The sequence below is a fragment of the Camponotus floridanus genome, unplaced genomic scaffold (assembly GCF_003227725.1).
Source record: "Camponotus floridanus strain SB8 unplaced genomic scaffold, Cflo_v7.5 scaffold18, whole genome shotgun sequence".
In the NCBI taxonomy this organism is placed as follows: domain Eukaryota; kingdom Metazoa; phylum Arthropoda; class Insecta; order Hymenoptera; family Formicidae; genus Camponotus; species Camponotus floridanus.
Genome location: NW_020229303.1, coordinates 1,080,232 through 1,317,909, shown reverse-complemented (window position 1 = coordinate 1,317,909; position 237,678 = coordinate 1,080,232). Strand labels below are relative to the sequence as shown.

The following is a 237,678-nucleotide window of genomic DNA, read 5'->3' as shown; positions in this document are numbered from 1 at the left end:
TAATTTAACTTAAAACGCTATATTTTATAATTTTGACAATATTACCCAGAAAGTCCAGCTAATAAAAAATTAATTATTGGTGGAATAGGTTGTGTCCTTTTTTCTTTCGATTCTCTGTCTTTCTCTGACATTGTCAATAGCTAAATGCACGTTTAATGAAATAAATGTATTTTTATAAATATGTTTGATATAAAAATAATTTGTTTTTCTTTTCTTTAAGATAACTCTAAAATATTTTTCTCCCATTTGAATCGCATCTTATTTTAAAATACATGTATATGAAAATCTTTATAAAATGTTCAATGCTTAAGAAACTTAACCTGCTAAACACATAAAAGATAATAAATTTCATACATAGACTTAAAGAAATAGATCCCCCTATACAAAAGACTGTCTTAAATATTAGAAAGAGAGAGCGATCGAATCTCTTTCTTCCTCGCACAATTGAAGGAGAAAGGTATACGCTTTTCTGTTTATTTATTCTCATCCAGGCACGAAAGAAAAATTAAAATTAAAATTTGTATATAAATTGCAAATGTTTCATTTATCACACTATAAATACATTAGAAAGAATGTTAATCAAAGTTTTATAGAATAATGCGTTAAATTTATTTATCGTTTTATGCGTTAAATTTATTTATGTATTTATGTATTTATAGTGTGTTAAACTTATTCTTTTGTAATCAAAGAAATATAATCGACCAAACTAGCCAGAAATTTGATTTATTAGTACGTCGTTTCGACCATATGGTTGTGGTCCTTATCAAGTATACACTGGAAAGATTATAAATGATTACTAAGTTAGTTAACGGTTTAAATATATAGTACGCTCAACGAATTAAAATATAACAATTTAATTATACCGATGAAACAAAAAGAGATCACTCGGTCATTAGCAAACATAGATTGGAATCCAGACACGATTTCGACTGATTGAAACCCAATATCTTGCATAATGAAAAATATGTACGAAAGAGAGAAATTGCTGAGATGTTTTTCGTCAAGAAATTTAATAATTTAATCAACTTACAGAAAGATACGGATAGTTTAAACAATATTTACGATAAAGTAATAAAGGTCACGTAGTTCGTTTTTCGTATCGTTATTGTTTAGTCTCTTGACGAAGTCTCTCACAGACGCATTAATTTCTCTCTCGAATTCAAATTTAGTTAAAACAACGTTTTGTTTAAAGTGACTTGTGCAATTTACAAGATTATCATCCATGCCGGTCTCCTGATTTTTATTACATCGGTATAATTAAATTGTTATATTTTAATTCGTTGAGCGTACTATATATTTAAACCGTTAACTAACTTAGTAATCATTTATAATCTTTCCAGTGTATACTTGATAAGGACCACAACCATATGGTCGAAACGTCGTACTAATAAATCAAATTTCTGGCTAGTTTGGTCGATTATATTTCTTTGATTCCTTTATTCAACTAGCGACAACAAGATATTCGTAACCTTTTATTCTTTTGTGCTCTTAACAAATACGTTGCTACATATTGTCCAAAGCGATTATAAGAGAGATACAGCTATATATCTATCAAAGAAGTTTTCAATTAAAATTTAATTTTTTCAATTAAAAATATTGAGAAATGTAGACACAGTAGCTATTTTCCAGAGACATCTTTTTTCGGAGGTAGTGGGCTGCCAAGATGATATTTGGTCAGCGAGCGACCTTTCAGGGATCCTCCGTGGCATTGTATCCATCGAGTGAGATACTAACATTGTTCTTGAGTCGCATATCACTGTGTTAAAGAGCAATATCAGGTGTGAGGTGTGAATAGCTCAGTGATCTAGAGCAGTTGCTCGGAAAACGAAAGATTCGGGTTCGATTCCCGATCCAGCCATTTGCCTCACACATTTTTCTAGTCCACGAATATTGTTTTCTAGCAATGATTCGATGGGCTGAATGCTGTGAATGCTCTCTTCATAGGATATGCCGTTACTAGAGAATTTAATATAAGTATAAATTAAAAAAGAGACAATTATCACAGTTCCTCCTCTTGTATTTCATCGTAGGGTTCAATTTCAAATAATTTTCTAAGAGAAAATATATCGTCGTAATATCCTAATATATTACGATGGCGTTTTTCCTTCGAGATTCAACCTCAGTATTTGCTGTAACCAAGACAAAAATTAAATGGAATTGGGTACCCAATTTCGATAGGAAATGTTTATGAATTCTTCGATATCTCTCACGCACTGAAAAAATAAATAATTACTATAATGCACAATATATTACACAAGAATGCATATTAAAAAACCACTGATCTCTAATACATACGCCAGTACTTGAAAAAGTCGCGTGTATATATTGGTGGTAATAGTTAAGTTTATATAGTCATATCTCATAGGTAATTTTTTTGGAACTTTGATGCACTAGAAAAATTTATAACTTTATTAATTATATAATTATTATTTTTTTCAACATTTTCTTTAATTTTTCATACTTGTTAATATTTAAAAATATTAAAAATGATTCGAGATCTATAAAATTATAATCTCTTAATCATAATATACAAATAAATGTTCGACAGATTTTTGAATAGATTGTAAATGACTTCATAAATAAAAAATAATATTTAAAATATAAAGAGTTTATACTTTTATTTATAATTTACAAGTCAAAAGACTAAAATAACAATTGTTGTTTGTATTGATTTCTAAGACCGTAAAATGCTTTCAGCCATAAATAAACTATAATCTTTCATTGTTGATTATTTATCATTTTTCAAATTTTAATTTTAATTTTTCTATTCAGAGACTGTAATAATTAATGTTAACAATCATTTTATAATTTCTAAAAGGTAATTCATAATAAAAGTGACAAGATGTTAAAGTTATTAAATTTTATGTTTATAATTAGATTCTATTATGTGCGGGGCATGTGGGGTAATGATTTGATTTTGCTTCTCCATGATAATAATTAGAAGAATATGTAATGAGATAATCTTTGAGCGCGTATATAATAATTCAGAATTACGAATATAACTAACAATAAGCTCTGCATCTAATTAATTATTTCCTGATTTGTTGCATGATTTTCACGTGTTTAAATATGCAATACGTAATTTTATAAAGCTTAAAAAATGATTCACGAAATTAATATTGTCTCCGGTAATAAATACAATATTATAATTATAAACTGAAAAAATATAATATTATGCATTATAGTAATTATAAATTTTTTCAGTTTCTGAGCGATATAATTGAGCGAAGCGTGCAGCACAGTAGACAGTTGTTAGTCTACAAAGCCAAGAGCCCCGGGTTCAATTCCCGGTTCAAGAACCGAAAAGTTGTATACGTTCGCTCCTCTCTCAGAAGGCAATAGCAAAGAGAATCTCTCCAATTTAGCCGTTCGGCATCGTCATTAAACTGTAGGTTCCATATAATAATGCGTGTGATAATCTGGTGCGCAACACAGGTATATGAAAGAGAGAAATTATTATGTTCGAAATCGAACGAAAGGACTGAGAAGAAGAAGAGTGACATAAGAATAAAAGGCTTTGCTACTGAAACTGCATAACGTACCGTCTACGAAAGATGGCAATTGGAAAATTTATAAGATACGAAGGAAGCGCGATCGTAATATATTGGGATATTACGACATTTTTTTTTTCTTAGGAAATTATTTAAAATTGAGCCCTACGATAAAATACAAGAGGAGGAACCGTGGTAATTGTAAGTCTCTTTTTTAATTTATAATTATATTAAATTCTCTAGCAAAATTTGAAATATATGAAATAATTTTACTCATGTTTGTGTATATTTCTGTTTCAGTAGAAACGACTTAAATGGCATTTTTACATTACTGAACAACGCAAAGCGCACGCTTGGCAAGAATAATATTTCCATTAAAATCGATATATTTTATATAATTTATTTCTAGGAAATTATTATTTTTATTAATTAATATGAACTACATGCGCGATGTTTTGCGATGATTATGTCTTCCTCTCTTATTATCGTTATTATTATATCGCATAATGTGTAATCAAATACAATAATGTAAGTTCACGATACATATTGATAGTAAACAATATTTTCATATTATCTGATCTGTAATTAATAAAATAATCTATATAATTCTCTCTCTCTCTCCCCCCCCCCTCTCTCTCTCTCTCTCTCTCTCTCTATAAAAGAAATAAATTAATAAGATTTTGTTGCAGCATATATCTAAAACTTGTGTAATCCAATGTATATCTGATTAAGAAATTATAACTTAGAATTTCATTGTTTCGCAATAAGCTATTGAGAATTATTGTTTTTTAATATTCTATACCTTTATTTATTGCAATGCGAAATATAGGATTAAAATTTCGGGAGAATATGAAGGCGAATAATCACAATATATTTTTCTATCATATTTATCATAATATATTTTTCTGAATCAATTTAATAGTTTTTATCGGATTACAAAACAATTACAGATAAAAATAATAATGATGTGTAAGATAATTAATAATCTAAGAATGAAGAGAAAAATTTTAGTAGTAATACATACATATATAATCTTTAATAAGATTCTTTTATATTTTACTCGGAAACTGAAGTCGAATCCAGATTTTTAAACTGTTTCAAATGGAGATGTTCAAATTTTAGATTTGAATAGTTTCTACAATTCGAATAAAGTCGGTATTCAATTGAATTATTTGAACAATTATTATATTGTTGTTTTGAATGTACCAATGTATAAAATTTAAACGAAAATATAAAGAAATATGATATAAAAATATATTCTAGGCGTTAAACACACACACACATATATATATAGCATACACACATGATACGAATTGTAAGATTAAAATGTTAAAGTAATAAAAAATCGAGATAATATTAACCATGATTATTTAATTAATAATTAGTGAAAATTTAATTATATGAGAGATACTCTGTGTATAGTACATTACATATTATATAACGACATAACAGAAAATATCTTCTTCATATTAATTTTTAGATGTTGTGTTAATTGAACTTACACGTAATATAACACACATTTCCTAAAAAAACTATTTATAGTTTTATTATAAAGAAGTTGTCTAGAATTATTACGAGTTGATAAATTATTCGTGATATAGCCAACTTTGTATTTTAATCTTATGTTATCAATCTCTATGTAAACTCTAGAATAGAAAAATACAGGACTTCGAGATATTGCAACGTAATCTTTATTCCGGATAAATGACATAATGATTGGATAATATTTATAAATCTGATGACAACTAAAAAGAGATAAGATATGAAACTGATAAGATATAAATTAACGTTGTTTATTGTGAATAATTATTGCAAACAATATATTTTAATTGATCGGCATAGATTTTATGCAATAACGAAGGATTTTATATTTCCTCTTCGATCAATCTGCTCTGATTTCTTCGATTTCTTAGTGACATTTAATCCCATCTCCTTTTTACATTCCTTATAAAGCACAGAATAATTTTTAAAAATTATTTATAATTAAATTTAAAATTCTCTCCTATGTCCTTCCACATAAATGTTCAAACTTACTTCTATAGCTTTAAGAATTGGATAAAGTGGTCTCACACCCTTCGATTCTTTTAAAACTTCGTCTCCATAAGCTAAAATTTTTTTATTGGCTTTCTCGATCGCAGCTTTCATGCTTGTGGCTTCGATTTCAAGAATTTCCTCACGCTTTTTTTCAATTTGTTTCTCCTCCTATTAATGTAAGGCATTATATAATTGCTATTTTTATTAATACATTTTACAAAGAAAGTACCGTAAAAATTTATTTTAAACGAAAAATTTGAAATAAAAAATAGAGAAAATAGAAAAACATTTTAATGTTAAAATCCATGGAAAAAAGAAATAATTATTCTTAAATTTAATTCAAAAATTAGTTCAAATACACGGTATACAAAATTTAATATTTAAAATTTTTAATTTATTTACGTTAATTATATATATGTTAAAAAGTCTGTTAATTCTGATTATTATTACTATTATTATTATTATTATTATTATTATTAAATTTATTTTCTTACAGTAACTTTCTGCAATTCAATTCCATAGTCTAATTTTTGTTGCCATTGTCGCTTTCGTTCTTCTAAATTAAATTGCTCGTCATATTCGTTTTTCTTAAATCTTTGCATCATCTCCCAAATTTTTAGGTCTTTCTCCTCTTGCTTTTGCTTTGTTTTTACAGCCGTATCACGAAGTTTATATTCTTCCAAAAGAGCACGCATAGTTTCTTCTCGTTCTTTGTGAGCTTTTTTCTTTTCTATTTCAGCAGCCTCTTTTTCTTCCACAGCTTTTTTCAAAATTTCCTTTTCTTTAATCTCGCGAATTTGTTCGATTTTAATTGGCTCATATTTTTCCGCTAAAAAGAATTATTAGTTATTAGTTAATATAAATTTAATCTATTTTAATTGTGCATCATATACAAACACACACGACAAATACAAAATTAAAAAATATTATCTGACTTATAATTTGTGCTTCACGCATTTTCTTTTTTTTTTCTTTCAGCGTTATTGATTTTTGGATTTTCTGTATTTCATCTTTAGCTTTTTGATAAATCTCCAATGCTCGATCCTCAAATTCTTCATTGCGCTTCAATTCCAGTTCGAATCGTTTCTTTTCCTCTATCGCTTCTTTGAAAAATTGCTGGAGTCTTTTCTTTTTATTTAATATCTATAAACAAAATATACAATTATACATATTAGATCTTTTGGGATAAAACATGTTTAAAGCCAAAATCAATACATACGTCTTGCATTTCTTTCTCTTTTATGAGTCGCATATTTTGAATTATGTTCCTTTGATCCTGTTTTTCAGTCTCCAATTCCTTCATTAATTTTAATTTATTGTCTCGTTCGTTTTCTTCAATCCTGATTTATAATTGATCTAATAATACGTGACGCAGTATAATATTGAAGACAAACATATTTTTTTTCATTTTTCCCTCTTTAGATTCTCATATTTTAATAATATATCTTAATAATTATATATATAAATATATATATATATATATATATATATATGTATAATATTATATTATTAATAATATTACTATAATATTTCAAATAATTCCGAGACATACATATTTAGAAATAATCATATTCTTATGCACATTTTATATTAATATTTATATTATATATTTTATATATAATTATATATATAAAATAAAATATAATATTTATATATAATTTTATATTAATATTATTAATAACACATTAATTTTTACTGTTTTCTCAATTCCATTTCGTAATCCTTTATCTTTCTCGCTTGTTCCTCTTCTTCCTGCCTTTTTTGTTCCTCATATTTCGCGACGTTTGTCTTAATTGAATTAGCATATTCCATATCCTGTTCTTTATCCATCGTCTTAATAATGTTTTGAAACATTACTTGAGCGTCCAATTCTCTGAAACACTGATGAGATCAAATAGAATAGATGAGAATTTTGAATCTACTTAATGGAAAGAAATTATGTGCTTAGGGATATTATATGAATATCTGTTTCGTGGATATCAGAGTGAGTGTGAAGTAAAAAAGCACCTCGGATGCGAAAAGAGCGCGGTTAATTCGCCGACATAAAGGCTTTTTTTGCTGAAGCAATTTCCTTGCTTGCTGTACCACTTTTGCCCTCTCTGCCGCCTTTTTTTCTGCCATTTCCTTCACGAACATCTTTCTTTCTTCCTCAGCCTTTTGTCTTTTGGATAGTAACTTTTCTCTCTGCCTCGCCTTAATATTCTGTTATCAAATCATTTTCGCTTAAATGACGAATAAATATAATAAAAATTCGAAAAATATATAAAAAACTTTATCTTTATCACATTTAAATGTGCACTCCATTTGACGCTATTTTCGCTTTAAAATGTAAGATTCTTTGTTCTGATTCTCTCTTTTTGAAGCAAATGGAGCACATTTTAAGATATACATTTTATGATAAATAAATCTTGTAGTAAAATTGTATAATAAATAAATACTTTTATTTGACTGTAACGTATTTTGAAAATATAAAAACATACTTCTATCTTACTGTCCCAAGTTTTACTTTTTTCATAAGTTGCTTTTTTTAGCGCTGCTACTTTTGCAGCCTCTTTTTCTTGTTGTGTCGTTATTCTATCTTCTTCTGTAGTATAATCCACGAAACGCTGAAAAGCTCCTTTTGTCATGATTAATGCTCGAGTTCTTTCAGATGGCTGCAAAAAAGGGCGATTTTTCATAAAATAAATTACAGAAAATTCTAGTTTTTGAACTTCAGAAACACTCACTCTGATATCCTCGACTGTTTGCCCAGGTTTTAAGAGGTATGTCGTTCGCATTTCCGGATGATGTATTTTTTCCCGCACCATTTTAAAAGAAAAGAAATGATACAAATAAAACAAAGTTTCTTTCAATATGAATAGCTTGAGGTCTGCAGAGAAACTGCAGCTTGGAGCTTAACGAATACATTCGCACACCATAAATGGTTGACATAGAAACCAAATAAAAGCGATCAATGCGCTCTTTGTATGGAATAAAAGAACAAGGAGAAATTTATTTTCTCAATTGTGCAAAAAATGATAGACTTTTTAATTTTATTTTAATGAGAAAAAAATATTTTGCTAGAAGAAAATTTTTTAAAAATACTTAATATTACTAGATTATTTATATATTATTCGTAAGAAAAGGAAATATGCAATAATTATGTTATATTGTGATCAAGTTAATTTATTTAATTACTATTTTTAGAATTTTTAATTTCCTTTAAGGAGAAAAAAATATTTGTTAGAAGAAACTTTTTAAAATATTTATAAGTTACTTGTATATTATAAGTTACTTGTAAGAAAAGGAAATTTATAATAATTTATTAAATTAATAATTTATATATTGTAATCATTAATTTATTTAATTCCTACAATGCTTTATATACCATGTTACTTGATGTTTCAGAAAACTCAAGAACTCGAGGATTTATATTATATTTATTTATCGAAGATTTCTAAACATTTCAATTTTCATATTCAAGTTTGAAATTTCGAATTTGTATATTATATTATTCTCGTTATTTTAATGTATTATATAACAATGAATATAGTGACGAATAATATACGATACTAGAATCGCGTAAAGCTTGAACTTAACCGCGTCTTGTTTACAAAAACAAAGCGCGCGGTCGGCTCGCTCTGTTTTTTTGTCGCCTTCCTTACTCGTGACGTGTAAGCATTCTTCAAAATAGTTTCTCGCTTAGTACCATCTCAATTGCCGCGAGGATCGGTCTGAACTTATCTCGCTCGCGTCGCGCGCAAGAATAAATTACTTCACGTAAAGTGTTTAACGTAAAATATTAGCAAGAGTGATGAATTGTGATTCTAATAAATATTACAACGAGACTATTAATTTTCCAGTGATAAAAATCGTTATAATATTTGCGTTTTATATTTCATACAGACATATACATGAATGTTGATAGAAATTTGCGTTCAAATTTGATTCAAATGTGTCAGCCATATTTGATTTGCGTAGTAACCGGAATCGGACCAGTCTCCCCTAATGGAATCGCGAGTCGAGATCGTCAGTTGCCTCCGCGTTCGTTTACAGTGTAATTATGCGTGACAATGTAATTATATGTGACAAAATGCAGTACAAGTATAATCGCGAGCAGTGGATAAGCATAAGTGAGTTTGAATAACGTCGTTTAATCATCACGATTAATGCTATAATGGCTGTAATCATAACTCGATTTTAGGAAGAATGAAGTAAGCGTAAAGCATCGGGAGTGTCGAGAAAAGTAACGGGCGACTATCGTATTATGCACAAATCGTGAATATCGCGATCGCGTGTGACAATTCAAGTGAATTCTGAGTGTGATTGCAGCTCTAAGCAGCTCTAATTAGCGTAAGTATTATTATAATTCGTGCAAAATTTATTTTCCAAAAGTTTAATATATATATATATATATATATATATATATATATATATATAATAATTTATATATATTTAATTATAAATAATATAATTATTAATTTATTCATAATACATATGATATTAGTGTAAATAAATAATTTATTTATTAAATATTAATGTAAAATTTAAACAATTTTTATTTATTATCAAAAAAGTTTTCTATTTATGTAATATATTATTTTCTTTAATTTTATCATTAAAATTTTTATTTTATTTTTATTTTATTTATAATTATATGTTTATATTATCTTTTAAAATTTTAGATAATTTATTTAATATTATACTTTTTTTAAATATACAAATATTAAATTCTGCTCAAAATATATAAAGCACATTTGAATTTCAGAGACTCTTGAAATGATCCTTATTTACGTAATATTGTGAACACATTATTTGTATCGAGTATCATATTACCATGTACTTATTTATCTCCTCGACAGGCTCTGCAATTACCGACATTATCAACGAGGCGCGGCGCCTGCCAGGAGCTTCGCCGACGCGCCGCAAGATGACGGCGGAGCGCGGCCGTGCACCTGTGGTGACAGCACGTGCTATAGCTGAGTGGCGGTTCGGTTATCGTGAAAAGTGAGTATAATTTCGGAGTGCTGAGTGTTTCCGCTTTTTTGCGAGCGTCCGATGTGACTGACATCCCGGCGATCACCTGGTGGACGTCGAGACGCGGCCGTATCGGCGAATTACGGCGGCGGACGAGGCTCCTGTTTACGCGACGCCAGCACGTGAGTCGCCGACGATCTACCATAACAGTCCTTCGGGATCGGCGCTTAACCTTGACAGCCGCCTCTCGCGATAGTCGACGACGAATCGGTCGTCGACGGTTTCTGCGAGTCTCGCGAGACGTCTCGAGGCGAATTCTCAGCTCGTAAATTCGCGGAACAAGGGAAGGGAGCGAAAGACGTCGATTCGCGATCCCGGTGACGCTAACCTTAATCTCCGCGTCGATGAAATCGGTCGCGCGATGTGCATCGCACGCGAAGGGAGAGGGGCGATCGGGATCGTCATCTCGAGCCCTCGTGAATTTTAGCGACCTTGTCGTTTTTTTACGGGGCTTTATTCGCGCGCATGGTGGGGAATTGCAATAATTTTCGTTCCGAACGACTCGGTCGGTTCGTTTCACCTCGTGTGGCGCGGGTTTCGAGGTTACGCGCGCAAAATTTCGACGCGCGCGCAATGACGTATTTTTCTACGTCGAGGTCGATCGCTGATTGCGAGCGAAGTCGAGAGATATCAACGGCAGATTCGTATTTACGTTCGAATGGCGCACTTGAGGATAAAATTATTTACGTTAATTCGCGATAGAAGAGGTTAAGCGCGCCTAACCATTTGCATTTCTGCTCGCGAATAGCCCATTGCAATCGGACGAGAATGTAATCTGCTTGTTATAAAATATGAGATTGAATCACGAGATATTTTCAAACTTCCGTTGATACGACCAGGATTGCGATTGAGACTGCCATATCACACGGAAGTTTCAAATTTCGCGATCACGTTTCAGATTCCGATCTGAGATTCGAGTGGAGAGCCTTTTTCCATGCATATATACACACACACACATTTTTAAGGCAGATTTATTTCGCAAGGATACTTTTAGATTATGTAAAATTTAATTTGAAATTAATATAAAATTTAATATAAAATATTTAATAAAAATTTAATATAATATTTAATATAAATTTAATATAAAATATTTAATATAAATTTAATATAAAATTTAATATAAATTTAATATAAAATTTAATATAAATTTAATATAACATTTTTATGCGATTGGGATATTTCCAAGATATTTTATGGTTTGTACAACTTTACATTGACATTTCTCTCCACGTGTGTCTTAAGTCAATCGTTAAATATATTTTATTATATCATTCATATATTTCCTTTTTCAAAGTTCAACGTAAATACGATAAAAAAACACTGGACATCGTTTTCGACACGACTGCTGTCAATTTGTAGAAAAATGTAGGCTCATCACTTGTGAATTAATTGACGCCTGATTAAAGTTTCGATGTCGCGATAAAATCTGAAATTTGATTCTTTGGCGATCATAGCACTTCGAGTTTTATTTTCAAGCTCAATATATCGATATCGATACGTTGACACGTGAATTTCGTGAGTCGCGGCTAATGAAGCGTGCCGTGAAACAATGCGTGACATTCCCGCCCGATTAATCCTTTCGTAAAACGATAAAACTATTTTTACCGTGACATTTACTGTCGTTACGGAATGTGGCGCGCAAGTGCGTTGAAGCGAGATAAACGTGGAATTAAGAATTACCAGATGCAATGTATCCAAGCATATGAAAGTGGAGCGTTGTGACGGTAAAACCTTCGCATTCAGCGCATTTTCGCGATTGTAACATGCCGCAAAAAAACTGAAAGAAAGACATTATTGAGGATATAATTTCTTACTTTCATTAAAAAATTATAATTCATAATTTCATAATTTATAAAAATTTCTAATTTAAATTTACAATAAATTAATTTATAAAAATTTATAATTTAAATTTTTAATAAATTTATAAAAATTTATAATTTTATCGTGATATATTTATGTTTAAAAGATTAAAATGTATTGCGAAAATATTAGCAGGGAATATCAAAATAGATGTAAGCCACTATTCTGTTAATTTCCAATTAATATTTTCTACGAAAATGTGTGATTAATGCATGTGATGTGTGTTCAGGTACGAGCAGTCGGCAGGGAAGGAATGAGCTGTACGGATTTCCGGAAGCTGTATTAGGGTGAGTGCATTTCTGAATATTTAATATTTTCTCTCATCATTTAATCGTTTAATTAATTATCTGAAACAATCGCGCACATTTGAATTTGTCGAGAAACACAATCGAACACATAAATACCGTTGCACGCTTATTCAAAAATTTATCTCATCAAATCGTCACAAAAATTCTGATAAAATTGTCAAAACTATAGGTCCTTGAAAGTTAATAACTCTCGTATGAAATATTTAAATCTTATCTGTTTACAAATATTTTTGGAATATTTTCGCATATTTAAATAATTTATGTAAATATAAAATGTGGATTAACATAAATGATATAATTCTTTATTGAATATTAAAATAAAAATAGGCACGAGAATATATAATTTCAGAAGAAGGAAGCAATTTTCGTTTACGCAGAAGATAAAATTAATTTTAAATCGCTCTTAATTTATATCAATATTTAATTCTTAATTTATCGAATTATATCAATTTAATTCTTAATTTATATCGTTGGGTGGACAAAATGATGCAGATACGCTTATTATGCTGATACGAAACATGTTTATTAAAAATCTAGTATCTCATTCTCTCTCTACGCCTACTACAGTAAATATCACAGGTACACGTTTCTCTATCACAAGATTCTCCGCTCGGTCATTTTTTTTTTCTTTTACACGTAAGAAATTCAGGCCGCGCTATCGAATCCGGCCTTTCGGAATCGTCGAAATCATCGCCTCGAGAGATCATTTTCGTCGTTGTCCCGTGTCTCCGACTTCTTGACCGGTGGAGAGACTCCATACAACAACGTTATATTCGGCGAGAAAATAAAAAAAGAAAAACATCCTCGATAAAAGTATGAAATAAACAATAGAAAATATCTAACTGTCGAGTAAATTAAAGCTTCAGCCGCGCTCGGCCGCGAAAGAAAACTACGTATCGAGATCCCAGTGCTTCCCGACTCTCGCGGAACGTTATTGAGATGTTTGCGACGATGATGGTAGACTGACGGGGAAACATACGATGTCCGCTGACGTGAGTGTCTCTTGAGCAAATGGAACTCCTTAAACCTAAGCGCGCGTCCTCCCTCTTCCCTCCCGCGAAGTTCCTCGCGTCGTCCAAATCGCAAACGAGATTGCAAAGATTGTCCCCCGTGATCCTTCGGAAGACTCGTCCCCTCCCGTCAGTTTCGATGCCCGATCGATCGGCCAGAAATTTACCACGGCCGCCAGATGGGCTCGTTCGGTTTGGCCACCTGCAGGAGACCCTGGTGGCTCTGGGAGACGGTGTCGATGTCGGTTCGCACCGGGGATGGTTGGCTGGACGCCGGCGTCAGCGGCATCGAGTACTCGTCGGAGCTGAGCTCGCTGGAGGGCGTGGGGGAAGATTGCGGGGCGGCCACGTGGATGGTCAAGGGCCCGGTCTTGTCCATGGAGTTGAGCTTGTGGCCGAGATGCGTCATCAGCTTGGTGCCGAGAGCGACGTCGACGCCGGGGGTGGCGGCCAGGCAACGGCTGACCTCGTTCGCGCAGTGCGTGTAGCCGGCCCGAAAGCGGTCCGCGTCGATCACCGGGTTCGCCGAGAGACGCTGCTGACGTTGGAGCTTGTGCAGATGACGCACCGTCAGCTCCAGGATATCCGCCTTCTCCAGCTTCGCCACGTTCTCGCCGTCGCCGGCCAGCGCGGTCACCATCAGATCCTTGAGCTCGTCCAGGCAACGGTTGATGCGCGCTCGACGCTTGCGCTCCAGCATCGGTTTCATCACCTGCGAATCGACGGTTGCGATGAATAAGATTGTCGGAAACTAGGATTTAGGAACTGGGACGCGCGAGTGAGGAATCGACGGGAACGAATATTGATAAACAAACGGACGCGGCGCGATTGGAGCGTTAAGCTGTCACGATCAGCTGACGCTTACCTTTCGATACTGATAGGTCCTGGAGATGGGCTGCTCCTGCCCGTCGGTCACGATTATCTGCTCGTGCACCTGCATGATTAATCCGTTTTGCGACACAGTGGGAAACTTCACTCGATAACGATACCGATACCGATTTCCGCGCGGACGCGACCTCGTCGTGTTATCACCCCGGCCTGTCAAACTTTGTTCGTCGCTGCGACTGCGAGTCACTTGCTGCGGCTGGCGGAAGGAAAACGTGCGGACAACACGCAAGCCTTCGGCTCGACCTTCGAGTGAACACGAACAGAGCGTGATTGTAGTCGCGGTCGGGCGAGGCTGCGACTTATATAGGCATGGGGCCCCGTGTGGACGGGGCGAGGGGCCGATGGTGGGCCGCACGGTGGGGAGCAGGCCTTCCGTGGGAACTGTCCGTAGAGGTTGGTTCCCAAGCAAGCACACCACCTGTAAGCGGCAGCTGCCAGACACGCGCCCACACCAAGCCATCGTCACCGTTCCTGCGTCCTTGTTGCACCTAGTCGTGGCACGGAGTCGATGCTCTCTACCTCCTCGGCTAATCGTCGACGAGTGGTCGTGCCACGGTATGCATGGCTCGTAATCACTCGTCCCTCTCTGTCTCTCTCTCTCTCCCTCGCTTCCTCTCTCGTCTTCTCTACCCTCTCCGTTTCTCTCTACCGTTTCATTGGCGCTCATTTCCACGAGCGTTCATACGGAAGGACTAGATCTCGGCCGACTTCTCGGGCTCTCCTCTCCTTGTCTCGGGGCAAAATAGACGAGCCGTCCTCGTCCATCTATAAGATCAGCTTCTTCTGAACCGCGGTCGCGGCTCTCTTCCACGCTCGTGCTGGATCTTCTTATCGAGGATCTACGCCTTTTCCCTCCTCCTTTCCCTTCTCTCTTTCTCGCTCTCCTCGCTTTCCGCTTCTCCCGCTTCGCCGAACGAGAAGCGTGCTGGGCACAAGTCCGGCGCAACTTCAGATCGTGATTGCAATCTCACCGGCTACACGGTGTTGAATTGTATGCCTTGTGCCTATATATATCCCACGTTATGCACCGCGAAATAGTACGTCGCGACTACCACGATTGATTGATCATTTTACGCATGTTAAAGCGAAAAAGGAAGTCGCGGATGAACTCGATAAAGCTCGTAGCTCTTAAGGATTGTGTGACAAATTGATCGTTAAGACGGTCGCGCGATCGAGCGGTTAATTAATTTTGTTCCGCCGGCGATCTTTTGTCTTCGTTTCCGAGTAATAGGTGCGTTTCTGCGAATATCGTTGCGATAGCGAATGAATGGGAGAAGAGAATTAATTTTAATATAATGACTTGATAATTCGCCTAAAAATATTCACACTTTATTCTACTAATTAATACACAGCTCCTGGGAAACAATTACCTTCGTGTAATTATTCTAGAATGTAAATTTAATTTAAAACTGATTCGCATAGAGGAAAGAAGAGCTCATATTTTTCGTTTCATTAATATATGATAGTTTAATATTGTGTGCATGTATCTTATTCAATTATCGAAAGCCAGATTGTGCGGGAGAAAAATTTATTATTTTGATATTTCAATGTAGATCTTAATTAATATCGTTTTGAATTTAATTTGGATATTAATTAATACTAAGGCAATTACGAACAAGAATAGAATTAATAAACAAAAATCGTGACTCTAAAATTTGTGATATTTTCTTATTATTTTGATATTTCAGTTTAGATTTTAATTAATATCGTTTTGAATTTAATTTGGATATTAATTAATACTAAGTCAATTACGAACAAGAATAGAATAAATAAACAAAAATCGTGACTCTGAAATTTGATATTTTCTTATTATTTTGATATTTCAGTTTAGATTTTAATTAATATCGTTTTGAATTTAATTTGGATATTAATTAATACTAAGGCAATTACGCACAAGAATAGAATAAATAAACAAAAATCGTGACTTTGAAATTTTTGATATTTTATTTTATCACGTATGTAATTGATATCGAGAATATTACAAAGTAATTTTAATAGCAAAAGATAGTTTACGATTTACAAGAATAAACATGCGAAAAATCAAATTTCTCTCTTCATATTTCCCTCTATTATTATTACATTATTTGTGAATTTTGCTTGAACAATATTTCAGCGGTTGCTCAATCATGCACTGATAATAATTACAAGATACTAGGGAGCAAAAATTTGGCGCGGATATTTAATTTTTTTTTGGATGTATATTTAAATTTTTAATTTTTATTAAAAAAATTCTTCTTCCACAGAAAGTGCGAGATGCAATTTCATTGCTCGTTGTCCGCATAATTTATCGTCGTCAGCCGGCGAAAATCGACCGAAAGTGAGATCTTGGTTGGACGCGATTTTAATTTCGCTCGTAAAATCGTCCTGGCTTTGAATAGTTATCGCGCGAAACGAGTATCACGCTCGTGCACGTTTCTTCCATGAACTTTAAGATACTAATTTTGGCGAGGCCATCGGCTGAATTATATCCTACAAATCGATTCCTTCTCCTCTTTCCCTTCATCTTCTACCCCTGGTACATTTCGTGTGTCTGTTCCCCTCGCTAGTCGGGCTCTTTCTCTTTTTTTCCGCTTCTCTTCATCCGCTCGCTTCTTCCTCCGCGTCCTCTGTCCTCTTGTGCCACTTCTCTTATTTTGCGATCTGAGCCGGATACTTAAACGTCGTTCGCACCGAATAATTACGCACGCTCGTTTCGAGCCTCCGTCTCGTTCTCCTGCGACCCCTACGGCACCTTCCTCCCTTCTACTTGCTCGTCCACGATCCGTCATCCTGCTCTTTTTCCTCGTTGCTTGCGTCTCTTCTCGCTACCGACTCTTACCGCACTTCCTGCCCCGTCTCTCTTTCTCTTTCCCGCTCAATCTTCTACACATTCTCCTCTTTCTATTTTATTTTTTCCCGAGATACTCTCCTTCGTGTATCGGTCAATTGCATGTCGTTAATAAGTGGCGGTACTTCGATAGCATCTGACGCGATTGCGAGATAATGTTGCTCGTAACTCATTTTCCGTCTTTCTCGCTCTTGCTTGTTGATCGAATCTTTTCGTCCCCATGCGCGGCTCTCGTGGGACCTAATTAGCGCGATGTTGCAGGGACTTGGCTGTCTGAAACATTGTATGACGTAGATGTAACCACGAGAGCCAAGCATGTTCGGTGAAAGCGGACCAAATATATGATTTCTGAGGAATGGCAGATGACACGTGAAAATTTCCAATCTCAATTTTTGGATTCTTTTTTGGGAATCTTTACTTGCATCATATCGCGAAGAAATTAGATTTATTGTAAAATATTATAATTGGAGCTTAAAAAATTGTTTTTAATATTAAATTTAATATTATAATATAATATTAAATGATGTGAATTATATTATTTAATATTATATTATAATATTAAATTTAATATAATTATTAAATAATATGAATTCACATAATATACACACACATATATATATATTTGTATAACAGAATTTCTGTGACGATTTATATAATTTTATCAATTTATCAGTCATTTTCGACCTTAGATGTGTCCTACTAAATCTGCGTACATTTTATATATTTTTTATGTTATTGTTATAATTATATGATACAGAATTAAAATGATAAGATTTGAAGAATTTTAATGTAATGCTATTCAATCAATTATAGTGAGCGACGAGTGCATATGTGTGTCGAACAATAAAGAATTGATTTCGTATCACGTGCTCTTTACATTGCAGCACGTGGCATGCGAGCGTTGACAAGGCGATGTAGACAGAAAGAAAAAATATTACAATCGATTTGAAATCGGTGGAAATAGATGAAAATAAATTAGAGAATTAAATGATAAGAGAAAATAGATTAAATGACAAAAAGAATAAGAAACTTTTATATAACGCAATGAAAAAATAAAAACAGAATATTATATGTTCTCTAGTTCGAACAATATCGATCTTCATCCGTAGAAATAATTGCAATTTGTTGCAAGTGATTTTCTTAACTTTTTTAATTAGAGAGGAAGAATATTTCTAGCATCTTGTACATTGAGGGAAAAATTATTAGTTAATTCAAGAAAGCTATTTATTCGGTGGGTACTAATCACGTATTTACTTATATTCAAAACGTCTGTTTGCTTAGGTTAAGTATTTATTTACATATGTTTAAAAATATATATATGCTTAAAAAAATATAATTTTTAATTAAATATTTTTATATTTTAATTTAAAAAATATTTATTAAAATGCATTTTTTATTCCCAAAAATTTAAAATTTTTTAATTTTAAAAAATAACATATTTAATTTAATAAATTATAGTATATATATTTTTACGAAAATAGTATTTAAATATAAAAAATATATAAATAAAAAATAATACTTAATATAACATGCATATTTAATTAAAATTAAATGCTTTTGTTTAAATGAAATAAACAATTCCTTCCATTTAGAGCAAAAGTTTCAAGAAAACAAATTCATTTGATTTAAAAAAATTTTTCCCTCAGTGTATCCAGTTTTTTAATTGCACTCGACGTTAAAGCAAGCTTATGTCTTACATATGTTAATCGCGACCGATAATTGCACTTCGCGTGACATCGACGGAATCGATGATTAGCGCACGTGATGCAACAGCGTTCACCAAACGCAAAGTTCTCTTTAGTTGCAGCAATGTCGAGAGCCGACACAGATGCGGCAGCGTATGAATTTTCTCACACTCTTCGCGAGGTTTTTACTTTCCCAGGTTCTCTCTCCGGTGACGTGTAATGCACACACGCGTGCGGGGTCGTGCGATCGCGTGCCCGCCTCCGGAGACAGGGAGACGGAGAGAGAAAGAGAGAGAGAGAGACTTATTATACTAAGTGCATCAGCTGTCCGTGAACATATGTCACGAGTCGTTTGGCTCGTGCCAATGAAATCGTGATCTTCCATTACAAGCTTTACCCCCTCCCCCCCCCCCCCCCGCTGTTGTATCCCCCGTACACATGAGCAACCCCTCGTGACGTCCGTTCGCACGCGTCGACTCGCTCACGTGTAAACACTTTGGGAAAGCCGAAAGGATCGACACCGTGGGCGGGATATTCGCAATAATTAAGGTAATCGTGAGAACGTTGCTCATTTGTCCCCGATGTTCCATTCCGGTGCTCGTGACGTGAAATAATGAGGCTCGCTTCGGATGACGTAGCGAATAATCGAGTCGGTCATCTTTTTATCGGGTATAATTTTCGAATTAATGTGTGATTAGGAGATTCTACGTTTCGAAAGCGGCCAGCTTGATGGAGGCTATTTACAAATCTTTATCTTTCGGTCTCCTTAATAATATCTTTATCTTCAGGGAAATTAGATTAATTTGGGATAATTTGGGATACTTTGGGTTACTTTAATTCGGGATAATTTGGGTACTAATTAATGCAGCAGTGTACCTGTAAATTATGGCACGTCTTGGAAAAGCGCAATTCCGCCCGACCTGAATTATCGTGAGAAGAAGAACCGACTCGTATGATGAATTTTCGAGCGCGCTTCGCCTGAATGGGAGTCGTACTTCATCGTGTGCGCGCATTTAACGCTGCTCGCGACATAACATGAACGACGACGACCCTCTGACCTACTGCGCGAGTAAAGCAATCGTGAAGAGGCGTAAGAAGCAGCCGCAAGTGGCAAGAAGGAGAAGATGAGCCGAGAGGATCCGAGTCGAACATTCTCACGGAACCTCGGGGTTCACCTGGTCCTGGGGGGGACCTCGAGCTGCCGCCGTGCACTTTGCCCTATTTAAATGACCTTTCCACCCCATTTTTCTCTCCTCTCTCCTTTCTTTCAACAGCACTGCCTCGTGGCACGTGCTCACAAAGCCGGCACACGCCGTTACTTCCGTATGCGTAGCCTTTCACGGTATCCGGTAGAACCTGAATCCGGCCGGTCGGCTTCCTGTAACCTTCGACCTTTCGCAGACTCGTGGCGCAATCCGTTCTTTCTTTGCGAAATTCATTCCGATCGATTTGAAATTTAAACTCGGAGCTTATTGTTCGCATTCACTGATGGAATTTATTACGTATAAATTAGCGCGGGGTCTGTGGATCTTCCACGAGGGGCGCTCAAAGGTGAATTAGCTTGAACGGGCAGGAAGAAAAAATATTTGTCAAGAGGGCAGGCACGCATTTTGTCACGTGTCATCCAATCGAGGGATAATGAACAATCGCACACGTGCCTAACAGTCAATGTTCTTTTGTAGATTGTCACTCAACATTTCGCAAATATAATCGTAAGGTCGTGTTGAAGTTTCGTTGAAAATTAATGATTAATTATATATCGAGCAGAATAATTTTGCAAAATTAGGATATGACATTTAATACGCAAAAAGTAATCTAATTCGGGCTCTACAAATAGATATCTTTACTTGTTATAAAAAGTTGCTCTTGCCTTCATCGCAACTATAGCGGCCCGAAATCGATTGAAAAAGTTTGTCCCGGATTCTCAGCCGGCCCCGTCGTTCGTCGAAGGGGAAACGGCACCGATAGGACCCCGAAGGCGCCCTTTTGTGGGCCGTCTCGGGCCCCAAGATTGCGCACGTGCTCGGTTTTCCCACGCGTATAGCACGCAGCCGGCCTGCGCTCGAAAGGGAGAGGATACCGAGACGGGAAAAGGATGGGGCACGCCTTAGGCCCCCATTGTGTCGAGCACGGGCCCTGAGACAGTGGAAATTAAAGGTCTCCTCGTCGATCCTGGACCCGCGAGGCCACGATCGTGCAAAATGGCAACGCGCACGAAGGGTAGTTCTCCATCAAACGATCTCTAACCGTGATTCGACGGAACACCTTTTGCGATTAATGACACGGAACGGAATCGGTGTATCGGCCAACCGGACGCTCGTTTGCGATACCAGAACTCGTGGCACGTATCATGAGCATAATAATGACTTGCTGACGCATACTTATATCCGTTCTTTGTCAAAGGAATATATTTGATGACGTTGAATCCGCGACTCACGATTGTATTTGCAACTGCTATATTTATATTATTAATATTATTTTATTTATTTTTCATTTTCCTTCCTTTCTGCAACGTATAGTATATTAATCGAAATTGGATTAATTTTTTTGTAGAAATCTTTTTTTGCTGTATTGAACTCCGAAGTTCTATATCTGATATTCTTATCCAAAGAAATATTGTCTTAGAAGGATTTATATTTATCGTAGATTATGTTGCAGAAATTTATAGATGGTAAATTAGATAAAATCAAATTAATAAATTTTGAGATATAAGAATTCTTGGAAAGATAGATAAAAATTCAATTTTTGCATGATGTAGGATCATGAACAGTAAAAAGATTAAGAAAATAGATTAGCTTTCGAAATTTATTATATCCCGACGAGAAAAAAACGAAGAATAAACGTGTAAGAAATAAATTTATAAATATTTTAATTTGTGATATATATAATTTTTCTAAAAACTGATAATAAAAAGTAAAAAAAGATTGTGACATTTTGTTTGATATATTTAATATGTTTTTTTATTACTTTTTTATATAAAATTACAAATACATGTATGGGCATCGGATGACACATTTATTTGCGAATTCGCCTGTTAAAAATTAATAGAGGGAATTCTCCTTTCGAACGTCAAACTGTGACGCAGCTTTTAGCAATGCAGTCGTGAATCTACAAACTTGAATGTGTCCTCAGATACATTTGACAGGCCGCAGAAAGTTTCTTATCCCAAAATTCCAACGCGGCTGACTCATCGTCCTCGTAATTTTCTTCGGAATTAAGATAGGATTTTACGAGGAAATGAGATGACTCGTTGGATTTTTGATGCATGCTCAGCCAGCATCGAGATCCTAAACTTTGCACGTCACATAATTATCTACCTTGCTCTCTGATGAGATTCTCATTCAGATTATTTTTTTGATCTCATTTCGACTTTTTATACAATATGAATTAAACAAGCGATGGATATAAAATCAGAAAATTGCAGGATTGTTGATCGTAAATAAAAGTGAAGTATTTCGAAACATCAAATTATTAAAACGAAATACAAATGAATAAACATTTCGCAATAACTTCCGACAAGGTTTCGAATAGATTATATTAATGATGTCATGTAGGAATTTTAGCATAGAATTGATAAAAATATTCACAAAATATATTACACAACGAAAAAGAATGTTCGCAAAACTCGTTTGGCTTATTAATGACAGAAAACTTCAATATTTCGGATGAGAAAATCGGAAAAAAAGAACAAGAATGCTTATAAATAATATTTTATATTTGTATACAAAGAATAATAAAACAAAATTATTTGCATATAATATGTGTAGCATGCAATAGATTTGAAACATTATTTTAATTGACAACTCTTTAGATTAATCCTATAATTATCTCTCTCTCTCTCTATTTTCTTTATCAATTTTTTTTAGCGATACTAAAATATACATATATATAATTTCATTTTCCGTTTTAAAAATATTTTATTATAAAAATTATTATTATAAAAATATTTAAATTATATTTTAATTATTATTATTATAAATTATTATTAAATTATTATTATTATTATAAAAATATTTTATTATATACTTTTACATTTAATTGACTTGTGTTAAATTCATTCGGTGCTTTTTATCAGAAAAATTTTATTAACACGTGAAGTTTTATAAACCCAATTAATGTCATTCATTTCCCTGTTTCGCAGATTGCACGATACACATATTATATCAATCGTAAATCTACACTGAGGAAAAAATTATCTTGAAATAATAAAATTTTAGTTAACTCCAGAAAACTATTTATTCGGTGGGTACTAATCACATATTTACTTGTATTCAAAACGTCTGTTTGCTTAGTCAAGTATTTATTTACATATGTTTAAAAAAATATATATGCTTAAAAAAATATAATTTTTAATTAAATATTTTAATTTCAATTTTACAAAATATTAAAATGCATGTTTTATTCTCAAAAATTTTAAATTTTTAAATTTAAAAAAATAATATATTTAATTTAATAAATTATAGTATATATTTTACGAAAATAGTATTTAAATATAAAAAATATATAAATGAAAATAATGTACTTAATATATAAATGAAAATAATGTACTTAATGCACATTTAATTAAAATTAAATGCATTTGCTTAAATGAAACAAACAATTCCTCGCATTTAAAGCAAAAGTTACAAGGAAACAAATTTATTCGATTTAAAAAAATTTTTCCCTCAGTGTAATTTCCCGACTTTGAGCGTCGCGGTTTCTCTTCCACGCGCGCAAAAGAGCGAAACCTCGTCGGAATGGCGCGTAAAACGGTCACTTTGTCCGAGCGCGCTCGTGATTTCGCTTTTAATTGTGCCGGAAGCCCTCGTTAAGGGGCATCCGTTAATTGGTCCTGCGCCTCGGTCATCGGGCGAAAATTATGTACCTGCCTCGCGGGCCCCGCGGCGCGTTGCTCACACACGTGACCGACACACGCGCAAATAATATACCCGGCACGAATGAATGGCGCTGCCGAACGAACGGGCGGGCGGAGGAGAGAGGAGCAGGCGTATCTCTCTCGTTCCCGGGCTCCGAGATCTAACTACCACCTGCCTCATTTTCCCACGAGCCCCGAGCAAACCTCTCGAATACCGATGAGATAGACGAGGACGAATCGCCTGGCGGTGCGACGAGGAGGCGCGTAGCATCTTGACAGGTAGAGAGACGAGGATGAGACAAGCTGGTGCTCTTCTCTTCTCTGGTAACCAGGAACGAGATACTTCGGGGATATCGGACGCGTGTGTATGTGTGTGTGTGTCTGTGTACGCTCGTGCACGCAAACGCGGGCGTAGCGAGGCACGGGGGGAGGGAGATATCTCGAAACACGTCGAGCAGGTAGAACACGTGCTGGCACGAGGTGAGTCAGACGCGCGGGAATATCGGAGTATTTGCGATCTCTCTCTCTTTCTTTTTTTCTCTCATTCTCGCTACTCGTACAAATTGTTCCTCTCTTCTCTTCTGTCTGTATGTCTCCCTATTTTGACAGATATTCAAGTACAAGAGCAAATTAAAAATTTATATTGCTCACCCTGTCTGTATCTACAAAAAGATTGTTATAGTTTTTTATAATCTTTCTCTTTGTACATTTTTTCTTCTATATTGCATATATTTTATCTCTATTTTCTTATATTTTTTTTATATATTATTTTATATGTTTTAATTATTTATAAAGTATATTTTAAAAATATTTTAAATTAAATATTGAAAAAATATTTTTAAAATTTTATTGTAAATAAAAATATCACCTATATTTTATATCTGAATTTTTATCGTATTATATTTCAAAATTTTTCGCTTACACGTGGCTGTATGTGATTGCGTTTCACTGACGGGAACAAAATTGCTCGTGCAACGATGCAGGCAACGCGACAATTCCAATTGCATGTCGTGTATTTACGCGCGTTGTTACGCAAATATACCGATATGAATACGTGTAAACGTGACGAGCCATGAAATATTCTCATGCAGATCTCTCAAAGAGATAATGGGCTGTTGTGTTTTCTCCCGTAAACTCGTCAATTTCAAAATTACAAAAGCCCGCGAGGAATTGGCGGCCGATGTATTAAAAGAATTTCAATTTATCTCATTGAAAAAGTCTTCTCTGACACGATGTTATTTCGATAAACATCATATCGACAACTTTACACATTAATATCAATATACAGATTTTATATTGTAAAAAAATAGCAAAAAATTATCAATTCTCTGTCAGGATTTAATCTGTCATTAGACATTTTCAAATTTAATTATAGCACACTACTGTATCATAAGATATAAAATATGCAATATCATAGTGAGTATTAATTGTTAATACTATTTTCTTTTTTTTAAATTTTCTTTACTTGATTCGTTTTATCAGATAAATATAGTTTTTTTATTAAATCCGAATCAACCGTCTTAAAATCTTCTTATGCAATAAAAGCATTTGAAATAAAGAAGGACGTGCTAAAGGGAGAGAAGACACGAAGGACACATGTGTGTCTTTGTTAGATCTGTACCCTACGGATTAGACAAATTTTCACGGATTAGTCACGGTGCCTTCGATCAAAATCTGTGATGTTTCTTTTCTTAACTCTTTCACGGTCTATTCCGACATTATTAGAGGCCACATAATTCCGACATCAGATTAACCCGGAACATTTATTACAAGCTTTGTTCCATTGGCAGCAACATTTGCGCAATGTCACTTTTTTATATAAAAAGAGAAAGTAAATCCAATTAAAATGTTTTATATCGCTCTATACGCGATTAAGCAAATCTATTAAGTCGGTTGCATTTTTCAAGATGCTTTTGCATTTATAATCGATTCGTTTTATTGTTTCGTTTAATGGCATCGTAAAAGCAGATCGACAGTTGCTTTTAAGCCTGCAACAGTGTAATCTTCGGTGATTTAGCGTTTTCTTGCGACAAGGACGAGGTGTGTCGCGTCGAGACACACTTAATTCGGCGGCACGAAAGCGCGGAAGAAAATTCCCTCGACACGCGAGGCAAGCAAGTGTTCGTTGTTGACTCGGCCTCGGAGAAAGAGAGACCGGATCATTAAAGCGATGTCGATAATTGAATGGAACCGACGTGACTTAACAGTATATTATTGTTGCGATCGAATCGTGCCGGCAGTTTAAGGCCACGAGGGGATTATTGTAAAATCGGATCGCATACACGAGACCCGCACACCCTTCGACTCTTCCTCCGTCGTGTAATCACTTCTATCTACGGACAGGTTTTAATTTATGCAAGGAATTTCGCGAGAGGATACATGCGCGCACTGAGGGAAATATTATCTTGAAATTAAAAAATTTTAGTTAACTCAAGAAAGCTATTTATTCGTTGGATACTAATTACGTATTTACTTGTATTCAAAATGTTTGCTTAAGTTATTTATTTACATATGTTTAAAAAAATATATATGCTTAAAAACATATAATTATTAATTAAATATTTTTATATTTTAATATTACAAAATATTTATTAAAATGCATTTTTTATTCCCAAAAATTTTAAATTTTTAAATTTTAAAAAATAATATATTTAATTTAATAAATTGTAGTATATATTTTACGAAAATAGTATTTAAATATAAAAAAATATATAAATGAAAATAATGTACTTAATGTAACATGCATATTTAATTAAAATTAAATGCTTTTGCTTAAATGAAATAAGCAATTCCTTCCATTTAAAGCAAAAGTTTCAAGAAAACAAATTTATTTGATTTAAAAAAATTTTTCCCTCAGTGCGCATTCTCGGCTCCACCTGGGAAATTTTTCTCTCATGGAACGATTGTTGCCGAGCGAATATTTATTATATATCATACTTGTCCATTTGTATTTTATCTTGCAATATTTTATATCGCGCTTTGTATAAAGAAATTATTATTTTCAAGAAAAAAAGAAGCATTTTAAGAGGTAAAATTTATACTTGAGTGAAAGGAAATTATGCGTTAATAGTATACATATTTTGTACAACATTTCTTTCAAAATGTTATCGCTTTATTTACAGTATTTATTAATATATAATTTAAAGATTAATCGCTTAAATGGGACATCGGAAGTTTAAACAAGAATGAATAGTGAAACGAATAGTGAAACGAATAGTGAAATCACGGCTGTAAAGGACATTTGTTTCCGTTCGAAATTTAATTTATCTTCTCGGGATATCCGCAATTATTTATTAAGACTTATTTTTAGAACACTCACGTCACGCGTGGTTGAAAAAAAAAAAAACAAACAAAATACGGATCCTGAGTAAAAGTTGCCTACGCGAGGGATCACTGACGGAGATTAATTGTTCCGCACATGCTAATTATTTCTACTGGATCGAGAACTCGTCTCGAGAGGCCGGTTATTCTGGCTAATTCAATTTTTCGTTGTCTTGTACATCATAGTAGTAATCTAGAAAGCGAATATCTCTAAGTTGAGATAATAACTTAATCCATGCTGTCGATGACCGAGGTGTTTATAGAGCCAATGCACGTCGCGAGGCTTCCTACGGCCTCGATAATGTTGCTTTTGATGGATATAAATCGCGTTCCTTGAAGGCAGTCTCTTGTCCCCTTGAAGAAACCGGTTGATAGCTCGCTGACATTAGATATTTGAAAAATGTTACTTGCGATTATAAATAACTCGAGTATAAAAGTCAAGAATTTTGATTGAATCTCACTTTCCTCGGTAAATCTGTACGTGATTCTATTTTTTTTACAAAATTATATAAGGATAGAAACAGAGAAATGAATAAAAAAAGTTATAAATTTAATTTATTTACATTTATGAAAACGATTCCTTTTAAAATAACACATCTTACCTTGAGCTGAAGATTACATTAAATTAGAGAGATTGTTTCTCAACATTTTCAGGATTTGAAAAAATATCTTCTCGGCTTTTTTGACAGAAAAAAATTGCATTGTAACTAGAAATATATGAATGAAATACAATTTTATTCTGTAATACTTAAAAAATTGATGTAAATCTTTAATAAAATATTTGCATTCGAAAAATTATGTTATTAAGGATAATAAACGTAACAATATCTATCAATGGCAGATTTTTAAATTTATATGCGGAAATTACAATTTCTTTGAACCAAAATATATATATATATATATATATATATATATATATATATATATTGGATTCAAAGAAATGCATCAATTACAATATTAATTCAAAATTTTGCTTAAATATTTTTTTATGATTTTGTAATATAATTTTAATTCAATAGTAAGAAATATATATACACATATAAAATCAGAATATATTACAAATGTAAAGAATTGATACAAATAATTTTTCAATTTATATATATATATATATATATATATTTTTTTTTTTTTTTTGCGTTATTAATGGTCGGTTATTTTTTTCGCTTTCGACGTGCTCCATATGGCACACACCACGGGTGGCGATAGTATTCCGTAAGCGGCTCGCCACAAAGCGCCATTCACGATTCCGCATTTGTCTCTCGTGTGAACCGCGCGCCTCAAAAAGATCCGGTCGTCGTTGTCATCGTCGTCATCGTCGCGTTCCTCTTGAAAATTTGACGCACGTGTTGTTATCGGCGTCTTTTAAACACCAACTTCTCTTCCGAGAGTCACAAAGCGTCCTTTCATTGCCTAATTAGGATGCTTTCGGAGGGCTCTTACACGAATGCGTCTCTTTTACATCACCGCTTGCTTGTCTTCCGACATTACTATTTTCGGACTGATTAACAAGTCGGAAAAAAGCCGCCTTTTTCACGTCCGCGCTTCCTTCCGTCTACAATTGTACCATGATTTTACGCAGATTTTTTTTTAAATTTATTATATTTCACATTAGATATTAAAAAGTATTTAAAAATTATTTAAAAGTTATTAAAAATATTTAAAAGTTGTTAAAATTATTTAAAAATTATTTAAATTATAAAAAGTATTTAAAAATTCAAAAATAATATGTATTCATTTTTTACATTTGTAATATATTCAGATTTTATATGATATTTTTTACTATCAAAATATATTGCAAAATTATGAAAAAAATTTAAACAAAATTTTAAATTAATTATAATTATAATTGATGCATATTGATATTATATATACATATATAATCTATTTTTGGCAATCTTTACGACAGTTATCTTGATGGATAGTGAGGTGGCATCTTAGCACGAGTCTTCCCTATGTAAACGTAACAGGACCCTGTACGGATGTTTTTCGGATCCGCTTTTCGAGCGGCTTCGCGTTCCCACACTTTCGGACGCGCATTGAAACGTACACCAAAAGAATTCACCCCTATGCGTACCATGAGGAGGGTGGATGTCGGAGGAACCCATAGAAAAATTAAAATCGTTCTCCCTTTCAACAAAGACTCCTTCTCTCTTTTTCTTTATGGGAGCGTGCAATGCACGAGCTGCTTTTGAATAGTACTACCGTTTCCGCGTTTGTCAAACTTGACCCCGTTTCAACAAGGACGCCTCTTTCCTCGACTTGTCCCTTTTCCGCGTCGTGAAATATTCACCCCTTCTCGTGTCGAGAAATCTTTCACGCGCCGAAGGATGACCACGTCGAATCGTCGTCCATCCGTCGTCTGCATTTGCATTTTGTTCAAGATTGTTCGCGTGAAAAAAGTCTCCCAGCATCTCGGGAGATGCACGGCAGGTGTTTCGATTTCCTAGAAATACACGTATGAGTTATCGTGTGCCGCTCGAGCATAATAAGTTAAATAAAAAGGACAATTGGACCCCCCTTATTATCCAATTGCAAAAGAAATCTGGCCATTTTTTCTCGTTGACATAGAATTTAAATTACAATTCAAGACGATTCTCTCTACAATATTTATAAAATTCTTTTTATAAATATTGTATAGTTTTATTATATTTTTTAAATGATTCTCAATACTTTTCATAAAATGTACGCTCAAGCATCGTGTAATCAACGCACAAAGAACGAATGAATATTACTCTTCATTTGTGAAATTTGTTACGATTTATTAGACAGAAAGATATATTTTATTCTTTTTTTGAAAAATTATTGCACGTCGAAAAGAGATAAAAATATGTGTTAGATGACTTTCAAGAGGGAAAAGTCTTACCGAGATGACATGACACGTATATTTACGAATGATCAACAGGTAGTTGTCTACTCTTTCAACTTATTTTGAGGCTTTCCCTTTGCACGATACATTGAATATTCGTTAGAGCAATCGACAAGGGTGACGATGGGGGACAAAAAGAAGGAGACTCATCTTCTACATAAGTGTACATATGTGTGTAAAATCGCGTACTTCAGCCATGTTGATTTATCGACGGCAATTTCTCGAAGCTGTTAATTATGCGCACTCGGCGACCAGCGTTTAACGCTTTTTACGGGGTTTAACAGCTGTGTCGAGCACCACAAGTGAGACTTAAACAAACGCACCTGTGCAATTAGGTATTCTTCGTCGTCGATTTATTAATCGATTTGTTAATTGATGTAGATATTTCTGATGTAGCAGTCATTGATGTAGATATTTCTGATGTAGCAGTCATTCATGATCGGCGGAGATTAACTAAGTCATTACTTGCCTTCGATGAATCTAATCTTTAAAAGAATATTTATATCGCAGGAACCTCTCAATTTTTTGATAGATCAAGATAATTCAAATCCCCACCCTACCGAATTATAAAATTCAAGCTTACAGGTTCACTTGTGCTTAGGGTTGCACGAGATGCCAAGATTAGTCTTGATATTGTCTTGTCTTGTTTTGAATTTCAAGATAAGATCAAGACAAGATTTTTAATTAGTTATCAAGACAATACCAAGACTAAGACTGTCCAGATTATTAGTCTTGTCGAGATTATTGGTTCTCAAAAAAACTAAAATATTTATATTTTTAAATGAAAAAAAAAATCAATATATACGAATTTAAAAAAATTTTATTCAATAAAAACGTTTATATTAATAAATTTAAAAACATTTAATATTAATACAATATAACATTTTTATAAATTAGAAATCAAACTCGCAAATTTTAGACATTAAAGAGCATTTTCACTTAAAATGTTTCGACCCATTTTTGACAATGTGGGATAAATATGAACTTGATTTTTTTATCACTCCAAAATATTTAAATCTGCACATTCCCTTGGAGCCTGTAAATAGTTATTAATTTCTGTTTTCCATGAAACAGTAAATGTTTTTATGTAAATAGACGGCATATTGATTACATTGATTACATAGTAATAATTATAATTAAAATATAATACAATAGTAATAATTATTTCAAATTATATTACAAAAATTATGTTAAATATTATATAATTTTTTAAATAAATGTTAAATATTAAATATTATGTTATAAATATAAATGTTAAATATTATGTTAAATATTAAATAAATTTTAAATAATTTTTTAATATTAGATAAAAAATTGTTAATAAAATCGAGACAAGACAAAACGAGATTTTTGCTACCAATATTCACTCAAGACCAAGACAAGATTTAAATTTTTGAAAATTTTCAATACAATATTTTTACAAATATTGTCTTGTCTTGGGTTTTGTGCAACCCTACTTGTGCTTTTATGGGGAGGGGATTAAGTAGAATTATTCAGATTTTTCACGCCGCACACGTGGTCAGCACGAGCATCGACATCCGAGAAAGAAATCCCCTTAGAAGAAATCCTCTCGAAAAATCAACCCTCTTGGGGGGGGGGGGGGGAGATCGTAGGATCCGGCGCGAAAAATCAGCGAGATCGCCGCGGGCGATCGTAGAGCGATCGCAGTTTTACACACCTAGTCGCGAATAAGTGTGCGCGGGGCGCGCATTTAGCGCCCGGGGCCCTTTCACGATGCACGCTTATGCGAAGATATCGGCAGCTGGCCCGGAATCGTGAGAGACTCGGGCAGATGGCCTGCCCTGAAAGTCCTCCACGCTCGCGTGTACGTGCACACGACCACTAAGGATTCCTCCGCACGCCTTCCCTAAGGAAGGAACCACACCGAGGATGTTTCCCACGGACTCCTGCAGCCTTCCTCTTCTCATCTGCCGTATTACTCGGGCCTCACGAATGCGCCCCGCATTCTCCCCCCCCTCCCTCCTCCTCCTCCCCCGCTCGCTCCTATTCCGCGTCTAAGATCGGGATGGGTCGATTTAGCCGTCTCTTCGGGATGTACCGCGATTGTTGCGACGTACTCTTGCCGAGGGTTTATATAATAATTATATTTATATAAACTTTATATACAACTTTAATTTAAAAATTGATTATAATAATTATATTTATATAAACAACTTTAATTTAAAAATTTATTATAATAATTATATTTATATAAACAACTTTAATTTAAAAAAATTAATAATCGACGATTTAAAGAATTTTTTTATCTTCCATGTGATTTGAACAATTTTTTATTTGTAGAGATTTACCAATTATTTATTCATTATTATTCTAATAATATATACTTTAATAATGTATACTTTAGTTGTAATTTATGCCGCTTCGAGGAAAATAATTAATCGAAATAATTTACTGTTTTTATCGGCTTTATTTATGATTAGCTCGAGCGATTAAAATTATATAAAGACTTAGAATTTTATCGATCTGAGTATATTTATCACGATTACGTCTCGTGGTTGACAAAAAATGAATAGGAATTCTTCGAGAATCATTTATTATCGCGAATAACAATTTATAAATAGCTCGTTGAATATGCATAATACATATGATATGCGTATACACGATCGTCTAAAATATAAAAAAGACGCGAAAAAAAATGGCGCGGTTATTTGCGTCTTAAGCGACGCGTGTGGCTAGAAATATCGACGTTCCGGCAAAAAATCATCCCGAGTCATGACTCTTGTCGACCCATTCAAACCTGTTGCGCCGATCTACACACACGTATAAGTGAGAGATGCACGGGTTATGTGCACACGTACACGTTTATGACGTGTTCACACGCGTCACGCACACGCGCCGAGAGAGAGCCGGGAATGAAGTGGGTGGCTAAGATTAGTTCTCGTTTACTTTATCGTCCGTCTTCTTCTCTCTTTTCCCTTCTCTCTCTCTCTCTCAACCCGATCATCGCTAAGTTTCTCGCTCTCGGTTTCTCGTTCCTTCCCTCGAGTGGGTGGGAGTAAAAAGTGGCGAACGATTAAGAGAAATGACACGGTCAAGAAGCAAGACGTACGCTGATTGCGGAAGAGACCGGCCTCGCCGATCCCGACTCAATGATGCACACGCACCCTCGTATCTAATCGCCTTTAAACGCACACTGACGCGTTTCGCGTGCGCAGCTGTACGCACAAATGATATCATTGAATATACGTTGGATGAAAGGATATATCGAGGAACAAAATGTATATTTTATACCGATCAGAAATATTGCATCATCTCCGAGAAATACGCAAACACGTGATTGTTACTGTTTATTTTTTTCCTCTGTGTTGCTCGTGTTTATAAAATTATTCAAGCATTAAGTAGAATTTGAGAATGTTAAAACAAATATTTTAACAATTAAATAATAAACAAATTATTTAATTCCTTATTTATTCTAAGTTTTGAATTTTCTTGTTTCTATAAATATCTTTTATCAACGCTCTGCAATTTTAGAATGGATCATCAATAATAATCAGTGCAATCTTCGATGTCATTTTTGTCTATTATATTTTGTTTAATCATTTTATTTTAATATTTTATTTTAATATTTTATTTTTAAAATTTTTAATATTTTATTTAATTATTTTATTTTAATATTTTAATATTTTGTTTAATTATTTTATTTTAATATTTTATTTTAATATTTTAATATTTTGTTTAATTATTTTATTTTAATATTTTATTTTAATATTTTGTTTAATTATTTTATTTTAATATTTTACTTTAATATTTTGTTTAATTATTTTATTTTAATAGCAAGCTATTTTTACATCAATTTGTGATAATCTATAGCTGCTATTATTTGACTTATTGCATTCGAAGATTTTACTTTCGAATTTTCTCAATATTTGATACAATGAGATTATTAATCGGCCTTCGAAGTACGCTATAATTAGTGCAGACGGCAAGATAATATCTTCACGATCGAGTACGCTACTCGTCTTGATAGTTATATGATGGATGCGGAGGATAGACCATAACTACCTGATCAGATCTTAATTCAGTGCTTCCCACAACGGTGTGATGTGTATATATGTATGCTTTTTTTTACCCTTTTGATCTAAAATTATCTGAAGATTACATGTGCACACGTATATGTGCGGGATATGGCCGATCGGATCGGATAATGTTGATTGCTCTAACGACACGAATTAATTTTGCAAAAATTATTCTGTTCCTAGGTAGAACGTAATCAGAAATTTCTGAAGCGGAACGGATTGTTTATTTCTTCATTGATACAGAGAGAAATTATATAATTAAATTTTGTTTACGGTGTTTTAAAATTGTGGCGCTTTGAAATACTATCTAGAATGGTTATCGAGATATTAGAATATATAAATGGATCTCTCACGTAAGATATGAAACGTCCATCATTCCTTATAAATATTTATCTATTTTATCCTGATGTAAATTTCCACGATTTATTGCATAATGTGAGTTTGACGTCACTTAATTTTGTAAGTGTTATCAGTTTTATAACGATGTAGTCGTAAGTAACTTCCGCGATTAAGCTGTCAGTACGTGAGCAGGATAATAAGTATATTCAACGTTTGCCTCTGGCAATCATAAGGAAACGGACTTAAAGTATAATAACATTCAATTTTTTTTAATAAGGATATGCTACTCTATCAAAACTTTGACAATCACGGAGCATTTATTGATTATCATTAAAGCGTGTGATACGCGTTGCAAACATTTTTATTATTACTTTTATCACATCTCGGGGTTGCACGAGATACCAAGATTGGTCTTGATATTGTCTTGTCTTGTCTTGAATTTGAAGATAAGCTCAACACAAGATTTTTAATTAGTTATCAAGACAATACCAAGATTAAGACTGTCAAGATTATTAGTCTTGTCAAGATTAGTGGTTCTCAAAAAAATATTTATATTTGTAAATGACAAAAAATCACTATATATGAATTTAAAAAAATTTTTATTCAATAAAAACGTTTATATTAATAAATTTAAAAACATTTAATATTAATACAGTATAACATTTTTATAAATTAGAAATCAAACTCGCAAATTTTAAACATTAAAGAGCATTTTCACTTAAAATGTTTTGAGCCATTTTTGACAATGTGGGATAAATATGAACCTGATTTTTTTACTACTCCAAAATATTTATATCTGCACATTCCCTTGGAGCCTGTAGATAGTTATTAATTTCTGTTTTCCATGAAACAGTAAATGGTTTTTTATGTAACAGACAGCATTTATATCGATTACATAGTAATTATAATTAAAATATAATACAATAGTAATAATTATTTCAAATTATATTACAAAAATTACGTTAAATATTATTTAAATAATTTTTTAATATTAGATAAAAAATTGTTAATAAAATCAAGACAATACAAGACGAGATTTTTGCTACCAATATTCACTCAAGACCAAGGCAAGATTTAAATTTTTGAAAATCTTCAATACCAATACACTATTTTTATTGTCTCGTCTTGGGTCTCGTGCAACCCTAACATCTCCGAAATGAAAAAAATTGATTTTCTTATTTTCGCACGAGAGGGACCGGAGAGAAATGGTTACGGCGATTATATTACTTATTTAACCGTAATTGCTTCTTACCGTAAATGGTGATGTGACATTATCGCGCCAAAACTATTCTCCGGCAAACGAGATCGATCTAAATTCGACCCGAAATCGCTCGCGCGTGTGTCGCGAACAAAAAAGAGCACTTATCCGTCGATCCATCGCGCGGGCAGTTTTGAAAGGCGGGCCCCGAGAAAGCGCGGCAAAAGGGCGCGCACGTGAGTGCACGTGGCGGTCGTTCTCGACTTCGCACACGCGTGTACGCGTTGTATAGGTGTCCGGGGTCCCTCCCGTAAGGTGAGGGCGATACGTGCCCTCGCTCTCTCTCCATCGCGAGCGGGAAGACTGTGGGAATTCGGGACATGTGCGTGCCTACGCACGCTGCGCTTGTGGTTCGCGCGAGCAGCAAGGGGGAAATCCTTCTCATGGTGTTTGGAAAGAGAGCTCGAGAGGGAGGAGGAAGGACAGCCGGCGGCGCGAACGGAAAAGATGGGGGTAGGAGAAGGAGGAAGACCGGACCTACGCTGTCCGCGGCCGCCATAAGGCAGCGAATCCATGGGAATATCGAGCATGTGCATCGGTCGTGGGTTGCACGGCTACGGGGTGGATTCTCTCTCTCTCTCTCTCTCTCTTTCTCCCTCTCCTTCTCCTGCTGTTCTTCAACCTCCGGCTGCTCCAACTTCTTTACACGCATGACATTCCGTAATCCGGTCCGCGCACGGCCACTTTTTCTTCAACACGTGGCTGCGTTAAGGGGACGACGTTACCAGAGTCCACCCTACCCCCAACAGCTCGCGCCAGCCGCGTGTCCATCGCGTGAATGCAAGGGCCATATCGTTGCACCGGGATCTTTATTTAATTGGCTGCAATTGCGCATATGATTGCTTATAGCAGTTTCAGCCATTGAAAAAAATAATATTGAATTTTTATCGACCCTTGATATTTTCATTTTGACGGGCATTAATGGGAAATGTGACAAACATTATCAAATATTTAGCAAATATTAATAGTAATAGTAATTGTATTACTATTAATATTTATCAAATTTTAATAGTAATAATATTAATATTTATCAAATTTATCAAATATTAATAGTAATAATATTAGTTTAATTACAAATATTACAAAATATTAATAGTAATAGTAATAATCTTTATTTAATTGGCTGAAATTGCTCATATGATTGCTTATAGCAGTTTCAGCCATTGAAAAAAATAATATTGAATTTTTATCGACCCGTGATATTTTCATTTTGACGGGCATTAATGGGAAATGTGACAAACATTATCAAATATTTAGCACATATTAATAGTAATAGTAATTGTATTACTATTAATATTTATCAAATTTTAATAGTAATAATATTAATATTTATCAAATTTATCAAATATTAATAGTAATAATATTAGTTTAATTACAAATATTACCAAATATTAATAGTAATAGTAATAATCTTTATTTAATTGGCTGAAATTGCTTATATGATTGCTTATAGCAGTTTTAGCCATTGAAAAAAATAATATTGAATTTTTATCGACCCGTGATATTTTCATTTTGACGGGCATTAATGGGAAATGTGATAAACATTATCAAATATTTAGCAAATATTAATAGTAATAGTAATTGTATTACTATTAATATTTATCAAATTTTAATAGTAATAATATTAATATTTATCAAATTTATCAAATATTAATAGTAATAATATTAGTTTAATTACAAATATTACCAAATATTAATAGTAATAGTAATAATCTTTATTTAATTGGCTGAAATTGCTTATATGATTGCTTATAGCAGTTTTAGCCATTGAAAAAAATAATATTGAATTTTTATCGACCCGTGATATTTTCATTTTGACGGGCATTAATGGGAAATGTGATAAACATTATCAAATATTTAGCAAATATTAATAGTAATAGTAATTGTATTATTATTAATATTTATCAAATTTTAATAGTAATAATATTATTTTATAATATTAATATTTATCAAATTTATCAAATATTAATAGTAATAATATTAATTTATTATTACAAATATTACCAAATATTAATAGTAATAATTATAGTTTAATTAGCACACATTAATATTTTTAAATAAATTCCTTTACAAAAAGAAATGTCATTTTGAGAACTTATCGTAAACTGAAAATCGATTTTTTTTATTAATAATTGTTATACTTGTTCAATGAATTTTAGTAAAATATTAGTGTGATAATATCTATTAATAGCTTGAAAAGGGAGAATTTTAAAGTGCACAAAAGTTCTCCTGCGGAAAATATAATAAGAAACACACAGAATTATGTATAATTGTGTAATAAGATGTTGTTAGGGAGATTATATTTGGATCAGTAAAAACGACAAATGAGAAAAAGGCGGTATTCAAAGTCGCCTTAAAGAGGTTCTCGAATTGTTTTATTATCAAAAATATAACATATAACTAGTCTAGGAATATAAAAGTACATATGCTTATATTAAATAGAGCAAAATTGGAGAGAATAGAAATTTAATTATTGATAAACACTATATTTTCTTAATAATTAAGTTTCCCAAATTTTAATATTAATATCTTTTTAAAGCTCTTCATAAAAATGACTTAAAAAAATTTCATTTATTTATGAATATAAACTTGATGCATGCAATTGAGAAAACATGAGAACCTCTGGCTTAGGAAAGGGAGTGTGCAGCTCGATTCGAAATCAGTGCCAAAATAATTGGGGCGTTGAGGACGTGCTAAACAGAATTCAAGATCAAGCGCTGCATTATATAGGTATAGTCGATTATGAACATCAGCTTATTATATTAATCAAGATAGAAGCAATATATTTTTTATTATTGGACAATATATTTTTTATACTTTTTATATTATATTTTTAGTTTATATTATATTTAATATTTTTTATATTGGATAATTTATTGGATATTTTGTTCGATTATGTCAGAGATTGATTCAATCAAACGTATTCTCTTTTATTCATAATGACACGTAAATCACTGAAATCACTTGTGGATCATTTTCGTGAATGATAGAGCCGAACATCGCGAAGGAAAAAAATGCCTTCTTTATTGCTGGACGAGATCGGTTGCTTCGCAATTTTCGATAATCACGTGTTATTCAATTGTTGCAAAGGTAAGGTTAAATGGAGACACGCGAAAATGCATACAAGTGCTCGTGCGTTAACGGGAATTTCTCGTTGATTCCCACTCTCTTTTGGCATTTTGCATCGTTCTTTACAGAATATGCGGGCGAGAGGATTGCACTTCGAGAAATTACACGTTGCCAAAATGCATGATCGTTGTCAGGAAGCGCCGGATTCTTTACGAGAAGCCCCAATTTTCTCGCGGCCCATTCTCTGTTTTTCTTCCACCCAGAAACGCAGACACGATTATTGAGAAGGCGGCGAGGAGCTCGATTGAAAAAAAGAGGAAGGGGCCAAAATTCGGGTTTTATTCTTATTCGTTTCCGTACACTGAGGAAAAAATTTTTTTAAAATCAAATAAATTTGTTTTCCTGAAACTTTTGCTTTAAATGGAAGGAATTGTTTATTTCATTTAAGCAAAAGCATTTAATTTTAATTAAATATGCATGCTACATTAAGTACATTATTTTCATTTATATATTTTTGATATTTAAATATTTTCGTAAAATATATACTATAATTTATTAAATTAAATATATTATTTTTTAAAATTAAAAAATTTAAAATTTTTGAGAATAAAACATGCATTTTAATATTTTGTAAAATTGAAATTAAAATATTTAATTAAAAATTATATTTTTTTAAGCATATATATTTTTTTAAACATATGTAAATAAATACTTAACTTGAGCAAACAGACGTTTTGAATACAAGTAAATACGTGATTAGTATCCACCGAATAAATAGCTTTCTTGAGTTAACTAAAATTTTTTTATTTCAAGGTAATTTTTTCCTCAGTGTAGGATATTTTTGCATTTTATTTAAAAAAAAATACAGACTCTGGAACACGATGATAATTTATTATATGACACTAAAACTCGTAAAGTTAATTAATTTAGCCAAGATATTTTTTGATTATAATACATATTTCTTATAATTCGTTTTTTAATCTCTTAATTATATGAAACGAAAATTTCCAGATAATCCGATAATTTATTTCCAACCTTGAAAAATAAGCGCCCATTTCTTTTAAGCAAAATTATTGAAAAAAATTGACCGACGACTATGAACAAGAGAGTTTCAACTTCGGCGAAGGGAGAAGCATAAGAGAGACCTTTCTTTCGTGACTAGCGAAAATCAAAGTCGTGGAAGTGCGGTCGTTAAGAATGGCACGTTTTTTACGCTTCTGCTCGATACATGCGGTTCTCTCGTTGGCGGTCGTCCGAGGATCGGTCGAGAAAGGGTTATCCGGTGTCCATTCATCGTATCTCCGCTACGGATGCTTGGTCCAACGCGCGCGCCTTGTTCAAGATGACTTTTTTCGCCGACGGGGGAGAGGAGGAAGGATCCCTCTCGCCGCCTTCACAAAGGTGGCTACTCCCCGCGCGCAGCACCTGATTTATAGCAGGCGTAATATTAGCACGGCTTACTTTCGGGATCAAGTGGCAGCCTCGTTCGCCCCCCGGGCGATGCGTAGACGGGAGTCGCTTGGCCGGAAGTTCCGTTCTCTCGCCGGGGAGCATAAATCTTGATTACAAATTGCGGCCATTATACGTGCCGCGGAAGCGAGCGCGCGAATTCTTCAGCCTCGGGCCGAAAGCGCGATTTCTTTTGCCCACCGACTTGCACCGCGATCATGCGTTATTTTTCAACGTGGTCTCTCGCAACAAGCGCACAAGTGCCTCGGAGAACGGTAATGATCGAGACATTCGTTAGGATAAATTTCTTTTTCTTTTTTTTTGTTTCCAGAAATTTAAATAATAAATTTATCGATAAATTCAAGGATAAATTTCGGCGACAAATGTTCCATCCGACGACTTGCACCGCGATCATGCGTTATTTTTCAACGTGGCCTCTCGCAACAAGCGCACAAGTGCCTCGGAGAACGGTAATGATCGAGACATTCGTTAGGATAAATTTCTTTTTCTTTTTTTTTGTTTTCAGAAATTTAAATAATAAATTTATCGATAAATTCAAGGATAAATTTCGGCGACAAATGTTCCATCCGACGACTTGCACCGCGATCATGCGTTATTTTTCAACGTGGCCTCTCGCAACAAGCGCACAAGTGCCTCGGAGAACGGTAATGATCGAGACATTCGTTAGGATAAATTTCTTTTTCTTTTTTTTTGTTTTCAGAAATTTAAATAATAAATTTATCGATAAATTCAAGGATAAATTTCGGCGACAAATGTTCCATCCGACCTCGTCGCTCGCTGGGAACTTATGTTAACTAAGAAGCACGTGCGAGACATGCTAAACATATCGTCTATGAAATAGTGCCAAAATTACCTTGCGCGCGAAAAGGGGTCACTGGTGGCAATGGTCGTAAATTCGATCAAGAGTGCTCCTTCTCCCGGTTTCTCGATGGCATCGATGAACGATGAGATTCCGATCGATTTCCGCGAGTAATTATATTCTCGTAAGCAAAGCGCGAACATGGCTGCGGGGACCTTCGCCGGCGAGTTATTTGTTGTCGGGAGAGTATCGCTGTAAACGGCGCCTTGACATCGACAATAATTGACGTAATAAATCATCGTTTGCGCGATCGAGCAATCTTCGCGTGTCATCGTATCGTAGAATTTCATTAAAACATTCGTCGATATCCAGTACTTGATTATTTGACTCATTATTTACATCGTCTTATTTAAGAATTCAATGATCGATTAAAATTTGAAATCAATAATCGAATTTATAAATTTTTTCGTGAAGAAAATACAAATATGATTATAATCTCTATTATAATTTAATTATAATTTAATTATAAGTTGATTAGTAGAAATTATAATTTAATTTTAATTCAGTTATAATTTAATTAGTAGAAATTATTATTTAATTTAAATTATAATTTCTACTAATTAACGAATATAACAATCAGTTCCAAATATCTAGATTCAATTTATTAAATTTTATTGAGACACAAAATAAAATAGCATACCCACAGATCTATTATTATTGATATTAATTATAAAAATGGCAAATTTCTCAAAAATCTATTTTTCTATATTTTTACAAAAATCTTTAAATCTCTCTCTTTTACCTCATATAATTTAATGATTGTTGATATTAATAGAATTGAGGGTGTTGCCGTCCATTAACATGTAAATGGAAGGATTTGACTGTCTCATCGGTGGAAATACCGTTATGTTTTCCATGTATATATTTGTTTACGGCGTCATTTATACGAAACGATAAAGGACTTGTAATCTTGTAAGATGTAAGTGCCGCCGAATTTATTAACGGACGGCATCGCCTCGAGTATACACGATAAGAATCGACGATACTTTAGGTTTGGGGGATAGTCGATCTTTTTAACGAACGGCCAAGAAACCCTCCGTGATAAATTACTTGCATACGCACTCCCTAACTAGCGTTAACCATTAATTTTTAAGCGGCAGTGAAGTGCACCCAAAAGCGTGTTTTATTGCTGGAAAATATATATGTGTGTACAATATAATTGCGATTTTATTTAATATATAATGTGAATTTATTATTATTAATGTAAATATCCGGAATTATTTTTGCAATAATTCTTCATTAATTAATTCTGTCATATGTAACGTTTGCCTTATTTTTAATCCATTAAAAATCTGTTTAATCTATTAAAATTAGATACATGCAGATTTAATTATTATTAATTTATTATTTCATTTATTTATATTAATTTATTATTTTGTTAATTTATTATTTTCACTTAAATATTATTGTATTTAAGTGAAAATAATAAATTAATAAATTAAATACATTTAAATTAAATACATTAAATACATTATTTCATTTAATACATTATTTAATTTACATTGTATTTAAGTGAAAATAATAAATTAGTAAATTAAATACATTTAAATTAAATACATTAAATTAAATACATTAAATAAAAATATAAATTAAATACATTAAATAAAAATTCAACAAGTAAAAATTCTTTTTCTCGATTTAATCACATTTATCGATTAACAAGTCCCTTTCTTACGTCTAATCAATCATCTGCGACAAATGCCCCAGTTGCAATTGTACAGAATTCATGACACCACAATATGTAATTTGCCTAATACATCTCGATACCTCTCGCGACCTGCTCTCGAATCCGCGCGGGATACGCGTGAAGGAAGGGCAGCCGGAGGAAGAAGGAAACCGGAGTAGTAGACGCCACGTTCCGCACACGTTCCGTGCACACGACCATCGACGCGGCAGCACCTCTATCACAATCACGACACACTCGGAGCAGAATAGCGGATAGACAGACGGGGGGGCGGGGGGGGGGGAAGAGGCGAGACCCGGCGGCCGAATAAAGAGGGACGATATCGCGCGGGAGGAGGCGAGGCGCTCGGGTCGGGGGAGGGGGGGGAGACGTCGTAAGCGGGTTACGGTCGGGCGCATAATAAGTGCGTCGGTATGTCGTGCACACGTACACCCTACCCTATTCGAGAGCGCGGCGGTCTACGTGTACGTCTTATAAATACGAAGGCAGTGGCGCACTCGGGAGAGAAGGTGCGTAAGTCCGCATCTGCCCGAGATTCTCACGCGCGACGCATCTGTCTCGGGTTCCCACGAGAAACCCGGGGCCCCGGGAAGAAGAAGCAGAGAGAGAGAGAGAGAGAGAGAGAAGAGCCGTGTTGCCCGGGAGCCAGGCAACACCGCGCGGACCGAGAAAGTTTCGTCCGTCAGGCGCGAGCTGTCCACGTGGCTTTATCGCCACCGTCTTTCCCGGCTGCCCCGGCGCTCGTTAAAGCGTCAGATTATAGGAAGAACTCTCGTACGTACGATCTTCTGCTCCCCCCCCCCCGGCTTTCCGTTTCCCTCCCTACCTCTCGTTGACCAAGAACGGCTTGATCGATTTTTATCGAGCCCCCCCCCCCCCCCGCTCCCCCTGTCTTTCTCGTTGTTTAATGAAAGCGAGCGCGGCATTCGCGTCCTACGCATGCGACGTGTCCCCTAATTAATCCGTCTGGAATGTATCGGAATACGCTCGAGAGGATTGTGCGCGTCGAATCGTTCAATCGCTCGTTCGGATTGCCCTCAAAATGAAACGCATCGCGGATTTCAATCGATAACATCTGGGCTGGCTGGATGCGTTGTTTTCATCGAAGATTGCGATACGAGATATGATCTCTTAACGATAATTAAATATGTATGTACATGTGAAGCGTATGTAGATTTGCACGTTTTTTTTTTATCTAAGTGTTTTTCTCATTTTTTCTCACATTGATTTATCACTTCTCATATATTTTATTATGTATATATATATGTGTGTGTGTGTGTGTGTGTGTGTGTGATTTGTATATAGTGTAGTACTTCAATCGCAATCTTCTCTCGCATTTTTCGTTTGTCAGAAGTATCAAATTGTAAGATTATAAATATTGCAAAAAATGATCAACTGTTGCTAGAATATGCAAATTGCGACCTTGCGAATTGAGAAATAACAAATTAAAAATGTTTTTTTATTTTTCTCGTTTATTAATGTCAGCGTATTAATATCAAACGAGGTACTATAAGATTTCTTCTCGGGAATACGATATCTTTGCTACCTTGTTGTGCCCGATTATTATACGTTGAAAATCGGGGTATTATTATTCCTGCCAAAGGGTTGATTATTCTTATGACTTACTACTCTTTCGAATGGCGCAAGATTTTATCGTTATCGGGAAACAGTAAAGTAATATCCGATCTGTATCAAGTTTCATCTGATATAAAAATAACTGATATAAAAATAACATTTTCGTGTTTTTTTACGAGGATAAGTGTGCCTTTTATTTCTTTTAAAATAAAACAACAGCGATTTCTATGTCTCCATAATATAAAAAAAATAAATATAATAAATAAATATAAAAAAAATAAATAAAATGAAAAATAAATATGTATAAAAAATTAGAATTTCAAGAAATTAAATAATGTATATTTTATTATTTTTTTGCTCTTAGAAAGTCAAAGTACTTTTTAAAAATATTTTGTACGTTATTAATTATTCTCGAATGAAACACAGCTTTTATTCGTAAAATAAAAAAGTCAGATTCTATTTTTTATTTTATTCATGAGATATAATTCTTAATATTGAACCGTGATAAATCTTAATCTATATATATCCATGTAATATTAAGTATGTGTGTGAATTATTTTTTTATTTATATTATACGGCGTCTTAGATTAATAATAGTATTAATTTTCGGCGAAGCGGGAGACAAATTCGATAATTGATCTTTTTCACGATGGCGAACTAAGATAGATAATTTTCAGATGATTTTCATATTGATCGAAAACAATAACAGTAGAGGCAGGATCGACGTAATCGATTGTAATCGCGAATTAAAAAATATTTATGCGAGATGCGTATGGTTTCATGAGAGGTTGCAATTACTAAAACGCGTGCGATTAACCTCGATTTTTCAAAATCGCGTATTTTCGTAAACAACATCCAGGTGGTGTCCGATTCGAATGCAATCATGTTTTAAATCGACCCGCATTGGCCCGATCCATCCCGTATATTTAATGATACATTGCATCGGCCGTTGTAAATAATTATCCCTGAAAGCCGCGATTTTTCACACAGCATATTAATGAATGTCGCAGGTGTGACACATATCAGACTGCCCGATTGAAATTGCACGATCGAAATCGATGATATTTTTTCGACAAGCGAAAATGGATATGGAACTGTTCTCGCCTTAAAATTTGGATTTTCAGAGAAGCACTTGTCAAGATAAGTGCCAAGGATTTATTCATTGAATTGATACCGGGGAGAATATTTATACTTCTACATAAATATTATTTTAATTAACAGTATTACACATACGAATACATATGCATGTGGGAAAATTTTAAATCATCCATACGCGTTAATCCGACATATCAAGGCGATATTCATCACATGTCTACTACATATTTCTCTCTCCGCAATATTTTAAGTAAATTAGGAGAGATCTGAATATTAATGTTTAGATTTAGATTCTAATAAAAATCAAATTCACTCGATCGGAATATTTAATCGCATTAATGTAGAAATTTAGAAGCATGACAGGATACTACGTTTATTCGCGTATTGGAATCTTCCGGTAATTCATTTTAATGTTCGAAGAATGTAAGACGATAATCAAACCTGTCCACGAGCTTTCCTAGGCTTTCTCAATACACGAGCGTTAATTAATGTGTTTGAGACGCTGCTCAACAAGATGGTGCGAATCTAATTTGCATCTAATCGCGTACCATGATAAATGTAGGGATAAAATATTGCCTGACGCGTTACATGGAGAATTACATAATACATCATCGATTTCTTGCATGTGTGAGTTTAAAATTAAAACTTTGCCGAGAAACGTAGCTAAAGTTATGCACGCGTATTATTGCCAATTTGTCTTTTAATTAAGGGCTTCGATTAAGGGCTAATTGATATGGTATAATTTTCACTATTTAAATCATCTTTTCTATTTTATTAACATATTATATAGATTAAATGAAGATCTCCAACTGAATATGTCTTGTTTACATTTTCAATTATTAAGCCGGATGCAATTAGTATCGAATTGTAAACAAATACGATCGTCAGATGTAGAATGATTACGTCTCATGAATTCATATTTCAGATTAAAATCGTTTCAAATGTAGAATTGACGAACATATTATTGATTTTGTCTCACCTTACGTAAGCTTCTATTAATGTTCTTTTTGACATATGTTAATTCGCACTAGAGACAAGTAGTCGAGAAGTGGTATCCCCGTTTGCTATCTCCCTTTCAATCTGGGATGACCGAAAATACTGATTGCTTTTCTATCGCGAAAGAGATCTTTGACCTTTTTTTGACGAATTCTGTTCATTATCATATTTAGAAAAAAAAAACAGCAGAAAATATCAGAGAACGTCTAAACTGTACTTATATAAAAATAAGAGGGAAAATCAATAAATGAATAACTTCGGCTTCGCTTATACCTTAGAAAAAATTACATCTCAATATAAAAAAAAAAGAAATATACAATATATCTGTGACATTTATTCGTGAAATTAAAAATGTATTTTTACGAATAATTGACATAAAATATATCGATTATATATCTTTTCACTTATATAGTTTCGCGAATTGGATTACATCTATTTTTCTCAGGTTTATTGAGTTATATATGCGCTTCTACGATAATTAGTAATTCGTACTTTTACGTCATCGATCGATCGCGCTATTATTGATGTATCGTTTCGTAACGTTCTTCTATTTCAATTGCTCTCACTGTCTTTTAAAGAGGTTGCGACATAGAAGAGGTCGTGTACGCGTCGAGAAGACACGTCTCAATTCTTCTTCTTCTTTTTCCGTAAATGACGTTGCGCACGATTGGCACGATTGGCACGATAATGGCACGTTTCGCGATCATCTATGACCAATGGCATTAGTCATGAGCCAATTTTGTTCCGGCTTCCTTTCGCCTCTTTGTTCGATCGTGAAAGAAGCACTCCTTCCCTGGCTATCGTTTCTTCGCCGACAGTGATTTTCTTGGCAACCGAAATTGGCGTGACTTCTCTGTTGCTTTGCGTAATTATGGACGGATTTAGAGTTAATGACGCGCATGCATCGAACAAATTTCTTGGATGATACATTTCTAGGTTCTTTTTAATCGTGACACATAATTAAACTATATTTTTCGGACGGGAATAGAATTTAATATATATAATTGATTTCCCCAATAATTTTTTGTGATTAGAGATTTGTGATTCTTAACATGACGATGTAAACTTTATTTTGTCTTGTGTCTATCAATATCGATAATAAAATAAAATCTAATATTTAATTATTTAATTTTATATAATTTAAATATGTGATTGTGTCATGTATGAATATAAGATTTTATAATATTATATAAATTTCGCAGCATAATATTAGATTTTATAATATTATATAAATTTCGCAGCATAATATTAATGTGAGATTTTTTGACTCTTTCGATCAAAAGTTGATGTATTAAAAATTAAGAATCTTTCTCGAATAGAGATATAAAAGTTTCAAGCACTCCTATGACTATTTATAATAGAAAATTTTGCGATAAACTTTGACAAATATACGTCCGAGAAAAAAAATAGTGAAACTCTGCCGGAAAATTTCCCGTGTAGGAGAATTTGCACGACACCTAGTGAAATAATTCAATGTTTAATTATTTAAAATTTCACTTTATATAATTTAAATATGTGTCATATTAATATAAAATTGTATAAATTTCACAACATAATATTAATGTGAGATTTTCTGACTCTTTCGATCAAAAGTTGATGTATTAAAAATTAAGAATCTTTCTCGAATAGAGATATAAAAGTTTCAAGCACTCCTATGACTATTTATAATAGAAAATTTTGCGATAAACTTTGACAAATATACGTCCGAGAAAAAAAATAGTGAAACTCTGCCGGAAAATTTCCCGTGTAGGAGAATTTGCACGACACCTAGTGAAATAATTCAATGTTTAATTATTTAAAATTTCACTTTATATAATTTAAATATGTGTCATATTAATATAAAATTTATAAATTTCACGGCGTAATATTAATGTGAGATTTTCTGACTCTTTCGATCAAAAGTTGATGTATTAAAAATTAAGAATCTTTCTCGAATAGAGATATAAAAGTTTCAAGCACTCCTATGACTATTTATAATAGGAAATTTTGCGATAAACTTTGACAACATTAAATATACGTCCGAGGAAGAAAATAGTAAAACTCTGTCGGAAAAATTCGCACGTAGGAGAATTTGCACGATACCTAGTGAAATAAATTCAATGTTTAATTATTTAAAATTTAACTTTATATAATTTAAATATGTGTCATATGAATATAAAATTTTATAAATTTCACAGCATAATATTAATGTGAAATTTTCTGACATTTTCGATCATAAGTTGATGTATTAAAAATTAAGAACCTTTCTGGAATGGATATAAAAGCACTTCTGCGACTATTTATAATAGAAAATTTTGCGATAAACTTTGACAACATAAATATACGTCCGAGGAAAAAAATAGTGAAACTGCCGGAAAAATTCGCAAGTAGGAAAATTTGCATGATACACCTAGTGTTCCCCAGGCGTGCGCGCGCGTGATCGCGTGTGCGCGTGCGCGCCGGCTCGCATTAATGCGGAGATCGGGGCCGTGGGAATGGAGCGAGTAGCGCGAGCGAGGCACGAGCGAGGCCCCCGCGAGGCCCCCGCGACGAGGGGGGAGGAGGGATACGGCGCCATTCACTCCCGCGGACGACAGGAAAGGCCGACGACTATCGGTCGCATGCGGGAAGAGACGTGTGTGGTAGCCGATTCCGCGCCGCGACACGTGCTTTTCCTTCGCGCCGAGAAATGTCAAATCGAGAAAGTAGCGGCGATTGTTCGCCACCGAAACCGTTCTCGACCCGGCACATGAAACCGGATTTATGACTACTTTCGCTATTAAGAACAGCATGTTTTTTTTTGCTCTTGCGTACTATCTAGTATCTTTTGATATTTTGATATATAATGCCACGCGTCTTGGGATTGATTATCTATACATACGAGTTAAATAACGTTGAGATATAAATATAAGAAGGCGGATCATTAATGTTAATGAAATTGGATGTTTTTCAAAATTAGTTTTTTTTTTAATTTTAGAAATCAATTATTAACTCGTATATCTCGTTAATTTTTTTTTCTATCGAAAAATTAATTTTAGTAATATTCATATAATTGGAAGAAGTTACAAGAGCGAATGCAAATTTTTGCCTTTTCATAATTTCCAAGAAAAGCTAAATTTATTTATTTTAGCTTTCTTGTCAATTATTAGCGAGAAAGTGATGCGATAAAAGAAAGTACGAAGTGGGTTTTTTTTACGTGGAATTGAAAATGTAATTCTTCAAATCGCATTCGCATTAATCGAATAACTTATCTCTACTTGTAATCTCTATTAATAAATTTAAACCGCGCTATTTTTTATTAACATTTTTTATTAAACATGTGTGATAAAAATCAAGATAATTAATTTTTTTCACGCTTCTTTCTTCATATCAAGTATATCATACATAATTATATCATACATAAATCAATTTTTATATTTTATTAAAGACATAAATCAATTTTTATATTTTATTAAAGACATCTTATAGATATTTTTGACATCGTAAAAACATCTAGATTTTTTGTATTTTATTTATTTTTTGTATTTTATTTAAATTTTTATAAATAGTTACAAGTGTATTTGTATATATATTCATATGACAAAAGTAGAATAATATGTCAGTCAATCATACATTATGATTCTTGCATGAGAAAAATTATAAATATTTCGAATACCACTGATATTTCAAAGGAACACAAGTTCGAAGTGTTCTCATCATGATATTTATGTGTGATATTTATGTGTGGCGAGAGGCAATTTTGTAGGAAAAATTCCTGCAGATGTTTTAATCATCGTAATTATGAGAAGAAGCTGTCGTGCGGTTGCAACATTACTCGTTTCGATAAATTTACGTGATCCGAATAATCGTAAAGCGATTGCAAAGAGGTAAAAAATCATGGTAGAGGGGCAACATAAGAGGATAATGAATTAATTTATTTAATCGATGCGATAAATCTTCGGTGAAAATAAATCATGTAATTGATACATTTCAGATAAATTTTTTTCCCCTTCTTTTATTAATATTACCTTATTGCGTTTGATCTTAATTAAACTAGAAAATTGCATGTCGAAAAAATTTCTGATCCTATAACGCAGGTGCAGACATGCATCTAATGCAGAGTTGTTTGAAGGGTTGCCTACCCTATAGGCTGATATTTACTTACCTACCCCAAAATATCAAAGGAGACTTGCAGGCAATTTTTTTTTATTTCCTTTATTCTTATCTATTATTTGCCCGCTGTTTTGTTCGAAATTGGTTAATTTATAAAAATTTATAAAACTTAATAGCTGCAAGGAATAGAACTGCGGAACAGAATTATTTATAAAGTTAATTATTTTAATAATTGTTTGACATTTCTTTTTATAATTTTTAATTTAAATTATAAGATGAATTTCTCAGTATTTATTATTTAATTTTTATCGATATATTTTGATATAGTTATATATTTTTAATATGTATCATGATATATATTTTATAAAAGTAAGTTAGATGTGTAAAATCGTGTACACTAATTTATTTATTATTTTATTTATAACAATAGTAGCAACTTCGCATTTCAAATTCATTTACTTTTCTTAACAAAATATCGTATAGTGCCAGATGACGTTAGCACTTCACAGCTAGAGTATCTATTAAGTAAATATATTTGAATTAGCTCTATTGAACAATTCGTAAATTTATTCACCCTTTCGGTTATTCTATTATGCTTCGATATACGGTTATTGATCATCGTGATATCTCTTATTATTTTTCGGTCTGCAAGTTGGGGTTACCCTTGCGTTTGCTGTGGAAAATCATGTGAATTCTCACGCACCCCATCCACTCTGCAGTGGACATGTGTCTATCACATATGGACAACACGTGCGCATGATTGATCTATATCGGTGCAGCATTTAAACGAACTATTGTCTGTTTGTTTTTTTTTTTTACCATTTTTTAGATTTAGCAAATAACAATTGATTTCAAACTTAATAAAAAAAGTTGATATTTTTTAAATTTATAAATTAAATTAAATTTATAAATTAAAATTTATAAATTTATTAAATATAAAGAAAGTCAACTAGCTAACTATATATTTTCTGATATAAAAATGAGAAAGATCAACATTTCTATTTAATAGTAAAAAAGATAAAGATTTTAAGAAATAAAAATACGAAAAATATTTGTATGATATTCTTAAAATTATTCACTTACAACTAAGGTGAGGGGAACGATGAATGAATTGAGACGCAAGATGTATATTTATATGTCAATATAACATTTATTTTAAACAAACATATATTGGAAGACATAGGAAACCGTCAGCTCGACGACATTAAAGCCGATATCACAATCTCAAAATAACACTACAAATTTGTATATATATTTTAAGTATGTCCTACAAGTACAAATATCACAAACGCGACTAATATGTCGCGATATAAAAATAAAGAAGGGAAAAAATATATATATATAATACGTCTCTCTTCGACGTACTCTATCAATTTTCATTACATCTACAGCAAGGAATGCTCGCCTCGGTCAGCCAATGTGTGCGACCGATAAAATTAAAATTAAATCTACTTGACATAATCTAGCGATCACAGTTTCGAAATGTCCTATTTAAGCTTTCGTCCTACACCTGGGCTGGTGACAGCCCTCGGCCTCGAAGGCACCGATCGGTGCAAAAGGATGTTTAGCGCATCTCGAGTAATCAGCTCTCGGACGATTCACCTTTGAGGTAGACACGGTTGTCCACGATGACAGCATCTCACGCCACCTGCACCTCTGGGAGCTGATGCTGCGAGAACGCGCGCTCCTTGTAGCACAGGTCTCTGTCGGCCATGCTGAGGGTCGTCCAGTAGAAGTCGCCGGCGTGGGTGTGGGCGAAATGCACCGGCACGTAGCACTGACCAGGCACAACCGGCACGACGGTCATCTGGCCGTCCAGGCAAACGGTGATGGCGGCACCCTCCTCGGCGTCTCGTAACTCTTGCAGGAGTCTGCGCTCCAACGCCTCATTGGCGTTGTTCTGATTGTCGACTTCCTCGGTGAAGATTTCGATTTGCGGCACGGCCTGCTGGCGCTTGCCGCTCTTGACGTACTTGCTGGTGCGCCTCTTGAGCATCTTCAGCAGAGGCTTCAACGGCTTCAGCATGCGTCTGCTCTTGCCGGCTTTCACGGCCTTGTCCTGGGACATGTTCAGATTGTAGAGATTGTCGTTGAGCTCGTTCTGGAACACGTCGCTGACCTCCAAGTCGAACAACACGTGTTCGGTTGCGGTTGTGGCGGCCATCTTTCCCTCCCTGTTTCTCTCTCTCTCTCTCTCTCTTTCTCTCTCTGAGCTTCTTCTCCCTTAAACCACGTACACTGAACCGGTTTTGTTTTCTGCCGAACTGTCGGAACTCGGAACACGTGGCACGAACTGTCGTTCGATAGGAACTTGGCGGGAGAACGTGGAAGCGGAGAACTTGGTGAATGTGCTTTTGGGCAAGTTGCTTTGAAGCGAGACGCTAGTGAGCGAATGGTACCTTAGTACGAGCAACCCCGTCCTTATATAGCCCCGCCAAGACTGCACGGGGTTACAGAGTGGGGAAGGCAGGTGCACTCTGGCTGTGGGAACTCGGAGAATTCGGAGCTTCCCACGTCGGGGTCCACGCCGACCATCTGCCGGTCTTCTCCTCCCTCCGCCTTCACCTCTTGATCGTCCACCTATCTCGGCCCCTGTAACACCCTGCTTGCAGGGGCCTCTCCGGTCTACATATACACGTGCGCATACACCCCCATGGTCACCCCCGTTCGACCTTATGTAGCGGATCTTCTCTCGTTTCGCCGATTCTGATTTCTTAGGGACTCTTCTAGAGGGGTCTCTTTCTCTAGGGTGCAGCCGGGATTTCTAGAGGCTGAAAGGGGATGGTGTTGCTGGCTTTTTCAAGACTGGCTCGAACCTGTTGCGACACGTTCGTGCACGTCACGCGAGTTTGCGTGAGGTGGGACGGATTTTGTCGTCAGCTTTGCGCCAAATACGGAGTATTTAACTTGTTGCGCCTCGCATCGGGGGTGACAAGTTGGCTGGTTAGACACGACATTGATAATAAAAATAATATGAACGCTCACAAATACTTAATTATGCCGAGTTGATCGTTGGATTCACGAAAGGTTTGTTATATCAACTTGTGTATGTTCAATTTTAACACGCGAACTAGCGTGATACAAAGAGGTATCAGATTTTGGAAATTGTGCATTCTACGTCATACGTAGATGATTCTTTGTTGGGGGGCGAGAAACAGTTTTCTATAAATTTTTTTATACATTTATATCTTATGTCTAAAATTAAAATTATTGCAAAATTTTATATATTAAATTATTTTTATATATTTTAATTTTTTATTCTAATATTGCATTGTCTAACTTTTTGGTATCAGGTTTTAGAAATTGTGCATTCTACGTCATACGTAGATGATTCTTTGTTGGGGGCGAGAAACAGTTTTCTATAAATTTTTTTATACATTTATATCTTATGTCTAAAATTAAAATTATTGCAAAATTTTATATGTTAAATTATTTTTATATATTTTAATTTTTTATTATAACATTGCATTGTCTGGCTTTTTCCAAATATTTTTAAAAGAAAAAAGGGAGAAAGTGTATTATATAATTATATAATATTATACAAAAATTAATATTTGTATTTGAATTGCATTATAATTATTTTTCATTGATTGAACTTTTTATAACTAAAATATTTAATGAGATTTTACGTCCACTTTATATATATATATTTGTTGACCTCCAGGTTCAGGAAAAATAATCTCGAGTGCGATCGTTGAGCCTGAGATTTTTAAGCCAAAAGATTAACGTATAACCGGTAAGTTATAGTAATTAACGTGCGGTAATAATGTATCCGGGCTTCCTTCATTACCCCACTGTACTCGAGAGATTTAGAGCCGAGAACCATCTAGACGCCTCGTGATAGGTGCGGCAACCCCCGCTATTAAATACACCTCCGACCGGATTTTTTATTATCTTGGAACTCTCGGTCCCTTGTCTTCATGACACGATCACGATGCTTCCATTAGCTGTATGTATACCATCACAAAAAAGTCTGAAAGTTTTTTTGAGGGATTATATTTTTTTCCTTCTCTCACACGTACCCCACGAATTGCCGAGGTTTTTTCTTCGGGATGATATTTTTTGACAACCTGTTTCGTGACAGACAAAGAGTAATGGATACGCGGTAGCACTTATTAGCGATAATATTATAAAAATAATAATTTAATAAATTATAATAATTAGTAGCGATAATTAAATCCATTGAAAATGTGTACAACTAAATATTAAAATATATTGTTATTTTGTATTTTTGAAAGAGGGATACGAAGCACATAGAAAAGCACTGTTAGAAATAAATTTTCTTGACAAATTTTAAGCAGCGTAGAAAATAAATAAAATTGCATAATTATTAATATCAATCAATTTTTGTGTGTCCTTCGTTATTTATTTATTATTTAAAGATATCATTTCATCACGTTTTTCTCATATTAAAAAGATTAATACACATTAGTCGGAGTGATTCGCTTATTTTGAACCACTAATAAAACCACTAGTGGTTTATAGGCGTTTGATGCACCTGAATACTAGTGGAAATCTATTGAGGGTGAAAACGAGTCTCATGTAGAATCCTATCGAGATGAGGGCAGGCACAGTATGGCTATATCCCGCAGGCAAACTTTGTCTGCCCTCTCGAAAGACAGGTACACTCGGATTATTTGTTTTCACTTGCGCTTCGGAAATACAGCTTGGGGCAGGTGAAACGTGTCTGGTGCTCTGCAGATTCGACTTACCTGCTCCTCGACGGAAGGATTCATAATTCGCAAGGGTGATTTCACTTACTATCGGCTTGATATTGTTTTTAGTGCTGAGATTTCTCTTTGAAAATTATTCTTGAAAAAATTCCTCGCAAAATTAATATACAAAGACAAATATTGCGATGAGCAAGTCTTTGTTATATTATTTCTTATATTTCAAGTTTTGCATTTTAAAATATTAGTGTAAATTAATATAAATATAAAAATAGTGTTTTTCTATTTCATATTTTTATACATGTCATTTTGATCAAACTTTAAGTAAAATATATATATATATATATATAATTTACAATTTAAATTTAATTTTTTAAATTCAATATACGTTTGAAAATTTAGTTATCTCTAATCACATATCATTTGATTTAACAGTCGATTTCGTCTTCGTTTTTAACTCGCAAATTCAACAAGCCTCGTTCTACATACGGCCAAAAAAAAAAAAGAAAAATTATCGACCTTTTCAAATATAGAATATAAAAATGTCATGGATCATTAGGCATACCGATCGACTGGTTTTCCTCACGTGGTCATAAGAGTCACTAGACTGTGTCGCATATTGAGTATGACTAATTCGTGGAGGCGCACAAGTGACAGTTTAAATTCCTCTTACACGAAACCGACAATAAAAACTAATCGGGGAGAAACAGTGTTTTTATACAAGATTGTAATATTTATCGAACTAATGGATATAACGAAGTTAATCATTGCAGCAACGACGCTAACTGGAATGTCTCTAGCTTGTAGAGCGTGATCTCGCTATTGCTGCCAGCAGGCAGCTCTCTAATGAAAATTGAGGAAACGGGTAATTTCGCGCGTTTCCTGTTAGCCGCGGATTTAAACCGGTTTGCGAGCGCGAATTCGCGGACGTTCTCCTCCAGCAGGATCACTCGCCTCGCTTGGCGCTCTTTCCCTCCGTTAATAGTCCGATGGAAAGAAGCCCTCTCTCTCTCTCTCTCTGTCTCTCGGGGGACCATCACGCCAGATCGGATAGACTTTACAACCGGTTCTTAACGCGACCGTCAAATTTTAATTAATTCGAGACCGTTCGCGCGGTGTCCTGATTTAAAGCCCCCTCCCCCCCGCCTTCCCTGTCTTGTGTTCGCGCGAGCGCGCACTTCATCCCGGAGGCATCTCACGTGAAATTAATAATTCATGATCGTTTTGCTCGTCCACATCCTAGCGATTCGAGAGAACGGCCCGTCAGGCTTCGAGAGCCGTTTCTTTTAGATTCTCTCGGACGGAAATTTACACGCGCATATTTTATAGTCACGATATAATCGCGGGGATTGCCTAACGAAACGCAAAGAGTCGCGGGCGCGTGTAACATGACGAATTTTCGGGAGACGCGTTTCTGCGGTCCCTTGAGCGGAATAAATCGGGGCCCCGGTTCATTAACCAACAAACGACTCGGCATAAATTACTCGCCGTCGATTAAACGTCGTCGATCTACGATTTTACAGCGCGGAAGGTTACCGCTAATGTCGATCGGCGATAACGTTTTCGTGTGAAAAGAATGGGAGAATCGGCAAATCGATTAGCTGCTGAATTTCATTATTATTATAAATCGACGAGGGCAAATTATTGGAACGTAACTTGAAAAAAAAGAAACCTGTTTCTCTAAGCAAGGAAATTTCTTGGATGAAAAACGGATCGGAGAAAAGTGATGGCATACATTTTTCAAGCTGAGAGATTAATAATGTAAGAATTTAATTAAAATAATATAATATTAATATAATTAAATAATATTAATATTGATTAATATTATTAATATTATAAATAAATAATATAATTAAAATAAATAAATTGATATAATTAAAATTTTATATAGCTATTGAAATATGCAGCTGAGCTTGCAGAAAATTTTCACGAAAATTACCGCTTGGCTGTTAATTTAAGCTGTTATCGGCTCGCAAACGACGATGAATATCTCGCAGAAACTGCGCGTCATATTCCTGTATTTATTCCGCGTCTCGAACGAAGGTATTAGATTATGCAAATCGCGTGCCGGACGAGTGTCGCGGGTTCCATCAGATAAAACGTTATTCCGGAGGTGGAGCGCGCGATCCCCTTCACGTTCGACCGTGGCAAACATTAGAGGTGAGCGATATGACACGATCTTGATTAAAATACTACCTCTGGCATTCCGCTACGCGATAGTATCTCGCTTTATCGCGTCATTAACCGACGAGAAAAAGGATCCGAACGTCTGGATAATCAGACGCACGTTGTGTATGGAATGCACCTAAAAGTCACTCGAGTCACGTGTGTTTCTTTCCATTTATTTAGTTGGCGTCTACAGGTACGCAGATTCTTTTTCGAGCTCGCAAATTTATTATATGGTACAGTATTGTATATATATATAATTATTATATAAATACAATATTATTTTCAATTATTATTATTATTATTAATTATATTTATTTTTATAATAATAATTATTATTAATGATATATATTTATTTTTATAATATTTTATATATTTTATAATTTTAATATTTTATAAATGTATTTTATACAATGAATATTATTATTATAAATATTATATAATAAATGATTATATATAATTGTTGGACGAAAGCCTATATAAAGTCGAATAGCATTTACACGAGTAATATTTTATGCGATAGCTAATGTTATTCGCTCGAAATGAAAAATAATAGACAAAGATCTGTAGAGGACACACAAAAGTCTGTCAAGGATTTATAAACAAACTCGCGCACATGACGTATCAAACGGCAAAACTCAGTCAGTTTAGCTGCGGAAGGTCAGCAGTGAGGACGTGTCTCGCAAGAGTCTTAAATTTTACTACGAAACATGGCATGTAAGTGATTAGAAAATACTATCCATACGCGTTAATAAATCTAATATCTTTCTGTTTAAATTAAATTTAACGTATATATGTGAATATGTGAAGATATTAATATAAAAAAAAACAAATATTACTTACTTTTATCATATATTGCTTATCAAATATTACTTATTTTTATCATATTATTATCCTATTATAGTACATATATGCAAATTCACGCGATACTTTTATCTTGAGAGAAAATCTGTGAGGGAAACCTGTCGTAAAAAATACTTTTTATTCAAAGTAATAAATATCGCGTGATTACATAATTTTTCGAAAAAAGAAGCCACGTCCGTGAATTAGAAGATCGTGACTGTGAACAAGCAGGTTGGCAGAGGAAGGACGTCGGGCGTTGAAAAGATCCTGGCTGTTATTTCAGAGCGCGACTTTTTACGTGGAATTTTCATTAGCATATAATTAATACATGAGCAATGACCGCGGCATTCTTTGCCCGTGTATGAAACTTGTACACGCACGTTCGAGAGAGAAGGGGCCCCCGATGAGATTGCGAAGGGAAAGGAGAAGGCGAGGACGAGCGTGCAGGCTAAACTAAAACAGTAGTGGTGACCCCCGAGGGGCTGAGCAGGCCCAAACAAGAAGTCCCTTCTGACGTCACCGGCAGGTGCAAGCAGAAGTGCATCCTTGTCTCGCGCATCTCTCTCCCTTTCTCCTCACCTTCCGCCTTCCTCGGCTTCTTTTTCTGCTTCCTCCTCGCGTGTAATCGTGCCGATTTCGAGATCGAGATAATTCGACCTGTACTCGACGTCCACCGTGAATCCGGTTGGTTTCGTTGAAAATTTTTGACGTATGTGCATTACTCTGAGCGCACTCGCTCTCTCGGGGCTTTAATTAATGATTTCCTTTGTGGCTCATTGAGTCGGTTGCGGATAAATTGCCGGAGTGATTGCAGGGGCGATATATAAGAGATACGCAATTTCGCAGACCCGTATTTCATAATTCGAAAAGTTGCATCGGAATAATCTGATGCTATCATATTTTTCATAGAATTTATTACCTATCACCGCTAAATGTTTAAACACATTTTTAATTTATTTTCTTCATATATATATATATATATATATATATATATATATATAAAATATAATTTATATAAAATTAAATTCGAAAACGTATATTGTTTATGCAGTGATTTTATTAAAAATTTTTTTTTAATTGTTAATATATACAATTTCTAATTTTTGTATTTTTCCAAATAATTCAATATGCGAACTCGAATTAGCTCGAGTTTAGTGTTACGGGGGATAATAGAAAAAAAACAGAGGAAATGCTTTGTCATAGAGATTTAATAGAATTTATTACCTATTAGCGCTAAATGTTTAAACACATTTTTAATTTATTTTCTTCATATATATATATATATATATATATATATATATATATATATATATAAAATATAGTTTATATAAAATTAAATTCGAAAACGTATATTGTTTATGCAGTGATTTTATTAAAAAATTATTAATATATACAATTTCTAATTTTTTTTATTTTTCGAAATAATTCAATATGCGAACTCGAATTAGCGTTACGGGGGGATAATAGAAAAAAAACAGAGGAAACGCTTTGTCATAGAGATTTAAAGACTACCGAAAACTCGATCCTAATCTACCCCTAGTGCCTGTAATCGAAAGGCGATACGATTCCACCGATGGAACACTTCACCGATTGTAATAAAATATCTCACTGAGAAACATTCCGTGGATTTCATGCCCGATAGCATCGTTTGTAAGTGGAACGACGAAATCCGAACGAGCTGCCAAGGTAGCTCCGTCTCGTTTTATCTCTCGAGGCGAAGGTAAACCGCATCCGCGGTTGGTACAGATGCAACGAGTTATCTCCGTCTTAAAATCGGTGCCATTACACATGAGCGCGCGCGAAAAAAGAAAGGAGACTGTTGATTTTTTTTTATTTTACGCGCGCGCATAATCTTGAGGTCGATTTGCTCGAATTATGCGATATTATTACAGCGGTAATCATCGTGCAACATTATGCGTTTCTTGTTTTATTTAATTTTATTTATTAAACTTTATATTCCACTTTAGAAACAAGTTTTTCGAAATCTTAATTCGAGATGTGCGATTTTCTCAACAAAACAAACCATAATATTTGATGATATACGTGCGTGATTATGACCTCACGATTTGATTAAACAATCGTAAAAACTTCCCCATTTTTTTCTTTTGCGCGAATCGTTATATTTTAAGTCTTGAAAAGGATATTGTGTCAACAGATTATTTTTGCTTGTTATCTTCACGAAAAAAAATCGATAATGGAAAAAGAAGAAACGACGATCGACGAAGGTAGATCAAGAAAAAGAGGATGATATTAAAAAAAAAAAGGAAAACCTTATTTATGCCGGGAGTGAAAAATAGTCCAACGACTCCCGCATTCGTTTTTTATTTCTCACTTTTACGGGGTTGATAATCGTTTTCGGCAGGTAGATGCCTTTCTCAGACAGATTTTCTTGATTGGAATTTTATCTCTCATCTCGCGTATGGAATTAAAATGTACGAGGAGTTCGTAAAAAATTCGCGTTTTCTCTATATACTTTGAGATTAATCCAGTTAATCATCCCATGGATTATATTTTCGCATGCGAAAAATTCTAAATACATAAAAATTTTATTATTCTTGAATAATCTCTATTTAAATATATGTAATTTTATGAAGTGTGTTAAATATATTTGTGACACTAAAAATTAATTTTAATATTAATTTTAATTGTTAATATTAATTTTAATTTTAATTGTATTATTTTACATTCTACAAATATAAAAATAAAGAGAACACATTTCTTGAAAGAAAGACTATAACTAATTAGTTTTATAAAATTTACCTTTTGTACTGCGCTAATTATGTCCAATGATCGAGCTGTTGACCTAGTGAATGCTCTTTCTCTTCGTGGCAAATGGGATGAATTTGTTTTTGAATAGATTCACGCGCTACATGCTATTGTCGAGGCTTATTAAATATTTTTTAGGGGATGTAGAACCTACGAATCAATACAAATTTTGATTATTAGGGCGGTACCGTGTGTAATCGGACCGAATTATATCTTGAATTACCAGGACACTCCCAACGGTTTCTAACGAGCTTTTTTTTACAGCTCGTCAATATATAATTCGTAAAGCTCGGCGTGTCTTCGACGAAGCATTTAATGATCGCGTTGAAGTGCGCGATTATAATTTGCCGCACATTTCATTTTTCCTTTTTTTTTTTTTATTCAGCAATTGCGCCGGTCGGTCGGGACGCGTTTCATCATCGCAATAAAATGCACTGTTATTTTGTGAATTAACGTTTCGCTAATTTCTGCTGCAGGTGAAGCAGCAGCACGGATTCGACGATCAGGACGACTGAAGCGGATCGACAAGTTTGCATCGGTATTGGTGAGTCTGTATCTTTTGTATCTTTGTGCTAAGCATTTAACACGCTAGTCATAAATATCTCCCCTAAATTTTGGACATTTATTATTCTTTGTTAATACGTCGTCGAAAACGCTAAACGTGTTAAAAATATTCAGAAATAATTTTATTTAACAATATTCCGAGTTACATCTACACTGAGGGAAAAATTTTTTTGAATCAAATAAATTTGTTTTCTTGAAATTTTTGCTTTAAATGGAAGGAATTGTTTATTTCACTTAAGCAAAAGCATTTAATTTTAATTAAATATGCATGTTATATTAAGTACATTATTTTCGTTTATATATTTTTTATATTTAAATACTATTTTCGTAAAATATATACTATCATTTATTAAATTAAATATATTATTTTTTTAAATTAAAAAATTAAAAATTTTGGGGAATAAAACATGCATTTTAATAAATATTTTGTAAAATTAAAATAAAAATGTTTAATTAAAAATTATATTTTTTTAAACATATGTAAATAAATACTTAACTTGAGCAAACAGACGTTTTGAATACAAGTAAATACGTGATTAGTACCCACCGAATAAATAGCTTTCTTGAGTTAACTTAAAATTTTTTTATTTCAAGATAATTTTTTCCTCAGTGTATCTATTTTTCCCCGGTGAAAAATTGAAGTCTGCGCAATGGACGAATATTTCACTGTGCTTCTTCACGATCGAGCGATCCATCCTTCGCGGATAAATCCTTTATGCGCTTCGGCTCGCTCGCCCATCCGTCAGGAAACCACGCAGAATCCTTTGTCCCCTCGGACCGGTCCAGGGAATTTCCGTGGGTAGAATAAAAAGGGCCGGACCATAATAATGCCGCGACGCGCGAGAGGACCCTTTCGATCCCTTTGAAACGTCGAAGGAGGGGTTGAAGACGGCCACGGGGGTGAATGCAATATTATTCAAAATCACGAAAATCTCCGGTAGAATTTCGTTATTTTCGAGGCCCATTCGGGATCGTAGATGCATATCTTACATCCTTGAATGGGCCACCGTACGGGGTAAGCATGGGGCCCATGTTTGTTCGGCGTTTTCTCCCTTCTCCCTCCCGCGTCGCAAGGATCGAGGATCGAGAGTGATCCAGGTAAAAAGGGTCAAAGGCGCTCACAAAGGACACCCCTCGCCCTCACACGCTCGCGAGTACACATGCGTGCGGCACGCAATCATAAAAGCGACATTTTTCGATCTTGCGCCGAGAGCGAATCGAATCGATTGAAAGAGAATTCAAGACGATTCAAGGGTTGATTTTTGTCTTCGTCTCGCCGGAAAAACCTGCCCACGACTGCATATGGTGATATAGTTTCCGCAGCTGCCGTTATATAGCCCTTTTTCCAAATTTTCACAAAGCTTACCAGGTGCGCGGTTAAAATTAGAATAATAGGTATTATGAGTTTTTTTCATGAAAATTCGAAAAAAATTAGTCCGCGAAGTAATATTTTAATGCACTTGTCGTTAGAGCGTCCCGGACTTCAACTCGGGAATCTTTTATTCTGCGCTTCAACCCTTTCACAGGTGCATCCCATCGGGAACCCTTTCCCTCGGTTATTGTTCGCAGGTTTCCGCTAACTCTTTCGGTACATCGCTGGTTGGGATTTTGGGTTAGCGGATCGGAGGGTCGAATGAGAAATACTCTCATGATTAACGGTATACTAGAGTAATTTCTGATGAACTATTTACTTGATCCGGTGCAATGCTTTTGTACATTATTTGTCATTGATAGTTTATTTCTGCTTCTTGATATTATTCACTCTTTCGATTATTTTTGTGAAAGATTTAAAAATAGAATTGTATTTTTAAAAAAGCATAGATTGATTTTCTTAAGAATTCTATAAAATATTGTATTAAAATGATACTTAATATTTTTATCAATAAATTTAAATCATATTTTGGAATCGCTTTCGGTATATTTCTGGATATACAATTTGCATCGCGAAAACATTTTTTTAAATCTTCAAAAAATTATGAAAGGTTAACGCGATTTTAAAAAATATAAATCAAGTTTGAATAAGAACTCGAAAAAAAGACTTTCTCAAATAGAAGCTCGCAAGTTTGATACTTCTTGATATTATTCACTCTTTCGATTATTTTTGTGAAAGATTTAAAAATAGAATTGTATTTTTAAAAAAGCATAGATTGATTTTCTTAAGAATTCTATAAAATATTGTATTAAAATGATACTTAATATTTTTTATCAATAAATTTAAATCATATTTGGAATCGCTTTCGGTATATTTCTGGATACAATTTGCATCGCGAAAACATTTTTAAATCTTCAAAAAATTATGAAAGGTTAACGCGATTTTAGAAAATATAAATCAAGTTTGAATAAGAACTCGAAAAAAAGACTTTCTCAAATAGAAGCTCGCAAGTTTGATACTTCTTGATATTATTCACTCTTTCGATTATTTTTGTGAAAGATTTAAAAATAGAATTGTATTTTTAAAAAAGCATAGATTAATTTTTTTAAGAATTCTATAAAATATTGTATTAAAATGATACTTAATATTTTTATCAATAAATTTAAATCATATTTGGAATCGCTTTCGGTATATTTCTGGATACAATTTGCATCGCGAAAACATTTTTAAATCTTCAAAAAATTATGAAAGATTAACGCGATTTTAGAAAATATAAATCAAGTTTGAATAAGAACTCGAAAAAAAGACTTTCTCAAATAGAAGCTCGCAAGTTTGATACTTCTTGATATTATTCACTCTTTCGATTATTTTTGTGAAAGATTTAAAAATAGAATTGTATTTTTAAAAAAGCATAGATTAATTTTTTTAAGAATTCTATAAAATATTGTATTAAAATATTACTTAATATTTTTATCAATAAATTTAAATCATATTTGGAATCGCTTTCGGTATATTTCTGGATATATAATTTGCATCGCGAAAACATTTTTTTAAATCTTCAAAAAATTATGAAAGGTTAACGCGATTTTAAAAAATATAAATCAAGTTTGAATAAGAACTCGAAAAAAAGACTTTCTCAAATAGAAGCTCGCAAGTTTGATACTTCTTGATATTATTCACTCTTTCGATTATTTTTGTGAAAGATTTAAAAATAGAATTGTATTTTTAAAAAAGCATAGATTGATTTTCTTAAGAATTCTATAAAATATTGTATTAAAATGATACTTAATATTTTTATCAATAAATTTAAATCATATTTTGGAATCGCTTTCGGTATATTTCTGGATATACAATTTGCATCGCGAAAACATTTTTTTAAATCTTCAAAAAATTATGAAAGGTTAACGCGATTTTAAAAAATATAAATCAAGTTTGAATAAGAACTCGAAAAAAAGACTTTCTCAAATAGAAGCTCGCAAGTTTGATACTTCTTGATATTATTCACTCTTTCGATTATTTTTGTGAAAGATTTAAAAATAGAATTGTATTTTTAAAAAAGCATAGATTGATTTTCTTAAGAATTCTATAAAATATTGTATTAAAATGATACTTAATATTTTTATCAATAAATTTAAATCATATTTGGAATCGCTTTCGGTATATTTCTGGATATACAATTTGCATCGCGAAAACATTTTTTTAAATCTTCAAAAAATTATGAAAGGTTAACGCGATTTTAGAAAATATAAATCAAGTTTGAATAAGAACTCGAAAAAAAGACTTTCTCAAATAGAAGCTCGCAGGTTTGATACTTCTTGATATTATTGACTTTTTCGATTATTTTTGTGAAAGATTTAAAAATAGAATTGTATTTTTAAAAAAGCATAGATTGATTTTCTTAAGAATTCTATAAAATATTGTATTAAAATGATACTTAATATTTTTATCAATAAATTTAAATCATATTTTGGAATCGCTTTCGGTATATTTCTGGATATACAATTTGCATTGCGAAAACATTTTTAAATCTTCAAAAAATTATGAAAGATTAACGCGATTTTAAAAAATATAAATCAAGTTTGAATAAGAACTCGAAAAAAAGACTTTCTCAAATAGAAGCTCGCAAGTTTGATACTTCTTGATATTATTCACTCTTTCGATTATTTTTGTGAAAGATTTAAAAATAGAATTGTATTTTTAAAAAAGCATAGATTGATTTTCTTAAGAATTCTATAAAATATTGTATTAAAATGATACTTAATATTTTTATCAATAAATTTAAATCATATTTGGAATCGCTTTCGGTATATTTCTGGATATACAATTTGCATTGCGAAAACATTTTTAAATCTTCAAAAAATTATGAAAGATTAACGCGATTTTAGAAAATATAATATCAAGTTTGATTGAATAAGAACTCAAAAAATAGACTTTCTCAAACAGAAGCTCGCAGGTTTGGACAGTCTAGACACGTTTCGCCATTTCGCTCAAGAAGAAAAGATTTCTTCCTGTGTAACATGTTACATAAACTCGAAACGTTTGCAACAGACAGAATCCGCCCTGCAGGTTCGAACCTGCACAAAGTATTCAACTGCTTTGACCAAGTTTCTTCACGTGTTGGCAGCAAACGAGACATGTTGAAACTTGCACAGATCTTCCGCACAGATCAGTATTTGGGTCTCGTCCCAAAGTCTCGCGCGAAGAAGGATCCTGCCGGATGCCAGGACCTGCCGCGTCGCTTGAAAAGCGAATCCAACACGGGGGTGGATGCATTCTCGGGGTTGTGTGAAGAATCCCTTTTAAAGGGACGCGACCTAACTCTCTCGTGCGATGCTTCGACACGCACTTTTCAATGGCGAATTTCGTCATCCTAGATGCGCATAGAAAGGGGAAGGATTCGTATGGTTGCGGACAACTGTATCCGTGACGCATAAATTTTGCTCGGGGCATCCTCGAAATTTTCACTCGTTGCCTCCCTACTCTGGCTCTGAATATCCTTTCATCATTCGCATTAAATTCACAGAGAGTAATCTTCACCTTGAAATGTGAATTCTTCCCATTACATATGTGACTTAATAATATATTTTGTACAATATTTACAATATTTTAGAAATTTATACATTTTATTTATATAAAACGTATTAATATAATTTATTAATATTATTAATTATATATAATATTAATAAATTATATATATTATATATATATAATTAAATTTATATATATATATATATATAATAAATTATATATATTATATATATTAATATTTATTAATATTATTAATTATATATTTTATTAATATAAAATATTTTATTAATTTTATTAATATAATTTATTAATATAATTATTTAAATTAATATTAATATTAATATTAATTATAAGCATTTTATTAATATAAAATATTTTTATTTGAAAGATTATATGAAACTTCAAATTCTAAAATATTATAAACAATTGTTATTATAAAGAATTCTGAGTAGAAATATTAGAATTGCACGTATCGAATTTTATTGAAAGTTTGACCCTCTTAAATCGAAAACCACACGCCGTTAATAAAAACGTCAATGCATTCATACGATGAACTTGATAGGCTGCAAGATCAACATGAGAATCCTAATATCAAACATTATTAAACTAAGTATACCAAATTCGAGAGTCAGTAAACTTGTTGGAGGACCGTGCGGTGATATTCCTTCGATAAGGACCTTTCGAATTGAAAATTCCCGAAGGTTTTGCGCGTCGAGAAATGCGGCTCCGAAAGGAGTCCTCCGTTTCCATTTACCAGAGTCGCCATTATGCCCTTAAATAAACAGCTGTTCCTCGCAAGTCCTGCACCTATGTAAACACAAGATCCTGATGGAACTGCTCGGTCCGATCCTCGGGTGATTCATCCGACCGGGGTGAAGGAGAAAAAAAAATCGAGCGCGAGGGAGGATAGTTTTGAAAGAGGAGAGCGTCGGAGGGAGGGGGTCGCATTGAAGATCGCAGGACCGTGAATCTGCCTCCGGGGCACGGATCCATTCTTAAAGGATTATCATTATAAATTATACATTTCCCTTCTTCCTTTTCTGTCGCCTTCTTGTGCGCTACCGTTGGTCGGATGACCGGTAGCGACTTAAGGATTTCTATTGCAGGATTAGCGTGGACCGTGTCATCGTAGTATCCTGTCTATTCGATTCGTTCTTCGGGAGCGGAGATGCTCGCGAACCTCTTCGCGCTTTACGATTTTTTTTTTTTTTTTCGTAACTACGCCGCTTGCACATGAGCAGCATTCAGTTCAATTCGAATGCGTTTTATTTCCCCAAAGTAGATGTGGATTCAGTGATATTGCAGATCGCGAGCTCGTAAATCCATTGGATTCGCGAAGCGTAGAAAATTTTAACAGGCAGCATTTCCTGAGGCAAGTACATGCGAGAAAGCGTATGAAAATCAGAATGTTTCGGTGCGAAGAGAAAATTACTCAGCAAATACATGTTTATTAATATTTCATCATATCCAAGTATCATACGAATAAATATAATAATATATATCATTCATAAGATTTAGTGGCAATTTTAAAAGAGAAATGCTCAAATTCTATTAGTTTCAAAATTAAAAATTTTTTTTACATCCTATTTCATATTACATTTAGAATTATTTTTGCTTGAACCATAAATTTTAATTTATTTATTTTTGTACATTATATTAAAACAATAATTCTCGCAAAAATAATTTAGACAGAAGGAAATTATGTTTTGCATTAAATTTTGTTTAAAATAATTAATTACGACAGTCACAAAGTTTGCTTGCGAGATGTTTGTTAGAAATTGATTAAAATTGCAATTTATTTTTATTTCGAAAATTTTATTTATAATTTTCTCTCGGACAGAGAAATCTGCGCGTGATGCAACACGACGTTTAATTTCGTCGTGATTTCTTACGAGTTGGCATCTATTGTGTATCGAGCCCACAAAACGCCCGATGCCGATTCACTCGTCGGCACGATAATGTTCTTGAAGAGTCGCCCCAAATCGTCAATGTACGATAACAATTATTCGAAAATGTTGGTTTGAACGTCAGAGGCGACAATGACTTTCGCGAGGAGGAGACGACGGTCATCGCTCGAAACATAAATTTTAATTTATTTTAATTTATTTATTTTTATATACATTATATTAAAACAATAATTCTCGTAAAAATAATTTAGACAGAAGGAAATTATGTTTTGCATTAAATTTTGTTTAAAATAATTAATTACGAGAGTCACAAAGTTTGCTTGCGAGATGTTTGTTAGACATTGATCAAAATTGCAATTTATTTTTATTTCGAAAATTTTATTTATAATTTTCCCTCGGACAGAGAAATCTGCGCATGATGCAACACGATTTAATTTTGTCGCGATTTCTTACGAGTTGGCATCTATTGTGTATCGGGCCCACAAAACGCCCGATGCCGATTCACTCGTTGGCACGATAATGTTCTTGAAGAATCGCTCCAAATCGTCAATGTACGATAACAATTATTCGAAAATGTTGGTTTGAACGTCAGAGGCGACAATGACTTTCGCGAGGAGGAAACGACGGTCATCGCTCGAAACATAAATTTTAATTTATTTTAATTTATTTATTTTTATATACATTACATTAAAACAATAATTCTCGCAAAAATAATTTAGACAGAAGGAAATTATGTTTTGCATTAAATTTTGTTTAAAATAATTACGAGAGTCACAAAGTTTGCTTGCGAGATGTTTGTTAGAAATTGATCAAAATTGCAATTTATTTTTATTTCGAAAATTTTATTTATAATCAGAGAAATCTGCGCGTGATGCAACACGACGTTTAATTTCGTCGCGATTTCTTATGAGTTGGCATCTATTGTGTATCGAGCCCACAAAACGCCCGATACCGATTCACTCGTCGGCACGATAATGTTCTTGAAGAGTCGCCCCAAATCGTCAATGTACGATAACAATTATTCGAAAATGTTGGTTTGAACGTCAGAGGCGACAATGACTTTTCGCGAGGAGGAGGCGACGGTCATCGCTCGAAACATAAATTTTAATTTATTTTAATTTATTTATTTTTATATACATTATATTAAAACAATAATTGTCGCAAAAATAATTTAGACAGAAGGAAGTTATGTTTTGCTTAAATTTTGTTTAAAATAATTACAACAGTCACAAAGTTTGCTTGCGAGATGTTTGTCAGAAATTGATTAAAATTGCAATTTATTTTTATTTCGAAAATTTTATTTATAATCAGAGAAATCTGCGCGTGATGCAACACGACGTTTAATTTCGTCGCGATTTCTTACGAGTTGGCATCTATTGTGTATCTGGCCCACAAAACGCCCGATTCACTCGTCGGCACGATAATGTTCTTGAAGAGTCGCCCCAAATCGTCAATGTACGATAACAATTATTCGAAAATGTTGGTTTGAACGTCAGAAGCGACAATGACTTTTCGCGAGGAGGAGGCGACGGTCATCGCTCGAAACATAAATTTTAATTTATTTTAATTTATTTATTTTTATATACATTATATTAAAACAATAATTCTCGCAAAAATAATTTAGACAGAAGGAAATTATGTTTTGCATTAAATTTTGTTTAAAATAATTAATTACGAGAATCACAAAGTTTGCTTGCGAGATGTTTGTTAGAAATTGATCAAAATTGCAATTTATTTTTATTTCGGAAATTTTATTTATAATCAGAGAAATCTGCGCGTGATGCAACACGACGTTTAATTTCGTCGCGATTTCTTACGAGTTGGCATCTATTGTGTATCTGGCCCACAAAACGCCCGATTCACTCGTCGGCACGATAATGTTCTTGAAGAGTCGCCCCAAATCGTCAATGTACGATAACAATTATTCGAAAATGTTGGTTTGAACGTCAGAGGCGACAATGACTTTTCGCGAGGAGGAGGCGACGGTCATCGCTGATGGCGTCTCCTTCGTCTTTGTGCGTCCACGGTCTTTTTTACGTACATACGGAGGAGCAGTTTGATGGGTCTCTTTGGTCGCGGCTCGATCCTTTTCTCGAGCGCGAAGGGTCCTGTGGGCGGAGCGGTTGGCCGAGAAAGAACCTCATTCCGGGTCCGGCAACAAGGATTCTCTAGGATCCTGACCAGCGGGATAAGGAACGAGCTTTCAAAGAGGCTGAAATTGAACACGTGCAAGGGTGAGTCAGAGCAACCGAAGGAGGAAACGAGAAGAACGTTGAAAAAGAAAGAAGAAAAAGCGGCCCTTGGAAGATTTCTACGTTAGATAACGTTATTCTCGCAGGGCTGCATCTCTTTTATAAGCTCTATTGTGACTGTCGTAATTATTCGAGGGAATATTGATATAGAAAATTAGTAATTAATTTTAATGTTTAAATCCGCGACAAGTATTTTTAATGTTTCTCACATAAAAATGCATAAATGGCAGAAAGATATTTTACGAGAATATTTTACATAATATTCTTATCTAAAATATTCAAGTATAAAATTTTTTCATATTTATATTTAATTTTTATATAAATATAATTTTTATATAAATAGATTATTTGGATAGAAAATTTGAGAATTTAAATTTATATTCAAGGTTTAAAAAGCGAAATACATTATTATTGATTTATAAATATGGATGAGAAAAAGATAAAAGGGGGATTAATCAAGAAAAAGTTATTCAAAAAAATAACATTCAGTTGTTCAGTGATCTTTTTTATTTTTCTTCAAAGTCATATCATTTGTCATCAAAAAAAAATAATGATTCGGCGAATACTTTTAATTCTCAGGAAAAAAATTACAATATAATCTTTCGGAAATCTGACGTGATGAATAAAATTTTGGAAAACTTTTCTCAGCATCCAAATGCGGCCCTGCGTGCCTTGAGCTCATCATCTATCTCGTCTGTCCTCCGGAGTCGAGACTCCTAGATATCCCTCCGTGCTAACCTATGCCTAGAGAAAAGCCACATTTTTTTTTTTTTTTTTTTTTCGTCCGTGTCCGGCATATCCATTAGAACACGTGCATCCACTGCCATAACAAGTGCCTCGTCGACGCTATAAACCCCCGAGGGGCACAAAAAACCATCGAGCGAGATCCCGCTTCCTCTCCTTTCCTTTCTTCTTTCCCCCTGCTCCCTACTGACCTTCTTCCTTGTAACATCCGAAATAGCCTAATGACTATTATAATCTCCCCGTACGTCGGTGGCATGATTTCTTTTATTCTTGGCGCAGGAGCTTCCAACGCAGGGAAAGAAATCTTCCGTGTCATTACATTGGCGTGATGAACAACAGCTCGAAGGGGGGGAAAAATCCCTTCCGTGTTATTATAAGGTGATTTTGTGGCGTGCGTGGAAATTGGTATCTCTTCTCGCGTGAGACTCTTCTCCTTTTTTATACGCGATCTCCACGTGTTTGAAAGAGAAACTGGATTTTCCGTGGAGCCATTTTCTTTCCCACTGCGTCGCGTATACCTGGATGCACACATAATATTTTTATCGACCGTCAGCGAAACAAAAACGTGTCCATCTTTTCTAAAATAAATTTTTTTCTTTAAAGAAATAATTAATTATATATGTTATATAAGAATTTGAATTATTACACTGAGGGAAAAATTTTTTTAAATCAAATAAATTTGTTTTCTTGAAACTTTTGCTTTAAATGGAAGGAATTGTTTATTTCATTTAAGCAAAAGCATTTAATTTTAATTAAATATGCATGTTATATTAAGTACATTATTTTCATTTATATATTTTTTATATTTAAATATTATTTTCGTAAAATATATACTACAATTTATTAAATTAAATGTATTATTTTTTAAAATTAAAAAATTAAAAATTTTAGGGAATAAAACATGCATTTTAATAAATATTTTGTAAAATTAAAATAAAAATATTTAATTAAAAATTATATTTTTTTAAACATATGTAAATAAATACTTAACTTAAGCAAAAGACGTTTTTGAATACAAATAAATACGTGATTAGTACCCACCGAATAAATAGCTTTCTTGAGTTAACTAAAATTTTTTTATTTCAAGATAATTTTTTCCTCAGTGTAGAAAAGGCTTTCAGGCTACATTTTAAATTCCTTTATACTTGAAAAATATAGAACGAAAAGATACAGTTAAATTACGCGCTCGAAAACTTCCAATTACGTGCTTTCGTTTCAATAATTTCCGAAATATGGAAGGGCCTTTTAGTTTGATCAGTGTTTTGAACGTCGTTGAATCGTAATTTCGTAGTTTTTTGTGAATCACCGAGCGTTGTGTTGCTCCTTTTCGGCGGCGATTTCCGCTCGAAAAAAAAAAAAAAACCACAAAACCTTCGTCGCGTTTGTTTGTCGCGAGTGTTCGAAGAGGAACCTTATTTCTTATCTCACGTCGCTTTTCTTTATGTTCACCATGTTCTCCTAAATCGCGTTATGCGACGCTTGATGCAACATTATCGTCGCGCATCGTCTTGAAATCGTGTTATTAAATCACTTTTAAAAGATTTAATTACAGTCTTACCTTTTTCGGACTCGGGACTCGGGATAACGAACGAGGCGTCTGGTTCTCACGTCAGCTGACAACAAGAACGAATCCGAGCAATTACTTCTCCATACACGGTCTCGCTTCTCTCGGGTGATCATCGTAACTGGTTGGTCCTTTCCAGAACCAAAATTGTTCCGTCAAACTCGTCGTCGCCATCGTTGCGCAATTAACAGGGAATATTATTTTAATCTGTATTGCGTGTTTTTTGGTGGCAACGTTTCGCAGAATTTTTTACAGATAATTTTCTACTTGCTTCTACATCGTAGATAGTATTATTTAATATGATTATTATTTATATTTATATTACATTTGTATTATTTAATATAATTATATTTAATTTAATATTTTATATTTAATATTTTATTAAATATAAAATATAAAATAAATAAAATATTAAATATAATATTATATTTAATATTTTATTTATAATTTATTTATATAAAATATATATAAAGATGGAAAAATTTAGATTACTTAATAATATTTCGAGATTTAAAATTAATAATCGAAGATTATAAAATTCGATCGAAACCAATTAATTTATCATAGTTACGAAGAAGCGAATTTCTGATATAAAGTTTGCTCACAGAATTCGTCGTGATCTTTTGCGTCATTTTTAGCCGAACAATCAGTGCGGATAATTCGACAGCTGGCCCTCGTCTCTTTGATGGCAATGAGGGCCTTGTAAATAACGTTTAACCGGGAACATGGAGGGGGTGTATTGATAGCTGTGGAGGAACGGGAGTGATCTGTCGTCATGGAATATTAGGGCGGCGGTCTCGAGAAAGAAGGGTGGCTGCGACAAAAGTGGCTCGTCCGCGAGGAAAGAAAGAAGGGAGAGCGGCGGAGAGTCTTCGAAATCGGCGTATCGGCCGGTTCAAAGGCGAGAAACGAGAAACTCGACAGGCCAGGCCGGGCCCGGCTAACGTGGCGGAACGGGTGGTCCCCATTCGTGCATTTTGGGCCACCGCTTCTCTTTATCTCCCTTTGAGCGCTCCCGTTCCGATCTTTCTACCGGGCGACGCGAAAATCAGCGTGACGTGATTGCCTTTTCGACCTCTCGGTGATCGCGGATTTTTTTTTCCCGCGGCCGTCGATTTTATTCATTCGCCGAACACCTTGGACCCGGACGAACAACGGCGGCCGGGATGATAAATCTTCGAATAGGCTTCGGAGCGACCGTGAAAATTGCTCCGAAAAATGTCTCGCGCGTTCGCGCGCGTTATTCGCCGCGGAAAAGTGGCGCGAAAATTCTGCGGCGCGGCGTGGAAAATTATTTCGATCTAGAACGGACTCGCCGAGTAATTTTCTTATTCGGGATCCACTTCATGCTCGTTTTGAAATCGAACGACGGATCGTTGAACCGTCACGGATCTCGTTTGTCGAAGATACGAGATACCAAATCGGACAATTTTATTGATCGTATCCAATTTAGGAAGCCCTTCGAATTGATTACATATATATATATGAATCTGAAAATAAATGAAGTTTAGGAATCCTCTACAATGCTCGAGTAATTTTGGAAGAATTTTCGTTTTCGTTATGAAAGTTACACCAAATAATATCGGAAAAAAATCAAATATTTTATCAAATAATTAAAGATTTATAGTGCGAAAAAATTCGCCATGAAAAGGAAATTTTACAATTATCACAGTTTCTCTTTTATGCATGAAAAATATTTTTTCAGCACAATATTTTTTTATAACTTTTAATTTTATATTTTTTATGTAGGAAAAAGTTTGTTTTCTTAAATGAAATTAAATTACTCTAAAAATGAGAAACATATATACATATTATATTTATTTTTTGAAAACTTTTTTTATAAATTTAAAACGTAAAAAGAGAAGAATTTTGTTATACAGGGTGATTCATTTTAATCTTAACAGCAAATATTGTGAAGATATGCGAGATACGAAAAAATACCTTCAAGTAACTATTTAAGGTGAAATTAATGACACCATCTTATGCCTCCTTTAAAACCATATAACTTTTGTCTGAAACATTTTTTCGTATGTCGCATATTTTTCAAAATATTTAGCCTGATAAGATTAAAATGAATCCCTGTATAACTGATTAAAAAATCGGAAAATTATTATATACAAAATGCAACTGCTAAGACAGAGCTATGATGATGATTGAAATCGGAGGTGTCGTCTTAGCGTCTCTAGGAAAGATTGTAGCCCGACATTGTCCGAATTTGTCGATGTTATTTTTTTTTTTTTTCGGTGGCTCACCTTTGCCGATCGCGTCACCAGTTTCATCATGCGTGCAGCCCCACACCTAGTAGCCTTTTTTTACAAGCGCTCGTATCGTTAAATTTCTCCAATGGCGCGTAAAGATGCCCGAGGTAGGACCTCGTGTTTTCCAAATACGCATTCTATCACGACGAGCTCCGCTTACGGATCAAAGTGGGACCTAATCGGGCTCAATCTGGAAAAAGATCTAGACAAGCGCAATAGAGTGCGCGCGTCTTTGACGGATCGAACGGCCGGTTACGCATGGACGATTTTTCTCTTACATCTTTTTGGATCGAGACATACGAATCCGTGATTTTAGCTGCGAAACGTGCAAACGGAGGATTAGGCATTGCGAGGGTTAGGGGGGCTACTTATAAAGATCCTTACAACCTTTACGCGTTGATCTTACAATCTCATGGAATTTGCACGTCGACGTGAAGAATTGTCGATTCACGACGTGTGTGGCTATTGCATAAAATTGTACAATAAATTGTATACGTACGTAAAAAGTTAGATTAAAAAGTATGACACATGTGTCGAAATTTAGGGCGAACAATATTTTTGCATTTTCACGATTATCGAAGAATCTCACACAAAAGAGATTTTTATTACACACATTTTTTTCACAAGTTATACAGAGTAGCCTCGAACGTTCCAGCCAGACTTTGAGATCTTATAGGAAATTTAATTCTGAATAAAAAATTTCCGATAAACATGGGTCGAAAAATGCTTCCTTAAGAAGTTATCGCTCAAAAATCTCTAATGAAAGAAGAGCAAAAGGTGAAAAGAAAATGAAATAAAAAGAAAATGAAACCAAATAAATTTGAAAAAAATAAAAAATAAAAATCTTTTTCTTTTATGAAAATAAAATGTTTTTTTTTAACTAACTTTTATTTTCATAAAAGAAAAAGATTTTTATTTTTTATTTTTATCGTTTTTTTTTTTCAAGAAATTTATTTAGTTTAATTTTCTTTTTATTTCATTTTCTTTTCACCTTTTGCTCTTCCTTCATTAGAGGTATTTGAGCGATAACTTCTTAAGGAAGCATTTTTCAATCCATGTTTATAGGAAATTTTTTTATTCAGAATTAAATTTCCTGTAAGATCTCAAAGTCTGGCTGGAACGTTCGGGGCCACTCTGTATCTAAAAAAATCCATAATATAAAAAGAAATTTATATATTATTTATTACATCTCGAAGCTATATTTTAAATTATGATGGGATTTTTTTCACACTTTACTAGAATGAAATCGATGCTAGTCCTGTGAGGATTATTCTTCTTATAATAGTAATTTATAAACGAGCCTTCTCATTCTTTATCTACGGGTCGAGAACGTAATATCGATGTGTATAACGGAGGTCCTTTGGAAAATTTGAACACCTGCACTCTCTCGTCGAACTTAGTTAGCCCGCATTGGATCCTTTCTCCGATCTGCCAGGGGCAGGTCCCCGCCCACAAGCCTATGAAGACCCCATAGAAATTGCGCCGCGATCCCAATTTACAGGATCGCCCCTTCATTTTATTCCTTCTCGCTTTCCCCTCGCTTCCTAGTCCTCACCTCGCCTCCCCTCCTTCGACAACGCGGAAAGGACTCTGGATACCGTTTAAACTAATTTGACTCATAACGGAGCGAATCCGTTGCCGGAAGTAGGGTCCCGCTTTGAAGAATCACCGATCCTACGACGGAGAAAAGCAGGTTATTAGTGATCCTTTACCGTTAAATGACGTGACTACGCTCGATTTTCATGAGTTTCTAATTTAACTGCCGAGCGCGAGTATCCAGCATTCAACCTGCGAGCAACCCTTGTTCAAGATTCTGTCGTATCACCATAAAATATTATGACTCTGATTGATCCTGTGATTCAGCGCCGTTTCATTGACGGTCACAGAATTTTGATTGCTACGCGTCAACTATTTTCTCAGCTGTTTTCTACTGAATAGCATAATCTTTTTTTATCGCGCATTGCCATATGACGCTATAACAGTAGAACAAATTTGCGTATAATTGGACTTTACATGTAGCGATATAAATATCGCACGCGAGTAGAATAATGTCATATTTTCTAATTCATGTTTTTTTCTTTTTATAATCTTGCAATGATTTAATTAATCCATTATTTTATATATTATTATAATAATGTATAATATATTAATATATAGTAATAATTAATATATATTATTAATATATAATATACATCAATTATTATTAATATATTAATATATATTAATAAATAATATATATTATTATTGATGAGAAAGAGATAAAAATTTTATTTTAAATTTTATTCTATTATTTCTAATGAAAGTGCTTTGATAAATATTCTAGGTAGATTGTTAAAAATTTTTATTACTTATTCTTCTCATGCTTGTCTTGGTTCGATCATTCATTTGTACAAATAAGAGAAGCGGTGCAGAATCCACTTTCACTATTTGTGCGACATGTCAAGATCCTTCTCGCAGGAGAAGAGGGACATTTTTAACGCCCAGGGATTTTTATGACCGAGAGCACCTTGAAGGGCGGTGAAGGGTGGCCTGTTTTCGTCTGGAAAGGGCTTGGATTTCCTTGCAAACATTTTACGATAGTACTTAATTGTCGGATGCGAGCAATTAAACGTGAGATATTTAGGAGGCCATAACGTGACGTTATTTTTTAGCACAAAGTTACGATTAGAAAGAAAAAAACATGTGTAATTAAATTCATGGTTGATTAAGTTAATTTTATACGAAACACAATTAATTGACGAAGGATGGTATTATAATTTTTTTTGGGCAACGAGATATAATTTTCATAAATGCTCGGCAAATTTCAAGAAGCATAAAACCGTGTAATTATATTTTACAATTAGAGTACAATTTTAATAAAATACGCGTGTCATAATTAATCGATAATAATATTTTCCAGCCATTAAAAATCCCTACGATCCGCAATCATTTCTGTACATTTCAAAACTGACTTGGTCAGTGTAAGAAAAATAGACTCAAATTAATTCTCTTCTAATATTACCGCCACGTTTCTAAAGCTATGCAATGATTAAGAAAAAAAAATATTCAGATATATATATTTCATTTGCAATAATTATATACCTAAAACGCAAAGTACAGAAAAACCTTCAGCTCCAAAAAATGTGCCCATTAAAAACTGTGCCGCATTTGTGTAGCATTTTAGCGTTTTTTGCACGATATTCTTTTTTAATCATCGTTAATACTCGTATCATAATTAATCGATAATAATATTTTCCAGCCATTAAAAATCCCTACGATCCGCAATCATTTCTGTACATTTCAAAACTAACTTGGTCAGTGTAAGAAAAATAGACTCAAATTAATTCTCTTCTAATATTACCGCTACGTTTATAAAGCTATGCAATGATTAAGAAAAAAAAATATTCAGATATATATTTCATTTGCAGTAATTATATACCTAAAATGCAAAGTACAGAAAAACCTTCAGCTCCAAAAAATGTGCCCATTAAGAACTGTGCCATAGAATTTTAGCGTTTTTTGCACGATATTCTTTTTTAATCATCGTTAATACTCGTATCATAATTAATCGATAATATTTTCCAGCCATTAAAAATCCCTATGATTCGCAATCATTTCTGTATATTTCAAAACTTGGTCAATGTAAGAAAAATAGACTCAAATTAATTCTCTTCTAATATTACCGCCACGTTTATAAAGCTATGATTAAGAAAAAAAAATATTCAGATATATATTTGCAATAATTATATACCTAAAACGCAAAGTACAGAAAAACCTTCAGCTCTAAAAAATGTGCCCATTAAGAACTGTGCCATAGAATTTTAGCGTTTTTTGCACGATATTCTTTTTTAATCATCGTTAATACTCGTATCATAATTAATCGATAATATTTTCCAGCCATTAAAAATCCCTATGATTCGCAATCATTTCTGTATATTTCAAAACTTGGTCAATGTAAGAAAAATAGACTCAAATTAATTCTCTCCTAATATTACCGCCACGTTTATAAAGCTATGATTAAGAAAAAAAAATATTCAGATATATATTTGCAATAATTATATACCTAAAACGCAAAGTACAGAAAAACCTTCAGCTCCAAAAAATGTGCCCATTAAAAACTGTGCCGTAGCATTTAGCGTTTTTTGCACGATATTCTTTTTTAATCACCGTTTTACACTAATGGATACAGAGCCCTTTTGCGGTGCAAAAGCATCGCGAATTCGAGACCAGAATTCGCAGCCAGACGAAATAATAATCAACGTCCTCGCCGCCATATGTCGGCGGGGTGGAATCTCTCTAATCCGCGTTTCTTCCGCCCTGTAATCCCGCCGGTACTTGTGACAGCCGCGATGTAGTTAGCGAGCCCTGCGGTGTCACTTTCGGCGCCCTCGGACCCGATCGTCCTCATTGACGCGTGAGTGCCTCGCGAGCAGGAGGCGGTCGAGGCCCTTTTGAGAGGCGAAAACAGGCCGCCCTGTTCGCGCCTTCCTTTCGATCTGCCCACGAAGATATCCAAGGGCGTTAATAACAAAAGTGGGGCCCGGCGTGAAAAAAGTCCCTGCGGCGGAGGCACGAGAGGGGCCGAGGATCGCGTTGTCGGGGTGTCAGGGAGGCGTTCTCGCGCCCGAACGGAGGCAGTGAAAGCGGATTCTCCCGCGCGCGTAACCCCGATTATTTGTATAGTGAGTTATTGTGCGTTACGCACGTATATGTTGGGCGAGGGAGCGTAAAAAGAGCCTCGCGGCTGTCTTTCTCGCCCGGACGCGGGAGACCGATCCCTTGTGTCTTAAATTGCACGTCAGAAATTTCGACTTCATCGTTTAATCACGTGACACCGATCGATAAGAGTCGCGTTCACATTGGAAATAATTTTAATTTCCTCAGATTGTTCATTTAAGAATAAATACCATCGATGTGATAAATTTGCAATTTATCTCCTCTTAATGAAAAGTAATATCATTTTTTATATTAAAAATGGTATTTTGATAATTTAAAATTAAGGATGTTTTGTACCTATTTTCAAAATATTGAAAATATCTTTCTCGCCCGAACGCGAGAGCCCGATCCCTTGTGTCTAAATTGCACGTCAGAAATTCCGACTTCATCGTTTAATCACGTGACATCAATCGATAAGAGTCGCATTCACCATGGAAATAATTTTAATTTTCTCAGATTGTTCATTTAAGAATAAATATCGTCGATTCTGTGGCAAATTTGCAATTTATCTCCTCTTAATGAAAAGTAATATCATTTTTTATATTAAATGGTATTTTGATATATAAAATGATATTTTGATATATAAAATGGTATTTTGATAATTTAAAATTAAGGATGTTTTGTACCTATTTTCAAAATATTGAAAATATCTTTCTCGCCCGAATGCGAGAGCCCGATCCCTTGTGTCTTAAATTGCACGTCAGAAATTTCGACTTCATCGTTTAATCACGTGACACCGATCGATAAGAGTCGCGTTCACCATGGAAATAATTTTAATTTTCTCAGATTGTTCATTTAAGAATAAATACCATCGATTCTGTGATAAATTTGCAATTTATCTCCTCTTAACGAAAAGTAATATCATTTTTTATATTAACAATGATATTTTGATCATTTAAAATTAAGGATGTTTTGTACCTATTTTCAAAATATTGAGAATTTAATGAAAATTGAACAGAATGTCCTTACATATGTTTAGAATCTTTAGTACAATTTTTAAATCGATTCACTAAAGCGTTCACAAGTTATAAGGATTTTAATTTGCACCTAATTAACATGTGTTCTTATAAGAAACGTATAACCACGTCGATTTAAATGATAAAAACACATGGAAATAATATTCAGAATTTGTTTAAAATTTGCAAAAGTTTAGATACAGAGGAAATATTTGGTCAAATAATGTTATACAAGTATTAACTGGTTAAAAAGATATTAAATATAATTGAAGGAAGTTAGCCATGTATTTGTCACAAGGCGAAATTTTCTGCCAAAAGTTAATCATTTTGATTAATAAATTCGGAATATTTCAATAAAATTTTACACAATTTCTTACTCAAAATACACAAAAAATGGATATATTCGTCAATATTGATTTTCAGCTACTTTTTATTGGAATTGTACATACAAAATTTATTGGAATTGTACATACAAAACATCCTTAAATTAAATTTTTATTAAATCACAAGGAGGAGGGATGATAACTTAAAGATTTTATTTAAAAAAAAAATTTTTTTTTAATTTAATAAAAAATTTATTTATTAATATAATCGATTATAATTGTTGACGAGTCTACATCTATAGATACGACAGTTTAGAGATTCGCAGCATCCGTTTTTCACAAGTGGCGACGCTTTGAATACTTTCTGCCGGGGACAATAAATATCAAGCTGAGCCAAACACATTTTAAATAATACATAACAACAACTCTCTTTATCGAGATTTTCGTGAAAAGCACACAGTGGGTAAACTTGAACTCGAAACGATAGCGTGTCGGATACACGCGAGACTTCTCAAAGCGTCGCTGCCGAAACGAACAATGTTGCAATTTCGGGAGGAAACGCTTCCGTGGGGTCACAATGTCGATTGTCGTTAAATATTTTCGTCAGCGCTTACATCTTTGTGAAGCTGACCATCTCGTGGTATTTCACCAGGTGGCCGCGAAGAAAGGAGCGAGAGGCCGGTATCATCTCTGTGGATGAAAAGTGACCAGTCGCACGCGATTCGAAAGTTTAGGCGCGAAAGCCCTTTTCTCTCGTTTCCAAGACGGTGTCGATGTCATTGTGCGTCGATCGCACCCACATGCTGAGGTGTGTCGCCCAGTTTGTACATTGCGCCGCAGGGGGGGGGAGGGGAGGAGCGTGTCTCGCTTTAAACGAATCTTTTATCCTGAAAATAGCTACTCGTGCGAATGTGTGTTTCGAATAAAATATTTTATAAAATATTTTAAATGAAATATATGACATGTACAATTTGATATTGAATAATATTGAAGGATATTTTTAATATATAATAACAATATAAAAATATAATATAAAAAATATAATATAATAATATAAATAATATAAAAAAATTTAAATAATATCGAAGGAAATTTTTAATCGGATAATATTGAAGGATATTTTTAATTTGGTGATGAATTCTGTTACATTTCTCTTTTTGAAATCATGAAACTTTATAAAAGGACACGTGCATGGGAAATTAGATTTGAAATCCTTTAAAGCTACAAGTTTTGAGATAGCATTAAAAAATTATTTAAATGTCAAACTTGTAGAGAATATGGATGACTCACAAACTTTTCGGCTTAGATTTTTTAAAAATTTCTTTCGGGAAATATAAACAAAAATATCTCGAGATAAAGGATTGATAAGATGGTTTAAAACGACGTTGGTGGATTTTAAATGATCGTGGGCATCGATATATCTGCATACACTTGTCAGACATAAAAATTTGAAGGGTATACTCTCCAACTTTTACGACATTGTGTCTTGTACAAGCGCTTCTTTTATTAGGGTCCAATTAGAAGCGCGCAGTTGTAGTCGGTCAGCGTCGATATATTTTTGTTTGTTGCCGCTGCTCGAAATGGTCCATAAAACGTCTTTAGATTAGAGGCTTTTCCTCGCAATGGCACTTTTTTCCGTGTCTAATAAAGAAACCGGATATTATCGTATGTGACAGGGCAACAGGTAGGCGACGTTCCGTCGCCATCGCATGCTTCGAATTAGGAGCCGGCTGCTACTTACGATGGGGGGTAATTTTTATGGCTCGATAACGTCTCGGGATTCTTTCTCGTTTTTTTACGAGTTTACAAGATTTAACGATAGGAACTCCTTAAATCAGGATAATTTTTCAAGTTTGATCAAACTAAATTTGAGTTAGTTTAGACTCTTTTTTTTAAGAAATATCCCATTTATATTTTTTTACGACATTGTTGAAATTTAGAACTTGAGATTTAGACCGAGAGGAGCTTATTTATAGCATTATTAAGAAATCTTTTTTTATTAGAATATTAATTTATAATTAATATTACTAATAATGAATAGAATATTAATTTATAAATATTAATTTATACTGTATTAATATATAATAAATATTTTATATTAATATAATATATTTATTATTATATTAATAATAATAATAATTATTATATAATTATATTTATTGTATTAATATTTTAATTATATCTATTGTATTAATATTTATTATATATTATATAATTATATATTATATAATTATATAATATATAATAAATATTAATACAATAGTTTGTGAATTGAAGAAATGACTCTATCAAGCATTTGAAAAATTGCGCACCTCTCGGCAAAAATTTCATTTTCTGTTCACGAATTAACAGTTGACATTATACTTGAGATTCCCGTGGAGTTACCAAAATAAATCCCTAACGACAATGAAATGTCAGTGGAGGGTCGTTGAATTTGACTCGGTTTGCGCCCCTTTTGCGCCCCGTTTACACCCTCGTCGTATTCCAAACACAAGACAAGCCCCGCTCCTACGGGAAACCGTAACAACCGCCGTGGGTTGCCACAATGGGAAGCACGCTACGGTGTTGAACCATCGGCTCAATGGATTTTCCGCAGGACCGCGCAAACACAAGCAAACACGAAGGCATCTCCGTTTCTTTCCCTCTAGTGGCATAAAGGTCTTCTTTTTCTCGTTCTCGCAGCTCCCTGCGAGAGGAGAGGAGTCATCCATTGTGCCCACTTAGGGACACTGACAACTATTTCAGTCGCGAACATGTGTAAAGCCGGGGATCCGTTTAAGAATACGCAGTTGTTGTAAAGCGAGATGTAGGTAGATACGAATCGTGTCGCGATGACATTGAATTTAAGTTAAGGAGGGCTTAGACTTTAATCGAAGAGATATCATTCATATATTAATATATAATAATAATAATATAAAAATATAATATAAAAATATAATATAATAAATAATATAAAATATATAATATTAATAATAATAATATTAATATATAATAATATATAATAATAATATAAAAATAATAATAATAAATGATAATAATAATAAAAATATAAAAATAATAATATAAATAAAACAATATAAAAATATAATATAAAAAATATAATATAATAAATAATATTTAAAAAAATATAAAAAATGTAATAATAATTTCATAATCATTTTTAACCGTCATTTCCTTCTCTCCTTCTTCTTGGAGACAGGAAACTGTCCTCTTTCGAGTTTAAAAGCCAGCGCAATCCGATAATTTAGCTCTCCCTGACGACGACAATTCCAGATGGCCGCTTGTCTCCCCCATTTACTGTCGCAACAATGGCTCCGAGGGTCATCGCGAGTCATTTGTCAAAGCTTACGGGATCCCCGTCCCGAAATCGAGCATCGCGCTACGTCGTGTGCGATGGAAACGTGAAACCGGATGTTGGGATTACGGAATCTTGCGAGAGATGCTTCTTTTCGGGGGAGGGAGAAAAAAAGAAGGAGGAATATCGTAAGCGTTTCCCGTCCGGTATCGGAGTGACCCGTGTAAAAAAATCGGTAAAGAGACGATGGATTATCGAGGGGAGAAAAAAAAAATTCTAGTAATTCGAGTTGCCGGGATCCCCCCCCCCCCCGAACGGAAGCGATGATCTCGACGATCTTTATTCTCTCCGAGAGAGAGAGAGAGAGGAAGGGCAGGTGCGCGATCGTGTAGCGTTACCGAGATGCTGAAAAATTCGAGATACGAGCGTAACGGCGGTAGCGGGTACGGCTAATGCGTGAATCGGCCGAGCCCTTCGAGGATTAGAAAAGGGCAGGTTGGAGTTTCGAGCGCAACAGGTGGACCGCCGATTCCCCCGACTCGGTTTCTCGGAAAGTATCGAGCATTTCGCGTGATGCGCGACAGACGTCGCGTGACGCGAACGGTTTCCGAATGATTACAGACACACACACACGGGGTTGGGAGCCATTATGAGGGACTCTTTAACGGCGTTCAGAGGTAGGAGAAGCTGGGAAAAAGCTCGTTAGGCCTCTCCCGTAGCGCGGTTCGCACAGATTAAAGAGCATAACACGCTGCCATCTCATGGCAGTGGTAAATTGACGTTATCTTTGCTGATAAAAAGGGGGGATAATAATATTGGCATTAATCATATCCATGTCAGGGATCAGTTGCAAGACGAAGTAATTTTTAATGTAAATATGTTTTGTGTTAAAAATTAATTTTTATCTAGCGCATGATAAAATTAGTAATTATTAATTAAATTATTAATTTTATTTTTATGATATATGACAAAGATAACACATACAATTTAAATAATGTTTTTCTTAAGGATGTTTTGTATTTACAATCCCAGCAAAAAGTAGCTGAAAATTAATATTGACGAATATATCCACTTTTGGTGTATTTTGAGTGCACAGAGAAAAATGTATAGTGTATTCAAGTAAATATTATGTATTTTAAGTATATCATAGATTCGTATATTCGCAAATATATCACAAGTTCACCACAAGCATTAAATGGAATATATTCTGAATTTTAGTAAGTGCAGTTGTTTAGTCAAGAATATTAAATTAAAAGAAAAATTTGGTTTGCTTACTACAAGAGTCGACGTAAAATAAGTTTGATTTTTCTTTGATACAACTTTACAATATTCTTGAAGAGAAAATCATTTCTTCTTTTGAGTACATGATAATGAGATTTTCTAACACTTGTGATGAGTATATTTTAAGACTATTATCAAGAATATATTCTTTGTTGAAGAAAACTATTACTTAAAAAAAGAAAAATAAACTGAGTAATCGCTTTTCTTGGCAGTAGAATGATATTTTTCTCTGTGTATGAGAAATTGTGTGGAACATTACAATTTGATCTTAACTACAATGCAGAGATGTATTTTTTGATATATATTGCTTTTTTATTAAAATATTCCGAATTTTGTTAATCGAAATGATTAACTTTTAGCAGAGAATTTCGCCTTGTGACAGATACATGGCTTCATTAAATTATATTTAATATCTTTTTAACCAGTTAATACTTGTATAATATTATTTGACCAAATATTTCCTCTGTATCTAAAGTTTTGCAAATTTTAAACAAATTCTGAATATTATTTCCATGTGTTTTTGTCATTTGAATCGACGTGATTATACGTTTCCCATAAGAACACATGTTAATTCGGCGCAAATTAAAATCCTTATAACTTGTGAATCGATTTAAAAATTGTACTGAAGATTCTAAATATATGTAAGGACATTCTGTACAATTTTCATTAAATTCTCAATATTTTGAAAATAGGTACAAAACATCCTTAAATTTTAAAATCCTAAATTAATTTTCTTAAATTCTTAAATCCTTTTTATACAAAAAAATATGCGTTTTAATATATTCGCTCGTCAAAAATCCTCGAGGATTACATGAATCCTTGAACTTTTTTACGCAGCGTTTCGAAGTTGCCTATAACCGAGGAATCACTGAGAAATATCTTCGATAGGCAAAATAAAAGAGGGCATCGGGTGAAAAACAATACGCGCGTATCATCGCGAGACGTCGCGAGTTTCTTATTTAAATCGTGTCCACCGCAGGTTGAAATCTGAACGCAATCAGCCCGCCCGTAAATTCATCTAGAATATCCAGTTTCATCGTTAAAAATTTAAATTGGGAGAAACCTTTCCGTTCTCAAATTGCGATAGGCAGGTAAAGATCACATTTCAGCCCTCCCTCCGGTCAGGTTATTAATCAAGCGAAATCTCTCGTTGTAGCCCCGTGAAATTCAACTCGCAATTTATTGCGGTGAATCCTTGCGGCTGCGTTTCTCGGTGCATGCAATGCACTCTGCAACGCGTAATGCAATCAGCATCACACACACGCCTCAGGTAAGCGATATTTCGATGTACGCGTCAGGTAACATCTCTTTTATTTACCATTCGCGCAACCGCTCGAGGAGCAACAATGTTTATATCTATTCGATGCGCAGTTATTCAGGAGCGTTAATCGAAATTGTCGTGACTCGATGCAATTTCCGTCGAATTCGTCCTTTCGTTGAGTCGAGGCAAATTGTCGAAGCGTCCGTGGTGGTGCGAAAGAAAGAAGTTTCTTACGGAATTCCGTGCGCGTTCCGTGTTATTAGGATGCACCTGCAGTTAGATGCCTTTTAGACCGCTGGAGTACCTATGAAAAGTCGCTTTGCTGAGGAAAAAAGAAGGGAAAAAAATATGGATACGATACGATTTAATCCCGGGCCCCTGGGTTGTAATATTGCGGCGCCGAAAGCATCGTGAGGCTTGAATTCTTCTGGCTTTTTTTTCCGTATCGCGACCCATCTTTCCCATGACATCATGTGTGCGACTGCACGTGGTCAGTGACTTTTTTTTTTTTACACACGTAAGGTTTCTTCCGAGAACGTTTTTTTTTTTTTCCCCCCTATGAGAGCGTGACTGGAAAAGATTATCTATTAATAGACGTGAGCGTGTGCTCTGCTCTCGTTTTATATATCTTTTTTTCGGATTCGGGACTCCCCGACATGTGGACGTGCCCCAATCTATAAGCCAGCGTTAGTCACATTACTCGCCTTTCTCTAGACACGCGATAGGAAAGGAACTTTCATCGCAATAATAATAATAATTCATATCGTAGTTTTTTTTTCTCGTCATATATAATCTTGTAAAATGTGTAATATGCAAATATATTTGGGAGACAATTAATCTTGTATAAATATAAAATATTTCATCTTCGTGTATCAAATTGTCTCGAGCATTTTGAGATGAGGTTTTGGAGTATTTTTAATTACAATTTTTTCGCATAAATTTCCCGAATCCCTTCACGGCAGAAATGTCGTGTACGAAATCTGAGGAAATACGGGAAACGCGAATGCATGTCGCATTTCGATCGAGCGTTACTCGATCAGGTAAGAGCGGAAGTGGTCATTCGAAACCAATAATAATTGGGCTCGAGTGCGACCACCATCGAACCGGTAGGAATGTTCGGGCATGTGCGCAAAATTTGGTTCCTCCACGCATCCCCCTGGTCGACAAAAAAGACATCACGTCCGTAATGCGAGACACACGTGGCTGAAAGTCGAAACGACTTCCCCCTTTCCTCCCTTCTCTCTTGACAAATATACTATCGGCCGAAACACTCGTGCTTCGGGGTCCGAGGAAGAAAGACTTTTTCCAACTTGTCGGGAGATGGGCAGGTCCTTTACGTTCGTGGTTTCCATAAAGGTATATTTAGAATCGTTATTAAAAACATTTGGACGACAGGTCGTCCTGTCGAAAGGTCATGTCTCCGCTCGATACCCTTTTCGAAAGTCGAAGTTCGCTTATCGTACTTGTGTCAGGGAGGATAAGAGGGTTTCGTGAAGGGATACTAGAGGCAGAATGTATAATTAATGACGAGTGAAACGTTCCTTAATTTCTTTCAGCGAAGAGAAAAATTTGTGCTTTGACAGATTTTATTTAATTCTATATCTTTATCGACATTTAATTTTCATTTTCATTTGCTACCGAGTAATATTATTTCTATTATTTATAGCTGCAGAATAATTTTTTTATAAATGAATATTAATTCTACATAAGTTGTATTAATCGAAGATTTGATATGAGAGATAACAAATTTTTCCATATTTAAAAAAAAAGTATATTTTATTGAAAATGTTTTTAAGAGACAGACATTAAACGCGTTCTTCTTCTATAAATGCAAATATAATTTTACAATTCTCTTCGACAGAAGAGAATTGTAAAATTATATTTGCATCTTCTGTCGAAGAGAATTGTAAAATTATATTTGCATTTATAGAAGAAGAACGCGTTTAATGAATTAAAGGAAAAACAGATTATCTTTTTTTATTTTAATGAGAAATATTGTTAAATTAATTTAACATGATTTAAAAAATTTGTTAAATATAGTTTCTCTCATGTTTTTAAGAGACAGACATTAAACGCGTTCTTCTTCTATAAATGCAAATATAATTTTACAATTCTCTTCGACAGAAGAGAATTGTAAAATTATATTTGCATTTATAGAAGAGGAATGCGTTTACTGAATTAAAGGAAAAACAGATTGATTATCTTTTTTTATTTTAATGAAAAATATTGTTAAATTAATTTAACATTATTTAAAAAATTTGTTAAATATAGTTTCTCTCTCTCTCCTTTTTTTCTCTCTCTCTCTCTCTCTTTCATGTGTCGAATCTCCAATTATACTGTAATCTGGACAAAACGCAGACACTTAGAGCCGAGTGCTACAACGCGTCAACTTGCTCTCGAGATAGCCGAATCTCGAATCTCACGCGAGAGGAGCCTGGAGACATACAGCCGTTGTTTGGCATGCGCAGATAAGCGTCTTCTACTTGAGACGACGCTCTCCGGTCTCCAGAGTGCTCCTCGGAGAGCCTCTCCAGAGCCGCGGTGCGCGAAGATACAAATATTTCTATCATTCAGTCGCTTCGCATAATGGACGGTAAGCCGACAATGGGCCTTTACAGCCGCGGCCCTTCATTCCCTGGCCACCCTCGCGCACAGTCGTAGACCTTCTCCTGAGAAATCCCGATCTAAGAATCAAGAACTTACAACCCGAAGACGTAAAACGAAGACGTAGCTCGCGCCATTGGTCTATTATCCACTTAGTATAGGTTTCCTCGTGTATAGATGCGCCATGAGTACCTCGGCGAATCGTTGCTTCCCTTTTTCCCCTCCTCCTCCTCTCACTCGCTCATTTTCTACGGGAGTTTTCTTTAGTTGGATTTACGATTTCTCGTGCACGTGTTCAACAAAAGAATCGGAATCTGTCTCGTCTCAGAAACCGGGAGATCCCCGAGAGAAGGCATTCGAGCGCGATGTGTAGCCGAGTGCGAGGGACTGATTCTTCCTTTTCTCCCGTCTCGCCGTTTTTCCCTCATATTTTCTTCTTTCTTGTCGAATTGGTCGGGATACATGGGACGGTGACGGTAAGTAAAAGGGCTTGTCAGTCGTGGTAGGCGAGATCGACGGGAAACGCAAGTAAAATTGATGCCTAAGTGGAAGGGATCTTTTTTTCTGCCGCGTAACTTTCTTTCGAGGGAGCAATAATAATGCAAGTAACGCATGCCATCGTTATATACATGTGTATTTTGAAAGATTTTTCGAAAACGTGTCTTCTCTAAGAGTCTTTTCAATCGATTGCTACACCTTTCATAGGCTTATATAAAGCATATGATTTTATGTATATTGAATATGTCGATTAGATATACATGGAGTATTATTTTATTATTCTTCGAAAAAAGAAAGAATTTAAATAATATTTTTGATTTTTTAAATTTCTAATTAATATTATTTTCATAAATTCTTAATTTATTATTTCTTTTTGTTTTGGAAAGACTTGTTAACTTTTGCAAAATCCGATTATTTTTCTCCTTTATTTTCCTTAAAATTTCGCGATTATTGCAAAATGATTTTCTCCGTCTCTCCTTATTTATTCAAAGTTCATCAAAAAATCTCGAAATATCATCCTTGTTTAGGAGCCAATCATCGTGCGAAACCTCTGTGAAAGCGAATTGAATTTCGGAGTTGGATTTAAATTTTTGATCTAGCGTATTTTAAATTTCTAATCTATATTATTTTCATAAATTCCTAATTTATTTCTTTTTGTTTTGGAAGGAATTATTAACGTTTGCAAAATCCGATTATTTTTCTCCTTTATTCTCCTTAAAATTTCGCGATTATTGCAAAATGATTTTCTCCGTCTCTCTTTATTTATTTAAAGTTCATCAAAAAATCTCGAAATATCATCCTTGTTTAGGAGCCAATCATCGTGCGAAATCTCTGTGAAAGCGAATTGAATTTCGGAGTCGGATTTAAATTTTTGATTAGCGTATTTTAAATTTCTAATTTATATTATTTTCATAAATTCCTAATTTATTTCTTTTTGTTTTGGGAGGAATTATTAACTTTTGCAAGATCCGATTATTTTTCTCCTTTATTCTCCTTAAAATTTCGCGATTATTGCAAAATGATTTTCTCCGTCTCTCTTTATTTATTTAAAGTTCATCAAAAAATCTCGAAATATCATCCTTGTTTAGGAGCCAATCATCGTGCGAAATCTCTGTGAAAGCGAATTGAATTTCGGAGTCGGATTTAAATTTTTGATTAGCGTATTTTAAATTTCTAATTTATATTATTTTCATAAATTCCTAATTTATTTCTTTTTGTTTTGGGAGGAATTATTAACTTTTGCAAGATCCGATTATTTTTCTCCTTTATTCTCCTTAAAATTTCGCGATTATTGCAAAATGATTTTCTCCGTCTCTCTTTATTTATTCAAAGTTCATCAAAAAAATCTCGAAATATCATTCTTGTTTACGAGTCAATCATCGTGCGAAACCTCTGTGAAAGCGAATTGAATTTCGGAGTCGGATTTAAATTTTTGATCTAGCGTATTCACAGCTGGCTTTAGCTTGAAAAGCCAGAATTTGACGTTTAGTGTGACTTAATGTATCTATTATCAAAACCAATAATCCAAAGATGCAGCTGCCTGCGTGGCTTTATTCCCTATTTCGAAAATATTTCCATGGCCTCGAACAGGAATAACATTTTATGAATTTCTCGCGACACGTTCGAGATTATCTTTTCGCGCATGAGCTTTTCAACGTGTCACTTGATCCGTGGAAAGTCTTTAAATTCCGTTTTCCAGGTTTAAACGGCGTCAAATAATACAATAATTGTCCCTTTTAAGAGTCGAAAAGGTACATTTTTAAGAAATTTGTCTCCCTCTAATATTGTCCTCAGAGACAGTTCGTTGAATCCTCAGTCAGTTTTCCCCGCATCGTGATTCCGCTGTAATCCAATGGCGTAGCAGTTGTTTAGATTTTTCAAATAATTTTTAGATTGATAAATTATTTATGCTGATCAACAAAAATAATTTATAACATCTTTATATATTATAAATTGAAATAATGGGAAAAGTGATGAATAGATATAATTTCGTTTAAAGATTTAAATATTAAGAGGGAGCAAAAATTGTATAAAATTGCGAGATTACGAAATAAATAATTAAAAATATTCTTATTGAAATTGAAGATTATCGTTGTAGGATAGCTATGATATTTTTGTGAAATGACAGATGATCCATTCTTGTGGGATAAAATCTTACGCCACTGGCAAGGCATATACAATGGAGATCGGTCGACCGGTCTGGCTTTTGTGGAAAATAAGCCGGAATAAAAACTCGAAAATCACTTCATAATGCCAGGTTGTCTCTCTCGCGAAGGTGGAAAGGTCTTTTAAAAACTCTGATACATCCCAACTGTCTAAGAGGTAAATTTATTCATTTTCATGATGACATTGAAAAAGTGGATGAAAAGTTTATAGATCCTCGTAAATTCGCACGACGTACATAACATTAACAAATTGCATTATTTAACATCAAAAATCATTTATATATCAAGAACAACACCAGACTCGTATTGTCAATTTAATTTAATTTTATACATTTGAATTGTAATTTCTCGAGTTTGTCATCTTTATTGTTTGTACTTTCGACATTGAATAATACAATTAATTCGCACGCGAAATATTTAATAGGTGCTGTACATTTTAAAGTTTTAATTATGCATTTAATAAATTATATCATATTTTTAAATTTGTTTTTATGTTGCAATTGCAATTCTCGGTTATCAAAAAGATGTGTTGGAATGTTGCCGGGTATTATTTGAGGGATGTGCTTTGAAAACTATTCCCTCGGCAACGGGATCAAATATTTGACAATATTTTCGAGAGTTTCGAAAACGTAACCCGATATTCTGCCACTTTAAGACGAGATTAGGGGATCCCGTGTATAAAAACGGAATTCTTTTATGCGGCGTAAAATCTTCGGGATTAAGACGTCTGTCTCTCTGCCATGGTCGTCTGACCATACCATGTGATATCATGTTGCGTTCCCTACAAGCGTCATCCCGCATACAACACTCGGGGGGTTGGATCCGCGAAGATCAGACCGATAATCTAAATGGAAAATTGTATTGAATCGTATCGAGTATAATGTGAGCATTCAGGTAGTTGGCTACCCGTATAATGGTGGTTAATGTTGGCAATCTGATCCGGCGGGATCTATTTTTTTCGATCCCTCGGATCGGAAACCACCGTCTGAAAAAATTTTTTTTCTCCATCCCGCGCCACGTGTAATATTCTCTATCATTCGGCGACAATTGTCTCGACAATTGTCCCGCTAAATTGCCGTGCGAGCAGATCCACGTGTTACAAAGCCGGCACCGAGAAGGTACTTTCGGGTGATTATGGTGCAGGTGCAGGAAGTCGCGTAATCACGGTGTGCCTGCGCTTTCGCAACGATTGATTGAGGAATGCATTTTCGCGATTACGCGCACGTCTTGTGCGACAAAAGCATCGAAAGTGAAGGGAGTTGCTCCGTAACTTCTCACGGCATCATCAGTATTTTTTAAATTCTTATAAAGAATATATATATAAATTATATTTTGTCGTGAAAAGATAATTGCTTGATGGCAATATTTTTTTATACAATTGCCTAATATTTTTTTCTTTTTAAGAAAATATATTATTTTAAAATTTCTTATTTTTTGTGTTCTTACTGTTTGATTATTTCAATTGGAAATTGAATAACAAAATTGTTTCGCTATTCTATTAGTCTATTTTATTTTATAAGATATTTAAAATGTGTAACTGATCAATTATATTTTGTCGTGAAAAAATAATTGCTTGATTGCAATATTTTTTTATATATTATATAAAATATATTATATTATATTATATTTTATATAAAATATATTATATTATATTTTATATAATTGCTTAATATTTTTTTCTTCTTAAGAAAATTATTTTAAAATTTCTTATTTTTTGTGATCTTACTGTTTGATTATTTTATGATTATTTCAATTGGAAATCGAGAAATAAAATTGTGTTTCTCTATTCTATTAATCTATTTTATTTTATAGAAAGGCAAAGGGCATGATAAGGCCCTTTTAATGAGTGCCATCTATCGCTTAAGGGTGAAACCGTATAGCTTAGGGTAGTTTAAAAGATATAGCAGATGGGGCGACTTCACTAGAAAAAACTCATATAAATCGAAAAATATTTATTTACTGGTAAGAGACAAAAGTTAGAAAAATTATACAAATTTTTTTACTAATTGTATATTTTACTCCATATGCATTATTAATATTATAGTAAAAAACATAAGAAAAATCATAAAAAACTGTTACACAGTTGTATAATAGATACAAGTTGTTTTAATATTTCTTAATATTCGAAACAATTTTTATGATTTTTAAAATTATTATATTTTTATTTCTGTTATTTAATAATTATTCTTTATTTGAAGTAATAATTAAGATGATAAACAATAATTTAGATGATATTAAAATATTTAAAATTATAGAAAAAGCATATATATTAGAGGAGGGATGAATTACAGGAAAATGAATCAAGATTATTTCATCGACACACGGTTTATTCAATAAATGCGATTACAATTGCAACTTAAACACAACGCTAAAGTTGGATCATGCGGTCCAACTGCACAATTTAAATGAAATAAAAACGCAATATAAAACGATTAGATATATAAATGCGATATATGTAATTAATACGAAATGTGATAGAACACAGAAAAAAGAAACAAAAAGAGAGCAAAATTAATGAACCCGAATTCTTTCTACAGCAAACAAACAAAACGTACGTAAAGAATTAATTTTCAAAATTAATCAGCATAATCGACCGCAGATATGATCGATTCTACCATTAATCATCTACGTATCACAAAGTATCGCTAGAGCTGTAATGTTTAATTAATTTAACTTATGCGTGTAATCTATAATTATGAACGATTTATCACAGTTTTCGTGTATCTCTATTTATCTTGATTTTAATCAAATATAAACTAATATTGCAGATGATGGAAGACATTTGAGATCGATAACACGTTCGATAATTTCGCTTTAGCTTTTGAATTATTTTCAATCAATTAATATCACAGATTTTTTTAAATCTTTTTCCGCTAATATCACAGTTTAAATTAATAGCTCCGCGGCAGATTATCACAGTTTATGCTCGCGCAATTTATATAAAATGCGCACATATAATAAACATATTTCTGTTCGATGATATATCACAGATATTCCTATTATGAAATATGCACTGGGCGGCCTATATAATCTCGAACAAAGTTCGATTCACTAAACTATAACATACATATTCTAATAGTACTTTTACAATTCTATCGATTTATGCGAGGATCTAAACCTACTATCACAATTAATACGCTATCAAAATGATCTGATCTTATGTGCGACGATATTGCACGGGATGCTTATCGATTTAGCTGGTCCACCGCGGATTCTTAATCGACTAATTAAAGCTCCGAACCAGGAGTTAATTGGCAAGTCGAACTTAAAGTACACGAATAAACGCTATCTCTTAACAACTATTAAAGCTACCTTCAAGTTACTGCGAAGAACTCCTGCTCCCATCTCCCGGTGCATCTTTGACAAGCGACTCTTCTGTCAAACTATCGATCGACAGACCTGTAGTCGTTCGCCAGATTCTCCTTCAACTCGTTCTCCAGATTTTCGTTGGCGCAGTTTCGCGAATCCTCCTCGATCATCGTGGCTCTCCCGTCGCAGGAAGCCTCGATCTTCGGACGATTTCGCTGATGGAAGTCGACGGCGCGACCCGTCGTCCCACGCCGCAATCTGGCGTGCCATCTCTTCAGGTTCTTCAGAGCGGTCTTGACAACTTGCCGGACCGCTAACGCGTCACCGCCTTCGATGGATCGAACTGGATGGCCGATGGGTATTACGGTGTACGTGATCTTCATGCTGGCGCCGTGACTGAGCGAATGAGTGAGCGGCCGAGAAAAACCGGTCGCGATTCTGTCCGAGGATACTCAGGTGGACTTGGCAGCGACCGGCGATGTGTCTTCTCGAATGCACGAGGACTCGTGGCGATGAGGCACGTATACGTAAACAAGAGAAAGAGAGAGAGAGAGAGAAAGAGAGAGAGAACTGTCGGTGGATAAGGGAAGAGAGAGAGACGGAGAGAGAGTACACGTGCACGACACGAGGATGGATGGCGGACCGGTTGGCTCCTCGTGCCTCGTCTCGTCTTTTCTCTTTTTCCTTCGAGATCGCGCGAGTATGAGTGGGTGTGATTGAATGTGACCTGGGATGAGAGCGGCTCGGCTTATATAGCCGAAGGGCCGCGCATGCGCTCGGCGCATGCAGACGTCAGGGCGGAGGGTGGAGGGTGGAGGCCACGTTTTTTTTGCACGGGTGCGTGTGCATCAGCGTGCGTGTGCAAGAGGGTAGGGACTGCAGGTATGAAGTATCGGTCGTAACTTCTTGGGGGAGGTTAAAAGCGAAGAGGAAAAAAATGTTCGAGCGTTTTCAAACGTTTCCTAACAATGAATGGTGTCGCGCGATTAGATCGTCGATAAATAATTGAAATTATTGCATAATTGAATCACTACAATTATTGAGATTATTGCAATTTTTTATATGTTCACATTGAGAAAAATCGTTTGATTGTATCAACAAGACGTATGATTGAAGGCATTTTGGTTAAATCATACAAGAATTTCTAGTTCACGATAAGACTCGATTTTTTATAACTAGAATGTTTAATAGATTTTACTATAGGGATTTGGTTAGTATTTTCTGGTTGGATCTATAAAATTTCTTGTTGCATTAATTTCTTTGCTTGCCACTCTTAACTTGACTCGTATTCAATATTTGCCATGAAATGTATATAAAGAATTAGTATTAACATTAAATCCAAAGTATATTTTTTTTCTCTTACGAGCAATAGTGCCAGAAAGAAGAAGCTAGCTCTCTGATTGTGTGTGTTTGAGCTGCATCCTCTTCTTGCATCATTGTTTATCAATTTATTTTCTAACAAACTGAACTTAAAATAATTTATTCAATAATCTGGATTGAATTTATGTAATAATCGTGTTGGAATTCAGAATATTAAACAGACTTTAGAGATTAGATAGAAAAAATTTTAGACGATTTGCTGACGAGTTTAATATTATTAACTAGAAAATTTGATAAATTTAACAGGAAGAATTTAATCAGATTCGTCTGGTAATTTCTACAAGAATTCTGGTTCGTCCATTTTCCAACGAACATATTAATTGAATCTACCAGAACTCTAATTAATGCAATCAGATTTTTTTCTCTGTGGAGGGATATAAAGTTTGATGATCAGCCATATTATTTTCTCGCATTTTTTGTAATGTGTATTTTTATTAGATAACACTGAAAAAAAATCTGGTTGCATTAATTAGAATTCTGGTAGATTCAGTATGTCTGTTGGAAAATGGACGAACCAAAATTCTTCTAGGAATTATCAGATAAATCCGATTAATCTCTGCCTGTTAAATTTACCAAATTTTCTGGTTAATAATATTAAACTCGCCAGCATCAAGTCGTCTAAAATTTTTTCCATCTAATCTCAAAAGCCCATTTAATATTCTGAATTCCAACAAGATTATTGGATAAATTCAATCCAGATTATTGAATAAATTATTTTAAATTCAGTTTCTTAGAAATTAAACTGATAAACAGTAACACAAGAAAAGGATGCAGCTCAAACACTCACAATCAGAAAGCTAGCAATCATATACGTCTTGTTGGTACAATCAAACGATTTTTCTCAGTGAATACTTTAAAAATTTGACGAGGTAAGAAAGAAGGAGAGGTGATAAAGGCGATCGAAGAGGGCGAAGGGAAGGAAGAAAGTAAACGAAAAAAAATTCAACTTAATACTCGCGTGATGCAATACACACTCGAGAATGAAGTTACAAATTAAGCCGAAGGAAATGAGAGAAAAGCATCAAGGTAATACAGAAGAAAAAAATGAAGCCCGATAGGAGGAGATATTGAGAAAAGAGAGACGAGAGAAGTCGAACGGAGAGAGACGGACGAAGCAAGGGCGCGAGGAGAATCGAAAGGGAAGGAACAAGGACGGGAAGTTGTTGTTGAACACGTCAACTCGGAGTCGTCGAAAGCGAAACACGAGAGAAACGAGGTCTCGGCCTCGCATGATGCATCGGGTTGCGTGTGTGATGCACTGGAGAAAGACGCGGGATAGAAGGAGAGCGATTGGTCGGAGTAAGTTGGGTGACCGAGGATAATCGGCGCGAGGATAAAAGCTTGGCGACCGAAGGAAAGAGGCAGATCTAAGGACCGGGACGAAGAGAACGAGGAAGAAAACGGGATGGAGGAGATCGCAAGGAGGGGGTGGAAATGAGCGCTCGATGCGGCGTACGCGCAGCACGAGTTGCGCACGCTGCATCGAGGGCGCGAATAGGGTGAGGGTAGCCAAAGGAAGAAAGAAAGAGAGAGAGACAGTCACGACTGGGAGAACCTAAGGAACAAAGTGAGGAAGCGGGATGCGGCTTCTGAAGGGAGAAGGAAGTAGATTGTTCCCGCGACGCACGCGCAGCACGAGCTGCGCTTCAAGAAAGAGCAGCTCGTGCTGCTCCAAACGAGGTAAAGCGCTGTGGTTGAACGGAGAACACCGAGCAGCAGGGTGGGGTAGGACGAATGAAGAAAAAGGAAGTCGAGGGGAACGGAGGGAGATGGTGGATCCCCTCTCGACGCACGCGTAGCTGAGAAAGAGCAGCAGGAGTGAGTGGGATGGAACCGAGGGACGGTAGGAAACGCGACGAGAGTGGAAGGAAAACGCACAGATCGTCGAGGATCGGAACAAGGATGGAGAACGCGACGCGAGATTACAGGTGCTATCGCACCGAGCGAGACGGGGAATAGAGTTACGCGAACGGGGGGGGGGGGGTGCGTGCCTTGCGTGGCGCACGCGCAGCACGAGCTCCACGTGGTGCGAACGAGAATGAACGACGAGGGCGCGACAGAGACGGCGGCGACCGTGCGCCACGAGCGAGAGGGTGACGAGGAGAGGGAGAGCGAGAGGATCGAGCGTCGTGAGGGAGAAAAGGAGACCGGGTCGGTGACGATACTCGATTCGCAGCGCACGCGCAGCACGAGTTTGCGCACGGTAGCTGAAGCAAGCGCGAGAGCAGCACGTGGTTCGCTCGTGCTGGAGGAGGAAAGGACGAGACACGAGATTGAGCAGAAGAGAGAAAGAGAGAGAGAGGAAAACAGAACGAGAAGGAGAGAACAAGCCACGTGAGAGGGAACACGAAGCACTTCGTTCAAAGTTCCTTCACCAAACAAGGACGACACGAGAGGAGGTCGTTAGGAGGACCAAATCGAAGCGTCAAACGACGCTTGGAGGACGAGTGACGTCGATTTGACGAAGGGCGATCGGCTCGAGGGAGAGGGGTGATTGGAGAGGTGCATAACCTGTTGCACGGGAAGTCGGTAATGCGGTCCACCGAGGTCTGCGAGCACGTGAAACAGGTGGCTGCGTTGTTCTGCAATTAACGCGAATCACCGTGAGAAGGAAAAGGGCTTGGGACACACTGAGAAAAATCGTTTAATTGTATTGTACAACAAGACGTATATGATTGAAGGAATTTTAATTAAATCAAACAAGAATTTCTAGTTCATGATAAGACTCGATTTTTTATAACTAGAACGTTTAATGGATTTTACTATAGGGATTTGGTTAGTATTTTCTGGTTGGATCTATGAAATTTCTTGTTGCATTAATTTCTTTGCTTGCCACTCTTAACTTGACTCGTATTCAATATTTGCCATGAAATGTATGTAAAGAACTAGTATTAAACGTTAAATCCAAAGTATATTTTTTTTCTCTTACGAGCAGTAGTGCCAGAAAGAGGACGCTAGCTCTCTGATTGTGTGTGTTTGAGCTGCATCCTCTTCTTGCATCACTGTTTATCAGTTTAATTTCTAACAAACTGAATTTAAAATAATTTATTCAATAATCTGGATTGAATTTATCCAATAATCTTGTTGGAATTCAGAATATTAAACGGACTTTTGAGATTAGATGGAAAAAATTTTAGACGGCTTGATGCTGGCGAATTTAATATTATTAACTAGAAAATTTGATAAATTTAACAGGAAGAAATTAATTAGATTCATCTGGTAATTCCTACAAGAATTCTGTTTCGTTCATTTTCCAGACATACTGGTTGAATCTACCAGAATTCGAATTAATGCAACCAGATTTTTTTCTCAGTGTGTAATTGTCATCTCAAGAATCTATAATTATTTAATTCTACTTTAAGAAATTACAATTTTTGATTTAAAAATGTTATTTAACATTGTTTCCTTTCCACTCAAGAAAATTAAATCTTAAATCATAAGAATATATTTTTCTTGATTGCACTATACAGGGTGTATCTGAAATGATGCACTAAACTTTAGGAGCGTATTCTAGAGGTCAAAATAAGACTTTTTTTTCCTACGAACATGGTCTACGCAAATGAACTCCTTTCCGAGCTATAGAGGCCTCTAAAGTTTGGGGAAAAAATTGAAAATTTGAATTTAGAATATTAAACAGACTTTTGAGATTAGATGGAAAAAATTTTAGACGACTTGATGCTGGCGAATATATTTAATATTTAATATTATTAACCAGAAAATTTGATAAATTTAACAGGAAGAAATTAATCAGATTCATCTGGTAATTCCTACAAGAATTCTGTTTCGTCCATTTTCCAACAGACATACTGGGTGAATCTACCAAAATTCTAATTAATGCAACCAGATTTTTTTCTCACTGCACGAAAGTCGATCGCTGATCTAAAGATGATCGCGAATCGATAGATGCACCACTAGAGGAGGAGGGTTTAAAAATAGCACTATAGCGTGCTCTAGTCACTTTTTTTGCGCCTTGTCCGGAATTATCTCTTATAATGTATGGAAATGTACGGAATCTGCATCTATGTAATTGGATATTTCTAATTGACATCTCATGTGAGAAAACACGGATAATTGGCTCAATTGCATTCGCCTCAAGGCAGTGAGGCAAATCGGTCGGTCACGTCACATTATAATCAGTAAGTAGCAGCCATTACTGCGCCGCGACGGAGGGCATAAATTATAAGATCGATCGATACGCGTATAATTTGAGTGTTTATTTCATTTTTCCATCGCAGATTGGCGATGAACACCTTTAAATAATATTTTAGACGCTCGACGAAGCGACAAGATCGCCTCGTGACTGAAATTAAAACGTCTATAGATATTATCTATCTATATTAAGATCCGAAGTGATTTATTTTGCATACATATGTTGCAAAAATTATTAAAACAAGTATTATTAATATTTTTAGTAATATTAATATTTTAGTAATATTTATATTTTTATAATATTTATATTTTAGTATTATTAATATTTTTAGTATTATTAATATTTTAGTAATATTAATATTTTAATAATATTTATATTTTTAGTAATATTTATATTTTAGTATTATTAATATTTTTAGTAATATTATTATTTTAGTAATATTAATATTTTTAATAATATTTATATTTTTAGTAATATTTATATTTTAGTAATATCAATATTTTTAGTAACATTTTTCAATTCCACGTATCTCGCGCGCGTGAAATATTGACGATGACCAAGTGAGCCGATTATTCGCGTTACATATTCAAAGCTCGTCGTGTATTCGTGTGTCCTTTGTCGACGGGGAGATCTCACCACCCGCGCTCCATTCACGCGAGCGCAAAGGGTGACGAGGGATGGGCAGAGCGGCACCGGCCCCCTCAGCGACGCGGTCGTAATATTTAGATTCCTGACCAACCGCACGCATCTGTCAGGACCCCTCGTGTCCGGCATTCCCTAAGCGAGCGATGCGCTTTTCGAGGGTGCGCTCGCGCTCGCTCTCGGGCCTGCCTGCTATCGAGCTGGGGCCCCGGGAGCAACGTGTATGTATATCTTCTTCGGCCGGTGGCAGCTGGAGGTTTCGCGCGTGAGAACTCGATGGTACCGAGGTTCCCTGGTTCTCGTCGCCACCTGTCCTCGCGCGCTGCTTCTCTCGAGCCAACCCCCTTTCCTCGTCCTCCTTTTCCTTCCATTTCTCTCCCGCATAGCAGTCCTCCTCCTCCTCCTCCCCGCGTCGTACGTCTCGACGTCCCCCTCGCGGATCCGAGACGAGCAACCCTTCGCGTAATCACGCCTCGGCGGGGACGAACGGACGGAGAGAAATTAGGACCGGCCCCCGGGCCCGATTGAAATATTTTAATGGTGTTTCGATGAGACGAGATCCCTCGGCCAGATACGGCGCCTCTCGGTATGTATGCTTTTTTATAGTGATTTCGTAGGGCATCCACTGCTCGGGAGGCTGTGAGGATAACGATATATGTGTATAAGTCGCGAGGGAACCCCGCGCGCGCTTCTCTCTAATTTTTATTTATTCCATCTCGGGAACGAGAAAAATATATATCCGACAGATATTTGATGGCATTATTCTTGAAATAATAATTACGTTTTTCAATTATTATTATATTAATGAAAATAATGTTTGATAGCAGTATAATTATATAAAACTACATTAATTTTTGTATTTTTGTATTTTTATGCAGTATTATTTATTTTTATTGTTTTTAATTTTTTTATATAGTTGCATAAAAAATCTTTAATAGCGAATTTTCTTCTTTCTTTTTCTTTATTATTATTATATTATTTATTATTTTATTTTATTATTATATTATTCTTTTTCTTTATTATTATATCAATGAAAATAATGTTTGATAATAGCGGTTTAATGATATAAAGCTACATCAATTATTTATCTTAAGTTATCAATTTTTGTATTTTTATGCAGTATCATATTTTCATTGTTTTTAATTATTTTATGTAGTTGGATAAAAAACAACGAATTTTTTGTCTTTAATCTTCTATAATCAATCATAGTTTTCTTAAATGTAATCAGCTCTGGGATCTCTCTTGTTTCGTGACTCTACAGTTCATAATGTTAACGGTACGTCAAAGAGTAGCGTGACTATTACCAGAGCATGAGCTTAATTAATCGTGTCGGATCCTTTGGTCTTGCAACAGCGCGGTTGCTCTTTGAAAATGATGGACGGGGATAATTAGAAATAAATAGTGCCTGCGCACTTTCCCTCGGATTTTCAAAATCGACGTTCTCCGCCCCTGCTCCACGATCTTAAGTCGAGCGTTCTAAGCGTGCACGAAGCGTGTTGGTCGTGTGCTCGAAACGCGCCCTGCCAGCCCTCGGTTTTTCGGCCCGAAAGAAGTCTCACGCGACACGCGGCGGGGCCCTCCTCGCGTAGAAAGTTTCTTACAGAAAGGAAACTGGGCCTCGTAACGGTCGGGGGCCTGATGCAGACGTGTCGCGGGACGAAACGCGCGTCGTGACGGACAATAACGACCCAAAACCCGCAATGAAGCTGTCGGGAGGCGAAAATTGCGCGATCAGACGCGCGTGTATGAGAAGAGAGAGAGAGAGAGAGAGAGAGAGAGAGAGAGAGAGAGAGAGAGAGAGAGAAACGCGCCGAGGACGTTCGGGCAATTTCGAGGTCGGGCAATTATTCGCCTCGGATGGGGCTATTTGGTGACACGCGAGTGCAATCGGCGACGATAAATCTTCGTTCGTGCTCGCGAGTCATTTGGGTCATATGCGACGAGAGAGTTAAGCGGATTTGAGGTGAGGCTGCAGTCGCGCAGATGGCTTATTGTTAGTGACAGTAAGTTAGTGACTATGCACTGAGAAAAATGGTTCGATTGTAACAAGACGTATCTGATAGAGAGTACTTTGATTAAACCAAGAATTTCTAATTATCATAATAAGAATCGATTTTTTATAACGAGAACGTTTAATAAACTTTACTAAAATTTGATTAATATTTTCTAGTTGGATCTATAAAACTTTTTGTTATATTAATTAAACATAGACAGAGTGATGCCATTTTTTTGTTTTATTATTTTATTGTTACCAAGAAAATTTGGTAAATTTAATAGGAAGAAATTAATCATACTCTTAAGGGAATTCTGATTCGTCTATTTTCCAACAGACATGCTGATTGAATCTACCAGATTTCTAATTAATGCAATCAGAATTTTTTCTCAGTGTGCCTTTCGTGAATTTTTCAAACGGTTATGATGGACTGATAGCATTAAATTCAATCATTCATCTATCAATTTTTATTAGTAATTCGTTAGAATTATTTTATTAATATCAACTGTAGGAGTAGGTTCTTCATTTAATACCTGCAGTCTGTCTTACAAATTTTATATATTACAAATAAAAAAAATTAATATATATTAATAAAATTAATATTAAATAAAATATTATATTTATAATATACGTTATATTACGTGAAAAACATGATGAGATGTCAAGCAAAAATTTGCTTGCAATTATTTATATAATACTGATTATATAATTATTTACAATAATATAATTAATATAATTATATAATATTAAATATAATAATATTATAATTGTATATAATTATAATAAATATAATAATATTATAATTATAATTATATAATATTAAATATAATAATAATATAATATATAATAATATAATTATATAATTATTTGTAATATCGCATTTTGATTTGACGTCTTGTGACGTATTGAATTTAATTATCTGACTTTTTTTATATTTAGCAACAAACTACGTCCCACTTCCTTCGATCTCGAAGGAAACCTCGAAATTGGAACGAGTTATGCCGGTTTTTAACGTCATATACATATTTTCGAAATCGAGATTATTTTTATCGTTGACATTAATGTATATGTACACTTTGTCAGGTTGAAGTATGACAGTTTATAACGCGCGGACGGCGGTCGACGAGCTTTATCGGAAGCCGGGTGTAACGAGTGGAACTTCGATTTCACCGCAGATGATCGCGGAAGACACGGGTCTCTCGGCTGATTTATGTCGCATTCGAAAGGATCTTTGACTTGGCGAAGAAAAAAATAGCGGAGCGCGTCGCGAGCAAAAAGGCGGGACTTTTATTTCCAATGGCCTTTCCGCCCGTGGTGATTTATTACCATTCAGGATCCTTCAAGCTTCTTTCCGTACATAATTTATCGATGCGGCTTTCATATCGAGAGATTGTACCTTCCGAAGACGCAACTTCCAAAGGTGTTTTAGTTTCTTTTCGAAAACATATTACGTGCTTTATTTCTCGGAACGCGAACAATGTAACAAGACAGGTAGCTTTGATAAACGTCTCATTAAGAGCTATTTATTATACGATATGGTAATTGTGTTACACGATGAAGTAGGAGCCGAAGAAACTGCAAATCCAGCTGCGAAGCACCTGAACGATAGTCATTCCTGCCATGATGAAGTACATCCTGTTTGGACATACGAGAAGCTTTCTCTTCCTTTTAAAGAAAGCCCCCTCTTCGTGAAGTTAAGATCGTCGCCAATGTGATTCGGTTTAATTCGATCAACATGGCTCGCTTGTGTTGAAATCGAAGACGACCCAGTCATACAAGTTTTATTGGTCCAATATAAAGTGGATCGATTAAATGATTTCACGGTTAATATTTTATTTTAAGAAAATTATAGACTATATATATATATATTTGCACATATATAAATATATTTATTATAGAAATTATCTAAAATTGCTCTCTTAAGAGAGAGAGGGAAAATCATTAAGTAAGATGCGAGCAAAATTCATTTGAAAATATTTCATTAATATTTTATTAATATTTTATTTTATTAATATTTTATTTTATTATTATTTTATTTTTTAAAACAATTACATGAAAAATCTGGCGCGTAAAATATGCTTCATGTAATAAATAAATTTTTTTGACAAGTTATTTAAAATTGGAGGATGACATTTCATTCGAGACTGTAAATTTTCTAAAATTACGTCACTAATAACATTTTTGTATCGAATTTTATTTTGCTCTTGGCCTAATTTCTTTACTATAGCTTATCCGCAACCGATTTGAAAGAAACCGCAATTTCGTGTTTGAGAGAATTGTAACCATTTATACGTAAATTTCTGCAGTTTCTTGAAGAGAAGAAATTGTAGCTGTCAGTCGATTTCACAGACAGTACCCCATCGTCTAAGACCGGTAAAGGATTGATCGCGGATCGTAATTTGAGCCTTTCTTTGTTGCTACGTTTCGTATCAAGGGCGACCTTCGACTTCACGAAGAAGATTGCTCCTGGCAGATTGAAGAGCCGTCACGTGGTTAAACAGGATGTGTGCGGTGCCTGCACGCAATTCGGACTTCGCCGGCGAAGTCAACGATTTCACTCGATTGCTTACCTGTTCTTCAAAAAGCCCGAGAACTTCGATCGTAAACGGAAAAACAGTTTCGCGTTTCGCAACTCGAGACTTGAGATAAGTTGCCGCGTTAATTAAATAATTACGTTCCGAGATATTTTGTTCATTAACGTCCACCAGCCGGACTTGTTTATCCTCGATCACTTCGTGTGATCGAAAATCAACGTATACCTCAGACAGTGACGTACACATTTTTTTAGGATACCAACGATTTTCGTAGAGTGAAAAAAAAATGAAATAAACATTTAATTAAATTACATTTAATTAAATTACATAAACATTCAATTAAATTCGATTCGTTCGATTCTTGCATAAATTTCCCCTTGCGGCCCTTGTAGCCTTTTTCTTTTTTTAGTGATTTTATCTAACGGACCTTTATTTCATTATATTAATTTTTTAAAAATGAAAGTTTATTCACACCCGTTCTCAAACAGGATGCACTCCATCATGCGAGCCTCAAATAAATATTTATCGTAACGTGTTTCAATGTTTATCAATGACACTGCCCGATGTGTATCGTGCCTATGAAAGATTTCCTCTAATGATTTCTCCCGATGCCTTCTCAGCATTTTCCAGTCCGATAACATCGAAAATAAACTGTCGAGAGTACTGGCTCGCTTTAAAGGGTTTTATTGATAAAAATTTCATAAGCATGGGCTGGGTCATACTTTTATTAATTAGTTTACGGTCTAGCGCTAAGCTCGAGCAACGATATAACTGGTTTATCGTTGACTTTATCGTAATGAGGAAGCCACAAGATTGCACGTTGATTCGTATCGCGACGTTAACGATAGCATATGCGCATATAACTGAAGTTTTTGCATCTTGTTAAGAAAGAAAACAGTAATACTGTGCAAAGTTCCACTGCACGTGTAAGGTTTCTTACAGTAGTAGATAACATGAAAAATAATTTAGATTATTCGAAATTTTATCATTTAAAATTTATTAATGAAGAAATAAGTCATGAACAATCAAAATTTTTTTTTCACAAAATAAGAAATTGGAAAAACTTTATAGAAATTCTGAAAAAACTTTATTTTGCAAAGGAATTTGTAATTTTTTATTTTATTTAAAATATTATATCTTTTTATTTATTCTGCGATTTATCTTATTTGAATATATTGGAGGCATAAAAAATCGAATTCAGAATCAAATTGAAAATTTCTACGAAGAATAGGTAATTGAAATTTTACGCGCTTTTTGAATTCCAAAAATGCCAGTCGATTAATCAACTTATTATTGAAAAAAGTCAATGCCTTCCGCGCAATTTTGTCGGTTCGGCGATCGAAAAAACACGTTCATTTCACCTGATTTTACATCCGCGTGAGATCATCGGTTCGACATCGGCAATGACAGGAAAAATATACATCCGTGAATGGGGGGATTATGTTCGATCACGTGCCATTCAGATGTTTCCAAAATTTATACGACGCCCATTTTGCATAAAATTGAAGTTTTTTACGAAATTCTTCTCTCGACTTGGATCAAGGTTCCAGCTAATTTGACCACCGGAGACCGGTATAACGAACGCTTCTCTTTGAATTGGTGTTATTTCCACGAAATGACATGGTACCATGCTCGTGTTTCCGTGAATTTTTTAAATATTTACTTGAAGTGTGTTTATCGAAAAATTTAACATTAAAATTGTATAAACCTATTGTTCAATTAAGCTTTCGTTTGGAAAATACATGTCGCCAGAAAATATTTCTTGTGCATTCCGACAAACGTGTTATGTTCATATCGTATTGAAAACAAATTAAAGATTTCTCTGAGAGAAAAAAAGGAAAAACATCTTTTTGTGCGAAAAATATATCGTGATGCATGCATCATAAATGATCTTGGTATTCGTGTTACTTAATAACGTAAATGAGAAACGTACTCTCTCGCCGCGATTTCCATAATGAAGAGGAACAGAAACGTACGCAAAGAATTAATTAAAAATATGGACTTTCGATAAGTGCGCTGAATAATGATATTTTTATGCAACGTGTATTCTTCATTTGCGATATTTCATTCGATATACGGGTCGTTTCATTAAAAAAAAATTATTGAAACAAGAGAGTCATTAAGAGGGATTAAGAATTATTACACATGTTTATTGCATTCATTTTATTTTTAATTGTATTTGAAGAAGCAAATTTTTATAAATGAATCAAAATTAAATAATAAAATAAAATTAATAAATAATAAATTATTTTCTCTCGAACAGCTCTGCGTTTAACGACGATAATGTGAATTCTGCACGTTATGTCAAATAATTTTTTTCACTTATTCAAATTAAAATGTTATCTATAATTTTTTTTTACAATTAAAATGTCATCTATAAAATGTTATCTATAAATCAATTAAAATGTTATCTTCCCTTTTTCAATTAAAATATTATCTACAATTCTCTTTTACAATATTTACAAAATTTGGCAATGTATCGAGAGTTCAATCACGCGAAGAAATGATACTATAAAAAACGTGCAGGAAGGATGGAGGGACAATTCTCTTATAAAAATCCACTCTGCGTTTAACGACAATAATGTGAATTCCGCAAGTTATGTAAAATCATTTTTTCACTTATTCAATTAAAATGTTATCTATAAATCAATTAAAATGTTATCTTCCCTTTTTCAATTAAAATATTATCTACAATTCTCTTTTACAATATTTACAAAATTTGGCAATGTATCGAGAGTTCAATCATGCGAAAAAATGATACTATAAAAAACGTGCAGGAAGGATGGAGGGACAATTCTCTTATAAAAATCCACTCTGCGTTTAACGACAATAATGTGAATTCCGCAAGTTATGTCAAATCATTTTTTCACTTATTCAATTAAAATGTTATCTATAAATCAATTAAAATGTTATCTTCCCTTTTTCAATTAAAATATTATCTATAATTCTCTTTTACAATATTTACAAAATTTGGCCATGTATCGAGAGTTCAATTATGCGAAAAAATGATACTATAAAAAACGTGCAGGAAGGATGGAGGGACAATTCTCTTATAAAAATCCACTCTGCGTTTAACGACAATAATGTGAATTCCGCAAGTTATGTAAAATCATTTTTTCACTTATTCAATTAAAATGTTATCTATAAATCAATTAAAATGTTATCTTCCTTTTTTCAATTAAAATATTATCTACAATTCTCTTTTACAATATTTACAAAATTTGGCAATGTATCGAGAGTTCAATCACGCGAAAAAATGATACTATAAAAAACGTGCAGGAAGGATGGAGGGACAATTCTCTTATAAAAATCCACTCTGCGTTTAACGACAATAATGTGAATTCCGCAAGTTATGTAAAATCATTTTTTCACTTATTCAATTAAAATGTTATCTATAAATCAATTAAAATGTTATCTTCCCTTTTTCAATTAAAATATTATCTACAATTCTCTTTTACAATATTTACAAAATTTGGCAATGTATCGAGAGTTCAATCACGCGAAGAAATGATACTATAAAAAACGTGCAGGAAGAATGGAAGGACAATTCTCTTATAAAAATCCACTCTGCGTTTAACGACAATAATGTGAATTCCGCAAGTTATGTAAAATCATTTTTTCACTTATTCAATTAAAATGTTATCTATAAATCAATTAAAATGTTATCTTCCCTTTTTCAATTAAAATATTATCTACAATTCTCTTTTACAATATTTACAAAATTTGGCAATGTATCGAGAGTTCAATCATGCGAAAAAATGATACTATAAAAAACGTGCAGGAAGGATGGAGGGACAATTCTCTTATAAAAATCCACTCTGCGTTTAACGACAATAATGTGAATTCCGCAAGTTATGTCAAATCATTTTTTCACTTATTCAATTAAAATGTTATCTATAAATCAATTAAAATGTTATCTTCCCTTTTTCAATTAAAATATTATCTATAATTCTCTTTTACAATATTTACAAAATTTGGCCATGTATCGAGAGTTCAATTATGCGAAAAAATGATACTATAAAAAACGTGCAGGAAGGATGGAGGGACAATTCTCTTATAAAAATTCACTCTGCGTTTAACGACAATAATGTGAATTCCGCAAGTTATGTAAAATCATTTTTTCACTTATTCAATTAAAATGTTATCTATAAATCAATTAAAATGTTATCTTCCTTTTTTCAATTAAAATATTATCTACAATTCTCTTTTACAATATTTACAAAATTTGGCAATGTATCGAGAGTTCAATCATGCGAAAAAATGATACTATAAAAAACGTGCAGGAAGGATGGAGGGACAATTCTCTTATAAAAATCCACTCTGCGTTTAACGACAATAATGTGAATTCCGCAAGTTATGTCAAATCATTTTTTCACTTATTCAATTAAAATGTTATCTATAAATCAATTAAAATGTTATCTTCCCTTTTTCAATTAAAATATTATCTATAATTCTCTTTTACAATATTTACAAAATTTGGCCATGTATCGAGAGTTCAATTATGCGAAAAAATGATACTATAAAAAACGTGCAGGAAGGATGGAGGGACAATTCTCTTATAAAAATTCACTCTGCGTTTAACGACAATAATGTGAATTCCGCAAGTTATGTAAAATCATTTTTTCACTTATTCAATTAAAATGTTATCTATAAATCAATTAAAATGTTATCTTCCTTTTTTCAATTAAAATATTATCTACAATTCTCTTTTACAATATTTACAAAATTTGGCAATGTATCGAGAGTTCAATCACGCGAAGAAATGATACTATAAAAAACGTGCAGGAAGGATGGAGGGATAATTCTCTTATAAAAATCCACTCTGCGTTTAACGACAATAATGTGAATTCCGCAAGTTATGTCAAATCATTTTTTCACTTATTCAATTAAAATGTTATCTATAAAATGTTATCTTCCCTTTTTCAATTAAAATATTATCTATAATTCTCTTTTACAATATTTACAAAATTTGGCAATGTATCGAGAGCTCAATCATGCGAAAAAATGATACTATAAAAAACGTGCAGAAAGAATGGAGGGACAATTCTCTTATAAAAAATCCGCTAAGGAGATGATGTCGCGAAAATTTTATTGCAGAGAATCGCAATAAACGTTATTTTTATCGATGTGATATGCGACGTGAGTGCCGTCGACAAAACGGAAAGCTGATAAATTCCGCTTCAATATTGACAGAGGAGGGAGCGTCGCGAGTCGTTCGCGTTTGGCGAATCGCTCTCGCTAAAGTCGTAAGGATACAGGTGGAATCGGCGTTAATTCCTTCGCGGGAAGGATGAAGCGAATCGACAATCTGCATTTCACGTGCAGATATGCGGAATCGCGGATACGACATCAGGTGGAATCGACGAGGTGTTTTTTATCGGCGTGAGACGTCGGCTTGTCGACATCGACATTGTTCCATCACTTGTAAACGCGTTGACACCTGCGGATTTGCGATGCGTGCGTGTGCAAATCGTACAATGCGGTGAGGCATAATTCAACGCGGCTCTTGCGTTAAAGGGATACGTGTCCGAGGTTTCGCAAAACTCGATTCTTTACGTAAGCTCGCAGCCGCGTGTTTTAAGATTCGCGAAACATTCCGAAAATCGTAAAGATGCGTGCGTAGACTGCGTTACGTTGCATAAATCTCGAAACTTTATGCGGCCGTTGCTTGAAACGCGAGCGCTTTAACATGCAAATTAAATAATCTACCCGTCCTCTCGAAGAGTTAAGAGTTTTCGTTGCGACACGTGTATCGACTCGTCGCCCGATTTATAGCTAGGCCTTAATTTCCAGGAGTAAAACGGCACGGTGCTTAAGATGTTCGCACGGTTTAAAACGGAGTAACCCCATAATTTGGACGACGACGTCTCGGAAACGAGGACGAGTCGGGCAACACTTGGAAGACACCTGTGCCCTTATTTTCGAGCCCGATATCCGCGACCGGCCATCAAAATCTGTTCGCCGAGCTCCTCTACGAGGTTTCCACATCGCGTACGCATCCCATTTGCATACCAAGCGCCTGCCAGCTTGGCAATACAGCTCCGGCTATCCTCTATCTGCGCGCGTGATCGCGCGCACGCGAAGCCCCCTCGACTTTTGCGCTCCTAGACGCGATGCACGCGCGAATCGTTTGGTTTTGCGAGGCGGTATACGTGCCTCGACGCGAGATAGAAACCCTTTCTCGTGAAACGTAGATGGGGAATCTGTTGCTCGGCTATAAATAGCCGCGCGAGTAACATACTATTAAGTCGTTTCAGCGCAATCTCTTCTCCCTTTCCCTTCTTCTCTTCGTCTTCTCGGCGAGACTTTGGATTATTTACTTTCGTAATACTTACGAATATCGATAAGATACCTTGGGCAGAGTTATCGTGTTATTTTGAGGGCATCGTAATTTAACGGAATCGCACAAATTTACTTAGGGATGTTTTGTACCCATTTTCAAAATATTGAGAATTTATTGAGAATTGTACAGAATGTCCTTACATATGTGTTTAGAATCTTCAGTACAATTTTGAAATCGATTTACTAAAGCGTTCACAAGGTATAAGGATTTTCATTTGCACCGAATTAACATGTGTTTTTATGGGAAATGTATAGACATAGAGAAAAATGTATACTGTATTCAAGTAAATATTGTTTATTTTAAGTATATCATAAGTTTGTATATCCGCAAATATATTATAAGTTTATCACAAGCATTAAATTTAATTGAATATATTCTGAATTTTAGTAAGTGTAGTATTTTAATCAAGAATATTAAATTAAAAGAAAAATTTGGTTTGCTTACTAGATGAGTTGGTGTAAAGTAAGTTTGATTTTTCTTTGATACAACTTTATAATATTCTTGAAGAGAAAATAATTTCTTTTTTTGAGTACATGATAATGAGATTTTCTAACACTTGTAATGAGTATAACTTATCAAGACTATTATCAAGAATATATTCTTTATTGAAGAAAACTATTACTTAAAAAAAGAAAATAAATTGAGTAATCGCTTTTTTTTATAGAATGATATTTTTCTCTGTGTAACCACGTCGATTCAAATGACAAAAACACATGGAAATAATATTCAGAATTTATTTAAAATTTTCACCAAAGTAGATATTCGTCAATATTGATTTTCAGCTACTTTTTGCTGGGATTGTACATTCAAAACATCCTTAAGACATATTATATATTCTTATTAATCTTAAGAATGTTTTGTACCTATTTTCAAAATATTGAGAATTTAATGAAAATTGTACAGAATGTCCTTACATATGTTTAGAATCTTCAGTACAATTTTTAAATCGATTCACAAGTTATAAGGACTTTAATTTGCACCGAATTAACATGTGTTCTTATGGGAAACGTAAAACCATGTCGATTCAAATGACAAAAACACATGGAAATAATATTCAGAATTTGTTGAAAATTTGCAAAAGTTTAGATACAGAGGAAATATTTGGTCAAATAATATTATACAAGTACTAACTGATTAAAAAGATAATTAAATATAATTCAATGAAGTTAGCCATTTATTTGTCACAAGGCGAAATTCTCTGCCAAAAGTTAATCATTTCGATTAACAAAATTCGGAATATTTCAGTAAAAACGCAATAAATATTAAAAAATACATCTCTGCGCTGTAGCTAACAATAAAAAAAATTGTAATATTCCACACAATTTCTCATACACAGAGAAAAATATCATTCTACTGCCAAGTGATTACTCAGTTTATTTTTCTTTTTTTAAGTAATAGTTTCCTTCAACAAAGAATATATTTTTGATAATAGTCTTAAAATATACTCATCACAAGTGTTAGAAAATCTCATTATCATGTAGTCAAAAGAAGAATTTATATTCTCTTCAAGAATATTGTAAAGCCGTATCAAAGAAAAATCAAACTTATTTTACGTCGACTCTTGTAGTAAACAAACCAAATTTTTCTTTCAATTTAATATTCTTTACTAAAATACTGTACTTACTAAAATTCAGAATATATTCAATTAAATTTAATGCTTGTGGTGAACTTGTGATATATTTGCGGATATACGAACTTAAATAAATAATAACTTAAAATAAATAATATTTATCTGAATACAGTATACATTTTTCTCTGTATACTCAAAATACACCAATAGTGGATATATTCGTCAATATTGATTTTCGCTACTTTTTGCTGGAATTGTACATACAAAACATCCTTAAAGAATCTCAATTAATGTGAAAAATTGTCAACATTAAAAGTTGACGATTGTGATATTTTTTCCCCCAGAATAGGGTACGTAATTTTCATGTACTTTGCAAGACGGTAGCTTCATTTATATCCACCCGTATCCTCGGGTAGAATTTTGTGATTATACGGGATGTTACGATATTCGTATGCACGTGTATAAGGGCCTATAAATTTAATCGAGCGAACACGAAAATTTACATCTGCACTCGCGGCGCGATTAAGCCCTGAGATTTTGCAACAGGATATCATTACTTGACCATAAGCGCTCGTGCTGTGCAAACTGTCGCGCCCTGAGTCGATATTAACGGGACGAGTTTCCTGCATAAAATAATAAATAACAGTTTTTAATATGGCGAATGATGATTATACGATTATACTTTATTCCTTGTATCTGTTCAACCGTATTTCCTTTTAACGGTTACTGTCTGAATAGTTTAGAATCATGCTTGAAAAAGCGTTTGATAGTTAGATCCGATGGCAATTAAAATCGATTATGTTGCCATAATCGATATTTTAAAAATATTTATTGAACAATATAACAATGAAAATTATCAACAGATTTATTTTTTACGAAAATTACGCAATCATATTTTATTGTTAGATATATAATCGGTGCATTTTATTATCCGAACGCAAGGCAGTTATTCGCAGAATTCTGAGCACAAAATTGCGATATACGAGCGGAAGTAAATTTTAAAAATATTGAAAAAATTTATGTAAGCTTGTGCACGTATTACATATGCTAATGCTGTTGTTTTGTACAGGTAGTAGTGAAAGAGCTGGCTGTAAAAAAAGCGTTTCGCATCGACAAAGCGAGATACGATAATAAATTTTCATTAAATTCCGACGGCGTGCCATTACAGTCGACGCCATACAATTTGGCACGTCGATATTAAAGGAATATATTTAAACGAACGAATGAATATCATGTCACGGAAACCAAATTGCAGCTGCGTGCGAGTTAATTTTTTCCTAATGATTTGAAAGCTGGCATGTTTTCTTTCTCCCCCTCTTTCTCTCTCTCTCTCTGTGAATTACTAATTTTAAATTATCTTTAGTATGTTTTACTCTTAAAATTGGAGCATGCATAATATATATCTCGATTTACACATAATTTCGACATAATTGACTGCCAGACTGGGCTTTAAGATATTTTCCCATATTATAAAAAGGCCAATGAAATATTTTGTTGAAGAAAAAATTTTCGAATTTTCACTTATCGTGAAAAATTATAAATGAAACATTTATTTTTCTTTTATTTTTCATTCTTTTATTTTTCTTTTCTTTTTTTTTCTTTTCTTTTCTTTTTCTTTTCTTTTATTTTTTTATTTATACACAACAAATTTTGCATGAGGCCAATCTGTCACTATTCATTGGAATAATGTCTTTGAAATCGAAATATCGTTTCGCGACAAATTTGAAAGTATACAAGCTTAAGATGTGTTTATTTTATACCTATTCTTTTTCTTTCGTGAAATTGATTTCGAGATTTTACCGTTGCCAAAGCAATCGCGTTACACGATATCCGCCAATCATCGGTGTCGGTAATCGATCCTCGGATTCAAAATTAATTGAGGGGTGCGAAATTAGATCCGATATTAATTCGCAGGAGTCGTAAAAAGGAGCTCGCGGCGAGGATTCGGAGCAGACGCGGGGATAATTTCGCCGGGATAATTTCGGGGGAAATTACAAGTTCGGCGCTAACAGACCATACAACGGTTAATCTGTAACGAGGGTAATTATGGAACTGTGCGTGAAATCGCGTCGGATCAGCGGAACCCATCGAACTCCGATCCATAATGACCGATTATAATTTCTTATTCCTGATGTTTTCGCACCAGGATCCTGTTATCCGCGCTCTCGATCTGCCAACATCAAGATTCGCCATCGCTTCTCGGGTCTTCTCCTTTCGCGATTCCTTTTCCCTATGCATATGCGAAGTTAAATCATCTCTCTCTCGAGCGAAAAAAAAAAAAAAGTAAAATAAAATGCGCCAATCCTCCGCCTCCTTTAAACAAAATCCCTGTCTCGAACTTATCCTTTGTACGAAGCACGATCTCTTTTGTTCTTCACGAAAATGAAACACACGTTCCCTTTCAATCTCCCTTTCCCTTAAGTAAAACTTCGTCCTCATCCTCCTCCTTCTCTTGCCTCTCGGTTCCCTCCCTTATCCCTTATATAAGATACGTTCGCCTTCAAATAAAACGTATACGGTCTCTCTCGATCTTCTCCCTTCGCTTTCGTCGTGCTGCTTCCAATAAAACGTCTCTTTATCCCTCTCGCCCTTTCTCGTCCTTCCAGCGAAGGTGCATCCTTTTTCTTCTCTCCCCCTTCACCCTCCTAGCCTTCTTTCACGCACGCCCACCGCGGCCCTGACCACGTGTTCCACACGCGCGTACGCGTGCGTGCGTTCGCGCGCCCGCGCGCGCGCGCGTGTGTGTGTGCGTATGTGCAAAAGGTTCCGAGGTTCTCCGCGGAGTCGGTCGAGTCACACCTGCTCCTTTTTCCCACGAGATCGCTTTGCCCCCCAGCCTCCACGTGCATCTCGGCGATCCTCGGTAGTCTCCGTTTGCGATCGACACGAGCAACGCCACCACACCACGCCCGGTCCGGATTGGTCACGATGATTTTATACGATCCTCTCTCGTCTCCGCGCATCTCCCCCCGCGTTCGTTTCGCGCCGTTCATGCCGTATGAAGGTATACGATTGAATGCACAGCCGGTTCCTTTATGTATTCCTCGACTTTGCGCCGATTGTTTTGAAGAATCGCTTCGCGAGGCGAGCGATTTCCGAAGCGCGACTGCGAGCAAATTTTATTCCTACCTCTCGGAATTTTGCAAATATAATTCCGATTCTCGTGTCCTTTTTTATCGGAGCAGAAAGATTACGAACACCTTTGTTATATTTATATTTTTATATATATTATATATATTTTATTTTGTATATATTTGTTATATAATTGTTATAATATATTTGTCATAATATAATATATTTGTTATAATATAATATATAATATAACATATTTTATATAATATAATATAATATATTTTAGATTAGCTTATTATTTTTTTATTTATTCATATATAAAAAATGGAAATAGAAAATTTATTAGGAAATATTAGTGCGCGCTGAATTTTTAGATGAACAGCGCATAGGACGTTACGAAAAATGTATGAATTTATTGCAGCAATTTATTAGAAATGTATTCCCAGCGGGACACCTGCTTGCCATTAATATAATAGGAAATATAATTTTCATAGCAGATGTGCATGAACCAATTAAAATTTTACGCCTATAAAAGCCACTGTGAACTAAATACGACATACTCGATCTATATCAAATTATTACTCTTTCAATATGATGAATATAGTATAAATGAATGAGGATAAAGAGGCTTTAAATTATAATTTTCAATATTACTACAAGTTATTAAAAAAAAAATATATATATATATATAATGTTTCACATTTATTTGTTCCGAATCATACAATTAAAGATACTATAAAAGGACACTTTATACAATTAAAGATACTATAAAAGGACACTTTATACAATTAATAAAAAGTATCAGGTATCTTAGTATCTGATGACGTTAATTTATGTATCCTCTTTTGTGGCTTTTATTTTTTTCCATTTTATTAAAGTTCCCTAAAATCAACCGCGTTCGAATGCATTGCGTGCCTCCCAGCTCATTTAATATGAAATGAAAGAATCGCTCGACACATACTTTTGATTTTTATACCGAGAGAAAAAAGACCAAGATGCAGCGGTGACAAATTATCATGCTTATCGCGGCAATAAAATTCGCGATCGATTATCGTCGAGGATGACAGGATCGCCGTAACTCGCGCTCTTAAAATGCAACAACGTGCCACACGCTTTCCGACATATTCGCGATTTCCGAGAGATCGAAAAGGATAGTTTATAGTCGGGCACGGCTATATATTACGTCGATTAATGTGCTTCGTGTTTTGCGCATTTATCTGCATTTCGGAGCACGCGATGCGACTCGAGTGCCGGCTTTATTTGTCGCTCGTCCTGCCTCGGTTCGCATCTTATTCGCACGACGGGCAATAACAGACGTTCGTATCAGATTGACTGTGTAATCATGCGCCAATTTCTTCCGTGAATTTTAAAGAGTGCCGCATGTAAATGCAAAGCGCGTCCGCGAATTTATGGATTATTTATTGGATGATACCGAGCGACGTCGTTTTGTCAATTGAGGTCTCTTCGTGTCGCAGCGGGACATCATACGCCTCGGTAGCGCGAAATTGTCCATTATCGTTAATTCGTACATCGATTCGCACAAATAGTAAAGAAATAAATAGATTGCGAAAAGCAAAACGTTACGAAAATACGAAGAAAATACTTTAATATAAATTTGGAAGATTAATTACATAAATTAGAAGAACTTATTTCTATGTTTAATTACTATTGTATTTTTAAATTCTTTGCGGACTTGAATAATCATGATGATAGAATTAATCGAAAAATTAATTGCAAAAACATATATTAATTTAATATTGAAAAAAATTTTTAGCGCTGTTGATTATGTTGGTAGAAATATATCAAATGTAATATCTGTTTTCTCTTGAAAAGATCTTTTTCTTCATTCTTTTCAATCTCAAATTAATTTTTTTTTTCTCAGAAACATAATGTGCTGAATAAAATCTAACATCTCAGACAGATATAAACAGATATGTCGTAAATATTCAATTTCACACGCTCGACAGCTTAAAACATATATTTGTCTTCTTTTTGATACGCGACGTCTTCTTTATCACACAGGTGTCTCTGGATTTATCTATGTTTAGAGGCTGAGGTGTTTCACAAATCAAAGAGTCGATTTATATCGACACTTTCTCTGCTATTGCGATAAAAATATATATTTTTTTTTTCACAGAACGCAGCTGTAAGTCTATAAAATACGAATTATATAGCGATCGAGAAATTTATTAGGTTTTAATTGATCGTATAAAGGATTGAATATACATAAATTTGAATTATCGAAATTATCTATATTTTCCAATTATCATTCAAATATAGTAAATTTCACTGAATTTTGTCGCGATAATTTACGACAATTTTTCTTTCTAAATAAAACACATGGCGTAAAAGTCAATCAAATATCTAAAAATATAGATAATTAACTGCTAGTAATATTTTATAACTGCATAGTAATATTTTATAACATGTGGGCGAGTTTTTAGTGCCTTAAATAAATCATGCAATTTTTGATCGCATAAATATAGCGGCGTACAACCGATTATTATTGCATTAAAGGCATGTAAAGCCACTCCGGATCGCCATTTGTTTCGTTCTCTTCTTCTCTTTCTCTCTTTCTGAGCGACGTTCTTTAGCCTTGACGATTCGGCATACACTGAGAAACTATGGACATCTCTTTCGCCGTGAAATTTACGTTAACAATTAAATTCTACCTTGAGAGTCGAGAATACGTCCTGCACCTAAAGCCTTCTTGTTGAAAGATACCCTTGATGGCCTTGACTTCGCCCCGTCCTTTCGTCCTTTCCTGTTCCCGCGCCTCGCCTCCTTGTATGAGAATGCATTTGCAAAAGAAATTGAGAGAATTCGCGCCCGCATCGCGATTATTCTGTGTACGCCGCTGGTAAGGGAAGAAATGAAGCGCGAGAAGAAGAAAGGCGGGGACCGAGAGTGCGATGAATACACACTTGTGCGTAAAGTGAACAAGAATTAGCGAGGCACAACGGCATATGTGAATATTTGTTTTTTCCTTTTCCTGCAATTTTATTGACGAAATTAGGATTTTTCCACTGTTAATTCTATCTCGTATTATCCCTCGCAAAAATTAAAATTTAGAATTCTTTAATACATTAACAAATAATCATAGTGACATTAAATTATTTGCGTAATAATCTTTCGATAATGGAAGTATCAATTCCAAATTCCCAGTGATAATTAAATTTTGGTAACTAAATTATGTCACTATAAATTTTTTCATATTTATAAAATTAATAATATTTGAATACCGTTTTTAATATTTTATTTACTATTTTATTCTCCGTTTATTTTTTTATCTCATCACTTATCAGCTTTCAAAAGCAAAGCGAATCGCGCTTTGCTGCATTTTTAATATATTAACAAATAATCATAGTGACATTAAATTATTTACGTAATAATCTTTCGATAATGGAAGTATCAATTCCAAATTCCCAGTGATAATTAAATTTTGGTAACTAAATTATGTCACTATAAATTTTTTCATATTTATAAAATTAATAATATTTGAATACCGTTTTTAATATTTCATTTACTATTTTATTCTTCGTTTATTTTTTTACCTCATCACTTATCAGCTTTCAAAAGCAAAGCGAATCGCGCTTTGCTGCATTTTTAATATATTAACAAATAATCATAGTGACATTAAATTATTTACGTAATAATCTTTCGATAATGGAAGTATCAATTCCAAATTCCCAGTGATAATTAAATTTTGGTAACTAAATTATGTCACTATAAATTTTTTCATATTTATAAAATTAATAATATTTGAATACCGTTTTTAATATTTCATTTACTATTTTATTCTTCGTTTATTTTTTTACCTCATCACTTATCAGCTTTCAAAAGCAAAGCGAATCGCGCTTTGCTGCATTTTAAATATATTAACAAATAATCATAGTGACATTAAATTATTTACGTAATAATCTTTCGATAATGGAAGTATCAATTCCAAATTCCCAGTGATAATTAAATTTTGGTAACTAAATTATGTCACTATAAATTTTTTCATATTTATAAAATTAATAATATTTGAATACCGTTTTTAATATTTCATTTACTATTTTATTCTTCGTTTATTTTTTTACCTCATCACTTATCAGCTTTCAAAAGCAAAGCGAATCGCGCTCTGCTGCATTTTTAATATATTAACAAATCATAGTGACATAAAATTATTTGCGTAATAATCTTTTGATAATGGAAGCATCAATTCCAAATTCCCAGTGATAATTAAATTTTGGTAACTAAATTATGTCACTATAAATTTTTTCATATTTATAAAATTAATAATATTTGAATACCGTTTTTAATATTTTATTTACTATTTTATTCTCCGTTTATTTTTTTATCTCATCACTTATCAGCTTTCAAAAGCAAAGCGAATCGCGCTTTGCTGCATTTTAAATATATTAACAAATAATCATAGTGACATTAAATTATTTACGTAATAATCTTTCGATAATGGAAGTATCAATTCCAAATTCCCAGTGATAATTAAATTTTGGTAACTAAATTATGTCACTATAAATTTTTTCATATTTATAAAATTAATAATATTTGAATACCGTTTTTAATATTTCATTTACTATTTTATTCTCCGTTTATTTTTTTATCTCATTACTTATCAGCTTTCAAAAGCAAAGCGAATCGCGCTCTGCTGCATTTTTAATATATTAACAAATCATAGTGACATTAAATTATTTGCGTAATAATCTTTTGATAATGGAAGCATCAATTCCAAATTCCCGAGTGACAATTAAATTTTGGGGAGTAATTAAATTATGTCACTATAAATTTTTTCGTATTTATAAAATTAATAATATTTATTAATACCGTTTTTAATATTTCATTTACTATTTTATTCTCCGTTTATTTTTTTACCTCATCACTTATCAGCTTTCAAAAGCAAAGCGAATCGCGCTCTGCATTTTTAATATATTAACAAATCATCTTGACATAAAATTATTTGCGTAATAATCTTTTGATAATGGAAGCATCAATTCCAAATTCCCAGTGATAATTAAATTTTGGTAACTAAATTATGTTACTATAAATTTTTTCATATTTATAAAATTAATCATATTTTCATATCTTTTTTAATATTCCATTTTTTATTTTATTCTCCGTTTATTTCTTTTTACCTCATCACTTATCAGCTTTCAAAAGCAAAACTTTCGCGAACCGTGCATTTATCTAATCTAATTCCTTTTATTTTCTTTTTATTCTCTTCAACAATCGTCGCTCGTCCATGTTTATAATTCATTATTCCGATGAAGAGACTCGCAGGGGTTATCGACCGGTTCGCTCTCGATCGGGCCGGTCGACTTTACACGTGCAATACTTTCTGATTACTTTATATACAGTACTCGAGGTGGGATCCCGGACAGGGGCCTCCACTTGAAGGGGGAGAGAACGGGCCCACCGAGGGGGCTCCTAAGGGGGAGGTAGGGGGAGCTATGCCCCCACAAGTGGCTCCCCGGTAGCGCCGTCGCGCACCTGCCGCTTATTCCCACGCCGAGACTCACGTTCGCCTCATCTTTCCTCTGTTCGTCTTGCCTCCCCGTACTCCACCCCTCCCTTCCCCGCTTCGTCTTTGACCCTCTCACCACCGACACACGTGTGCACCGCGGGAGCATGGCAGGGGGCGAGGGGGGTGGGGGCACACTTATTTATTTTTAGATATTTTCGGTCCGAGAGAGAGATACACCCTACGTGCGCACGATCCTCGATGAACACGACATCCATTGTCGATATCCGGAGAATGTCTCGGGAAGACGAGAGAGAGAGAGAGAGAGAGAAAGAGTGGAAGGATGGATGTTCGAAGGAGGGACCGATTAATCGTGATGAATCGTCTGGAATATCTGTTATCGTTCGAATATTTGTTAAGTAAAGAGAAATCTCTTGGAGAACATGTGGAAGGGAAGAAAATGATATTGTTCGCTCGTACATGATTATTATTTATAATTGTATTAATCAGTTGTGGATTTATTTAATTTTTCATCGTCCTTTTATTTAATTCGAAAATTGCACGTGCATTATATATCTAGCTATTTTATATATAATTAATAAACTCGTACGTGAGAAATGTTATACGTTAATTGTGCGATAATAATGATAAATATTGCATGCCCGCCCGTCTTAATTATAATAATAACGGTAAATATAATCGCGCCTGTCTTAAGATGATATATCATTCATTCTCTTGCGGAATTCTGGCATTACCTTTTGATGGCGAAATCCAATCCTTCGGCGATATTTCTCCATGCTCGTGCAAGAGAAAAATGGTTTCTGAGGTGTCGAGTGGCGAAAGCATCGAAGTGTATTTAAATTTTCGTTGAATATTAAGTACGCTTTATTATTTCAATGCATATGTAATGTCCTGTTAGGAATTTCAATTAACCGTAAACATGTAATACAGTTCGTTTTTACTGTGTTGCGTTTCTGTCTCAAGAGCTTCAACTGATCTCTTGAGTTATCTTATCAATTTCTGTAAAACAAATTTTTTTATACATAAAAAAAAACATAAAATTTCTCATTTTTTTTCACTCGTGATGTACTTCTTTCTTTTTTCGAAGCTTGCAATTCGTTGAAGCGGAGCAGGGAAAGTCTGGTGTAACCCTCGGGTGCTATTGTCGTGCGTTAACCCCACGTGAGGATAGCACGTCGGGACAAGTGGCATTGTGTGCTTTTGGGGGCCTATGATGCACAGGTGCACCGTGTAAAGTGCATAATATAAAACGATGAACGGAGGAGAGAGGGAACGTGAAAGAATGGTGGATGGGCGGGCCCGATGTGCAACAAAATTAGGGCCCCTTTTACAACGAGAGAAAGTGAATGGCGGGGGTTGCTGCTTTCGAAATTGCGGGACAGATTTTTATGCTAATATAGGTGACTCGTGGAAAAAAAAATAAAAAATAAAAAAAACGAAACGCGTTCTGCAACCGCTTTTTAGAGGACATTAATAAAAACTCGCGTCGCTTTAGTAGAACTCGGTATTCAAAAAGAAATTGCGATTCGACTTACAATTTATTCGATCTAATGATTTAAATTAATTCCTCAAAATGTGATAATACGAAAACAATTGAATTTTTATGGTCGTACTTTCAAACTTTAATCTTTTATCTTTGATATTATAGCAGTTATTAATAGCATCTTTAATTTTATTTATTCATAATATATCGTGACAATTTTTGACGAGACTTATCGCTAGCGAGAGATATTTTTTTCTCTTTTGTTGAAATATAGAATTTTTTTCCTCCCATAGATAGTGAGCTATTGTGATATTTCGCGAGGATACGATGCACAATTGGGGCCCCGGAGATACAGACCCAGATCACCGCTATATCGCGATTGGTCGGGACGAAATAAGAGATGTTCGCGCCAAGGGTTTGTACCACACCTCCACAATGGTCCCTTCGCCGGGATTGGCTGGCCACTCGAAACCTTTCAGGCCCCTCGTCGTTCTTTTTACCCCTCTTTTTTTTCTCCTCGGGCCCCTTATTTCCCCTCTTCTCGGACCTTTGTTTCTATTTGTTCGACTTCAAGGCGCAATGGAATCTTCAGCCTCACGTCTCTGGCCCCTTTCTCTTTTCTCGCGTTCATTTTCATCATTATTATCGTCGTAATTCGCATTTCTATTTTTACCGCTGGTCGCCGTTTCTTCGTTTCTGTTCAGTGCATTATTATCATCATTAACAGCAAGGAAGTCTGTATGCTACTGCGCACTTTACGCTTCATTATGGTTTATTTGTCCCAGACTGAAAGCATATTCTCAGAGAGAGAAATTCGAGAAAGAGAGAGCAGAAAATCACATCTAATAAAATTTTGGGAAATCACATTTTCGATGTTATAGATACATTATAATATATTTTAGAATTTTTTAAAAGAAATGATTTTCTTGTATCATATCAGCGAATCTTTGACTGAAAAAGGACGCGAATCTTGGAATTTTTAAATTGAATATATGCTAATTTATTGATTTAAAATTAGATAATAGGTAGTCTTCAATTTATGTAGATATGTCGAATGATACATAATTTCAATATTATTTTAAAAATAATAAGAAAAAGATTCCCGAACTTTACATTTTCACTGTATATATATATTGCACCATGCTCCAATCTTTCAGATCAGAAGTAAACTTTGCGCATTTTTTTCGATTTTGACTATCATATATTATTAATAATACAATTATTTTATTTTTTTATTCCTATTTTTTGCAGAAATAACTCGGTGCATTTTTTCGATTCATGTTCGCCGCACGTTAGGTTCGTAAAATTGCAATCGTATCATATATTATTGATAATACAATTATTTTATTTTTGTATTACTATTTTTTGCAGAAATAACTCGGCGCATTTTTTCGATCCTATTTTTTCGATTCATGTTTGTCGCACGTTAGGTTCATGAAATTGCAATCGTATCATATATTATTGATAATACAATTATTTTATTTTTCTATTACTATTTTTTGCAGAAATAACTTGGCGCATTTTTTCGATCATGTTTTTTCGATTTATGTTTGTCGCACGTTAGGTTCATGAAATTGCAATCGTATCATATATTATTGATAATACAATTATTTTATTTTTGTATTACTATTTTTTGCAGAAATAACTCGGCGCATTTTTTCGATCCTATTTTTTCGATTCATGTTTGTCGCACGTTAGGTTCATGAAATTGCAATCGTATCATATATTATTGATAATACAATTATTTTATTTTTGTATTACTATTTTTTGCAGAAATAACTCGGCGCATTTTTTCGATCCTATTTTTTCGATTCATGTTTGTCGCACGTTAGGTTCATGAAATTGCAATCGTATCATATATTATTGATAATACAATTATTTTATTTTTCTATTACTATTTTTTGCAGAAATAACTTGGCGCATTTTTTCGATCATGTTTTTTCGATTTATGTTTGTCGCACGTTAGGTTCATGAAATTGCAATCGTATCATATATTATTGATAATACAATTATTTTATTTTTGTATTACTATTTTTTGCAGAAATAATTCGGCGCATTTTTTCGATCATGTTTTTTCGATTCACGTTCGCCGCACGTTACGTTCGTGAAATTGCAATCGTGAAGGAAAACCGTGAAAAATCACGAACTGGACGGTGGCAAGTGCAGCCTAGTGATTCTTACTTTCCGCGCGCAAGGAGTTTCGACGCGGCTAAAATTCGAAGCCGATCGTTATTCCCAGTTTTTGCGCGACTTCTTGCGACCTTTAAATCTGCAAGTCGGCGCGCATGTTTGTCTTAGTCGTTTTCTGTCCCTCGCTTTCCTGGCAAAGTCCGCTCACCGGACACGCTTACGTCCTCTTCAGACATTGATCCTTTCTCCCCTCCCCGTAGCTATTTCCCTCTCTTTTTTTTCCTCCAATCTTTTTCTTCGCGTTAAATTTACCTCGCGGCAACCGGCGAGTCGTTGCGCTCATAAATTTCTAAAAAGAAAACAGCGCGAAGCGACGCGAATAACATGGGCCTCCGGAATTATTGCGCAGCTCGAAACGTTGCCGCTAATTTTTTACTCCTTGCTTCCTCCCCCTCTCCTTCCCCTTTCTCTCTCTCTTCCCTCTACCCGGCAAACGCGAATTTTTATTAATTTTTTTCGCCGCTGGGTAGAATACGCGGCCGCATCCTGGCTGCGTAAATCTTTTTCACAAGGGAAGGGAGAAGCATCGTTAAAAAAAACGCTATCTCTGCGTATCCTACGGGTAGCCGCCATGTTAACGCATGCCAGGATCCTTGCCACCGCCTTTGTATCATGTAATAAGGACGCTACTGAATTTTATCGGACCGCCGAGGCCTGATAATCTCTGCGGCAGTTGCCGGCTCCGATGTTTCATCTTCGATAATAGATTGGAAATTGAGAACCAATCGTGGCCGCGCCTTCGTGTTCGGCCCCAGCAATCTTATTATCGGCGCAGCCTTTCACCAGAGATTCGACGCTTTTGTGCGACGCGTCAAGCACGATGCCGAGAGTGAGACGGAATTTATCGGTTGTCCGAGCCTGATAATCTGCGTTAATTAATGCCCGGCTACCGCGACGTTGGAACTTTTACGTTCACTGCGCATACATTGAATACGCGAATCAGGTGGACCTGATTGCCGGTGGGTTGCATAAGGTAGACAGTGCAGGTGCGCAATTGTAATTTTCTGTAAGCTCAGTTTAAATTACCTGAAGCAACAGAGTACAAAGTGGCTTCATATGCATCTCATTTTTTCGCGGCAGGAATATTTATTTCAAGCACATAAAAAGAATAATATTCCCTATCAATAGAAAGATATCAATAGTTAATCGTCTAAATCTAGAAGTGAACATGTGTCATAGAGAAATTTTAAGGAAGATGTGCAAGAAAAATATTAAATTAACTTTAAAGTAAAAATACATTTAGTATATTTTTTAATAATATCGATATTAAAAAACGTTTCCAGAATATATATGTATCTTATTTAAAACTGCGATGACACGATCATAAAAATGGCATCAAAACAAACTATTGATTAAAGAAAATATTAACATTATCAGTAATAATTAGGACATTTAATTGAGATTCATGTATAAAGTGGCTTCATATGCATCATATATTTTTTCGCGACAAGAATATTTATTTCAAGCACATAAGAAGAAAAATATTCGCTATCAATAGAAAGATATCAATTTCATAGTCAATCATCTAAATCTGGAAGTGAACATGTTATAGAGAAATTTTGAGGAAGATGTGCAAGAAAAATATTAAATTAACTTTAATTTAAAAATACATTTTATATAGCATATTTTTTAATAATATCGATATTAAAAAAACATTTCTAGAATATATATGCATCTTATTTAAAACTGCGATGACACGATCATAAAAATGGCATCAAAACAAAGTATTGATTAAAAAAAAAATACTAACATTACCAATTATAATTAGGACATTTAGTTGAGATTCATGTATAAAGTGGCTTCATATGCATCATATATTTTTTCGCGACAAGAATATTTATTTCAAGTACATAAGAAGAAAAATATTCACTATCAATAGAAACATATCAATTTCATAATCAATCATCTAAATCTGGAAGTGAACATGTTATAGAGAAATTTTGGGGAAGATGTGCAAGAAAAATATTAAATTAATTTTAATTTAAAAATACATTTTATATAGCATATTTTTTAATAATATCGATATTAAAAAAACATTTCTAGAATATATATGCATCTTATTTAAAATTGCGATGACACAATCATAAAAATGGCATCAAAACAAAGTATTGATTTAAAAAAAAATACTAACATTACCAATTATAATTAGGACATTTAGTTGAGATTCATGTATAAAGTGGCTTCATATGCATCATATATTTTTTCGCGGCAAGAATATTTATTTCAAGCACATAAGAAGAAAAATATTCACTATCAATAGAAACATATCAATTTCATAATCAATCATCTAAATCTAGAAGTGAACATGTTATAGAGAAATTTTGGGGAAGATGTGCAAGAAAAATATTAAATTAACTTTAATTTAAAAATACATTTTATATATCATATTTTTTAATAATATCGATATTAAAAAAACATTTCTAGAATATATATGCATCTTATTTAAAATTGCGATGACACAATCATAAAAATGGCATCAAAACAAAGTATTGATTAAAGAAAATACTAACATTACCAATGATAATTAGGACATTTAGTTGAGATTCATGTATAAAGTGGCTTCATATGCATCATATATTTTTTCGCGACAAGAATATTTATTTCAAGTACATAAGAAGAAAAATATTCACTATCAATAGAAACATATCAATTTCATAGTCAATCATCTAAATCTGGAAGTGAACATGTTATAGAGAAATTTTGGGGAAGATGTGCAAGAAAAATATTAAATTAATTTTAATTTAAAAATACATTTTATATAGCATATTTTTTAATAATATCGATATTAAAAAAACATTTCTAGAATATATATGCATCTTATTTAAAATTGCGATGACACAATCATAAAAATGGCATCAAAACAAAGTATTGATTTAAAAAAAAATACTAACATTACCAATTATAATTAGGACATTTAGTTGAGATTCATGTATAAAGTGGCTTCATATGCATCATATATTTTTTCGCGGCAAGAATATTTATTTCAAGCACATAAGAAGAAAAATATTCACTATCAATAGAAACATATCAATTTCATAATCAATCATCTAAATCTAGAAGTGAACATGTTATAGAGAAATTTTGGGGAAGATGTGCAAGAAAAATATTAAATTAACTTTAATTTAAAAATACATTTTATATATCATATTTTTTAATAATATCGATATTAAAAAAAACATTTCTAGAATATATACGCATCTTATTTAAAACTGCGATGGCACGATCATAAAAATGGCATCAAAACAAAGTATTGATAAAAAAAAAACACTATCATTACCAATGATAATTAGGACATTTAATTGAGATTGCTCATGTAATTTTCAACAGACGCGATTAATCATAAATTCAGAAATGACGTGTTAAATTCTCGTAAAGCCACGGTATAAAAGAGCTGCAGCATCCGCATAATGTGGATGCTGATGTTTCGGCGAACCTCGCGTGGGGAATTCGTTGCACGAATCACGATCGATAATTTCAGTGTGATAGTTTATTAATGCGACTCGCTTCCAAATTTTGGCGACGGGCGGTCTTTTAACAAGCATGGTTAACGAGCCTCGTAATCTCTTCTTGGAACGTGCGCCACTTAAGCGCTCATTGACGTTTTATTTGCGCGAAAATATCGACGTATCTTCATTATATGGCACGCGTGTCGAAGGAAATTTATCTGCTCGACGCATTCGATAATATTTCCGTGCCAATTACCCATGCATTATATTAAAAGATTAATGCGCAAACTTACTGCGCAATGCGCGACGATGAATTAAGGAGATCACGTCGTATGCAGATTTATTCCCATAGTTAATTCTTTGCGCCGATTACGAGATATATTTTCCCTGTTGTATCAAGACGCTTGCTTCTGATCGCCTTTCATATTTATTTACACGAATTAAAGCACGTTTAATTTATTGATGTACCCATTTATTAAATATCCGATAACAGTTGTATACTCGCACGCATAAAATGCTGTATGTACGTCTATAAAGGGGATGAATTATGCGTGTTGTTGACAACAACACGCATAATTCATCTCCTTTTTTAATTTAAAAGCAAATTTAATTAAAAAGCAAAAAATTATAATTGATGTGAAGAGAGTTAAAATTATCTCTTATGCCACATATATATTATCGAATATCGACACGAGTGTCATCGGAGAATTTTTGGATCAGCTGATTTCTAAAGGACCCGAAAAATTCCCTGACGACTTTAAAAGTCAATTGTTGTTTGTTAAAATAATTTTAAAGAAAGCGGAATATCGCGATACAAATTATCGTGACAATTAAAATCATGATGTTTAAGCATCTTAGAAGAAGAAGAGAATGGATTTTTATTTTATTTAAATCATTTAAATGTATTAATTACATCTATTTTCGCATCTTTTATTGCAGCAATTTTATTATAACAATGTATGATACTTAAACAAAATTATTTACAACAACTACAGTAAATTAATATTTCATATGACATCACAGACTCAATTGCACTGTAAAAAAAGTAAAATTACACATATAATCAGTGTAACAATTACGCTATTTATAACGGAAATACATAAATTCATGTACTTTTACAAAAATTAGTTTTTTTACTCTTTATTGTGTAAATATTCGTTTATATTTGATGAGAAATTACAAGGTTAAAAGTGTAATTTTTGGATTTTATGTAAATGTACAATGTTTTGTGACATTTATATAAAATTTAAAACTTACACTTAATAAACGAATATTTACACAATAAAGACTAAAATAACTAATTTTTGTAAAAGTACATGAATTTATATACTTTCGTTATAAATAGCGTAATTGTTACACTAATTATGTATGCGATTTTAAATTAAATTTAACATGTGAAATTGTATAAATACATATGCAAAATGTATTATTACATAAACATTTCTAGAAATCTACTTCTAACACGTAAATTTATTAGTACAAGATGCTCACCGTTTAAGATAATAATTTTATCTATGAAATATAAATTTACTAATGTACGTAAATATACACCTTTAATAGTTGGTCTCAATATTACCCACTATAATAGTTGTAAATTTACCCAAAAATTGTTTACAGTGTACATTTGATTGCGGCGAATATTTAGCACATTGCGACACACCCGTTGCACTTTATCGGCAATGGCATCTGAAGAATCATCCTTTTAGCGGCAATGTTTTTCGAATGCCGACGCTCGATATGCCATTCCAGAAACGTATACATGTATGTCGACCGCCATATTTACATCCATTACAATGTCACGAGGGGAATCTTTCCTTTTTATAACCGGTTCTCCTCGATGTTCAGCGAAACGTAATGCAATATCTTCTTGCGTCACCTTAATCCCTCTCGCGGATTCCGTTTGCTAATGCGTTTTCGCCTTTAATCACGAGCATTAACATGATCGGCAAAAAGGTTACATGCGCCGCGCACGATCGTTTCGACAAAAAAGAGCGGCGACGAGAGACGGTCACGCTATTGGGAGCGCGACCTCGGTAGAGAGGCTCGTTCCTTTTTTTTCAGCGATGGCGATAAACGAATCGCGCACGCCACTCGCTGACCGGAAATTGGTTCGGTCGGAAGCCGCTCGTCGAGATCGTGTTAAAGTGATCGCGAGCGCGAGGCTCGCGTGCGTCCCTCGATAGCCCTGTAATGTGTTTATTTTACGTTCGCGTTCCGCATGGCTCCATTATTCGTCTCGCATTCTGTGTCCTCGTGCGCTGTAATAAAGTTGGTTACGCAATAGACATCTGGTTGCGTGAAAATCAACGATTAGATTCCCATCAGCTTGATTTTGGTTTGTTAATTTGCATTTTTTTAACACAGTGATTTATGTGATGCAAAATTTATTTTTGTCAAAAGACAATGTATTTATTCTTGATTGCTGTTGGTCAGAAATATATGAGTCTCGGAGGAAAAAAATACTGATCAACTTCTGTTTGTGAATTTATCAATTCGAATAAAATATTAATTGAATGCTGTCACTGAGAAAAATCGTTTGATTGTGTGCGTTTGAGCTGCATCCTCTTCTTGCATCACGTTTATCAGTTTAATTTCTAACAAACTGAATTTAAAATCATTTATTCAATAATCTGAATTGAATTTATCCAATAATTTATCCAATAATCTTGTTGGAATTCAAAATACTAAACAGACTTTTGAGATTAGATGGAAAAGATTTTAGACGACTTGATGCTGACGAGTTTAATATTATTAATCAGAAAATTTGATAAATTTAACAGGAAGAAATTAATCAGATTCATTTGATAATTCCTACAAGAATTCTGATTCGTCCATTTTCCAACAGACATACTGCTTGAATCTACCAGAATTCTAATTAATGCAACCAGATTTTTTTCTCAGTGCTGATATTAAGAAATTTATAAAAAGTATAGTCGATTAATTTGGCTTGTAAAAAATTCATATATTAATAGATTGACGGATCATAGATTGTCTTGTTCTAATTTTTCCAACAGACATACTGATTGAATCTACCAGAATTCTAATTAATGCAACCAGATTTTTTTCTCAGTGCTGATATTAAGAAATTTACAAAAAGTATAGTCGATTAATTTGGCTTGTAAAAAATTCATATATTAATGGATTGGCGGATCATAGATTGTCTTGTTTTAATTCGTCCATTTTGCAACAGACATACTGCTTGAATCTATCAGAATTCTAATTAATGCAACCAGATTTTTTTCTCAGTGCTGATATTAAGAAATTTACAAAAAGTATAGTCGATTAATTTGGCTTGTAAAAAATTCATATATTAATGGATTGGCGAATCATAGATTGTCTTGTTCTAATTCGTCCATTTTCCAACAGACATACTGCTTGAATCTATCAGAATTCTAATTAATGCAACCAGATTTTTTTCTCAGTGCTGATATTAAGAAATTTACAAAAAGTATAGTCGATTAATTTGGCTTGTAAAAAATTCATATATTAATGAATTGGCGGATCATAGATCGTCTTTTTCCCCTTAATTTCGACGTGTACGCCAAATCAACGCGAACGGTATTGTATCTTTGCCAAATGAATTATTTTCGTGTTGACGCATACGTCGACTTGCTTAAAATTATCGACGATGACGCGATATGATTCCCTGATACGGCGTCGGGACGCTGGGCGACCATCGGTTCCGCAAGCTCGTATAAGTTCTACTACTAGAGGAACTCTGTCTTCCATCATGCAGTCCTAATATACTGATGCCAATGAAAAGCTCTCCTAAGTTTTAGGATGGGGTTAGTCGAGGATCGTTTGATACATGAATCATAAGTAGTACATGTCGAGGATCATTAATTACGAGCCGTCATGCACAGCAAAACACATCATGTGCAGTCTGATTATTTTCTCTTTCGAGTCCATCGTAAAATTAATAGTGGATGTAATCATTTTTATATCAAAGAATATTATACATATAATAATTGTAATAATAAAATATAATCTTATAACATTTATATAACATATAAATGTTACATACATATGTTATATAACATTTATATTGATACAAAGATTTTATATCATTTATATTGAATATAAATGATTTATTAAATCATTTATATTCACTTATTTTATTTATTTATTATATGATTTATTAAATCATTTATATTAATATAATAAGTGCATACAATTGAATAATAAAATAATTTGTTTTCTAAAAGAATTAGAAATACTAAAAAAAAACGGGCGATTTACTCTCATTAATTCAAATATTACATTCCTCTTTTCGAATGATACTGGTGAGCTATTCTCGACGACCATCCCGATCGAACGCATTCATCACGCGTGCGCGCAACAGGGGCGTTCCAATCTATTTCCATCCCCCGCGTAACGCTCGGAGGGGACCCCTCACCTATAAATAACCCCGAGGCGTCGCGACGCCGACCAGCTCCACTCGGCTCCTGCTCCCCGGGCACGATTTCTCGCCGCAACGACGCCCGACGCGACACTTCGTAGGAGACGTCGGCGTCCTTCCGACGCCTGTTGTTCTCCTGGCTCCGGAGGACGTCGCGGCGCGGCCTCTGACAGCATCCGCCCCGACGCGGCCAACGGCCGCCCGGGCCGGGCGTCGCGACGCCCCGATGCACCCCGGTCGAAGCTCCCGCGGTCTGCTGGAAGCCCGCGACCTCCTGCGCGCACATGCACCCCTGGCACGGTGGTACGTCAGACGACGTCTTCCGTTTGACGAGCAGTTTCGTCAGACGTCGTCGGCTCCCCGGCGTTGCCGCCGGACATTCGCGCCACTCGGACGTCATGTTTGCCGGGTAGAGCGTCGCGACGCTAGGGCGCCGCAGCGCTTTCTCAGGGGCGCTCGTCGAGTGGTACGAGCGTAACAACGGACGCTCCCACGACGTTGACCACTACTCGTAGCGGAGTTCCCATGTATTCTCGTCGTCGTGTGTGTTCGTGCATTTTATATTGTTTGTATCGGGGATATAGTGCCGATCAAAAGTTTGGTATTCTCTGAAAATTTATTTTCCACATCACGTTTTTATTATTGTCTTTTTTTTTATTGTTATTTCTTAGGTTAAAAATATCTTATCCAATGTGAAACATTAATTTCTTATCTTACTGATGTAAGAATAAGATAATGAATAAATTAAAATCGTATTAAAAATCGGAGCAGAATTAATTGTTCTGTCATCTTCGGAGAGAGAAATAATACTTTTTAAATAAATAATTTCCACTACAATATTATAGAAAAATTTCTTTCAAAAATTAAATTGCATATCAAATCATAATCAATTCACGAGTAGCCATATAACTCTTTGAATTACAATTCAATAGTTATATTTTATGACAAAATAATTTTTGTACGCTATTGTACCAGAAAAAAATTCAAATACATATATATTTCATATATTGACATTTCCTATTTCAAAACTTACATGTATCTTTCCTCTAATACATCAGGCTAAAAATATCTTATCTCCAATGTGAAACATTAATTTCTTATCTTACTGATATAAGAATAAGATACTGAATAAATGTATTAAAAATCGGAGCAGAATTAATTGTTCTGTCATCTTCGGAGAGAGAAATAATATTTTTTAAATAAATAATTCTCCCTACAATATTAGAAAAATTTCTTTTCAAAAATCAAATCAATTCACGAGTAGCCATATAACTTTGAATTACAACTCAATAATATTTTTTATGACAAAATAATTTTTGTTAAAAATCGGAGCAGAATTAATTGTTCTGTCATCTTCGGAGAGAGAAATAATACTTTTTAAATAAATAACTCGCCCTACAATATTATAGAAAAATTTCTTTTCAAAAATCAAATCAATTCACGAGTAGCCATATAACTCTTTGCTTTACAACTCAATAATATTTTTTATGACAAAATAATTTTTGTACGCTATTGTACCAGAAAAGAATTCAACTACATATATATTGCATATATTGACATTTCCTATTTCAAAACTTACATGTGTCTTTCCTCTAATACATCATATTTTACTGACGCATATACGTGACTTGACGACGCACTTGAGACAAATAATTCATCCGAGTACAATAAAGATGCCGAAGGATTGATAAGATTACAGGATGAACAAACAATTAGATCCTGAATTCGCAAGTGGTGACAGTCAACGAGCGGTCGGTCGACTCGGGCTGTTCCCGCGCGTCGTGTTCTCCTGCTCCGGCGTCGCGACGCCCGAGGACTGGCGCCACGGGGCGCTGTCGCCGACGCGACGGTGCGGTGTCGGCGTCGCGACGCCTCCTGGCCAGCTCCCCGACGCTCCTGCTCGCCGTGTCGGGGAACTCGTTGCGACCGAGCCGCGACAAGCGATGAGCGACAGGTGGGCAGTTGCCGTCGTTGATTCGTCGTCGGTCCCCGGAGGCCGACGTCGTCGGCGTCCGCCGACTGACCGACGTCGCGACGTCTGTCGCGGACCGGACGCCGTCGATACCCGTCGCGGGCGGGACGCGGGCGTCGCGACGGCACACCTGTGGCGAGGACGATGTCGCAGGTCGGGTCGCGAGCCGACGCCGCACCAGGCGCCCATCAGGCCGCAACGACGTTCCGACGCCGACGCCGACGCCGACGCCTGACGTCCGACCAGCCCGTCCGCACCCACTTGCCGCGGAGTCTTCGGAATAGGTTGATCGGCGAGCGCCGCGTTCGGGGAAGCATGACGATGGAGGAATGTGCGGAGCCTGCGCATATATTTAGAAGATATATAATAGTTACGCGATGGTATAACTAGGTATTGTGGAACCTTGATGTTGTTTGTGAATTGAAGAGCGCAGTTTTTTTTTAATATAGAAATATGGGAAATTTTTAATTAATATTATGTATTAAATTAATTACGGTTTAGGAATTTATGAAGAATAGATTCTTATTAATGAAGGTAAAAAATTTTTTCATGTGTGTTTCGTTGAAAACTATGTCTGGGAAAGGAGAGTAAAACTTGTTGAATTTGTTATTAAACGAGGAGGATAAATTAAAAACAATTTTATCATAAATTGAATGAAATAAGTATTTTGCTTTTCTGCATAGAAAAATAATTTTTTAAAACATTACAAGAGATTCGAGACTTCCTCTTTCGATAGAAAAATTTAGTCAGTATGTAACTTTTTGTCTTTAAAAATTTTAATGTTGCAAAATTATTTGTATATTTAAGATAGCTACTAAAAGTGCTTACATTTTATATTACATTGAATTATTTATATAGACATAAAAATTCACTTGTATTAAATTTATTGATACGATGTTATATAACTTTGAGATCGCTTGAAGTGCATTTATTTATTTCATGAAAATGGAATAAAATTTATTTAATGCAGTAAAAGATTTATATCAAAATTCCACAATTTCAATCATGTTTTAAAATATATTACAAATATACATATATTAAATGTATTATTTTTTCCACTACAACGAGCACTGTAGAAAACGACGCCACATTCCACGCAGACGCGAGTAATCTCTGAATAAGAAGTCTTAATAAGAAGACGGAATCTCATACAATATGCTACCACTTCGGACTCATTCACCCTGTCGCACGCATCACCCGATACAATTTTTACGAGGGTGTATCGGAATTAGGGGCGTCGGCCGGTTAGCGTCGCGACGCCCTATCAGGAGAGTACGCGCGGTTATATCGGGCCGATTGCCAATAATAAAACGTAACGAAAGCATTCGCGGATGCATGTGCGATCGCTCGCGTGTGCATGTGCGTAGGCGCGCGACTGTGTGCGTGTATCGGTTGTTTCGACAGGGGGATGGGGAACGATGGATTTTTTCCCGGCTCTTTTTAACCCGGGGGGAGGCCGAGGGAGGCTGTCGTCGCGACCGTTCGACGTCTTCGGCCCCGCGACGCCGATCGCCTTTCATCGACGAAAGGAAAAAGGGAAGGAAAGCTCGCCGTCCCGGAGAGCTTCCGATAAGACGAAGCATCCAGGCGGTTGCTTGCGAGCAGCCCCCGTTATCAGGAATGTAGAAGGTCGCATTTGGTACAACGGCCGAGCGTCGTCGTGTGCCCGCGAACCGAAAAAGCGCGGGCGTCGCGACGCCCGATCGGGAGAGCAGGACGCGCCCGGCGCTCCTCGTGGATCCCGCGTGGATTCCGAACATCCGGATTTGCTCCTGGCGCGATTCCGTGCAACAGATGTCTATAGGAATTCGACGAATTGAAAATTTATTATGGCCCATAAATTAATCATATTTAAAAGGATTTAATAGATTAATTAATTCTAAATAAAAGCTTATAAATTGATAGGATAAGATGTTTCATCGCGTTTTAAGAGAAGAAATGAAATAAAATTTTTCTAGAATATCAAGTATAATGAAAAGGATAGAATAAGACAGAAAATAATAATTTATTTATATTTATATTTTAATAAACAAAGATTGATTTATTATGTCCTATAAATTAATCATATTTAAAAGGATTTAATAGATTAATTAATTCGGCTAAATAAAAGCTTAGAAATTGATAGGATAAGATGTTTCATCACGTTTTAATAGAAGAAATGAAATAAAATTTTTCTAAAATATCAAGTATAATGAAAAGGATAGAATAAGACAGAAAATAATTTATTTATATTTTATAATTTATTTATATTTATATTTTATTTCTTTTCACGCATCTTCAATAATATATACTAATGTCATAATTAATAAACAAAGATTGATTCTATCGCTAAATCAATCTTTGCAAAAATTGTTAGACATTAATTTGTTCAAAATATATTTATCGTGTTATTAATGTGTTTCGAAATTAATTGGAGAAGAATCGAACGTAGTCACCGAGCAGTACGGTATCTGAAAAACTTCTCCCTACGTTTATTACGCCTGCGATAGTCAGTTTATACCCACGATAAGCGGGAAAAACTTGCTATCGCGATCGCGCGTGCAGCTTTTAGGAGCGCATTCGCGAGCTTTTTTATCGCGTCGAGAGGTGAATGTGCGCGCCGCCAGGTAAGAGAGCCGAGTATTCGACAAATTTGCGGAATTTTACGGCTTCATCCACGGCAGCGGGGCGGATTTCGCGCCGCCAGATAAGACGCGAATGTCCGGATCCTTAATTGGACGTGTGGCTATGCAAAAGAGCGGCAGGTATACCGTCGAATAAGGCGCCGGTCGACGATACTCCTGCGTCGACCACAAGTCCACACTGTAAAAAAAATATGTAAAATTACACATATAATCAGTGTAACAATTATGCTATTTATAACGGAAATATATAAATTCATGTACTTTTACAAAAATTAGTTTTTTTACTCTTTATTGTGTAAATATTCGTTTATATTTGATGAGAAATTACAAGGTTAAAAGTGTAATTTTTGAATTTTACGTAAATGTACAATGTTTTGTAACATTTATATAAAATTTAAAAATTACACTTAATAAACGAATATTTACACAATAAAGAGTAAAATAACTAATTTTTGCAAAAGTACATGAATTTATATATTTTTGTTATAAATAGCGTAATTGTTACACTAATTATGTATGTGATTTTAAATTAAATTTAACATGTGAAATTGTATAAATACATATACAAAATGTATTATTACATAAACATTTCTAGAAATCTACTTCTTCTAACATGTAAATTTATTAGTACAAGATGCTTACTTACCATTTAAGATAATCATTTTATCTATGAAATGTAAATTTACTAATGTATATAAATATACACCTTTAATCGTTGATCTCAATATTACACTATAATAGTAAATTATAATAGTAAATTATTATAATATTATAATAGTAAATAAAAATTATTATAATAGTAAAAATATAATAGTAAAAAAATTATTATAATAGTAAATTGTAAATTTATACACCAAATTTTTACAGTGCAATTACTTTCACGGAGCGCGGATATTGCGATACGTCGACAACATTAATTTCCTCCTTCGCTCTCTCAAAGGCGCGGAAAAAGTCCGCGACGATATCGACGCCCAACAGCTTCCCGCGTTATTTAACCCGAGTCGCTCTCGAGCGAATCGATTACTCCATAAACTGTGTTGTCCATTATATGGTAGAAATGCCAGGATCGAGGTTTTCTCTCTTGCGCGAATTTTCCTTATTTTAATCTCGAGATTCATCTAGCATTCCACGCGCATTAATTAACTTTCTCTCTGTCTCTTTGTGTCTTCAACGGTACAATTATTTATTGCATAAATTTTCAAATCTGTTTCAAACTTGTGATAGGTTTCTTCCTTATTTTTATTAAGGCATCGCGCGAAATTTGGCGAAATGCAATTTCGCAAAAACAATATAATTCCTTTTAGTTGCAAGAGAAGCGAATGAGAGACGTAAGAATCGCAGTTACGTTTAATCCCCATGGTCATTTCCGATCGCGATGAGGCCTTTCCACGGCTCATCATTCGTCAGCGGAGGCAGGCTGCAATCACACACTCATTTATACTACTGGCATTTTTCAGCGATCTTCCCTTTCTCAGTATTCCCTCGTTCCTTTCATGTCGGCCAATTCTTGCAGGATAGCGAGAAGAAATATTCAATTATTAAATTATTAAAATCGCAGCTTTTTTTATTATTACATTTTTTTACAAATATATTTAAATATATTTATTAAATAGTTACAGTTAATTTTAATTAAGTTATGCCATTTTTTTTATATAAAACACGCAGATGTATGAAATATATCTTTTCCTTTTTTTCGAGATAATATCACGGTGAAAATAATATTGCATTGAAATGTATTTAATTTATTTTAAAATCTTTTTTTCCCCGCGAATTTTGACAATGTCTTTCTCATGAAATCTTCATCATTGCTTGGAAGCATTATACTTAAATTAAGAAGATTTTTAACATTTACACGTGTACCGGTTTCCACGTATGACGACGAAGTAATTGCTTTTTAAAAGAGGGTTGCGTAGTAAATATCCTTTCGCGCTTTAAAGGCGGTTTCGATGCAATTACGCAACCGCGTAATCTCTCGCGGATTCGACAATAAGGAGGGAAAAAAGAAACGCAAGGCGGATGATGAAAAAGAAGAGCGATTCGTACGTAAACGTAAGCGCGTGTAACGGTTTGTGCTGCAGCACCGCAAACCCCTTACATAGCAAATTTCGCCGCAATTTCGCCATAATTTGCCAGGATCGCGGCGAGTCGGGGCCCTTTGATGGGCGCTTTCCGAGAGCGGCGATTTCGTGTCGTTTCCGCATTTTCACGTGGCGCGTTAAGGTGACTTAAATGCGAGATAATATCGCTGGTAATTGTACGCGCGAGAGAAAATTTGCGGACGCGAGAGATTGCGAGCTTAGGAAGCCGCATCGCGTAAATAATTTATCCCGAAACGGATGCACGCGGGATCTCCCGTTCGCTTCCTGATTCGGTCGAGGGTTCGCGAGACTTTCTCACGGTTAACGATTAATTTACGCTGATTGAAAGTGGATAGACTGGATCCGATCGAATCGATTAGCGGTGGGTAAACCTGTGTAATAACATCTGGGGACTAGAATGGAAAATTGAAAATTAAAAACGTCGCAGAACAAGCAAGACTGACATTTACCAATCAAAATCAAAGGTTGCGCAAAAAGAAAGTCAATTAAACTTCTTCATATAATTTTATCATTCTATTTATATTTATAGAGATTTAAATTTAAGAACCTGGAATATTAGTTCACTAAAACATTAAACGCAAAATAAAGTATTTTATTTCTATTATTTTAAGTATATTATTTTTTATTAAAATATTATTTTTATTTTTATTAAAATGTTTTATTAAAGTTATTAATTTTATTAAAATGTTTTATGCATAGTATTGATCGGCAGCTCAGTGTCACGATCAAATTTTTGAACCTACAAGATAAAAATATTAAAGTATATTATTTTTAATTTGTAGGTTCAAAAATTCAATTTAAATATTATATTATAAATTGTTAAATATTATATTAAATATTATATTATAAATTTAAATATCAAAGTATATTATTTTTAATTTTAATAAAATTTTTCTTTCTCTTAAATATCAAAGTATATTATTTTTATTTCGTAGGTTCAAAAATTTAATTTAAATATTATATTATAAATTTTTAAATATATTAAATATTATATTATAAATTTAAATATCAAAGTATATTATTTTTAATTTTAATAAAATTTTTCTTTCTCTTAAATATCAAAGTATATTATTTTTATTTCGTAGGTTCAAAAATTTGATCACGATACCTGGTCAGTACCACGTACAAAGATCGTAATCTTAAAAATGAAATGTTACAATCCGATGAGTAGTCCGAGATCTAGGGCTGATCGAGCGATATTTTTAGCAACGTCCGACACGACTCAGTATCCTATTCACTCGCCTACGGTGCGCATCGAGTACGCGCAGATGAATACGTATATTCACGGCAATATCGAACGGCGTGATATATGCACAACCGCAGGAATAATAGCGCGTGGAAAAGCCCGTGTACCTGGCCGGCAGTTTCGCGCTCGTTACGACTGTTGTGCTCTCCGTGAGCGATGAACGCCGGCATTCGGACAGGTGTGCCGGCGTTTACGGCCGGTGTTGTAAGTATAAAATTGATATCGCTCGTAATTTCAGGTCGTTATAGTCGGGGCCGCGAGGAGCGAAGATACTAGATTATTATAAGTCCGTGATTACAGGCTCCGGTTCGCGGGCTGCGCGTCGATCGCCGGTATCGCCGGGTCCTTTACGATCGTTAATGAAGCACATCGGCGCGTATCCGACTTCTCGCTTTTCAGTCGCGCTCGCGGCGAAAACCACCGTCTAAGAGTGGGTTATGGAGATGAGCCGCGAACTTCCGCCCCGGGCGCGTCAATAATCGCGGATTTTACGGCGCCTTTAATCCGCCCATTTTCACCGCGTTGTCGCGGAATTCGCGCGAGCGACAATCGCCGGAAGACGCACGTGGACGGAAGTCCCGATTTTTACGATGCTTGTATCCGCGAGGGAAAGTCGATTTCGCGGAAAAAATCTGTTAATGAGATTTTTCACGCAATTGGAATTTTCGTTTCATTAAATTATCTGAATTATTTCAATTTGATCGATGCTTTAATTAATGGGGATTTTGAGAGACGAATTCTTCCTTAATTTAGGAAGAATTTTGCGAATAAATATTGCGCAGCTTTGTATCATTTTATTCGGATGCTTCATCCCTGGTGTATTACTTACCAGCTTTTTACATCGAGGGCGAGCCTGGTATCGATCCGCGCTGCCGATTACACCGAATCACGCACATCCGCACACGCCCTCGCGGCTTCTTGAGAGCGTAATTAGACAGGACGCCATGATTCAACGGCTCGTTAAAATATATCGTTGCGGCGCGAGCTATTCTAAAGTCGCTGCTATTCTAAAAGCCCCATGAGAGCAACGCGTCCTCGAGCGAAAAGATCGATGCGACTTTGCACACAAACGGCGCACACAGGAAGTCGGTTTTGCTCGCGTGCATTGTTTTCAGATTTATAAGATTACAAAGTAGGATTAATTGAAAAAATTATATTTTAATATCAATCTACAGCTTAATGTATTATAATTGCAAATTAGATATATTGCACTCATTTATCTTTGATTTTTACTGTTGCGAATTTCAAAAAACCTGTAATAAAAAGTAAGCTGTGTGGATTAATTTCGCAATTTTTTATTAGGTTGATGCAATATTAATAAGTTAATTTTGGATGAGAGAGTGACATTTTAATATTAATTGAAAAAATTATAATTAATAGTTAGGCTCAAATAAATAAATTTAATTTTGAAGAAAATTATATTTTAATATCAATGTACAGCTTAATTCATAATTACAAGTTAGACAATATTACACTCTTTTATCCCTAACTTTTACCATTTCAAATTTTAAAAAGCCTGTAATAAAAAATAAGCTGTAATTTTTTATTAGGTTGATGCAATATTAATAAATTAATTTTGGATGAGAGAGTGTCATTTTAATATTTTTCCAATTGCTTTATAAAATTTTCCGCTCGAATGAAGAAGTTGAATCATACGCCAATTATATTTTCGTACGCGCGTGGCTCGAAATTACCGAAAAAACATTAATATTTTCGTATTGGCGAACGAACAAAAGTTCGTTATTCCAGTCTCATTAGCATGTTTATTTTTACCGCGACTGTCGACGTCGTAGGTTGTTTGCACGACATGCGTTACAGCCGCAATCGGTGTCGCCGATCGGTGCTACCGAGCGTTTTTTGTCCGCAAAATTTTCCGGTTAAGCCGCACACGCGATAAGGGAGCACACTTGTCACAACACCGCTTGTGCGCTGTTTATTCGCGGCTTTCCTCGTACGTGTAATTCCCGAGCGCGATGATTCATTAATTCATGGCACAAGCGTCTTATTATCTCTCCAAACAAAACGCTCCCTGTCTCCCCCGAGAACGCAAGACGTGTCTGCGCGATTCGTTTAATTAACCATGCGTACAAGAGAGCAAATTGTGTACACGAGGAAGTGACGGGTTTGACAGAAGCAACGCTACGGCAATTATGCCCGTGAATAAATTTCAAAGGGCGACCGATGGATCTCTAGATCTTCGTGTAAAGCATTTTCATTTTTTCGCGATCGCCCGGATGAAGATTTACACGGAATTACGCCATTTCCAGCAGCTGCCTTACACGCGAGAAGGACACGCAATAAATCACTCGTTGCGTATAATTTACGCATAAATCATTAGGCGTGCGTGCGAGCGAGCGACTTGCGGCATTATATCGCCGCGCGTTTCATGCAATCCGCGATTCCGCGGCCTCTAAGGTTCATTCAAGAAGTATCAGGCCTGCCGTCTCTTCTCCGCCGATGACTTCCGAGAACGTCGGGGAAAATTGCGGCCGTAATCGTCGCCGACAACCTTCGACGATACCACAAATCGCGAACACGCGACTCGCTTCGCGGGTTTCTACGAAAGCGAAGTGGTTTCCGCTTCAATTACCGCCTCCGAGCTTATCCGCGTTTCTTGCCGGCCTTTCTTTCCTTTTCTTGCCGGGGATAAGTAATACGGTGTGATTTTTGAGAAAATGAAGAAATATTAAGATGCCTCGGGTCTCTTTCAAAATTTATAGCCCTTCAAGCCGCTCGCGAAACTTGCAGGATGTGTATAATTATTTCAAGTCGAAGTAATATAATTTAAAATATTTTTATAACTAAATAAAATATTTTTATAATATATTTATAATAATATTTTATTATATTTTTTATTATATTTTTATTATAATAATATTTTATTATATTATTTTATTATATTTTGCTTAATTAATATTTTTAAAATATTAATTAAGCAAAATATTTTTATAATTCCTCCCTTTTTTGAAATTATTAAAATATATTATATTAAAAATTAAATTTTATATTAAATATTTCCGCAAACTTTTTCCATCGTGTGTCTCAAATGGGAGAATAATTTATGATACTGTTTGATTTCGATTGTCGAAAGTTAATTGTAAGATTATTTTTCGTTGCTAGAAATTATATTTTTTTCAATCACATTTTTCAATCTTTGTTACGCAACCGATGATAATGTTGAAGGCATGATTTTTTAAAATATTTCTAGTTTGAAAGATTGGCATGTGAGAAAACATGTGTACACGCGATTGCACGCGTTTATCATACATGGGGAATCTCAGGGACCCAAAGATCGCGATACCCTGCGTGATGCAGTTTATTATGATGAGATAGCGCGTGTGTCAATATGTGCATTGCTTATATATATATATATATATATATATATATATATATATATATGCATGACACACATAGGACGTGGATACACGCGAGCAATTCCCGCGACGCATCGGAGCGATCCAAGAGATTCCAAAAATTCCAATTTTAATTACTCCACAATGTATACGAATCGATAATAAATAACGGATTATTAACAATAATTATACACTGAGGGAAAATTTTTTTTAAACCAAATAAATTTGTTTTCTTGAAACTTTTGCTTTAAATGCAAGGAATTGCTTATTTCATTTAAGCAAAAGCATTTAATTTTAATTAAATATGCATGTTACATTAAGTACATTATTTTCATTTATATATTTTTTATATTTAAATACTATTTTCGTAAAATATGTACTACAATTTATTAAATTAAATATATTACTTTTTAAAATTTTTGGGAATAAAAAATGCATTTTAATAAATATTTTGTAAAATTAAAATTAAAATATTTAATTAAAATTTATATTTTCTTAAACATATGTAAATAAATACTTAACTTAAGCAAACAGACGTTTTGAATACAAGTAAATACGTACTTAGTACCCACCGAATAAATAACTTTCTTGAGTTAATTAAAATTTTTTTTATTTCAAGACCATTTTCTCCTGAGTGTAATGATCGATGATCTCTCTCGAACGTGAATCCGAAATCCGGGGGGGGAGTAATTATACTCACTCGAGGCAGGAACGTCGCCGAGTGACGCGATAATAGTCACCCCAACAATGTTGGAAAAAATGACACGAGGGAGGTGTACGCTCGTCGATCCAGATACACGCGAAACAGTCAACAGCCGCGTTAATAGTCGCGCCTGAAAAATAGTCATGCTCTACCTAGTTACGCGCGAGAGCCCGCGTACGCGTCGCTCACTTGCCATCGCGTTGCACGTGACATATCACCGTGTGTCATACGCGGCACGCACACAGCAAGGGGGCCCCGTGTAAAACCACGCGACTCACACACGCTCGTCGTGTGCGTGGCGTGCGCGCAGAGTGTGGCGGTTCTACTTTTTTGTCCCCCTCCTGGCTTTCCGGGGGGAGGGGGAGGGGGAGAATAAGGAGGACGGGGAGGAGAGACGAGGAGGGTTCGCCCTCGTCACCCTCGGTCGCCTCCTCCCTCCTCCCCGCTTCTGGGATTCTCCTCTCTCTCTCTCTCTCTCTCGCTCGAGATCTCCTCTTGTAGCCTCCCCCCTGTCCCCCTGCCCTCCCGCCGCTCCACTCTCTGGCTGACTCTCGGACGCACCTGCCGCCCGTTCCCACACTCGGTGCCCTCGCGCCGGACGTGACGTCACGGCGCACCCCGCCGTCGCCTCGTCCCCTAGTCACCATCGAGACGAGAAGCGTGTGCACGCACGTCGTACGCCGTCATGTCGCGCATACAGGCGTCATATATCGCTTGGAGGGACGCGACCCGGTCGTTCGACGAGACGACGACGACGGTGCTTCTTACGAATGCCGACCTTTGACCCGGTTCGCCGATATCCCGGTTGTGATTTCGGGAGAGCGCGTTTCCGGCGATTTCTGGTGTGGATTTTTTTCGCGTGGGTTGATTTTGTCGCAACCGAATGTCGTATTAAATTCATTAGATTTTTTATACATCGAATTAATGTTATATATCATTCACGTTATGTGTATATTATAAATATATATAATGAATGTATTCTATAATATGAAGTCGTATTTCTTGATACGTCTTAGTTTTTTAATTTAATTATAATTATTTAAATTATTGATAATTATGTAATAATTATTTATAATGATTTCAGGATGTTTTGTAGGTATTTTCAAAATATTGAGATTTTAATGAAAATTGTACAGAATGTTCTTACATATGTTTAGAATCTTCAGTACAATTTTTAAATCGATTCACTAAAGCGTTCACAAGTTATAAGGATTTTAATTTCCACCGAATTAATATTAATATTATAATATGATATTAATATTCATACGTTCGGAAAATAATGATTTAGAAAATTGATATAGCTTCCGTTCGATGTTTGATGATCCATCATTATAATTTTATTATTTCATTATTATTTTTATTTTATCATTATAATTTTATTTATATACATATCATTTTGTGACAAATATATTTTCTTTCGCTCTCTCTTTTCTTTGGATGAATAAAATTATGCTCCTCAGTAGAAATTATTTTTGATAATTTTTCTCCAAGAAAAAAAAACTCGCTCTTCATATAATTTTACGTCTCTTTAATCTCTGTGTTTCTAATACAGACATGTGTTTAAGGATGTTTGTACCTATTTTCAAAATATCGAGAATTTAATGAAAATTATACAGAATGTCTTTACATATGTTTAGAATCTTCAGTACAATTTTTAAATCGATTCACAAGTTATGAGGATTTTAATTTGCATCGGATTAACATGTGTTCTTATGGGAAACGTATAACCACGTCGATTCAAATGACAAAAACACATGGAAATAATATTCAGAATTTGTTTAAAATTTGCAAAAGTTTAGATACAGAGGAAATATTTGGTCAAACAATATTATACAAGTACTAACTGATTAAAAAGATATTAAATATAATTCAATGAAGTTAGCCATTTATTTGTCACAAGGCGAAATTCTCTGCCAAAAGTTAATCATTTCGATTAACAAAATTCGGAATATTTCAGTAAAAACGCAATAAATATTAAAAAATACATTAATTGAAAATAAAAAATTTTTATTCCATGCAATTTCTCTTACTCAAAATACACCAAAAATGGATATATTCGTCAATATTGATTTTCAGTTATTTTTTGCTGGGATTGTACATACAAAACATCCTTAAATTATTTATAATTATTTAATAATTATTTTAAAGTAAAGTATTAAATATTGCATGACTAAATAATATGTAATAATATTCCAGTTTTTAATAATTATGTATTTGAATTTATATCCTCCTGGAAAAAATAATATCAGAACGAATTCGAAATGACAACAGCATATCAAGACTCGGCCTCGATCATCGCGCGTCGATCGAACGATCGATCTCGAACATTGAAAGCCGATTGTTTGCGCCGCGTTTTTTCGCGGATGATTGCGTTTTTGTGTATCTACTCACACGATGCACCTGTCTTCATGTTTTCCGATATCGATTATTCTTAGGGTCATTTCTTTTTTTCAAATGTACCGTCTTCAATATCAACAACTATTCCGTTGCACAAGTTTCTTGAAACGCACGTCAGCGAGACTCGGTGTTAATTACTATATCAATATGCACGTGTTATTTTTGCCTTAATAATCTATCAATGTCTATTGGGGACAAAAAGTTTAAAAATTCTGCAAATCAGCCAGGCTTGGTCAATCAATCGATAAATATAACATTCCGATAAATATAACATAATTATTTGATGCAAAGTGGACAGAAATAGCTTAATGATCGCCGCTGATTTCCAATAACAATTTTTTTTTATAAAAACAGAATTGATTGTCGATTTATTCTCGAGGGTAACGCAGTTAATGCGTAACGTTGTATTATTACAACAATGTAATATTCTAGTATTTCTTGTATTTTACACTTTATAAGAATCCACTTAAGCGACGATCGGATGCGATACTGAGACTTTTTTCGAATTAAAGCTTATCAATTAAATGCTGATAGTTTACACCAATCTGACGATTATTCGCATTTCAAAAACGAGTCGATTTCACACAGGAAAAAAATAAGTGTCAAATCAAAACTTATATACTTAAACTAATACGTTCATTATTTCGTATATACGCAACAATTTATAATCTTCTTAGAAGAATTTAATAATTTTAAATTTCAACAATATTATAGTCTTGTTTTAATATTGTAATTGTTACCTCAAGAATATATAATTATTTAATTCTACTTTAAGAAAATTATAATCTTTGATTCAAAAATGTTATTTTCTATCCAACATTGTATCTTTTCTATTCGAGAAATTTAAATCTTAAATCATATAGAATATATTTATAGAATATATTCATAAGAATATATTTTTCTCGATTGAACTATATAAAATGGCTTCATTCAAGTAAGCAATTATTCAAGCAATTATATTTTTCTTTAATTAACGTAATATAATCTCATTTCAAGATGTCCATGTTAAAACTAAATATATTTTCGAAACAAGAATGTCCTTTTTTTCTGTGCATTTTTTAATCATTATTTTCATCGTGCTATTAATTGAAACATATAAATTAACGAATTTCAGTGCACAGAGAAAAATGTATATTGTATTCAAGTAAATATTATTTATTTTAAGTATATCATAAGTTTGTATATCCGCAAATATATCATAAGTTCACCACAAGCATTAAATTTAATTGAATATATTCTGAATTTTAGTAAGTGCAATATTTTAATCAAGAATATTAAATTAAAAGAAAAATTTGGTTTGCTTACTACAAGAGTTGACGTAAAATAAGTTTGATTTTTCTTTGATACAACTTTACAATATTCTTGAAGAGAAAATAAATTCTTCTTTTGACTATATGATAATGAGATTTTCTAATACTTGTGATGAGTATATTTTAAGACTATTATCAAAAATATATTCTTTGTTGAAGAAAACTTACTTAAAAAAAGAAAAATAAACTGAGTAATCAGGCAGTAGAATATTTTTCTCTGTGTGCCTAATAAAGAGGACAGAAATTTTCTGTTCTTGTACACTCTTGAAAGAAGATATGATACAGATTTGATGGATGCACGCGAGTCTTACGTTTTCGTGGAATCAATTTAATTATGACGCGACATGTCAGAGCGCAATTATGTACAACGTTCCATATTTGGGAAAGAACCGGTATGTTGTTGATACGCCGCGTACGTCGTTATTGTTGGAGCCATCGTTACAGCATTATGCAGTTGGACTTTTCAATCGATCCCACGCCTCGGCCGGATCCCGTGACGAGGAAGTCCAGCTGATAGGAATTTCTGCTCATGTGCTACGTGATTGGCATCTCGTATAAGGTCGACATGGCGTATGCCAGCGTGTCGTTCGATACGTGACGGTCATTCATCCCGAAAATCATGGCCTCTAACGACCTTCTCACGTTCCAAGATTCCCGATATTTTCAAGCTAACTTTAACGTTTGTCATGTTGTATCTTATATTCGCAATCTAATCTAATCAATCAAACGTACCGCCTCGGATTTTTTTTTCTCTAAAAGCTGTGTCTCTTTTTATATCTTCTATTCTTCTTCGTCTAATTTCATTATCTTTTTTCATCTTTATTCTTATGAAATCTTGTTAAAAATGTCTAGAGATTTATTTCTTGATAGCAATTTTCAATAGCGAATTAAGTATGCTGAATAGTGGTTTTCATTTTTATTCTGAGAGGAAAGAGCTATTACTTTAAGAATAAAGATTCTTCATTTTAAGGATAAAGATGCAGAAGGAAAATGCGATAGAATTTTTTTAAACTTCCTTCGTGAAGAAAATACTATATAAAAGGAAGATTGAGGTCGATATACAAATAGCCAGCCGACACCCACTCACGTAAGTTTATTTCTGACCCAAAATTGCGTTCATGAATTTCAAATGTCTCGTATCGAGAATGCCAAATATATGTACATGCGTTGTATTCACCATTTATATGCATGATGTTTGCGCGATTTATAGATAAAAACTGAGCATTTTCAAAGCATGTCAGTAATGTTCTACATACATCGAAATGTGTCATAATTTTCGTAAAAAGAGCGAAAATTTTTGGAGCAAATTCAAATTTAATTCGAAGCAAATTAAATTTCTTTATATAAAATTTTATAATTAAATAATTTTTTTATATAAATTAAATTTCTTTATAAAAAAAATAAAATGTGTATATTTTAATCTATATACATCGGAAATGCAAATTTCATAGTTTATTGTTTTGCAAAAGAGATACCGTCGATTGTCTCCATGCATTGAAAATTTAAGCTCTTCCGGTTTTGTTGCACGCATGAAACTTCAATTTTTCCCGTGAATAATGTCACACTTGAAGTGGACAAAAAACTCTGCCGTTTTATAAAATGCCGTTACTCAAACGCATATCCGCTATAAAATCTTTTGCCTGAAAAAAATTTCTTTATTAACACGTCTTCCTACATGAATCACACAGCTTTATGTATAAAATACAGTTATCGTGACGAAGCGAAAACGTAATAATATAAATATTACTCATTAATTCGATCGATCGAAGGGTTGAGCTAACGTGTCACGCTGTTTAGCCCGTATAATTGCCGCGATTTCCTATTAAAATGACGTGCACGCTCATCAGCATCTTAGAGGTGTACCGAATCGAAGCGGCTCGCGATGTTCACGCTTCGCCGAAGCGAAGAGAGATCAGAAGAAATGCCGATGATTGGCTGCCATCTTCGGCCGGTCCTCCAAGTTTCTGAGAAGAAAAAAACGAAAAAATGACAACGGAATAAGAAGGAGACGATCGTTCGCGAAGAAGGGCCTTCGATTAACCGCGTGATTTTTTTGTTTCGTATCCTATCGATGGAAAAGCCAAACATTCAGGGACATCTTCTCATGCTGTGGGAATTGCACCGTCTACCGTGCATAAACGCATTTTCCGTCTACCAACAAAAAATTCACGAGAAGAAGGTTTGTTGGTTCTAGATTAGATGAGAAATGCGAGTTCACTCTCGAACAGTTCCACGTCATTGCCTCTTACTTGTTCAGAGTAGACGATATCCCGGGCAAAATAACTTTAAAATATTTTACAATATCTTCTTCCGATGATACACTGAGAGAAAAATCTGGTTGCATTAATTAGAATTCTGGTAGATTCAACCAGTATGTCTGTTGGAAAATGGACGAACCAGAATTCTTGTAGGAATTACCAGATGAATCTGATTAATTTCTTCCTGTTAAATTTACCAAATTTTCTGGTTAATAATACTAAACTCGCCAGCACGAAGTCGTCTAAAATTTTTTCCATCTAATCTCAAAAGTCTGTTTAATATTCTGAATTCCAATTTTCAATTTTTTCCCCAAACTTTAGAGGCCTCTAGCTCGGAAAGGAGTTCATTTGCGTAGATTATGTTCGTAGGAAAAAAAAGTCTTATTTTGACCTCTAGAATACGCTTCTAAAGTTTAGTGCATCATTTCAGATACATCCTGTATAATGCAATCAAGAAAAATATATTCTTATGATTTAAGATTTAATTTTCTTGAGTGGAAAGGAAACAATGTTAAATAACATTTTTAAATCAAAAATTATAATTTCTTAAAGTAGAATTAAATAATTATAGATTCTTGAGATGACAATTACACACTGAGAAAAAAATCTGGTTGCATTAATTAGAATTCTGGTAGATTCAACCAGTATGTTGATAAATGGACGAACTAGAATTCTTGTAGGAATTACCAGATGAATCTGATTAATTTCTTCCTGTTAAATTTATCCAATTTTCTAGTTAATAATATTAAATTCGCCAGCATCAAGTCGTCTAAAATTTTTTCCATCTAATCCCAAAAGTCTGTTTAATATTCTGAATTTCAACAAGATTATTGGATAAATTCAATCCAGATTATTGAAGAAATTATTTTAATCAGTTTGTTAGAAATTAAACTGATAAACAGTGATGCAAGAAAAGGATGCAGCTCAAACACACAATCAGAGAGCTAGTCCTCTTTCTGGCATTACTGCTCGTAAGAGAAAAAAAAATATACTTTGGATTTAATGTTAATACTAGTTCTTTATATATATTTTATGGCAAATATTGAAGATGAGTTAAGTTAGGAGTGGCAAGCAAAGAAATTAATGTAACAAGAAATTTTATAGATCCAACCAGAAAATACTAATCAAATCCTTATAATAAAATCTATTAAACGTTCTAGTTAAAAAAAATCGAATCTTATGATAACTAGAAATTCTTGTTTGATTTAACTAAAATGCCTTCAATCATACACAGAAAAAAAAACATTCTTGTTTTGAAAATATTTATTATATTTAGTTTTAACATGGAAATCTTGAAACGAGATTATATTGCGTTAATTAAAGAAAAATATAATTGCTTACTTGAATGAAGCCATTTTATATACCTAGTTGAATCAAGAAAAATATATTCTTATGATTTAAGATTTAATTTTCTTTAATGGAAAAGAAACAATGTTGGATAGAAAATAACATTTTTGAATCAAAGATTATAATTTTCTTAAAGTAGAATTAAATAATTATATATTCTTGAGACGACAATTACAATATTGAAATAAGACTATAATATTGTTGAAATTTAAAATTATTAAACTCCTTCCAAGAAGATTATAAATTGTTGCGTATATACGAAACAATGAACGCGTTAGTTTAAGTATATAAATTTTGATTTGACATTTATTTCTTTTCTGTGTACACGTCTCGTTGATACAATCAAACGATTTTTCTCAGTGTATCAATAATGATCTTTCTTCTCGGAAAAATTAAAATAAACTCCCGCAAGATTAAAATATGAACGCTCTGTCTTCGATCGTCAAGTTGAAGGCTGACGTAAGAACGTATCATCCCGGAGCATTTTTCCTTCTTTTTTCGTGCGATTTTTTTTTCACGCTAACGCGTGAAAGAAGCAGATCATGATCGAGGCACGGGTGTAAAGGAACGATGTACAAAGGAGCTCGTTCCCCTGTACATCAGCGATGCAATAGCCGCACCTCCCTTCATTCAACCGGACACGCGGACGTGTCGTTGTCGTGAAAGGGTTAAAAAAAGAGGGCCGACAACCGCTCTACTCCGGGTCGCCGCAAATTCGCGATAACGTCGACCGCGGACAGGCTCTCTCGGTGACTTAACACGCGTGACACGTCCACCTCGTGCCGAGGTGGCGCAAATGCGGGACGCGATCGACGACGACGACGAAGAGGCCGCGGACAAGGAGGAAGATGCACCCGGGTTGCGTGCGCGAGAGAAAGAAAGCGGAACGGTACGAGCTTGCCGTTTGCGGGTAAGGCATTATGGGAATTCACGGTGTGAAGGCATGTGTTGTTCTCTGGAGGCCGTTGGAGGACGTGTCGCGGCTTGCATCGACGATTCGCCTCTGACAAAGGAACACCCAGTACCGCGTGCAGGATGCGTGACAAAACAGGATGTTCGATACGCATGGGATTCTATCGAAATTTTTTAATTGCCTCCAACAATAAAACTCGTATCTCTTATCAAAATATGCCGTACGATGGGAAGGAATTATATCACAAATGGAAGATTTACATTGATAAGATACATGAAATTTATGTTGTAGTAATTTATGTGGATGATACACTGAGGGGAAAATTTTTTTTTAAATCAAATAAATTTGTTTTCTCGAAACTTTTGCTTCAAATGCAAGGAATTATTTATTTCATTTAATCAAAAGCATTTAATTTTAATTAAATATGCATGTTACATTAAGTACATTATTTTCATTTATATATTTTTTATTTTTAAATACTATTTTCGTAAAATATATACTATAATTTATTAAATTAAATATATTATTTTTTTTAATTAAAAAATTAAAAATTTTGGGGAATAAAACATGCATTTTAATAAATATTTTGTAAAATTAAAATAAAAATGTTTAATTAAAAATTATATTTTTTTTAAACATATGTAAATAAATACTTAACTTAAGCAAACAGACGTTTGGAATACAAGTAAATACGTGATTAGTACCCACCGAATAAATAGCTTTCTTGAGTTAACTAAAATTTTTTTATTTCAAGATAATTTTTTCCTCAGTGTATACATGTGCACATGAGAGAAAAACAACTCCTTATGCTAAGTGTTTGAAATCGTGGCAAGTGGATTAAAGCAGGGAAATTCAATTTACACGACGTACATGATTCAATTACAAGGATTTGAATTAAATTTCTCTGCTTTAATCCTTTCGCCGTGATTTCAACAGATTGTTTCTCTTGAATTCGCATCAATCATTAGACTTGTATTCCATTATATCACGTAGATATGATCGCTGTCTCTAAGCCTTTTTTCTGGTAAAGTCGGAACGAGTAAGTGTGCCGTCAATTTGCCTTACGAGAGAGAAGTCTGAGCCACATGCGTGACTAACCGGATCACTCGATGCGTGCGTGTACGCAAGTTTCGGGTCCTTTTGATCGGGCTGCTTAATCCTTGGACGATGGTTGCGTCGAAAAAGAATGTGAGGAACGGGTTTGAAAATCTGCGAGTTTAATGCCAACGTCACCGATGCCATGAGCGGATTAGCCGTCCGATTTTTGCGACGCGGCGCAAAATCTCTTTCATCTGAAAGACCCCGCTTTGATAAAGTTATTCGAACCCGTGCCGCTCATAATCCCGAATGCGTCCAATCGTTAAAGCTCTGGTCAAGAATTTTTTACACTATATATTTTATCACAGAAAAGAATTTTTTTTATACCATATATTTTATCACAGAAAATTAAATGCGAGATAATTAATTAAATATAAAATAATTGCAATATAAATTTTATGCTACTTTAATTACAGTATAATTTTATTTTAAATATAAATACAAACTTTATGGCCTTCATTTATGATATTTCTACGATGCCAGCAAAATTCCTTTTCTTTTTATTTATGTTTCCATTAAAGTTTGAGATTTATTTTAATCGGCAAATCGCCAGGTCTTGCTTGAAATGAGGAGAAATTTTCTGATCGAGCTAGCGATTTCTGATTCTTCTAGGCGATTAAGAGTGGGAGAGCGTGAAATCCTTGCAAACAAATCTCGTCGCGTCGTAAGCTGCAATTTCGCATCCGTGAGAGGTGCATTTATTTAAAAACGAGTCGCAAGGAAGGCCGGGGGGCTCAAGTCGGCGGACGAAAATTATTGACTCGTGTATCTCTGCTCGTTAATTTCGGCGGTGGCGATGCGACCCCTCGACTACTCGCATATAAACGACGGCGAATATCATCCAGTCGAGCGTCCACCGTTTAATGGGGAGGCCGTTTTGATAAGCCCACGACGGGGGAAGTAATACGTGCGAGACGCGCTAATCGCCCGTTCTATTTTCGAACGCAGATAAAACCGGTATATAAGGCATAATCCGAGACCGAAACACTGTAAACTTATCTTGTCTCTCGTCGTTTTCTTTCTGAAAAATCGCGAGATTGGCGGCGACCTTAAACCAATGAAAAAATATTCCCTAAATTTTATACTGTAAAAATATTTCACCAAAATTAATATATCACATTTTATATTATTAAAAATATATCATATTTTATATTATTAAAAAATATATCATTTTATATTATTCCACAAAGAATATTCCATAAATTTTATACTGTAAAAATATTTTATAAAAATATATAATATATTTTATATTTAAATATTTTTTAATTACATTTTTTTTTACTATTAAGAATCTGTCGTTTATTTTAAGATATATATAACCCGCTACATTTTATTTATTTCTTTAATGTAAAATATTTTATGAGTAGAAATTTTATAAATAAATATTCATAAAATTTATATTTATTTATAAAATTTATATATATTCATAAAATTTATATTTATATAAATATTCTTAACTTGTGAATATTGCCTTAGATGCGATCATAGATTAAGAATCACATGAACGGATGAAAACAACTTAATATTGCGGAAGGAATAAAAAAAATCAACGCCAACGATGGTCTTCATTATATAAAGCGGAAGGTAGTGTCGAAAGTGCGACGTTACAAACGAATAAGTGGACCATATTTGCGCCATATCCGCTTGTCCATCGCGCTGCTGCAACGATAAATGCCAATTACTTTACTTCGACCATCCCGTCAATTAGATTCGTACGCCTTCAGTCCGCGAAACGTCATTTTTCAAAGGTATGCAAAAACGGATGCTGGCATTTTATCGACACTCAATCAGCAAATTAAATCGCGATGAAAAACTCTCTAACGTAAGAGTCATCTGCAAAAAATCCACGCACATTCGTTTACGGAAAACAAGCTAATTTAAACGCAGATGATTGACATTAGCACCTTCTTTCATGGTCGAACGAGTTATTTATATCGACACTGACTATAATTAGAGACTATAACAATAATTATTCGAGTCGTAATTGAAATCGAGCATGATCGAGGTCCGTCGTTATTAGGAGCGGCCATACGCTCTTTGAGTTGGGGAACGTCGATGGATAGCTTGTAATAATGAGAAGCGTAATAATTAGCGTGCAAATTGCGGCCGAGCCTGTGGGCGTCGTATTTATTCGCATGAACGGCGCGAGAGAGGAAATTAGAACGTGCGTACGATTCCACGCGTACGCGAAGGCCGCGCGCGCGACGCACGCAAAATAATAGGGTAACTATGTATTACGAGCGACCCGATTATTATGCCATCTCGGCAGATTGTTTTTCAGAAGTTAAAAATAAATTATTTGTAATAAAATAGTAAAAATAATTATCATGAAATTTTAAAAACTAAAAAGCCATACGGCAAGTCTCTATATTAAATTCATATATTAATATGTTAAACTTTATATTTGAAACGCAAACAATAATTAAATTATACCGAAATAAATAAATTTATATCTAAAAAATCTTTTAAAAAATCGCGCGACGCACGCAAAATAATAGGGTAACTATGTATTACGAGCGACCCGATTATTATGCCATCTCGGCAGATTGTTTTTCAAAAGTTAAAAATAAATTATTTGTAATAAAATAGTAAAAAATAATTATTATGAAATTTTAAAAACTAAAAAGCCATACGTTAAGTCTCTATATTAAATTCATATATTAATATGTTAAACTTTATATTTGAAACGCAAACAATAATTAAATTATACCGAAATAAATAAATTTATATCTAAAAAATCTTCATTATGTAAATTTCTTAAATTTCTATTAAAGGATTTCTATTAAATTAAAGGAAGGGCATTGCTGTTAATTTGTGTAATTAATTGAGAATGAAAAATGTAATTGTCTTAAAAATATTTTTCGATTCATAAACAAAATCTCCAATGAAATATTTTTTATATCAAAAGATAAAAATGGCAATAAACTTAATTAGAATAAATAAAATTAAAAGAATTCTTAATTAAACTAAATGAAATACTTAGTTGAAATGCTGTTTACCTTTAGATAAAAGAAAACAACAATTGCGTCAATATGTACAATTGATTTAAGAAAAAAGGAGGAGAGGGACAGAATTTTTAGAAAAATTTTTAAAAAGAGGGAGCTAAAAATGTCGCGCGTAACAAAAAGTGATACGATGATATATATGTTGAGAGCGAACATATCTAGCGGGGGAGGGGAATAAGAAAAGATCGGCAGGCCTGACATGAGCTGGGCCTTTTTTTTGTTAACGATTGATCGAGGCAAACCTCGCGGCCAACAGAGGCGACAGAATGTCGACGCAAGGCCAGCACACGAGCTGCACACGAGCAGCACACTTTCATGGTGTTTTTCGTGCCGCATACGCATTGTGCGTGCATGCGTGGTGGGGTGGGGCCCGTGAAGGAGACAGAGAATAGCTTCGACTGGAGGTAAACGAGCCTGCGGCCCATCTATTTACTGACACCCATCGGAATGGTCCGATTTGGGGTTGCTGCAGTGTCGGCTCGATGTCAACAATTCCACGGGTGCCAATGGAATTTTTATTTTGCTTCAAATATATTTAAATTAATATATATATAATATTAAATTAATATAATAAATTAATATATATATATATATATATATATATATATAATATATTAATTTATTTATTATTATTAATATATTTATATATATTTCGTCTTGTATATTAATATATAAATTAATATATAAATTTATATATATATATATATATATATATTTAAATTAATATATATAATATATTAATATATTTATAATATATTTATATATATTTCGTCTTGTATATATATATCAATAATTATCCTTGAATTGTGCATCATTCATACATGAGAAAATAGATAAAAAATATTACGAAATGTTGTTTAAATTATTATTACTTTATATTGCTTATTTGAATTATATCTCGCAGAGGCTATCTATTTATTTAAAAGAGATATTGGAAAAAAATTCATGAGTTTAGGATTTCTCGCGAATGATTTCGGGGTGCGAAAGAGTTGCGTGCCAGTCCTGACTGGCTGCGACACACTTGCGGGGCTTTCGGGCCCACTATGATCGGGGGAGTCTGCGAAACGGGCCCCTTAACACGGGAAGATTCCGTTTGCCACGTTCCCACGAAGGTGAGGCACCACCTGTGCGTCAGAACGAGGGCGAGGGCAACCCCGTGAAACGGGGGGACGAAGGGACGCTATGATTTTCGACCCTAATTTCGATTCAGAAAAAAGGAGCTGCCCACTCAGCCCTTACGGCCAGCTCAAGAAGGGTGTTAAACGAGCCGAGGTTAAGCCGAGGATCGCGCGGTAGTTAGTTTTCCAATCTGAAAAGCGAGGGTGAGATTGGACTTTTTAAATGTTGATGCGAGGGCGAGGATGCAAACTTATTTTAACGAGCCACATGGAGGGCAGAGGGGTTAAAAGGATAATGGAGACTCGTGAATTCCACTTATCCCTCGATCTTATTCGCTTTTTTTTTGTGCGCGAATTTATTACGTATCTGTTATTTATTAAATATTGAATTTATTACGTCTGTTATTTAAAATAATTCTCTTCAAGATCACTCAGTCAGTATATTGAGTCTGGAATTTTTCTTAAAAGATTTTTTCTCGAATCATATTTGGAAGCTGAGAGCGTATCATGATCTTCGAATTCCAGATTAAGCGCTCGAATAACAAATTACGTAGAAAACGGGAGGTACTTAATAGAGTTAGAGGATCCTGCTCAGGCTCTCATTAAGGAATCGAAGAGGCCCCAGATGACTCTCTATCGCCGCGCAAGCTGCCACTCTCAAGTGGCCGACTAAAATTAACTTCTATACAGGGGCCGGACGCGCCTCTTATTTTTCCAGACCCCGACGGCGAGGCCCCTCGTCAACGCGCAAACGATGAGCGGACTAATTAACGAGCACCACCAATTAACGTGGTGCCCGTGATGATTCCACATCGCAGGCGTGTTCCACATTTTCACGTTGTAAGGTGATGCGTTAGTTTCTGATGCGTTGATGCCCCTCTCACCGACCTGTGGACCATCTTCGTTAAAGAAAGGCCGAAAAATCTGTATTCTTGAATTATTTCAAATCTCGACAGTCGATTCCTTCTCTTTGTTTAAATTTCGATAATAAATGAAGAATAATTTCGTGATTATTTTGCGAGAAACAGAGATCTATTTTCTATTTTTCTGAAAAGAAACATTTTTTTTGTACAAATAAGAGAGGAAAATCTCTAACAAGTACAGAGATACTGATTAAGAACACTTTGTTAGTTTGCATTTTTTTGTACGAATAATAAAATGCAACATTTTCTTTTTAATAATTTTTTTAAGGATGCTTTGTATGTACAATCCCAGCAAAAAATAGCTGAAAATCAATATTGACGAATATCCACTTTTGGTGTATTTTGAATATGAGAAATTATGTGGAATATTACAATGATCTTTGATCTTAGCTACAGTACAGAGATGTATTTTTTAATATTTATTACGTTTTTACTGAAATATTGCGAATTTTGTTAATCGAAATGATTAACTTTTGGCAGAGAATTTCGCCTTGTGACAGATACATGGCTAACTTCATTAAATTATATTTAATATATTTTTAACCAGTTAGTACTTGTATAATATTATTTGACCAAACATTTCCTCTGTGTCTAAACTTTTGCAAATTTTAAACAAATTTCGAATATTATTTCCACGTGTTTTTGTCATTTGAATCGACGTGGTTATACGTTTCCCATAAGAACACATGTTAATTCGGTGCAAATTAAAATCCTTATAACTTGTGAATCGATTTAAAAATTGTACTGAAGATTCTAAACATATGTAAGGACATTCTGTACAATTTTCATTAAATTCTCAATATTTTAAAAATAGATACAAAACATCCTTAATTTAAATACGATTTAAAAATTGTATTGAAAATTCTAAACATATGTAAGAACGTTCTGTACAATTTTCATTAAATTCTCAATATTTTGAAAATAGCTACAAAACATCCTTAATTTAAATATGTATAATCGCAACAATTTATCCTACATCTCTCTTCAGAGGGGCCACGCATCTAACAAAGTATTTGCGCCATTAATGCCGCGACAATCCCAAATTGCACTACGTTCGACACGTTCCATCCTATTGCGGTCTCGACCATTTCAAAAACCGATACTTGGATTTCGTCGTCGAATTTTACGAGCGTCCCTGAACACTCCTACGATTCACCCGCGCGATTAAAAGTGGAAGTTGGACGGGTATCCGTTGGCACCGTTGCTCGACTGACCTCCCGGCCGGGTATCGGGGCAAATTCGGGTCCCCCCGGAGCAGGTGGTTTCGCGGAGGAGAGGAACCGGATCCGAGGCACACGGACGACAACACGACGACGATTACGCATGGGGACACGCGATTATACCGAGGACTAACGGTACGGGCGATGAGAAAAATGCCAACCGCGAAAATTGCGGCACTTCGCGTCACGACCTCGGCACTTTTTCGCGTCGGTCGCGTCGAGCGTAGCCACCGGTAACAGTACATTATTCTCTTCGTGGCCGGGCGAGGCCGAGCACGTGAGTCACATATCGTGCGTTGCATCGCGCGGATGCTATCGTTAACAAGCCAAGCGAGCCAGCGCGCGAGCAGCTGGCGCGAATCCTCACCTGACGCGCCTCGTAATCGAGTCCTGTTAAACGGGTCACGCGGTCACTTTGATATTTATCGAGTTTGCGTGTCGCCGTTTTCGATCTCGTTCTCTCATCCCCCCTCCTCTTCCCTCCCCCTTTCCCGATAATTAAATTCTCGAGGCAACAGGAAGCGCGTAACTGTAATTTCCATCGATGGACCTGGAATCAAACCGACACACGTCTTACGTTCATGAGCGCGAATAATTAATCCTTGCTCCTTTCGGCGATCACATCTGCGAAGCGAATAGAAACCATGAGTAGGCGTTTTTTAAGCGTGGATTAGCCTACTTTGACTATCTCTTGACGTGTTCATTGTAAATGTTTTGTGCATCGTTTTTAATATGCTACTTGTTGAATCAAACTTCAACGAGATGAAAGAACTCTATTAGTATCTTAAAAGAAATATTAATAGCCCACGTTTTAAGGATGTTTTGTATCTATTTTCAAAATATCGAGAATTTAATGAAAATTGTACAGAATGTCCTTACATACGTTTAGAATCTTCAGTACAATTTTTAAATCGATTCACAAGTTACAAGGATTTTAATTTGCATCGAATTAACATGTGTTCTTATGGGAAACGTATAACCACGTCGATTCAAATGACAAAAACACATGGAAATAATATTCAGAATTTGTTTAAAATTTGCAAAACTTTAGATACAAAGGAAATATTTGGTCAAATAATATTATACAAGTACTAACTCGTTAAAAAGATATTAAATATAATTGAATGAAGTTAGCCATGTATCTGTCACAAGGCGAAATTCTCTGCCAAAAGTTAATCATTTCGATTAACAAAATTCGGAATATTTCAGTAAAAACGCAATAAATATTAAAAAATACAATTACTGAGTTTATTTTTCTTTTTTTAAGTAATAGTTTTCTTCAACAAAGAATATATTCTTGATAATATTCTTAAAATATACTTATCACAAGTCTTAGAAAATCTCATTATCATGTATTCAAAAGAAAAATTTATATTCTCTTCAAGAATATTGTAAAGTTGTAAAGTTTTAATTTAATATTCTTGACTAAAGTTGTAAAGTTTTAATTTAATATTCTTGACTAAAATACTGCACTTACTAAAATTCAGAATATATTCAATTAAGTTTAATGCTTGTGGTGAACTTATGATACGAACTTATGATATACTTAAAATAATATTTACTTGAATACATTTTTCTCTGTGTACTTAAAATACACCAAAAATAGATATATTCGTCAATATTGTATATTTTCAGCTACTTTTGGCTGGGATTGTACATACAAAACATCCTTAAACGTTAATAAAAATTTCTCAGGAAAAATAAAAACCTTTAATTTCAAATTTTTCGATTCGCAAATCTTTGAAATTATCTAGTACTGGTCATTGCTCGTTAAAGAAACTGTAATTTATCTTCAATGATTTCTTCGATAGACGAACGAATTTTAATGAGTTGAGAGAGCGATGATTGCGATAGTGGTTGTTTAGAACCGTCCACTTTAAGTTTCTGCCAACGCAACGAAACGAATCTTTGATTAGCGAAATTTTTCACAATAATCACGAATACAGACAAAAATTCTAATTTCCGAGAAATGATTCAATTAAATTTAACGATCGACAGCAAATAGTAGGTTCTCAATAATCGCGTAAACGTTTTCGAAATCGCTGATTCGGAATTGCCAGCCTCGTTTTTCAATTTGACGTTTCTTCGCGAGACTCGGAGAAAGAAAGAGAGACGGAGATAAACATCGTTAAGTATAAATGATTGATTTGGTTTCAACCGTGAGACTCCTTAATTTCTGACTTGTTTAATTTGCCATTAAAACATTGCACGATTTGTCCTTGTACCCAACGATAAATTCAGAATATTTTCCAGATGAGAATCATGTCAACGTTAAACGAGGAGGCTCGTTATTTATATTGTACAAAACATAATACTGATAAATTCGTCGAAAACCTGTTTGATACTTAAAATACACTTATGAAGAAATGTCTCACCATTAATTAAAAAATTTCGGCGAATTTTTATTTGTAATAACCGAGTGGTTCAATGCAAATAAATGTACGAAAGATACGTTTACGAGAGATCAGCGCCAATATATACGACTAGAAATTAATCTCGCTCTTAATGAAAATTAATACATTGTTTTTAGTTGCAAGCTTAATCGCTTGAAATTGTTTTGTACTCGATTATCTACGATACTTTCCGTCTTCGGGGCCAGACGGATGATGTAACGTAAGAAACGGTATCAGTGTCGAATCTCGTCGGCACTTAACGTCTCGAGAGGAAAGAGATCCGTTTGACTTAATGGCTGATTATGTGCGCTGCGTACGGATTAAGTTGTCTCACGATATCGAGCGGCTCCTTTGTGAGGGTTAATCGTATGCGAAAGGAACGCGAGAGATTGATGTGGGAAGGGGATCGAATTCAGTTCGTATAAAGATGAAATAAAATCAGAATCCAGAGAGTAAAAGAAGTCGCATTCTCTCCGAATGTATAAGTCTTTTATTTCTTTCTCGCGATCGAGAGATGAATTTTTGGATAAGATTAGCTAGATTTCGTAATTAAATTCCTCCTCAAACAGTGAAAGGTGAAGTTTATCGGAAACAGCGTTCCTCGCGAGCCTCACCGATGAGATCATTAATGAAATCATGCTTCTTTAAAAAACGATTCAAAATATTATTTTACAAATTTTTAACATAAATTTCAAATATAAATTTTTAACATAAATTTCAAATATAAATTTTAAATATAAATTTTAAGATGTTTTAAATATGTTTTAAATATAAATTTTCAGGATGTTTTGTGTGTACCTATTTTCAAAATATTGAGAATTTAATAAAAATTGTACAGACTGTCCTTACATATGTTTAGAATCTTCAGTACAATTTTTATCGATTCACTAAAGCGTTCACAAGTTATAAGGATTTTAATTTGCATCGAATTAACATGTGTTCTTATGGAAAACGTATAATCACGTCGATTCAAGTGACAAAAACACATGGAAATAATATTCAGAATTTGTTGAAAATTTGCAAAAGTTTAGATACAGAAAAAATATTTGGTCAAATAATATTATATACTAACTGGTTAAAAAGATATTAAATATAATTTAAAATGAAGTTAGCCATGTATCTGTCACAAGACGAAATTCTCTGCCAAAAGTTAATCATTTCGATTAACACAATTCGGGATATTTCAGTAAAAACGCAATAAATATTAAAAAATACATCTCTGCACTGTAATTAAGATCAAATTGTCCACACAAATATTCCACACAATTTCTCATACTCAAAATACACCAAAAGTGGATATTCGTCAATATTGATTTTCAATTACTTTTTGCTGGGATTGTACATACGAAACATCCTTAAATATAAATTTTAAATATAAATATCAGAAATTTATATTTTGATATGTAATTTATTATCTAAATTTATGTTACGCTATTGTATATTTCACATATAAGAAGTTATACTTTATTTGATTATAATGGTATTCTATCAATTAAAAATTTAGAATGTAAAGTAAAAAATTTAAAATATATAGGAATAGATAAAATTAATTATAAAATACAAAAAAATTAATTATAGAATAAAAAAAATTTACACATATAAATTTAGAATATAAAATTTAGAAAAATAAAATTTTATTCTTATTTCGATCATTTTATAATAAATATTATATTATGATAAATATTTAAATATTATATAATAAATATAAATATTAATATTATATTATATATTTATATATATTATTTTTAAAATATTTTATAATATTTATTATATTCAAATCTCATATATATTATTAATTTCGAGCGATTGCAGGGTGAGTCATCTCGTATCAAGTTGGAATTTCTACCTTTTAAAAGCCGATACACACCGAGTGTCACCGAATGTCACGCGAGCGTCGCGAATAACAAGTCGTTCCCACACTTTCAATACGAGAACGGTGTCTCTCATCAGTGTCTGACCGCGGCTGACGTAAATCGCAGAAACCTGGCGGCTGCCCGATCCCGATCTGATTGCCGATGCAGCCGATTTCGAAGTCGTTAAACTCATTTCCTCTCGCGGCACCATCCTCGGTGACTTTCACCTCGCCCGGCCAGATTGAGCGGTAAAGCCTGTCAAGCCTTACGTAAGCCCGGACGTGAACAGGCACTCGGTCCCATCCGCACGAGCCCGATTAATCGGCATCGGTAAGCCTGCCTTCCGTAAATCGCCGTAAATTGCATGCGCGACGCACGCGGGGACTCGCATGTGAATTGCTATCTTACGTAAATATTGTCGAGGCCTTCTCGGTCGCACCCGGCGCGACAGACTGCATAAATAAAAGTGCAATTGATTTCGAGATTAAAATTTCAAAACTTTCTCGATATTACAACTCGAAAACATTAAATTTACACGAAGGAAAGTACGTACTTTTTTTATAACTATAATATATAATCAATTTTAACATATAATTATCTGTCGCAAATCCTTTGCAGAGCGACTTCAATTGTATTCGTGAAATTTCTTTCATCTCAATTAGCAATTTCGCCTAATAAATATTACCATTGTTATTGCCGGCACTTGTGTAACGCAGCAAGCCGCGTTATACGCGTATGTGTGCGATAATAGGTAGAGGAAGCAGCTTGATATTGTTTCGTTGCGGTGACTTCCTTGTTCATTCATGCGAGTCGCTTTGCGAAGCGAACTGGAAATACTTTTATGTGTGTGATAAGCGTTTCTGGAATTCCGAGCGAGTGTTTGAATTGCATTACTCAACCGAAATGTCGTTTGCGTGGGTGGGTGCAGGTAGCCACCTTTGTTTTCCTAATTATTCATATCAAACAATTGATTCGTTGAAAGTTCCGCAAAAAGATAAGTCGATATTCGCTGAAAATGACTAAAATATTGAAACGAAAAATGTAAGAGAATTAGTTGTCCAAGATAGAAAGATGTCTCCTATAATTTTTATTAAAATCAGAGACGATTCTCTGACTTTCTGAAGATCATGATTCACGCCTTAACTTTGACAAAAAAAATGTATACCAGTAATTAAGGCTCGTTGGTGCAGGTAGCCACCTTTGTTTTCCTAATTATTCATATCAAACAATCGGCTCGTTGAAAGTTCCGCAAAAAGATAAGTCGATATTCGCTGAAAATGACTAAAATATTGAAACGAAAAATGTAAGAGAATTAGTTGTCCAAGATAGAAAGATGTCTCCTATAATTTTTATTAAAATCAGAGATGATTCTCTGACTTTCTGAAGATCATGATTCACGCCTTAACTTCGACAAAAAAAATGTATACCAGTAATTAAGGCTCGTTGGTGGGTGCAGGTAGCCACCTTTGTTTTTCTAATTATTCATATCAAACAATCGATTCGTTGAAAGTTCCGCAAGAAGACAGGTCGGTATTCGCTGAAAATGACTAAAATATTGAAACGAAAATGTAAGAGAACTAGTTGTCCAAGATAGAAAGATGCCTCCTATAATATTTATTAAAATCAGAGACGATTCTCTGACTTTCTGAAGATCATGATTCACGCCTTAACTTTGACAAAAAAAATGTATACCAGTAATTAAGGCTCGTTGGTGGGTGCAAGTAGCCACCTTTGTTTTCCTAATTATTCATATCAAACAATCGACTCGTTGAAAGTTCCGCAAAAAGACAGGTCGATATTCGCTGAAAATGACTAAAATATTGAAACGAAAAATGTAAGAGAATTAGTTGTCCAAGATAGAAAGATGCCTCCTATAATTTTTATTAAAATCAGAGATGATTCTCTGACTTTCTGAAGATCATGATTCACGCCTTAACTTCGACAAAAAAAATGTATACCAGTAATTAAGGCTCGTTGGTGGGTGCAGGTAGCCACTTTTGTTTTCCTAATTGTTCATATCAAACAATCGATTCGTTGAAAGTTCCGCAAAAAGACAGGTCGATATTCGCTGAAAATGACTAAAATATTGAAACGAAAATGTAAAAGAACTAGGTGTCCAAGATAGAAAGATGCCTCCTATAATTTTTATTAAAATCAGAGACGATTCTCTGACTTTCTGAAGATCATGATTCACGCCTTAACTTTGACAAAAAAAATGTATACCAGTAATTAAGGCTCGTTTAATCCCGCGACCGGAGATCGATGTATCCGCAAAAAGATTTCCAGCAGGTGGCACGTAAAAAAACATACGTGTCGTGAGCGTAGCTTCAACATTGTGGCGTGCGAAAAACGATGAGGATGATTACTGCTGCGCAAAAGGTAACTTTTGATCCTACATTAGCTTAGTAAGTCGTGCTCGGGAGAGGAAGAGAAGAAGCGGATAGATTCTGCGGCCTTAATTACGGACGAAAGTACATACGTACTGTCCGTAGATTCCGCAGAATGCGTGGCCGACAAGACATAGATGACTTGAAGCATGACAATGCTTCACACGGTGAAGCACATGTCGAGATCCGTGACGAATCAACACCTGCATAGTAATTACCTTGCTCGCATCGAGGGATCATTATGAATTTCTTGCGCTTATACATATATTTTTGGAAAAGATTTCCATCTCGAACGATAACACGAGACGAATTTTACAGCATGCTAGATATTTTCGCGTGAACCAGCTTGTCAAGATTCTTCTTTGAAGAACAGAATCACGTGTCTGCGAGAATTTAAATAGAAACGAAGTTTGCACTTTCCCTCAAAATTTTAAATAATCCCTACGATTGCTTTATTCGATAAACATTGCTGTCTAAATTTTAAAATTCGATAAACATTGCTGTCTAAATTTTAAAATTCAGAAGGAGAAAGAGAGAGCAGTATTTAGAGTTTAATAATTTGCGTCTAGCGTAATTATTCAAATTACGTCAAGAGAATTTCTACGAAAGATTCCTCACAAAGAAGCCGTAGAAAAAGTTCGGCAAAAAGATGGAAAAGTAACGGACGTTGCCGCGGGCGACCGGCTATAATCTAGACAGCGTGCGACGTAAACTTGCTTTATGGACGACACGAGTGAGGAAAGATTCTGGTGAAGCAACCAAGAGCGGAGGAAGATGCCAACGGAGGCAGAATGAAGACAAACAACGATTATTTCTTTTCGTAAAATGCGGGCGAAATTACATCACGTTGCACAACCGCACGGGAGAAGTAAGAAGCTCGAGGAGCTTTGACAGATAGCGTGAATAATCCTTACGTTAATCGTAAATTGCTCGGAGAATACGGGCAAGATTATTGGAAACGAACGAAGGCGACTTTTATTCTTCCAATAATGGAAGCGTGAAATTGTCTGAGGCTCCAAAAAAGGCGAGGCGCAACGTACGAGATGTAGATAGGGTCTGTTAATCGGGACACGCGTCAAGTCTAATTGGATAAGCCCGATTCGTTGAGAGCTAAAGTACGACCTTTAACAGGTAAATAGTGTACACTGAGGAAAAAATTTTTTTAAATCAAACAAATTTGTTTTCTTGAAACTTTTGCTTCAAATGCAAGGAATTGTTTATTTCATTTGAGCAAAAGCATTTAATTTTAATTAAATGTGCATGTTATATTAAGTACATTATTTTCATTTATATATTTTTCATATTTAAATACTACTTTCGTAAAATATATACTATAATTTATTAAATTAAATATATTATTTTTTTAAATTAAACAGTTTAAAATTTTTGGGAATAAAAAATGCATTTTAATAAATATTTTGTAAAATTAAAATATAAAAATATTTAATTAAAAATTATATTTTTTTTAAGCATATATATTTTTTTAAATATGTGATTAGTATCCACCAAATAAATAGCTTTCTTGAGTTAACTAAAATTTTTTTATTTCAAGATCATTTTTTCCTCAGTGTAATTTTGTGTAAAACGGGAGCGGTAATTGGATGTTTAATAAGACACTTAATCAAATGCGCGTAGACGTAATTATAAGATAATATTATAAGTCTTTCCTTAGTGTGCGCGCATCAAATCATGAAATCATACTCTATCATACTCTTGATATAATTCTAAATGACTTGGATTTTACGACTGAGCAAATTGGAAAAATGTCTTTATCGCGATCCAATTTGCGATTAATTTTATTAATTAAGGATAATCTTTGTGATGAATTTTATTAATTAAGGATAATCTTTGTGAAAAGCGTCATCCTCATATATCTTTAATGGTTTTAACAACAATCTTGAATGCTTAGATTTAATATTTAATGCAGTGCGGAATTTATTGAATCAAGATTATCACTTGCGAAATGTAGGATCTTTGCGAAAAGAAAGAGAGAAAGATGCGAGACGGTTTATATTATATTTTTTTGAGCACATTATACGGAATGCAGTACGAGCAGGACTGCATCCTGTTTGCCCGTAATAAGAATGCTTTTATTACTAATAGCGTTTATTAATAGCGCTAACAACATCAAGGTTACGATGACATCAAACATGTTATTAGCAGTCCTTTAGTTAAACATCTTAATCTGACAGGACGCGTAGTAAAATATCCAATGTGTTGACAACAGAAAAATAATAATTCAATTTCATTATTTTCATTTTAATGCGAGAATGATGAGCTTTATCGGAGATAAAAGTCAGTATCATCTTGTATATATATATATTATAATTATACAATAATGAAAAGAGAACGATGACGAATAATTGACGTAAATTATTTTCGCGTCGTAAAGTGGAAGCGCGATCAAAGGAAGTGAAGGAAAAAAAATCTTGTTGCTTTCAACTTAATTTCTTAGACGAGCTATTTAAAAAAAAAACACGCATATAATTAAAATAATAAAAGCCAGATTTAAATGAATTGATCTGCGCATTCTGTTAAGTGTTGCAAGACACTTAAAAAAAATTATAAGAAATATAACAAAAAAGTGGGAATTAACGCTAGTTTCCACGTAAGATACTAATTTTTATATAAAATTTCAATACAACAATTTATTTATATTTCTGTCGAAATCGATGCGATCACAAGAATGTTTAATTACGAGAAGAATATTCAAGTATCGCCGCGTTTATCGGTCTCGCGACCTACTCCAAGGATGTGGATAATTTGCCGAGCTCGCGAGGAAGAAGAAACGAGGTAGCTTGAAGAAGGAAAGGAGGAGAACAGCGCAGAGAGAAGGATCCCTCAATAACGCCGTCGGCGTTGTAGGGTGCTTGCAAGATGCGGGCAACAATGTGGCCCGTGCTGCGTACAATAGCCTCCGCATTATGTGCATAACGCGGCGATGGGGCAGCGCTAAGATTACAATACCAACTGGTTGCCTCCTCTTTTCACAAAGGAGGACTCGGCATACAATGGCGAAGAAGAGGAACGCATCATATTGCATTGTGTATGTGTGTATGTGTGTGTGTATTACATGCTACGCACTTATATGCACGCAATGCGCCGGACTAGCGATGGGATGGAATTGATATCATAAAAATGTGACAAGGATGATTTATATAATTAATAATTAATTAATTAAATAATAAAAAATAATAAATAATAAAAAAAAAATAATAAAAATATAAAATATAAAATAAAAACAAAAATAAAAATGTAAAATAAAAAATACACGTAGTCAAAATACACATTTTAACGCGCAAGAAATATAACACATGTCTGTATTAGAAATACAGAGATTAAGGAGATGTAAAATTATCAAAAATAATTTCTACTGAGGGGCATAATTTTATTCATCCAAAGCAGAGAGGGAGCGAAAGAAAATATATCTGTCACAAAATGATATGTATATAAATAAAATTATAACGATAAAATAAAAATAATAATGTAATAATAAAATTATAATGATGGATCCTCAAACATCGAACGGAAGCTACATCAATTTTCTAAATCATTATTTTCCGAACGTATGAATATTAATATCATACTATAATATTAATATTAATTCGGTGCAAATTAAAATCCTTATAACTTGTGAACGCTTTAGTGAATCGAATTAAAAATTGTACTGAAGATTCTAAACATATGTAAGGACATTCTGTACAATTTTCATTAAATTCTTAATATTTTGAAAAGAACTACAAAACATCCTTAAATGTCCATATTAGAAACACAGAGATTAAGGAGATATAAAATTATATGAAGAGTGAGTTTTTTTTTCTTGGAGAAAAATTATCAAAAATAATTTCTACTGAGGGGCATAATTTTATTCATTCCAAAGCAGAGAGGGAGCGAAAGAAAATATATCTGTCACAAAATGATATGTATATAAATAAAATTATAACGATAAAATAAAAACAATAATGAAATAACAAAATCATAATGATGGATCCTCAAACATCGAACGGAAGCTACATCAATTTTCTAAATCATTTTCCGAACGTATGAATATTGACGAATATTTGATTCGAACAATTGTCAAGTAACTCACTCTTCGATCGTCGGACATTTCTCTCGCTCGAGCCTGCGCTTGCCTCGATCCCATCGCTAGGCGCGCCACACGCTGTCCGTTGCAACGCGTGTTTTCACGTGGTGGGGTCGACTTCCATAGGCCTGAGAACATTCCCACGTTCCGTAGCACGAGCCAAGAGTACACAACCGGAAGAATTTCGGAGGCCAGACTACCCATTCTGCGCCGAGGGAGAAGGAGAGAGAGAGAGGGCGGGAAACGAAGACACAGGGGATGGAGGGAAACGATGGATAACCTCGAGCGGGGAGGGGAAAGGGACGGCGATGAATAGGAAGAGAGAGCACCGACGACCCTTTGGGAGCGAGGGAAGAGGACGGAGATGCCGGAAGTGCATCGACGCGCCACGAATTAGCATCGACGACCTTCGTACCTTTTTCCACGCCGGCAGACGGGGTCGTCGTCGAGGAGCGCGAGGAGGCTTGGGGCATCGAGGCGGAGCACGAGGAGGAGATCGAGGATCCCTGAAGAGATTCCGGTAAATATTGCCGTTATTCGCCAAGCGATGGGACGGGGATTATTGTTTTCGCCCGGGGGAAATACGTCCGTTGTTTATTCGCGTTGCATCGCGGAAAGAAAAGGCAAGGCCCCGGGGCCATTATTGGCCGTGATAATTAACGTTTTATTTTCATCCGATACAGATTGATACGATAGATCACCACGATGCATCGAACCAGCTTATCGGCTCACTTATTTCTCGGGGTATTTCCCTATGTTTGTTTATGAGGCGTATGCGCGAATCGTGTATCGATTATTGTTTCTCCTCGGGTATTTATTACGTTCCCGAGCCCGTTATATATTTGCCAAGGGGCAAGCAGTGTTTCCAGGTGAATAAAAGCTATCGGCTGGCAATATTTGTGCGAATATCGCACTGTTATGTAATCTCAGTTTTCGGAGTAACGTTGAATCGCAAGATTACTCCGAAAAATGAGATTATAAAATTGTATTATAAACCACACGAAAAACGTGATAATCCTAATATTTTAATTCTAAAGCCTACTTTTAAAATCGAATTAATTTAACGAAATAAAAAATTAAATTATTATTATCAATTTTATTATCGACATTTATTCCCACGTCGCTTAATGATTCCCCGTTTTTATTAAGTGCTTTAAATTGATGTCAATTAATATCTTCCTATTTTGATTATTAATCAATAAATATCTCTCGATCTCAGAAATTGATTGCAAAAAATTTCGGGGAAACTCTATAATTTAATAATCTCCCACATCTAATTAACACGTTCGACAAACGCATTGCGCTCGAAATATCGAGTTAACGGTTGCGTAATCCTTCTCTCGAGGTTAAGACTTCCTCGATCTCTCGATGAGGAAGCGCGCGATTTATTGCGAATCGGTCGCTGGAAGGAGGGGCGAGGGGGGAGGGGGGAAGGGAGCGAGCGTGCAAAAAAATTCATCATCCTACTCAGAAACGAATTATGAACTCCGTTGTCGGGAATCACGTAAGGACACGTTGCCAGCGCGCGCTGGCGGAAATATCGACATTTCATTCGCCGGAGCGGGCGTAACGAGTTGTTAACGTGGGGCAATAATATGTACCCGGTGTCCCAGCGGTAGCGCCGCGGATAAGGCTCGTTTCGTCGGGGCTTAACTGGCGTACCGCGCGTACCAAGCCACATCCGGCTCGTATGACCAATCAATGTAATTATCCTACCGGTCTTCTACCGACTCATCGCGGTCGCTGCTGCCTTATTTTCGTATGAGAACGTACTTGCCGCGCAGAAAATACGATCTCGGGGAAAAAAAGAAAAAAAACGAAAGAAATAACGAAGAGAATAAATTGATATTGATGAATCAGCAGGGATGTAGCAGGAGCAGCATCTCTACGAAAGAACAAACGTTTGCACTCGGCAAAAATTAATAAAAAATTAGTAAATTGATTAATTGATTAATTAAATTAAAATTAAATAAATTTAATTAATTAATTAATTATGACAAATTCATGACATATACGCATGATGGCTTGATGAAAATTATTCACGATATATTTGAAAGAGATTCGCCAGATGTATATATCGAGATTTGAAGACTTAAGAAAAGTGATAATTTTATTTGAAGATAATATAAATAATATTGAATTATATAATATTTGTTAAAAAATTTTTTATCTATGCTTATTAATATACCGCGCAGATTTCTGTATTGTGTTTATACGAGGAATGATTCTAAAATATTATTTTTAGATTCTCGCGCTATCTTCTTAAACCGAGACTTTAGATAAAACGTATCCAAGGACAGGTTTATCTTCTTTAAGGGGATCCCAGTTTACGAAAGAGTCTCTCAATCGAGAATATTTTTGATTGTCCACCTAAAGATTATCCACAGAATTCCACTGGTATCAATCGTAGTCTCGAATAGATCAGTAATTAAGCGGCGGCCACGTGTTTGAGGAAGAGGATTTTTTCTAATGAAGGTGACATGTCGTAGTAATATCCGAGTTGCCGACTAGTTGCTCTTGCTTTTAAACCCGATGGCTCGTAAATACTCGGCTGGCCCACTTCGACGAGATCTTGTTTGGACTTCCAAAACGACTGAACACCTCGTTAAGTTCCCCAAGCGAAGCCTGGACGGGTCCGAGGATAGGTGGATCATTAAGATTGTACGTTTATAATTCAAAACATCGGCTCCCGGACCCGCTCGATTGCACCGGAACCGGTTATCGGAAATTCTCCAAGAGATCACTCTAAATGTTGGACTAATCTCAAACAGAATATGCAAAATTCTCCCGAGATATGCAAATCTTTTAAGCAGGAAGAGATCGTAGGTTAATTGTATTCGAATTTATTCTGGGAACTATATATATATATATATATATATATATATATATATATATATATATATATACATGTGTGTGTGTGTGTAGAATAGAAGAGAATATCGGAATTTTTTCGGTCGCAGAAACGATAATTGAATATGGATGAAGAATAGAATTTTCATTCCTCGCACACGTCACGGAATCGAAAGGTATTATTGCAGCCGAAATCTATTTATAACCAAAATCGTCATTCGTTTAATTCCGTTCTTTCTCTTCTTCGTATACTTTTTTTATAGGAGAGGATTATTAATTAAAAAAATATTTTATTTATACGTCAAATAAAAATTTCTCCAACATTGCAATTCGTATAATTCAACGTAACGGAAGGTACAATAATTTTATGGAATATTTGTAATGACGTAAGAATATTAGAGAGAATGGATAATCGTTTGTGATATTTATTTGCACTGTTTCTACGCGAAGAGAAAGATGCAAATTGGTTCAGCCGCAACTTGGCATCTTCGCTTCGCCAAGACGTGATTCACTCTGGCCAAGTGCCAGGAGTGTTGCCGACACGTGCACCACGTCGGCAGTAACCTGGTAAATCAACAAGTGTCGTGCCCCGAGCACGGATGCGCAAACCTATAGTAGTATTTTCCTTTACATCAATTGAAAATGTTAAATGGAATCATCTTCATACTTCTACTTTATTATTTTATATACATATTTTAATTTCTAATCAAATTATACGTGAAAAAGGGATACCAAACGGAGTATCTCTTAGCTGCGTGTGTGATTTTTGAAGAGAAGATTGATTATTTTTATTACATATAAATGCATGTATCCGATTTACTCAATTAATCTTTGCAACAAAAACCGTATGCAAATTGACAAAAAAATTACAGTGCAGAGATGTATTTTTTAATATTTATTGCATTATATTAATAAAATTATAATGATGAAATAAAAATAATACCGAAATAATAAAATCGTAATGATGGCTCATCAAACATCGAACGGAAGCTATATCAATTTTCTAAGTCATTGTTTTCCGAATATTAATATCATATCATATTATAATATTAATATCATATTATAATATTAATATCATATTATAATATTAATATCATATTATAATATTAATATTAATTTGATGCAAATTAAAATTCTACAACGTGTGAATGCTTTAGTGAATCGATTTAAAAATTGTACTGAAGATTCTAAAAATATGTAAGGACATTCTGTACAATTTTCATTAAATTCTCAATACTTTGAAAAGGTACAAAACATCCTTAAGAAGATTAATAAGAATAATTATAATATGACTTAAGGATGTTTTGTATGTAGAATCCCAGCAAAAAGTAGCTGAAAATAAATATTGACGAATATCCACTTTGGTGCAAATTTTAAACAAATTCTGAATATTATTTCCATGTGTTTTTGTCATTTGAATTGACGTGATTATACGTATCCCATAAGAACACATGTTAATTCGGTGCAAATTAAAATCCTTATAACTTGTGAATCGATTTAAAAATTGTACTGAAGATTCTAAACATATGTAAGGACATTCTCTACAATTTTCATTAAATTCTCCATATTTTGAAAATAGAGGTAAAAAACATCTTTAAAAAGCCAGGGGGGAATTTTTGTCTCTCTCATTACGCGCATCAATCTAGCTCTCGCGAAGCGGCGCGTACTCTCCTCGTAGATTCATTCACGATAATCTCTACCTCCGGCGCGATCGTCCTCGCGCGAGTCGTCCTCGTGCTGGTCGCGCGTCGTGGCGTGTGCTTTCCTCTTCCTCGCCTCTCGCTCTCCGCGCGCCTCGCGCTCGTCGTCCAGGGCACTATGCAGGTGTGCTCTCGGTGAGCGAGAGGTGTCCCTTCCCGCGCGCGCGCGCGCGCGCGAGCGCCCGCTCTCTCGGCTCGCAAGGAGGGCCCCCCCTTTTCCCGGTCGGCAGGCGTCAAACGGCACAGAACCTGTGCAGGCCCCCCGATCTGTGGGAACGCTCCAGCTCGCGAGCTTCCCACGATACGCCACGGCTGCTGGCTGGCTGTACACGCGGGCTGCAGGGTTCAGCACCGTACCCCTCGGACCCCTCCGCCTCTCGGCCGTGGAGCGTAGGACGATCGTGGCACTGGTGGGGAACCAGCGCTTGGTATATAAATAACGGGTTGTACCCCACCAGTGACTCAGAACCCTGACGAACACGTACGGGCTCGGACGCATTCTCGGCACTCCGAGAAAAGCGAGCGCACATTCGAGAGTTGGAGAGTTTGATCGAAACTTGGCACCGCCAGGATCTCCCTGGAGCTCGGTCGGCTCGTCGATCCGGGTGATTTCGGTTGTCCCACGTTCTGTGAGCAGTGATACGCCGAAAAGTGTGATCATGTCGCCGCACACGAGTTACACGCCCGTCAGCGGCATGGAATACGAGGAGCCGGTGTCGCGCACCTATCAGTACCGCAAGGTGATGAAGCCGATGCTGGAGCGGAAACGGCGCGCCCGCATCAATCGCTGCCTGGACGAGCTCAAGGACCTGATGGTGACGGCCTTGCAGGCCGAGGGCGAGAACGTGGCGAAGCTGGAGAAGGCGGACATCCTCGAGCTGACGGTACGTCATCTTCACACGCTGCGCGCCGCCAGGAGGCTCACGCTCACCCCGGAGAACAGCTACGCCGATCGATTCCGCGACGGCTTCACCCAGTGCGCCCAGGAAGTGTCGACCTTCCTGTCGACGCCGGTCGCGGCGGCGGTGCATCCCGCCGCCGGCGCCCAGCTTATGCGACACCTCGGGGGTTGCCTTCGGCGACTCGAGGGCCCGGCCGGCGCCAAACACGCGCTGGCAACCGCGGCGGCTTCGGCGACGAAGACGACCCAGGCCAGCCAGACCAGCGTGCCCCAGAACGTGTACACTCCTCCTCAGAGTCCTGTCAGTGTCGCGAGCTCCTCCGGGGAATCCTCCGAGTCGTCCAACGCGGTCTGGAGACCCTGGTGATGCGATCAGCGAGGATGGGAGTATCCTGAGGCATCCGGGGACGGCTTCTGTTGCCGCGAGGAGGAAAATGACTGTCTTCCAAACATTGACATTTATTGTAAAGACTCATTGAAAATGTCGAGAACTTTATATTAACTTCGTAATGGGGTTTAATCTATCGCATTGTACATAGGTAATGCAGCTTTAAGTGACGTCTGTGATAGGGTTCCATTTTGTACCTGAGATGACTATTTTCTCTAAAGAGCATAGCGATTATTGTATAGATGTTAACTTGTTATGTTTAAGAATTTCTTCTCGACGTAATGCCGTTTGGCATCCTGTTGCAGCCGATCATCAATAAACGTCTTGTTTCAATGATAAACAATGAAGTCGAAATAATTACCATTTATACACCCTTCTCTCCTTTATTAATTTTATATATAACGCAGAAGAATATTATTTCATTCTAACATGTATAATTTTTTATATCATGTAAATCAATATATTTATATAAATTAATTTTATATCATGTAAATCAATATATTTATATAAATGATTGTAGCTCGAGTAATATTAACAAATTTCTTTCAATTTTTCTTTTGTAATATTATTCAAGAAATATTCTTCAAATTTGTTTTATAATTTAGTGATAAATCATTTTAATGTCTGCACAAGCAACGAAAATTTTAGATAATATTATAATAGTATCTTTGTAGCAGAAAGACCGTCAATGAAATATTTAATAAGCACAATAAAAATTAATGTGTTTTAGATGTAATCAAGAAGAAATTCTAGAATTAGCATTTAGCCCATCTATTTAATGTTATTTCAATTAATTAATTAATACATCTATTTATCAATCTTAAAAGCATTTTGCAATATATTTATAGAAATTATTTGGTAGTATAATATAAATTATTCATTTTAAATATGTTAATTTTGCATTTCATTAATAAATTTTAATAAATAACGGCAATTCTGGAATATCACCTGTTATATTTTTACTTAAAAAATATCAATCAGCAAAAAATATTGATTAATTTACGAAAAAAGTTACAACTGAGATTTTTAAAAATATCTCACACTTTTACTCCAAATAAAATGGATAAGAATATACATTATAAGCACGCAACATAATGGATAAGAATATACATTATAAGCACGCAACATATGATTTTGCGTGATATATATTTTTTGTACATGCAAAGTTACTATTGCAAAATTGTAAATGATAAAAATAGCCCAGAAAAAGAGATAAAAAAATCTCTCGCGCACAGATTCATCACATTTTTATGACCTTCGCGTCTGTGTGTATTTATTTCAGAGATTAATATTTACATCTGTGTATTCAATTGTAAATGTAAAAAGTATTACATTATAGTCTATAGGTATACATCGTCGAAAAAATCACGGGGAATCGCGAAGGCCACAAAAAGATTAAATCGCATTCAAATTATATAGCGCGACGACGAGAAGAACGCTGTAACAAGTCACCTTCGCATGCAAAAGACTACAATTGACTGGCGGTCTTTAATCGCACGGTGCGACACTGTAAGAAATCGAAAACCACTTGTCATCTGTCGTCGCCGTTCGGGTAGGAAGCCCGGAGGTGACGAAACTGACACATGAATATTAATGCATTTTACGTGGCTCAATATATGCGAACTGAAACTTTCTTGCACATCCCAACGTTAAGACACGATTTAATCAATTTCTCTCATTCTCCATAGACGTCGGGAACACAATGTGTGCACACTTAACATGGGAAGATGTAACTTTCGAAGAGCGATCTATGCGAATTAAATTTTTCACTTAAAATGGATTTCTTCAAAAACGATTATTAACACGCTAATTAATTGAATGATTTTTTTTTACCGACAATACGATTGCGATTTAAAGAGAGAAGAAATTTGTGATAAATGAAAAAATTTCACCAAAGTCATCGATCAATCCCATCGATCGATGGGCGCGACGCTTTCACACTTTTTCGAGTCTTCCCGTTTTTGGTTGTATTCTTGGAGCATCGCGCGTTAATTTGATTTTACATAAGTGGAACACGAAAGAAAATTAACTCTTTCTTCTCGACAGATCCCGTTTTACTTTTCGATTAATGCACTCTCTCGTATTCTGCCAACTGCGCGATCGATAATGATTATTTAATTGCCACATTGTGGCTGGCATATTTACTTAACGCGCGTTTCGAAGCGAATTAATCGACAATATCGAACTTTTTTATATCAACGTGCGTGCACGTCTGCTTCGACATCTTCGTATCAATTATCATATGGCATGATTTCTGCGCATATTATGCTATATACTCTTACAAATAAATGTTAAAAAAATGTGTAACATAAATCTAGCTTTATAACTATTAATCATTATTGCAGGAGAATAGATACTTGTTTACTTTTTGCTCTTTTATATTCTTTATAGTCAATGAATAATCTCTTGGAGAAACTTAAAAAATTTATTAAAACTTTATATATATTTATTTTAATAAATTTATTAAAAATTTATTTAAAAAAAATCTATTAAAAATTTATTAAAATATTATTTCACAAGATAATATTTTTGTTATTAATAATGAAAGCTAGGTCTTCGCGGTTGTGGTGAAAATAACTAGAAAAATGTAGATAAATTTCAAGAGAAGATTAATCGACAGAAAAATTTCTAAAATAAGATCGCAAATTATGTAGCAATTTGACGTTCTTTTTACTTCTTATCCCTAGTTTCTACTCCTCTAAAAATGCGATCGTACGTTAAAAAGTCAATCGCATGCGAACGGAAATAAACTCACCGTACCAGCTTCTCATTCAAGCGCAATGTACGATTGACAGACGCGCACTACTCGCGTGCGAGAGATTGCGCTCGCAATTATCAAGATATACGATCCGGTCGTTGACTCTCGCGAACATTTAAATTGTAACAAATCGCTGTTCAAATACTCGACAAAGGTATTTTTTACAATAAAAATAAAGTAAAGAAATAGTCAGAAACAGAATAAGTCTGAAAAGGGTTAAAAGAATTAATTTAATTTAAATTAAATTAAATTTTATATTAATTTAAAAGGTTAAGAGAATTAATTTATTAAAAAAGCGCCAACTATTTTCAAATATTTTTGTTTTTACTTAAATAAGATTTATATGAATATGAATCTTCAAACACTGATGTTTGATAATATTTGTAATACATCATTCTTGGTAAATATAAAGCTTGTTTTTCCTGTAACGAGTCTACTTGCGATTTTTAATCGATTTTATTTATTATTTAATCGATTTTATTAATCGGCTATTGGCTATTTGGTTGAGAAGAACCTGTGAGTAAAAGTTGAAACGAATTCCGCTACAAAGTTATAAATATTTCGTTATACGAATTTTGCGATTGTCGAGAGTAATATATTGTATAAGTATTATTATTTTATTTGTCTTTGCGCGACATTTTTTTATTTTTCTCGTATAAAATTTGTTACATGTAAATTATAAATATTAATTTTACTTTAAAAATGAATAAATGTAACGTGAATTCTGCAGAAAAATAAGAAAATTGCAAGATAAGTCAACTGATTTGCTGCACAAAATTCATAAAAATAGTTCTCGCATTAACTCGTGTAAGTTATTCGATCAAAATAATAATCGATCGAAATCAGATTATTGTTATGGTGTAAATTTTGATTATTTCCTCGCGGTGATATACTTAATCATCGTCATTTTATATTTTTATATTTTATATTGGCAAACTTATATTGGCATATTTCTTTTCAAAATCATTATTTTTTTCATGACGCAAAGAAACGTTTAGCATCGTTATCAATACAAAATAGCTCAAAAGAGATATGCATTCGCGTCATGCATACATTATGTTCTCTGGGCGATTATAATAATTGGCGAATCAATTTGTATGTTTCAGATGCTTGTAGCCGTATCATCATAATGCTGGCAGCTGACATTTAAACAATAGGAATTGGTACGTACATTTTTCTTTTCGCAAATTTTCTCATTTAATCTTGCGCCTTATACACAATAGGTTTTTTGACACGTGCGTTGACGCGTCTGCGTAACATCATCGTCTCAGACGTTTCAATTTCTATCGTGTTTATTGCGAATAATCGTTTTATGCAGCATTCGATGCTGTTACTGGTTTATAATTCTTATCGTATTTTGACGTATATCGTGTTTCTCTTTATCGTGCGACATTTTATCGAACGCTATTATACTCGTACATTGAAAGGAATTAATTTATCTTGAATAAAAAATTGTAATTGAAGTAAACTTTTACTTTATAAAATTATTCAAAAGGAATATCAGATAAAATATAATGATAAGCTTGAGAGAAAATATCTTCGTGAAAAAATTATTTTCTGACGAAGTCGCCGATGAAATTGAATTTTAATCAGGTTATATATGTTAATTTACTTGTTCCACGATAACAAGTAAATCGAATATTTGCACCTGCTTCTTTCGCATTGCTAATAACTTGCAGCTATATTTGATGCATATTCATAGCATGTACAAAGTATTAGCTAGTTTGATATTCCATAATTATAGCTCCGGGCAAAGTTGTCACATTTTATAATTAATTAGCGATAAAATATCGCTAATATATCTATTTATAATAACTCAGAAAAAATTAAGCGTATCAAAGTATATTATATCGAACTGAGTCGCAATAAATATTTAAATTTATCTCGATTAAGTCTATCAGCTCTGCTCCTCGAGTGTGTTTAATAGCAATATTCTATATTAACCTGCATTTTATTTTAATGAATTTGCATTATATTTTCTTTAATAGCAACATTCCATATTAGTCGGCATTTTATTTTAACGAATCTGCGTTATATTTTCTTCAATAGCAACATTCCATATTAATCTGCATTTTATTGTAATAAATCTGCATTATATTTTCTTTAATTTTCCATATTAGCCTGCATTTTATTCTAATGAATCTGCATTTTATTTTCTTCAAAAGCAACATTCCATATTAATCTGCATTTTATTTTAATGAATCTGCATTATATTTTCTTTAATAACAATATTCCATATTAGCCTGCATTTTATTTTAATGAATCTGCATGATATTTTCTTCAATAGCGACATTCCATATTAATCTGCATTTTATTTTAACGAATCTGCATTATATTTTTCACAGTTAAAGATACATGTTTTAGAAGCTATAGAATCAAGATGTCGCGAACGGCGAATTTTTTCTCGCATGCTCCAGGCTCATCCGAGATGGACGTAATCGCGTACAATCAACACGAAACCAATAGCATCGCGAGCAGCACCGATGGCGCCGAGACTCAATACGACGAGGAGAGCGTGCCCGACCTCGACGTCGACGGGGACCTGCTGTCGATCGACGGCGACAAACAGAATAAACTGCCCTTCCGCAGGAGCTTGTTCGACAACGTGGCGCCCTACATCGTCTTTCAGTCGTTCGAATGCAAGAATGGCCCGGTACTGCCGTACGAAGTGGCGCGGCACCTCAAGTGGCACCTCAGCACGATAACACCGATAATAGTGCGTCGCACCGTCGTGAATTCCGGATATCGATTGATGAAGAAGTGCCAGAACTGGTGCGGCACCTGGGGCAAGCACATGAAGTCCGCCTGCTACAAGAGCTTGAAGCAGTCGCAGAAGGTCAACCACTTCCCCGGGACCTACCAAATCGGCCGGAAGGATCGGCTGTCGCGCAATCTCAGCCGGATGATGATGAAGTACGGCAAGCGCGAGTTCGGCTTCGTGCCGCGCACCTACGTGCTACCTCAGGACCTGCGTCTCTTCCGCCAGGTATGGGAGAAGAACGGGGGCAAGGAGAAGTGGATCATCAAGCCACCGGCCTCCGCTCGCGGCACCGGGATCCGCGTCGTCCATCGCTGGTCGCAGATACCAAAGAAACGCGCCGTCGTCGTCCAGCAATATCTGTCGCGACCGTTGCTGATACGCGGCGCCAAGTTCGACCTGCGCCTTTACGTGCTCATCACCAGCATTAATCCGCTCAAGATCTACATCTATCCGGACGGCCTCGCGCGCTTCGCCTCCGTCAAATACAACGACGACATCAACTACCTCAGCGACCGTTTCATGCATCTTACCAACTATAGCATTAATAAGACCAGCGCGACCTACACCAGCAACGACTGCGCGGACTCGAGCACCGGTCACAAGTGGACTCTAAGAACTCTATGGTCCTATCTCGAGCAGGAAAATGTGAATATTGCCAAGATTTGGGTGTCTATAAAGGACATAGTCATCAAGACGATGATAGCCGGCGAATCTCCCATCAACACTCTAACGAGAACCAATACGACTTCGAGGTGAGGGGAATAACTGATTTTTTTAATCAAATTAATTTTATTATTCTTTTTAATCCAATACTATTGTTTTATTTTATAGTGAGTTTTTTAATGTTGTAGAAGCTAAATAATATTTTTTTAAATTAATAAAAAGTTTTTTAATGTTGTAGAAGCTAGAAATAATATTTTAAAAAATTAAAATACTAATAATTGAATAATATAATATTTTGTAGAATATTTTCACGTTGTTTTAACAAGTTTCCTATGTTAATTAATACATACTTTTTCTATAATATATGTTTTACTTTATTAAATTTCAAGGTATTGTTGCTATGAGCTTTTCGGCATCGATATTCTCTTGGATGAGAATCGGAAACCGTGGTTACTCGAGGTGAATATATCGCCCTCCCTACAGTCTTCCTCGCCGCTGGACATTGCTGTCAAGGGGCCTCTTATTAAAAACGTCTTTAACATAGCCGGATATCAATTGCCTACGTGCATACCGTCTGAAGAAGCGGAGAAACTAGCCCAAAGATACCAGTTGGATCTGGTGTGCCAAGATTACAGACTGCACCGAACTACACTTAGCTATCAAGAACGGCACAAGCAATCGTTGTACGCGAATCTGAGAAATCGGGAAGACTACCTTGATGAAATAATCGAGGATCTCACGCCCGACGATGTCAGACACTTGATCACTTACGAGGACGAACTGACGCAGTTGGGTAGATTCGAGAAAATTTTTCCTACCACCACCAGTCACCAGTACTTGCAGTACTTTGATGTTCCGAGATACTACAATATGTTGTTCGACGCGTGGGAGGCTAAGTATGGCGACAATCGGGACGAAGGTATTTCCCGATTACAAAAGCTATGCAAGACCAAATATCACTTGGAACAATCTTGGAACTGATCTTTTAAATAGTAATCTTCCTCCCGGACGTCATGTTTATATCGATAATTATCGACATCAAAGAGACGCCAAACTACAAGGTCGTTTGAAATCAACATTTTTAGATAGAATCCTTCTCATCTTGTACGCTATGCGCACTTGTATACGGGTAAACGTACCATTTCCACGTCCGTGGTTCGTCAAGAACCAAATTCATTATGTGCCTTTTCCCACGGTTGTGCGAATTTATTTTATTGTATGAAATTTTGTCTTTAATAAAAATTTTTCACTACACGCGCGAACTTACTTATTACTTATGCTGAGATACAATCACTTCTTTTTTTCTTATCTATTATAATTCTTGTCTTACTTATTAATAACGCAAATTTAATTTTATAATCTTGTTTGAGATGAAGTTTATTGCAATAATTAATTTTTTATTTAAAATAATAAACTGTTTGTTTAAATTATAACAGATTTACAAAAGGACAATTTTTTTTAAAGATGTAAGTCATACATACACAAAATAAGCATATAAAAAATTAATTTTAGAAAGTAATTTTATTCAAAGCTTAACGTCAAATTTAATTTCGATTTTAATATTTAATTCAATTTAAAATTTGTCTTTGGTACATTTTGTATTTTATAGAGGACATCCCAGATTTCATAACGGATTCAAGCGCAAACAAGTAAGTGAAAAAATTATGTATCTATAGGTACGCATATTTCGATGATTGTCCGGTGCAAAAAATTGTCGTTAAAGATGCTCATAAATATTATGCTTCTGCAAAATTAATTTTTCATTCATTAGCCGTATTAATAAAAATTTCATAATCCCTAATTTACAATTCTCTTTCGAGATTTTGCGTTCATACGTACAGATTGCCTCAAACTCATTATTTCGGTCGCTTTAACTTCTCCAAAATCATGCGCTCGGTACAAAAAGTATTGATAAAAACTTGTCTTAAATTTAGTGATAAGGAACGAGCGCATATCCCCAAAGAAAGGGGACGCTTGCACCGGTCGTGGTAAATTGTGGACAAGTCATCGTACCGAGAACACCGAGATGTTGGCGTATATCGAAATTATCGGACACCTAATGGCAATTCGGCTATAACGGCTGACCGCTGGCGGTGATAAAAAGTCAAAGCTGCCGATGCGCAAGAGTCTCTTTGCTAATGTAGCGGGCGTGCATAATTTTCGGCAACAAGAGCATCGTGAGACTGCCAGCACCTGCTTCGATACAGGAAGGAAGCGCGCTCCTCCGTTGATTCATTAGGTTCAATCGTAAGCTTGGCAAAAGATTAAGAGACTCAAGGGCTCCTGATGAAAATTGAAGAAATTAAAATGTCCCATTTTGACGTACGATAAATTTATCTCATCTAAAAGATACCGTACATCGAGATATTCGGATATAAACTATTGAAGTGAAGTATTGGAGATGTAAACGTTTTTATGGCCGCAACCATAAGGTGGATTTAATAAATCCGTACTGACAATTTAATGTCTCTATTGTGACCGCGACAGTCGGCGGTACCGGACAACTGCGCTTGATTAGGTTAATACGAAAGGGGACCAGATTTCTTCGCTTCCGCCCTTTAAATTCAATTACTGGTTGGGCGCTCCGTCACTTAAAACATCATATATCAGGTTTGTCTGGAGGAAGTACGATCCGTGATAGAGAATGACCGTACCAATTGTCTTCAGAAGCAAAGACACAAGAACATTTGATTCGTTTAGATTTTCCGTCTCGTTAAACAACAGTTAACATCATCTTTACGAGACGATGATTGATAATCCCAGCTCCACATTTTCTACATAAATACAAAGAAAAGGATATAAATAATTTAAACGATTTTACATTACAAGTGTAATTTAATAACGTATTAATATCACTATTTTTGTCAAATTTATTCGTGATTAATAATCCCAGCTCCGCATTTTCGACATAAATACAGAGAAAAGGATATAAATAATTTAAACGATTTTACATTATATTAAGTGTAAATTAATAACATTATTAATATCACTATTTTTATCAAATTTATTCGTGATTAATAATCCCAGCTCCACATTTTCGACATAAATACAGAGAAAAGGATATAAATAATTTAAACGATTTTACATTACAAGTGTAAATTAATAACGTATTAATATCACTATTTTTGTCAAATTTATTCGTGATTAATAATCCTAGCTCCACATTTTCGACATAAATACAGAGAAAAGGATATAAATAATTTAACCGATTTTACATTACATTAAGTGTAAATTAATAACGTATTAATATCACTATTTTTGTCAAATTTATTCGTGATTAATAATCCCAGCTCCACATTTTCGACATAAATACAGAGAAAAGGATATAAATAATTTAAACGATTTTACATTACATTAAGTGTAAATTAATAACGTATTAATATCACTATTTTTGTCAAATTTATTTGTGATTAATAATCCCAGCTCCACATTTTCTACATAAATACAGAGAAAGGGATATAAATAATTTAAACGATTTTACATTACATTAAGTGTAAATTAATAACGTATTAATATCACTATTTTTGTCAAATTTATTCGTGATTAATAATCCCAGCTCCACATTTTCGACATAAATACAGAGAAAAGGATATAAATAATTTAAACGATTTTACATTACATTAAGTGTAAATTAATAACGTATTAATATCACTATTTTTGTCAAATTTATTCGTGATTAATAATCCCAGCTCCACATTTTCGACATAAATACAGAGAAAAGGATATAAATAATTTAAACGATTTTACATTATATTAAGTGTAAATTAATAACATTATTAATATCACTATTTTTGTCAAATTTATTCGTTAAATTCTTCCAGAGGAGAATAATATATTAATAATAATTGATAATAAATATGATTAAATTTAACGCATCGATCCGGCAGATTCTCTTCCGAGCTGCAGATTTTGGGGACGAAATTATTCGAGGCGATTTACATGATGCACAGGGTACCCCATCGTTTGGAGACAATAAACTGCGTTCACGGTGCCACGACGGTCAATGAATTGATATCGTTATTGTAACAACATAATAGACATATTTTCTTATTGAGATTGCAGCCTTACTCGCGCGCGCATTGTATGTCGTATGCGTGTAAATATTGCATATGTGTGACGTGCGCGCCTGGCCGGGCTGTCTTTATGAATGTATTCATTCATGCGAGTGGCTGCGTGTGTGTTATGTAACCAACACGACGCGTAAGGCTAAGGACCCCGTCTTCTCTCTACGTGAGGACAGATCTCAAGGAGACCAAGCTGTCACTTGAATACGGGACAGGTAGTTATGTTTTTATCGCCGTCCATTTAACAAGGCTGGAGCTCTCTTTGTCTATGTCGTCTCATCCGAGATTCTATTTAATCCGGAAAAGAAGCGCGAGCGATAATTTTACACCGATTCCTCGAATCGTGCCTGAAGCATCTTGGTCCAGCTCGTCGAATGAACGAACCAAAGTTCCGAAATCGGTTTAAGCGAATCATTAAATCGCTCATGGATTGCCTTGTCACTTGATCAAATTGATTCGACGGATGGATTCCTAATGTTATAGTTGTTTCGTGGAAACAGGGTTCGGAAATTAGTTTGATGATTACTCTCCCATTCAGCGATGAGAAATTATGCGTTATGCGAGCAACATCTCGTTTGTGACATAAGTACGTCGTTCCACTCGATTTAAAATATGCCGTCATCGCTCCATTTGTGATTCCGAGACAAAGATTAAAAATATATTTTTTTCAGTTAATAGGTTTTTTATGCGAATAATTTGCGACGCGATTACATGTGCTTTCCGCACGTGTGCATAATAATCGTGTCATTTGTAGGCTCGAATATAAAAAAATGGTCTCGTACGAGATATAAACCGTGATATTTTTTATATAAAAATTTGATAAAATATAAAACTTTCTATAATAAAAATATTTCAATTTACAATACTTAAAATTGCTAAAAATACTTTTCTCTCTTTAATTTTTTTAATATCATTTTTAATAAACAAAAAATAAAAATAAATAAATAATCTTGCAATCGCATGTTGATCGAGAACGTGAAATCTCTCGAGTCTCTAGGCAAAATATTTCCAAAATACATTGCCAACCCATGACTAGTGGATATTATTTCCCACGTGCATATCAGACATAAAGCCAATGTGAAATATAATTAGCGGGCATTAAAAAACAGCAATGTTAATTTCCTCGTGTTTTTGATTTATGCGCAAGTTATTCGCATGATTAGATATCCGGTTTTTGTCTACCTCGTGAACTTTGCGCGTGACGATTGCGAGGCGATTACAATGTGTCCTCCGCACGTGTGCATAATTAGCGTGTCATTTATCACGACCGTAGGCTCGAATATAAAAGGCAGTCTCGTACGATCATTCAAGGTCGGTCCACGAGCCACTCAAACGCCTTGCGACAATGTAATTTCAACATTACCGTGTATTTAACTGCGGCACGTGCCACTTGATTCTTGTATCTAGCGATTCCATGCGAAGGAATCTGTCTCAAATAAATAAATATTTTTTATTCCTATTAAAATTCTTAAATATATGAGAAGACTATTAATTTTCAGGAGATGATTCCTTGTCGAAAATTAAGGGGGATTTTTCGTATAACATCCCTCCCTGTGGGTTACACTCCTCCAAAAATGGAGGTAAAAATTAGATTTTTATTTTCTTCTTAAATTGGAACAAGTTGAAGAAATTAGGTGGACAACTCTCTTTAACTTATTCCAAATTTGAGACAAAAATAAAAAATTTGTATCCCCATTTTTGGAGGAGTGTAACAATATATGGATGTAGGAGTATACGTTTATATGAAAAATCCCTTTTCATTTTCGACAAAGAATCATCTCCTAAAAATTAATAGTCTTCTCATATATTTAAGAATTTTAATAGGAATAAAAAATATTTATTTATTTATTTGAGACGGACAGATTCCTTCGCGTCATCTCCTAAAATTTTTCGCGCTTATTAACAAACACCCTGTATATTGTACATTATGAATTCATATTTGCGGCGAGTGTGCGATTAAAGAAAAAAGAAAAAGAAAAAACGGTACACATCTATCAGCTATTCAACGATGCTTACGTCATTACGAAGATTAAAAAAGATCTTTCCGATTCGACTGACGTGGACGTCTACCTATCTACCTACGCGAAATATGCCTGCCCGCGACGAGGACGTACTCGGCACCGGGTAAAACGACTTAATAAACCGACAGCGGCCACTGCGACGTGATGCACGGATCGCGAAGGGGGGGGTGAGGGGGGACGAGGGGGCAGGAGGACCCCGCGGTGCGGGCGGATGCGAGCACGTGGAATCGCGCGGGGGCGTCGCGGTAGTCAGGTGCGTCGCGTGCCCCCCACTTACATCACGTGTAGCTAGCTCGTGCTTTGTTTTGAGAAGACTTAAGAGCGCCCGTTCCCACGCTTCCGCGCGCGTTCTCCTCAGATTCCCCCCTTCCCCCATGTGTCTTCTCTTATGTGCCTCGTGTCAAAATTCGTATTCGAGATATACCGTAAGATACCCCCGATATTATCTCCACGAGCGTCCGGCCGCTCCGAGCCACGAGGTTTATTTGGTGCAAGAAATATTCATTATCGATTATTACGAGCTTCTCTTTGTTACATAATTGTTACATAAGTGTTATTATAATTTCATTTAATTTGGAATGCAAAATGCGTTAATGATTACTTTCTGATGTCAATATTAATATTTCATATTGATATTAATATTAATAATTTTATTCTTGAAAGTATTTTTTTTTTATTATTTAATTATTTAATTATTTTTTTTATTATTTAATTATTTTTTATTATTTAAATTGAAAGGAATTATTTTTTTTTATGTGTGAAATATTCAGAGAGAGATATGATTGCATGATTAATACATCCAGGAATATGAGACACAGATATATTGGATCATTGTTTCAGCATCACAATAATCTCGATCGTGACTCCTTCCTCGCCTTCCCCTTCTCTCTCTTTCTCTCTCTCTCTCTCTCTCTCTCTCTGCCTCTTCCATTGGCGTCTCCATAACCGAACCGTTCTCGTATACTCTTGGTACTCTCCGACTTTGTCTTACGCACGAGCCGACGTGCACGCGGCTGATTACGAGGCTACGCGTAGACCGGACGCTCCCTCGAGAATCGCGATGGACTTCCCACATACTTTCACGCCGCTCGTAAACCGCCGGCCGCCCGACGAATATTGTCACGCAGCTCATTCCCATAAGCCGCGCGCGTGCACGAAGCGTGCGCCGACAATCTTATTGTTTCAGCGGGATATAAATACGTGCCTAATGGAAAAATAAATATTCCGCCGCATTTGACAGCTGCTCGAATCCTAACAAATCGCTGTGCTTAACTCGCACAATTTTTTAGCCGAGAAAGAACTTTCGGCTACGGATCGTCGATTATTAAATAAAAATATTGAAAAAAAAACCGTAAAGAATCGAAATGATTTCGATTCGAAAAAATTTCACAAATTTCATCAAATTCATCAGTTCCGAAAATCCGAGGATCGCGTCACAAAAGCGCGAGCCCTTCTTCAACAATCGGGGGTACCGTGATATTGAAGCACACACACACGCACGCACGCACGCACGCACGCGTGCGTGTGCGCGTGCACGCAGGCCGCGATGGTGGCTAGAGAATTCCTACGGTTTTTCGTTCGGTTCCCACGGCCGGGGTGCGTCAGGTGGCTAGCGCGGGGTGCGCACCCCTCCCCCTCCCCCCTCCCCTTCCCGCCTTTCTTCACCCCTCGAAATAGACGTAAACCCCGCTGAGAAATACGCTATACGTGGCTCCGCCCTTGCCACCATTCTCGGCACGCATGTTGCACGCGTGTATATTCGTGGCGGAATGTCATCCCCCACCTCCCCCGAATATCTACCTACCTCCACCTATTCTATTCTTCGTGATTCATGAAAACGACTCTTTTCCGCGACAATTCCCCGCAATTGATGCTTCGGGCGGTGAATTGTAGGTTTGTTGCGATGCATGAAAAGGAGTCTTTTGAAGTCTTTGGGAGAGAAATTACTTTATTTAACATTTTTATTTAATTTTTATAATTTTGTTTTTATATATTTTCTTAAGGATGCTTTGTATGTACAATCCCAGCAAAAAGTAGCTGGAAGAATATTACAATGATCTTTGATCTTAGCTACAGTGCAGAGATGTATTTTTTAATATTTATTGCGTTTTTACTGAAATATTCCGAATTTTGTTAATCGAAATGATTAATTTTTGGCAGAGAATTTCACCTTGTGACAGATACATGGCTAACTTCATTGAATTATATTTAATATCTTTTTAACCAGTTAGTACTTGTATAATATTGTTTGACCAAATATTTCCTCTGTATCTAAAGTTTTGCAAATTTTAAACAAATTCTGAATATTATTTCCATGTGTTTTTGTCATTTGAATCGACGTGGTTATACGTTTCTCATAAGAACACATGTTAATTCGGTGCAAATTAAAATCCTTATAACTTGTGAATCGATTTAAAAATTGTACTGAAGATTCTAAACATATGTAAGGACATTCTGTACAATTTTCATTAAATTCTCAATATTTTGAAAATATGTACAAAACATCCTTAAACACATGTCTGTATTAGAAACACAGAGATTAAAAAGATGTAAAATTATATGAAGAGCGAGTTTCTTTTTCTTGGAGAAAAATTATCAAAAATAATTTCTACTGAGGAGCATAATTTTATTCATCCAAAGAAGAGAGGGAGCGAAAGAAAATATATCTGTCACAAAATGATATGTATAGGTATAAATAAAATTATAATGATGAAATAAAAATAATAATGAAATAATAAAATTATAATGATGGATCATCAAACATCGAACGGAAGCTATATCAATTTTCTAAATCATTGTTTTCCGAACGTATGAATATTAATATCATATTATAATATTAATATTAATTCGGTGCAAGTTAAAATCCTTATAACTTGTGAACGCTTTAGTGAATCGATTTAAAAATTGTATTGAAAATTCTAAACATATGTAAGGACATTCTGCACAATTAAATTCTCAATATTTTAAAAATAGATACAAAACATCCTTAAACGTTCGACAATGTTTCTTCTTACATATCGGACGATCCTGAGAGACAATCTCCCCGTCAGATTTTTTTTTAATACAATTCCTGTTTGAATAAATACGCTGGTTAAACGAAATGCACAGATACCGGTTGCAATAATCGGCGAATTTATCCGGCTGTTACGAGAATCTTTTTTCAGGCGAGTCATTTGTGCCGACCGATCGCGAGTGTATTTTTCTTTCGAGCAGACATTTCGGTATCCGCAGACACGTTTTTGCCAGACGGATTGAGCCGCGCGTGTTTCGTCGACGCGGGGGAGCCGTTCCCACGAGAGATTCAGAAAATAACCACCGAAGAGATCGTGCAACCGGGCTGCCCGGGTCGTTTTATTCTTCCGAATGTGTTTCGTCTTCGGCAGCCTCTCGTCATGACGTCACTGACCCAATTTCGCGCACGCCAGCGGTATCCTCGTGTGTTCGAATCCTGTTAAACCAGCTACCACCCGATCTTTGCATCGGGTATCGAATCTCCTTCTCTCTTTATTTATATTTCGTGTTACGAATCTTTCGGGAATGGACAGTCATTATTCACGATATACTTTGACTTTCTCTATTATTTATATTATTATATCATATTATCTTTAATATTATCTATATTATTATATTATATTATTTTTAAAATCCTCTAACATGTATTTGTCAAAGTATTTATCTCTAAAAATAATGTACATGTATTTGTCAAAGTATTTATCTCTAAAAATAATTGTAACCAACGATATCGAAATCTGAAGTTTTCTATCTGTTTTCTACAAATATCATTAGTTTACTCTATCGATATTTTAATAATAAAATATCCCAAAGGCTTTAATCAATAAAAATTATTTTTTGTACATACATGAATATTTTTTTCTAATGTCAAGAAATATGTAAATTTTTTCAAGCACTTTGAGACAGCTAAAAATTGCAACGAGACATTGTGATCCAAGAACAGAGCAAAAAAATATAATCTACAAGGGTTAACGATTCGACAGTTTCTAGTACGTTGGAAAAAGCATCGAGAGAACGTTACGAGCATCCGTTGTCGTCTCGCGATTACATCGGAACCCGCTATATCCTGGAGGGACCGCCGTTGCCAAAGGAAAGAAGATAGCTGGATCGGATTGGCGGCCAGGCACGGGATCCTTCCCACGTCGTCGTCGAAACGTGCTGAAAGCGTGCTGCTCGCGTGGCCGTTAGCGAGGATGACAAGGGGAGAAAGAGAGAGAGAAAGAAAGGAGAACAGAGGACGACTGAGGCCCCGCAATATGCGTCGTGGTTCCTGCCGATCTTTCTCACGGGCCAGGCGAAGGGAGAACGTCAGGTGGACGCAGGACCTCCTTCAGGAAATACAACAGTTCCTTACAAGGATTCGCGACTTCTGGCTTCCCACGCTCCTTCAGCCGTAACGGCCAGATTCGGGGTCCCTCCCTTCCTCTTTCCCCGTCTTCCCCTCTCCTCTTCGTCATTTTTTCTTTTTTTTTTTGCGCACGAACGCGGCTTCGGAGCAGTTCGAGATGATCGAGACGGCGCGCGAAACGACCGTATGTCTGCATGTAAATAATTGCGAGGGCACTTGCGCGTTAATAAAGGCACTTCTCTCCGGTTGGCAAAAAAATTTCCGATCGCGAGAGGACCGAGTGCGTGACGAAGCTGTCTTTCGCTCGCGATCGGTCGCGCCCTTAATTAGCTTTCATTCGATTTGCGCGATGTTTTGCGAGTATCGTGCGCCTTGCGCAAGATGTGACTTTACGTTCGCGCGGGAAAAAAAAGGAGGGACAAGTGCATTTTATTTCGAGGCACGGTAGAACAAAAGAAACGAATAATTAAGAATTTCTCCCCACATCTCACCCAGAAAAAGCGCGAGCGCGAAAGGTCGTTCGCCCATCGAGCTGATGCTCGTTCCTGGAACAAATCACACAACGGCCGGATCACAAAAACGCGGATCGATTCGAGAGGGAGCGCTCGATGCAGGCTCGTGGCACTTTATTTGCCTTCGACTTCTGCTATTAAAGAGCGACCGTTCCACTTCGACGATCGTAAGAGCCGAGGCTCTCTCGGAGAAAATCCCGGGGATATTCGGGACATCCCTGCACTGAGAAAAAAATCTGGTTGCATTAATTAGAATTCTGGTAGATTCAACCAGTATGTCTGTTGGAAAATGGACGAACCAGAATTCTTGTAGGAATTACCAGATGAATCTGATTAATTTCTTCCTGTTAAATCTACCAAATTTTCTGGTTAATAATATTAAACTCGTCAATACCAAGTCGTCTAAAATTTTTTCCATCTAATCTCAAAAGTCTGTTTAATATTCTGAATTCCAACAAGATTATTGGATAAATTCAATCCAGATTATTGAATAAATTATTCTAAATTCAGTTTGTTAGAAATTAAACTGATAAACAGTGATGCAAGAAGAGGATGCAGCTCAAACACACACAATCAGAGAGCTAGTGTCCTCTTTCTGGCACTACTGCTCGTAAGAGAAAAAAATATACTTTGGATTTAATGTTAATACTACTTCTTTATATTACATTTTATGGTAAATATTGAATACGAGTTAAGTTAAGAGTGGCAAGCAAAGAAATTATTGTAACAAGAAATTTTATAGATTTAACCAGAAAATACTAACCAAATCTTTATAGTCAAAGAAAATTATTTTGTTTTACAGATTTTAATTTTCGCGTGATCGATAATGTTTAATCTTTCGTAATATTTCATTTTCGAATATATTTGTGTTTCTATAATGTTAAAAGCGCGACGAATTTTTATTTAGTAATATCTTTATATTACGTAAAAGAATTTTTTTACGGTATTTGCGCGATTAGGAAAGTTACTCGAATTTATTAATGATCTTTTAGTATAAAAAAATAAATTATCCAAATACTTTAATAAGTTTACAATAAAAATGATCAAATAAAATATATATTAAATGTGTTAATTCAACAAATTTTGTTATTGTACATATTCTTCTAATTTCGTGTAATGTACAACAGATTTCTTTTACATTATTACAATTAGACATTATATACAATTGTGCAGAAAATTATGAAAAATAAAAAATAATACAATTTATAGATGCTATTAGTATCAATGTACTCAACATTAGAAATTTGTAAAATTTTTATTACTTCAAATGATTAATCCATAATTAATGTATATAGTATGCATGATAATTAATGTATATAGAATAAAATAAATTAGAAAAAAAAAATATTTAGTCTGAATTACTTTTTTTCTCAATATTTTACCGAATCAAAATTATCACATTAGATACTAATAACATTCACATTTCAACTTAAAATTGTATAATTTTAAGAAAATACAATTTTTATATAAGTGATAAAATAAAATATTAATATAAAAAAAAATTATACAAAATAAAATATAAAATTTAATATATATTATATGTATAATAAAATGTAACTTAAATGTATTATGTATTTAAGTTACATTTTTTACATTTTCCATATATTAATTTTTTATTTTTATTTGTAATTTTTTTATAATTAATTTCCAAACTTTATATATAATTTATTTAATTTTACATAAAATAAATTATATATATGAAAATATCCCTAAAAATGACATATTTTTATGCTTTTTTTCCTTGAAAATAAATTTAATTTTTATATTCCCTAATAGCCCTAATAAACCTAACAGCCCTAACAGCCCTAACAAATCTAACAATCCTAACATCCCTAACAATCCTAACAGTCCTAACAGCCTAAGAAACCTAACAGCTCTAGCCGCCTTACTTGCTGACTTACACCAGCAAAAATTCGTGATAAGGTGCAATTTGGGGAGCCCTAATCGGAAATTAGGAATCCGCGATAATGAGGCATTTAAGTAGCCCTAATCGGAAATTCGCGATAAAATTTTAAGAGCCTTATTAACCGCGCAACACATCTTTTGGCCAATATTGACCATGTATTTTTCAGGCCAGATATCTCCACTTCTGGCCATTCATTCTGACGACTAATTTGTTTCAAAAACGATCATGCGATATTATGATCGTTTCTTAACCCACGTTATTCAGTCGTCAAAAATTAAGTAGTTATAAATTATCATGCATAAAAGATAAAAAGCATGCATTTTAACTTTCGGTTGGCAGGTTGGTTAGAAATATCTCTGTTTTATAGATTAAATATTTATCGATTAAAAACCTATATTTTTATAAAATTGTTTTTTATAGAGACCGATATATAATAGAATTTTAGAATATTTCATGTATGTCCATCATACAATTGCAATAAAAATATCATCTATCTTTATTAAAAATATTTTTCCTTTACTTTTTCACTTTAATTTTTACTCGCGTATTGTCCCGCCAACGGAAAGTTAGAAGCAATGGATTTCTTCATGCATTTATAAATCCTTTGCTTCAAAATAAAAAGTTGTCACTTACCGACACTGATGCGCAACAGCGGAGTTGATATTGAAGCTACGTTGTCTGTAACATACAAATATAAAATGCAAATTACATCAATGTTTAAAATAATTAATATTTTAAGAAATTTATTATTGGATTTATAATGTTTACTTACTATAACATCTTGTTATAACATTCTTTGCGAATTATTTATACAGAATGTAAATAATAAATGTGTTTTTAAAATCTGCAAATAATTTTTTAGAAGATATAGTTAAAATGTATTAAATATATTTTTTTTCTAAATGCGAATCAAAATGATCAATGAATTAATATTGTATGTTAATTACAATAATACAATAATACTTTATAGTTGAAAATTAAAAGAATATATGTATACGTAAATATTTATACAAATCACATTGATTGTTTTAATCGTTATATATGAATAATATATGAAATGCGTCTTTAATAAAACGAGTTTAAAGAGAAAACGCTTGAAACTACACCATTTATAAACGAATGTGTAATAAATGAAGTAAATGTGTGTAAGTAACTAAATTGAGACATAAATCTTGTACGCGATAAGAAAGTGATGACAGGACACGTAAATCGATATTATTTTGGTTTAATTTTTATGTGCGTATCGACTTACAATAGATAAGGCCGAGCCGATGCTCGCTCGAGCTTGCCCTTTAAAAGCAATTAGAGAAAAGGATGCAACGAGAATGCGACAAGGATGCGAGAAGAAACGCGAATAAGACGCGAGCTACTTCTCGAGTGACGAAATCCGAATTTTCTATTGGATTTGAGACTCAAAGAACTACGATTATTGGCTATCGATCGAGTCCGCGAGGATTATTTAGGTCAAGAAAAATTTGGAACGCTACCGATATATCGAACATCTGATGCGAATATTAATCGTTACGCAAAAGCCAAACACAAATTAAGTGTAAATACATTTGTAGGTAATCTGGCAATTAAATTAGCCGACGCTTCTTACTAACTCAGATTTATTTAAGCAACAATTACAACGTTCGATAACGAGTGACTCGTATGTGTGTGGTGTGGAGATATGTAACACAAGCGGAGTAGGAGACAATTGTCCCTACAGATTCATTGAATTTTATGTCCGATGTGCGCAATTATAAATAGATATATAAATATAAAATAATTTTATAATTAATTAATTTTTTCAAGTAGAACCTTTAGAAAGAATTATATAGAAAGAAATATTACAAAAATTTTCCCAATTTTTTCTTGTTTAAATCATTCACATAAATCAAATTAATAAATTAATTTATTTATTTATATACAATTAATATAAATAATAATATTCACCATCAGGTTGTTCCGCTGGTGCAGGATGCCTTTCCTAGGCCTGCTCCTCCTCTCAGATCATCTGGGTTGTTCTATAACATACAAATAGAAGATCTAAATTGTAATAATGTTCAAAATAATTAATATTTTAAAAATTATTGTATGCATTGAATTTTATATCCGACGCATATAATAATAGCAGATTAATAAAATAATTCTATAAATTAAAAAAAAAACATTACTAATAATTCTTTAATAACTTTATAAAACCTTTACAAGATTATAAATTTTATATAAAAATCTTTTTCTTTAAAATTCGTATTTAAATCATATGAATAAAAAAATCAAATAACGATTAATTGCTTAATTTAAATTATAATAAATATATTCAATATTTCATTTATATATATATATATAATTGCAAATAAATAAACTATTTACCAGAAGGTTGCTCTACCGAAGCTCGATGCTTCTCCTAGGCCTCCTCCTCCTCTCAGTCTTAAACGCGCGATACTTTTAGCGGCACTCGCGCATTCACGTGCGATATTTTTATATCGCTACTTCCGCACTTTTACGCGCGATACTGAACGGCACTCCCGCACTATTCGATACGATTAAAAATTTTCTGTTTTGTCGCGCGATGTATATATTTAATATATATATACTTTAAACGGCACTCCCGGTTTCGGTACGAGCGAAAATCCCGTTTCACTTGGAAGTGGGATTGCGAGAAAATCCAACGTGAAAACGCGATAACGCGATGAAGCGAAAAAGCTAAACGCGTAAACGCGGTAACGAGACGCCGCCGTCCGCGACACGTTGACGGCACCGACGACGGAAAGTCGACGACGCAATGCGTCCAACGCATCATATGCGTGCCACATATGAGCGAGCCATTGTGCGACTCGTGACAATGCTATGCTGGGTACTTAGCTTCCCCTTCAGGCCCTTGAGATTTATCCTAAATAAAAAAATTTTAAATAAATCTCAAGGCACCATCCAAGTACTGAGCCACCCCACCGCGTCAAGGTGTACCCGTGGGGGGTTGCATTATATAAATTTATAATATAATATAATTTATATATATGAAAGAAAGAAATTTATATTATATATAATTTTATATAATTTGTGTGTGGGATTGGTTATATCATTCAATAATGTAATCTGACTCATTATAGCGCTTCTGATTTTTACGTCATGTACGAAATAAGTATGTAAGCATTTAGTTAAAATAAAAATTTTTTTTCTCATTGTAATGTTTACTTATATGAATATTATTGAATAAAAGATTAGGTATATGCGAAATGTCGTCCAAAAGATAAAAGCAATCTGGATAGCTGTCTAATTGTATATATAAAACATACTATCTTAAACTGAATCAATGAAAATTTTTATTGATTAAAATGTAATACAGCGTATTTCTCATTTAAATAAGCATTGTCTTTTTATAACATTTTTTGCGAATTATTTATATAGAACAATAAATGTGTTTTTAAAATCTGCAAATAATTTTTTAGAAGATATAGTTAAAATGTTTTAAATATATTTTTTTCTAAATGCAAATCGAAATTATCAATGAATTAATGTACGTTAATTATAACAATATTTTATAGCTGAGAAACAAAAGAATATATGTATATCTAACATTTATACAGATGACATTGATTGATTTAATTGTATATGAATAATATATAAAGTACACCTTTAATAAATCGAATTTAAAAAGAAAATGCTCCAAACTACATCGTACAAACGAGTGTATAAGTAACTGAAATATATGAAATACATTTGTGCAAGTACATTTGTGTGTAACTAAATTGAGACATAAATCTTGTACGCGATAAAAAAGTGATGACAGGCGGACATGAAAATCGGTATTATTTTGGCTTAGTTTTTATCTTCATATCGAGTTTTTATGTTCATATCGAGTTACAATAGATAAGACCGAGTCGAGGCTCGCTCGAGCTTGCCCTTTAAAAGCAATTAGAGAAAAGGACGCAACGAGAGTGCGACAAGGATGCGAAAAGAAACGCGAATAAGACGTGAGATATGACGCGAGTGACAAAATCCGGGTTTTCTATTGGATTTAAGAATTGAGGAACTATGCTTATTGGCTATCGATTGAGTCCGCGTGGAGTATTTAGCTCAGCAGTCCGCGCGGATTATTTAAGTCAGGAAAAATTCAGGATGCTATATATGGAACATCTGACGCGAATATTAATCATTACGCAAACACAAATTAAATGCAAATACATTCAATTTTAATATTTTTATAAATCTATTTTCTAATAAAATTAAGTATCTAAATTAATTGATTGTAAAATGAATTATTACGCGCAATCAATTTTTTTCAAACAGATATTTAATATTGTAAATTATAATTATCAAGCATTATCTTGAATATAAACTTTTAATAAAAATTCAGTCTATTTAAAAATATCTAATTCTTATATATAAAGTATATAATAATTACATTATTGTGAAATATTTTATAAAATATTGAACTATCTTGAAATATCAATTAACACGAAAAATATTTTATTATATTATTTAGAAAATATTTTATTATATTATTTGGAATATTTTAAAATAAAAACTGAAATATTTTTTATATATGCTAGATGATAATTAAGAATAAATTCGAAAAGGTGAAATAGGAACAGGCAATATGTCTAAAAGTAACATGAATGATAAATAATTTATAAATGACTTACATTTTATATTTCGTTGCTCCGTATGTGTTGTTCGATGTTTTTCTCCCTTTTCTCCCTTTTTCGTTCTTTGCTATTTCTTGGTGGCACTCACATTCACTTCCGAAAATACGAATAATAATAATTAATTATATATGGAACGATCGCGAGACACTTTGCACGACACTCCCGATCGCGGAATAATTACATGAGAAACGCACTTTTTAACATATCGTAAGAAACAGAAGATACGAGAGAAGTATTACTTTCGTTCGATACTTATATAAAGTTTCAAATTCATGCTCTACTCATTACAAATGCTCCGTTTTATTAATATTATATTAACATGAATTATAAAATCGAAAGATTAATCTAATTGAAAATCATGATAATCGTCCAATTAATAATAAATTCGATAATATACGAAGAGTATCGTTTCGCACTATCATCTTGCTCGAGTGTCGCCGTATGAATGATACCTGCGGAATGTAAACATTACCGCGCTATTGTATACGCCGTCAAGGCTAAACATTGTATTATTGTCTGTCGAAATATTTTACGTATTTTGACAAATATATATACGTTGACGGCACCGATGACGAAAAGTCGACGACACAATCTGCATCCAGCGTGTTAAATGCGCGTGCCATTGCGACTCGTGGCAAATGGGTACTTAGCTTCCTCTTCAGGCTCCTTAAAATTTATCTTAAATAAAAGAATTTAAGATAAATCTCAAGGAACCATCCAAGTACTGAGCCACCCTACCTCGTCAAGGTGTACCCATGGGGGGTTGTATTATATAAATTTATAATATAAATTATGAAAGAGAAATTTATATTATATACAATTTTATATAATTTGTGTGGAATTTATTATATCATTCAATAATGTAATCTGAATCATTATAGTGCTTCCGATTTTTATGTCACGTACGCAATAAGTGCATTTAGTTGAAATAATTTTTTTTCTCATTGTAATGTTTACTTATATATTGTTGAATAAAAAATTACACAATCACGATCATTTTTTTAATAAAGGAAAATTGGAATCTAATTCACAGAGATGTTGTAATAATAAATAACAATGAGAAAATTATATAACATAAATAACAATGAGAAAATTATATAATAATTATATTGTATATAATATTGTATTGTATATTACGTATAATAATAATTATGATCACAATTGCACTATCTTTAGATTTGCAACAGCGTTCATATTAATACGTGCTCATATTAACTGCTTAACACTTTTTCTTATTATTTATTTCCGTTCCTACATGCGAAATGTCAACTGAAAAATAAAAGCAATCTGGATGACAAAGATGTCTAATTGTATTGATAATAAAACATATTATCTTAAACTGAATCGATGCAAATTTTATTGAAAATATTATTGTTAAAAAATTTTATTGTTTAAAATTTTTGTAAAATTTTATTGTTAAAAATATAACACAACCTATCATTTAAGTACACAGAAAAAGAGGACATTCTTTTTTAGAACATATATTTAGTTTACATTTTAGCATGAAAATCTTGAAATGAGATTGCGTTAATTAAAGAAACATATAATTGCTTGAATAATTATTTACTTGAATGAAGCCATTTTATATAGTTCAATCAAGAAAAGTATATTCTTATGATTTAAGATTTAATTTTCTTGAATGGAAAAGAAACAATGTTAGATAGAAAATAACATTTTTAAATCAAAGATTATAATTTTCTTAAAGTGGAATTAAATAATTATATATCTTGAGATGACAATTATAATATTAAAATAACGCTATAATATTATTGAAATTTAATATTATTAAATTATTCTAAGAAGATTATAAATTGTTGCGTATATATGAAACAATAAACGCCTTAATTTAAGTATATAAGTCTTGACATTTGAAGTATATATTGAAGTATATAAGATTTGACATTTTTTTCTGTGTAAGCGTTGTGTTTACATTTTTTTATAACATTCTTTGCGAATTATTTATATAGAATAATAAATGTGTTTTTAAAATTTATTCATTCCATTTTAGGAAAATTTAAAATATCGGAGAGAAATATCGAAATATATTTAACCCTGTGTGTGAACATTATTAGATAAATTATTATTATTCATAAGGATTGATAATCGAATTATATTATAATAAAATTTATAATTTTTACCGTTATTTCCATTTTTATTTGCAATTATGATCTTTAATAAAGATTTCTCATCATAATAAAAAAATTTCATATCGTTTATCAAAAGTTTAAATTAGATTTAAAAGTATATTATTGCCTCTTTTCAGCAATAATAATTGATTATTTCACTGTATCTATTTCGTAAATAGCTATCATTACAGAGAATAAATAGCTATCATTACATCGCGTAGAGTTTGACAATGCAATAAAATTAATAATAAAATTCCAATAAAATTAAATACAAATTAATTATAATAATTAAATATAAATTTGTTTATAATTAACTTTTTCTACGTTGAGAAAAGTTCTTCGTTTCTTTTGGAATATCTTAAAAATTTTTTTATAATTAAATTTTACAAAATATATAACTATTAAATGTATAGTATTTAATATTTAGAAATAAATAGGTAATATTTTTTTATGTAGATTAATTATACGATATTATTTATTAAAAGAACTAATATATCTTTTATGGATCTTTTTGTTAAGTTAATTATTTAGATCTACGATTCGATTGTTTTACTGCGTTTCAATCCGAATTATATATTTAAATGATCGAAAAATAGAACGATAATAAAATAATAAGCAATATATCTATTTTAAAAATAGTGTATATAAATAATAAATAATAAATAATTTTTATAAATTACTCACCGCGTATGTCTCTGGCTGCTTCAGGCTCTCTCCCTGCTTTCTGACTTTCCGATACTTTTCTAGATGTCCTTCTCCTTCATTGTTTCATCCTTTGTTGTTTCCTCGTAGCACTCACGTATTCACTTGCGAACAAACAATTATATTTCAGTTAATTATATTTCATCAGTCATATACAGAAACGATCGCGAGACACTTTGCACGGCACTCCCGATCGCAAAATAATCATACGAGATACGTATTTTTATTATATTATTATTATTTTATTATTATTGCAAGAGAGGAACACAAAAATTACAATAATTCGCTCGACTTTTAAACGAAGCCAAAATGCACCACTCGATTCTTACACTAATTAACTATTTCTGTTTGTTGATGTATAATATATGCATAATAACGCGAATCATAAGATTAAAATATTAAAGTAATGTAAATTGATGATACAGCAATCGTTTAATTAATATGATATATATGCATGCAGTTTAGGAAAGTTTAAAACATCGGGCGAAATCGAATTTCATTCTATGCAATGTTAAAGAAATAATTATTATTCGTAAAGTTCGATAATCGGAGAATATTGCAAGAAAATTTGTAATTTTTGCCCCTTTCGCTTCAATTTTTATTTGCAATAATGAAAGATCGCGTTTCGATGAATTTATCGTTGCCACAATTTCATATCATTTATTAAGAGTTAATTATTTGTCAATTGTAATAGTCGAATTATTATATTTCGATCTAATCGCGATCGTACTTTTAGGAAAAGAATTCGATAATACGGAGCGTTCCGTATCGCTACTTTCCCGCTGGAATGTCGCCGTGCGAATGATAGAAGGTCGTCGCGTATATAAACAATAGCGCGCTACGTCACAAGGCCGAATGACGTGTTATTGATAGCTCGCTGCCGAATATTTGAACGCGTACTGTGACGTATGTGAGAATTGTATTTATATATAAGTATATTTTTAAAGTCACACACACACACGTACACTGAGAAAAAAAAGTTGTTAACTCGACTAAACCGTTTAACTAAATTATTATTTTTTTAATTGAAATATTGAAATATTTAAGTTAAACAAATGTCATGTTAGATTTATAATAGTTAAATATTCCAATTAAAAAGATATAATAATTTAGTTAAATGGTTTAGTTAAGTTAACAATTTTTTTTCTCAGTGTACACAGATTAATTATTAAACCTCAAGAGATATACTAATCGTTTAATAATATAAGTGTATTTATGTCCAAGTATATTTTTAAAATCTCACACACGTACATTGAGAAAAAAAAAGTTGTTAACTCGGCTAAACGTTTAACTAAATTATTATTTTTTTAATTGAAATATTATTATATTATTATTATATTATTATATTATTATATGTATATATGATATTATATATATATATATATAATATATATATATATATATATATATATATATTATATTATTTAATTAAAATATTAGTATATTATTATTATATTATTATATTATATAAATTATTATTTTTTTAATTGAAATATTGAAATATTTAAGTTAAATAAATGTCATATTAGATTTATAATAGTTAAATATTCCAATGAATAAGATAATAATTTAATTAAATGGTTTAATTAACAACTTTTTTTTTCTCAGTGTACACACAGATTAATTATTTATTAAAGCTCACGAGATATATTAATCGTTTAATAATGTAAGCATATTTATATCCAAGTATATTTTTAAAATCACACACACACACACACACACACACACACACACGCACGCACGCACACACGCGCACATACACACGGATTAATTATTTATTAAACGATTAACTTCGTGAAGTATAATAATCGTTTAATAAATAATTAATCCGTGTGTACGTGTACGTCTCTGTGTGTGTGTGTGTGTGACTTTAAAGATGTGTGTTTAATAAATAATTAATATGTGTGTACGTGTACGTGTACGTGTGTGTGTGTGACTTTAAAGATGTGTGTTTAATAAATAATTAATCCGTGTGAACGTGTACGTGTACGTGTGTAAAATCTAATAAACGTTCTAGTTATAAAAAAATCGAGTCTTATCATGTTAACTAGAAATTCTTATTTGATTTAACCAAAATGTCTTCAATCATACGTCTTGTTGGTACAATCAAACGATTTTTTTCAGTGTGGATCGCGTGTCTGTCATGCGTTCTTTCTTGTCATGTGATGAATGGGAATAATTCTGCTCTTCAGACTTTGTTTCGATCGCCTGATCCAGGAGCAAAAGTGAAAAATTCGCTATGTGAAAAATTTTAAAAATGTATTAATAATCGTTAACTTTATATCGAGAAGATATCGTAGAATTTTGAATTAATGAATATCTGAGACTTATATTGCAAACTTTCGTCTGTAGATTTTACACGTCACAGATATTAAATTTCTCGATGAAATATGGTAAGAGAGTTTTCACGCAATTTAAGGGGCGTGGAATTTTATAACCGTAATTGCTCGTCGAGGCAATAAACGGGAAAGTACGTCGTTCGATTGATTATCGGCCGTATTCGGAAATTATATGGCACTTATTGTCGAATTTCTGCAAGAGGCATTCCATCTATTTGCATAAGACTCCTCGATCCCGCCTTTCGCCTCCCAAAATTCTCGGTTAACGACTAAGATGCGTAAACAGTGCGCGACGCGCGCGGGCGCAAATTTCACGTTGCGCGCGAGGCAAACCGTGCATTATCGGAGTTCCTTCTTTTTTCCTTTTGCGCCAAAAACAGGAAGTGCCGGCGGCCGTAATCTTTTACATTATGAAGATCGTGAGAGCCGATCCAAGGTGACGGACGAGCACGCGTAATCGAGAAGGAGATCTCGAGTGCGCCGGCAACCGCGCGAACCACGTGTCAGTCACGCCGCTCTCGCAAAATGAGAGAAAAAGAGAGGAAGAGAGAGAGAGAGAGAGAGGAAGAGAGGAAGAAGGAGAAGGAGAGGAAACAGGTTTCCTTGGACAATCCACGTGTGAAGCGGGTGGAATTTCTGAATTTCGTATCTCGTTCTCCATCTAGTCTTGCTCGCTCGCAAAAAGCGCTTTTAATCAATGCTGTAATGAGAATGCGGCGAGATCAGTCGCTTCTCGAAGATTACGAGTAGCTCGAAAATTATAGCGCACGCGAGACGATGTTCTATTAATGGCAAAAAGATGCGATTGCAAATTTAGAGAATTAATTAACGAAATAATCATCGTAATTACAACTGATGATATGTCATGTTACGTTATTATATATGACGCTTATATGCATCAGACTCGACTCTTTTACGACCTAATATCGATTATATTTCCTCGTGAAACCAAGGTTGCAGTCTAATACCGGAAAGAGATCTCTGTCCACGCGTCGGCCACGCTTCGGACGCAGATTACCAAGGTATGATCCTTAGTCCTCAAGTCACCAGTTGGTCGAGTAGACGCGTATCGACCTTAGGCGACCGGGACCTACAGATCTCGTGGGAACGGAACGGTCGTCGGCGCTGAAGCGTTTCAGGAAGCTCTTCGTGTTCCGCTCCCGCGATCACCGAGAGGAGAGTAGGGCCTCTTCAACGGCGACGACTCCTCCTTAACGCTCTGAATCGCTTCGGCGACGACGCCCACGCTCCAATCGGCATTCTCATCTCTCAGAAAATGGGGACTTTGTCGGCTACAACGGATTCCTGGGTGAGCGCGTGGACGGGCCCAGTAATTACGAGCCCGATGCTGTTCAATTAAAATTCTTGTTCATGCGACACGTCCAACGGATTTCGCGAGATACGGTATAATTAAAATTGTCCCGATCATCTGAGAAACAAAAGGAAAGCTTACGAAGCGCTCTTTGTAAAAACTGCATTGAGAAAAATATCTGGTTGCATTAATTAGAATTCTGGTAGATTCAACCAGTATGTCTGTGGAAAATGGACGAACCAGAATTCTTGTAGGAATTACCAGATGAATCTGATTAATTTCTTCCTGTTAAATTTACCAAATTTTCTGGTTAATAATACTAAACTCGCCAACACCAAGTCGTCTAAAATTTTGTCCATCTAATCTCAAAAGTCTGTTATTTAATATTCTGAATTCCAACAAGATTATTGGATAAATTCAATCCAGATTATTGAATAAATGATTTTAAATTCAGTTTGTTAGAAATTAAACTGATAAACAATGATGCAAGAAGAGGATGCAGCTCAAACACACACTATCTTTCTGGCACTACTGCTCGTAAGAGAAAAAAAATATACTTTGGATTTAATGTTAATACTAATTCTTTATATACATTTTATAGTAAATATTGAATACGAGTTAAGTTAAGAGTGGCAAGCAAAGAAATTAATGCAACAAGAAATTTTATAGATTCAACCAGAAAATACTAACCAAATCCTTATAGTAAAATCTATTAAACGTTCTAGTCATAAAAAATCCAGTCTTATCATGACAACTAGAAATTCTTGTTTGATTTAATCAAAATGCCTTCAATCATATACGTCTTGTTGGTACAATCAAACGATTTTTCAGTGTGATTACTTTATTACAGGGTTCCTTTAGAAGGGATGATCGCAATAATTCATTTTTTCTTTAGCAAATTTCTTTATACTTTCTAATTTTTTCTAGCGATTTATACCATTAATTGTAATCACATGATAAATTTATCTATTATTTTTGTAAGTTCGGTTCTTAAATATACAGGAAGCCAGATATACACGAATTATTTATTTTATTTGTAATTTGTTTGTTTGAGATGAAAAAATCAGAGAAATACACCTTGTATCGAAGTATGTATTGAATAATATATATATTAAAAATATGTCGAATAGCTATATGTTTACGCATCCGGCATCCGAAATGATCCGTAACTAAATTAGCAATCTGCAACACGCATAATGACAGTGAACGGCGATGCAATTAAGCGAGTTAGCGCGAAAGTCGAACGTGTAAGTGTTCCCGATCGCCGGTTGCAATTTGTAAAGACGAAACACGCCCATCGTGCTATTAAGCTGATCGAGCCGAGGTGTATCTGATTATAATCGGTTTCCACGCGGTCAGCTACTTTGTGCGTGTGCGTATAATATTGACCGTAAATTATTTCGAATCGCAAACTGATTACAACGTAATGGAATGTGTGACGATTCCAGCCTGGAAACTTTCACCCGCGAAAGTCCCTTATTTTTAACGAAGACCACGTGTGTGTGCATCGCAAAATTCAGATATGTCATCATCATCTTTCGCAAAAAAAAAATATTTGATTTTTTTTTTCAAATAATTACGATTATCTGAGAGGATAAAGTATCTCATCTCTTTGTTACATATGATGTGGAGTTCCTTCTCTCTCTGTCTCAGATATTTTACAGAGGTGTTTATTATTTATAATATGCATAGTATATCGTTCGAGAGAAAAATTCTATAACAGACCAGCAATTAATTGTCAGACATGCTGCACTCTACTATAAATAATATATCGCGTTATTAAAAAATAATATAGGTACATTCGGACTTGAAATCACAGGTATACGAAGAGACAGAAACGAGTTTCCTCGGTAAAATTGGGGTCGCGTCGGTCCCGCATCCAGAGGTTAATCTTCTTCGTATATACATGCATCATATCCGAGGTAATTTGCCCGCTTCGTTTCTTATCGCGTGCCCATTACCTGCGTGTCGCAGGCTGCACGCGAGCGCATCGTAGCCGATCCGAGATCCGGGAGATCCGCGGATGCGAGAGGCGTCGTCGTTATTAACATCAACGCGGGCGGGTGATATCGCGAGGCGCGCAACCGGACGCAGGGGTTGCGACCACCGACTGTTGCGTCTCGCGGGAGCTTTCTGCGAGCGGCAGCGGGGCGCCTTTGTCGGGGCGCCGAGATTTCGCCGGAAATGACTGCCGGCGCAGCGGGAGTTGCCACGCAATGTTTGTTTCAGTAATATCCAGGAAACACGCGGGATATAAATGGCAGGCCGCAAAAATGAAGCGCACTTGGCTTTCCCTCTCATTACGCCGCTCGACATGCGCAGAATTATCCAAGTAACTCTGTATTTTAAAATAAATATAAAATAATAATAAATAAATAATTATTATTATTGCACGGGATTAAGGATGTTTTGTACAATCCCAGCAAAAAGTAGCTGGAAATCACTATTGATGAATATTCACTTTTGGTGTATTTTGAATAAGAAATTGTGTGGAATATTATAATTTGATCTTAGCTACAGTGCACAGATATATTTTTTAATATTTATTTTACTGAAATATTTCGAATTTTATTAATCGAAATGATTAACTTTTGCCAGAGAATTTCGCCTTTTGACAGATACATGGCTAACTTCATTGAATTATATTTAGTATCTTTTTAACCAGTTAGTACTTGTATAATATTGTTTGACCAAATATTTACTCTGTATCTAAAGTTTTGCAAATTTTAAACAAATTCTGAATATTATTTCCATGTGTTTTTGTCATTTGAATCGACGTAGTTATACGTTTCCCATAAGAACATATGTTAATTCGGTGCAAATTAAAATCCTTATAACTTGTGAGAGAGAGAGAATCGATTTAAAAATTGTACTGAAGATTCTAAACATATGAAAGGACATTCTGTACAATTTTCATTAAATTCTCAATATTTTGAAAATAGGTACAAAACATCCTTAAACACATGTCTGTATTAGAAACACAGAGATTAAAGAGATGTAAAATTATATGAAGAGCGAGTTTCTTTTTCTTGGAAAAAAATTATCAAAAATAATTTTTACTGAGGAGCATAATTTTATTCATCCAAAGAAGAGAGGGGGCGAAAGAAAATATATCTGTCACAAAATGATATGTAAATGATAAATAAAATTATAATGATGAAATAAAAATAATAATGAAATAATAAAATCATAATGATGGATCATCAAACATCGAACGGAAGCTATATCAATTTTCTAAATCATTATTTTCCAAACGTATGAATATTAATATCATATTATAATATTAATATTAATTCAGTGCAAATTAAAATCCTTATAACTTGTGAAGGCTTTAGTGAATCGATTTAAAAATTATACCAAAGATTCTAAACATATGTAAGGACATTCCGTACAATTTGCATTAAATTCTCAATATTTTGAAAATAGATACAAAACATCCTTAAGCGTCAAATATAAAACGTCAAGTGTATACAATCGGAACAAATTTGACGATATTAATTTAAATCCTTTATATTTTCGGCGATTTCATACGTCAACGGGACAGCTGCGGTGTCGCGCGAAATTATATACTTATGTAATTACACGTACGTGACAATCGAGATTACATAAAAAAAATCTTGTTTATTAAAACCAAAGTGTCTCGAAAAATTTTTGCGACAAAATTCTCGCTTCGAGAGAGAATGATGTATCATCGTGTTAAGAAAAACGTATATATAAATTCATATTCCAATTAAAATATATCAAGTTTCTCGCCAGAAGACGTGGCGTACAATTCGCCGGCGCGAATGATTCATCCAAGGAGATGACGATCGAGGAGCGAAACCGTATAAATTCGCCTTTAAGCGAGCCATTCGTCGGCAGCTGTCCGATGGACCGGGCGAATCGCGCCAATTCTGCAATAACCGAATGACTCCATCGTCGGCCCGCAATCCCTTCCCCCTCGCGTCCGCCCTTGCCGCCACCTGCTATCGGTTTCCCGTTGGCTCCGGAGAGAAATTCCCACGATCGCGGGGCACCTGCGCCCATTCAAGCCGCGATTCCCCGCGATAGACGCTCATGAATATTTATCGGGCAACAATGAGACGGGATTTAGTCGGAAGAAGACACGGCTTACGCCCCTATCGATTCTCCCTCCTCCACCCGCCGATCTCTGGTGGCTCGTGCGTGCATTCATTCACGAGCGTGGCTCTTTGTCGCCGTCAACCCCGTCCGTCGCTTTGATTCCCAATAATTTCGTATTCCGTGAATGAAGGATGGCAGTCCAATCCCTCGGGGGGAGGGATAGCGACGGGGGGCCCTTTCATTCACGAGAGAGGGATTACGAATTGCACGTGTTTCACGGACGCGTTGGCCGATACCGGCGGATGCGAGACGCTTCACCGAGCGATCGCGACCGGACCGGAAATTGAAATTTTGCGTGAGGGTATGCGGCAAAACTGCCGAACCGCTCTCTCCCACGGAAGCTCTCCCACTTGCGGATACTTGGCGGTCGCGAATGTCAAAATTATGCCCGAGAACCGAAGGGGGGACGGTTTAAAAAAAAAAGATCCAAGTTCGCCGACGCGTCCTTCTGTAGGTTCAGCAACGTTTCACGTTATTGCCGTTGCCCTACCGTGCAACCTTTCACCCACTGCAGATGTTTATCACGTGTTTATTACTATTTATTTATTCTCACCGCGCGAGGAGAATTGTGTGTAAATCAACGCGTATAATCTTATATAATACGTAACGACACGTAAGGGTTAGTCGTGGGAATAGGAATGTTATTGTTGCATTTAATATTAATGTGTTATCGTAAATTACGCTTATATAAACATTGAACATGGTTACTGAATTTATCTATTTTTAATAACATGCATCCGCGTATTTTTTTTTCTCTTTCCCTTGTGTGCGATCTTCGCAAATTAGTCGAGAGAAAAAACTTTGGAGCTCGATTTAAAAAGATGAGAGCAATTACTGTAAATGTGTGTGTGCATTATTATCGCGAAAGGAATATATTATTATTTGGCGCATTAGCCAATCCTTAATTAAGAGGAGAAATTAATAGATAAGGACAGTATATGTATTTCATTAGAATTTAGACAATTTAATGGTAAGGACTAATATGGCTAATACGTTTACTTCTCACAGAATGTTCAATTATCGAAGGCTGCCACAGAAGAAACGTAATAATTTTTAATGCAGATCTCTTATCCCATCATTTGCATTCAGATCACGCATCGATTTAGCTTTGTGGACGACAGCCACGATACATTAAATTAACATTTAAATTTTCGTTTTATCTTAAATCTCGTTCGTTATTCGTTAAATATTTCTATTAGAGATGCAAATCTGCTCTTAATCTCGAATCAATATATTTTTCAATGTCTACGAAAACGAGAGACATTCATTATATAGGATAAATACTTAAATACTCCTTTAAAAGGATCGATTCGCAATCTTGATTATTCTGATTATTGACGAGTCAATTTACGGAAATTACTAATTGATTTTTTGTCTTCGAGAGGCTACTGAAAAAAAATTCAAGCATTATTTTCGTTAATCTTGTACTTTGTCAAATATTGCCTCACGTCATCTGCCATATTAATTACAATGACATCTTTATGGGAGAAAGCAGAGAATAATCTTTTATGGTCTCCAATTCACGACAGACTTTGAAATGGAATTTTATTTATAACTTTATTTTATACATGTGTTCATATATTTTGCGTGTGTATCTATTCTTTTCTCAAGTGATCTCTATAATTTTCTCTGCTGAATTATATCGGGAATTAAATCGCGAATTAAAAGAAATTGATAAAATATAATTCCTTGTATAAATATACCATTTCGTTCATGATATTTGATCGATTATGAAAATTCGAAATATAATATTTTTTTTTTTAGAAAAATTACTTTTTGAGATTTTGTTTCTTTAGAAAAATGATAGAAAATGACTGTAAATTATTTTTAAGAATTTTTTTTATTAAACATTTTGTTGTATATATACAAGGTAGAATACTTTTATCTACTTGGCTATATTTTTAAGGTTTCTTTTAAAGGGATGATAACATTGCAAATCACTTTCTGTAAATGATATACATATTTCCTGACTTGGAGTTTGATTCATTTACGCTCTCGAGTTGAGAAAATTCGACGACCTTACGGAGGAACTAGACGCGTGCTTGGCGCGTCACGCACACGCGTGCACGCGAGTCATGGCGGCGCGCACAGGCCGGAAAACAGGAGGGAGAAGGTGAGGTGCCGAGGAGAGCGGCTCGAGGGGCGAGGAGGCAGCGGGATCGACGAAGGGGGGCGGAGAGGGGGAGGCGGCGGAGAGGAAGCGAGCAAAAGGGGGCCCCTTCGTCGGAGGCTACCGTGAGAACGAGGCGAGGCATCGCGTCCCACACGGGCCCTTCAGCCGGCACGGGGCCCGACGGAGACCGCAATAGCGCGGGCCCGAGGAGCCGGGGCCCGGGGCCCGCCGCCGGGGCCCGTGCTCGCGACAGAGACAACGACAGGCGCGAGCCTCACACGCGACTCGCACACGTCCGAGCCGCCCGAGCCGTGAACACAAACCGCGTTTTTTTCATCCTCGGCGCTACCTTCCTCCTCCTTCTCTGCCTCCTCTTCATCGTCTTTCTCTTCTTCTTCTTCCTCTTCGTCTTCGTCTTCTCGATCCTCCTTTTTCGTCTCTTCTTCCCGCGCCGCTCCCGAGCTCCTTCTCGTGTTTCCGTCTCTTTTTCTCGAGCCGGGCCCCGCTCGCTCGCGGTGACTTCGCACTTCTATCCTTTTTTTTTTTTTATCAAGCTTCCTCGCGGACTTTGCGATTTTTTTATTGGAAGATGTAAGAAAATTTTCGCGGATGTCTATTCATTATGGCTTTCGCTTCCTTGCACTTTGTGCCTTCAAAAATATAATGCATGTAATAATGAGATTTTTTGGAATGGAAAAAGGGAAAACAGACCGCAAAAAAAAAACAGATATGCATTTGTAATATATTGTGGGAAATTAAAGCGAATGAATACCACGAGAAGATTAATTACGTAAAAAGTGAAGCCAATGAAAACTTAATAATAATAAAAATCCCTCAGGTCAAATGAGAATAAAAGCACAATAGAATTATATACTTGACGTTGCTCAAACGCGTTATAAAACAGCTGATTCGTGAATGCTCGTTTGGCAGCGTTACTTCCTCCTCGGCCAACTTTCGCCGACACTTTGTTGTTTCTCGTCTCTCAACACTTCTCTTATCCAACCGAATATCTCGTTCTCTTATAAAGTAAACTCCTGGCTGTTTTACCTTTTGACCGGCTTTCACGACGACTTTTGGTCTCTTCAGCCGAGGATTCGCGTTTTCGAACGTTTTCACTTGCTGCACTTTCTCCATCCGCCTTCCGTTCCTCGCCCTTTTCGCCACCTCGACCTCTCCCCCCCCCCTCCGCTTTATCGGGGCCCCCGAAAAAGGGCACCGACGCCTCGGATCGTTCGTGCCGCGAAACATCACGCGGGGTCCTGGCCTCGCCAATCAACCGCAATAAAGTCGAAAAAAAGGGAAAGGGGGAGGCAAAGCGAGCTACTACCTCTTTTTACGTGCACGCGAGAAGAAGACGACCATAAACGGCGAGGGGGGCGGGCGAGGGTGCATCGCGAGTTTGTACCACGTGCGTGGGAAATGAGGCTGAGAAACGCGCGGCGGAAGTATCGTGGAAGCTGATTTCGGCCAGCGGGTAATCACTCGTAATTTTGGAAAGACCGAGAGCATCTTGGGAAAGAATTCGTATCTGCTTAATTCGAGGGTCATAATTATTGCGTGCAGCGAAAGCTTTGATCCTCTCGAAAATATACTCCGCCCCAAGGAAAGTTTATGCAGGAATTAATCCCGAAAAACAGTTAAATATGAACTTAATGTAGACCGTAATGAAACCTTCGTTTGAATTTTATTTAATTTTAATTGATACTGATTGTGTGTTAATTCAAATCTTATTTGTTCCAAATATAAATCAAATTCAGGTTGGTTAGATCCTTATTAAATATTAATACGATCCATATACGATGCCTGGACAAGTTAAATCTAACAGCAAGAACGTATTCAAATTTAATTTCGATGCGTATTAAAGCATATTTAAATTTAATTACTTTTAAACTTGACATTTGCTTTTTATTGGAGTTTAATTTAATTCATATAAATAAGCAATATGAACCATATTTAAATCATATTTAACTGTTTCTCGCGGGATGGGACGCTTAAAGCATCTCAGATAATATTTCCCTTTGTTTGCCTAAAGATTACGCATTTTATTTGCTCGAAATAAATTGAATTAAATTTTTTCCGAATAATAAGCGTCATTTTTTCCTCCCCCGCGAAATTTTGACATTTGAACTTTGAATATAACTCTCTGCGAGTTTCACACACGTGTATATCGAGAGAAAAGATCCGCTCTGGAGAAGGTTAATCTACGGATCGGGTGCGATGATACGTCTGCTGGATACTCTTCGAAGAAGCTCTTGGGGCCCCGCGCGCGGAAGTTTTTATTTATTCCTCCTCATCGATCATCGCGCTTCGTGTTCGTCGCACGAGTCTCACAGTTCTCGAGTGTCTGTCGGTCTACCGAGCGTGGAGCAGAGGAGAAAGGAACGAGTGGTCGGTCGGTTGAAATACCAGGAAGGAAAACAATAATTAGTTGATGTCACCCGACGTCCAAGCCGCCCGTGCAATATCGTCGCGTCGTTATCGGAGCGCGGGTTATCGCCTGTCCCGTATCGCGGCCCGCTACGCGAAGCGTGCGAATGTTTACGAGCAGCGTCGGATTTGAATACGTCGGTGGCGTCAATGAAAGCATGCCGAAGAGACGGACGCGTCTCGTCTGCACGTCTCGTGAATGACAGCACCGGATACAATCCGTACACACCAACTATCGCTCTGTCGCAGAAGGAAACAGATCGCCGATTATACGCTCGAGGGGCTAAGAGCAGCGAAGCAGTAGAATTCAATAAAATTATTTTTATAAAAAATATTTTTATATATAAAATTATTTTAAAAATATGTATAGAAAGTATCTTTATATAAAAATATATATAGAAAATATTTTTATGTGCTCTTGAAATAATTTTATTCAATATATATATACAAAAAATGCATATAAATTAATATATATAAAAAATAATAATAATGCTATTTAATCTTGAGGGCATTTATGATTTATGTAATATTCCTCGCAGAAAAATAGAATACTGTCGAATCGATTTCCAGATTAATTAATTCAACTTAATCCCTGGTATTTTCAATCTTGCTGGGACACATGGCTCTTCACGATATACCTCGACGTGTGAAGTATTTTCTTATCTATAACGGAAAGTCTTCTATCCTAAGAGAGAGAAAGGTCTTCTTGCGCCGCTGTGAAGTCAATTCAAAACATGACGGTGATCTCTATAAAAATTCCCCGTTGACATGAGCGAGGCAAGTTCCAGAAGGAAACGCCAAGTGCAAATGCAGTCGGTGTGTCTGCAGTTCCTGAGCATCTGGCGGCTCCAATACACATAGATAATCTTAATGAGTTTTGGCTTATCACGTTGAGCGAGGCCGCCGAAATCCTGAGGACGTGACGCGTCTCTTGAAGCCTCGACAATGATGCCTTTTCAGCATCGACGAGGTGGAACGTCACGCGGCACAAAATATCGACACTCATCGATAAGATATTATTCTTAATTACTGATTATACGAAGCACAAAATAAAGTGATGTAGCAAGAGTAGCATGTCGATTTTAAATAATTTATCTCGAGTGCCTGGAATTTTTTTATATTAATTTTTTTCATAAATAATTCTTTGGTTATATTTTTTACATTTTCTTTTATTATTTTTATTATTATACAGTTTTTTTATTAATTTTTCAGCAATACCTATGTTGATATATTTTCACGAATGATTGTCAATTAGTTATTATTAGTGCAATTAATACATTTCTCCTTCTTTTCCTCGATATATTCTGATGGATTTTTTTGCACAATGAAAACCGGTTGTTTTCATAGCCACATTAAGACAACGAGTTGAATGCTAATGAAGAGATAATTACGAGCTTTTATAATTTTATCATTTAGTGCAATAATTTTGAAGTCGCAAGATGTAATTATAGCCGATTCATTGGGATTCGCGCTATCATCACAAGCATGTATTACTCTTTGCTTTCCATTTATGCCGCATGCGATGTTTACGACGGTGGTTCTTGCCTTATATTAATTAGCAGTGTACACGATTGATAAAAAAGACGTTATCGCCGATGTAGCCGGCGAAGCGGACACGATACCTGAAAATGATCGAGACACAGTAATTTCAGTTCAATATTAAAATTTTACGGAATTATTATCGGAATTATTAACTTTATGCTCGGACAATTTATAATATACAGGACTGCGGCAACTCGAGGAAGGCTGTGCAAGAGAAATTGCAACACGTATGATCGTCGTTTCCTCGCGCCATTTCCCTGATTACAACTCACTGTGCACAGTTTCTCGTCTTCCTTTCATTAACAAATTTATATCGGAAATGATGTTAAGGAGAGAGACTTTATCAGGGGAACAGCAGAGCTTGCAATTGCAAGTATCTATCGGAAGGAGAAAAGAAACATTGACGAATGCAACACGATCGCGTTACAGAAGCGCCAAACGTGCCAGGGCTGTAATCCCACCTCATTATCGAAGGATATGTGGTAATGGCATTCTGATTGAACGTTGCTTGCTTTCACTGAATGCGATGGCTCGTGTTACCGCGAGCGCATTGCAAACTCGGCACCGTTGCTAATATTTTGCAAACAAATTCGACGCTACGCGCGTGTAAAATTGGTAATCCAATCCTGTTTGCCACGCACGGTATTAATTATCGCGTACGCCGTAATGTAAACAGTAATTGCTAACCGCTCCCATTCGCGGTATATCTCGATCGACCGCTAAACCGAATCGAAATTAATTCATAAGCGGCAATTGTAAAAATGCGATCCTCTCTGTTGATTTTTCTTTTCACGATTTAATGCGTGAAAAATCACTTTTATAAAATTGAAGATTAAAATATGCGCGAAAAAAATTTTTCGCGATGACAGAATCGATTTGGCAGTAATTGACTTTAATTATTCTGACACATGTTTCGTCGATACGTCGGCTGCGCGCGTGTATTGAGTGCAACACCGTGAAGCATTTGGAGCGACCTTCCTATCCAAAGTAGCTTCTCCGGAGGGTTCCAAGCTGGGTGAGGGTAGCCTGTGTCGGAATGGCAGCGAAGAGCATCGAGTCAGTTGGTGTAGAGACTCCACCAAGTGCACCCGCTTCTGTGTCTAATGTCAGCCCGTCTCGATCTGTCAGTTCGCTCGGCGCGTCGTCGGTGTACATCGTATATACGCGTTATCCGTTACTTTATTCATTTGAATCTTTATATGAAATGTAAAATGTCGCGGCGAGACGCTGTAAGACAGATCGATCGTTGTAAATAAAGTTCTTTGAGGAGAATTGACGAGTTAACATCGTTTCTGCGCGATTAATCATTCTATAAATTTTATACGTTAGTGTTTTTCGATTATTCTAAGTGACGATTATTACAGACTGCTGTTGGAATTGTCAGTTTTAACAAAGGTACAGTCTTTACTTTTCCATTTTTTTATCTTTCTCAAACTATCTATTTATATTCCTCTCTATATTCCTCTATTGTATTCCTTGCATGAAATAATTTATTTTGGAGCAATTATCCTTACTTTTACGCAGAAATTAATTTTCATGGATTTCCCATGAAATTTCTGAAAGCGTGAATAGTATCGATTATAATATTAATTTTAGAGATAAATATTTTGCACGGTCAAAGTGCGAATGTTAATTTCCAGCGTCGGCTCTCGTTCGGATTTATTGATGACTTTCTATTCGCACCGGTTGATCGTTCGGCACTACTAATGACGTTCGTGTGTTTTATTTATCAAATAAGTTTATTGGTTCTTGGCAAAATAACTTTTATCGTATATTTTATACGAGATATCCGGTTTAACTGGATAAATTTAACTTCGCCAATCAGATTATAACTGTTATGTTATACACGTGTGCGTTCAGATATTACATTGCTTATTTCCATATGATTAATCATTTATATAAATAGGTTGCTAAAAAAGAAGAACTCGAATTTAGAAGATATTATTCATATTTATTAATATTTACTGAAGTGAACAGATAAAAGAGGCGTTCGTATATTTGAATTTTTTAATATTTATATTTATAAATTATTTTATGTATTTATTGTATTTAAATTCTAACTGGCCCTATTGTGATTTTATCAAAAATATCTCTTTCCTTTATTTATTTCTATTTTATTTTATTTATATTTGTTAATTTCTTCTTTTGCAGTTTTTACTTCCTGAATTTATATCTTCCCCACCTGCAATGATGTCGTATGATTATCCTCATCCAGTCTCGAGAACGTATCAATACAAAAAGGTATCGCAATCAATACAGATAACCGACTGTGAAAAGAAAACGTTGTTCTCTTCATATAAATAATATTGTGAATTAAAAATATATATTTGCGCATAATTATTTGCGGTTTGAGAAAGTTGATATTTATTTACATATGCAGCCTACGAGCGATTTTGTAACAAGTTTGCGTAGCTGCGTACCACGTTTCAATCCGAGCTGAAGTTTGCATTTATTAATTACTGGTGATATACAGAAATTTTTTTATTAGCGATAGAAGATTATTTATCGATGCGATTTAGTGAGTGTTAATTAACTTCGTGTTATGTGATAACGTTGATACATTAATAGAAATAAAATTGCAAAGCTTTAAGCGTAGATATGCAAAGAGACATAATTTATAGGTATTCTTTTACAATTTTATTTCTTGCGATACTTGATATTCATTCGACAAATCGATAATCGATCATTTGCCGTAAAATTGATAAATCGGGCACGTTTTTTTTAATTCTTTCATATTTCAACGCAATCAAGATTTTATTTTTTTTCACGAACACTCGACAGCGGTCATCGCACGACATAAATTTGTATTCTTTCTCGTGGCTTAAGAACCGATAAGGAATCGAGGATACCAGTCGTTAATTGATGTTAAATCATCGCCCTTTTTTTCCGTCGTGTCGCGGTTCATTACGAATCGAGTATTTTTTTTTCGTGAATTAATACGAAGATAGAACGCTAAAAAAATTGCTTCGGGTTTCTCGATTATCGCTTATGTCCCTGTCATTTCAACGTTCAATTCCCGCCTTCGTGTCCGGACTGTGTCGTAAATTATCAATTGATGATCGAACACGCGCGCCGAGAGACGCAAAATCGAAGTAACCAAATTTCCGCGATATGCAAGGCTGTTGCACGAAACGTTTTGATGCAGCTGTCGGGAAACATTGATTAATAAAATACAATGTGTGTTCAACACCAGATAACGAAGCCGCTTTTGGAGAGGAAGAGGCGAGCGCGCATAAATCGTTGCCTCGACGAACTTAAGGATCTCATGGTGGATGCTTTACAGGTAAGAGCACTGTTTCAATATCATGCAAATATTTTTCGTTACTTAACATAATAATTGTAACATTAAATTAACATGAAATTTATTTATTTATCTTGCAACTGGAAAATATAAATTAAAATGCAATTATATATATAATAAAACTTGTTTGATCTCAAATTCTTTTGAACAGATTCATCTAAAACAGAGTGCTGCAAGTTATGCATGATGTGGTAATAGAAATACACGATACGAATTATGTTTGCAGCTTTTTTGCAAGTGGCAATTAACTTTCGCTCCGCGATCTTCCGTTCGATCTTTTCTTTCTCGCGGTCGAGATAAATTATTTAATGGCGAAAGTGGAAAGGAGAAGCATTTTGGCTCGGATATCGATACGTGGCCCTGCTTCAGCGAGCACGTGCTATGCTTTTTCTCCCCCATACGTCCCGCACGAACCTTCCCGCGTTTCTTGCTCGACTCCACCGACTCTATTTATGATACCGAGTACCTCCCTTCGCGCGTCACCGCTCCCTGCTGCAATTTTACGGATCGCGCTTAGCAGGAAACGCATTCTCCGGCCGCAACTACGCGTGCAGGCGATTTTGCTTTTAAATATTCTCTCGGATATCGTGGGAACTTGCACTCGGTGAACGAGTGTCAACAAAATGATATTCAGTGCGGACCCCGCAACGCGCTTTATTGGCTGATACGTAGGTGGATATTTAAATGCCTTCAATATTGCCGTTTAATTTTTATTGCGCCCCAACTCCGCTTGTTATTTTTACGTGGCATGTTTGACGCTAAACTGCCATCGCACGATTCTCAGAATCCTGATAATGTCCAACGTCGAATTTCCGAGACAAGTGATAATAAAAATTATTATATATCTATTTAATGTCAATATGGAACACGACAAGTCTCTTTTGAAGAATCGCTTAAGATTTTGTTTGTTTATAAAAAAATAATTGTACTCATTTGAAGCAACTTTTAATTGAAAATTTTCTTTCTACTTATTTTTATCCTTGTATGTAATTTGAGTATTATTGAGTATTAAAGAGGCATTGGATAAATCAGTCGTGTCAAAAATTAATAAATCTAACACATTTTCATGAATTTAAATTAAAACTGATGATTTTAATTATACGACTTAAAATTCATAGAGAATAAAAGTTTTAATTTTGCAAAACAAATCCTTATTTTAATTCACATCAAATTGTTAATTTTATATTTTGAAAGTTCCTTGGGGAATATCAAATTTGACTGATAGATGATCCGTCCAATTCCTCCTTAAACACGAATTGAATATCAAAATTAAAATTTTCCCTATCTCCAAATTGAATCACATTTAAAAATGAGAGGTGAAAATACTTGGGATTCTGTCTCAAACATCGCCGATGGCGCATGAAAAAGCGTAATAATGCGTTTCCGGTACATTACATTTTAAGTAGTATTCCCTACAATGTGCTTCGCCATTAATGATAATTTGTCGATAATTTTTCGCGCGTGAAATTTACGTCCGCGTCGGCCATCCTTGCCATTGTACATGTAATTCGCTGAATCAGCGTGAAAGGCACCGTTGATTTCACCATGCTAATTTTCCAACGGCACATTATCCGGTCCAATCGGCACGTTTCGTACGGCTTAATGTTCCCCGATCGGATATTATTCCTCTTCTTCTCGCAAAATGTCGCGGATCGTCGAGCATCGAGCTTCCAATGATCAGACGCGATCGCGGTTATCCTTTTAATGAGCACTCTGAATTGCTCGTCCTTTTTTCTAATGAACATCCTGAATCGGATGTAACATAAAATAAACTGTCCGTAAGCGTCGCGAACGGTTAACGTCAGCATTTTACCAGCGCAATTTCTTCTAATCCGAAAAACTCGACGTTCTCCTTCGTGGAATCGTTACACGACACTTAGAGTCGACGGTCTAATCTGGGAGAAATGGAAACGTTAACTTCCGTGGAGAGAGGCGCGAAATTACACGATCAACAAGCCGACAAAGTACAATAACGTTGTGTGCGTCGTACATCCTTCACAGTTAATCAAAAGAAAGAAACACAATTGATTAAAAGAATTTTTTAATTATTTATAATCAATTTTTTAAATTAATTTTTAATTATTAAATTTTTTATTTGCTTTAATATTGCTTTCCTAACGATGATTGTTCCTTTCTATTAATATTATTGGATTTTAAATGCGTGTTCTTTAAATGAAGCATGCAACGAATTGAGATAAATCCGACAAATTCGCGATGATTTGCAGACCGAGGGCGAGAACATCAGCAAGCTGGAGAAGGCGGACATCCTCGAGTTGACGGTGCGTCATCTGCAGAAGTTGCAGGCCTCGCGACCGACCGGATTGTCGACGTCGCTCGCGAGCGACGACGAAATATCCGCAGAGAGCCGCTGGCAATCCGGCTTCGGGCATTGCGCGGCGGAAGCCTGCAGATTTCTCTCGTCGCTTCCAGGTGAAACCGCGGAGAGGCTGGCGAGACACCTCGCAGCTGGCCTTCAAACGAGCCGGCAAACAAATTCACCGGTAATTATCGGTTCGATCTGTAATTAGCGAGCGACATAGTGCACGGACGGCGGGTGCAGGGGGGAGGGAATGAGTAATGAGGCGAAAGTTTTGGGAACGAGCGAGGATATATCTTCCCTAATGCTGATTGAGTCTCGCAAATTTGACACGAGCGACGATACGATGCGCTACCGCTTGTCGCTCACTCGCACGTAACCTTTAATCGAGCCGCGCAATTTAATATACGCAATTATATATTTGGTTTTGTCTCATGTCGTTCGCTGTTAATTGTTGAGAGAGAGTATAAAGTGGGCGCCCTGATAAGCTGAATTTGCATTATCGCATAGATTTATGAGAAAGAATCGCAACATGCAATTTATCGCAATTATTTTTAATGTATGTATGCCTTACTGCCGCGGCTCAAGATTAAAAAATTATGCATGCAATGATTGTTATAATTAACGTCCAATTAATTATTATTTATAAACTTTCACTTTGCATATATATATATATATATATATATATATATTTTTTTTTTTTTTTTTAAATATAATTATTATTTATGAGCTTTCACTTTGTACATTTATTTTTTTATCTTTTTATCTACCTTATGGATTATTACATGACTGGTTATGCATGTGTTTCGCACTGTTTTTCATCATTTCTATTATTCTCGCATTTTTTCACTTCACTTTTCCTCGCATCACTTTTTATTATTGCTTTTCTTGTAATAATTACATATGTATAATTTTGCAAATCGCCGCGATTCCGAGAAATTTGCATGATATGTAAATTACGCTAAAAAGAGTAAATGAAATTGTTATGCGTGTTTTTCAATTCTTTCCTTCTAAAAATAATTCTCGCGAAAAAGATATTATTCCGTTCAAGCCGCGAGAACAACGCGAGATTTATGATGGCGAAGTGTTAACGACTGTTGTAATGACGACAAAAAACGTGTTTCTTCTCAGCCGAAAGCCAATCTGTCATCGCCTACCCTGGTCAATCTGGATCGCATCGCCAACGTCGTGGCACCTTGTCCCGTCGCCACCTCCGGCGAAATTGACTCGACGATACTTTCTGCAAGCGTGTCGCCGGAGATCAAATCCATGGCCCGTGATAAGACTGTCGACGCGGGCGCGTCGACGACAACCGCTTCTTCCACGCCTCGATGTCGGCCCTCGATGTCGCTCGTTAACGACGATGAAAAATTAACAGCAAATTGCAGCGGCAAACCGAAAAGTATGAGGGATCGGCGGCCAACGACAACGATGACGGAGACAAGGAACAAAACGAATGATCCGCAGGACATTAACGCCGATGACGACGAAGAAATCGACGTCGAACGCGTGGACGAGCGCGACCCGATGTGGCGACCATGGTAGCGAATGCATTTTTTTCGGAATAAGTGATCGATGAGATGCATTCAGAGACTATCTTAGAACCGTTGTTCGTCTCATCTGGACATGATTTTGACGTTTTCGAAGCTGATTCTTCAAAATGTTCCCGGCATCCTGATTATTATTTTAAACTTGTAACTGAGAGTAAAGAGACAAACGAAATGTAACATGTTTATTATCTACTTAATTGCAGGTTTATATTACTCGAATGATATTTTATAATTTAAGGCTTAATTAAAAAGTAGGTCTAATGTGTTGCATATTATATAAAATATTATATGACATTTCTTAATGATTGATAGAAGTTATTGTAAAAAATAGAAAAAATAGGACAAAAATATTAGAAATAACAGGGAAAAAAAGAACTTGACCAATTTTCACTTTCTTTGAAAAGTGACTCATTAATATTAATTTCTTATTTTAAATCTTACTTTTTCAATAATTTTTTTACGTTAAAATAATCTACAAGTAATAAATCTACAAGTTATAAATTGATTATAATTCACGAGATATTTATTCAGTAATATATTTTCCTTACATTAAAAATGCTGGTTGCAATATATATACAAAATAAATATACATATCATATCTATACCAATAGAGACCGAATGAAAAAATTATTGAAGCATATGTAATGTTAGTAGTTTTGTGTTAATACTTGTATTACTTTGGTATTTGGCTTTAAATCGTAGATGATAGTCCATTTATCTTTAGGAATTTAGATTATTATTTATAAATAGATTTATAATATGTTAAAGTTATTTCTTATTGTTTGAATATTCTAAAAGATAAATGATTATATATAAATAATCGATATTCTTCGATACATTATATTTTTGCTACACAAAAACCACACAAAATATTTTTATCTTGATTATATTATCTATTACACATTGATTATACCGCAAATTTATCATTTAAAATGTATATCTTTATTCTTAATATATGTAAGAAGAGTATAATTAATTTATATATGTAAGAAGATTATTAATTTTAAAGTATAATTAATTTTAAAGTATAGTTTTTTTATTTATATATAACTATATTAGAAAAATATATTGCCTTATAATTATTTACATTAATTTACACTTTGATGTTAACAAATGTATACTTTGTGCGTGATTAATCTGTGATAGCAGTAAGAATACATTCACAATATTTTACATATATAGATGCATTTAGATATAACCAGAACAATTTTTGATAAGATTTTAAATCTCTAAGGTAATGTTTCTATTTGATTTATTAATAAATTATGAACTGTCTAATAAATATATTTGTTTATAGATAAGTTTCAAAAATATTGATAAACCTTTCATATAAAACCTTCATAATCAAATACATCGTTTACTTATATATCAATAAATTTGTTAACACAAATGTTATGTTTATCATAAATATTTTAAAAGTAATAATTCGCAAATAAAGAAAATAAAAATAGAAGAATATTTTGATATGAATAATTTAGAAATTTATTGTATCAATTAATCTTCTATAATTAATTAGCCTCTCTGAAAAAATTATATCTATAAATATTTATTTTTTTTTAATTAATATTTTTAATTGTATGATTAAAGGTCCTCATATTTTTTTCATGATCAGTTGAAATCTCTGTTCAAGTCTCTGTTATGTTTGGAAGATATTTCCGTCGCCATCTATGGAAACATCTGGTAAGTTAAAGAAGAAATAAAAGCTATATTTTAATATTTTTTACATTTTATCAGTACAAAAAAACACAAATTATTTTATAACATAATTTATGTCTTTACATAAAATTTTGTTCAATATTAACAGTACAATTCTTTTACTGTTCTCGAAAGATAACGTTTGCATGTTGAATTCCTTCCATGGTAAAGATTGTTTGGTATCTCTCAAGATAATATCTTTAGCTATGCTTATCGTGAGTCGATGCTATCTTTTATTATTTGCAAAATGCAAATTGTAAAGTAATTTTTTCTTATCGAGAATAATTTTTAAAATAATAATTTGTCTTGTATTTGTGTAGGTGTGAGTCATTTTTTTCTTTGATATTATACTTATCAACAAGCGTTATGACATCGATTGTTGTTAATTACATGAATTGTTGTTAATTACATGAATTGTTTAAATCATGTGATTATCACTTATATAAAAACTTCTAAAATATTTTATAATTTTATAATATAAAAATTATACATGGCTCTAATTATATAATTTTCTAGGAAACTTTTTACATAAAATATATATATATATATATATATATATATATATATATATATATTGCTTATATTAAAATTTAATAATACATTTAACAATTGTATTAATTATATCTTTAATATAAAAACAACAAAATTGGTTTCATATAGATTACTAAAAGCTAAAAGTTACTCCTTTCTTCTATTAATTTTACAAAAATGGCATTTTTACGAATATTATAATCACATGTAATTAAAATAAAATTAATGATTTTGTATGTTTAACATTATAAATTATTTTTTAGAAGAAAACCATGCGGTGAGACCGCACGCAGGTAGAAGAGACTATGGTGGTTCCGTAGCAGATAAAGAATTTGACGATTGTCGTATCGGATCCTTTCAGCAAGGATACACAGTTTGCCAACAAACGCTCTTCGTTGACTATTATTGTGGTCACTAAATCAGAATGGCGACACTTTTGTCGGTTGCCGACGATTCTTATGAAAAAAATAGCGGCATATTTATAAAGCTTTGCCACTATGCCGACAGTATTGTGCGACTGCGATTTAAGTGATTTCTCGCCGCCAAGTCAGTGATATAAATGACATTAACCGAAAGAAAAATGGAATATAGCTTTTCCGGTTTTTGTTTTGTTGCTCAGCAAGCAAATTCGCAGAGAATGCACAAAAGTGCATTAACTTAAATATATATTTATTTTCTTTCCATAAAGTTTACTAACAATTATGTATAAAAAGATAAATTCATATTTTCATTTATTTATTATACTTTTTAAGATGGGATGCAACGTGATCGCCAAAGTAATTGCGAATTTTATGTCATGTTTCTTAAAAAAATAAAGTTAAATCTTACAAAGTTGAATAATATTTCTAGATTTTCTTAATAATTCCGATAGAAGCTAAACAATTATTAAAATAATTATTTAAAAAATATACAAAGCATTAATTTTATTTGAAAAATCATTACGTTCGAGTTTGTCGTAAAAAATTTTCTTGTTGAAATTTTCAAAAAATCTAATCAAAATGACAATCTTATCAGACATCATTGAAAGGTATCCTCCGCGAAATTAATATCTCAATCGCACGAAGCGGTTTTCATCGATGCGAGAGACGTTGCAATCGTGGTCGATGATACTTTCAGCGGCCATTTTTCGATCAGGTATACGTGCGATATGTACGTAAAGTCGTCAGGAAAGCGCTGCAGCCATTACGATTCTTACCGTGGCGGTTCGCGCGGCGCGTCAAAGAACGCTCATTAAATGCTGGCAATTAACTGCGGGCCAAGTCCTGGGGCCCGAGCCTCTCGCTTTCCCGTTCCCCCGGTGTCCCCCTTCCCCCTTTCGTTCCCCTTCTTGATCCGGTCGGTATTCCCGGTCTCTATCGGGCCTCGTGTGCTGGTACCCGGTGCTGGTGATGATGGTGATGGTGATGGTGGTGGCAGTCGAAGCTCAGGTGTAAATGCGAACTTCGACTCGAGTCGGACCCACGCGCTTTAATGGGCTTTGCCAACAAGAACGATCGGCATGCGACCCATCTATCACCCCGCGAGCTGTTATTTAATGGTTTGCATCCTGCTTCGGTCCCTCCACCATCCCGTGGCCACCACCGGTAGTGATGCAGCTTGGTGCGGATATAGATATATACACGTTTCCTCGCCTCTCGCCGTGGGCACACGCGATTATATTAACTTATCGATGCATATCAACGATCTGTCAGAGACTAAAAATAAGATTTCACTTGGCCGCGTATCTTTAATCTCCGAAATTCTTTTTTAAATCTCCTGGAATCCCTCTCGAAATAATTAGATTCAGATATATTGAGATTAATTACGAGGGATATGTGTCACTTTAATCTTCAATTTTTCTTCATATACGTTATTCATTAAGAAATATATGTATTATTCTTTCTGATTCTTGCAAAGTTTAAGTTAGAGTAGGCACGTGTAGCTTTGATGTTTATTACAGAATTACATTGTATAACTAGAATATCTCAATAATTGACGTTAAATCTCGATTGCAGCCAATCATATTTATAATTATTGCAAGCAAGTATCATCTTGGTCTCACGCCCTGATGTAGCTCTTGCAACAATGTTCGCTATCTGCCTATTGCCGATGATCTATGACTTAAAGCTTAATTCATTACAGTCTTACACAGGATTGAAACTGGTAACGTCCGTCTTCGCGAAGTTATATCAGAGCATCAAGAATTTATCAACTTCTCATCAACGACTACCTGGTTTCGAATATTTTTAGATGATACTCTAGATATCCTAAACAGCACGATTCACTCGTGCCTAGGAAAATGATTTACGAGTATAATTAGCTGGGAAAGTTCCTCTATAATTAACAGCAGATCTTATATTACATTAATGATGCTTATAGCGATTATTATATAAGATTAAAAACTCGCGTTCACGCTTAATTAAAAGGCTTTAAGCTAATTTTCTCTCTCTCTTTTCTGCAGGAATATAAAATTATATTTATCCAATATTTTTACGTGTGTTGTATTTTTTAAGGTATTTTCCCTTATATTAATTTTAATTTCACGTAATTTATTTCACAAAATATTTTTCTTGTCTTCTAAAATATTTTGAATCCTGTCAAAATATATTAATGCGTGACTAATAGTTGCAAACTGAAATCGAGGTAAAAAAGATGATTACACGCAAGTATATGAATAGGAGAATAATTAGGAGTGTCCCTTTGGGAATATTTTCGTCCCAAACTAATCTTTTACAATCTTTAACAAGTTTGTGCGAATCCCATAGGATAAACCTCATAGGATGATCCTTCGAGGAAAAATTTTGTAGGACCATGTTTGAATAACAACAAGAATCCTTAGAGCAGGTAAGTATCTTCTAAATAAAGCAAATAGGGAAAATAATGTTTTGAGAAAATCCTAGTTAAATATTGATCTATGTTTTTAATTATCTCATTTTCAAATATGATCTATCATTTATCCATCTTAAATGTAATAATGCAAGAAAATTGCATGCACATTTCGTAAGTATCAAATTTTGGGATACTTAAAAGATTATCTGATATAAAAGTGTATATATTTTCAATTTGTATGTTCGATGTTTTCAAAAATAAAATTATTCTATCTCACCAAGGATCTCTTTGATTACAAAAGCGATATTCGGGGAAGAATCCTGGTCGAGGAGATAACAATTAGGTGCACCGATTGTCCCGAGAGGAGGGTTTTTATATGATTTTTTTTGACATCTCGTCGTCAATGATCGACCAGATCGCATAGAGAGACGCGTGCCCGAGGGAAAAGGCTTCTGTAGACGAGGCTCTCACATCGGGGGATCCCCTCACCTTCGATCGTAGCGTTCGAATTATATACAAGATTGTTCGCGATCGATCCCGACAGACCGATTGATCATTCGAGTGGCGATTCGTAGGAAATCATACAGATCTCGGAAACTTAGGCGAGTAAAAGTCGGAGACCATTTGTGGCCAACGATCGTTCACCAGTGATTTGAATGATTGAGACGTAGTCGCTTGACAGATACATCGAGAAAATCGCGTTTTCAAGCAATGGTGCCTGCAATTTATCTTCGACTCGAATAATTCCCGGTGATATTTATCGCCGACATCGCTTCTAAATTTCAATCTGCGGGCCCTACTCGCGACGATCGTGTATTAAGCGAACTAAAAATATTCTGATTGCGAATCTTGCGCGCGACGACGGACGGGATGCCCTAATCAAGCGTGTGTCGTCGTGGGAGCGACGATTATTAGAATCCAGCGGTCTCTCTTCGGTGCTAATGTCCCCGAACAATCTCGTGATTTTCCACAGCGCATAAAGGCTACGATGTTTGCTGTCTTTAATGGCACATAACACCGTTACGATCTCCTCCTCCGCTATGCGCGTATTCGTCGTGAGACCATCCGCCATTTCTATCTCTCATTTTTTTCCTCCTCTGTCGCTGCCGCGTCGCGTTATTTAACGATGCGGTAATTAACTTTGTGTGCGATAATATTCGCGAGCACGCTCGTATTTTCCCGAGATTGGCGTGCCCGAAGACAACGGGCGAACTCCCCACGTGACGGGTGCAAAGCGAATTTCGAAGCGTGAAGGTTGGACTTGCAGTCGGAACAGATTCTCACATTGTCGGACGAGACAATGAGTTATTTAAGTGTTAAGAATAGAATATGGCGTTCGTAAAGTATAGATTCCTTCCAAGTGCGTTACGAAAGATGATGCTTTACATAATCCTCACGTTACATTTATATTAATCCTTTGCACATGTCATGTTTCCACGCGACATTAATAATTATCCGTTTATTCTGATGTAAATTTATTATATTGCAGGGAAATAATTCCATGTTTATTTATATTTATATATTTAAAAAATATTACAACTCGAAGTGCGTTACGAAAGATGAGAGTTTACATAATTTTCACGTTATATTAATCCTTTGCACATGTCATGTTTCCACGCGACATTAATAATCATTCTTTTATTCTAATGTAAATTTATTATGAGGAAAAATGTAACCTAGTGTAAATTTATTGAAAGGAAAAAATTCTATGTTTATTTAGTTTATACATTTAAAAAATATGATAACTCTTTTTTATAGATTATTTATTGCATTGTCTTCAATTTATTACAATTAATATTAAATTAATTTAAAATTTATTATAATTATTATTATAATTTCTTATATTTATATAATTAATATTAAATTAATTTTAAATATTAATTAAACATTACTGAAAACTTTTAAAATTACTCTAGAAAATTCTTGAAATGCAAATGATAAGGAATGAAAGATCATCCTCTAGCAAGATTAGCAATTTTCAGTGACAATAAGGTTCAAGTTGAGCTTTTGTCCAAATAAAGATTTTCATTCAATATTATCCAAAAACAAGAATAAGGTCTTATTATTAATTTCTCCGAAAATTAAAAAAGCTTCAATTAATTGTCACTTAACGTCATTACTGACACCGAAACCTAACGATCGTTCTTTACAATCAGACTATCTTTCGCTATCGCGAGGATCACGCTACCAGGGAGATAGCGTGAAAATTCATGGAGCACGGCGCGTACAGCGCCAATCTATCCTGCAGCATTTAATCCACGCGGCTATCATCTATTTGCAGGGTGTGATACAGCGGGCGGCGCGATAGCACGTGTCGTGATTGTAGTTTATGGGGAGCTGATTGCGGGAGCGTGGGACGACTGGCGGACGGTTGGCGAACGGTGGTCCCGGGGCGCCCGTGGCCGGACGCCATTCATCGGCGTACTTACACGTATCCGTTCTGGCGTCAGTGTTTCGTTTCGTAATCATTAAGATATGCATTATCCGCCTAATGATGGCGAAGCGGCGAGGCGCAACGGCGTGTCCGATCCGGGGTGACTCCTCTCGGAGCGTCGAGAGCGCGCGCATAAATTTCGCGTAAAAGGCCTCTCAGTCTCTTTCTTCACGCGCGCTCGATGCTGATTAATGCGGATCGCGCGTCGACCGGGGCCCGCAATTAATTAGCCCCCCTCGCGGAAAAATTCCCGAGACGTTGATCGACGTGGCGGTTAATGCGCGAGTCCTGACTCGGATAAATTAAATTGCCTTTCATAACACGAGATGTGCTCTCTTTCGCTATACACGTTGACATTGTAAATGATAATTTTGACGCGCAAATACACGGAAGACGCTTGTGGAGCCTAACGCGACGCTCTTGTAAATCATTCTGGATTCAAGGAAATTATTTAACCCCTGAAAATTCCCTCCACGAGTCTCTAATCGTGAAACTCCTGCAGCCTTTGTAATATATTAATGAAACGCAATGGGTCCTAGGCCCATTGTGTCAGATTGCGATGCCCGTCCGAGCGAGTCCTCGCGGCTTTTCGGTCGATGTCCGAAGTGATTACACGCGAATCAGACGAGGTGGTTTCGTCGCGGCGGGGAACCTGTCCGAAATGTCTAATGTCCCAAGAGGGAAGAAAGAAATGGCTCGCCGCATGCGTCCTAGGACGTCGGTGTTTCTCTTTTTGCGGCGCAGGAAATTTCTTCCCCGTCGCCCAGCTTCTTTCCTTCCCCCGATTCTCATGCGCGCCAGCGCTTTTTACGACATTAATTACGATCGGCATTAATTAAACGGAGATGATGATATCGTCGCGCGATTATCTCGCGGCGCGTCGTGCACGGGGGATTAAGAACGGAGAAAAGAGAGCGTGTCCGTGCAGAATCCGTCGATTCCGCCGTTCCATTTTCCACCTTCGTCTCGGACGGAAGTCTGGAGGAATCCCGCGATTCAATTAAACGCACGATTACTCGACAAACGTAATTAATTTTAATTAACGATGCGCGCCGAATTGCGACCGCGTTCGCAGCAGCGGGTCTCTCTGAGCCTCGCACGATCTCATTGGCGAGATCACGCGATGCGTGATGGCATAAAGGCGAGCGGCTTTCATGAAGAGAGTGTCGACGGCCGCGGCATTCGTGTGAATCAAAGGGGGATTAGATATCGCGAATTTATCGGGATTCGCGTTTTTATGCCGCTACGGAAATCGAGTCGTATCATTGCGACGTATGTCAAATTGATGTCAAAATCGCTGTTACTTTGCATTGAAGGGTGTAAAATGATTAAGGGGATGAAAGATTAAATATATTAATAAATGTGTTAAAGCAGGTTTTCTTATTACATATAAAGTTTAGGAAAATGTGAATTTTAATCTGCGAAATATTATATACGTACGAATTTGTGGTATATGTATTAATTTTCGAATCAGAAAGAAATCAATGAAATCACTTGTATGAAATTTTGAAAATATTTAGTACTCTAAACGAGTAATATGCTATGATTTCATGATTATGATTGACAGTCATAATAAACAAGTAGAAAAATCAATGATATTTCTGTCCTAAATTTTAAAAAATTACTTAACCATGCATTCTGCGTATTTTTATGCTTATAATACAAAGTAAAAAATTATAAAATTATACTTCCTTTATACAAAAAAATTCTTGTTTTAAAAATATTTTTAGTTTTAACATAAAATCTTGAAATGAAATTATATTGCGTTAATTAAAGAAAAATATAATTGCTTGCTTGAATGAAGCCATTTTATATAATTCAATCAAATAAAACATTCTTATGATTTAAGATTTAATTTTCTTGAATAGAAAGGAAACAATATTAGATAGAAAATCATATTTTCAAATTTTTATAATTTTCTTAAAGCAGAATTAAATAATTATATTATATTCTTGAGATGACAATTACAATATTGAAATAAGACTAATAATATTGTAGAAATTTAAAATTATTAAATTCATCTAAGAAGATTATAGATTGTTGCATATATATATATATATATATATATATATATATATATATATATATATATATGTGAAACAATGAACGCGTTAATTGAAGTATATAAATTTTGATTTGACACTTTATTTTTTTGTGTACATCAGCTTGGAGATTACACATCAGACAAGCACAAGATGGATCCAATTTTTTATGAGCCGAATGAAAACATGAAGCCGCAATCTTGATCTCTTTCCTGATCGTAAATCGTGCGAGACGCGTCGAATCTGCAAAGGAAATCGGCGCGGATCGCGAGGAGCTTGCGATCGCGCGGTATCGATATCGTCAACCGCGGGGAGGTCGCGGCGCGAGGTACCCGTCGTCCCTCGTGTGGGGGATGGTGGTGGAGAGTCTCTGTTTTACAAGGCGGAGTTGGACGTGCGACCACCTCCGCCGCGGCAAAATTACCTGGCAGGTGACCAATGCAGCGGCACCGATAAAGCCATGAAAGAGGACGGCTGGGACCGTGGACTACTCGTTCTTAAAAGGGGCCCCAAGATGAAGGCGGAGCCTTCCTCCGGAGGCTTTCCTCCTTTCGTGCCTGCCTTTCGTTTCTTCGCGTTGTTCTGACGATCGCAACCACAGGAACCGGCAGTCCGAGCCGAGATCCCGTAGCCAACAGGTCTGTCCCGTTTTGCGTCGCAGCAAAAATAAGAAGGGTGCCGAGCCCCCTTCGTTTCGGCCCCTACGCAGTAGAAACCCTTAGAGTGCCGCTCTTATCGCTGTTGGACACTGTCGGTCATTGTTGTTGGACACACACGTCGATTGTGACACGCGGAAAAGTGAGGATTGGGGTTGTGAATCGAGTGTAATCAGGACAGGGAAGTGAGGATCCTTGGTGTGGTGGTGCTGCTGGTGAACAATACAAAAAGAGAAAAAAAGAGAGAGAGAGGGGGAGAGGGAGATTTTTCCTGGAAACAGGAACGGCTAGATGGCAGTCAGCACTCTCAACATGGCACCCTACTTCACTGGATATCCCTTTCAAGGTAAGAATTGTAATAATTATGAAATTATCCGATATTAATTCGAAGTCTCATATCCAACAATACTAATCGATACACAAATTGAAAAATTGTATATAAACAATGTTTAAGTAATTTTTAGATTGTTGAAAGGAGACATTTGTTCAACGCAAATTTTAAACATATGGAAATTATGATAAATGTATCGATTTAATAATATAATAAGTGTATTTATATAAATTTATATTTCTTTGTGCAACGGCTCACGAATATTATAATAATTGCCTGATAATTAAATAAAAATGAATAATTTGTTTTAGTTAAAAAACAATTTTTTTAATCGTTTAGAAATTAAATGAATATACTTTCTAACTTTAGAAAGCTTTGCAATTTTTTTGCCTTTATGTAAAAATTAGTGAGAGATGTGTATAATTTCTTTTGCTATTCTTTATATAGATATTATTGTTTCTTAATTATGGAATAATCAGATATGTTAGATCCCACAAAAAATATAAATCTCTCAAATAATTCCAATATTCTTAAGGGAATTTAATTTGACAACTCGTATCTATTTGTCGTAAGGGAATTTAATTTGACAACTCGTATCTATTTTTTGGCATAATCAAGCTTCTCAGTAAATCTTCTTTCATCAAAAAATTAATTTCATTAGTGTTTAACCGAAGGAAAAAAGAGTGGCATTACTTCCGCTATTCTCAGAAACTCTTCCTCATAGAGAATCTCGCAATTAATGTCAGCGCGAGTTTCACAAGCGACGCTCGACGCCTGCCGGCGTCTCTGCAACGGTGCCGTGGATATTTTACAACCGATGTTAATGGTTTTACGATGTGCGCTTTGACTGAATTATTCGCTGCCCGCCGGTGTAACTTTCAATAGCGCGACTTTCATCTCTATAAATGTCGTAACTGTCCGATCCGCGATCGATTAATTCAGCCTGAAAACGTATCACTCGCAAAAAAGGACTCGCATTGTTACGTAATCCGGATGTGAAGACTAATCTGCGCAGAAGTCGGCGTTTTGCAACGTAAACGCGTGGCGGGTATCGTCAACTAGAATGATTTAGGGGTCTGGAAAGAGAGAGAAATTGTGCATAAGTAATCGCGCATACAGAAGCCCGTGTGTCGTTCCGCATTGTGTAATTTATGATTTATGGAACAGTGCGCTACGCCGACGTATAAAGT

General features: G+C 34.7%; 7 protein-coding genes across 21 annotated transcripts in view; 4 read left to right on the top strand and 3 right to left on the bottom strand.

Moving 5' to 3' along the window:
- Positions 1-1,796: 1,796 nt before the first annotated feature.
- On the bottom strand, positions 1,797-8,357 carry LOC105248724 (golgin subfamily A member 6-like protein 2). The gene is made up of 11 exons (XM_011253665.3): positions 8,252-8,357; positions 8,006-8,179; positions 7,533-7,727; positions 7,222-7,406; positions 6,745-6,865; positions 6,461-6,668; positions 6,020-6,354; positions 5,526-5,693; positions 5,349-5,435; positions 2,092-2,129; positions 1,797-1,956 (listed from the first exon to the last, which is right to left on the bottom strand). The coding sequence occupies exons 1-11, from the start codon at positions 8,330-8,332 to the stop codon at positions 1,797-1,799; spliced, it is 1,752 nt and encodes a 583-aa protein (XP_011251967.2). The 5' UTR covers positions 8,333-8,357.
- Positions 8,358-9,375: 1,018 nt separating this feature from the next.
- LOC105256308 (tubulin polyglutamylase TTLL4) lies at positions 9,376-185,897 on the top strand. Of its 14 annotated transcripts, none has more exons than XM_025407604.1 (7): positions 9,376-9,857; positions 10,367-10,511; positions 12,631-12,688; positions 61,536-61,603; positions 182,326-182,382; positions 183,565-184,732; positions 185,033-185,897. In XM_025407604.1, exons 6-7 carry the CDS (start codon positions 183,600-183,602, stop codon positions 185,622-185,624), a joined length of 1,725 nt encoding a protein of 574 aa, XP_025263389.1. In that variant the 5' UTR covers positions 9,376-9,857; positions 10,367-10,511; positions 12,631-12,688; positions 61,536-61,603; positions 182,326-182,382; positions 183,565-183,599; the 3' UTR covers positions 185,625-185,897. The 14 variants fall into 14 exon arrangements, with proteins under 14 accessions (XP_025263389.1, XP_025263387.1, XP_025263386.1 ...); XM_025407602.1 differs by having other exon boundaries at positions 10,367-10,663; positions 183,584-184,732; XM_025407601.1 differs by having other exon boundaries at positions 10,367-10,663.
- On the bottom strand, positions 13,214-14,893 carry LOC105248713 (enhancer of split m7 protein). Its single transcript, XM_011253648.3, has 2 exons — positions 14,585-14,893; positions 13,214-14,431 (listed from the first exon to the last, which is right to left on the bottom strand). The coding sequence occupies exons 1-2, from the start codon at positions 14,657-14,659 to the stop codon at positions 13,883-13,885; spliced, it is 624 nt and encodes a 207-aa protein (XP_011251950.1). The 5' UTR covers positions 14,660-14,893; the 3' UTR covers positions 13,214-13,882.
- On the bottom strand, positions 51,792-52,994 carry LOC105248714. The gene has a single exon (XM_011253649.3). The coding sequence runs from the start codon at positions 52,776-52,778 to the stop codon at positions 52,254-52,256; it is 525 nt and encodes a 174-aa protein (XP_011251951.1). The 5' UTR covers positions 52,779-52,994; the 3' UTR covers positions 51,792-52,253.
- Positions 177,616-178,801, top strand: LOC105256307 (enhancer of split mbeta protein). Its single transcript, XM_011266115.3, has one exon. It carries the CDS (start codon positions 177,832-177,834, stop codon positions 178,438-178,440), a length of 609 nt encoding a protein of 202 aa, XP_011264417.2. The 5' UTR covers positions 177,616-177,831; the 3' UTR covers positions 178,441-178,801.
- A 34,003-nt stretch (positions 185,898-219,900) lies between the features above and the next one.
- LOC105255000 (enhancer of split mgamma protein) lies at positions 219,901-226,350 on the top strand. Its single transcript, XM_011264029.3, has 5 exons — positions 219,901-220,218; positions 220,975-221,064; positions 222,017-222,106; positions 224,350-224,625; positions 225,573-226,350. Exons 2-5 carry the CDS (start codon positions 221,011-221,013, stop codon positions 225,984-225,986), a joined length of 834 nt encoding a protein of 277 aa, XP_011262331.1. The 5' UTR covers positions 219,901-220,218; positions 220,975-221,010; the 3' UTR covers positions 225,987-226,350.
- Positions 226,351-236,123: 9,773 nt separating this feature from the next.
- LOC105255009 (protein gooseberry) overlaps positions 236,124-237,678 on the top strand; it is a 16,128-nt gene continuing 14,573 nt past the window's right edge. For both annotated transcript variants that reach the window (XM_011264051.2, XM_011264043.2), the window contains exon 1: positions 236,124-236,503. In XM_011264051.2, coding sequence (XP_011262353.1) covers positions 236,449-236,503 — 55 coding nt within the window. In that variant the 5' untranslated portion in view covers positions 236,124-236,448. The remainder of the gene's footprint in view (positions 236,504-237,678) is intronic.

Excerpts from the sequence above, each read along its gene's own strand:
- LOC105248724 (XM_011253665.3), bottom strand. The coding sequence starts at position 8,332 with ATGGTGCGGGAAAAAATACATCATCCGGAAATGCGAACGACATACCTC. Across the intron at positions 7,728-8,005 it reads CTTGGGACAGTAAGATAGAA|AATATTAAGGCGAGGCAGAG; the intron begins GTATGTTTTTAT and ends ATTTGATAACAG. Across the intron at positions 2,130-5,348 it reads GAGGAAATATAAAATCCTTC|CAAATACTGAGGTTGAATCT; the intron begins GTTATTGCATAA and ends TCTTGGTTACAG.
- LOC105248713 (XM_011253648.3), bottom strand. The coding sequence starts at position 14,659 with ATGCAGGTGCACGAGCAGATAATCGTGACCGACGGGCAGGAGCAGCCC. Across the intron at positions 14,432-14,584 it reads GGACCTATCAGTATCGAAAG|GTGATGAAACCGATGCTGGA; the intron begins GTAAGCGTCAGC and ends GTCGATTCGCAG.
- LOC105248714 (XM_011253649.3), bottom strand. The coding sequence starts at position 52,778 with ATGGCCGCCACAACCGCAACCGAACACGTGTTGTTCGACTTGGAGGTC.
- LOC105256307 (XM_011266115.3), top strand. The coding sequence starts at position 177,832 with ATGTCGCCGCACACGAGTTACACGCCCGTCAGCGGCATGGAATACGAG.
- LOC105256308 (XM_025407604.1), top strand. The coding sequence starts at position 183,600 with ATGTCGCGAACGGCGAATTTTTTCTCGCATGCTCCAGGCTCATCCGAG. Across the intron at positions 184,733-185,032 it reads AGAACCAATACGACTTCGAG|GTATTGTTGCTATGAGCTTT; the intron begins GTGAGGGGAATA and ends TTAAATTTCAAG.
- LOC105255000 (XM_011264029.3), top strand. The coding sequence starts at position 221,011 with ATGATGTCGTATGATTATCCTCATCCAGTCTCGAGAACGTATCAATAC. Across the intron at positions 221,065-222,016 it reads GAACGTATCAATACAAAAAG|ATAACGAAGCCGCTTTTGGA; the intron begins GTATCGCAATCA and ends GTTCAACACCAG. Across the intron at positions 222,107-224,349 it reads TCATGGTGGATGCTTTACAG|ACCGAGGGCGAGAACATCAG; the intron begins GTAAGAGCACTG and ends GATGATTTGCAG.